At 48.0% G+C, this 233,533-nt stretch overlaps 4 protein-coding genes across 24 annotated transcripts in view; 2 read left to right on the top strand and 2 right to left on the bottom strand.

Annotated features, from left to right (window-relative positions):
• The first annotated feature begins 16,745 nt into the window (after nt 1-16,745).
• Nucleotides 16,746-111,509, top strand: PLCG1 (phospholipase C gamma 1). 6 transcript variants are annotated; one of them, XM_073309727.1, is made up of 33 exons: nt 16,746-16,970; nt 17,548-17,834; nt 57,179-57,331; nt 58,473-58,566; nt 59,292-59,339; nt 71,767-71,851; nt 73,443-73,526; nt 76,935-76,957; nt 79,114-79,186; nt 80,383-80,484; nt 81,263-81,381; nt 82,155-82,240; nt 83,485-83,605; nt 86,177-86,345; nt 88,211-88,333; nt 89,242-89,343; nt 90,366-90,553; nt 91,678-91,878; nt 92,388-92,507; nt 93,909-94,089; nt 94,529-94,606; nt 96,908-97,011; nt 97,718-97,814; nt 98,026-98,098; nt 98,637-98,794; nt 99,305-99,401; nt 100,228-100,452; nt 101,433-101,581; nt 104,576-104,690; nt 106,554-106,715; nt 107,857-107,945; nt 109,379-109,557; nt 110,899-111,509. In XM_073309727.1, the coding sequence occupies exons 2-33, from the start codon at nt 17,633-17,635 to the stop codon at nt 110,939-110,941; spliced, it is 3,843 nt and encodes a 1,280-aa protein (XP_073165828.1). In that variant the 5' UTR covers nt 16,746-16,970; nt 17,548-17,632; the 3' UTR covers nt 110,942-111,509. The 6 variants fall into 6 exon arrangements, with proteins under 6 accessions (XP_073165828.1, XP_073165830.1, XP_073165827.1 ...); XM_073309726.1 differs by lacking the exon at nt 16,746-16,970 and adding an exon at nt 16,996-17,178; XM_073309729.1 differs by lacking the exon at nt 16,746-16,970 and having other exon boundaries at nt 16,995-17,834; nt 109,382-109,557.
• A 2,386-nt stretch (nt 111,510-113,895) lies between these two features.
• Nucleotides 113,896-184,629, bottom strand: ZHX3 (zinc fingers and homeoboxes 3). 6 transcript variants are annotated; one of them, XM_073309710.1, is made up of 5 exons: nt 184,581-184,629; nt 151,083-151,176; nt 129,206-129,291; nt 121,959-124,900; nt 113,896-119,622 (listed from the first exon to the last, which is right to left on the bottom strand). In XM_073309710.1, the coding sequence occupies exons 4-5, from the start codon at nt 124,753-124,755 to the stop codon at nt 119,612-119,614; spliced, it is 2,808 nt and encodes a 935-aa protein (XP_073165811.1). In that variant the 5' UTR covers nt 124,756-124,900; nt 129,206-129,291; nt 151,083-151,176; nt 184,581-184,629; the 3' UTR covers nt 113,896-119,611. The 6 variants fall into 6 exon arrangements, with proteins under 6 accessions (XP_073165811.1, XP_073165807.1, XP_073165809.1 ...); XM_073309706.1 differs by lacking the exon at nt 184,581-184,629 and adding an exon at nt 181,881-182,047; XM_073309708.1 differs by lacking the exon at nt 184,581-184,629 and adding an exon at nt 154,789-154,964.
• LPIN3 (lipin 3) lies at nt 175,030-230,959 on the top strand. Of its 10 annotated transcripts, none has more exons than XM_073309718.1 (21): nt 175,030-175,052; nt 182,955-183,066; nt 212,664-212,864; nt 213,537-213,632; nt 214,448-214,719; nt 215,121-215,228; nt 216,029-216,149; nt 218,187-218,667; nt 219,705-219,804; nt 220,554-220,735; nt 221,188-221,281; nt 222,039-222,108; nt 222,859-222,951; nt 223,856-223,902; nt 224,410-224,530; nt 225,242-225,390; nt 225,575-225,661; nt 228,029-228,181; nt 229,141-229,255; nt 229,360-229,463; nt 230,246-230,959. In XM_073309718.1, exons 3-21 carry the CDS (start codon nt 212,673-212,675, stop codon nt 230,388-230,390), a joined length of 2,730 nt encoding a protein of 909 aa, XP_073165819.1. In that variant the 5' UTR covers nt 175,030-175,052; nt 182,955-183,066; nt 212,664-212,672; the 3' UTR covers nt 230,391-230,959. The 10 variants fall into 10 exon arrangements, 9 of the variants coding, with proteins under 9 accessions (XP_073165819.1, XP_073165817.1, XP_073165816.1 ...); XM_073309716.1 differs by lacking the exon at nt 175,030-175,052 and adding an exon at nt 180,490-180,656; XM_073309715.1 differs by lacking the exon at nt 175,030-175,052 and adding an exon at nt 180,717-180,764.
• A 1,571-nt stretch (nt 230,960-232,530) lies between these two features.
• The window catches only part of EMILIN3 (elastin microfibril interfacer 3), a 20,817-nt gene continuing 19,814 nt past the window's right edge, over nt 232,531-233,533 (bottom strand). For both annotated transcript variants that reach the window (XM_073309723.1, XM_073309724.1), the window contains one exon: nt 232,531-233,533. This exon is cut by the window's right edge and continues 3,744 nt beyond it. The gene's annotated coding sequence lies outside the window, so the exon portion shown is untranslated.

Raw genomic sequence — 233,533 nt, 5'->3', positions numbered from 1 at the left:
AGGTCAAAAATCAAGACGGACCCCACCCCCCCCAAAAAAAGACTATATATTTTGTGGCCAGTTGTATGATATCTTTGGGGTCTGACTCCTGATTTTTGAATGTTTAGGGTTGGCAATACTGCAAATTCCTTGTGAGTTACTGATGCTTTGACAGTCAGAAAGTCTCTCCTTGGGCACAACAGAACTTTCGACATGAAGCCACCTGTGCAAGAGACAGAAGTTTCTGAGGGGCTGATCCCAGACTGCAGAGACTTCCCACAGGTACAAAGGACGTCTCAAACCTCACCTTCTGCTCCAAAGTGCAAGGTGCACTTTTCTGACCTTGCATTCTCTAACACATAGCAGTGTGTACGTTTGTGTTTAAGAAAAACAAAACAAAACACCCTACCAAAACAAAACACTCCACTGCACACACAACTTTCCCCCTGGGATGAGAGAAAGCACAAACCACATGTGAAAGATGTTAGTCACAATGCTTAATTCATTATTAGAAGGGGTTCTGAGTCTGCAGGACTGGGGCAGTCTTTCATATGGCAAGAGAGGTGATGAGCAACGTTCACATAACCACGTTCAGATTACTGAGCCAGCGAGTAGCTTCACAAGTGGCTTGGTGCAAACCTGAGATGCTTCCAGCCAATGATTTAAGTGGGCATGCATTTATAGTTTGCAGCTGGTGTCCACAGTCACATTGTGCACTGTCTCTCATCTCCCAGATGTGTAAAAGATGACAGCATCTTCCATGAGATGTTCTGGAATGGTTCAAAGTCAACCACTGTTTCCAGGGTAGGTTGAAGCCTCAAAGTTGTTTTGGGGGGTGGTGGCCATCAGATGTGTTTGGGACATGAGCATTATCCCAGAATTATTCCCAGGGCACCTTAGGATTGCATGTGGACACTTTAAGTATTTAGCCCAACCCCAAAAAGGCTTGCAAGATTTCAGGTGTGTCTTCAGAAGGTTCTGGAGGTCCTCGTGAATTGGTAAGTTCAAGCTGGCCATGGTTTGATTGCACTCACAAGGGTGGGGGGAGACTCTTTCTCTGTGTGAATGTTAGGCGGGGTGTATGTGCCAGAGTGAGCAACCATTGAATGGGTCTTGATTTTCATGTTCCAGTTATGATTCTCATAGCAGCATTAAGCTGTACATCCAGCGATTTGGTAAGTGAGCTACTCGCAGAGACGAGTGCGCAATATTCAGCCATTGAATATACCAGTACTAGAGTCCCTGTTCCAAGTGTGGGTGGATCGTCATCCCGAGTGCCAGAAAGTTTTGGGATGAGGCTAGTCTTTGTTTTTACATTTTCATGTGCCTTTGCCAGATGAGCTTTAAAAGTCAAGCATCTGTCCAGGGTTATGCCCAAGTACTTGGATAGGGCTCATTACGGATCTGTTGACCACAAAAGGTGACACTGAGTGATTCTTTGATGGCTTTGTTGTTTAGGTGAAAGGCTATTACCAAGATTTTGGTGGCTTTGGGATGGAGCTTCCACTACTGAAAGTATTCTGCAGGTCGGTGGAGAGAGAGTTGCTGAAGGTGGTGAGATCTTTGCCTTGTATTGCAAAAGTGATGTTGTCAGCATAAATTAATTTACACACAAATTCTAAACAACCACCTTCAGGTTATGCTCTTGTTATGTGTTGTTGATTAACACAATGTTGTGAAAAGGCTACTGGACATCAATTTCTTGATCTCCTGGTATGATAAGGATCGTATATAAACCTATATACAATAGAATATATGGTGTTTGTGTTTATACGTTTGAAATGTTTTTCTAGTACAAAAATATGCTGTAGGACGTAAATGCTGCAGGAGAAAGAGATGGTGTGCAGGAGTTCTGATGCTTGTAACAGGACGCAAACTGATTTATCATGTATGTACTGGGTTCCTCAGCATTATAAGTACTGTCACTTTTCCTTGTTGGAGAAAGGGCAAAGAACAGTGTTTGAGACTGTGAAGTGGGGAGCTCTTGTTTTTAAGGCCTGGCCTATGCTGGGGAATTTGCCCCAACTCCAGCCAGCATTGGAGGTGCCCCAGAGCAACATAGAGCTGGGTGAGAAATGGTTTTCCCATCCTGTGAGAATCTGAGAGATCAAAGTTTTCCTGTCCTGAATCAGGATGGAAAATCTAAATCTGGAACATGTTTGCGACCCAAAAATCGCAAAATAAATAAGTAAAATTTCAGTGTGGGTCAATAATACGTTTTTGTTTCACTTTTAACATTTTGTTTTCTTTTACTATAATTTGCTTAAGTTGCAAAATGAAAAGGCATTTCAGAGAAGAAAACAGGAATTCTCCATTTAGAAAATGTCAAAATGAAACATTTTGCTGATTTTTAAACTTTTTTCAAATGTTTTCGTGTTGAAAAATGAATCAAATCCGACTCTTTCCTGTGACGAGTTTCAGTTTTGGGACATTGTAATTTTTACCACTCTTCCCCTCTCCCTCCCCCCAGCCCCCCCCAAAAAGGTTAGTTACAAAATTCCCAACTGGCTGTGTTGCAAAGCTGTAGCCAAGGTAATCCATCCTGTGAGTTGGTGCTCTTTACCCAGGTCCACGCAGAGGTGAGCCGCTCTCATCCAAAGCATAATTTACCTTGTCTTCGCTAGGGGTCTGCACTGGTGCAACAGCATTGGTGCCTGGAACTGAGGCAAATCCCCCTTTTTGTCAAAAGCCTTAGAGGCTCTTTGGGACTTGGAAGGGAGGAGAGGATTCTGCTGTCTGCCTGGAAATGGGATCAGTGCTTGAGTTCAAACACAGCCATTAGTTTGAAAACAAAACTTAGGCCTCACGGGGGGTTTTGAACCTGGGGCATGAAAAATGTTCACATTGTAACAGCCACCTATCGCTGCATGTAACAGACACTGTGATCAGCAGCTAGCCCACATACCTGTAGCCTTAGGGGAAGTGAGGACTAGGGCACTGCTCTTCCTGCTCCAAAATCATTGGTTAAAGGAGAAGCGCTGGAAGCTGCCAGTTGGTAATATCAGGAGTCTGAATATCTTTGCGTGCCGCACACTAAGATGGCATGAAAAATCACAAATGCTTGTGCAACTCTGATTCCATCCAGCAGAGGGCATCGGAGCACGTTTGTACATTCAAGCTGGGCCAGAGTAAGCCTGACTCCTACCAGTACAGGGCACTGGTGAGCATTCCTAGCGTCCAGAGCAGCTCGGACTCTGTCCGGTAGAGGGATATGTTGCGTATCATGCGAGCCCAGACCATGACCGAAGGCTTGTGTGCATGCAGAAGGAAGTGTTCAGAGCCTTCGGAGCGATTCTCTGCAGGGTGTGTTGGCATCAGTCCGTGGCCAAAGCGTCTAGCCTACCTCGCAGCATGGGTTCGAATGTGGCCACGTTCACTTAGCCCTTTGCCGTCCCGAAAGAGAAGAACTGAATTCCACGTCCATTGTTTGTGGATGGGCCAGTTCTCTGGGGTGCTTTTCGGTAGAGGTTAACTCGACCCAGCCCCACTCCCTGGGCCAAAATGTACCCCTGCTTATGCTGTGCGCCAATTGCTTCTAGATTCAGGCCCTTTGCCCCAGAAGTAGCCGCACTCCAGGCAGCAGTGCGGGGAGCCTGAAAGAGGCTCTCTGAATGTCAATCCATACTAGAGAAAGAGGGCATGGAGGAAGAGGATTTGTTTACAGAAATCGGGAGGTTCCAGGGTGTTGTGTGGGAGTGAGGAGGGGGACCCTGCTGTAAAATTGTGGGGGGAAGTCCTGTTTATGTAGCAGTCTGGCATTTTACTCATCTGATCGTGCTACGGTCCGCCACAGGATGTGAAAGTAGCGAGCAGCCAACCTGCTTATGGTGGAGATGGAATGAGGGACTCGAATGGAACCACGGACAGTAAAAATGGGCCGGGCGGAGCCCCTCCCCCCACCCCAACTCCATGTGTCTGAATCTCATCTCTGCACGCCGCTCACTAAGATGGCATGAAAATCCCACACACCTGTGCTTCCGAATCTGGCGAAAGCTCTGCCCATGATGAGGCCCTAAGCTGCCTCTTCATGGGGTTACTCTCCCATTCTTGTTAACTGGACAGCCTTTGCTTACGAGATTGCAGCCTGGTGGTGTGGCTGAGCCAGGCAAAAAGCTATTTAAAATGATTCATTAGCTTGGTCTGTTTGGGAACTCTAGTGAGCGGGGAGATATTCCCAACAGCAGCCACAGTGCAGTTACAGACTCCCTGGAGAAACTGATCTAAAAGCTTCAGCAAGTGCAGTATAGAGAGTTTTCAAGCTAGACATCCTGAGCTGAAAGAGCAGTCATCTTCCCCCGGGGATGGCCACTGTGCTGCGGCTGAGCCATGGTCAGGCTCATTTTTCATTGAACCTTTCCTCCTTTTACTACACAATTCAATCTGCTGGTCGGAGAGCTCCAGGGAAGGGGGACAGGCTGTTTTCTTAAAGTCCATTCAACCTGCATGCATTTTATTAGTTATCAGGTCAAGTTCAGCAAAGCCCAGTCTAAGGCACTGAAGAATTAACACAGTGATCGGGTGCGTGGGGTCATTATGCCGTACGTGTCGCACAAGATACAAATCCAGTTGCAGAAAAGGCGAAGTCAGTATAGAACAGCGAGAGGAAGCCCTGGTGCACCACAGGGTCCAAAGCTAAAAAGAGAGGTACAATGCTCTTTATTTTGAAAGCTGGCCTGGGAAGAATCTCCCAAACGTTTTCCTCGGCTCTCATTTCAAAGGAGTTGTGAGTCTTCTGACGATCTTTACACCTGGCAAGAAGTTTTAGATTCTAAATTTTGTGTTGCCTCGAGAGTGTGTGGGAGGAGCATCCAGCAGCTTCTCGGCATCTTTCTCTTTCGGCAGAAACATTCCTCTGCTGCTGAAATGTAAAAGAAGTGCCTGCAATGGAACCCCCCGGAAATGTCCCAGTATTTGTAGAGTGAGCTCGTTATTTATTACAGTAGCCCCCCTTTGTGTGTGTTAGGCATCTATTTTCCGTGCAAGCTGCAGAAGTTGTTCTGTTCTGCTCCCCAGGCACAATCCCTTCTTCTAGTTAGTTATTCCCACAAGCATCTGTTTCTGGTGCCTACTAAGACTTTTGCGAAACCATTCAGCACCTCAGGGTGCCAGGCTCCCGTGCAGCCTGGCCCAGGCAGCGAGGAGGTCAGCTGGAAAGACCCAAACAGAGGTGCATCTTGCAGCCACGTCTAACAGTGACCAGGTTGAGGCTTAATCTTAGGCCTGCAGTGAATCCATGCCTAAGGTATGGGCCTACAGGGAGAAGACGTTGGTCGAGAGTTATGTTTGTATTTCTGTATGTTGTGCGTATATACACACACGCACGCCTCTGACCATGGAAAGCATTAGGTCACCTTAACTACAGGCATCTCTGCCAGCTCCACCTGTAATACAAATCCAGCTGGCTGAATTATTCAGCAGTGCCCGTGTCCATCTCTCTGTCTGTGTCCCGCTGTTAGCAGCATGCCCTTGGAGAACCTGCAGTAAGGGCACCTTGCGGCTAGAGGGCAGTGCTCACACTGCAGTTGAGCCCAGGACAGAGGTTCTGCAAGCATCCCACACCTCACCATGTACAGTGCTGGGGGCATTCCTGGCTCTCCTGCCCTCCCAGCCCAGGGGGTTTTGAAGGTGTCTCTACACATCAGTGGCCCCAGTAGAATTCACCTTTCATCAGAGGCCTCCACACTCATATCTGTCTCCTACCAAACTAGCCCTGCGCTAATGCACACAAGATATTCCCCTTTGGGAGCCCCAGCAGCTCCCTAACAGGTGAGTTGTAGGGTGCATTGGCTAGGGTTGCCAGATGTCTGGTTTTTGACCAGAATGCCTGGTCCAAAAGGGACCCCGGTGGCTCCGGTCAGCACCGCTGACCAGCCCGTTAAACGTCCGGTCGGCGGCACAGTGGGCCTAGACAGGCTCCCTGCCTGCCATGGCTCTGTGCGGCTCCCGGAAACAGCAGCATGTCCCCCTTCCGGCTCCTATGTGTTGGGGTAGCTGGGGGGCTCCGCATGCTGCCCCCGCCCCAAGCGCTGGCTCCGCAGCTCCCATTGGCCAGAAACTGCGGCAATGGAAGCTGCGGGGCAGTGCAAAGAGCTGCCTGGCTGTGCCCCCTCATAGGCACCGGAGAGGGGAAATGCCTCGGCTTCTAGGAGCTGCCTGAGGTAAGTGCCACCTGAAGCCTGCACCCTGAATACCCTCCCACGCCTCAACCCCCTGCCCCAGCCCATATCCCCCTCCCGCCCTCCGAACCCCTCAGTCCCAGCCTGGAGCACCCTCCTACATCCCAAACCCCTCATCCCCAGCCCTACCCCAGAGTCTGAACCCCCAGCCAGAGCCCTCACACCTCCTGCCCCCCAACCCTCTGCCCCAGCCCAGAGCCCCCTCCCGCACCCTGACCCCCTCATTTCTGGCCCCACCCCAGAATCAGCACCCCCAGCCCAGAGCCTGTACCCCCTCCCATACCCCAAACCCCTTGGCTCCACCCCCCAGCCCAGAGCTCCCTCCTGCACCCCAATCCCCTCATCCCTGACCTTACCCCAGAGCCCATACCCCCACCTGGATCCCTCACACCCTCCCACATCCCAACCCACTGCCTCAGCCCACAGCCCCCTCCCACACCCTGAACTCCTCATTTCTGGCCTCACTCCGAGCCGGAGCCTTCAGCCCTTGGAGGAGGTTCACCACCACCAACTGTCGGATATCCTCCAGCCCAGGGGACCGTCTCATATGGCAGTGCTCATAAATGACGCTATCCTCCAGCCTGCACTGGCAGTCTGGCATGTGCCAGCTTCATGTACCCCCACACCTAAGAGGATGGAATGCTGGTACTTTGTCCCACCCCAGGGGAGCTGACTTCCCCTGCTCCTCTCCCCCACTACTTCACCGGTGGTGCACTCAGCGACTGAACTCGTATGCCTCTACCCCGCCCCCACACAGTTGAGCAGCAAAACGCCTCAGCCTCCTGGGCCATAAGGTGGACTCCTTCACGGCCCTGCAGTTCTGCATCTCCAGCGACCAGGCTCTGCTAACAAAGTATGACTTCAATAACTGTGCCAAGCTAGCAGAGTTCCTGGAGGACTTGCTGCAGGACAAGCAGTGGTGTTTCCAGGCCCTTGTAGAGGAAAGTTGCCTGACGGCCAAGGTGGGCCCTCCAAGCTGTGGTAAATCTGGCAGGTACATCCTCACACTCCCTTGCCATGGATGTCGTCATGTGACAGGAGTCCTGGCTGCAATTCTCTGACTTCCCGAGGGAAGTCCAGACCAGCAGCCAGGACCTCCCCTTTGACAAGGACCAGCTATTCTCTGCAAAGTCCCTCCACTCCCTGAAAGACTTGAGAGCGACATTTCTGTCTCTCTGAATTTACGCCCCGGCAGAAACAGCAGTGACCACCCTTCCAACTGCTCTTCTATACACCATACCAGGCTACCTGTCCCTGGTACCAGGAACCCGCGCGACAGCACTCTCAGTCATAGCATCCACGACCATCAGTCACCACCATCACCTCCACCTTACCGCAGCATCAACCCAAAGCCCAGTTTTGACGTGCGTGTCGAGAACTGCAAGCTCCCCCCATCACCTTTGGGGGCCAGCTTGCCTTGTTTGCCCACAACTGGGGCAAGATCACCATGGAGCGTTGGGTACTAGAGGTTGTACGGCACGGTTATTCCATCGAATTCCTTGCCTTCCCTTCACACTGCCCCCCCCCCACCCCCAGGATGCCTACTGGAAGTCCCTGTCATCACAACCTCCTACAATTCAAGGTGGACGCCCTCCTCATGAAGGGCACGATCGAACCAGTGCCCAACCTCGTTGTCAGCAAGGGCTTCTACTCCCATGCTTTCTTATCCCAAAAAAGGGAGGAGGACTCGGCTCTATGCTCGATCTCCACCTACTCAACACCTTCCTCATGAAAGCCAAGTTCCGTATGGTGACCCTCACATCGGCCATCCCCTCCCGCGCCCAGGGAGTGTGGTTCACAGCTGTCGATGTGAAGGACGCATACGTTCACATCGACATCCATCCGCTCATCTCAAGTTTCTTCCCTTTCGCATGGGCGACAACTACTGCCAGTTCAGAGTTCTCCCCTTCGGCTTTGCAATGGCCCCAAGGGTCTTCATGAAAGTTTTCACGGTCGTGGCAGCTCAACTGAGGTAACTGGGGCATTCTGTGTTCCCTTACCTGGACGACTGGCTTCCGGTTGCACCATCCCTCGCCGAGGCTACATCGGTCACCTGTGCTCTCACCGCTCTCGGCATCTGTATCAACAAGGAGAAATCTGTGCTCGTCCCAGTGCAGACAGTCTTCTTCACTGGTGCACACCTGGGTTCTGTGGCAGCTCGGGCCTTTCTCCCGGCAGACCATTTTGACGGCCCTCGTGGCGACCCTATGCTGCAACCTACGTGCCACGGCGCGCTGCAGTCTCTATCTCCTCAGTCACATGGAGGCCTACACCCACGTGATGCCATATGCCTACCTACACGTGTGCTGTCTACAGCTGTGGCTCCTATTAGTCTCCTGACTGCCCCGTCGACCACCTGGATGCCACACTAATTGTCCCACGACCGATCCGGGCCTTCCTCGCCTGGTAGACTGACCCCCTTTGTTACCTCCATCCCAGCCTCCACCCTCACCATGGATGCCACTCTAGTCAGTTGGGTTGCACACTTGGACAGGCATGCCACCCAAGGGGCTTGGACTCCACGCGAGGCCCACCTGTGGGCCATCAATGTCCTGTAGCTGCTGGCGATCTGCTTGGTCTGCCCCTTCTCCATGCTTGCTAGATTCAGATCCTCTGCGACAATATGACTGCTTTGGTATGCATAAACAGGCAAGGGGGCACCAAGTTCTAGTCACTCTATGTGGAGTTCATCCACCTCTGGAACTGCTGTATCTGCCACAATGTCACACTCCACGTGGCGTACCTCCCAGATATGCAGAACTCTCTGGAGGATGTGCTCAGCCGGACCTGGTACCTCCAACACAAATGGGAGCTACATAACCCCAACCTCCCTTCCATTTGCCATGCCTGGGCCCCCTCGCTGGGACCTCTTCATCACTCATGAAAATGGCAAGTTTCCCCTCTACTGCTCCAGGGAAGCAAAGGGGGCATGATTCCTAGAGTGATACTCTCCTCCTTCTGTGGCAGGCCGGTCTCCATTACATGTTTTCCCCTCATTCCTCTTCTTCCCCAAGTCCTGTGCAAGATCCACCAAGACCAGGCCCCCGTCCTACTAATAGCATCGTACTGGCCCCACCAGTTTTGGTTTCCAGACACTCCGTCTATCCCCAGTCCATCTCCCTGCACTGCTGGACCTCCTTACCCAGGACCAGGGCAGAGTGCAGTATCCCAGCCCAGGCTTGCTTCGACTGACGACCTGGTTTTTGGATGGGGCTCGCACGTAGACAACGCTTTTTCTACACCGGTGCGGCACATGCATGCAGCAGACAAACTTCCACACAAGCATGCTATGCAGCGAAATGGGAGCATTTCACTTTCTGGGCACAACGTTATCACCTCCCCCTCGGGGCGGCTCAGTCCAGGAAGGTGGAGACGATCTCCTAGAACTTACCTCCAGCTTCACCCTCAGCTCAGTCCTGGTCCACTTGGCGGTGCTGAGTGCCTCCTTCCCACTGGTGGATGGCCACTCACTGTTCATCCACCCGACCACCACCTGATTTCTGAAGTGGCTGATGAATAGCTTCTCACCGGTCCTTAAACCTACACCACCCTGGGACCTCAATCTTGTACTCTGCCCTCACCAGACCCCGCACCTCCCGCTTCAAGCCCCTGGCCATGTGCTTCCTCTGCCACTTATCCATGAAGGTCATCTTCCTCTTATCACTTCTGCTAGGTGGGTCAGTAAATTGGTGGCCATGATGGTCAACCCCTTGTATATGGTCTTTCATAAAGACAAGGTCTCCCTAGGCCTTCACTCTGTTTCTCCCCAAACTGGTCTCAGAGTTTCACCTCAACCAGTCCATCCACCTCCCGGTCTTCCATCTTAAGCTGCATGCCATGCTACACTGGTGGACAGGACCCTGCATTCACTTGACATCCACCACACACTTGTGTTCGACCTCGACAGAACCTGCACCTTTCACACCACTCCACACTTCTTCCTGCTCATTGCAGGGAGCGCTCGGGACCAAGCCCTCTCTTCACAGCGCATATCAAAGTGGGTCTCTACATGCATCAGAGAGTGCTGTGTGTGGTCTAACACCCTATCGCCCGGCCAGATTACAGCCCCCTCAACGCGGTCGCACGCAACACCTCTGCCTCCCTGGTAGACATCTTCTGGCAACATATGCCAGGCAGCGACATGGCGCCCCATGCATTCCTTCACCGCCCATTATGCTATCGCTCAGGCAACGGCAGAAGATGTGGCCGTGGGTCATACCATCCTGCACATGGTGATACCTCCTGTGTCCTTGCACCCACCTCCAAACTGATCACTGCTTGATACTCACCCCGTTTGGAATACATATAGGGACCATCACTCGAAGAAGAGGAAGAAGTTACTTACCTGGAACTGGAGGTTCTTCAAGATATGTGGTCCCTATTTGTATTCCAGTATCCACCCCCTCTGATACAGACTGGGCTGCTCAGCAGTAAGAGGGCGACTGAAGGAGAATTGCCCTGCCTGGCCTCTTATAACCTCACCTGAAGCACGAGGCAACACATGACCCACATGCAGATCAATGGACACTGCTAATGAAAACTTCCAGCTCTGAGCGCGTGGCGCGTATGTGCACTAGCGTTTGGAATACAAGTAGGGACCACGCTTTTCAAAGAACCTCCAGTTCCAGAGAAGTAACCTCTTCTTTTATTCCAAAAGAAATTCAACCTTTATTATTATTTTTTTAACCATTGAAATATCAGGAATGTTGAGTCTGGTCTTTCCAGCTCTGGCTGCTGGGGTTTTTTGGGGGTGTCAGATGTGTCTATTTTGCACTTTCTCCACTGTTAACCAAAGAGGTGGAGGTGCTGAATCTTTAATAGAGGCTTCTTTGCTTCCGTCTGTATGTGAGGCATTTGAGTCAAATGGCTTCACAAAAACAGTCTAGATAAAAACTGTCTTCCTCTCAATTAACCAGGTTTCACTTTCTTTATATCTGTGATGTCACAATGCTACCAGTTTTCAAACACTCCATAGAGTCTACCCATAGGAGTCCAGGGTAGACAACACATGAATGGAATGACCCAATGTAAAAAAATAAGCAAGCAAAGAACGCCTGGAGAACACTTTGGGCTTTTTATACATAAGAAGGGAGCAAAACAAATGGTTTCAATTTGCAGGTCACTGTTATCAGCTGCTTTTATCAGGCAGGGTATTGCCCCCTGAACACTACAGAAATACAGATCCCAGTCTGGTAACACTCATGCAAGTAATGTCATTGCAGAATGAGTCGACTCCTCGGAGCAGTGCCTACTTGAGGAATTGCAGGTTTGGGCCCTAGGAGAGCAGATGAGCCCGTTAATAGTTTGTATTGCAAAAGCATCTTTCAGCTGGGAGATCTCAAAGTGCTTTACAAACAATCATTATCCCTCCCAACACCCCGGTGAGGCAGAAGGGGAATGTCCAGCACACTGAGGTTAAGTGACTTGGCAGAGCTACGAACAGAATCCAGGAGTCCCGACTCCACCAGTCCCCAATATTTGTACAAGGTGGAAGTGTGGCCTAGGAGTTAGAGCCAGCTGCCTCTGGACAGCTGTCGCTGTTACCTGATATCCCAGCTGGGGTTGCACAGATCTGTCATTGGTGCTGGAGCCCCCACCTGTACCCAGGGCAATGCCAGTGAGCAACCCCCTACTCCAAAGGCACTCAGACACAGAGAACAGACTGGATATGGCTCCCTGGAACAAATAACAAAGACATGAGGGTGGGTAATTAACATTAGGAGAGTGAGAGTCTTTGTGTTTCCCTGCCCCAATGGCTGGTCCATGTGGTGTATTGAAAACTGTGCTTAAAATCATAAGCTATCCCTTTCAGAGTAAGGGGTTTCCTGGTCCTGATTGTAGGGGAGGGGGCTGTGTAAGGAAGTAAGCATTGTGGGTTTTGTTGTGCGTGCACTGTGCAGTCAGTCTGCAAAGAGCCCGCCTAGAGCAAAGTAGGGTGACTAGTGCCTCTCTGCCTTAGTGTGGGGGAATCTCCCTCGAATTCATGTTTGGTTTTGCTTACTCTAAGGTTCTGTAGGGTTTCATATGATTTACTGAATGTTTTGCTATGTTTGTTGTTGACATAAGGTTATGGGGATTCAAATCAAAGATGGAGTGAACATTCAAATTGGCGTTTTCCATGAAGGACAGCAGGGACTCCATATTGGTACCCCATCTTCCTGGACAGTTTTGTCCGAACAGTAACTGACTGTGGGGTGACCAGTTCTAACTGGCTCCACCGCAGAATCTTCGCACCACCGAGGCTATAAATAGACTGCGCAAAACGGACATTCTTGCTGTCCGTTCAGAAGGCAGCCAAGTGCCGTATTGTTTGCGAGGGCGACAGACCAAGATTCATCGGATCCAGACGGCAACATCATCATCTTACCGGCCCCTTACCTGTAGTATCCTGGTTGCTGATCCATCCTCCATCCTTGGGTCCAGGTTCCAGCACCGCCTATCCAGTAACAACTTCCTTGGACTGAGCCTGGCCAGGGACAGCAATTGAAGGTCCTGGATCCAATGATCTCAAGCTGCAAGCAAGGCACTCACCATCATCAACCAGAAGCCATCAGACTGCAGTACAGTATTGGGGGTTTTAATTTTTTATGTTAGGCTGTTACCAAGGGAGGGGTCGTTTAGGGACATGAGCTTCAGGCTCAATCGGGGAAGCAACCACATCTGCGTGTTTATTATTGTTTGGTTTTCCTCTGATATCCCATACTTTGTTATTTATCCCTAATAAACCTGTAGTTTGTTTTCAAAGAATATCTTTCTCTCTCACTTTTATATTTCGCTGCACCACACTGGTGGGAGGTGGGACTGACATTACAGCTCCCCAGGTGATAGACCCTGAGTCCCAGACAAGAACCTGGGCCCTGTAAGCCAGGAGTAGATTCTTCCGTTTACATTAGGGAGCAGCCTGCTTTCTCTTTGTTTTTGCTTCTTGTATGTTAACATTCTGGAATTTAAGAACTGAAGTCATGTTACGTTGCAACCTTCCAGAAAGAATGTTTGAGGTTTTTAATCTACCTTCTCTGTTTTGATGTTGTGAACGTAACCCACAGAAGAGGTTAATGGATCTGTTACTGCCACCAGCTAAGGGGATTTTATCCTTTAACTCAAGCACTAACAGCTGATGCTTTGAGTGAAGAGAGTCCTGGGGCCAACCCCTGCCTGTGGCCCTTCTGGGGTCAGTTACACGGGTATTTCACATTTACATTATTTCATCCTCCAGGCCTAGAGGGAATGGACTGAATTCCAAATGATGCATCTTAGGATCATTTTGAAGATCTGTACAAAGAACCTCTGTCTGACCGGACTACTTACTCATTTCCTGGATTGGTCCCCTCACCCACCACTGCAGGTAACTTCATGTCACTTCTGACTTTAAGTGGCTGTAAATAGCAGCTCTCTGCTTTGCCAATGCGTAGTTTGTACATTTTTAAAAATAACACATGCAGAATACCTGACAGTTGCATGTACATAATATATGACTAACTGCACATGAAAATACCATGATTGCACATGGAAACTGGATAATGTTGTGCATGAAAATGCTCTGGATAAGGCTCCTGCAACAGGCTGACTTTTGTGCACCTGCTCTGAGTACAGGGGCTGGAAGAAGGAATTCCCTGTGTGAGCTGGTAGGGAAAAGGATCTGCCCTTAGGCCATGGAGTAGCAGCCCAGCTGCTCTGCAGTCACCTCTGCAGTTTCAGGGCTGTGCTGGCTCAAGCATGTGCTGGCACATCTGAGCAGTTGTGGTTCATAGTCCGTTTCGGTGGAGGTGTGCTTCACAACCACAGGCAGCTGGGACTTTCTGCACAAACTCATGCTTGCTCTTGCCCAGCAGAACCACACCAGTTCTGTCTTACCCAGGGCCATCCATACCCTCCAAAAGGGCAAGGGCAGGATTTGTCCCTTAGTTATGATAGAGAAGCAGTGGGAGAGAGAGAAGCTGCAGAATGCTGAAACTCTTCTGCACGGCATAAGGCCTGCGCTAGTGACCTGAGCACAGGTCTGGGAGCCAGGAAGTTTAGGAGTTTTAATCCTGGCATGGCAATCAAATTCCTCTCTCATGTTGGGCACATCATATAGAGCCTTGATTTTACTTGCAGTGCAACCAATGGCAACATTTCCTAGTCATTTTAGTAGGGGTGAGGGCAGGCCCTTAACCTCTATGGCCTTTCTTTCCTGGTCTCTGTAGTGTATAGGAATTGGATCGTATCCTTTTAAATGTGAGCCCTCTCGTGGTGCTCACTGTGTTCTATGGCTTAGAACGCAGACAGAGCAGCAGCATGTATGTAGCTAGGCCTGGCCTTTTGTGTAAAGTAAGTAGATAGGGTGATTTGGAGTCCCACAGTGCCCACGCAGTTTCTACATATTATTTTCTTGTGCAAGGCGAAAAACACAGACCAGCCTGTAAAACAGGGCCACAGTAATTCTTACCAGCAAGACAAATTAGTGTTTAAAAAGTGTGATTTATTATTAGTTTCCCCTGTATTGGATAGGCAAATGCTGTTAGGAATCAATAAAATTGTCCACAGCCTCCCGGCTGCTGCTGTGTGGTGTTTGCACCATAGTGAGGGACTGTTGGCCAATTTAATCAGAGCAAATAGTTTCATGGACACTTTAAAAAAAAAAAAAAAAAAAAAAGCACCATGGCTGATGAAAACTCAGCCTGCCCTAATGTCATTGTGTTGTATCCTGCTGATTTGGGGTTGGGGAGGAGAAGGGAAATCGGGGGGCTTCCAAAGAATGAAAGTGACAAACAGCTCTTAAATACTTTCCAAAGCAACCGCTTATCCCCACACTAAGCCTCTCTTTGTTTGGTTTCCTGCCACTGGCCTGAATGAGGATGTAGCACTGTACAATTGGCCTGGCACTATTGGATGCTAACACAAACCTGGCATGAAGAGGAAAGCTGCTCTCCTCCTCTTCATGAAACATTACGGCATGGAGCAATCCGGCAAAGGAAGTTCCGTCCGGTTTGGGTTTAGTAAAGGACTTTTCAGTGTGGAGGGGAAGTAGCAGATAGAAAAGATGGGCTCTTGGTTAAGGGATTTGCCTGTGATTCAGATAGAGCTGGGTTCAATTCCTGCTCTGGCACAGACTCTCTGTATGCCTGGGGCCAAGTCACTAGGCCCAATGCTCATTGCTAGACACCAGTGGGAGTCAGGCACTTAAATACCTTTGAGCATCTGGGCCTTAATATCTCTGTTCCCTATTGGTCAAACGGGGATGATGTCGCCTTCCTCCCACCCTTTGTCTTGTTTTGGCACCTTTTCAGGGCAGGGACTGCCCCTTACCATGTGTCTGTGCAGCCCCGAGCACAATGGGGCCCTGGACTGGCTTAGGGCCACTAGGTGCTACCGTAATACAAATGATGATGCTAACCCAGGTCTTCTGACTCACAGCCTAGTGCCCCATGTGTGGTTAGTGGCGAGGGCGCTACACTGGAACTCAGGAATTCTTGGTTCTATTCCTGGCGTGGCCAGGGACCTGCTGGGTGAGTTCAGGCATTTCCCTTCTCTGCTTGCCTGCCCTCCATTTGGACCCATGCTACCTCCCACAACTATGAAACTCCAATGCCCCACTGCCCAGAGTCTCTTTAGAGTTGGGTGTCCTTCCTCAGCACTGATTCTAGCCTAACACAAAAGTCATCTCTTGTTCAACCCAGGGGGATTACTTTGTGATGACATCATCATCATCCCAGAGGGTGGAAGAACACACAGGTGGGGAGCAGTGTGAATGTCACAATATAGGGGAGAAGCCCTGGCAGAGAAAGTCTCATGCACCGAAGCTGCTGCTTGTACAGGTATCTTGGCGGGGAGGGGCTCTGCTGTGCCTGTCCCCAGATAGCATGGGGGCAGCTGGCGGGCAGTCCGCATTAGGTATCCCTGTCTGGGGACCCAGCAATATGTCCTGAACTAAATTCTCCACCTGTTAAACTCTCCTGTCTTCCTTTCATCCTGTCGGGTGAGCTGTGTATGTGAGAGAGATGATTTATTAGGCAGAAACTGCCCTGTTCTGCAGCTGGAGGAGCAGGGCCAGCCTGGGAGCCTAGCCATGGGGCTGGCATGAGCAGAGAAGGAAGCTTCCCTGTGCCAGGACCCCCCCCATCCCCTCCAGCCTTAAGCAGTACAGCTTTGGCTGGCTGGCCTGTGACTCTTAAGGGGGGGATAGGACGGGGGGCTTTCCCAGAGCCGATTTGGACAGGGGGAAGAAGGAAAGCTGCCCCATCTGTCTCCCTTTCACCCAGTCCCACAGGTGCCTTCCCCTCCAGCCTCTCACTTGCATGCCACCTTGTTGCCCTCCCCCCCTGCCCCGGCACATGTGGCTGTGTGTGAAGATGATTGATACCCACCCAGGGCTTTCCTGCTAGAAGAGGCCCTCTGTGGACCTGAGCGAAGCAGAGACCCCACGCCCCAGGCAAGGTAACAGCGTGCCGAGGGGAGGGGGTTAGGGCTCCAGAGGGAACGGGTCTGGTGTCTCTTTAAGAGGCTGATCTCTGGCTTCTCTGCCCTGCTTTGTTTTACACGAAGGCTGGGAGGGGACGGGCTGAGGGGGAAGAGTGTACCACGTCTCCCAGCTCACTCGCCGCATGGCACTTCCCCCAAGGGGGGCACATTACACGGGAGGGAGGCAGCCAGCCAGGGGCGGAGAACCCGAGGCCAGGAAGGAACGGGAGCGCGAACCCGCAGCCATTGATCTGCTCTCTGCCCCCCCGGGAGCCCCATATTTCAGGCCCCCCGGCTCTGTGTGTGTGGGGGGGTGTCCTTTTCCTAATGCACGTGTTGGAGCTGGAGGGGCTGGAATAATCCCCGCTGCGGCTGGTGGGTGAAATTGACACAAAAGAGCCTTGGAGGGTGAAACTGAGGCAGGCAGCTGGATTTTTCAGCCATTTCTTGCTGAGCTCTCGGGAGATCTGATCCGTCTCCGATCGATGCAGAGAGAGACTCGCCAGCTGCGGGGGTGGGAAGCCAGTGCGTGTGTGTGGCGGCGTGCGGGGGACGGGCTGTAACCGGGGGCCCCGAACAAAAGGCAAGTCGGGCCACAAAGTAACCTTCCCCCCTCCCCCCCCCGCACGCGCTCTTTGCAACCCAGTCTTGCTGGAGGAGCCAGGCTCTTCGGGAATGCTTTGTGTCTGGCTGCTTTCGCTTTGGGCTCCGCTCGGGAAGGAGGAAAAAAATGGTGCATGATTCAAACCGGGAGAGAGGCGATTTTCTGCTGCCTGGGGGGGAGTGAAAAGCGGAGGGCTGGGGGAACAAGCGATCGGTTTGTGCTTTTGCCCTTCTAGCCTCCCTCCCCCCCATATAAACACTCATTCCCCCCCCCCCCCCGTAGGAAGGGGCGATTCTTGCCCGGCGAGCCATGAACTGAAGCTGCTTCTTGGATTGTTTGTGTTTCAAGTCTTCCAAGCGCCACAAGTGAGCTGCAGATCCCTTGTGTTTGGAAATCTCGCCGCGTTTGGGGAAGGAGGCGGCGGAGGGGCGCTATGGCGTCTGGCTTTTCCAATGGACCCTGCGTCCAGACCGAAGCGGAGGTGGTTCACCTCTGCAGGAGCCTGGAAGTTGGCACCGTGATGACTTTGTTTTACTCTAAGAAATCGCAGAGGCCGGAGAGGAAAACTTTCCAGGTGAAGCTAGAAACCAGGCAGATCACTTGGAGCAGAGGGTCGGAGAAAATAGAAGGAGCGAGTAAGTGGATTCGTCTTTCTGTCCGTCTGTCTGTCTGTCTTTTTTTAAACAACACTGACCACTGTTGCCTCTGATTCCCCAAACATCCGAATATGAATACGGATTGGCAGTCTTGTGGTGCATGGAGGTGAGGCTGGCCCTGTGACGGGCTGTGTTTTGGCTAAGCGAGGATCTCTGCAAAACAGATGCAGCAGTGGAAGTTTCCCTAAGGCAATAAACTAACCAGTTTATTTTAAAAATCGCCTGACCGTTTTTCTCCTGTTTCCACTACTGGTATGGAAGTGGTAATGCTACCCAAACCTGGATCTAAAACTGCCACCTACATTTCTACCTCGCTCCAGGTTCGGTCCTCTTGCCCATCCGGAATCACACTTATTCAGTTTTAGTATAAACACTTATTTCTCTCGGAGGAAGAAGTACATCTGTCTTAATCATCTGGTAATTCATCTGTTTTGGCCCATTTTATTTTGTCTCCCTCCGCCACCCCACCTCCTAAAACTTCAAACTGCAAGAGAAAAATAGATTTCCTGTTTCCTCAGGATTCAAAACTAAACGTATTGTTAATCCATCCTTGCTGCTGTAATGTAGTGTATCTCAGTTCTCATGGTCCGAGTACCTGAATGTTTGTGGGGGGGAAGGGGGGATTAAAGTGAAGTTTAAATTTTTGTGTTTTACTTGCGAGAGCAAATGATCCAAAAAGTCTGAAGTCTTTGGAGCTAAATTGGGTTATTTAACCTCCTGACCCACTTTTATCAAGTTGGATCCCACCCCCCCCACCCTACCATCTTTGATTTGTGTGTTAGTTGTGTGGGAATCACACTCCATGTACATACACACTCCTTTTGTTATCAGTGCCTGCTTACGAGGACAGCAGTCTAGCCACTTAAATGACTCTTAACTGTCTGTAGACCGAATTTTTATCTTAAAGCCATTAATTAGTTGGCTGCTTTGTTTACTCTGGTATTTAAAGTTGTGGACAGAGTTGGTAGGTCCAGCCCTGATTTTGATCACTACAGTGAGGTCAGACCTGAAGCAATGGAGGGCTGGAGAGAGAGATTTCAGTGCCAAATAGGGGTGAAGAAATTAACGTTGTGGGTAGTGACTCTTCTGCTGCTTTTCATTTTCCTTGAGCTTGATAACAATCTGCAAAACAAGAAAGCTTGTCTTGTCAAATAAGCTATTGAGTGACCAGTTTCTCTCTCTCTTGCAGGCACATAAGCAGATGTTGTCACAGCTGGGTGGTGGATTGATGAGTTCTAATCCTCTTGTAAACTGTGCTAACTAAACTGTGACATACTAATATAATTATAGCCAGTAATATTATATGGCTAGTGCTCTGATGTGCATTAGCTTGTAGGGGCTGTAGTCTGGTATGAAGTTGGTTCCAGTAAGAACGGTGCCTGTAGGCTAGGTCTAAAGTCACGGCTGCATCCTTTGTATCTGTCTTTGCAATGTTTGTAGTACGAACTGGGCATCAATATTGAATTCTAAAGGAGAGTGGCTCTCTCCTGTCTCCTTCGTGAAACAGCGTGATAATTGATAAGGTATCTGGTTTCTGCTTCCTTGAGACAATTCTGTCTGCAAGCTAACCACCTGCTATTTGATCAGTTTGCATGGCTCATAAGTAAAGAGTGGTGTATGTTAGTCTTTAGATGGGTGCCATAAAAATCAGACACTAAATAGCACTCTAGAATGCTGGATATTTATTTGACTTTCATCTTGGTAAATGACTGCAAAAAGTTAGGATAAGGTTGGAGTCTGTGACAAACCCCCTCCCCCATGAAATATTTACTAACAGCACCTCTATATCTGAGGATAGCTAAGCTCTGTAAAACATCTTTACAGAAGGCAACCCAATAGTTTAAACCCCTCTTCTGTTTTTACATGTAGGACCTGAGGCATGAGAGAAGAACACTTCCTTTTTTCCATTTGTTTCCTTTGTGCATTTGACAACACTTTGTGTGTAGTGGGCCTCAGGGTTTGGTCCTGATCTTGCAAGCTGCTTTGTGTAGGCAGACCCATAAGCAGACCTGTTTGCTGGTTCAGGACCTTAGTCAGTTTTCCTTGGCGTTTGATGTGGCTCTTTAACACAAGGACAAGAATGAGAAAAGCATAGGAAATAGTGCACGTAAACCCACAAAGACTAGTAGGGGGCTCAGGTATTGGGGTCAAACCGGAAACTACTTTTAACTTCTTTCCAAGTTGCTCGGGGCCCTTTTTAATTAAGTCCTATAACCCCACGTGAGGCGAGTAAATATTATCCCTATTTTGCAAGAGGAAACAGGGACTGAAACACGCACAGTGACTTACGCAAGGTCTGGTCTGTTTTACACAGATTCTTATATTGCCCTTGTCACCCTATATATTAGCGCCTTCCGATGATGCATCGAGCGTCATGACTAACTTGTACAATGAGTCTGTGACAGACCCAAGGGTTGTCCCAAGTGCATGTGTTAGCCACTAGATCACAGTTCCTCCTCGCAGCTTATTGTGATTCTGTCTTGATGCCCAAAACACAGAGGTTTGAAACATTTAATATTGCCACAGGAGTCTTCAGTGGAGCTGCTTTTCCTGCAGGACCAAGGGAGGGCAAGCAGCGCCTGTTCCCGTTTGTTAGGCTAATGCCTTATGAAAGGAGACGAGTCTCTGGAGGGCTGGAGCCCTGCGGCCTCTCCTCGCCAAAAGCGTTAGGGGTGTAAGTGAAATCTAAGCAACACGTTGGCTCTGTAACAGGGAGGGCAGCATGTTAAGATGTATTAGCACAATAAAGGGAGTTGGGCAATAGGTACATCCCCTGATTCCCCTTCTCTGTCACATCCAACATAATCTGCTGCTCTTCACTTTCGAGGCCCTTCACGGCCTATCCCCACCGTACCTATCGTCCCTCGTTCCCTTTCGAGTTGGTGGTGCTTGGCCCACGCTGCCAGCCTCCAGTTATACTTGCAAACAGGCACCTGCGCGCTTTCTCCTGTGCTGCCCCATGCACTTGGGAGGTGCTCTCCATAAACGTTGCAGAGCTCCCTCATTATCCCCCCTCACATCCCTCCTCAAAAATCCCCTTTGCCGTGATGCCTACAAGCTCTTTGGGCTGCTGGTGTGCTGAGACCCCTGCCTGTCATGCTGACCAGTATTGGCTCATCCTTTCCTCGTACCCGCACCTGTCGGTATCCATATGTTGTCTCTTATCTCACACTTAGACTGTGAGCTCTTTGGGGCAGGGACTGTCTTTTTTTTTTTTTCCTTTCTCTGTACAGCACCTAGCACAGTGGGGTCCTGATCAATGACTGGGGCTCCTACTGCAATACAAATAATAAATGTTGGGGGTAAGGTTGGTTAATAGAGATGAGGGAGGGTACAGTTTAACTGCAACAGTTAGAGCTGATGGTGGGATGTGATTTCCCACTTCAGAGAGAAGACTAGAAAGGGAAGTGTTAGGCGGAAATAGACATGACAGGTTCCTGACTGAAAAGGGCTGAGTTGTTCAGTTCTGTGCAGAGATAGTTCAGGCGGCTGAAGCAATTGTAAAAGAGAGCCAGATGATGTCTTGTTTCAATAGCATCTTCCATCTGGTGCATCACAAGAGGACTTACAGACTCTGCATGTCCAGGGATCGCTGGACTCGCCGCAGAAATGCAGCTTCTCTGGGGTGGAATATGCCAGGCTTTCTGTAGTGCACAGTCACAGTGCTGGGGATCCTTACCTAATTTCACGCTGGAATTTGCAAAGAGGCCCAAGGGAGTTAGGTGCACATCTCCTGTTGACTTTAACACTATGTTACATTTTTCCTTAACTGTGTCCAATGAATTTTTATTTTATTGCCTTGGTCCAGTAGACAGGTTTGTTTGCTTTAAGCAAGTAGGTAAAACAGTGAGGGACTGACTGTCCATGAGAATTCTTCCCCTTCTAATGACAATATGTTATCTAGAGTTTCAAGATCTAGAGTATGTTAAAGTTTCCAGGATTTTTCAGATTTTTGAGGCCCCAGTCTTGCAAAGATGTGGGCACTTGATTAAACGCCTACATAGAAGTAATGCCATTGACTTTGAAGAGACTATTCATGTATGAATTTAAGCAGGGGCACAATAAGTCTTTGAAGGATTGGGGTCCAAGCTAGACCATTTGCTGTTCGATAACAAATTTCCTTCCGCTCCTTTGGGAAAGAAAGAATTTTTTTTTTCAGAGTGGCTAAGCACCTGTAGCTCCCATTGCATTCAGTGGCCTCTGAGATTCAGGGCACTTACATTTAGGCACCTAAATATAGAATTAGGTGCCTGAAATGTGGAAGGCCTTAATTCCTTTCCCTGTAGACATTTGAGTTTGATAGGTAAAGCTGGGAAACCCCTCCCCACACACACTCTCCCAGGAACCAAGCTGGGGTGGGTAACAGACAAATGACTTGTAGGAAAGTGGGGGCTCGTAACGGTGCTGGGAACTCAGCACGGATGGGAGTGGTGCAAATAGCACAGCTGTATTGTGCTTTTGCTCAGGTCCCATTCTCTCACACCAGGCTGCTGTGTAAGGCTTTCCAGGGGTGGCAGTTTTAGCAGCTTGCTCGTCTTTCCGGCTGGCTCAGCAGCTGACTTTGAGGCCATGACCTCCAGTCAGGAGCGGGCCTTGCACCTTTGGCTGAAGAAAGGGCCTGACCATTGGTGGTCATTCACATATGTAGCCCTCTTAGCTCTGGGGTCCTCCCCTAGTACCAGCTGGGTTACATTCTGCCTCCCCAAGCTTCTCTGGTAGTTGTGTTTGTCACTATTCCTGTTCTGCCCTGAGCTCTGCAGAGTTGTGACACTCTCTTAGTTTTGTTCCACTGTAGAGGTGGCGGCATTTCCCTCCTGGTTGAAGTGCTCTTTTAGGGCCCAGTCCTGTGCGGCATTGAGCGTACTTATGGGTGCAGTGTGTTCTCAGTATGTCACAAGAACAGGGCCTGAGTGTGCTTTCAGGTATTCTGAGGCGAATGGCGCTATGTGAACCTGAGCTAGCAGGCCAACTCTCTTAAACGTGGTGCCTGGAGTTAGGCTCATAAATCCCTATTTAGTCATGTATGTAAAAGTGGCCTGACTTTCAAAGGTGCTCAGCACTCTTACTCAGGTGCCTAAATGTAGTCTGGATTTGATTGCCAATTAACTGGAGACAGCTAACCTGTTTGTAAAGGCTGGAGTGGAGAACTCCGCATGTCTGTGGCTGACCCAAGGCTAAGAATGCACTACAGCCGCGGATGCAGCCTGTCAGCACCCTCTTCCCCAAATTCCATCTGCTTGCCTCCACCATGGACAGACTGGACTTCCCCACATGCCACCTTTTGCACAGTCCTGTGAAACTACATACGGGAGGTTTGGGGAAGGGCGTGCAGGGAGGCTGGAGTCCTGTGGGGGCAGAGTTAAGGCTACTGTGCTAATGGAGAGGTGGATGTCTGGATGGGGAGTAGAGGATACGTATTGCTGGTACCCAAAACTCTTCATTTCCTTGCTTTGTAGGTTTTGCGTTAGATATATTACATAAAGAGCAACCTTAACTGACCCTCAGTTTTGGTGGTGTTAATTGCCCAGGTGTGGGCTTTGTTTAGTTAACCTCTCTGACAAAGAAACAGTTTCTTTCAGGCAGAAAAGGATTTTCAACCAGCTGGGCTCTGAGGAAGAATCTTTTCTGTGTGGGAGGAGCCATTGCTGATCCTGCTGTTAACCGTTCAGTTAGCTCCAGAGAGCTGCCCCTCTTGATGAAGGTCAGAATCCACTGACAGGAGCTGGATCAAACTTCTCAAACAAAAAACCTTTTAATTTGCAAAATGGTGGCTCCCCTTTCCAAAAATGAGAGATTCTGCAAACAGGCCATTTATCAATAAATATTTTTTTCAGCTAAAATAACTCAGCTAGCTCTAGTCATTACCAAACACTGCGTTCTCGATGAGCAACTTCACACAAGATCCTGGTAATTATGAAATTGTTCATTCAATCCAGGACAAACTCCTCCACAGCCTCTCAGAGATCATGGTCTATGAGAGATCAGCCCTTGATACTTCCTAATAGAGCTGGTCATAAAAAAAATGGTTGTCAGCCCATCGTGGTGTATAAGGCTGTCTGTTACGATGAAGAACTCTTACTTCTTCATTCTTTGTGTTAATCAATGCAGACCCCACATTACTCCCACCAAGTGCATGTTTTTAGCTAGCTGCCATTTGTAACTTTTTAATCTGTAGGGGCTCCAAAATCATAACTTGGAATGTGAAACTTTAATTTTTTTGGCCATTTTTTAATCAATGAGTTTGTCGTGAAACTCCTTGGAAAATTCAAGGTTTGTTCCGAGATTCAGCTGAATTTGGAGCAGATAAATTTATTTTTCTGTAAAAGAAACAGGATGATCTCCTGCTTTAAGTGTAATGAGACTAGTCCCAAGTGGGTCATATCAGTTTGGGGAGGATCAGTGTCATAGTCTGAGCCCCAGCTGTGTGCAAAACATTACAAGAACTATATACATTTTTGAAATAATGTGACTTTTAGGGGGCCTATATATCAGGAGCCCCTTGCTCAAACAAATCCAGATTTAGACCACTCACCCTACCTTGGATCCCCATGAAGAATAGCAATTTTTGAGACAATCTGAGAAAAAATGTAGATTTCAGAGCACTGTTAAACAGCGAGTCTTGGTATTAACCTCGCCCACTGTAAACAGAACCCAGCCTCAACTCAACAATGGCTCCTCCAGAGTGAGAAATATAAACCACCTCCCTTCTCTGTACAGATGCTCCACTTTGCTGTTTGTGCAACATGTATCTTATCCCATGCGGTTCATGAAGCTGCTACCAGCTATTTGTCAGATGGCAAAGGTGACAAGGTGCTGCTTTGTTTGTGGTGGGTAACGAAGGCTCACAAAAAAAAGTTTGGTTTTTTTTGGTGGCGGGAGGTTCTGCCTGTCTTTTTACCTTAAGTGTCGAGTGTAAATGATCTGGTCACCCCTGGTTTTGCTGGAGGTCTCTGATATTATTTGAAGGGGTGAGAGCGGTATTTCCATCTTTACCGAACAGATCTTTTCTCCTTACCGCTTAGTGAGGTGTTTGTGTTTAAATGTGGGTGAGCAAAGAACTCTCGTCTCCTCAAAAGAAAAAAAAACAACAACATGGAAACGGTCTGATTAAAAGCTACTTCCCCTCTCAGTCAGATTCCGCTTGCTTGTCTGCTGTGTCCTCATCCTGCTACTTTTTCTTGTCCTCCATCAAGTCTTTCGGGAAGAACAGGCTAGACAAGACTTGTTTTCGAAAAGCCCTTCAAAAACAACCTCCCTCCCGTCCATCTTTCAGGCCTTCTCTAGATACCCTAGAGAGGCCAAGAAGGGACGCAGGCTTTCCTTCTGCGGGTTGCCTTTCAGGGAAGAGAGAGACCTGTGTTACGTGTGCAACCAGCACCGTTGCTCTGCCCACTGCATGCCTGTTCTGTTGGTCTCGTCCCTGGCTCCTGGGTGATTGAGTTGTAAAGCGCCAGTTTTAATTTCTAAGCCCTGCTGGCTGAGAAGGGTTGCAGTGGGCCCCATGCGGCGGGGATCAAAGTCTTATTAGCTGTGCGGTCCCTGTCACTTTACTTCCAGTTTTCCAGGGCTGATGCAAATAAGATTTATGTTTGTTCAATTCTGCCGTGTGGAAACTTGCAGTCTTGCCTGTCGGATACGTGAACGTGGTAGTAAATGTAACCTGAATGAACTGGGTTTGAAATGCTGGCCTGCCTCTCTCTCTCTCTCTTTTGCATTGATTGTTTTAGTAGCTTATGTTTCGGTCGGGAGTTTTGCAGTAGGTTTAGTTTTTACAGCCTTAAACAGTCTTGGATCCCTGCACCAGTCATCTGAGTCACTGTGTGACCTCTTCACTGCTTTGTGCCTTAGCTTCTTCATCTGTAGAATGGGAACAGTAACTCTCTATCTGTGCCAACAGACTGGCGTGGTTACCGAATAACTCTGAAGTGCTTTGAGAACCTCAGGGCGAAGGACAGAGTATACTAATGCCATGTGCCTAGTGGTATTCTTCCTTATATTACTTAACCCCCCCCAAAGGCAGATAAAAAAGCCTCATTGGTATTTTTCAGCTGGGAGATGGAGGTAGTGAGGAGTGACTTGTCCTCCTCAAGTCTGTGGCAGAGATCTGGAACCCAGAGTACCGAATATGATAGAAAAAACGTGGCCAATGGTCTGTTCTCAAAGCTGCTTGGAACTAATGGAATCTCCAAAATTCTAGGAACAAGAGCTTTGCGGTTGAGGGGAAGAGAGAGGGTTCTTGGGACTCCACAGAAGTATTCCAGTTCATGCCGATTGCTGCAGCGCATTCCTTGCCCTGGGTGAAACAGACGATATGACCGTTTTACAGAATGAAACACACCATTGGGCAGGGAGACTTGGTGGGGTGGAGGGGAAATCCTTTATGCGGCTGCTGTATCCTTTGGGGTCTCCTGGAGTCGCCAGTAAGAGAGAGACTGAATCTTTTCTCTACACCAGAGAGAAACTATATCAAACAACATAAAATGGAATTAAAAAAAAATAAATCTCTGCTTTGGCCACATGGGTTTTGTTCTCAGCTGTGCTACTTTGTGCTACAGTCGTGTCTGTCCATGCTAAGCAGGATCTGGATAGGTTAGTGCCTGCTAATTCGCAACTGGAAGCCAAGTAGCCCTCTTCTCTACGATCCACAGCCCCAGCACCAGACTGGTGTGGCATTGTGTCACAGGTGCCATCTTTCAGCTGAGATGTAAAACCTGAGGTCCTGACCACTTGTGGTTGTTAAAGATCTCATTGGCAGAGCAGGTATGTTCTGGCCAAACTCCAGGTTGGCAGTTAATGTCCTGGACATTGATGGTTTCCTGTGGATGCGCTCATGGAATTTCCATTGGCATTCTTCTTTCTCTCCATTTGCTTAGGGTTGCTGTGTGCCATTGAACAGGTGCTATGTTTTTCCCCTCCTCTCCAAGCCACTCTGTGTGCTCCTGGCACCCGTTAGCTAGCAGCACTGTGATCACGAGCTGCATGGCGATTGCTAGCGGCCACGTGGGATTTTTTTCAAAGCACGCTGAAAACATTGTTAGCAGCCTGGGTTGCAGATGATCGATGTGAGCATGTAACTGGATCTCTCTGTGGCAAAGCAAGACATCACTTAGGCTAAAACTGGGGCATTAGAAATCCTGGTGCCTGTATCATCCGGTCCATAAAACATTGCTGAAGGGAGCCAGAAACCTGCCTGCCAGATGAATAATCTGATGATACGTGGCTGTTGCCATTCCCCAAACTGTGTGGTAACAAACTCAGGATGCAGTGAAGCCCGTCAGTCAAAGGGAGCATCACAAACCATCTCCTTGCAGAAGTCTGGATTTAATTACAGGTCAAATAAAGCTGCACTGGAGTCCCTGGGGATGCAATAAAGCGCTCACGTGGGACAGCGGGGTTGCCTGTAGGACATAGGCTTAGTGCACTTGTCACACTAAGTTTTCACATCTTAGCTCTTTAGAAAGTAAGGCAGGACCTGTTGCAAAGGTCAAACTGGGGGGAGACCCATGGGAGCCTGTCATGTCTGTTGGAGAAGGTGTCTGGCTCTCATTTTGCTGCAGCAGAAAGCATCCGCATGTAAATGAGTTGACCAAACCCTGTTATCAAACCGAAGGGAAGCAGCATCCTGAGATTGTGTCTTGTCGGGGGGAGGATTTTTCCAAAGGACCCATGAGATTCAGGAGTACAAGTCCTATTGGAAGTCAGCAGGGCTCGTGCTCCTCAGTCCTTTCAGTGCTTTTGAACATCTCTCCCTAAAACAAGCTTGGAACGTTTAGGGGGAAGCTTTTGTTTATTAAGTAAAAACCTGATCATGCCAGTGTGTGTGTCGAGTGTTCGTGACTTTCTGGAGGAGGACAGGGAAAAAGAGAATGTGTTGGGGGGGCGAGGAGGAGAAGTCGCACATGCACAGACTCTCACGCAGCATGATTTGTACTGGCAAATGAAAAATACTCTCAAAACCCTGTGGCCATCGAAGACCTCCACGCAGATGTGCATGAGTCAATCTTCTTAGCACATCTCTCTGTGTTTGGGATGTCTGTTATCACTTTCTCAACCTTTTGGCTAGGATCACGTGTAGTACCAGTTTAATATCTAAAACGTTCTTTATCTCGTGTCTGTGTCCTGCATTGCATGCAAGTGAAGGCGAAGATCTCATAGTTTCCTCTGTTGCTTCCCTGATTCTGTTCCATGAACATGTTGCCCACAGATGAATTGGCAAGTGGAGCAGGAGCGCTGCTGTGCTGACTAGCTATGCAAAGGATAGAGGCCTCTGAGAGAGGTGCAGGGGGATTGGCCATTCTGAAAAAAAGTATAAGTAGGGCTGGTCAATCATTTTCGATCCAAACTTTTTTTGATGGAAAATTGGGTTTTTGATTAAATGAATTTTTCCGGGACAAGCATTTGTTTCTGCAGAAAGCTTCAAGATTTTGTTGCAAATGTTGTCTTTAGGGTGTCACCAAAAATTAGCAACTTTCTGCAGGGGAAAAAAACATTTTCTGGCCCGCTCTAAGTGGGAACTCAGTCTTCCTTGCATTCCTTATTTGTATAGCTGAGGTGCCGGTGGCTGAACTGCATCAGGATGTGTTTTCTCTCTCTCCTTCTGTCCCTCGAAGTGGCTCTAGAGATCTGGAGTGCCAACTTTGCAACATTTTGTCCTGCTATTTAGCACATGCAGTGCGTCAAAATAGGAGCGTTCCATTGGCAGAATTCCAGAGGACCGAACTGATCAGTCCATAGTGCGAGGTGGCTTTGCAGAGAGAGATCCGCTCCTGAAAAGGTCCGAGGGTCAGATTCTCGGCTGATGTAAACTGGCACAGCTCTGCCAAAGTCAACATAGCTGTGCAAAAATATATGGCCCGTTGTCTTAATAAACAGTCTTATTTGTGAAAAGGAAAAGTCCACAGTGGATATAAATTGCTTCTCAACCTCCGTATCTGGTAAATGTGTGGTTGGCAGACCTTCAGAGAAGACATGGATGAGTCTTTCAAGTGAACCGAGATTTGTGTAGAACTTCCCCACATTGAAACAGGCCCTAGTTTTTCTCTAGCTCAGTGATGAGGTTTTTGTGGGTGCAATTATCACTTCATTAAATGAAGCCCCTTCCTCCCCCCCAATGTGCTTGGCACATAACAGGTAAAAAGACACACCTCTCTGCTCCACAGAGTTTATTGTCCAAGCCTGCAACTGGGTTTGTGCAGCCACAACGTTGTGTTCAGATAGAGCTGGCTGGCAAAACTGGGGCCTCGGTGAACAACATTTCCCCGGAGAAGTGGGGGCAGGAAATGGCTTAAATGTGGTTTGCTCATACCTCCCCCACCACTGCACACCAGACACGCTTCTGTTTAATAATAGGTTCAGTTTTTTAAAGTGATTTTTGGTGCTGTGTGGGGACTTGGGAGGACCCTCGTTAATCAAGGCTCTGCCAGTGCCTCTCAGTCTCGCCCCACAGCTGTCTGGACTGTCCCTCACACACAGGCAGACAGATATCTAGTTATCCGCAGAACGTACAAACACTACCTCCTCGGTGGGCAGAGCCTCCCCAAACACGTCACCCCCATGTCCCCATCCCTCCTCTGGCTCCCAGCCCGCTGCTGTTCCAGTTTAAGCCTTGGTCCTGAGCTTCAAAGCCATCAGCAGGGCGAGGAACCCGTTGTGTTTGCGACCGTGTCTCCATCCACTGCAACAGCTGTACTTGTCTCGCTGCCAGCCTCACAAGGCTGATGCAGATAGAGCACAAGGAAGATGCAGATAAAGTGTTCTTAGGCAAGGAGAGTCTGTTGTGGGAGGAGCACAACCTTCCATTGCACCTGGGTCCTGACCTGCTGCAGCCCCATTTATAATCCAGTACCACCCCGTTCCCAGCTCTGTCAGTGGCCTCTGCAGTCCTGACCTGCATCACCCCTTACAGTCCAGTCGTAGGCCTGTGCTAAGAATATCAGTTGTGCTAGAATCTGTGGTGACTTCTGTGCCTCTGTGTCCACTAGGGGCTCGGTTTAGAGATGCATCTTCAGTTGTGGTCTGAACAGGGTTTGAGCTGTGGCTGTCAGAGGCTGGAAAGAGGTAACTTGGGTCCTGTTTGCAGGGATTTGAGGGAGAAATTGCTTAGCACTCTGTTTCAGCAGAGCATCTATTTGTGTAAGGGCAGAAAGGAACCAACTACTGCAAAAGTCTGCTTTGGCTTAAAAATAGAAGCTGACCAGCCCGGCTGTACCATAATCTCCTTGGCCTAAATTAAAGGGCACAGTTAGTTGCATCTTAAAGTGGACCCTTCAGATTCGTGGTCGCTTCAGTTCCATTAAAGGAAATCAATATTCTCCCACTGGGAGGGATAAAATGTTAAACACCCAGCTGTGTCACATACCTCCCCCACTTCATGTCCAGGCTGTGCAGAGACCAAGCTGTCTTCATCAGTCCCCTTCCCTGGTCTCTGCTCGTCAACACGTCTTGATTTCCAAGCTGATGCTAGCAGGTTTGGTTCCTGTTAAAGGCTATTTAATTTCCCTGCACTTCTCCTCCCTGAAAGGATTTCTCTTGGTCTGGGATTGGCAAGACATCAAGGCAGATTGCTGGGTCACTCTGATCTCAATGGGGAGATACTGGTTAGAGGCCGTTGTTTGAGTGGCTTTTTCCTGTTTACATGCTGGGTGAGGTGCCGGGTGATGATCAAAAGCCATGCGTGTGGTTGTCATGTTCTTCCTCTTCCCCCACTTCTGTGCCCTTGTCCTTTGTTTTCCTTAGGCAATATCTAGTATCAGTTTATCAGTGAATCTTAAAATCTCGGCATTTACTAGGTCACTTGTTTGTGTTGTATCTACTTATAATTGCTCCTCTCCTGTTTCGTACTGTTGCTGTGTTTCTGAGCTGGCCTCCGCCTTGGTCTATGACCTTGAGCAAGTCACGCAACTTTCTCTGTGCCTGGTTCCCCCCCTTTAAAGTGGACAGGACATTACTACCTCACGAGGATGAGGGGAGGCTTTGTTTGGGCGGTGCTAGGGCACTAGCTCAGGACAGGTGCCACGGTATCTGTGAGAAGCTTCAGTTACTTCAAGGACATAATGGATCAAAGGTTTCAGAGTAACAGCCGTGTTAGTCTGTATTCGCAAAAAGAAAAGGAGGACTTGTGGCACCTTAGAGACTAACCAATTTATTAGAGCATGAGCTTTCGTGAGCTACAGCTCACTTCTGATGTGAGCTGTAGCTCACGAAAGCTTATGCTCTAATAAATCGGTTAGTCTCTAAGGTGCCACAAGTCCTCCTTTTCTTTTTTCATAATGGATCAAAGGTTCACATTCTGCCCTCGGATCTTAGTGGCTGCTGCGCTTGTGCGTCTGAGGGCAGAACTCGCCTCTAAATTGTTTTTTCAGCCAATATCTGTTTCACAGGCTTGCTCTAAAATCTCAGCATCGTTCATTGTATTGATTCTCATGCCTTTGTAGGCTAGATCGGTGGTTCTCAAACCTTGTCCACCTGCAATTTAGAAAACACCCTGGGTTCTTATTGTAACCCACCCCGATTTCACAACCCTCTGTGTCGAGCAAGGATTGGGGTTTTGATAAGGAAGTATGACACTGTTGGTGGTTTTGGAGGGTGAGATGTTGGCTGGAGTATTAAGGGGAGCGTAGCACCCACAAACGCCTCCCTGCCTAGCCCGTGGCTCTGGGGACAGTGCCACATTGAGGGGCTGCTCTGCCTTTTGGAGCGCCGCTTCCCTTCCCTTTGACTACAACTGAGCATTGTGCGGCCGAGGGTGCGGTGAGGTGGGGGATCAGGGCAGAGGGTGGGGGTGAGGAGGTATCAGGCGAGAGAGAGAGCAAGAGTGAGGGGACAAACCCAGAAACTCCTGTTGGTGCGACCTGGCAGTTTGAGAAGCCCTGGTCGCAGGGGCAGGGGCTGGGAGTCAGGACCCTGACTTGCTGCGTGACCTAGCTAAGTCACGCAGAGGGGCCTGGCGAGCTCAAAATCCAGTTGGTCTCAAAACAAGAATTTAAAAGTAGTTTCAGGCCCTACACCTGTCCCTGAGCCGCTTCTGATCCCAAAGCGTCAGGAGTGTTGGAGTTTGCTCAGTTGCTGTCCATGGCTTGGCAAGATGCCCGTTAAGTGTCAGAATTTATTCCTGTTCTTTACTTACTGTCCTTTCCCCCACTCATTGGACTGTTTTTCCTTTCCTGACTTCTCGCTTTTCTTCCTTATCACCGATCGTCTTCCTGCATCGTGTTCAACCTCTTGCCCTGCCTCTCCCCTTGCAGTACCTGCTCTGGGGACAGACGGATTCATTCTCCCGGGCTATCTCTTTCTGCACTAAATTAATCCCTCCACCCAAAAAAACCCAAAACAAAACGATGAACCAAAATCCTATCCGAGCTGCTTTTAAAGGCACTGATGCCTGGAGCTGCTGTCATGACTTCCTAATTAGTATCACCATGGTCCCAGTGTTGACGCCTCTCCCACGCCTTCGACCAGCCCCAGAGTATTTCCGCAGAGGCATAGCTGGCATGCTCCCGATGTCTCTTCTCCCAGTTGTTGAATTGTACAGCCCCATCCCCATCCCGTTAATGCCAAGTGCTGTGTTGCTAGTGGACCGCGGGCCTCTAGCTATGTGAAGGTGTTACTGTCTGCAGTCTGGTTTCCTGGGCTCTGGAGAGAGCGGTGCTGCTCCTTGGTGTCAGTTCCTGGAATCAAACCTGGTGCTTCGGTTTCTTTTCCCTCCCCACCCCGCTGCCCCTCAGTCCCAACCCCCTTGAATGCTGAGATAAAGAGCTGCATCAGAGTCACTCTATTGATCAGTCTTTGTCCTCTGCAGGACCTTTCCGATCTTGTTACCGTCGCACCATCTGCTCTGGAGAATGACGCAGGGCTGCTGGAGGGGTGGCGAGATTGTGGTACTCACAAATCCTTGGCTGCTGCTTTTCCTCGGTTTTATTTTTTTCCCTCCAAAATGATGATCTTTCTGGGAAAGGAGGAAGGGAGGGGGTCGAGGATGAAGGCTTCAAGTACAGTGCGGAAGAGCTCACCTTGGGCCGCTCGCCGACCCTTCCAGCAGCCCCAGGACTTCTGCTGGATCCCACTTCCATTTAAGTTAGGGAAAGTTTTCACTGCTGACGTGAGTGGCAGCAGGATCAAGCCCGTGCTGCTTATTTATGGTGCCAGATGGACAGTCCCAGAGGACTGAAGTGCTCTGTGCAGCCACAGGATGGCAGGTACCAGTGCAGGCCTCCCTGCATTGCCTTAAACCTGGTCCGGAGGGACTGTCTCCAGGTCTACGTCGGCTCTGGCAAAATTTAGCCCCATCATTCACAATTGGGGCAGTCCCTCTAGTAGCGGGAGCGATGAATGCTGTAGCATACACGGGGCTCTTGTCTGGTGCTTTTACCACTTCGTTGCCCAACTGTGCAAGTCTAGCTGCCAGGGTGGTCAAAATGCCGCTGCCCTTTCTACACTGCAGCTTCCACCGTTGCTGACCCCAGGAGAGCTGCACTAGGGGAGAACGACGATGTGTTTCCCCTAGTGTCGCCAGAGCCTAGAAATGACCGGGCTAATCAGTTCCCGGGTCTCTGTTGAGCTGGGTGAAAGCTGTATCAATGTTCAGCGAGAATTCACTCACTTCTGTACTATTTATTTACTTAGGAAGCTTTAACAGCTTTACAAATCCTTGCCATGTAAATATCAGAAACAAAACAGTAACCATTAGGGGCATGCATGGGGTTGGGTGGGGGGAGCGCAAGCAGGGGCATCCCGCAATAATTGGCGGGGGCACAGAGCTCCTCCGCCTCCCTGGGGCCGTGGCAGGGGCCCAGAACATGCCCCTCCAAAAGCAGTCAAATTTAAATTGCTGCGCACGCCCCTGGTAGCCATTACAACAGGGAGCTTTTGTGCAAAGAGACCTTACACAGGAATATTGTCAGCAGGTCTCTCTGTGTATCATATTGCACCTATGTTGTTTCTAGTGATTTTATGAAATTGAGTGAAAGCTCTGATTACATGTATTTAACAGACCAGGCACATCTCTTAAATGTTTTTATTAAAAAAGCAAAACTTGCAGGTGTTCTGGGTTATTTTATTTTTTTTGCAACGATTCACTCACTTTTTTTAAGCACTGCCACTTTGTCTATGATTATCCCCCCTCTCATGTTCACTCACCATGAATTTTCTGGCGGGAGCATTTGTGGAGACAGCAAATCTTAAGCGAGCACTGAAGAGTGTTTGTAGGAGAACAAATTTCAAATACCTCCTTGCCCCAGAAACCTCCCCTTGTACCAGTTCATCCAATCGGGGAATGGAACCATAGCATATGCCTTATTAAGAAGAGCTTGAGTTTCCTGTATGGAGTATTCATGATGACATGCCTCCAGACAAGACTGAGAACTAGTCAGAGAGTAACTTCAAGTAAACACATTAGAGGAAAAATCATCAGATGAACAGGAAAATTCCTTGAATAAATTATTTGCCACAAACTACCTATAGTTCTACTGCTAAGTCTGCCAATTGGCCTCAGTCCTGGTGGTGGGTTTTGTGGAAAGTCTCAACTCTCTCTCATGTCACGTGCACATATATATATACCTATATATATTCCATTTAAATGTAATATTTTCTGTAGTCCCTATACAGCATTTTACATCTTCAAAGTGCTTTAACCCTTCTAGCTTCCCCTTGAGGCAGGTAAACGAGTATTGTCCCAAATGGGGAAACTGAGTAAGGGAAGTGAAGTCAGGTGCTTAAGGACACCAGGTTTTGGTAGAGGAGCTGGGCTTATGACTCGGAGGTCCTGGCTCCTAGTCCTGGTGTCTAGTGCAGCTGTACAAAACAAACTCCAGCCTCTTACAATCTAGGACACAGGCCCTGCTTGCTTGCTTTTTTAAACAAGGGTTTTAGGGCACTTCCTGGTTTGATGCTTTTTTGTGGTGTGTTTCTATTCCACTAGCACTGAAATGCCCTAGCAAAGACTGAAGGTATGTCATGCTCGGTGCTGAGAGGCAGTCCCCATCTCAAAGAGCTTACATTGTAAAGTAGGCAGGACAGATGGAGATGGGGTGGGGCAGCAGAGGCACCGGGAGGGGATAGTCACCCAGCACGGTCAGTGGCAGAGCTAGGACTTAGAGCCCAGGTCCCCTGACTCCCAGGCCGGTGCCATATTCACTAGCTCATGCTGTCTCCCAGCCACTTGGCCCTACTCTCCGAGTCCAGCCGGAAGAGCTACAAAAGCTAGGTAGTAGATACTACCGCGGGGGGCGGGGGGGTTCTCCCATCGTGTAGTTCATCCGCTTCCCCAGGAGGCAGCAGCTAGGTCGATGGAAGAATTCTTCCAATGACCTAGTGCTGTCTACATGCGGCCGTAGGTCAGCTTAACGACGCTGCTCAGGGGTGTGAATTATTCACGCCCTTGAGCGATGTGCTTATGCTCTCCTAATTTCCTAGTGTCGACCTGGTCACAGTCTTGGCCTTTTGACCCTGAGACAAGAGTGACGGAAACGCCCAGCTCTCTTCAGAGTAGCTGCCTGTGTGTACGGTCCCTGTCCCTTTACTTCCTTTGCTTCAGGCTTCACATGGGCTTAATGAAAGCTTGTCATCATTCAGGTTCTTGGGTCACCTAGTCACTCAGAGGCAGCCTGATAAGGGTTTGCCTATTAGCCCTGCAGAAAAGCAGGTTATTTGGAAAGGAATTTTGTAAATTTCTCTGTAGGAAAGGAGTGATCGCTGAGGAGGTTCTCTGCCTCCTACCCTCTCCTGGGCCCATGGCACACGCATGCTGATCCAAGCCAGTTCATGGGTGGGGGGGGATGCATGGAATTGGACTATAAGACGATCTCCTCTCTCCCGAGCCTCCTGTGAACAGTTCTCTCCCCTTGTACCATGTTATAAACTGGAATGAAAAAGGATCCTCCGCTCTGAGGAGCTGAGTCATGTGGTTTGCAATCGGTAGTCAGCCCCTTCAGAAAAAAATCCCTCCTCCGTCCCTTTCCTGAGCTGCATATCTAACTGGGAACGCTGTCTCTAGGGCTGGACGTGCACTGGGTGAATGCTGTATGTGGGGGCGGGGCACGTGGAGTCAGGGCAAAAGGAGAGGAAGATCCTTTTCTGAGCACCCTCTCCTCCCACTTGAAGCCTTCTCTAAATGCCTGTTGCGTGTGACAGCTGGCTTCGGTTAGCAGGGATCATAAACTGTTTGTCTGTCCTTGCATCACGTGTTTCAGTTTGTTTGACAATGATTTGTGCAGGTGGTGGGGGGGGACCGAGTGCTGGAGTGTACAAGACACAGAGCACATGAGCCAGAGATGAAGCTGAGGCAGCAACATCTCGAGATTAAGGCAGGAAATAGCAGTACCCACAGCGAAGCCACACGGAGCACCTTATGCGCTTACGGCACGGGGGAGCGTACCCCACGTGCTGCCTACATTGCTCTTCTCACAGCTGGCCTGCACCGCACTTGACAGGGGTTGGGAACAAAGGGCTGGTTCCCAGGTACAGTGTTTCTGCTAGAGGGACGCTGCCATTGCCTGGATATGCAAAACATCGTAGGAGCCTAAAAGTCAAGACCCTGCCCCGTAGACATCTTTTGTTCTGTACTGCCTGGCAGATATTTATTAGCAAGGGATTCAAGCCTTTGTGTTCAGATCTAGATCCAGACTGGGACATTCCCAGAGTTCAGGGTGAGTGGGGAACTCTGGTGTTCCAGGTTGGTCCCATCTCGAGTATCTTATGGTATTTGCATAGCACCTTCCATCCCAAAGGCATATACCTGCACACACTGTGTATGCGTCCACTTCTGGGGTGGGGCTAAGAGGACTATAACAGCCATCTAACTGCACACGTCAACCAAATACACTAGCTTAGAGCAAACGCTGATTTGTTTTCTGATGGCTCCATTAATAGAACTCCTACTGGGTACAAATCTGCCGGCCTTATTCATGTTGTGAATGCAAGAAGTCCAAGTGTAATCTATTTATGTACCTGGCATCCCTCATAGTAGTATTAGTGCCACGATTAATGTATTTATCTTCACAATACCTGTGTGATCTTAGGACAGTGGTTTTCAACCTTTTTTCATTTGCGAGCCCCTAAAACATTTCGAATGGAGGTGCGGACCCCTTTGGAAATCTTAGACATAGTCTGCGGAACCCTGGGGCCCACGGACCACAAGTTGAAAGCCACTGAGCTTGGGAAATATTGTGCTCCCTCTTTTTACAGATGGAGAACGGAGGCCCAGAGAGATTGTGACTTGCCTAGGGTCGTACTGGAATCCTGCGACAGAGGTGGCAGCTGAACCTGGGTTTCCTGAGTCCGTGCTATTGCTTGTGCATTAAGTTAGAGTGGCAGAATCTGACCGTCCGTTCAGGAGAGCACTCGTGTTACTGGGGACAGTGCTGGGATGGTTATTCAACTGCAGAACAGAAGGGGGAGCTTGTCCATTGCATTGCACTAAAATAGCAGCTTTTCCTTGTTAATTTTTATTTCTCCTTGAAGGGGGAAGGATTGCTGGGTTTGGGGCTTTGCAGACACTAGAATCCAGAGATAACTTCCTCTTAGCGGTATCTCTCACCCAGGAAGAACAAGGATGTGTGGGGCCTCAACTGGGTTACTCTTGCCCCTGTTTAATAAACCAGACAGCTAACAACAGGGGGGCTGGAACAATTTGTATCGTGGGGGTGCTGAGAGCCATTGAAGCAAACTGTAAACCCTGTATAGGATGGAAACCACTTCAAACCAGGGGGTGCAGGAGCACCTCCAGCATCTATGGCTAACCATAAGGATATGCTTTTCCTTGAGAAACTCAATAGCACTGGTGAACCAAAAAATGCTGAAGACTGGTAGGGGAATAGGTGTAGTGCTGGTGAGGAAGCGGTAACCCCAGTGCTTTCTAATCCTCCATCTGCAAGCTATGGATTAATTATTTTTTGAATTAGATCTCTGTTATTCCGGCACTGCCTGATTTACGGTGGCGGAAGGTGCGCAGAGTTTGGAGGTTGAGCTATTGTAGCTTTTAAAACCATGTAAATGTTCGTGGGGGAGACGTGATCCCCATCTTTAAAAATCTGATTCAAAAGCTCTCCACTCTGGTTTATAATACGTGCTGAGGTTATTTCTCTCTTTATTTTGAATGAGATGGAAAAGGTAGGTCGTGGTGCCTCATGGCTATTAAAGATCTTACAACACTTTTCTTAAGAGCAGTGATGTTAATTCCAGCATCCTAGCCAAATTCAGAATCAAGTAGTCACTGCCTACCTAAATTCCCTTTGCAGTTACAGTTGGATGTGGTATTCTTTACTTCCTGACCTGGGCCGCTGTTCAGTGTTGCTGAACACATCTTCTGCCTTCTACCCCAGAGGTGGCTGCATGGTGGGTCACTTATGCATAGATAGTACACAGGCTGCAAAGCCCCTGGGAATCTCTGCAGATGGAAGGGGCTATGTCAATGTGAGATGATGGTAATATAGGGCTCAATACTGCAAGGTACTAAGCACTCTGGCCCAGCCAAGCAAAACATGTAAGCACATGCTTGACTTCAGGTAAACGGTTCCACTGAAGTCATGTGTGGAGTGTTTTCCAGGAGGTGGGTGATTTTGTCTAATGTAAGGAATTGGCGTAAGCTAACTTGATACAAGGACAGATGTGATCAGTTTTAAGTGTCTCCATACAGGGGTTTGAACCTAGCTTTATGATATTGCTCTAAAATCTGATTTTTAGTTCAACTGGTGCATCTTTCATGTATAGACAAGGCCCATATGTCTGACATGTCAGACTTCTAATGAAGCATCACCCAGAAAACTGCAACATTCCCTTTTCCACACACACCCTGTTAACGCTAACTGAGGAGAAACTTACCACTGGGTTAATTATTTGTTCCTCTTATTTCTACCAAAATATATTTCAAACCATACCACATTTTTATTTTCTTTCTCACTTCATGGTCCTTCCCAGGAGATTGTCTTTCAAATCAACCTGTCAAGCTATGGGGAAATTTTAAAATTAACATGCAGTCAGTGCTTTGGTTGAATGTGGGGTGTCCTAAAAGGTTCAGATGTTGTGTACCTGGACATCTTTGTATCATGGAGATTATGTGCCGGTTGGAAGAGTTTTAAATTTGAAATAACTTTAAGGACGATACAGTTTTCTTGCAACCAGAGATTGATTTTAGAAGGGGTACAAGGGGAAGACTGGGATAAGCTAATTCCTTCTAATTAAACCCACTTTAAGTGGTGGGTGATATTTCATAGGTAGGGCCCTTTGTTTTCGGTTTTTATTTTATTTAATTTTCCCCAGGAATTTATCCATGTTTAATACTACAACAGCCAAAAAGGTGCAAATCTGTGCAAAAAAGTTATTAATTTTTCTGGATAAATATTGGGGTTTATTTTGGTGGATGGATGGAAGGACGGGGGTTCAGTAGATTAATGCTTTGATGAGTGGAAGTCAATGTAGTTTGCTGCAGAACTAAAATAGAACTCAAAACACAATGCCACCTCTGAGTTTAAGAAAACAATATTTCTAATCCCAAATAAAACTTTTCCTTTGAATGACCAGTTTACTGTTGTAGGCTTAGAACTATTAGCCTATAAATATTTACATTTAATAATTGGGCCTCACCATTTGCAGCATAAACACTCAACTTTGTCCTTTTCTCCTGTTTGTGTTTTTTTTAAACTTTTGAATACTTCCTTGTGTTCTGACACGTAGTCTGAGACAGATTTTCGTTTTCTTCCCGTTTTAGTGTGTCAAAACTTTAAACTGTTATCTGCGAGCTGCTTGAAATGTGGGCGTGAGATTCATCAGCACGTTCAGACGGGCACTCACTTCAGAGCTTGCGTGCCTGCCTGTTTGTTTGTTGTGTGTATCTTCTAGACTAATACACAGCCTTACTTCAACAGGCAGCTTTGCATATGCAGAGACTAACGTATTATCGTAACACATAGAGCTCATGTAATGTATCGTATTTTCCTAATAAAACAAGTTATTTTTTATATATAGAATGATACAGAAGTAGGGTAAAAATCGGGGAAAAAATCCCCATAATACTTTTTTGTAAAACCCGGGATTTTTTCAGTCAAAATTGGTTTAGACTGAAAACGACGGGGCTTATTCGTGGGTGACAGAATTTTGGGTTACAAGTTCAGTGCACAATTATATAACGAGATTGAGTTTGCCAGTTTCTATTCAATCTGTATCCATGATGGATTCTCTCTTTTAGAGATCCATTCCAGTACTGGTCTAATTTGTGCCACCCCAGAGTATCTTTTGAAATGTGGCAGAGCCAGGCCTCCCATCTCAATTTGGTGGTCCAGCCATTCAGTTTTGATTCTTGGTTTCTGATTTGACCATAGGGATCTTTGAATAACTTTTTAAAATTTCTTAAAGCAATGTACTGTCTTATTGTAAATGACCCAAAATATCAATAACTAAAATCCATCCCCCCAAAACAACCCTAAACCCATGTCAATTGAGGCTAAGGAATGATGTCTAAAAACTTGACGGTATAATGGGCTTAGGTAAAGCTGATTTCTCTGTGAGGTCAAATGTTGACTTCTTTATTTAAGTGCTTGCCTGACTCTGAAAAGCCAATCAGTGTAATTATACTGTGGTGTAAAGGTTAACATCATCCAGTTAGTCTGACTTGGAGACAGGAAATCAGTACTTGTGCTCTAGGGATTCTTCCTTATGGGTAGGGCAGCCTAAGCACATATAGTAAAAAAAAGGCAGAGAAGACTAAGGCTATAGGTAGGTGGGGTCCATGAGACTAGCAGAGGCTGACATTAAGCATGGTTGTGGTTTGTTATAACCTGACCACTTCAAAGAAATTTTGTTCACCAGTACACAGACTCCAAATCTGACCTACCCTGATGTGGGATTCTGCCCTGTAAGCTGGCAGCAAAAAATGGAACTGTGGGACTCTCTGCATGTTGTGTCTCATTGAGTCCATGTTGGATTGGCTCAGATGACAAGGTGTTTGTTTTAACATCAAGCTGGGCTCTTTCCATCTCATGAGTGTAAGAAAACTCTCTCTCCAGGGTGCTCATATGGCCCCAATTATCCTAGTATCTGAGCTCCTCATGATCTTTACCACACTTATTCTCACAACACTCCTGGGAGGTAGAACAGTACTATTATCCCCATCTTGCAGATGGGGGACTGAGGCACAGAGAACCTAAGTGACTGGGCCAAGGTCATACAGGAAGTCTGTGGCAGAGCGTGGACTGGAACCCAGGTCTGCCTAGGTTAATGTCTTAACCACTAGACCATTCTTTTTCTCACCTCTCCTGTAATGTCTGTGCTGGGTTACATCTGTGCAGCCCCCTTAATGCTAATGGCTTTGAGTTGGCATTCCGGAGGGCCAGATTGGAAGACAGTGGATTGCACAGGTATAAATGAACATAAGAATGGCCATACTAGGGTCAGATCAATGGTCCATCTAGCCCAGGAACCTGTCTTCCTACAGGGCCAATGCCAGGTACTTCAGAGGGAATGAACAGAACAGGGCAATTATCAAGTGATGCATCCCCTGTTTTCCAGTCCCAGCATCTGGCAGTGAGAGATTTAGGGACACCCAGAGCACGGGGTTGAGTCCCTGACCATCCTGGCTAATAGCCATCAATGGACCTATCCTCCGTGAATTTATCTAATTCTACTTTTAACCAGTTATACTTTTTGATTTGATTTTAAATTTAAATTTAAATCATGATTTAAATCACTAGTCAGGAAGACTTGATTTAATCATGGATTTCTACATAAAAGTGCATTCTTGTTGGTTGTTATAACCTCAATACATATTCTTCATAACTCAGAGGTAGATGTAGGTTTCATTTTTAGAAGGTACACACTATAAATTTTTAAGTGATTTATTTTGAAAACTTTTCAAATTAGTTTTACAGCTATATCAGAAAATGAATGATTGTTTGGTTATTTCATTTACCAAAGATAATTGAAGCAGATATTTATGAAGTCGTTGGGAGGTGAACTATCTCCAATTGAACAGGTTAATCATTAATATTTGGAGGATTTTCTTGCCATGCTGTATTAGAAGGAGAACATCACTAGACAGACATTTAAATTGTTTTATTTAACTAAAACAACAACGTTATGTATTTTGGATTTTTTTCTTCAACAGCAAACACATAATATTTTAACAAAACATGCATATGCATTCTTGAATTTAGTTAAACATTCAAGGTTTTTAAAATCCGGTTTGTTTTTGTTAAAATTGTTTTTAACTAAAATAGTTAAATTAAATGTTTTTTGTTTTTGTTTTTTAAATTAAATCGACTATGTCAGCCAGGTCAACATGAGAAACTTAAAATATTGGCTTCTGCAGCCAACTCAGTCGTCTTCACCTTCATTTTCCTGTTTTTTCATAATCTGGAAAAGAAAAACAAGCTTTTCTGCTTTTTCAGGTCCCAAACGATTTCTCAATTTGGAATGAAAGAAAGAAAATATTCTTTCTACACTGGCAGAAGAAGCTACTGCTGTTAAAAGTGAGATTATCACTTCAACAGTCTCTGAATCCAAGTGCTTAAGTGACTTCCACCAGTTCACTGGTGTGACTTTCTTTAAAACATCATCAGCAAACATATATTTCTTGAATGGTTCACCCTTAGCTCTGAAGTTTATTATAGTTGGCATTATGGAGGGATGATTGCTGGATGTCCATGTCATAGCCAACTCCTCTTCTTCGGCAGTTAAGGTTTGACCCTGGTACTGAGTATTGAGAATATTTGCAGGAAAATGAGCTGGAGATCGTGCTTGTCTCATTAGTTTTTTTAATGGTTGTAATTTAACTCTGTCATTGCATATTTCTCTTTTTAAGATCTCCCTCAGTTCCTTCCAAATTTCAACAGCGTCAGCAATAAAACAGCGATTTCCCTGCATTTTGTTCAAGGCTACGGAAATAGGCATCAGGGTATTCAGCATGTGTTCCACATTTCCCTTAAGCCCAGTGTCGAGAACTTTGGCTGTGACGGTGCCATCTATTTTTTCACGATTTTGTTCACAAACTGTCATCAGATGAGGCCAGTTCTTGATACAATACTCAAAACAGTCCACTCCTGAGTTCCATCGCACGTCTTGTGGGAGAGTTCGCTTGGTTCCTCCCACTTTTTTCAGAGCAGCTGCTGCAAAGTGGTTGTTACGGAAGTATTTTGCAGTTTCAACAACATTAGCCTTTATTTCTGGAACACTGAAGTCTTTGCCTAGGAGTTGCAATAAATGAGCACTGCAACCGTATGATGTTCGCTTGGGACTCTCTTCACACTCTTCTAAATAGTTTCTTCTCATCTTGGATATATTTGCAGCATTGTCTGTGACCAAGCTGCGTACTAGACATTTGACTTTTTTTTCAGTGTTTTATAGCTTTTACTGCTACTTCTTGTAAGTATTCTGCTGTGTGGGCGTTTCCTGATGTATCAATTGTTTCTGTAAGGAAGACATTCCCTTCTTCTGTTGTCACACAAGCACATACAACAGGATCATTGCGGACATTGCTCCACCCATCAAGACTCAGGTTAACAATTTTACCCTCTAGACCTTTTGCACGCTGATCAATTTCTCTTTCATACGCTTCATCCAGCAATTTGCCTGCGACATCTGCTCTGTTGGGTGGACTGTATCCTGGTCTTCATGACTGACCCATGTTAATGAAGTGTGGATTCTCAATCATACGGAAAGCAGAGTTTGTTGCATAAACAAACCGGGCAATTTTTTCATCAATTAACTCTTTTTGTAATCTGCTGGTTCTTATCACAAACTTACTTATGGTTGTTTCTGGATGATGGAGATTTTTTTCCCTTTTTGCTACAGGTGATATACTGTGGCTATGTGACATACATGGTGTAACTGAAACACTATCATTGGCAGATAACTCTGAAACTATGGAAAATGATGGTGATCTTGAAGGTGGATAGTCTTCAGAATTCTGTATGTTGAGGATGGATTCTCCTAAACAATATAAATCAATACAGTTATTTAATTATTATTACCATACTGCTCATCTAGTATTACTCATTGCATTCGCTGACACTCAGTACTACTTTAAAGGTGAAACTATAAAAGGAAGATCTGCCTATTTCAGCTTTTTATTTTTTATCACAACTGCATCTAAAACGATAGTACCATAGAGTAACAACTATATATTTTGCTCAAACATGAGAATTCAAGAATAGTCCAGAAGGAAGACAGGCAGTCCTTAAGAAAGAAATATGAAATAAAAAAGTTTACCAACCTGAAGATCCTGCATGTTCAGACATGTTCCTTTCATCATCTTCAGCGCCGCTTCCTCCTGAGAAGGAACACTTCTCATGATGTTGTTTCATTTGGGCAACCAGGCCTTGCATTTCTTTGTTGCACTGTTTGCATTTTGCACGCATGCCTGTCTTACCCACAGGTAGAGGAACTTCATTAAAATATTCCCAAACTGGGTCTCTTTTACAGCCTGCTGCCATTATAGGTTTTCCCTTTTAGTGAGAGAATGGTTTGGTAGATCTCAAATCAATGAAGGCTACACTCAGAAAGACCTCGAGACTTCTGGAATATGCTGCTCAAACAGTTTCACTGTTGTTTCTACTGCCTGTCCCTCCCTTCTCATATTTATTTCCAGACTTCTTCTCTTTGTCCAGATCTATTCCGCCCCCAACAATCTTCTATTCATTGAACTTTTTGAAACTTTGCAATTTTAGAGAGAGGTAAGGGATTAACTCTGTGTGCACAAATTTGCAGAGGGACAATAGGGTTGAGGTCTGTTATTTCTCACCTCTCTGTATTTTATTTATTTAAAAACATTTTTGCTGTTAACAAGCACGTTATCTCTGGAGACACAAATTCACAGTTTGAGAACTGCAAAATTAAGCATCTTTGATGATATCTCCTAGACTGGCCTGAGTCCCATTGGGTAGATAGAAAGATTAACCTAAATAATCTATACAGAAGCCCCTGGAACCCCATAAAATTGGGTCCCTAATCCATGAACTGTTGGAACTCATTTACAAAACTTTTCTTAAACATTATATGCATATATTGTCTCATACTATAGAATCAGAATTTATAATCCCTATTCCATGATGAGATATCTTTGAGCTATAATATAGTATCTTAATTAAAACTATCTTTAGCTAGGTTTTTTCCTCAAAAAGCATTTTATCAAAAAAATCTGATTTAAATAAAAATAAATAAATAATTGATTTCTATCCACCCTGCTTTTGGCATTCACAACATCCCCTGGCAACAAGGTTCACAGGTTGACTGTGCGTTGTGTGAAGAAGTACTTACTTCCTATTGTTTTTTTCTTTCAGCCTGCCGCCTATTAATTTTATTGGGTGACCCCCTGGTTCTCATGTTCTCTGCACCAGTCATGATTTTATAGACCTCTATCTATTCCCCCTTAGTCATCTCTTTTCTAAGATGAACGGTCTCAGTCTTTTTAATCTCTCCTCATATGGAAGCTGTTCTGTACCCCTAATCATTTTAATTGCCTTACTCTGTACTTTTTCTAATTTTAATACTGTGTATCTTTTATGAGATGGGGTGACCAGCGCTGTATGAAGTATTCAAGGCTGAGCGAACCATGGATTTCTTTAGTGTCATTATGATATTTTCTGTCTTATTAACTAATATTCCTAACATTCTGTTAGCTTTTTTGACTGCCATTGTACATTGAGTAGATGTTTTCAGAGAACTATCCACGGTGACTCCAAGATCTCTTTCTTGAGTGGTAACAGCTAATTTAGACCCTCTCATTTTGTATATGTAGTGGGGATTATATTTTCCAGTGTTCATTGCTTTGCATTTATCAACACTGAATTTCATCTGCCATTTTGTTGTCTAGTTACCCAGTTTTGTAAGATCCCTTTGTAACTCTTCAGTCAGCTTTGGACTTAACTATTTTGAGTAACTTAGTATCATCTGATCATTTATGAATATGTTGAACAGAACTGGTCCCAGTGCAGATTCCTGGGACCCAGCTATTTACCTCTCTCCACTGTGAAACTGACCATTCATTTGTACACTTTGATTTCTATGTTTTAATCGGTTACTGATTCATGAGAGGACCTTCCCTCTTATCCCATGACTGCTTACTTTGCTTAGGAGCCTTTGGTGTGGGACCTTGTCAAAGACTTTCTGAAAGTCCAAGGACACTGTATCCACTGGATCACTCTTGTCCACATGTTTGTTGACACCCTCAAAGAATTCTAATAGATTGCTGTGGCATGATATCCCTTTACAAAAGCCATGTTAACTCTTCCCTAGTATATCATGTTCATCTGCGTCTGATAATTCTGTTGTTTCCTACAGTTTCAACCAGTTTCCCTTGTACTGAAGTTAGGCTTACCTGCCTGTCGGAGGCGATGCATGGGGTGAGGCACCACAAGGTCATGTCGGTCCCGTCCCCCCTTCCATCCCCCCTCCCCCCTGATTTCTGCCTTCCATTTAGCACAGAGGTTTTCAAACTGTGTGGTGGCCGTAGGGGGATGCGCCCCACAGTTTGTAAACGGTCACATCCTGCCAGGAACTGGTGGGAGCTGCTTGGGTCCCTGGCTCTCTGCACTGTGGGAGCCTGCCTGCCTTGCTTCCCGAGCTGTGCCACCCCTGCATGGCCAGGCGCTCCCCCAGCAGGACGGGGAGCACAGCTCCTAGCTGCACCCCGATGTGCTCTTGCCTCTCCCCTGAAGGAGACGAGCACCAGCTGGCAACGCCCCCTGGAGCTGGCCCCTGTCCACGGAGCCTGTCTGCCACGAGATGCTCCCCGAGGTGCTTGTTCGCTGGTGCTCCTGGCTCCGCTGCGGTTCCTCAGCCCAGAGGTGACATGTGGAGTGGTCACATGCCCACCTCAAATCTTTAAATTGTGCCCCCCCGCTCTCCCGCTCATCAAGAGTTACTCGTTGTCTCTGCAGCTTGTAATTGCCAGGATCACCTCTTGAGCCCTTTTTAAAAAAATTGGCATTTCATTAGCTATCCTTCGGTCATCTGGTCCAGAGGCTGATTTAAGTGATAGGTTATGTACCATGGTTAGTGGTTCTGCAATTGCATATTTGAGTCCTTCAGAAGTCTTGGGCGAATCCCACCTGGTCCTTATGACTTATTACTGTTAAATGTATCCATTTGTTCCACTACCTCCTGTAATGACACCTCAATCTGGGACAGATCCTCAGATTCATCACCTAAAAAGAATGGCTCAGCTTTGGGAATCTCCCTCACATCCTCCACCATGAAGACAGATGCAAAGAATTCATTTAGCTTCTCCACAACAGCCTTGTCTTCCTTGAGTGCTGCTTTAGCACCTTGATCGTCCAGTGGTCCCACTGATTGTTTGGCAGGCTTCCAGCTTCTGATGTACTTAAAAAAAATTTTTTTTCTGTTAGTTTTTGTGTCTTTTGCTAGCTGCTCTTCAAATTACACTAGGTGCTGTTGGCATTAGCATGCCATAAACATCTTGTTGCTGAGGACATGAGAAGGGAGGAAATTAAGATTCTGGAAACCTTTGTGGAATTAAGAAAACATCATCACCCATCTCTGTGAAGCTAAACTTGCCCTGATCCACCCAGCACAAGGTTCCAGGACAAGTTGTGGACCTGACTTACAAGGAAAGCTGCAGGAACAAATATAAATGCTGTATGAACTGTAAAGAGAGCTTTCAACCAGCCCCAAGCAGTGCTTTTTGAGAGCAGTTCCTGGGGAGGGGAGTTTGGATGGATTGTAGGAATTCGACTGGTCCATAGAAGGCTTCAAACTTCTTCCTAGGGGGTCAGGTCAGGTTAGACACGACATGAGGGGGAGCTGATATGGGGCAAAACTCCAAAAGCAAAGTACAGTAACCAGGTGTCAATGCTGTGGTAAAACACTGACATGCCGTCACCTAGTTTGAGAATTGGACTCTCTCCATGTGAAGAGACAATGGGCACTACTTCACATCTCCATTCACGGATAGAGAGCTTCTTAAGACCTCAGTCAAAGTTAAGGACCCCTGGATGGGCTTTACTGACGTCAGCGACAAAGACACTGACTCCGCTGTGATGGCATGGTTGGGCCAAGCTACTTGGAGACTCGTGTTGGCTCCTGCTGAAGCGGGAGCCAGCCATGCGCAGCTGAGTGGAATTCAGAAAACCACCAGTGTGCATCAATCCTTGGTCACCATCTGCGTGTGGCTCACTCTGCTGCTCCCAAGGAGGCTAGAGACTCAAGGGGAGGACATTGTGGTTACTCAGCCACCAGCAGGTGATTTGGCTTCCTTCTCTGCCTCCTCCCTCTTTACTGATCAGTGCCCTGGGACATTGGCTGCAGGCTCTTTTGCGGCCAGTTTTACATAGGAAACCAGCACCAAAGGTTTAGAAACTCATGATGACTGCAGTCTGCCATCACTTTGATCTGAGGTAAATTTGGGTTCCCAAGCCTGGTGGGTAACACTGTGTGTCTGAGTGGATCATCTCTCTGGTAGTGTGATGCGGGGCCTTGGCGCTTTCCATGCTGCGCAAAACGAAGAAGCCAAGGTCTCTGCCCCAGCATATCTACAGTGTAATCCAGCCAAAGTGTGTGTGAGGGGCCAGTCAAATTTACGTAAACATACTTGCTAATGTACATATATTTGACTATTCTTGGCCTGTTGGAAAACAAAGGGTGTGTTTAAAATAAATTTTCCCCATCTTCAGGTGCAGATGGTCTGTCCTGCCCCTGCAGCAAGGTCAGGGGCAGCGCTCTCCACTTTCTTCAGGGGACATGAGCCTCTCTTGTCTTCTGGAGTTCACCAGCACTCCACTCCTGGAGCTGCCCCACATCTGCCTTCAGCTCTGTTCCTCCTCCTCTGAGATCTGAGCCCCCTTTTCCCTGTCTCATCTTGCCACCCAGCTCTCTGCTCCCCTCTTTCCTCTTGGCTGACCCCTCTCCCCATGGATGCTGATTGACATATGACTAATGCCTGTCAATATTTTAAAGACCAGAATCATCCATTACCTGGCTGAAAGAGACTCTGGACAACGGGCATCTCAAAAGAAGTCAATCTTCCTGGACAGGACCCATTGCTCTCTTCCTCCTCTGCCCGGTGCAGCATCATGGTCATAGTTGTGGCAGCCAGCGGTCAGATCTTGGAGCAGGCCTGAGAAAACGACCCGCCTCCCCACAGTCTGAGTTTAGGCAGGTTTGCCTGCAGTTTGCCCTGCTGCGTGCTGTTCTGATGAGCAAAGGGGTGACTGCCGCTTCCTGGGGCAGGATGTTGTTAAAGTCAGTACCCCGACCTGCTTGCCAGAATGGAAGAAGTTGGGAGGTGGCGTAAGCTGGTAAGCTGTGCCTGGAGTGGCACTTGAGAGGCTAAGCAAAGCTGGGGTGAATCTAGTATTAGGCTTTCCATCCTTGAACATGTTCCCCAGAGTTGTTCCCTGTTCCAGAATCACTGGAAAGTGTCCAGATGGCACCAGTCTGGCTAGCTTCTGTTTTCTGTTTCAATCCCCTCCACCAGTCCAGGTGTACGCTGCCGCCCCCCCTTCCCTCCCCCAGCACAATCCTCCGACCCAACCACCCTCTTCCAGTTAATAAAGCTGCAGGACTCGTTCTGCTCATCCCAAGAATGCAGGTGCTAACAAGGCTTAGTGAAAGTGTAAACAAACCCAAGCGTGAGGGATCAATAACCTCTGGCCAACGCATTCCTTCTGGAAAACAGGCTCAAGCTTGCAGTCTGCGGAGAGGCTCTGGGCTTCCTGTTTCCCTTCAGGGTGGGTGACTGGTGTGTGTTTGTTTATTTGTGGCTCTTGTGAACTGAGGTGGGAGCGGATGGGGTTTATTTTATTGTCAGATGGGATGTGACAGTCACTGCTAGGGGTGGGAGGGACAGAGGAGGGCAAAATCCTTGGGCTGGAGGATTCTCCTTGGGGGAGAACCGAGGCATGAATGTAAGGGGCTGCGGGAAGCACTGAGCATTCTTGCCCTCTATCTGTTGATATGTATGGGGCTGATGAAGCTTAGATATGGACAGGAAAGTAACCCCTAAGTCATGTTGGCATCTCCCCTCTTTGGGAGGATACCGAAGGTTTGGGTGGATGGATGCTTATCAAATGGAAAGGAGACAGAATCATTCAGGAAAGCGTCTTGGATGTTCTGGTGTCTGTCAGATCAGGGCCTTCACGTGTGCACTTGTTCTCCGAGGAGTATCTTCCTCGCAGCGTGTGACGGGCCCAGGGAAGTTCTTGAGCTGCTAGGGGTGGCGGATGAGTAGAGCCCTGAAAAGTGGGTACTCTGCTGCTGCATGGTACAAAAGAAGCTGCTGAGAAGGGAGAAGAGAAGTTGTATGTGCCAAGCCCCACAGCCTGTTCCTGCGTTCTCTGCAGGTGCACATGCAGGAGTGTCTGTGCGGTTGAGAGAGGGCAGAACAGGCAGCAGTGAGCAGCTCTACACTCGGGGCTAGCAGTCCTCACACTGCTCCCTCGTGGGAGCAGAGAGAGACCAGTTTGTGCCGTGAAATCAGTTACTCCCAGAAGAGTGGGTGCTTGGGTTTCTGAGAAGCTTCTGGTTTGATTGGCTGTTCTCCCAAAGCGTTATATTTGCATGAATGCAAGTGTCAGGTTTGCACTGAGACCCCGGCTTCCTCCGCACTGACAGAGGCGTGGGGTTTTGTTTTGTTTTGTTTAAAGTGAAGTAATTAACGCAGGATAGTTATCTCGCTGCAAAATCTGAATGGAGACAAAGCAGTTGTTGTGTTTTACTGCAAGGCCTATAGGTGAGGTCAGCATGATACTGGCTGCCTGGGTTGACCTGCTCTAGTTTATCACACAATGCAACTGTGATTTGTCTCCACTCTGTTTTTAGAGCAGGACAGCTAATGCGCATTGGTGATCCCATGGTAAAAACTGACCTTTCCAGCCAGTGAAGACCAAGCTGCTGAGTTTCTTTTAGCCACATCCTGTAGTTAAAGTCCTTCGCAGGAATTGCCTGTAGCCCTTCACTGTGGCTCTCTTAAGCCACGCTGGACCATTACTGTGCAATGCTGCAGTATTGAGATGACCAGATGTCCTGATTCTATAGGGACAGTCCCAATTTTTGGGGCTTTTTCTTATATAGGCACCTATTACCTCCCACACCCTGTCCTGATTTTTTACACTTGCTATCTGGACACCCTATGCGGTGTCATCTTGAAAATGGATAAAACCCTGTAAAGAGCCCAGTAAAATACATTGAGCTGAACTCTCCAGGGAGTTACTTCTGATTTGAAATTAGTGTGACTGAGAGCAGAGGTTGGCTCCTTGCGCATTAAGTACTGCGTCAGGGGGTGGACGGAAGAATGAACAATATAGAGAGCTTTTAGGCAAACCATATCTTCACTGCTGCTCTTCAATACAAGGAAGGCCCCCCATGTTTTAAGGAAGAGGCCCTGAATGGAATTCCCCTTGTATTGCAGACTGTGGGTGGTGATGACATTGGTAGGTAGACACATGGAAACAGTGTGTTTGGAAGAATTATTTTTGGAGCTGTTAGTCCATTTGATTTATATATATATATGAAGTTTGGTGCTCTGTGTCGACTCAGTTGACAGTGCTGTCGGGATTCTTGTGACTAGACCAAGATGGTGGGTCTACTTTGGCTGAAAAGGAGGTGGGAAGAGAAGTGTTACAAAGAGCTTCGTACAGTCCTGAATGGGAGAACTGATCCCCTGCCACTCTCTGGGAACTGGCAGGAAGGCGAAGGTTGTGGGCTGGGGAGTCGTTAACAGTTCTTACTACAGGCTAGCTGTGCCTTATGACAAACAGGAGGGCACACGGCGGTCTACGCCAATCAACTTCAAAGCGGTGTCTAGCCCTGTCAAAAATATGGGTTCTTCCAAGACAGCCGGGACGGATGGCAACCCTAAATGGTTGAATCAGCAGTTGGGGGATCAGTCGCACCCTTCTTCCTTTGGGGTGTTTCACTGAAATGTGCGTGCATGTATAGGCGTGCAGTGACAAATGGATCCAAGTGGTGGCCTGTATTTCCAATGTTGTTTTGATGATATTTATAATACACTCCACTGGTAACAGATGAAGAGTCACTCCCAAGTTACTTGAGTTGCAGTTAGCAAGGTGTTCCTTGCCTTGGTTTGATACATGGTCAGGAGTGAGCACGCTTGTTTGCTGTTCAGCCCAGAGCCTTCCATCGGTGCTGCTGTTGGCTGGCGTGTCAGATTTCCACCCAGCTAAATAAACTGCTCGAAAATGAAGGGACATGTTACTCCCCTGTCTGTGCAGCGAGTGGAGTTTCACCAGGGTAGAATTACAGCCCACGTTTGCTGTAAGCTGTATTCTGAATTGCTTGGAAACATCGGGTGTCTAGAAAATGTGACTCACAAATGTCATTATTTGGTTCCCCTGAGGATTAAAGAAACACTTTTCCAGGAAGCAACTGGTTCTTGTTTTCCGAGGGTAATCAAAATCCTTTCCCAGAATCTGCTTTGGGGAGGACAGGCAGTGAGGTGTCCCCTTGTCATTCAGATCCAGCCAGTCTATCTCCATTTACAGTGAACTTAAATAGGGCACAACTTAAATAAGTCACATCGAATTTGAAACCTCGCCACCCCTTTCCTTGTTCTAGATGCTGCCTTAAAGCGAGATCACTTGTCTGGGTGTGTTGAGAGGACCGTAGCTGGGATGTTCTGGCACTCCATTCAGTGTTGGGAGCGACTTGCACTGTGTCCCAGCAGCATGACGCTGGGGCAGCCGAGTCTGAGGTGGTGAGGATTTCCACAGCCGTAAGCCTGTTCTTGTGCCCCAATCAGTCTGATCCTGCAGGCTGTTGGCATTCATTATAGCTGTGTGCTGTCTTCACGCTGATATGGTTTGGGCACTCAGGTTCTGACGGAAGTTTAACTTGCCCCATTCCGCTGCTGCCTTTCCGCTGGACCTTTTGCCTGGGGGAAACAGGCTGACGTACCAGCTGTTCATAACCTGAGATGAATGATCTGATATGACAAATATAAGAGCTGTACCGTGAGATTCCTGGTGCGAGCATCTGAAGTCCGCCCATGTCTCGGGTCCAGCCACAGCAAGTGGGATTCCACTAAATTATCAAAGGTTTATAATGATGAGCCCCCAGATCCAAGAAATAGCTGTTGTCAGTCATGCTGGTGATTTTGGTGATGTGGGAATCTGTTATCTTGTCAACGGGCTGTGAGAGGGCCATGATTTTCAGTCACTGCCACCTTCATCTAGGGTTGCTTCCTTCTTAGATTTGTCGTGTTGTACAGTCATCTCCATGTCCCATAATGATACTCTTGTGTCTGCCCCAGAGCAAAGTTGAGATTTTCTGTGTGAGCCAGATCCAAAGACTGTTGAACTTATGTAGCAAGTGAAGGTTAGACCCTATAAAAATTGGGACAGGTGGTCACCCTGTATCCTCCTTCCATCTCCCTCCTCACCTGATCCTAATCAGGGGCTTGTATTTCTTTAAATGCTTCATGACAAGGATTTCAGTTAGGGGTTTGTTTTCAGTGGTTGAAATGATCTCCAGAGATTTTGCTTTTTGTACTTTTTAAAAAAATGTTTGCTCTCTGGTAGCTGCTGAGCAGTAAAATACGAGAGTTTTCCTGTTGGGTTGTGGGGAGGGTTCCTTTCTGGAAGCAGGACAGACCTTGGATTCAGTGAAACCTCTCTCTGGTTCTGGAGGGAATAAGCCACAATTAGAACGCGGAAGGTTTTGTTTTGTTGGTTCCTACATTGTACTTTTCCTGTGGCCTGTTGAGTGCCGTCCAGATGTGTTTGGTATTCAGCCGTATCTGGCTGGGGGAGGGCCAGGGAAATGTGCTGGTGTTGCATTATTGTAGACAGTGGCTCTGGCAAGCTGAGCTTGCAGCTTTGCAGATGTATACAAACGTGGAGACTGCACTTGGGCACCTGGCACCCCTCGGGGAGGCAAAGGCAGCGATTCCTATTCATAACTCGACTCACTAGGGAATCCATGCAAGGGAGGCGTGGACAGAAGTGGCCTGTGTGATCTATTTTGGGTGGGAATAGTTGTAGGGAAGAGTGAAAGGGACACTGGCCGGTAGTTTAAACCAAAGAATATGATGGTTCTAAAAACAGCCCCTAATTAGGAGAGGCACAGATTCTAAATACATGGTGGCTCCAAGGCTATGGAACTTTGTTAAACTGGACTTGATTAAACTGAACTACGGGTTTTATGACAGGTTTCAGAGTAGCAGCCGTGTTAGTCTGTATCCGCAAAAAGAAAAGGAGGACTTGTGGCACCTTAGAGACTAACCCATTTATTTGAGCATAAGCTTTCGTGAGCTACAGCTCACTTCATCGGATGCATTCAGTGGAAAATGTATTTTCTTTTTACAGGTTTTATGTTTATTTCCATAATTTCAGGGGAGGAAAAACCTTATTTATACAATTATTATTATTTATTATTTGTTTGTTCTCTTGAAAAAAAACCTACAGCCCTAAATAGTAAAATGATTCTAAGATGCAGTTAAACTTGGGGGAGGGGGCCAAACTGTTTGAAAATGTGACAATGAAGTGTTCAGGAACTCCAAATAATCTTAACTCTGCCCCTGTATCCCACTGCTCTTGTATATTATCCATATCTGGCAGATGAGGAATGCTTATGATTGAGTACGGCAATTTGACAAGGCTTCACATTGATTGTGTAATGGACACAAATAGTTCGGTATCTTTTGCGGGTGAAAGTGCCATTCATTGTGTGCCACATTCATTCTACTCTGTCTGGAAGAGCTAAGGTGCTCATGTGTCCCAGTTTGGTGAGTGATATACTTACAGTTAGGTTTGTGGTTACTGTTGCTAGAGTGGATGGGATCAAAGTGGTTGGCTATAGAGGCTGGGCTGTAAGACTTACAGTGTTAATTACCCTCCCCTTCATGTAACACATGGATTCTCAAATTGGGTGGTGGTGGGGGGGTGTCACGTTATGATCACGCTCCCTTTTTTATGGCCAGGCTCGAGGAGGAGGGTCCCAAAACACTTTTCTGTTGTAACATGAGGTCACTGCATAGAAAGGTTGAGAACCACTTACAATGTGTGGAATAGTGATACTTGTAGAGGTGCCGGGGATGGCAATAGATGTGGCTTTTCAACTTCCGTTGAAATGATGGCTCTGGACTGTGTGTGTGTGTGTGTTTGTATATATATTAGTCAGTAAGAGAAAATCGTGATAAGATCTTGACTCTATTTGGAAAGGTTTTGGTGTACGTGTAGGGTAAGGGCCGAGACGTTAGCCTAGCAATCTTGGGAAGGGGCTGAGAACTGGAGGAGAAAAACAGACTGTGGTCCAGTAGAAATTGTCTGTAGTGGGCAATCGGTGCAGAGGATGGTATGTCAAGTATCAAACGGCGTAGCAGAAGGTTGCAGCTTTCATGGCAAAGCATTGTGGCAAAGCATATATGCAGGGTAGACTGTGTCGGACATTTTGGCAGGGATTTGGAAGCCGCGTGAAGGCCCGTTTGCAGTAATTTACCCCTGCGTTTCCATCCAAACGTAACTTGAAAAGTAAATTTCAACCTGGCTTTGCTTTCACATTTTTTAAAAAGGTCTAAGAATCTCCCTGTCCCACAAATTATAGATTTGAACTTTAAAACTTCAGCTTAACTAAACTGGGTGGGAGGGTGTTTGAGAATTTGGGAGTGTGGGAGTTTCTTGAGAATTTTCCTCTCGATGAGTGTAATACATGATCAGTGACACCTTGGTGTATATGTTTGATCTGCCTGGATTTTGATTCGTGTATTAAACTATGTCCAGTTCAGATCTTTTTGACCCTCTTCCATATTGTCAGTTCACGAGCAGGCTTGCTAAAGTTCACAGCTGCGTGATGAACTCTAACAGAGTATGAGCAACCAGGGTTTATAAACTCAGTGGCATTCTCAAAGTGTAGAAAGTGTTGTCCCGACTATGTCCAAAGCTAACCCACCAGACTTCACAGCAATAGCCAAAGGCACCATCCTTGTTGATTTCAGCAGAGTAAGCCAAGTTTAGAGATTCTAGGCCAAACCATGTTTGATGGATGACCTGAATGAGGAGGGGGTTGTGGGGAAAGAGAGTTGTGAAACATTTAAAAATGCAACCTCAAGTAGCCCCTGCATGAATAGAGCTGGTGGATCTCAATCCAGTAAGAAGGGATCCCACCACAGAAATTTCTACCACCACAGCTGACCCTAGCTGAGAGTCTCTTAGCTGAGAAACCAAGGACTGAACAAGTCCCAGACATTGCAATGCCCTCTCAACCCCTTCGAGGGCAGGGCTAAGGTGCACAGCTGGGGTGAGAGGAAGCTTGCACTCAGCCGCTGGTGCTGGCTCTGCAAGGCTCTGTAACCCCCGTGAATGATAACAAGCCTCTTGAGGGGAGAGGCAGGTCAGGATAAGAACAAGGAAGGGGGTTAAAATAACTAGGGGCCAAACGCTCCCTGTGCCAGGCTTGGAGTAGGAGGTAATGCCGGGGTTGTTGGGAGGAGTCCTGCTTTGCCACTTCTCCAGGCTGTGGAGCAGCAGTGGAATGGCTCCGAGTCTGCTACCTGTAGTGCTGAAGCTGGGCTAGGCCCAGCTGCTGTTGCTCCCTGGCTCTGTAGGATCCGCCAGTCCCCACCTCACTGTGCGGAGGTGTAAAAGAAAACTGGTGAAACACAGACACTCCTGTTGCACAGGATCATTAAATTGCCCCCACACCACCATTCCTGCCCTGGCTCCTTGTCCTTCCACAGAATGGAGCGGGATTTACTGCAGGTGAAGCAATGATGAATGGTTTTATAAAGCAGCCTCCGCATCCCTGCCCTTCGACTTATCCAGGCAAATGCAGTTTAGGTCATGTCTGGGTTTTCAAAGAGTTAGGTGCCCAACTCCCTTAGGCCTTGTCTAGCACCAACAGCGTGTAATGGCTGCTAATGTCACCTGTGTACCCAGACCCTTGGATAATGATAGTCACGTTATCGGTGCCCTTCCCTGGGCCTTCTCTAGTGACTAAGGGATCCTGGGGGCTTTCCAACAGCCATGACGCCAATGAAAAGTGCAAGCCGCAGGGTTACCTAGAGAGGGCAGCCAACCTTCACAAGCCTAGGGATAGCATGTATCTGTACAGCTTCAGAACACTGAGTGGCCATTTACTAAGGAATCCTCCAGACACCTTTGTGAGCTGGCTAGGATTAATCACAGCCAGTTTTGCAGAAGGGAAAGCTGAAGTGAAGTGATTTGGCTGAGGTCATGCAGGAATCAGTGGCAGAGCAGAGAAATTCAACTTCAGCCTCTCCAGTCCTAGGCTAATGCCTAACCATTGGGCATGCTCTCCTCTCCCCTGTTCCCTCCTTCATTGGTGTGTTTGAGAACTCAGATACCCCATGGCTGTTCTGCTACATTTTCAGTCCTCTCATTCCCTTTTCCTTCCTCTTTTCCCCCCAGTCGATATTCGTGAAATCCAAGAGATTCGTCCAGGAAATAATTCCCGAGATTTTGACCGATACCAGGAGGATCCCTCTTTCCGGTCAGACCCGTCTCACTGCTTCGTCGTCCTCTATGGAATGGAGTTCAGGCTGAAAACTCTCAGCCTGCAAGGTGGGCAGTCCCTTCCATTAGCTTTGGATTTGCAGGGTCATTTTGATTGCATGCTCCTCAGGGCAGGGACTATAGTTTACCTGTGTGTTTTAGCATGCCCAGTTCTGCCCATCTGTCAACACAGTATCCAAGCTTTGGGGATACTTAAATATTAAATGAAGATGATGAGGGTGCTTGAATGCCACTAACTTCAAATATTCTTTTCACCTTTCTTATTGCTTGTTTACTGGAGCCAGTTGCACCAATTTAACTTAAAATCAGTGCCAAAGGCGGTGTAGGTGTTCTCATTTTGGTTTAAGGGTGGCTTGTTTCAGATTAGCATAGGTCAGTTAGGAGCAGGTTTAAACTCAATCTGAGACAAGCCACTCCAAACAGCTTCCAGCAGTGCTTTCGCTATATCAGTTCACAAACCAATGTAAGTTCAATCGGTGCACCTTTCTCCTGTAGACAAGCCTTGGTGGGCAGCCGTACTGGCTTCTGCATGTGCAAGACAATTGTGCCTTCTACATACACAATGATTGCCAGAACACACAGGGAGAGAGATGTTATTTTCTAGCTTCAAAGAGGATACAGCAAACAATGGGGAGGTTAAAAAGAAATCCGCGCACATTCTAAAAATAGCTGTCGCTTACGTCTCCAGAGCAGCTGAAATGTCGCTCCTTGAAAACAAACAGGCCCCAAAAAACCCCCAAGGCCTCGTCAGCGAGGTGGCTTAGAACGCCGAGCATGGAGGTGAATAGGAACTGGCCAGTCGTGTGTATTGAGAGAGATGCGGGCGAGAGCTTAGTAGTGAGAGCTGATGGCTGGAGACAATCTCACGGGGAGAACTGCTGTCTGAGGGAGACGTTACGGGGCGCTGGAGAGGCTCGGAGATCAGCAAGGTGGGAGTTACTGACAATGCAGGGAAGGGAAGGGCCCAAGAGGGGAGAACAGATAGCAGTGCTGTATTTTTTTTATATTCGGCAATGGATGGTGAAGCAGGGGTTGACACGGATCCACCTTGTGGTGGTGATTAGGCCCCTGGCCTGGCTGGATCCACTTCCTCGTGCCATGCTGCAGCTGTGCCGGGGCTTCCTCCATGGAAGCCAGGGTCAGTGCGGCTGCCTCGTACCTTCACGGGCCCTGTTTTTTATTTTCACAGCCACATCCGAGGATGAAGTCAACATGTGGATCAAAGGGTTAAACTGGCTGGTGGGGGATACTCTCAGGGCCTCCACCCCCCTGCAAATCGAAAGGTAAGGCAAGCCTCAGGGAGGTGAGGGGCTAATGACAGCAAGGCGGGCACAGGGCAGGCAGCCGCTCTGCTGCTTTGGTCCAGTTTATCCTCGGAGCCCTTCTCCACCAATGCACTTCAGTCCTCGCCCTCCTCCCTTTTTCTGTGGCTCCAGACACCATGGTCTGCACCAAGACGGCTGTCTGTCCTGCCCTGCCCTGCAGCATCCCAGCAACCCCACCCCGCTCTGGCAAAGCATCCGCATCCTCAGTGGCAGCATCGCCTTTTCCAGGCACGCTTTTGTGCTGAGTCAATTGTGTGGGAGCTTTTGGGAGCTGAGTAAGGAGCCGCTTAGAGCTTAGGCTGAGAGAGGCCCTCCTCATTCCACTTGTGATCTACAAAGGGTTTAAGCCCAGAACTCCCTAAGTGAAAGGTTTCATTGCATTGACCTGCTGTGGTACGTGATCCTCCACTCGCTCCATGATCAGGATGCGCCTGATCCTGCCTGCCAGTAGGAGTGCTGGGTGCATAAAAAATGTCAGAACACAGGTCTGCAGTGAGAAACTAACCTGCTTCCCACGGGTGCAGCCAGGCATTCTGATGGGAGTTGGGGGATGACACCAAAGGGAGTTGAGGACAGTTCAGTACCTGGCAGAATTAGGCCTGGAGAGAGTGTTTGATACGGAGCAATCAAGATTTATGAAGTAAAACGACTGTGTGTTTGCACCTGTGTGTGTTTCCTTTCAGGTGGCTCCGGAAGCAGTTCTACTCACTGGATCGCAACCGAGAAGACAGGTAAGGAGAGAGGAGCTCTCGTTTGCACAGATTTATGTATTTAGAAAAGTTGGGCCTGTTTTACTCAGTGCTCAAGTCTCAAAATTGAAGATGTCTCAGGTGCTCCTCACTGGGCATAAACTATGAAATGCATTTAGAAACCAAACGTGTAATAAGGGCATTTGCGCACCTCCTCCTGGTGCTGTCCCTCCTTCTAAAGATCAAAACTAAGAGCTTGGCTACAGAAACATTTAGTTGGTGTCAAGCTGGGGTGTAAATGTACCTTGCACTAGCCTGCCGTGCACTAACTGTCCGTGTGGATCTTGCTGAAAGCGCATTAACAATTCCTTAGTGAGCTTTGATCTACCCTGCTTCGGCATGAGACTAGCTCAAAGCTCACTAAGGAATTGTGAATGCATGAGCAGGATCCACAGGGACCATTCATTTCAAGGCAGGCTAGTGTGGGGTTGATTCACACCCCAGTTCATTGCAAATGAAATATTGGTGTAGACAAGCCTTGCAACTCTTACTCTGGTGAGCAATTCTGTTGAAGTTCATGGGGCTTGCTGATCTGAGTGAAGCTTGCTCATCTGAGCTAGGTTTGTAGAATCAGACTCCTAACTTGTAACACTGACAGCATATGGGCTTAGTGTATTGGTGTTTCCCTCTGACTTTTAAAGGGCTTTGTCAGTTTTAGCTGAAGTCCAAAGCGTAGGCTGTGTGGAGTTTTTTAAGAGGCTTTCTATACCCTAATAGGAGTCTAAATCTTTTCATGGTTATTTGAAATACTCCATGTAAACAGTTTTTGTTTTCTATTGACCCTGTGGAACTCCTTGCCAGAGGATGTTGTGAAGGCCAAGACCATAACAGGGTTAAAAAAAGAACTAGATTAAATTCATGGAGGATAGATCCATCAATGGCTATTAGCGAGGATGGGCAGGAATGGTTTCCCTAGCCTCTGTTTGCCAGAAGCTGGGAATGAGCTACAGGGGATGGATCACTAGATGGTTACCTGTTCTGTTCATTCCCTCTGGGGACCTGGCACTGGCAGAAAACAGGATATTGGGCTAGACGGACCTTTTATCTGACCCGTAGGGCCATTCTTATGGCCCGTTCCCTGCAGTTAGGAATGCAAAACACCAGGGCATTGGGGTCTTCTGGGAGCCAGCAAGGGAAACTGAGCCATGGAGCCCCAATTGTCTCTGCTCAAAGAACCACACCACACGAAGCAATATACAGTAGCAAGAGCCCAGTCGGTGCTAAAACATTTTATTTTTGTTACTCTCCCCGCCTCTCAGCCCCCATCACCCCTTTGTTTCTCACCCACTTGGCTTGTCTTTTAGACTGTGAGCTCTTTGGGGCATGGACTGCGCCACTGACAGTGTGTTTGTGCTGGTCCCCTCCTGGTTGAGGTCTTATGGTGGGACTCCCTCCTCGCTCTCCCCTACCGTGAGGAGGGCTGGTCTGAGGTCTGGGCACCCTGTAAGCCCTGCTGGGATTTCAGTGGTGTGTAGATCTGTGCACAAAGGTGAATTTCGCCGAGTGAGAGGAGCTTTGCCCTCTGAACTCCGCCGCTGCTGACATGAGTTTAAATGGGTACAGTGTTCTTTTTCAGTCTGCCCTCCACACGAGAGTCAGCAGCCATCTCCTCTTAGGGCACTGTTCCCTGCCTCCTTTCGTTTTCTGTGACACGGTTCTCCTTAGTGATGTTAACAGAGCACATTAACCTTTCGCTATTGATTTTTTTAAAGTGCCTTTCCCCTTGAGATGTGAAACATTCATCCATTACCGTTGAACAGTGAGAGAAGTGGTGCGGGGGAAGGCTGCGGAGGCATTGCTCATGCAGCAATGTGTGTCCTCACATTACAATAAGAAACCTGCCGGACTCCATCTGTCAAGGGTTGTGTCTGCCCCGTTTATTTATCTAGACATTAATGCCATGCTTATTGCCATGGTGATTGAGCACCTGGTGGGATTAAATATCCCAAAGGATCTCCTGTTTGTCCTTTTGCCGTTCTGCTCATTGTGTTGTATTGCGGGAAGGCCAGCGAGTTCCACGTTCCACCCTGAGGCTTGTTACTCTAATCCCTGCGGGAAGCCACTGCCACACTCATGGCACAGCAGTCGGGGAACTTCTCTCCCCTGCTCGTGAGCTTTGCTCTTGCTCCGTGGCATGAGGCTGTCCTGGGGTTGTCACAGGTGTGTTTGTGTCATGGTGGGGTATCGCGGGCCATTTGCACAGAAGGCCTTGAATACCAGAACAACCCTTGACTCTGCATTTAGTGGGAAACCAGTGGTATGAACAGGTCCCGTGGGGGGCATCCATCGTCCTCTGACATTTCACGTCCCCTGCTGATCTGTGCCCTGCCAGGGGAGAGCCTGCCACCTCTGTCGTTATTGCCCACTCTCCCTTCTGCAGTCTGTGAACCTGGTTTTCAGCTGTAGCTCATTATGACCCAGTGCTAGCTCTGGGCAGAAACAGGCCTCTGAACTCAAGCAGCATGGGCATAATCAAAGCTGGCCAAAATACAGGGCAGAGTATGTATAAGAGAGGGAGGGGAGTGCTTCATGTTGCTTGGATCCAGACGGACTTGTGTCCGTGTCTCATGGCGTGGTGAGAGGGTTGCCTCGTCCATGCTGAATGTGCCACTTAGAGGACTGGAGAGATGATTAATGCTTGTGCAGCAGAGAGGAACAGAAGTGTTGTCTTCAATATATTCCAGCAGCGCTAATGCACTTAATGGACCTCTGTAATTGTTACTTGTTTTTTAAATATTTTAAAACTCTGTTTTCCGGTTTCCACTGCTCCTGGTGTGTTCTTGGGGTGGGGGGAGCAAAGATGCAACTGATTGGCTCATTTAAACAGAGTCCTTGTTAAAGTGAGGGCTAATGGGGTTTCTCTTTGTATGAGATGGTAAGAGCCAAATTACCAGGCTCAGGCCTCCAAATCTAAATGCTATATCTTTTGCATGTTTAGCTGGCCCTCTGTGTGTGAAAATTGGATGTTTGGGTGTTCAGCAGTTCAATCTGCAGATGAAAAACAGGTGCAGAAGTGGAGGTACAGATTTGGAGGCTAGATTAAAGAGAGATGAAAACATGGCCCTTATTTCAATGGATCCAGTCACACACACACAGCAGCTTTAAAGAGACCATCAGATAAAATGTGGTGTAAAATTTAGATTCTGTGTATTTACGTGTGCGTATGTGTACACACACACACCCTGACCCCTCCCTCCACCCAGAAACCACCCGAACAGAACATGAATTCTTTCCGTATCTAAATCCAGAAGACACATTGCTATCAGTCTTTAAATATATAATCTCTCCATGGCATTTGAAATAAAATTAAGAAAATAAACTTTCTCCTTCAGTGTTTGCCAGTGGTAGCATCAGGCAAGTCACTAGAGCCTTCAAATGAAATTGACTAAAAGCAAAATGTGACAGTGACCAGTCTCCTTCTGTTGTCCAAGTTGTGAGAGGTGCAAAATGTTAAGCCAGGAGCATAAAGAGTGAAAGTAAATAAGATTTTAGTTCCTTCTGTTTTATAACAGTCTTACATACTTTTGGTAAATTAGTTGCAGAAGTTGTGGGGAGTTAAAAAGTATGGGGTGAAATCCTGGCCCCAGTGGGGAGTTGTAACATTGGTTTCAATGGAGCTGGGATTTCATCCATGGTTTTGAAGCTGGCAATGGCTTTTAAAAAGGGAGCAGTGAGCTGTGTTTTTAAAATAATAATCTTTAAAAATCAGCAACAAACCAACTATCCATTGTAGCAGGTTCTTGGAAGCTGGAAAATAACATCCCCATCCCCACCACTTACTAGAGACCCTGTCCTTTGAACAGGCATGTATTTAGTCACATACACGTGGGCAGTCCTGTTGGCTTCAACGAGGCTACATGCATGTATACAGTTAAGCAGGTGTGTAACCAACTGCACGTGCAGGACCTAGTTTTATACCAACACTTTTAAAACCAATTGTGTGTATATGATTGGCCCGTCCCACCTCAACCCTCAGTTGCAGGTGCTGTAGGACAAACCCCCAAGTCTGGCCCAGGGGTGTGTTTGTGTGCATCCCACAAATATACACACACGCAATGGCTGTTTAGGGGTTATTTGGTCACTGTTTTTGGTAAGCGGGGGAGGATGTTAGTTTTTTTCCCTAAATACAGTCCAGAAAACAATGCTTTGCCTGTGCCTATGAAAAATTGCTCCTTTTGGGGCGAAATTACAGTGTCAGGTTACAGAGACGTTTGGGATGGGTGTTTCAAGTTTTGCTCTGATTGCACCTATGTATAAATACCTTAAAAAGCCTAAAACTCAGGTCAGTTTATTTTCTATGTATTGAGATTTAAAATGATAAAAAAACACCTGTCCAAGGCTCTAGGCACCTTAACATAATTAATAATGCAATACATAAAATCCATATATAAGCTGTTTCCTCCTGCCGCAAGCTGTGAGTGGAAAGCTGGGCACCTCTCTTATTGTGGTGTGGTGTCCTTTTTTCCTCTTATACCATCGCAGCTGGGCTGACCGCTTTAGTGCTGCCAACACCCACCCCGGGTCTGTGCTGCAAACCCACCCTCCTCTGTTGTCATCTGCTCCTGCTAGTGTTTCATTGGAACACTGCTGTCTCAGTAGTCTTGAAGATGTAGCAGAATGCTGCAGTGAACCAGCTAAACAAAAACCTTGAGTGGAAACCTCCTCTCTTGGGGAGAAGATGCTACCCTTGCAGGCTTCCCTTTCCCCATCAGTCATGTCCCTCCTCTTCTGGGGTAGGGTTAATCCTTTTCTGTTTTCTCTCCCACGTCGGAAAGCAGTAACCTGGCAGACATAGGGCTCTTGGCTCACCCAGTGAGGTCTGGAAATAATAAATAGATAATTACTGGGTTCCATTTCCTGACCTAATCACTGGAGCCTGAGCATCAAACTGCAGGCCCTTAAGACTGGTCATCTGTGAGCTGCATCTCTGGAGTGTAGCTGAAAAGGGGTTTTAACTGGATTAAATCAACCCTTTCCTGTTATACTATCAAGGGACTCTCTGCATTCCTCTGCCTGGTGAGTAGATCAGCACCAGCATGTTGCCAGGAGCAGACAGGTTCTCTGCCAGCAAATCATAATCTGAAACTGACTTGCTTGGGCTTTGTGAGTCAGCATTTGGCTGATCACAAATCTGAGAGAATTATTAGATGGGTGGGGGTTCCCCTCTGAATGTCAGTCTGCACTGGCTGCTGTGCATGGAGACTGTGTGGGCATGTTAGCTAATTAGCTGGGTGGCTGTTATGCAGTGAGCAGGGGACACTGGGTATCACATTTCCATCTCCAGAGCCCGTACATATGCTCGCAAGCAGCCCTGGAGCCAGTGAGGAAACAGGGATAGCACCAACCTCTTGTTGATCCCCAAGGCGTGCTGGCTTGGAGATCTGACTCTCCTGCCCTCTCTGCATACTGGGGGTCCCTACTCCTTGCACAGGTTTTTCCCAACAAAGGGGGCAATCTATACAATTCAAGCTGTGCATCTGTCTCACTGAACTGGTCATTTCCAAGTCCCAATGACTGCAGGAGGTGGGTGGGCAGGGGCCAGCCGTGGCTTCCAAGCCCCAGTTTTAAAGGAACCAGTTTGGCTGTCTGCAGGTGGGCTCAGACTTCTGGCTTGTTTCCCAGAGCTGTTTGCCTTCGCTCCCAAGGACCTCACCCAGGCTGGCTTGCACAAGGATCTGAGAGCGGGCTGAGTGCTGTAACACCGAGTCCACAGGTGATCTAGTGACTGATGACTCGTGCTCGGGGGCGGGGGAATGAGGTTGATAAGTATCTTGTCACACAGTCCTTACCGCGTCAGTTTATGATCCCTGACCTGTGGGGCAAGATGGCTGGGTTCTTCCCTGGGCTCTGAGAATGGCCTGCTCAGAGAATTAGAGTTTGTTACATAGGCATGTGAACTGGTTCCAAGCTGCCATGGATTATAACAGGCTGGGTTCATGCTCAGTGTGCTGTGTCTCTTGTCCTCCCTCTCTCTGTGAGCTCTTTGGGAGTCTCTGGCTATGCAGAGGGCCCTCGTGGCGGCGAGAAATTTCTGCTAAGTTCTCCATTGGCAGGGTGTACGGTGGGTGGGTGTGAAATGTATGTGTGTGTGTATATATATATATAGTGGGGAGGGAATGGAAAGCAAACACATACACACATCTGTTTCTCATGCATGCATCATGGAAAATTAGAGTGGGGAGGCTGGAAAAAGACAGACTGTGCCAGTTAGAGCAAATATTTAAAGATCTATGAAGAGCTTGTCTCCGCCTCTGACTGGTAGGTTTCAGATCTTATCTCTTTCCCAAGTAAGAGAGCTGCCTGGCTCAGTGCCTGTGGTACAGTAATTGGATAATCTTTCGTCTTTCCCATGTGGGTGTCTTTATTGTATATGAAAGTGAGGGTGTAAGAGCCCTGTCTAGAGTCCCGCATGGTAGGAGCTGGTGCTCTGAAAGTGTCCCCAGAACAGCTCTGCCAATTTACCTGGCAGTCCTGTAACACCACCTGCTTTTCCCATCCCCATGGTGCTTCGCTGATGCATCTCACTTGTGACCACAGCACCTCCTGATGCTCCAGTCCTGAATGCCTACTCAGGCTCTGTCCCTGCCCCTTCATCCTCAACTGCTGTGTCCCTTACTGGTCCAGCCCTGGGCCCCACAAACCCAGATCTGCCCCTCAGAACTGACCCACTCAATCCCAGGTGCTTCCAGCCCTTCGCTTCGCTTTAGAAATGAAGTGGTGTCTTGTTGGAAGATAGAGACAGGATGCCCCCTGTGAGCAAGAGCCAGGTTCATGTCCCCTTGTGAGCTGGAATCCTTGTTTCTAGCGGTGAAGGCTAATGCACTGGCCTGGTGTGCCACGGCTACCTAGGGATAGGTTTTCTCTTACACGCATCCCATCCCATGCACACACCCCTTCATAAGCTCCAAACCTCACCTCTGGCGGGACTGAGATCAGTATTGAATGCACAAAGTATACATCGTGTATTAGCATGAATGGGGAGCGACAGGTTGGGGCCCACCTTCCTTGTGGTCTGTCCTGTAATCTCATGGCTTCGAGTCATGACTGTAGCTTGTGAGAGCTGCTTCCTGCAACCTTCCCCCTTAGGTGTTCTGCTGGCTGTCGGTGATGGTCCCATTCCTCCCCTCTTCCTCTTTTGTTCTGAGTGAGGCCAGCTGATTGTCCCTGTCTCTTGGACCTAGGATGCTGCAAGCATGTGACGTGATGGGTGGGCAGGGAGTTCCCGGTGAGAGGGCTGTGATGCTTGTGGAGGAAGCTCTGCAGGGAAAGTCACTCCCTGGCTGTAGCAATGTGGTTCAACACTGAGCTGGTAGCAAGGATTCCCCTAGCACAAGCCGTGCCCTTTTGCCAGGTGTCCGGTTTTCGCCTGGAACATCTAGTCGAAAAGAGACCCTGGCGGCTCTGGTCAGCACTGCTGACCGGCCGTTAAAAGTCCAATCTGCGGTGTAGTGGGGCTAAGGCAGGTTCCCTGCAGCTCCCGGAAGCAGCGGCATGTCCCTTCTCCAGCTCTTAAGCGTAGGGGCAGCCAGGAGGGTCTGCACATTGCCCCTGTCTCTAGTGCCAGCTCTGCAGCTCCCATTGGCTGGGAACTGCGGACAATGGGAGCTGCGGGGGGCAGTGCCTGTGGATGGGGCAGCGTGCAGAGCTGCTTGGCCGTGCCTCTGCCTAGGAGCCGGAGCGGGGACATGCTGCTGCTGTTTCCAGGAGCTTCCTCAGATAAGTGCCGCGCAGAGCCTGCACCCCTGACCCTCTCCCACGCCCCGACCCTCTCCCACGCCCCAACCCTCTGCCCTGAGCCCCATTCCTCTCTATGAAATCCTCAGTCCCAGCCCAGAGCCCCCTGCTCCAGCCCTGGTCCCCCTTCTGCCCTCCAAACCGTTTGGTCCCAGACTGGAGCCTGCACCCCAAACCCCTCATCCCTAGCCCCACCCCAGAGCCCACACCCCCAGCCAGAGCCCTGATCCCCCTGCCCAGCCCTAGTCCCCCTCCTGCCCTCCGAACTCCTCAGTCCCAGCCCAGAGCCCCCTCCTGCACCCCAGAGCCCTCACCCCCTTCCGCATCCCAGCTCACTGCCTCAGCCCGGATCCCCCTTCTGCACCCTGAACTCCTCCTTTCTGACCCCACCGTGGAGCCCACAACCCCTCCTGGAGCCCTCCCTGCCCCCCACTCCAACCCCCAGAGCCAGCCTGGTGAAAATGAGCAAGTGAGTGAGGGTGGGGAGAGGGATGGGGGGATGGAGTGAGCAGGGGCAGGGCCTTGGAGAAGGGGCAGGGGCGCAGCAAGGGCGTTTGGTTTTGTGCGAGTAGAAAGTTGGCAACCCTACGTGCCTTGCTCTGCACAGGGCAGGCAGGAGAGGCGGAGGAGATGGATTAGCGCCTTGCCATGCTCAACAGTGACCCCTGCGGCCACTTTAAGGATCTGCATCAATAGTCTTGAAAGGGTATCCTGACTAGACCTTGGCCACAATGCAGAGCCTCAAAGATGGACAGCTGCGAAACACGGGGGATCCCCAGAGGGGAACAGAGAGGGCCTGCTGCTTCCCGCAGAGGGGATGGCAGGGAAGGTAAAAGCAGCTGACAAACAAATAGCGGGATGATGACACAGGAACAATCTCCCTTGTCTCTCCCCCCCACCATCCTGTGGCTCCTCTATTGTGATTCATTTCCTGTGGCTGATCCCAAAATAGGAGTCGCAGGTGGCATTGATCCAGCCACTGTGCGTGCTCCATCCTCCAGTGTTTGGAACTGCGCTCCCTTGAAATCTCTTCCCTGTCTGACCTCCGTGCTACCACCTTGGATGCCCGCTGAATCCCGGTCCTCCTGAGGCCCTGGTAGCTGTGTTTTGGGCATGTGGGCCTTCTCTCTGGCTTGCCAAAGACCTTGTATAGCTCCATTAAATATGTTTGTTCCCCATCTTTGTCGCACTGTCTTTCCAGAGGAAGCTGGATTTGTGCCGTTACCAGTGCTTAATTTGTGCCGGAGCTGAGGCCCAGCACCTCTGGGCTTGCCATGTCAGTTATGAAAGTAAAAAAATTGCTTAAATACCTGCACCTAATTGCTTGAGCCCTGGCACTTCTTTCATTACAAATTAAGCACTGGCCATTAGGAATAACTTCTTCCTGGTAGGGGAGGTGATCTTATTGTTTCAGCTTTCTGGGTGACTCCGTGTCGCTGGCTCTGCAGGTTATTTTGCTGCTCAAAGGGGGAGGGTGGGGAGGGCTGGGGCCGTGTGTTGGGCCTGTTGCCTTTTTCTGCAGAATGATCTGACTCTCGCTCTCTGTTCCTTGAACAGAAGTGTGTCCTCCCCACTGTGTAGACGGCTCTCAGGTTAGCATCGCTTCGGGGCTGGTGCTGAAGGACGCCTGCGAACAAGACACACTGGCTTCCCTTCTGGGTTCCTGGCAGACATGAACTGTCTTTGCACATCACTGTTCTGTGGGCGTCCATGCCTGGTCTCCCCCAGACCAACAGAGTCTCCTTGCTGGTAGTGTCATCAGACTCAGCAGGAAAACGATACCAAACTGTGTCCTGGCAGTTCCCGCTTGTGCTGTTCACGACGCCCACTTGGGCCATCTGTCTCTCTAGGGTTGCCACAGAGTCTAGTGTCTTCCCCCTTGGGGATCTCCTGGGTTTCAGTGGGAGGTCTGATTCATCGCACTGTGACTTTGCATTGCCTGAAGGACAAATACTGAATGCCAGCTTTTTTTTTTTTTCTTTTTGGCTGAGGCACGTAGGTTGTTCCTGGAGTAGCTGCATGGGCAGTTGTAGGCCCAAGCCCTTCCTTGTGTGGGACTGACATTGACCTAGGCGGGAGTGTGGTACATGGCTGGCTTGCTGATGCCAAGCCTACCTGTTGGTACATGCTCTTGACTCGTAGGCCCAAGCCTTCCCAACTCATTTCACTGGGCTGTTTCCGCCAACTCTCAGCCACTCTAGTCCTTAGTCTCTGTTAAGCACTAGGCCACTGCCTCATCAGAATCGGAAGGCATGGTGATCCAGACCGACTGAAGCCACCATAACCTGCCCATCTGTATCATTACCCTGATAGCCCCATGCGATGAAATTTAATAGTGTACGGTTATGCACTTAGGGGATAACAACAAGAATTTTTGCTATAACCGTGGGACTTATCAGTTGGAAATGGCAGAGGAGGAGAAAGACCTGAGTGTGTTGGTCAATCACAGGGTGACTGTGAGCCACCTGTGTGACACGTTTGCGAAAAAGGCTAAGGCAGTCCTGGGGTGCATCAGGTGAGGTATTCCAGTGGAGATAGGGAAGCATTAATACCTTTGTACAAGGCACTGGTGCGACCTCATTTGGAATGCTGTGTGCAGTTCTGGTCTCCCCTGTTTAAGAAGGATGAATTCATACTGGACAGGTACAGAGAAGGGATACTAGGATGATCTGAGGTTTGGAGAACCTACCATATGAAAGGAGACTTAAATAGCTTGGCTTGTTTAGTCTAACAAAACGAAGGCTGGAGGGAGATATGATTGTTCTCTATAAACACATGAGAGAGATAAACACCAGGGAGGGAGAGGAGTTAAAATTAAGGGCCAATGTTGGCACAGAAAAGAACAAATGAGTATAAATTGGCCATCAACAAGTTGAGGCTTGAAATTAGATGAAGGTTTCTAACCGTCAGAGGAGTGAAGTTCTGGAACAGCCTTCCAAGGGGAGTAGTGGGGGCAAAAAACCCTAACATAAGAACAGCCATATTGGGTCAAACCAAAGGTGCGTCTAGCCCAGTATCCTGTCTTCTGACAGTGGCCAATGCCAGGTGCCCCAGAGGGAATGAACAGAACAGGTAATTATCAAGTGATCCATCCGCTGTCGCCCATTCCCAGCTTCTGGCAAACAGAGGCGAGGGACACCATCCCTGCCCATCTTGGCTAATAGCCGTTGATGGACCTATCCTCCATGAACTTATTTAGTTCTTTTTTGAACCCTGTAATAGTCTTGGCTTTCACAACATACTCTGGCAAGGAGTTCCACAGGTTGATTGTGCGTTATCTGGAGAAATATTTCCTTTTGTTTGTTTTAAACCTGCTGCCTATTAATTTCATTTGGTGAGCCCTAGTTCTCATAACACAAGAAGGAGTAAATAACTTCCTTATCTACTTTCTCCACACCAGTCATGATTTTATAGACCTCTACAATATCCCCCCTTAATCATCTTTTTTCCAAGCTGAAAAGTCCAAGTCTTATTAATCTCTCTTCATACTGAAGCTGTTCCATACCCCTAATCATTTTTGTTGCCCTTTTCTGAACCTTTTCCAATTCCAATGTATCTTTTCTTGAGATGGGGGGACCACATCTGCACGCAGTATTCAAGATGTGGGCGTACCATGGATTTATATAGGGGCAATACGATATTTTCTGTCTTATTATCTATCCCTTTCTTAATGATTCCCAACATTCTGTTAGCTTTTTTGACGGCCACTGCACATTGAGTGGATGTTTTCAGAGAACTATCCACAGTAACTCCATGATCTCTGTCTTGAGTGGCAACAGCTAATTTAGATCCCATCATTTTACATGTAAACTTCTTTCAAGACTGATAAGTTTATGGAGGGGATGGTATGTTGAGGTTGTCTACAATGGCTCATCTGTGATTGCTGTTAGCAAATATCTCCAATGCCCAGACATGAGACACTATTCAAGGAGGACTCCGAGTTATTATAGAGAATTCTTTCCCAGGTGTCTGGCTGGTGCATCTCACCCACTGCTCCAAGACTAGCTGCCATATTTGGGGTGGGGAAGGAATTTTCCTACAGGTCAGATTGACAGAGACCTGGGGGTTATTCACCTTCTTCTGCAGTCTGGGGCAAGGGTCACTTGCTGGTTTGAATTTGAGTAAATGGTGGATTCTCTGTAGCTTGAAGTCTTTAAATTATGTTGTGAGGATGTCAGTAACGCAGCCAGAGGTTATGGGCCTGTTAGAGGAGTGGGTGGGTGAGGTTCTGTGGTCTGCGATGTGCAGGAGATCAGACTAGATGATTGTGATGTTCCCTTCTGGCCTTCAAGTCTCTGAGTAGCTCCAGGTAATTCAAATCTAGGGAACAATACAGATTCCTGTAATGGCCCCTTCAGTACTGCATATCCCGTTTCGAGCTTTAGGGGCTCACTGCACTGTGTGGGCATGAAAGCTTATATGGCTAAGGATCTCCTCTTTAATCTACCCTGAGGACACTCCTCGGATTCCTGCCAGGCAGGGCTAGATGCCCATCTGTTCTGTGTTTGATGGTTGATGCCAGCTTGGGGTATTTTGGATGGTTACTTCTCCTTGCTCCCCTGCGGAAACATTCTGCTTTCTGGACAGAGCATTGCGGTTTGGGGATTGGGTTCTTCAGTCCATGAAAGCAGAGTTGCTAACTGTGTGTGTTCCCCTCCTTCCTCTGCTGAGCTAGGATTTCAGCTAAGGATTTGAAAAACATGCTGTCCCAGGTCAACTACCGAGTCCCAAACATGCGGTTCCTGCGGGAGAGATTAACGGTGAGTGCTCAGGCTTTACCCTGACCGGTCACAATCCCTCTCCCCATCCCCACTCTAAACCCAAGGATCCAGAGGCTGGTGTGTAGCGAGGCGATAAAGGGTCTGTTGCCTTGCTAGGCACCTGTCTCTGGACCCACGGCAGCCTTTTGCCTGGTTTTAAACCAGTCCCACCTGTGACTATAAAGCTGTGCCTGTCTGAGTGCCAGGCTTCCCAGCCCGTTCTTACCCTCTTGCAGTGAATGAAATGGTGCCAAATCCCCGTTCATGCCACTTCCTGGCCTCTATGTGGCCAGCTTGATTTTCTGTCCCATCCTCCTTATGCCCCTCCTCACCAGCTGGTGTTTATGGCTTTCTGACCTTTCCCATGTTTTTGTTGTCCCTGCTCCCCGAGATGCTCCCATGCTCAGAGGTGGGGGTGCATATACCCATGCCGCCTGTCGCACATCCTGTCCTGGCTGAACCGAGCACTGAACCGAGGAGAAGAGAAGTTCAGCCCAGCAGGCTGCTGCCTGACCCTGCAGCCTTGTGCAAACACTGAGCTGATCCGGCAGCTGGCTGCGTCAGGTCACCATAGAACCAGGGATGGCCGGGTCGTGGGCAACTCGCAAACATGCTGCCTCAGTGAGGGCAGGGCAATGATCATCTGGAATGATGGAGCTTTATCCACTCCTGTGCAATGGTCACTGAGCCCCTGCAGGCTCCGCCACCCATGCGATTGGCAGGCAGTTCTAAACGATGCCACCTGAGGATCTCGAAAGACATGTGGAATTTGTTACACCTCACAAGACCACTGTGAAATAAGCCCGCATGAACCCCATTTTGTAGATAGAGAGCTGGGGCATGGAGAGGTGAAAGTGACTTACCTGCAGCTGCAAGAAGTCGGTGGCAGAGACAGGGAATAGAACCCAGGAGTTCTGCGATCTCAGCCCCCTACCCTAGTCACAAGATTCTCCTGCTCTTTAGTGCATGGCTGGTGTGTGAAGACTCTATTTGTTTCTCACTCACCAGGGCCTGGCTGGGGTTTGAATTTCCTGTGAAGACTGCTGCTTCCCTCCCTGTAGCCTCCTGCCCGGAAGCAGCAGTGCGGAATAGGTTGCTTTTACTGCACAGAACTCTTTGCTTTGCAGATCTCCCGGCACCCACAGGGAGCAGAATATGTCTGAGTTTCCTCCTGCTCCAGCTTGTAAGCTGTGGGGGAGGGTGTAAGCTTGGAGGCAGAGTGTCTGGCATGCTGCTACAGTGGCAGGCATATTCTGCATCAGTCAGAGTTCACACCCTTTGCCTTCTGCAGGCAGAGGTATCGGTGAGACCCAGCCTTAGTGATGCTTGCCAGCAGAAACCCAGATCTGGGTGATAGGTTTCTGAAACATGTTTCTAGACCCTGTGTGGTGCCGCAGTGGCCCTCCTGGTTGCAGCGTATGCACAAAAGGGCAGCGGGCATGGTTGGGCAAAATGTTCACCTTGCCCTCCCTGCAGGGACCACTTGCCCCTGCAGCAAGCCCCAGTGATGGGAGGGCTGTCCAGGCTAAGAAGAGCATGGTGTCGCGTGTGATCACAGCTGCTGTCCTATTTCTGCTCCTCTTGGCTGCAGGATGTGGAGCAGAGGAATGGGGATATAACGTACAGCCAGTTCGCCCAGCTTTACCGAAGCCTGATGTACGACGCCCAGAAAACGGTGAGATGGCTCAAGTTCTCTGTGCTGGGGGTGCCCGGGAGGGGCAGAAACTTGCCAGCCGTGAGAGGAGATGGTTTGGAGTGACTTGGTAAAGGGAGTGATTGGCGTTTCTGGTACTTCACATACATACGTGAACTCATCTGCCCAGGACGTGTCTGTCCTGCATGCTTCCACCCTTTTCTCCCTCTCTCCTTCACTATGGGAGCATTCCTTGCCTTGCATCTTTCTCCTTCCCCGGCCACTGATACAGCCGCCTGAGTGGGGCAAGGGAATGTTTCCGTTCCAGTGCCGAACTACCCTGCGGATGTTCCCCTTATTATGGCTGCAGGATTCATGCGTTTGCACTTCTGCTCCCTCCTCCCTATCATTTTTAACACGTTGCCCCTCTAGCCCAGAGGCGGGCAAACTTTTTGGCCTGAGGGCTGCATCAGATTTTGGAAATTGTATGGAGGGCCGGTTAGGGGAGGGGGTCATGGCCTGGCCCCCACCTCCTATCTGTCCCTCCTGCCCCATCCAACCCTCCCTGTTCCCTGACAGCCCCCCCGGGACCCCTGCCCCATTCACTCCTCCCCATCCAACCCCCACTGTTCCCTGACAGCCCCCCCTCCCCCAGGACACCTGCCCCATCCAACCCCCCCGTTCCCTGACAGCCCTGCCCCATCCAACCCCCCTTGACCGGCCCTGGACCCCCGCCCCTAACTGCCCCCCGCCGCCCCATCCAACCCCCCCATTCCCTGACAGCCCTGCCCCATCCAACCCCCCTTGACCGGCCCTGGACCCCCGCCCCTAACTGCCCCCCGCCACCCCATCCAACCCCTCCTCTCATTCCTGACTGCCCCCCCGGGACCCCTGCCCCATCCAACCACCCCTTCTCCCTGTCCCCTGACTGCCCCTTGCCGCCCCATCCAACCCCCCCTCCTTCCTGACTGCCCCCCTGGGACCCCTGCCCCCATTCAACCCCCTGTTCCTGCCCCGAAACCCTATCTACACCCCCACCCTCTGACCACCACCCCGAACTCCCCTGCCCTCGATCCACCCCCCCCCCCGCTCCCTGCCCCCTCACCGCGCTTGGCCATTCCGGCGGCGGTACAGCCCCCGCACAGCTCAGGGCACCGGGGCAGGCCGGGCTCTGCAGCTGCGCTGCCCCAGGAGCTCGCAGCCCCGCCGCCCGGAGCACTGCGTCGGTGGTGGAGCGAGGGGCCGGAGGACAGCCTCCCGGGGCAGGAGCTCAGGGGCCGGGCAGGAGGGTCTCGTGGGCCGGATGTGGCCCTCGGGGCCATACTTTGCCCACCTCTGCTCTAGCCCCTCTGGCCAACGTTCCCCTGTGCTTTGTGTACGCTAGCCACATCATGAGGCTGGTTGCAACTATCAGAGCGCCCCTGGAGGTTGGGATTCCGGCCCATTTCAGTGCACAGGGAGGGGTCGGGGGAGAGCAACGTCAGTAGGGAAGGGAAAGAAGGCACATTTGGAGGTTAGCTGGCAGTGACTCCCCCCACTTCACGCTGTGCGAGTGATTACCATGGATTGCCAGACAGTTGGCAAATCTGGAATCAGTGAATCAAATGTTTCACGGCGTAGCCTTCACCTGCTGCACATCCGGATTATTCCCTTGAGGCTGTTAAGCGAAGTGATGTGCCCAGAGCTCTGGGATTTGTCTTTTTTGGAGGTTCTATCATCCTCCAACCATGTTTTTTCTCCCATTCAAATACGAATGGGACGATCAGACCCATCCTTGGCCCTTCCAAAGCTCAGAGGCTGATAACTTATCACTTCAGTGTGATTACCTTGTAGGTTCCTGTTCTCTCTCCTGCTGATGAGATCAGAGCATTGTGGGCTAGTCTGTGGGCCTTAGCTGTGTCGGAAGGACGTTTAACAAAGCTGGGCAGATCCTGGTGAGAGACTGGGTCCAGCGGCTGCACTTAATCATTGCACTTGGTTCCAGAGGTGGGATGGAGCAAGGAAAACCATTGTTCAGCTATACATCTAAGATGGAGGGGCAGTGTATGAGAGGCCCTCACACCTGGGGTGTCCTTGGCGGCCTGGTACAGCAATGCATTTGTGTGTCTGCCTCAGTTTCCCCTAGTGGGCTTCAGTGAGTCCAGTGAAGCTCATGTATGTTGAGCAGTGCCCTGTCAGGGGTGTAGTTTATTTAACTCAAAGGTGGCACGTTATACAAATAGGCCCCCACCCCAGCTTTTCTAGCTGGAGGGGAGAGGGGCTGAGTTAATCATGATCCATCAACCCACTTATGTCCAGCTCCCTTACCAGCAAGGTCCCATTGGCCTCAGAGCTTCTTCTGGAGCCAGGGCCTCTCATCATCAGCTGAAGAAGGGTGTCTCCTCTTGGGTCGGGGTCCCCACAGAGATCAAACTGGGATTACCCTTCCTTGGAACAGCCTGTAATCCCTAAGATCTAGGACTTCTGTTGCTCACTGGTGAAGTGCTTCCATGGGCAGGTTCCGCCAACACACGGCATTCGTAGCACTTCCCTTTCGGAGCCTCTCCCACCTAGCATCATGATTCCTTTCCCGGTGAGCCTCCTCCCCAGGCTCCCCGGAGAAGCTCTCCCCTTGGGAGCTTTCCTTCTGTATTGTGGAGAATTGTTCCTCTCCCCAGGAGCCCCTGGTCTCTAGCTCACCTTGACTGGGAGAAGCTGCCATTTATCAGGCCCAGGCACTTTCCTGTCTAAGTAATTGCCTCCCCGTTTCTCAGTGAGTTAATTAATCCCAGGTGAACCTGAATTGCCTCCTTGTCCTTTATCAGAGGGGTAGCCGTGTTAGTCTGGATCTGTAAAAGTGGCAAAGAGTCCTGTGGCACCTTCTAGACTAACAGCATTGGAGTATAAGCTTTTGTGGGTGAATACCCACTTCGTCGGATGCATGTAGGCTCCTTGTCCTTGTGGAGCCTGTCAAAGGTAGGCTGAGCCCCTGCCCTCTTACTCCAGTCATCAACACGCAGCGGGGCTGGTTCCCCACCAATTTGCCCCTTGTGTTTCAGGCCTGGATCAAAGAGAATGTAAAATGCTCCTAAACCCAAATTCTCCACTGACTCACTTTGTACTGGTGTAAATGATGGCACAAGGCGCAGGACAGCAGTGAACAAGCCCAGTTACTCTGTGCTAATGGTGAGATTGTCCCGGGAACTTTGGGATGTCTGCCTAATTGACAGGGGCGTGCGCCTAGTACAGGAGGGAGCCTGTATGTGCAGAAGGAGAGACAGACCTTTTCACCTTGAGTAGCTCTGCTTAGCGCAGGCTTTCCTCTGAAGCACCGTGGACCCGAATTCAACTGGTGAAGGTCAGCAAAGGATCCCAGGTTCCAGGGCCATGCACGTACCCACAGTATTAGCCCTGCTGCATTTGAGGTCTAGTCTTGTAAAGAAGTTGACGTGTGTGTTTCTTCTGTTGCAGATGGAGCTCCCGTTCCTGGAAAGGTAAATGCCACTCTCACTTTGGGCATGGGGGGTGGAAGGCTATTTCTTTACACTTTCAGTGTGCATGGGTGTTGGCAGTTGTGTGGGAGCATGAGCCGTCCTGTGCGCACCTTGCTCATCAGAGAGGATTCTGCTCATGCTTACGCATGTTCTAAACCAGCATCTCTGTTGTGGAACCACTGGGGTCAGGAGGTGTGTATTGGAGACTCTCGCCTCTAGCTCACCAGAGACAATCCAGCCCAGGTCACTAGCAACCAAAAGTTGTCACCCTCTGACGGCTGTTTGTTTGGTCTGTGTGAACTAAGTTTGGTCTTGATCCAGTTCCTAGGGGACAACTGCCCACATCTCAAAAGCTGTCCCCACAATTGATGCTAACCAGCTGCAATGTTGACAGTCTCATCAGAGAGGCCAAGGACTGTGTGGGCCATTGGTAAGGCCCTTTGTTTTCAGTTTTTATTTTATTTAATTTTTCCTGGGAATTTGTCAGTGTTTATTACCACAACAACTAAAACAGGTGAAAATCAGTGCAAAAAACTGTCAATTTTTCTGGGTAAATATCAGGGTTTATTTTGGTGGATGGAAGGACTGGGGGAAGAAATATTCAGTAGATTAATGCTTTGATGAGTGGAATTCAATGTGGTTTGCTGCAGAACTAAAACAGAACTCAAAACACAATGCCACCTCTGTGTTTAAGAAAACAATATCTCTCTAATCCCCAAATAGAACTTTTCCTTTGAATGACCAGTTTACTGTTGTAGACTTAGAACTATTAGCCTATAAATATTTACACTTAATAATTGGGCCTCACCATTTGCAGCATAAACACTCAACTTCGTCCTTTTCTCCTGGTTTTGTTTTTTTTAACTTTTGAATACTTCCTTGTGTTCTGACACGTAGTCTGAGACAGATTTTCATTTTCCAGAGACAGATTTTCATTTTCCTCACATTTTAGCGTGTCAAAACTTTAAACCGTTATCTGCTAACAGCTTGAAATGTGTACGTGGTGGGCGTGAGATTCATCGGCACGTTCAGACTGGCACACACTTCAGAGCTTGCATGCCTGCCTGTTTGTTGAGTGTGTGTATCTTCTAGACTAATACACAGCCTTACTTCAACAGGCAGCTTTGCATCATACACACAGACTAATGTATTATTGTAATACCTATAGTTCATGTAATGTATTGTATTTTCCTAATAAAACACGTTATTTTATGTATATTTGGACGATACAAAAGTAGGGTGAAAATCAGAAAAAAATGAATAATACTTTTTGTAAAACCCGGGAATTTTTCGGTCAAAATCGGTTTAAACTGAAAACGAAGGGGCTTAGCCATTGGTAACTAAAGCCCCTCTGACCCTTAGAGGTCATCCCATCCAGATGGTGCTCGAGGTACATTGGCAAACCATGCCCTCACTTGCCCATGTGCTGTGGCTAAGCAGAAGTTCAATGCAATTGTGGAAGCTGGAGGTGGAAAAACCTACCAGCTCAGTGAGTCACTGTCCTAGAAGCCAGTGCAGGATTTCTAGCGTCTTGTCTAGTCTAGTTCTGCTAGTCCTACGTACTGTCCTGATGCCTCTAGTATGTTTCACTCAGAGGAAGTTCTTGACAGTGAGCCAACATTTTTCTTGACTTTATCACATCACCCCTCGTTCTGCCCCCCGCCTCTCTAACAGTTCCTCTCCCTCCTTGATGTTTATATCCTTCATCTGTTTGTAGGCTGTTACCATGCCTTGTCCTTAGTTATCCCTTAGCCGTGCTCTTTTAATCTTTTCTTACAAGTCAAGCCCGCTAGCTCCTTGATTAATTTTGTTGCTCTTCTCTGGCCTGCCACTCTCTTGGTGCTGTATTGCTTGTAACATGGTGCCCCAGGCAAATGCAGTGTCCAGGCGCAGGTGGCTCAAGCTGGGGAGAGGAGCGCTTGTCTCTTTGTTTCCTGACATGATTCTGTTGTGTGTGTGCACCACAAAAGTTTCTCTCTTCTTGGTGCTGGGGTGGCAGTGGGGTTTGCTGTGTTGCTCTCTGCGGGATGTTGTGTGTTACTTGCATGTGCCATCCTGATCTATAATGGCTTCCCGCCTCTGATGGATCCCAGAGACCATTCAGCAAAGCAATGAGATCACTGATTATGGATTCTCTCTGTGTCCTTCCCCCCCAGGTGTGGGGAGAGACTTGAGCACTCCAAGGTGTCCCTGCTGGAGTTCCAGAAGTTCTTACTGGAGTATCAGATGGTGAGCTCCCCAAAGGTCAAGCAAGAGAGGAGAAAGGGGACTCCACTCTCCCCTGATACGGGCAATCTATAGGGAGCCAGTGTCCAAAGGATGACTCTGATCTGGTAGTGCTGAGTGCTCGGGTAATGGCGCGCTCTGCCACTGAGGCTTCTGGGAGCACAATGCTTCCTGTCAGGAACGGCAGGCTGATTAAGGAAGAGCACTGACCATCTTAAGAAGGCATCTCATCTGGCCATCCTGGTCTGGGAACAGGGGAAAGTAGTGGGGGCAGATCCTAGTCAAATACTTGGGGAACATGGAGGTTCCGTAATGGAGGTGGGGTGGGGAGAAGAGAGTTTGGTCTGGTCCCTTAGATCATGACTGTTAGATCAGTCCAAAGGGTTAAGGTAGCAGAAGCAGTGCTTGTCTCTGCCTGTCTGCTCAGGAGAGTGGTTGTGACGGCCAGCAGAGTCTGACAGACGATTGATTTTTATCGCTGACTTTTCTTTTTAAAGTGCATCTTCTAAAGCAGAAAGCTAACGCATGTGCTGTGTATTTTGCAGACTGTGCAGCCTCTCTCTATTTAGGTTCATAAGTGGCACCCACCACTGTACTATTGCCCTCATTAATGCAATCGTGCAAATTAGACTTCATGCTCAGGGGCCCTGGCAATTAGAGCACACACTGGAGAACCTAGCTGACTGCAGTAGCCATGTACCGGCATTGTTGATGCAGGTTGTAACTCCAGTGAGAATACTGAATATTTCATAGCATGGAGCTCCCCCCTTGCAGCAACCCCGTGTGTGCCTTCCTGGCTGACCTAATGAAAGATGCTGATGTGCCAGGAGAGAAACTGACAAAAAGGAGCCAGGTTGGCTTCTGTTGCCTGGCACCTCCCTCCACAACCTGGGTCTGTCTGGGTGGGGAGCGTTTTTCAGTAGCAGAGGACAGCATGAGCAGAGAGGAATATATCTGAAATCATAAAAATCATAAGATCTAATTAACAATGGGCAGAGTTACTTGGGTTGAGTTCGCTATTAGTTTACTTGATTCGTATTAACAATTCAATTCCCAGTCCTGGATCCTTTTCCTTTGAGACCCCTTTTTAATTTAAATCAGCAAATTAAATGAACTCAATGTGCTTTTTAAATGGAAGCTTCTGAAAATGTTCATTTCACACAAAGCAAAACTCTTCCTCCCCGTCCCTGTGTTTGCAGGAACTCTGGGCTACAGACACCCTCCAGGTTCAGGAGTTCATGTTTAACTTTCTGAGAGACCCACTGAGAGAGATTGAAGAGCCTTATTTCTCTCTGGATGAGGTGAGGCTCCGAGGAAGCTATTGGTATTAAAAATGGGGTTGAGGGGGACTCAGAATAAGGTATGGGGCAGCTCAGTCAGTTGATCTAGTGTTCTTCATAGGGAGTGTGCCCTAACCTTTATCATGTGTAATGCTGCTTGAAGGGTCTGAGTTTCTCTTACATAGCACTGCTGTATGTGGTCATCCCGATGAATAGTTAGCACTCGATTGTCACCATGTTGCATGAGAGAATTTAAATGCCCCAGTTCCCTGTGATTGGGACCAAACAATGGGCATTTGAACTCCCCACCAGAATGCTCCATGGGGCTCTGTCTGGTTGTGTTGACCTTGCAAGGTTAGGAAGACCCCTTGGGGTAGAGAATTATTTGTTTAATTGAATTATTTGGTGATTATTAATAATAATCATGCCACATAATATAGTCTATTAGTTGACAGAGATTAAATAAGGTGTCATGTCCCTTGCTGTGTGTAGATATGTTTAAAGTCCCGCAGCACTGAGACCTTAAACAATCAACTCCCATCCCCGTCTGCCCATTAATTTCACTGGGGTTAGACCAGGCCCTTTATCACTTTGCTGCCACTGGAGTCAATGGGCAGACTGCCATTGGCTTCACTGGGGCCAGGTATGGCCTGCACTGCATTGGGAACTGTCCCGGCCCTTGTGACTGCGTGGGCTGAGGGTGGGGATGATCTGGTTTGCGTCTGCATCTGCGTCAGTTACAAGCCATGAAGTAAAATCCTCATTGTCCTTTGACGTCTTTTTGTTCCTTCTTGGGCAGATTCTCACCTTCCTCTTCTCCAAAGAGAACAGCATCTGGAACTCGCAGCTGGACGCAGTGTGCGCAGAGAACATGAACAACCCCCTCTCCCATTACTGGATCTCCTCCTCACATAACACGTAAGGACGGGGGAGAGGTGTCTCTCCCCAGCCCTCATGCGTCCATCCTTGCAGGCCTCCCGCTCCATTACGCAGTACTGAAATTCTCCCTTTTGTGCCAACTCCTGTGGCATGACGATTCCCTGGGTGTTTCAGTCTGTGGCCCTGTTCATCAGAGACACCTCCCCAATACTCCAGGCCTCCCCACTGCTAGATTCCGGTGGTGTTTCGTTCTGTGCATGGGCAGGAGCACCTCTGCGCTGGCTGCAGTCTGAGAGCATGGGCTGTCGTCCTATTGCTTTATTTACCATCCGCATTATCGACCTCCCCCGCCTCTCCAATGGGTTATAAGAAAAAGCCTGCAAGGGTGAGATCGACTGCTTGAAATGCTGCTGTGTGGAAAACCCTCTTAGAACCATGGAAACGGAACGTCCTCCTGCTGGCAAATGCTGATGGTGCTTTGTGTGGCTCACGGAGCGGAAGGCAGCTTGGGTTTGCTTCCCCGTCTGTTCAGTCACAGGTGCCATCAGCAGGAAAGGGCACAGCTCTGCAGATTGAGTTTGCAGCCCAGCGGGACTGAGGGTGGGTAGATCGGAACCATTCCTGTGGGTAGCACGAGAGACGGGATGGGTAGAAGAGGAGGACAGTGTCTCTGTCGTATTCTAGCAGCACAAAGCCAGGTTGTGGCTTGACACCGGTCCTGCTCACTCCCGTGATGTCCCATGCAGAGCTCTCCGTGTTCTCTTCCGTGGTGAATTACTTTATTTTGATGGCGTGTTTCTTTTGCGTGGAAGGTACCTGACGGGGGATCAGTTCTCCAGTGAGTCCTCCTTGGAAGCCTACGCGCGCTGCCTGCGTATGGGATGCCGCTGCATTGAGTGTGAGTACCTAGCAGGGGCTGGCTCCTGTTTTTCAGCACTGGCCATGAATTTTGTGCTGCCCTCATCTGAGGCCCTTGGTTCTTTTTGTGAAATGGGGCCTGCTGTGCTGCGAGTGAGCCAGCGCCTTTAGAAAGTGTGTGCCCTCGGGGCTGTCCCGTGGGCCGTTTTTGGCAGGCATGGCCCCATCTTTCTATTCTGCTCTATGCCATGCCTGGCCTGTGGGTCGCAGCCCACCCCTCTTTCCTGGGACCAAATAGCAACAGTGGGGATAGAGCTACCACCCACCTGAACCTTGTCCTAATGCCACAGCCTGGCACTCTGGGGCAGATTTTTAAAGGCATATAGGCTCCTAACTCCCTTTGGCAGTCAGTGGGAGTTAGGCACCTCCCTCCCTGCCTTTACCAGTCTGGCCTGCCATCTCTTCACATGCTTATGCTGTATTCCAGAAGGCAGCCTGCTGCAGTGGTTAGAACAGGGGAGTGGGAGGCAGAGTTCATTTTAAAAAACCCAATTGTATTTTCACAACAAATGTTAACGAAGCTGTTTCTTTTGGAATTTGTCACAGAAAATTCCGCATTTTTCTTTTAATTGAAATTTTTTTTCTCAATGAAACTGTTTTCAGTGAGGATCTTGATTGTCAGCAAATCGAACATTTAGTGAAAATTACATTTGTTTTTATAGAATATATTTTGATTTCAACCAAACCATTTTTAACTCAAAGATCTTCAGTCGAAAAATTTCAAGCAGCTCCATCAGGTGACCTGAAGTCTAATCTCCCTCCGACACTGACTGGCTGTGTGAGTGGGGGCAAGTCACATCATGGCTCCATGCCTCAGTTTCCCCATCTGTAAGATGAAGAGATTCACTTTCTTGGTTGTTAGGAGACTCAGTCCATGGAAGTAGATAGAGAGCTATGAGATCTTTGCATGGAAGGTGCCACTGAAATGCTGTTAGCACTGTTATTGTCCTGGCATGCTGCATTTTGACACTCTTGCAATACCCGGCATAATGCTATGGTTGCATGTGCCCTCGCACTGAAAGGGTTAAGGAGATTTTGTTTGTTGAACCGTCTTGTACTTGTTAAAGTCATTGTTTTCTCAGAAAGATCCTTGATTTTCACCTCTCTCCTTTTCCCATCCAACATTGATTCCCCTGCAGAGCTAGCTTGGTTTGACCCGTTTTGCGCTGACGTCTTGTTTGCATCACTGAGTTTGGTTAAGTTTCCCATTGGGTTCTGTTTTAGTGGATTGCTGGGATGGCCCTGATGGGATGCCCGTGATTTACCATGGACACACCTTAACCACCAAAATCAAATTCTCTGACGTCTTGATGACCATCAAGGAACATGCCTTCATGACCTCTGAGTAAGTAGAACAGGTGTACAAAAGGCAGAATCTTCATGGGTCTGATCCTGATTCAACTAGGGTGAAACTCATGTTTGTGCAAAGGACACACCTGAAGCCTCCAAGCAGGGTTAAGTGAGCGTGAAGTGACCCATGCAGGCCTTTTGCTCCTCCTTCCCCCCCACCCCCCCAATGTGTTTAATTTGTTAGGTGCTGGGGCTCAAGCAATTTTTTTACTTTCATAACTGATGTGCCAAGCCTAGAGATGCTAAGGCTCAGCCCTGGCAAGCCCTGGCACAAATTAAGCACTGTTGCCCCCACTGCACAGGGGTGATTTCACCCGTAAAGAATGTCCTCATTTGGTCAACGTCTTGGGAGTTCTGTCCCTGGCTCTCTCATGGGATCACTTTGTGATGCTGAGCATGGTATTTATGCCTCAATTTTCAATTGTCAGTTAACTTTGGGTGCCCAACTGGAGACACTTTTGGTCCAGGTACTCAGAGGAGCTGTGAGCCCCCAGCTCTGGCTGAAGTCCGTAGGATTTATAAGTGCTTGGCATGCTCTAAATCTGGCGGGGGAGTGTTAACTGAGCACCTAGAATTAGTAACACTTCTGAAAATGTAGGGCCTAACTTCTCTCTAGGTTTGAACTTGCTGACTCTACTTGATAAGTCTGACTAGTGTCCTTGCTGATAAACAGGGCTCCTAGAAATCCATTTGCCATGGAAAAACACAGAAAAGCACAGAATTTGCGTTTTTACAGAGACTCTTTTTAGTTTTTTCATTTTGTGAAAGAGTAAAAACATATATTAACCATTGACTAAATCAGGGTCTCAAGCATGCGGCCCGCCAAGTAGCCCACCCCCAGCCTACCTCCAGGCCAGGGGTGGGCAAACTAGAGCCCACGGGCCGCATCCGGCCCATGGGATTGCCCCCTGTGGCCCTGCAAGCCCCACGCCGCTCCCGGAAGTGGCCAGCACAACTATGTCCCTGCGGCCCGGGGAGGGATGGGGGGCAGAAGGCTTCATGCGTTGCCATGGCTTCCAGGCACTGCCCCCTGCATCTCCCATTGGCTGGGAACGGGGAACCGTGGCCAATGGGAGCTTTGGGGGAGGTACCTGGAGGAGCGGCAACACAGCACACAGAGCCCTGTGCCCTTCCCGCCCCTGCCGGGCCGCAGGGATATGGTTCCAGCCCCTTCCTGGAGCGGAGCGGCGCAGGGGCCAGGGCAGGCAGGGAGCCTGCCCTGGCCCTGGTGTGCGCTGGTGCCACCGCAGAGTCTGAACCCCTCCTGCACCCCAACCCCATGCTCTGAGCCCTCTCCTGCACCCTGCACCCCTCCTGCACCCCACACCCCAACCCCCTGCCGCACCCTGCACCCCTCCTGCACCCTCCTGCATGCACCCTCCTGCATGTAGCAAGGCTGTAGATTACATTAGAAGGCAGACAGTTGTAGAGCACCTGGAAAGCAGGAAACATAAACTGAATGAAAAGAAATGAAAACAAGATGCTGAAAGAGCAGGGCCACTAATAGCAGTAAAGAAACAATGCACTGTGTCTGGATCGTTGTATTAATTGTATTTTATTATAATGATTGATGGCACTGGTAGACTTCGAACTTGCTTAAAAGTTGTAAACATATCAATAAAATGTTGTGTTCAACTGATACCTATGTATATTGTGGCTAAGGAAACTAAAGTTTAGAGTTACATTTTTAATTGTGGAAAAATGCGGAGTTTTATGGTTTTTATTGGAGAATTTTGTTTTTTTATCACTGAAAACTAGGATCCCTGCAGATGAATGTGTCCACTGTGCAGGGACTAAATGTAATTTCTCTGGTAGCCTGGGATTTTCTGGGACAAGTGATGCTTATAACCTTAGTTAGTGTCCTCTGATGTTGCAGCCAAGGGCTTATTTTCCCCTTTGTACTCATCATGTACAACTTTTTTCCGTGATGGTTTTTATGTGACCCTCGTGCACACATGGACCGTACACCAATGATCAGACACTGAAGTTCTTCTTGCTAAACTGGTACAGCAACAACTCTGACTATGGGCTCCTGTCCTACCAATGGCACAGATGTGATTGTTTCTCCACAAGAGGGCCATGGTCAGCAGGAGGCACCAAAGTGTCTGCTTGTGTTGTGTATTATAAATACATTCACCATATTTGTAGTCTGTTTGGTTCCTACATGAAAGTCATTGTCCTTCTCTGTGTTGGTGGGGAGGAAAATTTTTGTTAGCTTAAACTCAACTGGGCGGCATCCTGCAGTTTTTTGGGAGGTGTCTCTGTTCCCGCTCTCAGCCCAGTCCTGAATTGCAGCGTACAGACGGACTCTACTGGGCCAAGGGGCAGAAAACTTCTGTTCATCTTGGTGGGGATTAGAGTGAAATCTATAATGTCCAGGGGATGAAAAGGAAGCTGAAACCAGACTGTGTGGAGAGTAACTTGTAGAGTTGTCTAGTTGGCAACTGGGAAATTCCTGCAAGTTGGTGCTAGTAGTTAATGCATGCAGTTACAGAATGTTGACTGTCCCCTAGTCACCACTCTGTTATTTAACCCCTTTGTTCCCTCCTGCTTTTCCACCTACCAGATATCCCGTCATCCTGTCCATTGAAGATCATTGCAGTATTGCACAGCAGAGGAACATGGCTCAGAATTTTAAGAAGGTTTTTGGGGACATGCTCTTGACCAAGCCGGTGGATATATCTGCTGACGGGCTCCCCTCTCCGAACCAGCTGAAGAGGAAGATTCTCATTAAGGTAAAATTTCCCTTGTGGCTGGTATCTCAAATGCAAAGGAAAGTAGGGGGTGGAGGTGGGATCAAAGGCACGCTTACCTAGGCATTGGAAGGGCTCATCAGTGATTTGAACCTTAAAGGGACAGTGCATGTTGATTTTATTTGGGCCCATTTCCCGAGAAGGTTGGATTAGATTGGATCTTTTCTAGCGCCTCTAGGAAAAACCAATCTGGATCCAGATACTAATTTCCCCAAAGTTCAGGGTGCTTTGGATTCAGGAGTTTTTTTCCCCCCTTGTCTCCAATGATCTGGTATTTGTACCGTGGGTCTCCTTGATCTGCTTCACTGTCTGGTTACCATGGCACCTTGCGCTGGCAGAGAATGCTTTCTACTCCGCTGGAAATGCAGGATGCTCTAAGGTGGGGAGGGGGCATGAAACTGAAAACTAAACAGAATTGGGGAGAGCCTCTAACTCCTCTATCTTATTGCCCCCTGGAGGCCACCCGGGAAATGGATAGAGATTGTTGTTTTTAAATATCCTGTGGGACTGAATTAGGGAATTCAGATCCCTGCTCTGAAATTCAAGCAACCTCCAGACAGAATCTCCTTCTGTAGTTTTTTGGAGTCATTTCTTTAGAACCTCAGTGGTTTAATTCTAACCCACTGGTGAGTGTGTGTTACAGATCTCCCGGGGTGCAAAGCCACAGAGGAATCTACAGAGCTTTAGAACTGGCTGTGGCCAGCTCATGTTTTAAGGTCTGGAGGGTCTCTGGTTCAATCCCTGGCATGTTGGCCAAGATGGTACTGTCACATAATCTCTATAATAAATTCTAAAGGACTCTTCCCAGAGCCACCATACATCTGGTAGGGACTGAGATTGGAAACTCTTAGGGACAAGGCCTGGTTTTGCTATGTGTTTGTGGAGCCCCTAGCATAATGGAGTTCTGGTCTATGACTGAGTCTCCTTGGCACCACCGCAGTACAAAGTGCCCAGTGGGGTTTTTGACATCACTGAATTTCTTGACCCTTCTCTGCAGCGTGGAGGGAGATCTTTTATCCATAATTATGATCTAGAGCAGGGGTGAGCAAACTTTTTGGCCCAAGGGCCACATCGGCATTGCGAAACTGTATGGCGGGCTGGGTAGGGAAGCCTGTGCCCCGCCAAAGAGCCTGGTTCCCGCCCCCCCCAGAACCTCCGAGCCATCCAACGCTCCTTGTCCCCTGACCACGCCCTCCCGGGACCCCAGCCCCTAACCACCCCGGGGACCCCACCCCTTATCCAACCGCCCCGACCCCTGACTGCCCTGACCCCTATCCACACCCCCGCCCCTAACTGCCCCCCAGGACCCCACCCCCTATCCAACCCCCACTGCTCCCTGTTCCCTGACTGCCCTGAACCCTATCCACACCCCCACCCCTATCCAATGCCTCCTCTCCCCTGACTGCCCCCCTTCCCAGAACCTCCCCCATCCAACCGCCCCCTGCTCCCTGTCCCCTGACTGCCCCCCAGGACCCGTTGCCCCTTATCATTACCCCCCCCCCTTACCATGCTGCTCAGAGCAGCAAAGCCTCGTCACCTGGCCAGAGCCAGCCATGCTGCCTGGCAGGAGCAGTGAGCCAGAGCGCTGGTGTCGCGTCACGCTGAGGCTGCAGGGGAGGGGGACAGTGTGGGAGGGGCCGGGAGCTCAGGGGCTAGGCAGGACGGTCCTGCAGGCCGGATGTGGCCCACGGGCCATAGTTTTCCCACCTCTGATCTAGAGGGTACCCCTGGCAATAGAGCTGAAGAACATTAAGGTCGCTCAGATCGGGGCATAAACAGGTGAACATGGTCTCTTCTGGGGCCGCTGCTTCCTCTAGGGTATTTGATCCGAGTGTCTCATTCTGCAGCACAAGAAGCTGGCGGAGGGTAGTGCTTATGAAGAGTTGCCAACATCTGTAATGTATTCGGAGAACGATATCAGCAACTCCATAAAGAACGGGATCCTCTACCTGGAAGATCCCATCAATCATGTATGTTTCTTTCTGCGGCTGCCACCTCATCCACTTCCTTCAGGTTACTTAGAGATTGTTTGCTGGGGATGATTCAGCCAATCTGAGCTTGTAAACTAACAATAACTCTGCTGGGAAAATCATTAGCATGTGCATGGTAGGGAACCATCCTGCCTGGGAAGGGGGATGTGAAAATTACTTAGGGGTTTTCTCACTCCTCTGATTATGTGACACTGAATGTGCCTCATTTAATAGATCAGGTTCCATTACTGCAGTGAGTTATAAATTAAGTCCAGAATTTTCAGACCTGGGTGCATCTAAATCCATATTCAGGAACCTGACTAAACAGCCTGATTCTTATGGGTCTGAGCACTTCTGTTGTTTCAGTTTTACTGTGTGCTTTTGACGGCCTTTTCTCCAGTCAGTTTCCCTGGTTTTTTGTATAGATCTTTCACACGCATGTTTTGAAAAGGAGGGAAGTGCAAGGGTGAAACAACAGGAATTGCCTGGGTGACTCCGGGTCTAGTGTGGAACCTGAATCTACTCTGAACGTTGGTTTTTTAACTAGATTTCCAGTTGACCGTATCCCGTTAAAGTGTGCTGGGGAGTTCTCAGTCTGATCCCGCATGAGCATCAGTTTGCATCACCAAGCTACCCACGCGTTGATGCTGTTGTTGCTCAAGAGTATCTCTTGAGCTGAATTAGCAGGGTGTAGTTGAGCTGGTGGTGTCTTGGAAGCTTGTCTGGCTTGTACCTTTTATCAGTGCCATTGATCATTGTCTTACATGAGCCTTAAAATTCACCAATCACCTTCCCTCGCTACCCCCCAACCCCACCAACCACAGGGCTGAAAATCCATCCAAAGGTATAAGGTCTGCTGGGTGCTGTTTGGATGAATTCCCTGTACAGATCTTTCTCTTTCCCTACAGGAATGGAATCCGCACTACTTTGTCCTGACCAGCAGCAAGATCTATTACTCTGAGGAGACAACCGGCCACCAGGGAAATGAGGATGAAGAGGAACCAAAGGAGGTGAGGGAGATGCTTTCAAAGGGGTTGCCTATGCTCAGAGCCCCTTGAAAACCTCCATTTCATGGACTGCCCAGAAGTCGTGAAATTAGCCCAATACCGTGACTTTTCCGGCAGCAGGGAAGTGGAAGCGGAAGCAGGCAGCCACACAGCCCGGTCTCGTGCTCGGTGCGGCGCGTAGTGGCAGCGTCATGTCGGAGTAGCTGTGCAAGGGAGGACTCAGCGGTTGGTTTCACGAGAGGCACAGTTGCCAGTGCAACCACCGCCGCTTGGCACACAAGCAGCCGTGGCCTCGGCAGGCATCCACACGTGCCGATCTCACGCTCGGTGCAGCTCGTAGCCTTCGTTCCACGCTGCAGCAGTGCAGGCTACTGTGCCTCGGAAAAACCCAGCCCTGGAGCCCGCCCACGCCGACACTGCTGCTCCAACATGACACTGCCCCGTGCTCTGAACAACACCAAGCAAGAGATCAGATGCCCGCTTCTGCATCCCCACTGTTGGAAATATCGCAGCAGTGCGGGGGCGACTCAGGGGCTGTGCAAGTTCTGTGAAATTGACTGCTTTACCCATGATGCTACCATGAATTTCTCCCCTCCCTCCCCCCCCCCCCCCCCCCCCAAAAAAAAGTCCTTGATTTTCTCAGGGCCTTGCGTATACTAAGTGGCCTGATTGTCTGAGAAGCTGATCTGAGCATTGATTTCAGCAGTGCTCAGAACCTCTGAAAATCAGGCTATTGCTTTACCCCTCTGTGCCTCAGTTTCCCTATCTGTACAATGGGGTTAATGACGTTTATGCAACCCTGGGGATGGTCTAGGCCCTGGGACATTCTATGCTGAACAGTAATGGATGTAAATAACTGGAGTCCCAAGGGATTTATTTTAGTAGGAAGGGGAAGGGAGTTCAAACACTCATGGTCCATAGCTGAAGGCCCTCTGCCTCTGAGAACAGCAGGCCCCTTCCACAGTGGGCTCAGCTGAAGTGCTGGTGCTCAGTGAAGTGGGAGATGTATCTCTGCCCCCTGCCAGGTGAGCAACAGCACTGAACTTCACTCTACTGAGAAGTGGTTTCATGGCAAGCTGGGGGCCGGGCGTGATGGGCGCCACATAGCAGAGAGGCTGCTGATGGAGTACTGCATAGAGACAGGTGCCCCTGACGGGTCTTTCCTAGTACGAGAGAGTGAAACCTTCGTAGGAGACTACACCCTCTCTTTCTGGTAAGGATTTGCAGCCCCTTTCACCAGCTCTGAAGTAGCCTTAATCCGTGATCCCTTATCAGTACCTCTAACTTCTGTGTCAAGATTCCTGGGTTCAATTCCTTCTCTGCCACTGATGTGCAGTGTAACCTGAAGCAAGTTACTTGACTTCTCAGGGCCTCAGTTTCTCTACCTGGGATGCAAAAATGGAAATCCAGAGTAGAACTTGTGGTTATTTTGTCTCTGTATTTGGCACTGGTACAACTCCTTCTGGAATACTGTGTCCATTCTGGTGTCCACAATTCAAGAAGGATGTTGATAAATTGGAGAGGGTTCAGAAAAGAGCCCTGAGAATTATTAGAGGATTCGAAAACATGCCTTATAGTGAGCGACTCCAGGAGCTCAATCTGCTTACCTTGACAAGGAAGGTTAAGAGGTGACTTGATCACAGTCTTGAAGTACCTACTTGGGGAGCAGGCATTTAATAATGGATTCTCCAGTCTAGCAGAGGAAGGTCTAACACGATCCACTATCTGGAAGTTGAAGCTAGACAAATTCAGACTGGAAATAAGGTGTAAGTTTTTAACAGTGAGAGTAACTAACCACTTGAAACAGTTTACCAAGGGTGGTGGTAGATTCTCCATCACTGGCAATTTTTAAATCAAACTGGACGTTTTTCTGAAAGATCTGCACTAGGAATTATGGTGAGGCAGATCTTTGGCCTGTGCGATACATAAATTACAATTATGAATAACGTGCCCTAGAAGATGATCCTTCCTAACTCAGGTAGTAAGCCATCGGCTTATGTCTTTAAGCATGTTGGATTTCCTCTTCCGTGTGCTGCTGACCTCTTTGGTATGGGTGTACATTGATCACGCCTTTGTCCTGTTTAATGTAATCCCTGGACCAAGGGGGGCCATGCATCCTAGATTTCTTTACTGCTGGTGTCCAGTTTAGCTGGGCCATAGCCTTACAGAAATGACCAGCTAGCGATTAGCTTGAGCCAGTCACATGATGGCATCTTGCCCAATCAGTTTGCATTAGGGAATGGCTCTCTCCCTGTCTGCCCAGAGTCCTCACTCAGGTTGGATGCTGGGGCAGGCAGTCAAGAGCAAGCGTCTCTCTCTCTCCTTGTTCTGACCCAGGCGCAATGGGAAAGTGCAGCATTGCCGCATCCATTCCCGGCAGGATGCCGGCAGCCCCAAGTTCTTCCTGACCGACAACCTGGTGTTCGACAGCCTCTATGACCTCATCACCCATTACCAGCAGGTGCCTCTGAGGTGCAACGAGTTCGAGATGAAGCTGACTGAGCCGGTGCCGCAGACCAACGCCCACGAGAGCAAAGAGTGAGCGCAGCAGGGCTGGGGGAGTTCCTAACCACGTGGCTGCCCAGTGATCTCCTAGCGCGCTCCCCTCTCCACTTCACTTTGGCCCTGTTGTGCCCCCCCCCGGTGCTGGAGCATGAGGCAGTGCTCTGCGTGGTATCTGCAGCCTGCTATCCTGCCCTTCTGACCCTGAGCCATGTGGCATTTGGGGGTAGAGGGCAGGGATGATGCTTTGTAGGATGCCTCCCGCTTGCCACGGTTACCGGACCGATCTGTCCTACTTCTGTGCTCCTTTCATCCCCAGGCTGTCTCTGTTGAGGGGGTGAGATGGCCCTTAATCACTACAGATACTGTCCCTCTCTCCACCTCCTGTCCGTGTCACGCGCTCCCACGTGAACAGAGAAACCGCCACCAGTGGATTTGGTTACATTGCGTCATGAGAGGGACCTCGCCCTAGATTGATTCTGGGGCTCAGTCGGATGTGTCTGGGACACGAGCACTCACTCACGTCATGGTGTCTTTACCCAAAGGTGGTACCACGCCAACCTCACCCGGGCCCAGGCCGAGCACATGCTGATGAGGGTGTCACGGGACGGAGCCTTCCTAGTGCGCAAGAGGAGCGAGCCCAACTCCTATGCGATCTCGTTCCGGTAAGCTCCCGGGCTGGAAAGTGGGCGTGCGCATCTGTGCGCTTGTGGATGCGTCCGTCCGTCTGTCTCATGGGGAAGGTTTTGTTTATGCCCTGGCCTTCAGCACTCAGGTCTGATGCTGCTACGAGAGGGTTGTGTTGCTTTGGGTTTGGCTTGGGAATCTCCACCGCGACGCATTGTTTGCTCTCTCAAGCGCCTTCACTTTTCCTCTGTGTGGCCCCTTCCTTGCGCCCCTCCCTCGGTGTGTCACTGTGTGTGGGGGAAATCCTCGCCCGCTCGTGCTTAGCGCACTATAAACCCCTTTAAATTGCCGGCGAGTTTGCATTAAGGGAGCCGTTTGTCTGGTCAGGGAGGCGTTCCTGCCGAAAGTTGAGCCCATGCAGATCCTCCGAGATATTCAGGTTTCAGAGTAACAGCCGTGTTAGTCTGTATTCGCAAAAAGAAAAGGAGTACTTGGGGCACCTTAGAGACTAACCAATTTATTTGAGCATGAGCTTTCGTGAGCTACAGCAGCTCACGAAAGCTTATGCTCAAATAAATTGGTTAGTCTCTAAGGTGCCCCAAGTACTCCTTTTCTTTTTGCGAGATATTTAGGTGCCTACTTCCCATTGATTTCAGTGGGAGACAGGTGCCTAACTGTCTTTTGAGGATCTGCACCGTAGTTCCTCTGCATTTGCTGTGATGAAGCGCTGCATTTGATAAGGGCTGTCAGGGTCCCTGTGTCCCTAATAGCTGTGCTAGTTCATACAGACAGTTGGGCCACTGGATTCTGCAGCACCAAGCAGGGGAGGCCCAAATCCCTTCCCTCTGTCCCAATAGCCATTCCTGCTCAACCCTCACCTTGCAGGGAAGAAGAACCAGGCCTGCTGGCGAAGCGTTTAGACACAGGTGGCTCACGAAGCTGCCCTGTTCTGGGGATGTTCACCCCAGTTGCCTGCCATGTCGGGGGGTGGTTCTCCGGCTCTTGTCCCTGTGTTGCCTCATTAACGGGTGTGGCCTTCAGGATCGGTGGGATCATGCTTTAACTATCAGGGGGTTTCATAGTGGCTCGGCTTCATTGCAAGCTTTAGACACATCCCTGAGTTTGTGTCACCCTTTTCTGACCTGTGGTGGTGCTGCATATGCCATTCTAGTGCTTCGCTCAGATCTCCCCTTGCTCAGGGAGATGGGCATCTGGCTCCACAGCGATTCCTGGGTGATCTGGGGTGGCTCGCCTCTTCCCTCACTACTGGTGCTAGTGTTCTCTGCTCAGCAGTGCTGCTGGGTAGTCAGGGTGGCCCCAGGCATGGAGGGAAGGGGTGACGGTTGGGCTGGGGATCTCATTCTCCCAAGTGGCTGCCTGGGAAGGGGGTTTCTCTGGCTGTTTGCCAAGCAGTGTTTCCGGTCGTCTCGGCCTGGCAGGGCGGAAGGGAAGATCAAGCACTGCCGAGTGCTGCAGGAGGGCCAGACTGTGCTCCTGGGCAACTCCGAGTTCGACAGCCTGGTGGATCTGATCAGCTACTACGAGAAGCACCCGCTGTACCGCAAGATGAAGCTGAGGTACCCCATCAACGAGGAGACGCTGGAGAAGATTGGGACGGCGGTGAGCGTGAGGCAGGCCTGCTAACGGGTCAGGGGAGGAAGGGACTCAGCCCATCTGGAGCGAGGGCTTGGCTCTGATGGCCTGGTCTGGAGCCATTTGCCTGCCTCTGGCCATACGGAGGTTGAGCGAGTGTGTGGTTCCTGCACAGCCAAATTAGCAAGAGGACCTGGGATCCCCCCACCCTATACCTTGGGTACGCACAGCCTGATGTGCAGCCCCAGAGCTCTCGTGGGCTTCAGCGAGGTTTGTGGGTGCTCAGCACCTCAGATCCTCTGGTCAGCACGTGAGTTTAGACAGGGTCTGTTTCCTACGCGCCAGAGCCCTTCTGCACCTCTAGCGTCTGTGGCCCTTTTCCGTGGTAGCAGCAAGAAAAGGGGCTAGTTCTCCCCGCAGCAGATGCTTGGTTTCAAGTGACAGCGTATGTGCTTTTGTTTTATAGGAGCCAGACTATGGAGCCCTTTATGAAGGACGCCATCCGGGATTCTACGTAGAGGCCAATCCCATGCCAACCTTCAAGGTATTCTCTTGCTGTTTGTCTTTACGGGTCGATTTTAATGGCCTGCTTGCCCAGCTCTGCCCCTGGGGCTTTCAGGCTTGCCCCACCATCCAGCTCTGCTCTTGGGCTCCCCCTCACCCCCAGTTCTGCCCCCCATCTCCCATCACTGCCATTCTGCTTGCCCCTGGGGCTGCCCCCGCTGCCAGAGGCCAGACCTTTGCTGAGGGGAAAAGAGGAGTTTCTGGTGGCTGGAAGGCTGGGCTGCGTGTGGACACTTTGGAGGACCTGACCCACTGCCCTGCTGTCAGGAACCTCCTTCTCCTCCATCCCCAACGCCTGCTGCCTAGACAGGAGTCCGTGCTGCTGTGCCTGGTTCCTGGCCCCTCTGTTGCTCTCAGAGAGGGGGAGGGCGGGGGTGTTCCTGGCTTCGTCCCAGCCCGTCGCTAGAGTGCGTGTGCGTGGGTTTGGTCCAGTTCTAAGGTCGGGTCTGTTGTTGTATCGCTGAGAAAGTCGGCCGAGCGTGGTTCCCTCAGCGCGCGTCCCCATGGCATCTCATGGGTCTCTTCATCTGTCCTGCAGCCTTCGTGCAAAAGTGCAATGTGATCAAATAGCCCCCGGCGGCAGCGCTGGCTCCGGGGACTGCAGTGCTTTTGGCCCTCCCTGTGTTTCAGAGGGCTGCCTCTGAGATCTCCGGGAGGGCACTTCAGTCCCCACCAGTCGAGCTCCCAAGAGAGGGCAGAATCTGCTTTTCTCCTGGTGATCAGAACAGGGTGCCTGGGTTCAAATGATCGGCTCTGACTCCCCCAGCTGGCAGCTTCTGGAGGGGCATGATCTCCCACTGGCTGTTGTTGCATACTGTGGATTCCACTTCATAACAGTCCTGATGTTCATATTAGCAACTTCCAGTTAATGGCAACATTTTGGCTGGGAACCTCATTATTAATGGGGTTCGAATATTGGCAACAGGCATGCCGCTTACTAGCAACTTTGTTTCTTTTTAAGAAAAGCCCTGGCTGCAGACAGGGAAGGAATTGCTGGAATGCGCCTTCTCTGTCTGCAGCCCTTGAAACCGGCCTGCACACAGGGACTGCACAGGAGGTGAGGGGCTGGATGGCAGGGCAGTAGCTGGAAGGGGGCTGCAGCCCAGTTGCCAGGACTGCATGGTCTCTCTATGCTCTTCAGGCTGCACCTTGCTGGGGGACTGCATGCAGGGAAGGAAGTGCTGGGACTAGCAGAGCCCCTGCCTCTGGAGAGCTCAGGAAGAGGTACGGTGCAGCCTAACGGCCCCCCAGTGCCCCCCTTCCTGCTGCTGTCCTGCCAGCAGGCAGGGCTGCAGCCAGGAAAGGCACCTCCCAGCATTTCCTTCCCTGGCTCCTGCCTCATGCACCTGCCTTCCGCTCATTAGCAACTGCCAGATAATGGCAACTTTTTGTGGGCAACCCAGGGGGATGCTAATAAGTGGAATCTCCTGTATTTCTTTTCATGGGGTTCCTAGCAGTAAGAGGAAAGAAACAAACCACACGTTGGGTTCCTGTTTTGTTTCTTTTTTTAAAATCTGCGTGCGAGTTTGTATCATTTGTGTCTCGTCTGCAAAGCGCAATTGCAAGGGCTGAGTGCAAACTGCATTGTTATGTGCGTTGTGGGCCACTGCCTGTCTGACCATTTGACCGTGTAAATGTCCATTTGCACGTGATGTCTCCTGATCTGATTGTGCAGGGAGACTAAGTGTCCAATTGCGAACAAGCCGTGTAGAAAACCAAGGCCAAGCTGTGACCTGTATCTGTCATTGCTTAGTCCAATAGCACCATCAAGCCGGGCAGGGCAGCTATATTTCCTTTACTCACCTCTCTAGCAGCCAGGCACAGGAATGACAGAGAAACAAAATGCAACCCCAAACCAGGAAGAGAGAAACTAGGGAAAATCAATGGCTCTTGCATTTGTGACGGCTGCCATCTTGGCCAGCACACCAGGGGTAGAACCAGGGTCCTCCAGAGCTAAAAGCTGCTACAGCTTGAGCTAAGGAACCCAGGTTCCCTAACAGATGTGTAGCCTCTATAGACCGGTACAGCTAGGTACCAGTAACACACTCTCAGCAGTGGGTTGCACATTGTCCTGTGATGGTTGCTAGATCCTGGCTCTTGGTGGGTGCCCTTAGGCGAGCGAGCCCTGCTTGTGGAGTGGTTGTGCGTAGGTTCTTTGTTACCCCATGATCATACCTGCCATGGCAAGTGGAAGGTGAGCACTTGAAGGAAGGAGGCCTCATGCTGGCCTTGGTGTCAGCTGCCCAGCCTCATGCCTGGTGGCCCTCTGTCGTTTTTGCAGTGCGCTGTCAAGGCCCTGTTCGACTACAAGGCACAGCGGGAAGACGAGCTAACCTTCTTGAAGAACGCCATCATCCAGAACGTGGAGAAGCAGGAAGGAGGCTGGTGAGTGACTGCTGTGTCTGCCTCTGGTGGATGCCAGAGGATGAGCTTGGTGACCTTGCACCCATCCTAGCAGTTGGGTCCCAAAAGCCAGCAGCCTCAAAGGAGAAGCCAGGGGTCTGCCAGGGTCATGGAGATGGTTGCAAAGGAGGGGGCATTGCTGCTGTCCTGTCCTTGTCCTGTAGATGAGCAAAGGACGCTGGTCTCTAGGACTGTCCATCTGGCCCCAGCACTCAAACCCTTCCTACTTTGGAGGGGCACGTGGGGCTGGAGAAGAAGTGAGTGAAATTGAGCGGAAGGTCACAGTAAATGTGGCGGTGGAAGGGGGTTGGGAGGGACGGGCCCATGAGCCTGGACAAGTGCCTCGCTGTGAAATGGCTGCCTGTCAGTGGAGTAAACTCCACCGCCGCCCATCAGCTTATAACGAGCCATTCAAAATACAGTCCACGGAAGTTGTTACATAGACCCTTTTGGAGGGCCATGGGTGTCCCTCTGTGCCCGATGCCAGCAGGGCTCACACAGGGGTGTGGTGAGAAGGGCCAGGTTCTGCCAACGCTGCTGGGGCCATACAGCCGCTCCAGGAGCTGGGCCCTTCCCAATGTGGAGCCTCCTTAGGTTTGTGTTCTTCTGAGATCCCAGGAGCTCCGGGGTGGCTCCCTGGGGCCACTGGGGACTGTTCTGACAGGGGCTGCACCTTTGTCTCTCCCAGGTGGAGAGGCGATTATGGGGGCAAAAAGCAGCTGTGGTTTCCTTCCAACTACGTGGAGGAACTAGCCAGCCCCGGTGGCCAGGAGCCTGACAGGGAGGTGAGCGCGTTTCCAAGTGCCTGGGAAGGGATGGCGGCGATGCCTGCGGGAAAGTGGCTGTGTCTGAGCCAGAGGGCAGTGCTGTCCTCCAAGCTGCTGGGACACATGCCCCATGCTCAGGGCTGGGGTGCTAGGGTGGCTCTGGGGTCGGGGGGCAGGCTTGCTGCTGCACTAGTCAGCTCTGACATGCCGGCCTGTGATGCATTCCCAGCAGCAGCTAGATGAGAACAGCCCCCTGGGAGTCCTGCTCGGAGGCACCCTGGATGTGCCATCCTGCCAGATAGGTAAGCACTGGGGTGGGGGTGGGGATGGCAGCTTTCTCATTCGCACCCAGGCACGGATCTTGCAGGGAGCTCCCTGGTGTGAAGGGGCCTGGTTTCCCTCTCCGCCCACAGCAGCCCCAGTGCCTGGAGCCCAGTGCCTCCCCTCCCCTCCTGTCCCACCCTGCATCCTCTGGACATCTGGGGCACAGGTCTTGTCTGGAGGCTTAGGGAATCTCCTGCTTTGAGCTCAGGAGCAGCGCTCAGCAATGGACTCCGGGGTGGCGTGAGCCTGCTCCCCCAACTCTGGGCAGTGAGACCAGGAATCAAGCCCAAGCCTCCCCTAGATCACTGGCCCATTTCTCTCCCCGCAGCTGCTGCCTCATCTCTGGTCATCATAAACCTGGAGGCCAGCGGATTGGGTGCAGCTTGGGGCCTGGCCATAGGAAATCCACCCGACACTTGTTCCTTCCCCTCCCCTCACTAATCGCAGTTCAGAGTGCAGAGGATTTGGCTGCGTGAGCGGTTGTGACCTTTCCCTTCCCTCCCTCTCCCATCACAGCCATCCGCCCCGAGGGGAAGAACAACCGCACCTTCGTCTTCTCCATCAGCAAGGCATCCATGTCGCGCCTGTCCATGGACGTGGCGGCTGACACGCACGAGGACTTGCTGGACTGGGTGAAGAAGATCCGGGAGGCAGCCCAGACTGCCGACGCCAGGGTGAGTCTGGAGAGCCACTTTGCCCTGCAGGGCCCTAGCATCCTTGGGGATGGACGCCAGGCCCTCCTGGAGCTGGCTGTCATGGGAACAGCGGGGAGCATTCCTTTCCCCAGAGGGCTGTTCTAGGAGGCCAGGCTGGTCACAGAGAGGTAAAGATGGCTAGTTCTCTGGTGGGTGGAGGCAGGCCAGGGAGAGCCCTACAGTGTGGGGTGGAGGTAGGGCGGAGGCAGCTTGTAGTCATGAATTTTCATAGTGATTGAGGGGCACAAGCCCCACTGAAGGTCACTAGGACTTGTGCTCCTAAGTCACGTCGGGGCTTTTGAAGTCCCCCTGCCCGACCCGCAAAGGCTTTCAGGGACCATGGTGTTTCCTAGTGCAAAGCCCAGCAGCCTCTGGTCAGGGTGACTAGTGATCCGGTGACCCGTGCTAGCTCGGCAGCCACGGTCACCGCTGGGCACGTGCTGCCATTACTGTAGGAGCCTTGGTAACTTTGTCTCTCTCTCCTGGCAGCTCTCTGAAGGGAAGATGATGGAGAGGAGGAAGAAGATCGCTCTGGAGCTATCGGAACTTGTCATCTACTGCCGGCCTGTTCCCTTCGATGAAGAGAGTAAGTGCGGGTGCTGGTGCACAGCAGACAGGCTGCAGGTGCATTATAACCCCACACAATGCCCCCTAGCACAATCTGGCCTGACTGCCTGTCAGAGGTGGGCTGAGATGCTGGGTGCAGAACCCATTCGATTTAAGCAGAAGTTTGGGGTTCAAGGCCAGACTGGAAATAATTTGCGGTCAAGCTCCTAAGATTCCAAGCCCCAGGTGGTGGAAATCTCCCACAGCCAGCCGTTCTCGAGAGATTTCAGCCACCTGCCAACGGGATCTGGCCCAGAACCAAAGCCACCACAGTGGGTTCGGATCTGGGGATTCACGCCAGGCTGTCCAAGCTGCCCGGGGGATATTGAGACACAGAGCTCCCCTCAGAATTAATGGTGGCTCTGGCAATCTCAGCCATCTGCCCCTGCGCCCGCACGCCCTGGGGAATAGCAGGTGGAGGGCTCTGGAGGATGCCCAGAAGCTTCTCAGATCTAGATCAGGGTTAGAGGAGGGAAGAGCTGTGTGGCCACAGATTGCCCAAGGGAGAGCCAGGGGAGGGCCAGGAGAGTGTCTACAGCACGGGCTGGAGGAGGGGGGCAGTGGTCCAGGGGTTGGGCTTGGATTTGGACACTTCTCCAAGCCGCCGCCCCCCCTCTCCCGCCACATCAACTGCAGGGTATTTGTTAGTCACACACTGAAGAGGCCTGTGTCAGGGAGTCAGCTTGCAGGTGGGAAAGGGAATGCCAACCCTGGTGGTCTCCTGGAGGTGGGAGCAGCTCACCCAGCCTTGTCCAGGGGCGATGGAGCTCCTGCATGATGAATGACTGCTCCGTGTCTCCTGGCAGAGATCGGCACAGAAAGGGCCTGTTACAGGGACATGTCGTCCTTCCCCGAGACCAAGGCGGAGAAGTATGTCAACAAGATCAAAGGCAAGAAGTTCCTGCAGTACAACCGGCTGCAGCTCTCCCGCATCTACCCCAAGGGCCAGCGCCTTGACTCCTCCAACTACGACCCTCTGCCCATGTGGATCTGTGGAAGCCAGCTGGTGGCGCTCAACTTCCAGACCCCAGGTAAGAGCTGCCTGTCAGGAGGAAGAAGGGGAGGGGGGCAGGGGGCATAGCTTGGGTGCCACACAGAGCTCCCAGTTAAAGGTGCCCTGCCAAACCCCGCTCCCTGAGGAGTCACAGCCTGATCCCTATGTCGAAGGTCAGTCCCACCCAGCCACTTGCCCTTCCCATAAGCGCTTCAGGACACACAGGGTCACTAGCATGCGACGCCACCTGCGATCGCTGACACCTGAGTAGAAGAGTGGGATAGATGAGACTCCGTTTGCAGCCTGTCTGACCCATTCCCTCCTGCAGGCAGAGGGACTTCATTCCTCCCGGGGGCAGAGAACGCTCTGCGGCGATCACCTCCCTCTCTAGCGCAGCATGCGATTCTGGTGTTCAGTCCCAGGCCCCACATTACTGGGGGGAGACTGACCCCCTACATAGGGAACAGCAACAGAAATGCAGAGGACTGCAGGAACAGACCAATGGGGAGAGAGAGAATGAATGAGGGCCTGCGTTGCAATGCGTGCAGGGGGGATGGAAGCCTATAGGTATTTAGGGGGTGGGGGGGATCCTCTAGGGCAATGGTTCTCAACCTTCTTTCATTTGCAGGCCCCTAAAAAATTTCAAATGGAAGTGCTGCCCTTTGGAAACCTTAGATATCATCTGTGGACCCCCAGGGGTCTACAGCCCACAGGTTGGGAACCACTGCTCTAGGGTGCTACAAGAGGGGATACCCAGTAGTAACAGGATGGAGTTAAACAGGGGAAACTGGACATCGGGGCAAACAGCGTATGATGTACCACGCTGTAGAAGGGAAGAGGTGGAGGAGCTCCCTGGCTTGGGACACTGAAGCCTAGGCTGGGTGACATGTCATTCAGTGCCCTGTAGGGACAGAGCCTATCCTGGTGCTGGGGCAATGAACTGTGCACTCCAATAACTTCTCTGATTGTGACTGCCAGTCCGTGTAGAAGTGATCACTCCCTGCCTGTCTTTCTCAGACAAGCCCATGCAGATGAACCAGGCCCTGTTCATGTCCGGCGGCCAGTGTGGGTACGTGTTGCAGCCGGCCAACATGCGGGACGACCTCTTCGACCCCTTCGACAAGAGCACGGTGCGCGGGCTGGAGCCGCTCTCGGTCTCCATCGAGGTTTGTACTGGCCTGCGGCCCTGCCATTACCTGGTTACTTTTCCCCTTATGAAGAGAATGGCTGTCCCTGCTGCGGTCCCCAGACTGCCCCACCCTGTTGTGTGGGGGGAGTAGAGGACATCTGCCAACAGCTCTGTTCCTGGTTTGGCTGAGCCCTTGCTGGAGGTGAGGGGCTTGGCTGACTGCGTGGGAGAGGCATGTGGAATCAGTCCTTTTAATCCTACCTGGGGATACTGGTAGAGAATTATGTTCCTCCCCTATGCCTGTCATCCTCTGGCCTCTTCTCACTCAGATTGTCACGTGCTCTTTATTGGGGAGGCTTTGTCCTGGCCCCGTTAATACCTGCGTGATTTGGATTTGGGCAGCAACTCTTGAGCCAGAACCAAGCCCAGATGCAGTATGCTGCCTTGAGTCTAGTGGCAGGGTCTGCTTGGAAGCATAAGAGAGAAGAGAGAAACACCCCCTGGAACTGCCAGGGAGGAGCAGAGGAGAAAAATGACCATCTTCTGTCACCAGCAGGTGGTGCTCCGCCCCTGCAGGACCACAGACTCCTAGGGCAGCTGCTGTCCAATCACCAGTGTGATTCCGGCTTCAATTAGAAGTGTATGTGAGGGAGGGAAAACGCATGCACGCACGCACGACTTGTCGCCAGAGTGATGCTCTCACAGGTGGTTCATTAAGGTTGACTAAAAACACCATGACCCCTTGCTCCAGGCCTGCGAAAATTGTAGGGCAAGACATGAACCGATTCCCCAGATATAAAGATCTTTCCCAAGCAACCCAAAGCAAGCTTTCCCCTTCCCCTCAGTTAAAGCCCCCCCCCCCCCCCCCCGGGAGCCTGAGGAAGTAAACTAGCTTTGCAGTGTGACCTGAAGGTTAACAAAGATCAAGAGAGGCCTGCAGGGCTCAGCTGGTCTCTACAGCCAGGATATTGTCCAGGGGAGAGAGAGGCAGCTTCCCAGAGAGCAGGGACTCAGAGAATTTGGGGCTAAATCCCAGCTGCCTTTCAGCGAAGTGTTGCAGGTCGGTATCGTTATCCCCATTTTAGGTGGGGAAATTGAGGCACGGAGCGGCAATTGTTAACTCACTGGCCCAGCTACTCCCTGGGGTGCGTCTGAGGCCCAGCAGGGATCAAACATGTTGGGGGTAAGAGGTGGTACCCATTGCGCTTTCTCAGGCTTTTCATGGTAGTGAGAGGATTCCCCTTGGGGCTTAAGAAAAGCTGGGTCCTGGAAGGTTTGATGCCCAAAAGATTTACCGGGCCTACTGACCCTCAGAGCCAGCGAGAGATCTATCCACAGGGAACGTGGGGTCACCTCAGGCATGGCTTTCCCCTATGGTATCCCTCCCTGAGTCTTGCCTGAGCTGCTGATGGCCTATTAAAGGGTAAAGGCATCTGACACTGTGCCCTTTGTCCTTAAGCATTTAGCTATAATAATATTACATCATTCCCGAGCAAAGACCCCCTGATGTCATTTGGGGTCTAAAAGGAATTCCCCTTCCTGGAGGATAGTTACTGCTGTACAGACCAGGTGCACTGGGGAAAGGTTGCCTTCAATTGTAGCATCTGCTGTACCGGTAAGGCAGGATGGCCTCCCCAGTGAGGGGGCCTTGGTCATCCACGCCAAGATAGTGGTTCTGAATTGGCTAATAAGGGATAAAACCTTGCAGTCGAATGAAAAAGGAAGGAAGTGTGGGTTCCATGAATGGGGCTGGGAGGCGAGACATTTGGGTTGTATCCTTGGCTCTCTGCGTGACATTAACCCTTGGGCCACATTCTCCACAGTGTGTGTAACAGGGTTATCTTCTGGACCAGAAATAGGGCTGATCCTGCTGTTCAGGGATGTTATATTCAGTAAAGTTTGCTGTGATCCTGAGCGAGATGTGCAAGGGAACAGAGTTGTTCTCGCCCCACTCCACATCAGTCCATTTATTCCTACCCCTCCACATCAGACAGTCGTACTGTGCCCCTCTCCCTGTAGGTTGGAGCCAGGGCCGCTCCACTGGAGAACCCCCAAGGTTTCCCCAGGTTGCTGTCTTTCTGCCCCAATACTAAGCACCCCTAGGAGATTGAATGGCCTATATTAGATGTCAGAAGAGTACTCAAAATCTTCCTCAAGCACATGGAGCCATATCGGAGGTCCACAGCACTTTTCATCTTGTATCATTGTCAAAGGGAAGGAGGCCTCTAACTCCTCCACAACAAAAAAGCATCAAGGCATCTATTGTCGAAGCCAATAGAGCCTCTGGAGTGAGTCCACCAGACAGCATTAGAGCCCACTCCCTGAGGGGTTCAGCGACCTCTTGGCAGAAGATCTGGTTCTTCACATAAAGAAATCCGTCAGGCAGCTAGTGACAATCAGCATTCACAAAACACTCAAGGGTGATGTCCTTTCTTCTTCGGATGCAGCTTTGGGAGCAGGGTACTTCTGAATGTGCATCCCCAGTAGTAATCCAGGCTCAGCGCACGGTTTTAATCCTCCTCCCACTCTGGGGTTGAGAACTACTTAGCATATCCCGCAATATAGAGTGTTGAACGGGGGTGAGGGAGAAGAGAGGAAAAATTTCTTCTTACCTGTGAATTTGCCTTCTAATACCTTCCCTGTTTGACAGTCTGGCTCACCTGGAGAAGGATTCACTTCTAGAATTGAAGTTACTGCTTCTATCCTCTGTTTTCCCACATTAGCATGGAACATGTGTGTTTGCATTAGGGAATATTGGTCTATTCCCTAGGGCTCTGTTACAGGTTCCCATGTTGGGCGACATAGTGGTATATGTAGTTAATAATGTTCAGCTTTGGAAGCTGTCATTCTGGGGTTCTGCAGAGGGTGGTCCTGCCTTTGGGCTGGCTGTCAATCTTTGTTCTGCTTGCAGGGGGAGGGGGAGCACCTTGCAGTACAGATTGTCAGACACAGTGGGTGTAAGACAATTCACAGGTCAGAAGGCAATTTTCCATTCTCCTCATTACCTCAAATTCTTTCTTTCTTTTTCTAGATCCTTGGGGCACGACATCTTCCCAAAAACGGGAGGGGGATCGTTTGCCCGTTTGTGGAGGTCGAGATGTCTGGAGCGGAGTACGACAATGCCAAACAGAAGACGGAGATCGTGGGTGAGTACCCGGGTTGGCTCTCCCAATAGAGCTGTGGGCGCAAAACAATCTCGGGTGCAGTTTGTGCCTGCGAAAAGGGAGCCCCTGATAGAATGTGCTTCTCCCTGTTTGTAAACAGTTTCCCTTCCCATTGACCCTGGTGTGTGATCTGACACTTGGGCATGCATCTTCACTGGGGGAAGATAGTGTGTTAGCGAATACGAGGGAAATTCCTCTTGAAGACCCAGCACTTTGTAGTTTTAACAGGAGTTCGGCTAGGCTTCTCCACAGTCTGTACATCGACCTGCCGCTCTTCACCAGGATCTTGCCTCGTGTTAGCTGCCTCTGCCTCCCTCCTCCACACACACACTTTACTGCGGCTCTCACCTTTGAGCCTGTAGGCATGGGGCCAGCGAGAGGCTTAGGAAGCCTCGTGCTCATGCTAAACATTCGTCCTGAATATACTGTGGGCGCCGTTTGATGTGGTGAGCAGCGTTGCACACCCTGCAGATAGCTCAAAGCTTCACTGAGCCAAGCAGGGGCTCTGTTCCGGTACTGCCTGGTGTGAGCTCAGTGCTATTGGGGGACATGTCAATGTGAGAAGCACATTTCCACCTGCAAACACCACAGTTCCTGTAGAGACCAAGACTGTAAATGAAAGAAGCTAGCAAACCTGCCCTCTCCCTCCTCCCCCCCCAACGCACACACAATTTCTCTGTTATTTCAATGTGTTTCCTCTGTATTGAGAGCACTTCGGGGATAGCCATTTTCATGGTTTTCCCCTCTATAGACAGCTGGGATGAAATTCACCACGAGTCACTTGCCCCTCTGGCTGAAAAGATCCAAAGAAACCTCCATCAGAGGAGCAGAAACCCTTATCTGTGTTCCCTTTGAAGGGATAACTTTTAATTCTAGTACTTGCTATTTAAAGGGGGGGAAGGGCACTGTCAGAAAATGAATATCTATTTTTAAAGGGGCCGACATTAAAGAATTCCAGTTGACATTGTCCCTTCAAAGAGTGTAACCCATGCCACACTGCAGGTGCTTGTTCTCCTGAGGGAAGCGTTAGGAGAATTCTTCCTCGCCTCAAAGCATGCTGGGCTGCTCGGAGACTCTTTGAATGATTTGCCATTTGTTTGAAATGCCAGCTAATGTAGAACTGAGGGTGACTGGCAAGTTTGCTGGACTCAGTCACACGCCAAGGCACAGTGGCAGGGTTTTGAACTTCGTGCCATACCGTCGAAGGAGGCGTGAAGAAATGTTTGTTTAACCGTTACAGCGGGGGAGTGGGTGTCCACTGTCCTGGGTTCACTCCCTGTTGCACCATGGACTTGAGGCGTGAAATGGAGCAAGTCACTTGAGCTGTCTGTGCCTCAGTTTCCCTCTCTAAGGTTTATAAACGCTGAACTGCCTGACTGAGCAGAATGATTAATGAATGCTTGTAAATAGCTTTGAGAACCTCTGGTCTGCTGCTGGCTACTTTCTTTTGAGGCGCTCCACAAGCAAAGGTGACTCTGGTTGCTGTTTCTTATGTTTTGATTTTGTGTCCTGAATACACAGTAGGCTAACTGCAAGGCCAGCTAGAAAGGAAAGCTGTATTGTGGTAGCACCTAGAAGTCTCAGTTATAGGCCAGGACCCTGTTGCGCTAGGTGCTGTACAAACAGAGCTCAAAGCCCAGAGCTCCTGGACAATTGTTGTTAGATCTGTATGTGCCAAAGGAAACAAGATTTCTGGAAGGGAGCAGTTTCCAGGGTTCACTCCAGACACTAAATGAGCCAAACTTCAAGTATATTTTTCTGAGAAATCAAACAGGGAGAAGCGTGGGGACAAAGTGAATGTTGGGGCTGGTTTTTGATTGATTGATTGATTGTGCTTTTAAATAGCGGACAATGGCCTGAACCCATTCTGGCCCCAGAAGCTCTTCAATTTCCAGGTCAGCAATCCCGACTTCGCCTTCCTGCGCTTCGTGGTGTATGAGGAGGACATGTTCAGTGACGAGAATTTCTTGGCACAGGCCACGTTCCCAGTGAAAGGCTTGAAGACCGGTAAAGTTGTGTGTCTCCACGTGTGTGTGTGTCCTTCCTGCTGTCACGCAGACTTTGTGGCGGAAGGACCTGTCTCAGGGTGGGTCGGCAGCATGGCAGAAAACAGTGCTCACATCCCCTCTGATCTGCCCCTCTGTCCCTAAGTCCCCTGGTCACCTTCTGGGGATGGCGTAGGCCAGCGGCCCTTGCTCCAGGTCCATCAACTTACCCTCTTCCTGGGTTGTGTCCAAACCCTCCTACATAGGAAATCACTAGGATTCTGCTGCACGTGGGATGCACCCAACAGACTGAGCTTTGCTCCCCTAGCCTCCTAACTGCAGAGCCATGCATATTGTGTGGAGGGCTCCGCTGGTGCCCTGCTCCCTTTAGGGATGTATCAGTTATTTGGTTTCTGGGTTCAGGAGGGCACTGGGGGGAGGGTGAGGCCTGTATCCCTTCAATTTACTTCTGAGCATGTGGCCTTGGTGCAACAAGCCCCCATTGCTGCCTTGGGTCATGCTCACAGGGCTTGAAATGGGGAAGAGCTTTTCAGATAGTAGGCAGCTTTTTAATCCAGCAGGAAAATGCCTAATGAGATCCACTGCCTGGAAGCTGAAGCTAGGCACAGTCAAATTAGAAATAAGGTGGACATTTAACAGAGGTATTTACCCATTGGAACCATGTGGCTAGGGACATGGTAGACTCTCCATCCCTTGCAATCTTTAAATCCAGATGGGATGTCTTTCTAAAAGGGATGCTGTAACTCAGACAGAAGTGATGGGCTTGATGCAGGACATATAGGGTGAGAGCCTCTGGTCTGTGCTATGCAGGTCACACTAGAAGGTCAGACCAGTCCCTTCTGGCCCTAAAATTGATGAATTTCACCTCCTATGCCGAGGGGCCAGCATGAAGTCTGTACACCACTCAAGCTTCCTTGACAGCCTCAACCTAAGGATTAAGTGGGCACAGACGTAGTGCTGGCTCCTCTGCACAGGGGTGTGTAAGAAATGCCCCATCTGCTTTGTGCTGATTAGAGCAAGCAGATGTGTGCCCAGTAGGGAGTGGCCGTGTGCATGAGGCTCTGCTTGTGCTGTGCATGGCCCCTGTTAGCCAGCCCTTCCCTGGGTTTCCCACAGTAACGGTTGTGCTCTCTTTGTATCAGGGTACAGAGCTGTGCCGTTGAAGAACAACTACAGCGAGAAGCTGGAGTTGGCCTCCCTGCTTGTTAAAATAGAGATCTTCCCTGGCAAGGTAAGGCTGGTCCACTTGAATATTGTCCTTCTCCGCAACACAAGAGAGCAGATACACCGATGGGCTTAGAAACCAAAGGTTGGCTGGTCCAGAAGGCTTTGAGCTCCCCTGATGACTAAGGGTATGTCTGCAGTGCAATGAGAGATGTGACTGCAGCACAAGGAGACGTACCCGAGCTAGCTTTGATCGAGCGAAACCGCAGCAGCACGGATGTACAAGGCCACCCTGCACCCTCAAGCAGCTCGCCACTTCTTCACTGCTGTCGTCACCTGGGCTAGCGAGATCAAAGCTAGCTCGGGTTTGTCTGCACATGCTGCACTCGCGCCTCGGACTGCAGTGTACACACACTCTAAGTGAGACTGTGATTCCTTGTTTCCTCACCACTTCACTACTCGTACTTCCCATCTGCTATTGTACAGCCTGAGCGTCTCATCTCAACAGATCTCCCTTCTAAGCCGGGGTACGTCTGGTCCGTGCTTGGAGGAGAGACCTCTGTTGAACAGCTTGGCGCTCCAGGAAGCAGGGTGGCACTGCCCACTGTGAGTCAGCACTGACTCGCCCTCTGTGCTGGAGATGCGATCTCCTGGGTGGCTCTTAAGGATGGGGCCCCGACCTCTTGGCGCTGGTTAAAGAGTCCACGGCTTTCTCTGCCACGCCCACTGCACAGCGGCACAAGCGCGGTTTTGAATGGCCTCCTCCATCCTAAAGACTCAAGAGGTGTAGTTCTTTAGCCCAGAACATCCCCTTCGTCTCTCACAGCAAACCAGCTTGATTCTTCCAAGCTGGTCCCTGTGTGAAACCCACCACACAACTGGGAATAACTGGCAGCCCCTGCTCAGGAGACAAGCATGGCACATCGTGGACCCCTCTGCCTGAGGGGCATTGCCTGAGCTGGGTTTATCCTAGTGGGGGGAGGCAGGGGTGAACAGAGCTCTGAGGACGAAGCTTGAACACACCTCCCTGTGCTGCATTTGGTTTTCACTGGATCCTCCACTCTAAACCTCCCGTCTGACCAGGTATAGTTCTAGCTTCCAGGCCCAGGAGCCCCGCTGGCTGCTAAACTTATTCCCTCTAGGGCAGGGAAGAGGGAGAGAGGCTGGTATCTCATCTCCATTGGGCTGGTTCATGTAGTTCTGCCATGCACAAGTTTTGCCTGAAGGGTTAGTAATTCCCTTTCTAGCAGAAGGTCTTTTAAAAAACAAAATCTTGCCCTAAAGCCAGTGTTTGTCTGTTAAAATTGGGGCAGATGTCTAAAGAGCATCAGCACACCATTGCATGCGCATTTGCACATCTGACTTGGTCACACCATCTTCATGCTTGCACAACTACACAGACAGTTCTGGTTCCTTGCAGCACTGTTACCCTGGTAGAGAATGTGCATGCAGTCCCAGTGCTGTGCTTTAAAAATCACTTCCCCTGGTTTCTGATTCAAGCAGGAAAATGGAGAAATTAACCTCTTCGGTGCCTCGGCCCTCCGAGAACGGACAGGAGACCCTTCAAGTCAGCTCCTGACAAACCGAGCCCGGGAAGGGTCCTTCGATGCTCGCTACCAACAGCCATTTGAGGATTTCCGGGAGCAGCTAGCAGACCATTTTGACAGCCGAGAGCGAAGGTAATGCAGTGGAGTTTTGGAAAGGGACTTGTTCTCTCTACCTTGAGCTCCTACAATGTAAACCAAGCATGGCCTTGGATCCAAGCTACCCTTGATTTTAATCAGTGCAGCTTCTATTGCCTAGTTGTCAGTTTTCCGTATTGTCTCCCTGTGATGCTGTCTGAATGTAAGCGCCCTGATCTCGACAGCCCATGGAGAAAGTTACCAGGAGTCCAGTGCGAACCAGGGAGGCGTTTGGTTTAGTGGCAGAGCTAAGACAGGGGACATCCTACCATTCATGGAGAGGCACCGGAGCCTGTTATCATAATGTAGGTCCTGTGTCAGGGCTGTTGCAGCAAAGTCCCCACCTGCCCAGCGGGCAGTGCGGCTTCTCTGCCCACGCTGGTGCGTCAGGTACCTGCAAAGTACCTGTATTTCATATTGAAGGGTGGAGGAGCGAGGTTCATCTGCAGAGTCCTGGCCTGCAGGATAGGTGTGTATCTCACAGGTTGCCATTCAGCCTCTTGGGCAGGAAGGAAGCCCTCATGCTATTTAACAGTAAGCGAGGAGTAGCTGGGGCTCTCAGGGCTGGCTATACTCCAGCTCTGCCAGGCTTCCTGTCACAGAGTCGGGTTACCAGGCTCCTGGCTGGGAGCTGAGAACCTTGAAAGCTCTGAGAGTCCTGGCTTAACCTGAGTCTCTGAGGGCTCCTTTCCATAAAGCTGGGAGCCTGGAATTCCTGGGACTGGCGTACAGGGTTTGGGGAAGCCCAGCCATTGCAGACTGCCCTCAGACTGGAGACCTCAGGGCTTCCAGACTCCCGGCTCGGGCTGCCCCACTTAGGAGTCACACAGCCCATGCAGCCTCCTGGGCCAGGAGTCTGGAAGCCGAGGTCCTTGGCCAGTCCACATTATGGGGCTGCACCAGAGCAACAGACCCTGGGAGCCCCAGCAGCAGCTCTGTAAAAGGGATATTGAGTGACTAGCAGCCATGAAACTGACAAGAATGTCAGTTTCATGTTTCATTTGGGAACCAGAAGGTTTTGGTGTTTCTGAAACAAAATTTTCTATTTGCCAAGAAACTTCAGCAAATTGGGTTTCATTCAGCGTCAGAGCCCACATTTCAAACACCTGAAATGTCTCTCAAACCCCAAAACACACGTTTCTGCCAGCTCTATCGAACAATTCTGAGACAGACCATAAGGGCTTGACAGACCATAAGGGCTTAGCAGCCCAGCCTGTGGCCCAGCGCTGGAGCCAGGTGACCTTGCAGTGACTGCGGTTATGAGTAGTGCACAGTTGCTTAAGGTCCCTGCCACAGAATTCATCTCAAGCCCCTCCCCTTTCCTCTCTTCCCCTGCAGGGTACTGCGAAGGACCAGGGTGAATGGGGACAACCGGCTCTAGCCCAACTTCGCCTGCTGAAAAGCACCTCTAGTGCTTGTGATTATCACGGAACGCTGTGAACTGGTTTCTATGGAAACGTCACTGCTTTGGCCTACTTTCAGGCAGCTTTTCCAGTTTCTCTGCTGGTGTGTGTTTGAGTGGAGAAATTAAAAAAACCCCACCACCCAACCACCTCCTACTACTACGCCCATAATGAAGTGTATTAATGTGTATAGCCTGTCAGCTATTAAGGCTGGAGACAAAACTGTGTCTATAATCAAACAAACTCACTTTGAGCCTATGTCCTGAGAAATCTAGATCCCAGCCCTGCTCAGAAGCCGGTAGGGAAGCTTTTTACAGCATTAACTCAATGTAAATGTTTCCCACTCCCTTGAGGGACCTGCCTCTTCTCCCTCCTTTTACATGCCCCCATAGGGAGGTACTTTCTAAGAACCAGGCAGGATGCACCTCAGTCCTATTGTTGTTGTATCAAAGTACCTGTATAGCCTCTGCCTCTGGGTCCAGTAGTGAAACTCAAAGTTTACAAGGCCCCTCTAGCTTTAAATTACAATAAAAAAGTCAGTGTTAAGTGTGTAACGTCTCCACTTTCTCGAGGTTTGCCCTAGCTGCCGAGTTCATGCTCCACTGCAGAAGAGCACCTTGCGGGCTAGTGGCCACTCTTCAGTGCGTTTCACGCCAGCAGCTAGCTGTGGTTTTTGCGGACAGTCTCTTTCACGCCTTCAGGCAGACCCTGGAGCTCGCTCTCTCTCGCTCTCTCTCTCTGCCCTCATGTTGCCTTGTAAACAGTTCAGGCATGAGGTCTGAACTACTGTGGGTTCTCGCTCTCTGTCATCCAAACGGCACACCAGGTAGGGAATGTGTGCTGCGGAGGCCCTGCGGGAGCATTTCCAACTGACCATGTAGCAAGAAAATGGAGTGCAGAAAGCTGAGGCTCACCAGAGAAGCTACACAAGATACTGAGCCAAATGCAGCCCTGCTGGCAGCAGGTGCAGCTCCACAGAAGTTTCTTCCTACTTGCCGTGCAGCCACCAGTCTGGTGGTTTCTGGCAGTGCTGCCTCTAAAGGAACACTCCAGGCTGCTGAAACTCACGTGACTGAGTAGCTCTGGTTTAGGTTAGGAGCTGGCAGTTGCAAATTCTGCTTTGACTGGTGGCTTCTCCAGCTGAGATTAAGACAAGTTGTTGCCACCCTTATTTTGGAGGTGGCAAAGCTTTGTCTGTTCTTTTAGAGTGAGAGGAAGAACAACTCTGGCCGAGCGCTTGCATGATCTGCAGAGTGAATGTGTCCTTTTCCAAACACAGCTGCTCCAGGGCTAGTGATAAATGGCTACTCAATTGCACAACTGGAACTCGTACCTGCTCTCTAGGCTGGTGCCTGAAAGATAGGTTATTCCAGCCTTCTAAAGGGACTGTATTTATCATGGGGTGGAATGACAAGGCAGGATAACAGACCATGCTACAGCCCCTGAGGCAGGCTATATGCTCCACTGCAGTGCACTATATTGTGTTTGACTCTTGACTGGTGTTACTTAAGAGCCATACTCCCCACTCAGCCTGAGGATTGCGTTCAGGTCACTCTTTTAAAGACCAGAATGTCCAATAAAAGTCCTCAACTTACTTTTTCCTCATTGTGTTTTGTGCAGAGGGGGCTGGGTAGGGAGAATTGGCAAAGCAAACAATATGCCGTGGTATGTTCTTATAACAAGGAGCACATGTGCAGACAAATAGCTGAAACAGTGATAAACAGTCAGGGAGAACGTAACACAAGACACCTAGGAAGGCTGCAGAGGAATATGGATCCTGCAAAGCCTGGACCAGGCTGCTTGAGGAAATTCTGTCGTGCTGTTTTCCAGGGGGATGGAAGAGTGCACGATGCGTAAGTTATTTGATTCCGTGGACCAATGCAGTAGGAAGCCCAGACAGTCCTTGAGCATTTGAGACCCTCCCATGCGCCCTAGGAACCATCACTTTCTTTTAAGTCTATGTGGGGGAGTCTAGCAGCATTGCTGCTGGGCGTTGGGCACTGCCAGTGTGTGTCTTCATGCTCTGTTGGGCAAACTGCACTCTCGGGAGTAGCCAGGCTCACTGGAAGGGGGATGACATCAGTACTGAAGGCCACACAGACCCTGGTGTCTCAATGAAAGCTTGTTTTTTAAAAAGAGGAGAAGGGTTAGGAGATTGTGATGTACAAATTCTGGCAAATCAAATGCATCTTCCACAGTAGCCATGATGCACAGCACTGGCCCATACTACCTTAATGCCCTGTGTTTCAGGACCCGTTGCTTGTGGGAACAGAGTGGTGATTGGAAGGCAGTCAGACTGAATGCTGTTAGCTGGGGTGATCCTAACTGGTACATTAGTGTGAACTAAAATCCAAACACCCCTCTCCTGCCTTCAAGGCTGTCCCTGTCCATATGCTCTCTGGAAGCTGATTTACATTCAGCCATCAAGTCTCTGGCTTTGGTGACACAATGGGGCAGCAGATCGAAAGTCATGGCTGCTTTTATATTTAAGTGGAGTTTTTATTGATTTAAATCTGGAAGTGCGTGTGTCAGATACAGAGGACTGAGGCGACCTTGCTTAGGGATGGTCTGGCGCAGCCAAATCCCCGTGGACTTCAAAGGGTTGTCTGTCCTAGAGGCTTACCTTTGAGAAGTGTGCTTCCCCCTTCAGGACACAGCTGCCATTCCACTAGGCACGCTCTCCCTGTTAGACTCCGCGTGCTGAAAGCTGGGCAGTACGTCTCACCACGCCCAAACAACTGGCTTTGAAAAGAGAGTTGTAACGAAGAGCCGCTGTGCAGGAGCTCTTGGCAAAGCACAAGGTAACATGCCTGGCCCTTTAATCCCACCGTTCCAACTGATACAGACACCACCACGCTGCTCCTGTTCGTATTTTATGCTCTTTATTTAGGAACAACTGAAAAGGTCTCATTTCATCTCACCAAACTGTACAAGCAAGCTCCCCTCCCCCACCCCCCTCACCCCCCTCCACATATACAAAAGTAAGGGAAACTTGTGGTTCACTTCTCAGAAGTGGCATTGTGGGAGCTCTCACCCTCAGAATAAGAGCATGTAAAGTCCATTGCAGGGGCAAGCGACCCTAGCACTAGTAATAACTATAGCCCGCAGTCACAGACAGCTTCTGTTTTTCTCTTTAAAACCTTCATCAAAAGTTAAAAATCACCTTCTCACACAGGTGCCATGTTAGCCCTCCTAATTGTGGTCTTAAAAAAAATCCAAAATAACTTCCCCCTCCCCCATACAAAGACGACGACGGCCAAGCCTGTTCGCTGTCCCTAGCCACAAGGCCACCCTTATGAAAGGTCCCATTGCAGCTCCAATTCTAGTTTGCTTTGGATAAATCCACACAGAATCCCAAGTCACTCTGCATCAGGAGGATTTTAAACAAGACACCATCTGTGATTGCGTGGTCTGATGAGAAGCAGTGTGTTCCCAAAGCCTGACGTTTAGTGCCGTGCTACCTATGTGGGGTGAAAAATTCCTGACAAAATTCCTAACAAAAATAATCAGATGGGGGCTGAGCAAAAGTGCAACTTTATCAAGCAGATTTCTACCCAGCTCTCTTCACTGGCACCAGCGAACAGCATATGGGTAATGCCATCCATCTACCAGGCCAGGACAGGTTTCCTTAAGGCCAGCCTTCAAATGAGTGACCAAGTGGAGTGGTACGTTCTTTGCTGAAATGAGGGACAAGTGTAAGAGATCCCTGCTGCATCTCGAAGAGTTCCGTTAATTTGTTTTCCTGTTTGTTTTCAAGCTTTTGTGGCACTAGTCTGAAATTCCTGGCAGATCCCATTGCCAGTAATGGACACAGCAGGAACTACCCTGGCAAAGAGAGTGACTGAATCCCCTTTTCATGCTGGCAGCTTCAACTGATGCTTATGTGTTTGTTTTGTAATCAGCTGAGAAATTAAAATTGATGCTAAGTTCCATTCCGGAGGTTAGGTCAATAGGGTTGCCTGTCTTAGGGACTGGTTTCAAACATTTAAAACACAGTTTCACTGTGAAGTAGAGAGAGAGGAGTTTAACAGTGTCACTGTAACTATGAGTACTACCATGCGAAGGCACAGTATTCTCATCTCTCACATGCTGATCTGTGCCAAGCTCTGAAAAACATCTTATCATCTGAACTACCCCCAGCCTCAAAATTTCATTTTCTGTTCAGGCTCTCTGATCAATGGCTCCAGCTTTATTTGGGGAAAAGGTTTTTAAAGTTTCCAATCATCAAGAATTGCTGCTCTATGTGGAAAAACGAAACTGCTATTCAGCCTTCCAGATCCTCCTCCTGAATTTATAGGTCAAGTGCTGACACCGACAGCAAACACAAGAGAATATGGTGTCTTGTCACTGTCCCGCTCACTGCAAGTCATGCCATCACATAAGGGTCGTTAAACTAGATATCCAACCTGACTATTTAGTTTCATACCACAGCTGCCATTGTGCCCTGCCTTTGCTGATTGATTCTCATGCTGTGAACCATTTGTCTTGGCAAAGGACACATAAAGGCCGCTGTAGAAGGGACAGACCATTCTGCTTTAAATAACTGAAACATCAGGTGCAAGTTCTCTGCAGATTGCTGCATTATAGCAAGGCTAAGCAAACATGGAGAGTCAAAGGGCTGTGTCCATCCCGCTGTGCCATGTTTGGAACTCAGCTTAATTTAGGGGCCTGATTTTCAGAATTGCTGAGTGCCCACAGCTCTAGCTGAAGTCCAATGGGAACTGTGAATACTCAGTATCTTTGAAAATTGGGCATTAGTTGTACAGCCTTCCCTCTCCAGCTATTTTATACCAGGGGCATCACTATGGTATCCCCTAATTTTACCCTTTGTTCCCCGTTTTCCATGATTTGGCTATCCCCAGCCTTTCCAGCCTGTATTAGCCCCCCAAAAAGCAATCCGATAGGGCACATTCTCTCCTGTTCCAGTCCTTGCCGTGCTGTGCAGCAAGTGGTCAGCAGGGGAGGGAAAGCAACTATGCTCTGTACCACCACCTAGCGGTGCTAAGTCTGATTCAAACACTTCACTTTAAGAGTTACAGGGGTGTAGCTTGCGGAGTATATTTCCAATTCATGATCACATACCAAAATTGTTAACACAATCACCTGTTAGGCTGGATACCTGCAGGTAACTGTCAAATGCAGGCAGCTGCAAATGCCTTCTGTACATGAACCACTAACTAACCAAGCCACCGTCCCAATGACTCCCTTGTGAAACTGGAACTAGGAACTAAGTTGAGGAACCAGGTATAATTAAATTTTATACTGTTTAAAAAAAAAAATCCAGAATGCTAGCCAAAAATCAGAGCTTTGTCTAGCAGATCACTGCTCCTACTAACTAGCAAGCCAATTCTATTCCTAGAATCAGGAAAACTTACGATTCTTTTTAAAAATGAGACATGAATGGATATTAATCTGGATAGCAGGTTACTAAGCGCTTGAGTTTCTGGTTTTAAGCTAGCCCGCCTCCTATACAGAAGTCTAATATTCATAAGAAGGAAGCAACAACATAAGACTGAAGATAAAAGGATTTTTACAGCTGTGCAACCATCAAGGCCGAGTGAACATAGGCTCACTTTTAGCTGAGGGAGTTGGAGAAATTAGTTTTTAAAGATGTCCTCTCCTAATAAGTAAATGCTAGCTCACCCCTCCATCTACTCAATTCTCTCCTTGTATCTAGTCTAAGTGACAACTATTGTTGGTTAGAGGATGATAATAGTTAATACTGTCTAGGTGCAAAATTGTGACAGCATTTCCTGCAACACCAGGTGCAGAAGTATGGCTGATGTGACTGTCAAACCACTTCACAGTGACCAAGAGCTGGTCCGCAATTGTTTCTGTTTCAGATGCACGCACACTTCTAATGTCCTGCACTAAACCCTACGTATTTTGGTATTAGCACCTACTTCATTTCAACCTATTTAACAGAGGCGTTAGATGAACCATGGATGACAATAGCTCTCCCTTCTTTATAACAAACCCTTTTGGAAATACCAACTAAAAATGTGTTGCTAATAAACACGTGGGAGATTTAAAAAAAAAGGAACCAGGTTTCTTTTGGTGGCTGGTGCTGAAGCTTTATCCTAGACCCATTTTCTCATTACCACCTTCACCATGCCTGGAGAGGTGCAATTCCAATCACCGGAATGCCTGCCTTGAGGGAAGTCAGGCTGCAGGGAAGCATATTTGAAAATTCCTCTAACGAAAAGGGACTAAATAGCCTGATGTCTTTACACATCTACAAACGAGCATTTAGCAGCATTAACCCTTCAAGGCTGGGTTTTCTGGGTACACCATGGCCAAAATCCCTTCAGCTGACAAGACTTTTCCTTTTGTTTTCTGGGCTACTGTGGGACTAAAATCCAGCTGCAAAAAATTTCAGCCAGTGCCTGGAAAGAAAGATTTTAGAGACCCATTCACAGGGTGATGATTGAACATTTCCTTCAGGGGCCTGGAGATGGCTCTTTCTAAGTGTACGCCAACAAAGTCACCTTGAAGGGGCAAACTGTGTTTCCAACATATTTATATAGCACTCGGTAAAGTGTACCTTTTGAATGTACATCTTATGCAGTAAAGAATCAATTGCGCATTTGAACAGTACATGTGCATAGTTAAATACTCTTGCATGTATATAGACACTAGAGAGTAAATGACTTACCTGTATTTGTTCTCTTTAGTTAACGCTGTACATACAGCCATACTCTTGGGTCACCAGATTCCCAGCAGCAGCATCAAGAGTATGCCTTAGTTCTAGATGTTTCTAGATCTTCTCCCTCCCCGTCCCCTGATGATTCAGGGTACACAAGATGACAGTTGCAGGGACTATGTAAACGGAGGCTCCAGCAGCCATTGTCGACTAGACATCTCAGCTCATCAGAGCAAGAATGTAGGGGCTCAGCCATGCAAATGTTGAGATCACACCATTGAGAGGCTGGTTATTGTTGCTGGTATGCCTCTAACAAAGGTTTAGCGAGACCTGTACAGTTGCAAGGTTGTCTTCTGCATAAGGAGAAATGCTACTCTATCAGCATGGTTCTCTTAACTGACACAGACTGAACTAACAGGCGTAGGTGTCCCACTAGAGTCCTTTCATTCCCAAAAGATGCTATGACTAAAGAGAGCTACTCATCTTAATTACTGAATAGTAAGGCCTTCTAAATAAGGGCCTGAGGAAAGGGGAACGCTATTCAAGAAGATGACTTAAGGTAGAAATAAAACGCTACCTTTGGAAGAGATGCTGGAAGAGATTTAAAAATACCAGCATCTCTTTAGAAACTTACACTGGATCAAGTCACTTAGAGCTTGAAACTCACCCATTTAATAAATATCTCCTACCACTGAGAACAAGGCCTTCCACATTACGAAAACTTACACTAGAATCAAAAATAATAAAGAAGCTGCTTTAAAGCAGTAATGGCCCAAGACATTCTAGACATATACAGATTCAAAAGGTATATGATTAAGTGAGCACTTAATATACCAGATAACTAAATATTAGTTTGCAACATATTTATATTCTCGTTCACAAAAAGACAGGACTACAGTTGGAGAACTAAGGAAGGTGACCTGGACCAATAAAGATAGGTTAATAGAATTAGCACAGTGGGACAAGACTAATTCAACTAGTGTAACAAGCAAGCTTCCTGTCTATGAAACTGGTTGCCTGCCTAATAGAGTCCTACTAGACAATGATGGCTTGAAACATTAGCAGAAAGCCAAATTTTTGTCTGTATTTGTTCTCTGAAGAACAGTTTGTTCTCTATAAACAATGAAAGGGATTCTAGGGCAGGATGGAAACATTAAGTGCTAGTTCTCAGTAATTAACGTGAGGCTTGGAGAGTAATGGGCTGTGGTACATTCCATCTCCTATCGTAAAAGAAATAAAATTACTCCAGCCTGTAGGGGGACAGATTACATCCAACTCTATCTCCTGACCTTTGCTGGATCCCGACCCCCACTGGATATTGGAGGGTGTACAATAGCTTATTCCACCCCCATCCCCAGGGAAAGAAACCTACACCCACCCCACTGAATTCATCCTGTTCTTGATAACGAAGACTGGCATGTTGCTTCTCAGATCTTCTCCTCTCTTGCTCTGACACACATACTCTCACTCATGATGGTAGCCACCACTCCCTGATATAGGGACCCAAGAGTCGGGGACATATGCAACACTGCCAACCGTTAGAGAACAAACACATTACAAACAGCTGAAGATAAAAATGTATTGTGCCATGATAGTCCATTTCTATGCAAAAAATACATCTATACAATCAATGTCCAAAATTAATTACGCTTGTCAAGGCGGCTGTCTGCATGTCAATAGTTGGTTCCATTATCTACATATGAATATGAAATCTGAAAGTTTATCCACTGGAAAGGAAACAACAGCATCCTACATCACAAGAGTGAGAAGATCTTACTGATGCCCTACTCTGGCCAACTGGTGTGTAAGATTCTAGATTAGGCTGCAGACGACACTGTGCAAAGAGCCCGATTCTCTTGCTCTCCCTTTCTGATGTGCTGTACTGAAAGGTCTCATTACGGCAGTGTTTTTACACCACTCCCTGCTACTGAGATTCGTCTCAGGCCTATGGATTTACAATCTCCTCAAATGTAATCGCAGATCCTTCGGAGCAGGCAGTTTAAGGTCAATCTGTTTCTGAAAGACACAACATACACAAGCGTCAGAATACACGTCGCATGCTTACAAAATCGTCACGTAACGCTGGGGCCTCTTCTGCTGGAAGATCTTTCTTTGAGCATCAGCTGGTTGCATCAAAAAATGAAGCTACAGAACAGGATCCTGCTGTGAGGAGGAAGGAACAGGGCTGGCGTGAAGGCTAGCAATTGCATGGGGGCAGGAAGGAAGCAGTAGCTACACCCAGGCAGCTGTGGCTCTTGGCAGGATGCCACCTCCTATGGCAGAAGTTTGTTGTAGCTAAGCGAGTCCTCCTCTGGACCACCCTGTTCTAGGGATCTAACAAGATGGAGGCTGGCCCCATAGGTGCTGGAACTGGGGGTGCTGCAGCACCCCCTGGCTTGAAGTGGTTTCCATTATATACAGGGTTTACAGTTTGGTCTAATGGCTCTCAGCACCTAAGTTCCCTCTAAGCTGCGCAGCCACCTATTAAGCCCCGCTCAGGGCTGCAGCGAGGAGAGGCGCCTCTGCCCATCGGCCCAAGCATGGACCTGCCCCGGACGTGCTGTGGCCAGGGGAGAGGCGCCCCTCCCTCAGCCCAGCCCAGACCCCCTGGAGCTGCCGCAACCAGAGGGAGGCACCTCTCCCCCAGCCAGAGCTGCTGGGGTGAGTCCTCTCTCCCCACCGTGGCCCCTGGGCTGTCTGCACCCCAAACCCCTCCCCAGCCCCACCTCAGAGCCAGCACCCCCCGCACCCCAACCCTTTGCCCCAATCCTGAGCCTCCTCCCGCATCCCGAAGCCTCCAGCCCCACCCCAGAGCCTGGACTCCTAGCCGGAGCCCTCACCCCCTGCACCCAGCCTGAGCCCCCTCCCACATTCTGAACCCCTCGGCCCCACCCCACCACATGAATTGTGTTATGTGCACCAACATGAAGGTGATGTGTCTTCACTGCAGGGGAAAGTCGATCTAAGCTATGCAGTTTGAGTTATGTAACAGCGTAACTCAAGTCGACATAGCTTAGATCTACTTGCTACAGTGTCGACGGGAGATGCTTGCTACAGTGTCGACACTAAGCTAAGTAGCTTAGATCTACTTGCTACAGTGTCGACACTAAGCAGTGTCGACGGGAGATGCTTTCCTGTCAACTCCCCTGACTTGTCTCGATCCGGAGGAGTACAGGAGTCGACAGGAGAGCGATCAGCGGTCGATTCAGCGGGTCTTCACTAGACCTGCTAAATTGACCGTCAATCCTCCGGTAAGTGTAGACAAGCCCACATCAGCCTCTCAATCAGCACAAGAGCAGGGTCCCTTTAAAAACCCAACCCTCATCTAGAAATTGTGTTTAAAAAAAAATTGGAGGTGTGAAGCCACTAAAGATTGGAACTTAATACTTTAAAGGCCTCTAAACTTAGCACAGTTGTGTGGCAGGCAGGAGCCTGGCTTCAACTTGATCTGCTGGGCCTCAGTCCTTTAGCGAGGTTTAGCACAGAAAACTATCCAGCTGCCGAGGCTCCTCAAGGAGATGGCTGGGGCTCTGCTGGGAGAGGAAGGAGATTGCATCCTCACCCACTCTGCCAACTCTCCCAACTCCCGGATTACCTTTTCCAAGAATCCATGTTGGGCTCAGAAGCAACCCTGTTTTCCAGGAGGAGTCCTGGATGGGGTGTTAGGGTAGCCAATGCCATCTCAACACAGTGCCATTGGAAACCCCGCCCCCTAGTGCTCTTCCCTCAGGGCAGTGTCCGACTTTCACACGGGCGCGTCTCGCCGTGCTCTATATACTTTGTGCTTACAGTGTTTTCCATGCACAGATCTTAAGGCAATGTACAAAGGGTGTGTGTGGAGGCAGGATGGGATGGGCACACAGCTGAGAAATAAACAGAAGCCAGGCCTCCAGCCTCTGAGTCAGTCGCCCTATGTAAAATACACCATAGCAAGCAATCCTCTCCTGGCTGGAGGAGGATGGACTAGATTCCCTGCTTGGTTTTATCCCTGCCTAACTTCTGTGATAGGGTTCTATGTCCCAGCAGCGCTGGGTCTGAACTCTGGGAGCTAAATAAAACACAAGCATGACTAGAGGGGTAGCAAGGGTTGCACCCTTTGCCCCACTGCCCCCGACTTTCTTTTATGAATCAGTTTAACCATAACCATGCCCTGGCTTTTTTCACCCCCTCCAGATCAGCGCTGCCACCAAGTAAATCCGTAACAATAAATCTTGGGCATTAAACCCCACAAGTGTCAACTGCTAGTCAGTCAATGTTCAGTGTCATTCTGACTTCTCTTCTTGGTGCTGGAATGAGCCTATTTACAACAGGTAAGCTATGCAAAGCAGCCAAAACATCAATCAGTTTCTTACCAAGCTGAACTGCAGGTTGCTGGCTACATGAATCAAAGGGTTCTGAATGGCCTTCCTGGCCACTGGGCTCCCAAGATTCGCTATTCTCCGACACCTCCGAACAGGCATCACATGTCCCTTTTTGGCTTCCTGCTTGTTCGCCCGTGCTCGAGTATCGATCTTCGCTTCCCGTGTCAGACACAGCCCGGGTCTCCTCATCTGCCTTTACAGCAAACCACACCCTAACCTGCTGTGCATTCAGCTGAGTTCTCTCGCACAAGCGCTGAAGGTCATCTTCATGCAGCATCTTGTGCTTTTTGTAACAGTCCTCTAGGATCTCTTTGCTGGCTGGGCTGATCGCCGCTAAACCTGGAGGGAAGATACCCCGCCGGTAGTTCTCATACCATTTCAGCTGGCCATTTTTCAAACCGTACCGGCTGTCCCCAAACCAGCGAATTATCTCAGCCCGGGGCAGGCCTGTCTGAGCGACTATGGTGTCGTATTCTTGATTTGTTGGTCGCTGTGTCTTTACAAACATTTGTTTAAGCAAATGCCGCTGTTGGGCTGTTTTTTTAAAGTTCAGTTTGGTTTTTGCGGGGGTAGGTGGCCTGCTAGAACAGTTGTCCCCTTGATCATTTGCACCTACCTCTGGCAATTCATTTTTGCCATTTGACTCAGTCACTCTGAGCTTCTTCAGATTGATTTTAATAGGACTAACTTTCCGCTCCAGTGAAGTTTGATTGCCGCTTGGGGTATCTAATAAACCATTTTCACCTGAGACCCTCAGTTCATCTGAGGAGTCGTCTTCTTCTCCACAATTATTTTCAGCATTCTCCTCCTCTTGCTGGACCGTTTCTTCTGCTTTTTTATTTTCCTCCAATACCCTTTTTTTCCTCCTCTCTGAAAACCAGCTATCAATTTCTCTCCTGGTCATTTTTGTTTCACTCCTCAAACGGTCCACTTCTTCCTCTGGAGGAAAAGGGTTTTGTGCAAAACTGCCTTCCAAAGCCTTGAGCTGCTCTGGTGCTCTCTCTTTGTATTTCGTTGGGGTGAAGTCGGGCGTTTGATGCCAGGACTGTCGCCTTGTTTGGTGATGAGCCACAGGCATCGCAGCTGTCGTAGAGGTTAAGTCAATCTCCTTTGGTGACACAGTGAAGGTAATGTCCGGCATGGAGTCAATAATTATTGTATTATCGCCAGCAAACATGGTTCTACTGCCTTTCATATTCCTGAAATGATATCTCCTATCACTAAACCACTTTCGAACCTCCCTAGTAGTAAGGCCTGTAATTTTGGTCAGACGCTCAACTTCAGCATGGCCAGGGAACTGATTCCTGCAGAAGCTGCCTTTCAGTGCAGACAGCTGCTCGTGGGACTTCTTATTTTTGTAGATGCTGGGATCCATGAAAGCTTGTGATGATATGCTCGGGCACGCAGTCAGCAGAGACTGAGCTGTGTTGACCACCTTCACAGTTGATGCGCTGCTCGAACACACATTGTTGTGTTGCGTAACGGGTTGGAGCTTGGGAATAGATGTCACTGCTAAGGTGAGAGATGAGCTGTTTCCTTTTAATCCATTTGTCATTATTGGCTGAGTAACGAGTAACCCTCCTGTTCCTTCTGGTTGCCCGACCACGTGACCAGGTAGAGTTGCCTGAATGAGATGCTGGACGTTGCTGGCATTTGCAACGAGAGGTGTATTTAAAACTGTGATAGTGGGCTGCGGTACAGACTGAATAACCGTGTTGAACATTTTTTTCCGTGCATCTTCTATCTCCTCTGGAGACCAGCTGATGCCTTGTTTCAACCTCTGAGCTGTAAACCAGATCTTAAGTTGCTCTTCTGGGTACTTGGTCACGACAGTCAAATAGCAAAGCTCAGCTTTTGTAGGGTAGGGAAACTTATGGAAAGAGTTTTTCAGGAAGCTGTTGGAGTCCATGGCTGCATTGTACGTGGGAATGCTGCTCAGAGGAATCATCACTTTAGGAAGGGATTTGGACGTGGGTAGGTCCTGGTGCAGCTGCGGCTGCTGCTGCAATGACACAAGTTGTGCAACACCTGCCTGCAAAACAGGCACGTTTCCCAATATGGAGCCATTGACTATGTGAGATGATTTTGCTGAGCTGGCCGTTGACTGGCTGGCTGGCAAAGACCCATTGGTGAATGAATGGTCACCGTCTTTCATTGCCAATTCATTACCCGGCTGATTTGATACATTCTCCTTCAGCATGTGAATTTTTTTGGCCTCGGGCTTACCTTTCATTATCTTCATAATGGGAGTTTTGGTGATGATGATTTCAGCTTGACCATCTACCCCCTCCTCACAGAAATCTCCTGGAAGGTCTTGGTTGCTGGTGGCGTCAGAGATACTTTGTTCCACTGTCGTATGATTATCCTGCTTAGCCACATTCCAGAGGAAGCTAGTTTCACCACCGTGGCACTCTGCATTGTGATGCAAAAGCCCTTTGTGGCTTTGTGCCAGAAAACTGCACTCAACACATACAAAGGAGGGATCTTTGCTGAAGTCTACGTGCTCAGAATCCATGTGTCCAAAGAAATGATTAACATCTTGAGATCCAAAATTGCAATACTTACACAAGTAAGTATCAGCATCCATCATACTGCGATGCCCATTAGACAACGTTGCATTATTACTGCTATTGTTAATAACAGCGTCACCAGCTGCCGGAGGTTCAGGAGACACGTGCTGTTGAGCTCCTTCATGATCATCTTCCACAGCATCTGAGTCCATCTCCTGCAGCACAATTGTTTTTATCGGTATCATGCAAGGAGTTGTGGATTTTCTTTTGCTGGCCATCGCTGCAACCAATCCAGGTAATTAATGCTTTAAAAAATAAAGCACTGTTCTTTGCAAGTGTTCTGCACTCTAGATTCCAGCAAATCCATGCTGTCCAAAGGAATATTTTTCAAATGTTGACAAATGTTTACATTTGCCATTGAACCTGAGGAAGAGACGAGAGAAGAGTTACTAAGCTTTGCATTAGACATAACAGATACGCTTTACATTCTGATTGTAATTGTTCTGGTACTTTAATTGCTTCACAAGATAAATCATTTCAATATTTAACTGAAAAAGTTTGGAAGCTGGTGATAGTGAGTTTGATTGTTTTGCTTTTTGTCCAAATGATTGTGCAGAAGGGAGAATTAGATATGTGAGCCATACACAGTCATAATATTGAGATACTGGGCCACAGATGGGTGACTTTTGGGCTTGGACATTGGGCTGTGTCTGGCTGCTTATTGTTTACTTGCCCACACAGTGTAATTCATGTGCCAGCTTCCATTATGGCCCAAATCACCACTATTTCTTCATACAGGCTCCTCTCCTGACTCTGCCCTATCAACCTCTAGCAAGAACAGGAACCCATGAAAGCAGGTAATTGTAAGCAGGGAACCTACACTGTGCACTAAGTCCAGAGGGGGCCTTGCACGTGGAAATTTCAGATGCAGGGCTGAGCAGAGGGGTAGGGCTACAGTCATAGTGTTGCACTTTGGCTGTCCTTGCAGTAGTTCACAAAATCTGTACAGAATTTGTTAGTGTCTTGTGTTGCTTTTTTTCTCTGGCATGGTCTTCACAGGGTCTGTTTAGTCTTCAGCTAGAGTTGCAAGGGAAGATGGCTCACCAAGAGAGCAATTGAAGTGGACACACTTATCTCTTAGATTCCCTCTCCCACGGCACCCATGAATGCCGCACTGTTGTAGCTTTAAAGGTTCAGACACCTCTATTTAAAGGCTTCTAGGTGTTCTTGGGGGAAGTGCAAGGCCTCCACAGCACATGGCCGTTTTCCTGGGTGCAGGCGATCACGGAAAGGAAAGAGATGTCACCTCAGCATTTTTATTTTTTTTTTTAAATCTTACTGTGTGTTGTCTTTTCTTCACAAGTTATAGTAATTCTAGATCAAGATAATATTCTGCTGAAGGCTTGGGCTGGACAGGTCTTTAGGCACAATCTTGTCTCTTATCTGGTGCAGTCTGCAATAGGCACACTGGATGCTCCATGCCTGAGCTCACCTGCCAACGGCAGTAAAATGGTCTACGGTAGCTGGCATCATGGATAATTTGCCAAAACGGATCCAGATGAGAAGGGGGGTAGCAAATCTGAAACAGCCCATTTCTGCTCTTACCCCTCTCCAATCTGTTACCTACAGTACTTCTCTCATCAACAACACTTAAGTCACTTATTTGAATTTCAAAAGCTTCTACATGGATTATAATATCCATTCCTTTCAAGGGAAAATATAGATTTTTGCATACAAGAATAAAATAGTATTTTCCAGATTGCACAGTCACTTGGAAATATATGGCCATCCATAGGCACGTGCCGATGATGCTCGAACCCCGGCTTTGCCCCAGGCCCCGCGCCCACTCCCCTAAGGTTCCACCTCTGCCCCTCCCTGCCCCCATTCCACCCTACCGCGCTTCTTCCTGCCCAGTTCTGTCCCCTCCCCCGAGCACACCGTGTCCTCGCTCCTCCCCCCTCTCTCCCAGCCTCCTGCACGCCATGAAACAGCTGATTGTGGTGGGTGGTAGGCGCTGATCTGCGAGGCCCACCGGCAGGCAGGAGGTGCTTGGGGGGGTAGGGGGTGGGGAGGAGCTGATAGGGGGGCTGCTGGTAGGTACTCAGCACCCACCATTTATTGCCCATGGGTGCTCCAGCCCCGGAGCACCCATGGAGTCAGTGCCTGACCCATAGTACCTACTACACAGAGATTTTGTGCCAGACTTTACCAAGATTTACAGTAACACAGAGATATTTATAAAAACACTAATTAAAGTGGATCTTGAAAACTGACTTATCCTATTAGAAGATCCAGGTAAGTAATTACTGTCAGTTATAAGCAATGTGAACTGGCAGTCTACCAGCTTTCTTATCAGATTTTCTGTGCTGATGTCATGCACAGAAACATGGGGATCAGGTGAATAATTTTCTTAGTGCTTATGCAAAACCCGCTTTTACTTTTCTTTTTCTTTTTTAATTGCTTCAGATATGGATGACGAAGGATTCTAATTTAAAGTTCAGATGATGAACTAGAATTTAACTTCCGCAAGTTCATCAAAAATAAGTAATCTCCACACCTTTGGAAAAATAAGCTAACTATATAACTGAGTCTAGATGTTCAGTCCTGTCCTGAGCAACACTCATGCACAATTTAAAACACTCTGATAAGAAACTTGTGGGCTGGTTTGAGATTACAAAATAGTACTGAAATACCGTTAGTGAGTATTAAACTTGGCGCCAAGTTTTTTGCTCTGCAAAAGCTGGAGGAAAAGCTGGAATTCCAAAAGACATGATGGATGCTGTGATCTTGATTTTCTGTAGTGTGAATTTTATATTATCAATACCTGTTTCAATACCACCTTTTGGGGATGCCCTTTCCCTGTGGAAAGGAGCAGCAAGTGATTTATTAGCACTAGTGAGCAGAATACTTAAGTAAACAAGAGTTTTACTATTCAGCAAAGACTTGAATCCAATCACCACCTACTCCCAATCCTAATTTCTGATGTCTCATAATTTGACACGTGAGGGGTTGGGATGACCTTTCTAAATCAAGTCAATTAGGAATGTCAACAAAAACAGCCACAAAACTATAAAAAGATAACATGTTGAGTCACAAAAACAACTGTGAAAATGAGCCTTCTTACTGCCCAGATCTGCTCTTTGTCTAGCTACTCACTTTGCTGCATGAAGTTTTCATTATTTCTTACTCCTCTTTGGCTCTGCGGGGCCAATTCAGCTGTGGGAGACAGATCTGGAGTCTCTGCAAGTTTGTGCATCTTCAGCAGAATTATTAACAGAGTTCTAGTTACAGAATCTCTATTATTGGAGATTATGCAAGAGCCAGAAAGATCCCAGGTCATGTTTGCAGAGTTGGCAGATAGATAAAAATCACCTTTTTAATTATCAGCTGAGTAAATTTGATACAGAGCGATTGAAGCAAACAAAGACTTTCATTGTGCCATTTTACAGTCACCTTTCAGAGCAGGTAATCATCACTGTTTTGCTAAAACTGAATTGCTTGACCCACCTGCAGAGGAATCAATAGCGCTGCTTGATGCTGGGTACTTAATTTATAAAGTGTCTGTACGTACGTCAGCATTTTACCCAAGCAATCATTGCTAGGATCACAGCTGAGGACACAACTAGATTTTGGGTGTCATAACAGTCATGTTTTGGTTCAGACAAATATTAATATAAGACTACAGGGTGTAAATTTAGCTTGAAATTAAGGATGATGTTATTTTACTAGACAAATATAATCAAGTGTACTGTAAGTCGATTTCCCTTCCATAGAACAATTTACATAAAATTCAATCAAGACAAGTGCCAAGTACTACACTTAGGATGGAAAAATCAAATGCACAACTACAAAATGGGGAATAACTGGCTAGGTGGTCGTGCTGCTGAAAAGGATCTGGGGGTTCTCGTGTATCATAATTTGAAAATGAGTCAACATGTGATACAGTTGCAAAAAAGCCTAATATCATTCTGAGCTGTATTAACGGGAGTGTTGTACAGAAGACATGGGATGTAATTGGAGCGCTGTGTCCCATTCTGGGTGCCACACCACACTTTAAGAAAGACGTGGATAAATTGGAGAGAGTCCAGGAGAGGGCAATACAAAGTTTAGAAAACTTTCTTTTTTTGAGGAAAAGTTTTTAAAAACTGGACATGTTTAGTCTTGAGAAAAGAAGACTGAGGGGAGGGAGGACCTGATAAGTCTTAAGATATGTTTATGGGCTGTTAGAAAGAGGATGGTGATCAATCTTTCTCCAATGTCCACTGAGGATGAGCAAGAAGTAATGAGCTTAATCTGTAGCAAAGATGATTTAGGTTCGATATTAAGAAAAACTTGCTAACTCTGATTGTTAAGCTCTGGAACAGGCTTCCAAGGACGGTTGTGGATTCCCCATCACTGGAGGTTTTTAAGAACGGGTTAGACAAACACCTGTTAGGGATAGTCTCTGTTTACTTGGTCCTGACTCAGCACAAGGGGCTGGACTAGTTGACCTCTGAAGGTCCCTTCAAGCCCTACATTTCTAGAATAACCACACTAGAGCATGGTTGTGTTTGCTGTGCATTTTTTAGAATCTGCTAATAATCTTGTGTGCATTTCCAGTGTCATAGGTAAATGGGGTATCCTACAGATTCTATCATTAGACTAGGCAAACTTTATTTTTCAAATGTGTTGGTTAATGTAACAGTGAATCAACCACGGTTAAAAAATCAGTACAAACACAGAACTTACCTTTCTACCACTTTGGATGTTTCAGGCTGAGTCATGCATTCAAATGGGATCTTTGTTTCCCATATACTACCCTGCAGCAGACTGGCCTGTTGATGGAAAGTAGCAACGAAACGTTAGCTGAATGAAGTACCAGCACCAGAGTTATGAAGGTAATGAAACAATGACTTCGACTTCCATAAAGGTTGACAATTGATGATTAATCTACTCCTACGTAATACATACGTAAGTAAGGGAGCACAAGCCACTGCTTAACCTCCCAAGTACTTAAACGCTTTTCCTTTGAACAGTTTTAATTAGTTTTCCTTTAAACACAATTCTCCAGGGTGAAACTGGCCCAGAACAGTCAAATTCACACCACATCAATTATTCTTGTACCAGAGTGGATGATACAGTAGGGTAATCACTGCTTGTCTGCATAGTGTGTTTGTACCAATTCAATTACAGTAGAACCTCAGAGTTATGAACACCTCGGGAATGGGGGGTTGTTCATAACTCTGAACAAAACACGGTGGTGGTTCTTTCAAAAGTTTACAGCTGAACACTGACTTTATCCAGCTTTGGAACTTTACTATGCAGAAGAAAAATGCTGCTTTCCCTTTATTTTTTTAGTAGTTTACTTTTAACACAGAATTGTGCTGTATTTGCGTTTTGCGGGGGGGTTATCTCTGCTGCTGCCTGATTCGTACTTCCAGTTCCAAATGAGGAGTGTGGTTGACCGGTCAGTTTGTGACAATGGTGAATCGTAACTCTGAGGTTCCACTGGATCTCAATTTCAAAACTGACAGTTAAAAATTGGTACAACCCCTGCAGTATAAAGGTGCTTCTATTGGGAAAGTTTGCGACCTCTGTATAAGCACTTTTATATTGGTATAACTCCATCCACATTAGGGAATTGCCCAGACTTTTCACTGTACTGGTTTCTAAATGCCTATAGTGAAATTGCTATCAACATTGTGTGTAGATTGCGAATAGAGGAAAATCTACTCAGCAAGGTGTTCTTGGCTTTGCTTAATTTTTGGCCAGGTCGTTTCAGCCCCACGTTCTGGCGGCAGTGGGTTACACCAGCAATGTATCATCAGCTCACACACAGGCGGACTTCACCAGATGAGCTGTTCAGTAGCCTCGTATCGTGGCAACGAACGGATGCTCAGGTTTGGTGCAGCAGGGTGGTGTGGTAGGAAGACGGCACTTTAAAATTCTCAACCCCCAGGATCTAAACAATAGCAATTACGTAAATATCTTGTATTAACTTTAACGATCACTCGAAAAAACAGTACTGCTGCTCTAAGCCTCACTGCTTTCTTCCATTCTCTCTGTCACGCACAAACAACCCACTACATTGTCGTCTTATTATTTTGCTAGCTTTTTGCATGTTCGTGTCCTTGTTTACAAGGAAAATGACGTCTAAAGACCAATTATAAACTGTGTTTTACAACTTCGGAGAGCTTACTTTTATACAGATTAACAAAAGAAGGTTTAAAAGGTTTCAAAATATGCACTGGAGGGTCTGAACTTTCCGCTTTTCTCGGCTCAGCTGGATTTAACTGGTTTGGTTTTAAATGTTTCAGTGAATTAATGAGTTAGGCTGTTAATGCAAAACATTCATCCCACACAATGCCAAGTTCCTCAATTAGAAGATTAATTTGTGACCTTCTGCAAACCTTGCCCAGAAAGGAAAAGTTAATGCACACCATAACTAAATGTGGGAGCTATTATCTTACTGCTGGAATCCAGAAGGTGGTAAGACAATCACTGCATTCCCACCACAGACCTCCCAACAGTCCCCGGTTTCACAGGACTGTCCTGCTTCAACCCCAAAACCTCTTGTCCCAGCTGAAGGGAACATTTCCCACAATCAAGGCCACCGGTGGGGTACAGTTTCCCTAGGGCCGCCATTTGAAAGAGCCCTCCAAACTGAGTGGCATTGTGACTTGGTGCAAGGGTTGCACTGTCACTCAGGCTTGGCCCGGCTGCCCCTCTGTCTTCATCTACAGAGAGGCAGATGGGACAAACCGGTGTGGGGTCACATCCTGCTTTAGCCACTTGAAATGTTGAGAGCTGTGGAGTTAAGTGACAATATGTACTTAAAAAAAAAAAAAGATAATACAGACAGGTATCTTCTTTTAGAGTACTGTGATTTGGACACAGAAACTTGCTCTGAAATTTGACATAACTCAGTCTGAGCACAAATGTTCCATTAAAAAAAAAAATAATAATTAATGGTTTTCCTGACGCTTTATGGGCCTGTTAGCTACTTTCTCAAGGCCAGGCTTACTCTTTCTGTCTTAAGAACAGAAGTACTTGTGGCACCTTAGAGACCAACAAATTTATTAGAGCATAAGCTTTCGAAAGCTTATGCTCTAATAAATTTGTGAGTCTCTAAGGTGCCACAAGTCCTCCTGTTCTTTTTGCGGATACAGACTAACATGGCTGCTACTCTGAAATCTTTCTGTCTTGTTCAAAACCAAACACACGATTGGTTCTTTAATAATAAATCATCATCATCATCATCACTATTATTACTATCACAATAGTAATCATCACTATTAAATCACATGAATAAAGGACTGCTGGGATCAGCCAACAAACATTCCAACCCTGGTGTGTATCCAGACCTAATCGATAGGTTACCCAGGTGTTACTAAAATGAAATGTTTTATGGAAATACTACCGCTTTAAGAAGCAAGTTTGTCCAGGCATACCCACATCAGTTAAACATTGGTCTCACAACATGCTCCAGAGGTGTGCAGATAACCTGGCATAATGGCTGTATGTTACGGCTAACTATTTCAGTCCATCAAATAGAGACTGACCTCCTTTACTTAGGCACTCTGTGGGGCGAGAGAGGGAGCACAAGTGCACATGTGCCACAGAGCTGGCATCCCACATGCAGAGCAGCTGAGCAGGTTCCAGGATCTCTTCTCTACAGTTAGTCATTAACATTTGTTTTGCATTTGCAACCAGCCCATGACAAACCATGTAGGAGGTCACTAGTCAGATTAATTATCCTCCTCGCTGCCAGTGCACTCACCATTCAGCTGAGCGGGAGCAGGGCTGGTGAAGACTATTGAATTTCCAGACAGATAAGTGATGGAAGGATAAAGTTAAGGCCTAGTCTAAACACAACAAGCTGCTCCAGTTTAACTCATCAGTTTTTAAACTCTGTGTAAAGCAGGCCTACAACAGATATGGAGAAACATCAGAGTTAACACCCAATGAGGTGAGTGGAGGCATTTCACACCTCGGGGTGAGTCCTGAGACTTCCTGTTGTCTGTAGCCACAGGTGTGTGTGATGGTAGGGGGATCTTCTTTAGCTGAACTCGTATGGTTCTATAGGTGCAGATGAAGAGGCAGGATTTGGTGAGCCTGGGAAGTGAATATGTACCACTCTTGAATATTTTAGCACCTAGCTTCCTGCACAGCAAGGATGTTCAAACCCTGAGATGAGTGGAAATCACCTGCTCCTGCACACTGGGCTGTGAAGCCTGAGTAGCAGGTGACAGAATTCTTCCTTCCCTCCGAAGGCCCAGACATAGAGCCAGGAATCTGGGCTTTCGGCAGTGCACGGGGGAAGGCGACTCTGAATGGGATCACACTTGGAAGGTTATCTTCACAACCACAAGCACTAGACATATTGCTATTTTAGAGCTGAAGGTTCTGCAGAAGCTGGTAGGCAAGACCTCATGCACTGTCCAACTTAGCACAGGTCATGGACATTCAGTGTCAAGCCTTGTTTGGAATTCTGGATTATCTTTATCTAGGGCCTGTACCTGTTTGCCACCTACTATTAAGAGGGATGTAAAGGAGTGTGGGGGGAGAACTAGGTCAAGGCTGACATTGCTCTGCTACCCAGAGTCTATGCCCTGAGAACAGAGTCCTGTAACATAAAGAGGTCAGAGAACATTTAATTCAAGATCTGTTTAACTTTCTGAGGGACAGCTAATTACATGAATGTCTGATCAGCAACATTTCCTCTGACAAAGCATGCCTATTTCATTGTGCTAACATCACATCCACCCAAGACAAACCAGCAGGGCAATAACAGCTTGTTTGTATCTTCTTATCTTGCATTATAAACACACCCTAGGTTCTCCGCAGTTTCAAGCAACATCACACAAGTCAACATTTGTGCTAAGGAATAAACAAACAATTTTTCTTTATGCCCAGTGTTTAGGGTGCTTTGTAATTTAAGCCTGGCTTTGAAAATGCATGTCCACTTTACAGGCAGTGGAAAATGGTTGACTGAATCATCATATTCATTCTCTATTAGTTGGCAGAATAGAGTAGAATAGAGCTATTCTCATTTGGACAGGTTGAACAAAGCCATTCATTTACATTTTGGTCCATCTAAGCGCAACTGTATTTGGTCATGTAAAACAAGTGTTTAAGAGGAATCCTCTGTTACTGTGCAATCATTTTTGTTTACCCATTTCAAGCTGCTTTTATTATTACGCCATCATCAGCTTATGAACAGCAGTGTGTGACTGTGATCAGGTTCCTCCAAAAATGTCAACAACTTGTTAGTGTCTTTGTTAGTTGTGAAGAAACTTATACTCTGCATTAACACTGCGGATTATCTTCTGTTTTTCAGAGGAGCATGCAACCAAGAGAGACTACGGGCTAGAAAGAGGTAGCTGTAACAGAATGCAATTATAGTATAAAAATAGGTCAATGGGATAATATAACCTTTAGACTACTGGCAACATGCCACTGTTTGAGCCTGTCTGCCTGCCATATTTCCATAGAATGTCAGTATTAACAAAACAAAACAAGCATCCTCCTCAAGTTTGCATGCTTCTGTTTGAACATTAATTCATTCACTCCTTTTATTTTTTTTCCCCTCATTTGTATGAGCTAAGAACAGAATAAGTTAAATGCTACACACACTTCACATACCATTGGACCTCTTCAGAGAAGGTCTATTGCACATGGGCTTCATTATAGGTTAGCTCATAATTGTTCTTATCTTTGTAAGGCATGAGAAAGTCTGACAAGGCAGCAACACAGTCTATTAAAAGTGGCACCAGCACTCCAACAAGTGTATGTTGACACACTCATCAGTGCCCCAGAAGTTGATGAACACACCTAGACCTGTTTGTCAAAACAAGGTTGACTCCTAAGGTGATGGAAACGGGGACTGTTCTCAATAATCCCTGTACTGGAATTGTTAAGTATCCAGAATTCAAGAATACAAAATTTGACTGTAATACCATTGGTTCCCCAACCTTTTCATTTACAAACCACTCCACATGAGAAATATTGTCCCATGAACTCGCCTCCATGCTCAACTCCAATCCCCACACTGTTGGATTCCCAGAACAGTTCATTCTGGGGAGCACCAGGAAGGCTCCTAGAGATGACTAGTCGGCTAAGGACTACAGTCTGAGAACCACTGCCACCAGTGTGAGACATCAGATGATGTTTCTCATACAGGCTCAAGAAATACATCAGTTCATCTCCTTGCAGGCCATCACCCGTGGCAGCACTATCATTATGAATACCATTAAGTGGGCCGGTGCTATACAAAATAGTATTTGAACGCCGCAAGATGCTAAAGCTTATAAATCCACCGGAGCTCTGATTTCTGGCACTTGAAATTTCTGCACATGGCTTACTTTTGTTTGTATACCATAGAGTTGTATTTTAGTCTAGGATAATACAGTATAACACTGTGCTCACAGCTTGCTTAATGTACAGCCATTTCTAGCCCAGGTTGCTTAGAGCTCATAATCAGGTATCAGAGCTTAATGGCTCACAAATAATTTGGTATGTAATACAATTTCAGCTTCGCAGAGTCAGCTCTCTCTATAATATCCTAGCCGTTTAATATTACTGCACAGTCCTATCTGTGAAAAAAGACACGTTAAACCCAATGGTCCCTAACTCATTTTCACTCACGGAGCGTTGTACGCTATACTCAACAGTAGAACCACCACTCACCAAGCCAAGAGGGGGGCATCTAAACACTGATTCCTTGGCAACTGGCAAAGAGCTCAGAAAGGATTTTTTCAGCTCTCAAAGAAGCATGTTGAAATCAGATTGATCTTAGTCATTTTTTTGGATTTCTGGTACCATCACTTGGATCTTTTAAGAGGCAGAGAAATGTTGGGCAGCAGATGCTGCGGAAGGCCGGTTGGCCAATCACAGATGTAAGCACTATATGGCCACTGAGCACATGAAGGGCATCAATTTTGCTTTTTGACTGTGCTATGCCTCTGTACAATAAGGACTCAACATGGTCAAAGTCTCCAGGCACTACTGTAATATTAATGTCGAACAATACTGGGATCAGATTTTACACTAGCAATGACTGCATTCAAGAAACATGCCAATGAAACCACGTTAGGACTGGCAGAGCCCTCCCACTGAGGCCCCAACTCTGCTTCAGACATATGTTGATCACAAGCTGCCAAGTGGCTGCATAAGGCATGGAGGAGAGGTAATTCCAAGAAAGTCATTGTGCAGAACAAAGAATTATAAGGTCCAAATTTTTAAAGGGGAAGTACCAGGTTGTTACATTTAGTACTTACGCATGCTACACAGAAACTGATGAGTTTACTTTCTGCAGTGCAGACTGTTCCCTAATACAGCTCTGTATCCCCTTCCCAAAAGTGTTTTTGGATTACTTTATTTATTTTGCACTTTTGCAATATGCCAGCACTAGCTTAGTATCCACTAGTCTGTCCTAATTTACTGTTACTGCAGCTGAAAAGCCAACTGCAAACACTGAAGCTATGAATTTTTCTCCCCCAGAGCCTTGCTTAAAGAACACTCTTCTGTAGCTTCAATATGGTTGATCTCTTTTGCAACTTTTTTTTTTTAAATATGCTAGTTTATGGCAATGTGTTTTCTGCACTGAACTGGGTCATTCTTTCAGTTGAACAAACTGTTCCATGTTGAGGAAGGAGTTGGCTGTATTTTAACAAAGGATTTTTCCCTTCTGACAGTGTGTTGCAAAAGACCCAAAGTCAGTTCAGAGCCAAGTTACAAAAGGTCAGACGAGGATAGTCAAGCAATGGGTGTCGTTCCTGTGTGTCATAAACCGGTAAAGGAAATGTGGGGGGGAGAAAAATGCATGAAATTTTGACCTGAAATAATATGTCTAACTAGTTATCAACGCAGAATGGGCTTTTAACCAGAAATACACCTGTGCGCCTAAAAGTGCACTGTTTCTATTTTAGAAGACCAGGCTTGTTAGAGTTTGAGGCAAATTAATGCCCATGTCTTCATAGTCACCCATCACCGTGTGTGTGAATAAGACCAAGACAGACGGACTTTTAAGTTCTACTGGTAAAAAGAAAAGGCAGCCCTCTGCTTTTTCCTGAAGCTATTCTAAAGTGCTACTGCTTTCAGTCAGCCACATGAGCCTTCACAAGGCAAAACATTCTCACTAGTTGCTATTCAAACAGCACAAAGCCTGAGGAAATGGCTTTTGTCACGGGAAGCCTGTGGAAGTTGTTGTGCTGAAACTACCGCAACACCCACAACTTGTGGGGAGGTTTGTGGAGCGGCACATTGTCCTGCAATGTACGCAGAGGCTCGCCTGCCTGGCTGCTTACCTGCCCAACTACCTCCAAATACACAGGTCAAACACAGAGGTTAACTGGAGCCTTGCATGGGCCATGGGGGTAAATTTCACCAATGATACAATGGCTTTTTTTTCAGTTGTGAATTATGAGCGGCCAAGTGGTGGAAAAGCAGCGCTCTGTGGGACACTGGCAATGTGGGAGCTCAAAGGATGGAACAAAGCTAATTTCCTACCTGCTCTATAATAATACAGATCTCTAGTGCCTAAACCTCAAGCACCTCTTGTACATTTTCTTCTGATTTCTAAGCCGTTGTTAAGGAAAGCTGGAAACTGATTTGCCCTCTCCTCCACTGGGCTCCTACATGGCAAGTGTCACAAATGAGATCACGGCTGGAGCAAATCGGGTGCAGTTTTCTGTCCATGTTCATTATTATTTATTATTTGTAGGTACCCTATTCATTGACCCATTGTGCTAGGTGCTGTGTAAACAGAATAAGACCACCATCCCTGGATTTCCATTTGTTATCAATGGGATCTGCATTGGCTGCATGCTAGCAGTTAAGGTCTTGGGGTAGAAAGTGGCAGGTGTTTAATAACGTTCAATAATGCTACACAACAGCGGAGGACAGGAAGTGAGGAATACTGCATCCAGCTGAAACTGTGGAGGGAAATTAGGGACATAGTGCAATTCTATAACTGTAATTTTGTCCCAATATCATGAATGAACATGCCTACTCTTAAAGAGTTTTGCTGAGTGTCTTAAATGGTCAAGATCCTGGACTTGAGACTCAGATGAATGAAAACTTCAGTAGGGTAGGGCCAGGTTTTCAAGTGCTCAATTGGAACTAGATTTTCAAATAAGCTCCACTTCCATTTAAGCACCTGACTAAGGACTGGATTTCTAAAAGTGCTTGGCATCCAGCTGTTCCCATTGCAAGGTCACAATATCTAAAGATCTCGGCACGCAAAAGGCTAAGCAATTTTCAAATCTGGCCATTTATTCAGGTGTCTAAATAGGAGCTCAGCACTTTGGGGAAATCTGGCCCCAATTGGGACTGCTGAATTTTTTGGAAAATCTTGCCTACATTGTCTAACATTAGGTTGTTGCATTGGTTCATCAGTGACTCTCTGAAGAGTGCCACTCTCTGAATCACCCACACCACTTCCTGCAACACCCATGTGGACCTTTGAGATCTCCCGTTCATGACTGAGTTGGCCAGATCCTACTTTCTGTGCTTGTCGTCCCAACAGATCTCACAAGAACATATGAAGGCCTCGCTGAAGACCAATCACTAATTATTCTGACTTTATATCCTGATCAGCGGACAGTGGATTTTTTAATTGGGACAGCATTCAAGAGAAACTAGACTGTGAATGTTTTCTACCTCTTTAACAGTGAGCCTATATTTCTTTGAAAGTTGATATTAAGGAGCAGATGGATCTAGATTTTCATTTGAAATTCCAACAGGTGAAACCTTGGATCCAGCAGCACTGGAGCCAAGAGGACTCACTTTCTGCTTCACTTTTCTTTTGAAAACTGTTTCTCATTTAAAATATATTTGTTGATCCACTGTAATTTGGACAGTACACTGTGGATAGAACAGAGCTTGAGAATTATTGACACTGTGAACCTTGCTTGACAGAGTTCCACTCTTTCTCTGGCAGTTTAGAATGGCACTTTGAATGTATTATCCTTACACAAGGAGATTCAATTATTTTTTATTAAGATCGATCTCTCTCTCTCTCCTAGAGATCAGCTGTGAGATAAAAGCAATCCAGTTATTTGCTGCTTGAAATGAAAAAATTTTCCTTAATATCAAGACATTTCAGTTAGTTGAAAGTAGTAGGCATCCTTCAGTTTCGAGAGACCATGGGGATGTGCCCCTGAGAGGTAAAGAATTTACTCAGTTGGTTTTATGGCAGCCGCAAACATGGCTGTAGAGATCCACTCGAGAGAGTCAATCTCTGCCGTATCTGTCACATTTAAAGGCCACGTTTTGACCCTTTGGGCTCTGTTTTCTGAGAGCTCTTTTCTCCTCTGCTAAGCTAGACGGCTTCCTCTTGTAACTCCGGACACCTTTGTTAAGCTCGTTTCCAAAGGCTGCGGTCCTGAGTGAGATCTTCCCAGTTGTCCACATCCATTTCTTTGAGGTCTCGCTTGCACAAATCCTTGAAACGCAATTTTGGGCGTCCTTTGGGTCTTTTTCCAGATGCCAGTTCACCATAGAGAATGTCCTTTGGGATGCGCCCATCATCCATTTGGCACACATGCCCAAGCCAACGGAGGCGTCTCTGTGTGAAGAGTGTTTGCATGCTGGGTATACTGACCCGCTTGAACACCTCAGTGTTGGTGACTCTGTCCCGCCAGGAGATTTGACCAAGGCAACACATAGGAAAGCTGCTGAGCCTCTTTTCCTGATGAGACAATAAGGTCCATGTCTCGCTCCCATACAAAAGTGTGCTGATAACACATGTACAATACACAGAGATCTTTGTGTGTTCTGTCAGTTTTGTTGTCCTCCCATACCCTCTTGTTCAGTCTAGATCTTGTTGTGGTGGCTTTTCTGATGTGGATGTTGAGTCAGGTCAGGCTATGCCTGCTACCGTAATGAGAGTAGATGGTACTACCTGTGGCTCATCAAACCCACTGCCTTGTGGGTAGACCGGGACGGTATAAGGCTAAGGGAGCAACCCCTGACAGAAAATCCCCACTGCCTTGTAGTTTAAAGGAACTAAGCAAATGGCACAGTCTTTCTCGTCACCCCAGGTGATTTGATAGGCCTCTTCCATGTGTAACTGCTGGGATTTCACCTCATCTAAAAATGACTTAGCAGGAAATCAGAGAGACTAAGCAGAACAACTACTGAAAGCCAAGGAAAGCAGGACTCCTGCCCTAGTATTCTCTAACGCCTAGCTACTGTGGGTTGATATGGCCAGTAACTGTGTGTGTGTGGGGCGGGGGGAGGGTTAGCCTTTGTGGCGTCACAATCCTTTAATATTAAATATTCAGCCAGTTGCAAGTAATTTCCAAACAAAACTCTACCAAGGGTGCTTTCAGCTACTATGTACAGTCCTTGCCAGGGGGTTCTCTATGGCCTGTCTGAAGAAAACCGTACAGTGGAGGGGGTCTTCCTTATGGACTGTTATGAACACCAGTAAGTAAAGGCGAAGTAGCTAAAGTAGATGTTTTACTGGCTGGTTTGCAACCTTCACAATGTGGGAGTACGGGAGACCACGCCCTATGGCTTGTTCAATATTTGAGCTCTCTGCTGAGACTCAGAAGGTGGTGTTCCTTCCTGTAAGGACAGGAGCTCACGAAGCCATTTCAATAGCTGTTTGATGGAAATATCTTTTGGTAGCTACATGGGGTGGACAAGGGAGACTTTAAAGAGCTGTGACAGCCCATTTAAAAGGGTTTTGTTTTTCCGAATAGAGGTCTCCCTGTAAACCTTACTTCAAACTATTGATGTCGTAATTAAACCTGTGGATCAGGATAATGCCTTAATATGGAGAATTTCATTTTAAGAATTCCAGACACACTGGAAGAATTGCTTCCCAGTCACTGATTAGTGTGCACACCCGTGAACTGCCAACAATCTACTAACCTCCACTTTGTATTCAAAGCTTTATACAATAGAGTATGTTATTTTAATACCTTTCAGACACCAGTTTGGGGATCTTAGAGTGCAATGTGAAAGAATTAAAATACAAATAACACCATATTATCCAATTTCGCTATATCCCTGAATATGTTTAAGGTATTAGATGGCGTTAATATTACAATTTCCCCTTCCACTAGTGACACACATTCAAAGCTCCAAGTCAAATCTTAATATGACCTGGCAAAACCAAAAATGTAGGAAAAAGTAATAAAGGAAATTACTATCATTATGCAAGTCAAAATTCATAGAATTTCTATGAAGTTACACATTACAGACTGGATTCATCATGTTAAAATAACTCCTGAAGAGGAATTAAGTATTGCCCAATTACTGTCAGATTTTATAGACTCTAGTTTCAGGGGTTTTTCTATATGTTTCAAAACTAATGTACAGATTGTCATCAAATTATGGAAATACCAGGATTTTTTTTTTACATTTACCTGAATGCAAAGGTAAATCTATAAAATTACCTTAAAGAAAAAAAGAGTAAACACTTTATATCGATATATCTAAAAGTATATCCTAAACTAGTTTATTTCTCTCCTTTACCTCTTTACCCCTGTATGAAAAAATGACGTTTACTCACCTGTAACCAGAGGGGTTTTTTTGTTGTTGTTTTTTTAAGATAACCTCTTAGCGTTCCCACTCTTGGGATGCACCAATCCTGCAGGTTGGCAGGTGCCTTCGTCTGACAACTAGGCCCACACAGAAGCCACTTGACAAAGAAATAAGGGTTACTTACCTGTAACTGCAGTTCTCCGAGAGGTGCCTCTGTGTATTCCCACGTGCGGGCCCAAGGTGCCTGCTGAGCTGCACTGACCCAAGGGTGGGAATGTGCAGAGGCCACTCGAACGAGAACAAAAGTTTTCCATCAGCTCTCTGCTAGGCAGGTGAAATCTGCGTCAGTTACAGGTTCTACTTCCTTTGAATCTTTTGTGGAATGGGTATGCAGTAACTTACATTTTGGCTACAATGTAATTTACAAAGTCTATCCAGTAATTTCATCTTTCAGAAAGCCAGATGAATCATTCTAAGACAGAATCAAGAAATTATCTGGGTCCACAATATGCCTGGAATCCTTGTCCCTCTAGAGCAGTGGTTCCCAAACTTGGTTCACGGCTTGTTCAGGGTAAGCCCCTGGCGGGCCACGAGATGCTTTTGTTTACCTGGAGCGTCTGCAGGTATAGCCACTTGCAGCTCCCAGTGGCCGCGGTTCGCCGTTCCTGGCCAATGGGAGCTGCGGGAAGCGGTGGCCAAGTTTGGGAACCACTTCTCCAGAGAGAAAACTAATTAGTCTGCTAATAGTTGTGGTTATCTACCCAAATCAGATGTCCTGAAAGGTCACTTGCAAAGGCATGCGGGAGGATAGAAGCAGAGAATGGGTTTATCCCAATTTTGTTTTTTTACGATGCATAAAGAAGGCCTGAATGCTGGGTTTTACTGAAAGTCTGTTTCCCTGATGGTCTCTAGTGGTGGTGTTGGTCCCAGGATATAAGAGACACAAGGTAGCTGAGGTAATATCTTTTACTGGACCAACTTCTGTTGGGGGAAGAGACCGGCTTTTGAGCAGATTGTTTTGTAAGTTAGACTAGATTGACTGGAGAACTAGTAGGCCTATGACAATGTCACCAGTAGGGAAGAAGTGAACCTGAAGTGCAGGGGCGGCCAACCTGTGGCTCCGGAGCACACTGCTCAACCCCCTGCTCTGCCCCAGGCCCTGTCCCCATTCCACCCCTTCCCCCAAGGCCCCTACCCCTTCCCCCAAGCCTGCCATGCCCTCGCTCCTCCCCCTCCCCCACAGAGCCTCCTGTGCATGCTAAACAGCTGATTGCGGCAGGTGGAAGGCGCTGTGGAGCTGGAGGGCAGGCGCTGATGGGGGACTGCTGATTTATTACTGTGGCTCTCTGGCAATATACATTGGTAAATTCAGGCTCAGGTTGGCCACCCCTGCTCAAGTGAGAGAGGAATGGATTTTTATCGACTGTTTAAACTTTTGATTCGTTTTGGTCTTGTTATAACCTATTTAACTAAAATTCATGGGAGAAAAACTCTATTAGGAGTCCCACATTCCATACCCTTCAATTAAGAGTTGAAAAGGAATTATTCCTCATTTATAACACTGTAAGCAAGAGGCCAACCTGGCCATGTTTCTTCTCATCTGATGTAACTAAGGTATTAGCTTGTCTCTCTTCATTTTAGATGATCCCTTCAGCTCATGGCAGGCCATAAGACTATCCCTTATTTCTCCAGAATGTAGTGAGGCTACCGTTCATTTAGCCAGTCTAAATCACTCCATGTTATCAATCGTGCGTATCGTGCAGTACAGATGATTTGTTGTGTGTAGCTTAATTGACAGCTAACAGCATGATAAACTAAACTCCAGCAGGATTCTGCACAGGAGAGCATGCTGGAAAAGTGCGTATGTAGTGTCAGCATGCAGCCCACAAAATAAAGGAATTCAAAAAACTGGTAATGGACTTACGGAGCCTTTCTTCTCCAGATCACCAGTTCAAATCCAACCCAGGTTAGCCAAAATCAAAGGAGGAACCTATGGGAAGGGAGTAAGTCTGATGCCTAGTATACATTTGTCCACTACTGCATGAAACCCGTCACCGTTACAGTTGTCAGTCATAGGCTATGTCTACCCTGTCCACCTTACAATGGCACAGCTGTGCCGTTGTAAGGTGTGATGTGTAGTTGCTCTTTATTGTCAGGAGAGAGCTCTCCCGGCAACAAAATGAAACCACCTCCAACGAGGGGTGGTAGATTCATCGCCAGGAACGTGGCTCCCACCGCCAAAGCACTGTCCACACCGGAGTGTTTTGTCATTAAAACTTTTGTCGTTTGGGGGGGGGTGTTTTTTCACACCCCCTGAGTGACAAAAGTGATCGTGTAGACATAGCCTTAGAAAGAGGCCAAGGTGCTGTAGTGTTAACTAGCATGACAGCACAGGGAAAGCTTACTGCTGCTGCCCATCCTGTGAATAAGGAACACATGGCAGTCTCCATGGCTAAGAATCCACCACTTTAACCTGCGGTAAATGAATGAGAGAGAGAGAGACATGGTAACAATGTAAATAAATCAGGGTGTTACTAAGGTTTGCAAGGACAGGTTACATTCCCAATTATGCTGTCGCAACCTAACTATGCTACTATTTTATTCTAAATCTGCTTTAAGTCTGAAACCCTGAAGTATAAAATTATTTAGCTACTGGCAGATTTGCTGAGCTGCCAAAATCCACTCAGCGTCTGGGGCCAAGGGAGGAAAAACCAATCCAAGCAGTTGCTTTCTTCTAGTTTGGAGAGGCAAGAAGAGAGCATGTAAGCATCTTAATGAAACAGCACCAAAGTGACAGCCTGTCAAGTGGGATAAAGCATAGGAGGGTAAGAATTCCCCTCTATACAGAAGCCTGCAATGGGGTTGCTGTAATCACCTGTAGGGAAAAGATTAAGTGGATGCCTGTCTACAATATCAGGGGGGAGAAATAGCAAGTCTGCAGGGCTCATCTCTGATCAACTCAAACACTCAAGATAGCTTCAATTCATAGCAAAGCTCTTCAGTGTAATACTCTTAAGATCAACCAGGCAAATCCTAAATCAAGCAGATCAGTCAAGTGGCCAATGTGAGGCAGGATAGCCAAGATCATCATAGAAGAGAGAGGCTTCCAGCAAGACTTCACTTAATGCACAATCTTGTAAACACCACCTTGCATTGGTAATTGGAAAGTAGCTCGGGAAATTCTGCCTCCCAAATCCCTATACCCAGGGTAATACGCAGAGCCCTGAGGCAATCTGCTTCTACACTGAAAGGATTTGGGAGTCACTAGCCACAAGCCTCTAAATTTAGAGCCTGCTGCTCTATTCTGTAACTGTCATCCCCTTCCCCACCCCCATGCTAAAGCTGGACAAATCTATCTCAGCAGCATTCTGAAACTGCCAAGTATGATTGGTGAAGTGGTGCCAACCAAACTGAAGACACCCTGATCTTCATCTCTTTGATTACAGAAGTTTCTGCTCTAAGCAATGGTATCACAAAATCCCTGGGCAGACTAGCTGGAAAGAGATTTCATTTCCCAGCACTGAAAAAGTTTAGTTGTCCCAAGTCTGTGCCTTACTTTCAATTGCTTTTATCATTTTAAGATACAGTAAACATCAGTTCACTTACAGCCCATGCAGACTGTGCAAAGACATGCAAAACCAGCAAAGTAAGGAGGCGTCTATGTTAGAGAAATTGTTGGCAGCTTCCCTTTTGTTTTCAAGGCAATTTCCACTAACCACTCCCACCCCACTTTCAGTCAACTTCTAGGCCCAATCTACGCTACCGAGTTAGGTCAATGTAAGAAAAATAATTTTTCTAGAAACTCTCCTTGCGTGGCATCCCCCATGTGATTTTGGATGCTCTCATTCAGAGGTGAAGTGGCCTTAGTTTACCATAGCTCAGTCTTTCTTAAAGGCCTCTTCACTTCTGAATGAGAGCAAAAGCACCATAGGAAAGCAGCAGAATAAACCCCAGAAAGAATATGCTTTGTGCAGGTAAGTGCAGGAGAGAGCATCATTTCATCTTGGCTGTACCACACATAGGTATTTCTCCTGCCATCTGCAATCTACTTAGAGGCCACTCAGGAGTCCAGCCACTAAATTTAAAACTTAAGGAGGAGTCTAATAAACTGCCAAATGCTTCTCCATTTGAGTATGTGGGGCACTCAGCACATTTTGCTATGGGTGTGTGTAGTGGGTCTGGATGGTAGGAGGGTAGACAATTTACAAGTCATCTTCAAAATGATTCAAATTCCTCCACATAATTTTTCCAGTGAGAATAGAACAAAGCTACACAAAAAAACAAAAGCCTTAATGCCCCTTACATACACACTCTCTTCAACAAGTTTTGGCCCAAAAAAGCATCCTTTGCCTTCCATCTAAGGTATTTATATGGCACCTGTTACCATATCATCTGAGCGCCTCGCAATTTGAAATGTAGTTGTTATTCTTACCAGGGCAGTGCTATTATCCCTGTTTCACAGGTGGGGAACTGAGGCACAGAGAGACTAAGTGACTCGGCCAAGGTCACATGGGAAGTCTATGGCACAGCAGACAATTGAACCCAGGCCTCCCAAGTTCCCTAGAGAATGGATCTTCCTTCCGATAGAAATATCAGAGGGAATTATATTCATCCTCAGTTTCCACATCAAAGTACTAAGTAACAAAAAGAGTATCCCAAACTACACAGGTATAGACTAAATTATCAGAATTTTTCTCCTGTCCAGCCTAATGTGCCAGTAATGGTGTTTTAGTCAAAATGTTTCTTTTAAAAAAAAATCAATTGCAATGTTATTGGTGTGACAATATGAACAACTTCTTTGGTACAGCAGACAGAAGAAATGCAAAAGCATGTGCAAGGGGGCTGGAACAATTTGTGTAATGGGGGTGCTGAGAGACATTGAACCAAATTGTAAACCCTGTACAGGATGGAAACCACTTCAAATTCCAGCTCCTATGAGCACTTGTAAAACTTTAGATCACGGTGGGAGATGAGCAGGGTATTGTTTTGTTTTGGAGGGTTGCCTCTTCTAAGCAAGAACACGGTAGAACAGTTCATAAGTTTAATCTTGGCATTATATCTTCATTTATAAATATGTACATTCAGAGAAGCACTAAAGAGAATATGACCATGTCAATAGCAGGCCAGACTTCAATAACCGTGCATCTCACTGGCCATTTGCACATACCTTTATCTTGAATGTACGCGTAACTATGGTATTGACAAGCACAAACTACGCGTGTAAACGTACTAACAGAGTTGTGAGGGAAAAAATTTGATAAATACATTTTATTCTTGACCTTTTAGCCCCTAAAGGAAGTTTGTCTGTAAGCTGGAACCACTGAGTTATGAAGAAGCAAGCACTAAGGCTCCCAAACGGTACCCTTTTCCATTCATGGAAATTAGAGATGGAAACCTCTACTAAAAGGCTGCTGACTACAGAGGGACATTACAAACTCAGGGAGGATCTTCAGGCCTCCTGCATGGTGGATGAGTTACAACAGATGACACTGGGTGTTTAAAAAAAGGTCACAACAGCTGAAGATGACCCAACCATTTCTGCGAACATCTTTAGGATACAGGTAATTTTGTAAATGATAGAAGTGCTGGGCAATAGATTTAGAAAAACCCATATAAGACGACATTGTGTGTTAGGATAATATAGGATACATGGTGAAAAGTCAAAATAACCAAGTTGGGTCTTGCCAAGAAACTTCTGCAGTGTTTAAATCGCCAGTGGCCTAGCATTTTACTAATTATTTTTTTCATGTTTTGTATAAGCTATTTAATTTGTCAGCTTGCTGCTACCCACGTATCTCAAGCAGATGCTTCAAAAGGTAACTAAAATGTCTGCTTTTGGTGGTGTGCATTGCAAGGGAAATCTCACCTATGTTGCTAGTTGGGAAAACCCTAGAGTACTATGGACACACACATTGTGTGTGTAAGCTTGAGGACAGACAAAAGGAGGAAAATACTGAACACCTTGTGGTCCGTTCTGGGAAGAGCTTTGCAGTTTTAAGGAGGTGGTTCTGGCCACCTGTTCAACAGGCGATGAATTTATTCTGCATTGTTTCAATCCCATCATCTTTTTAAAGGTCACCAAGATTAATTATTATTTTTTAGAAAAAGCAAAATGTAGTCTCTAATAAGATTGTATTTTTAAAAATGGTTTTCTTTTCTAGTTGATAAGTGTGTGGCCAGTGCATTCTCAACCAAAGCAAAATGCTGGTTCTATCCTTTATTCCTGGCAAAACACCATTCCAAAGCAGCTGCCTAACTAATAGAATACTGGTAATTTTGGTTAGCAGCCTTTAGTCAGGGCTTTCAGTCTGAGGATCCAATTACACACTATGAAAGTATCACATGATTTGAACATCAGATGTCATATTTTAATTCTGACCCCACAGTTTGATAAGGATGAATACAGGTCATCCCATCACAAGAGCTAGCTCAACAACTTCCACAGATATGCCTCAAATGGGGCATGAGTAATCCGACTGAACCGGTAACCATAGGCCTACTACTACGTTGCCTGAGGACCAAGCTGTAAGATGTAGCACTAGAAAAGAAACCCCAAATCAAATGTTATCAACTCCCCCTTATTATTTCTGTTACAGTAGCACCTAGAAGACCAGGGCTTGCATTGTGCTAGGTGCTGTATAGACACGGTGTGAGAGCTAATCCTTCTCCCAAAGAACCTACACTGTAAATAGACAAGACTGATGGGAGTGGGGAAGGAGAGGAAAGAGAGGGATGAAGTGACTTGACAAGGTCACAAAGCAGAGTCAGTGGCAGAATTAGAATCCACATCTCCTGACTCCCAATCCAACAGCCCATCTATTAGACCACACTACCTCTCACTCCCTATTAATTTGCCTGTAGATTACAACATCATAATGGCTTTTAAATACTTCAGTTTCAGCTCAGGCATCACTTTGCTTGGGCACAGGCATCATCACACTGAACAATCCCATTCTGTTAATACACCCCTCTGGAATGTTTGGCCCTTTAAAATGGGCAGGTCTCATCAGCAGTGCTGGCCACATCAGTGGGTGGCCCAATATGAGAAATCAGATTAACAGTAGAGGAAGCACAATTAAAAGAAATGGAATGCATATGCCCAGCTCAGTTCCTTTCACTCTTTAATACAGGTGTTGGAAGTAGGGACTGAGCAAGACTGCCAAACTGAATTTTATCCTAAATTATTATTTTCTAGTTCGAGTTATCTCAGAGCCAAGCTATGCACTTTTAAACTCTATTCCTAGGAACAGGTGTTGAGAACTAAGGTTCACCCAAGATGTTTTCCCATGACTTCAATAAATCCTGCAGACATTGTGGGCTTTGTGCACAGAAACTATTTAAATAGGGTGGGGAAGAATCAGCTCATACAAAACACAAATAAACATGTTTCGCATTTGTGATCTAAGAAAAAACTGTAAAGCAGGCTGAATGCATATTAACACCCATGCTAGCATAATCCTTTGAAAACAGAAAGGAAATTTTTATAAACTATTACTTTTTGTGAAAAATAACAGAGTTCTAAGAGCACGGATACCAATAGTTTATTTCCTTAAAGCTTCTTAATGCAATATCAGAAACCCACCATGTGGCAAAGCAGGCTTGTCATCAGGCAGCGAGGATGACATGTTCCTACAATACCTCTGAGCTGTCTTTATGAATAAATGCTTAAGTAACTAACAATGTTGTTTCAGAGTAGCAGCCGTGTTAGTCTATATTCGCAAAAAGAACAGGAGGACTTGTGGCACCTTAGAGACTAACAAATTTATTTGAGCATAAGCTGTTGTGAGCTACAGCCATGCATCCAATGAAGTGAGCTGTAGCTCACGAAAGCTTATGCTCAAATAAATTTGTTAGTCTCTAAGGTGCCACAAGTAACAATGTTGTGTTCTGCAAACGTAACACAAAGAGAGCCACTTGGCTCACCTGAACTCTTTACACACAAGTCATCCACCTAGATTTTTCATTATTCAGTGGAGAATACCAGGAGATGTACATATGGTTTAAAAATGTGTCTGATAGGTCCCACCCCAAATAATTCGCCACCACAACCAGAATTAATAATGGCAGTGTTAAGCTGCAAAGGAATGTTATCACATGACTATTGCCAGCTCTGCTGTTTATAAGGTAGGACAATTCAAAGTATGTACATGAGGGTACCAAAGTTCACTGAATTTGCAGGATTACTAGTGTAAGGTGTTTGGGGATTTGATACACACACAGTGGGTCAAAAAGCTAGTAGTCTTCAGTCAGACAAACTCTAAGAGGACTGAGTAAGGGTTGCAGGTGCATCCCAATGTATCATTCACTAAAATCATTGAATACTACAGGGCCAATTATTTATCTTTAGGGAGAGAAATTGTTAACAGTCTAGTTTTAGTACACAACAGGGAGCGTGTCAGGAAAGCAATAGGTTCAATAACAATATCAGCCCACCTTTAATGCTCCTAACAAGGAAATATCTTCCTAAAATGGCATGTGGGCTATCCATCCTGACTGGGTGGTGAAGGACAGATAGGGTGGAAACTTTCACAGAATTTCAAAATCCCCAACTGTGGTAAGAGGTGGTTATTTGTTGCATGAATGAGTTTTGGGTGAACAAGTCAGGCTGCTGGCTTACATTTGCTCATAAGACGTTTAACAATAAATTTAACGGATTCCGATTTTGTGAATCGGAGGGATTCTGCTTTGCTTCAACACAAGACTGTTCTCTAAAGCTCTGCAATACTGAGACAGAAAACAGAGTGCAATTATTGGCTCAGGCCTCTTATCTGGAGATTAGCAAAAGTGGCACATGCATTGCTTTTCTGCAACCCCTTTGGCCAAATACAGGTAGGAGCAGTGGTGATAGATTCAAAGACTTTAAGGCCGGAAGGGACCATCATGATCATCTAGTTTGACCTCTTGCACACTGCAGGCCCCAGACCCTCATCCTCTCCTGCAATAGGCCCATAACCTCTGGCTGAATTACTGAAGTCCTCAAATCTTGATTTAAAGACTTAAAGTGAGGGCTGCCATAGTATAAGCTCAAGGGATATTTTCTGAGGTGGGGTTGGGCAGAGAATGGGAGAGAGGGGAGTGATAAGTAAGTGGTTGTGTTAAAATCATCCCATAGAGGACCCTCCAACACTCCCCACATACATATTTAGATCCCACTCTATGCCCTTGCTGGTGATGCAGAATCTGCACTCAGCTGCCTGCAGCCCCAGTGCCAAGAAGGATTCATGAACAACACAGCCGAATGACATGGATGTATTTGAAGCTGACTTTGTCCTGTCAATAGATACAAATTTAGGGGCAAAGCCTTTCCTCAGGGGTCCCTTGAGAGCATAACCAGCGTGGCTGCACAGGGGCTCTGGCCCCTGGGCGGAGTGCAGCACAGCATTCCCTTGCCGAGTACTCATGTGCAGGCCACAGGAGGCGCATGAAAGGCAGGAAGGGGAGTGCAGCGTCCCCTCCCCCCCTACCTGGGCGCCTATACCTCAATAAAAGACTGTGGCTGGCCCAGGTCAGCTGACTCAGGCTGCGGTGCTAAAAACTGCAGTGTAGATGTTCGGGCTCAGGCTGGAGCCTGGCCACTGAAACCCCACGAAGGGGAAGCCTGGCCTCCAGCCTGAGGCTGAACGCCTACACTGCTATTGTTAGCCACGCATCCCGAACCCCAAGAGCCCGAGTCAATTGACCCAGGCTGTGAGACTCGACGCCGCAGGTGTCTTATTGCAGTGTAGACGAACCCAAATATTTCAGTCACTGGGCTACATTAGCTTCCAAGAGAGCGTCTCCCAGCAACTCTATGGCCTGGAAGTCGGACTCATTCTCCCTCTGCCTTTCAGCATCCTTCTTGCAGGACCTCAGAATGGGTGCTCAGGCCAGTGACTGGGCTCTTTATTTGATCTTTAGTTATTAAATAAAACAGGTATTTTAGTATCTCATTCAATCACGCATTCAGAATATATAGGTACCCTCTAAAATTAACACAGAGCTACTCAGTTTTCACTATAAATGCAAGAAAAGGGATGTAGATTGAAATATGGCATGTTTCTCTGTTCAGACCAACCCTATGCATTCACACATGTTTTTTACGTTACGTGTTTATACACAGAAACTATAAAATACCAAAACTGCTACTTACCTGTAAAATGTATTGCTTTCCAGCTCTTCCTCCTTACTTGTACGCATTGTTCAAGTGGCAGCAGTCCCTTCAGCTGCAGTCAAGATTCAGGGCTCTAAGAAACAAGAGAAAATGTCACCCCAAAATTTACTACTGTGGTTCCAAAGGGAAACATGACCTTTCTATAAATAATGATACAAATACAAACTGGCCTGGAGTTTGAGTTGATTGCACAAGTCACCACACATTCACAATGCCTTCTGCCCATATATAGACCCATATATAGAATAAATTGGTTAGTCTCTAAGGTGCCACAAGTCCTCCTTTTCTTTTTATATAGACTATAGTAAATCCTCAGGAAAGTACCCAGTAATGTCTCCTCCAATTGCTCGTTTAATTAGAAAGGAGACCCATTTATTTAAAGTTAGTTTAATAAAATGGATTCGTTTCTGAGCACTCAGCTAGGTACCAAGATCTTCAGAACTGCATACGGCAAGATGAATATGCACCATAAAATGAAAATGCAGCAGCTACAACACTAGTTATCTGTAGCTGTTCAGCTGGTTTCTCAAAGTAGCTGAGAACTATCAAGATTAACTAGCCAGGAACATGTTTGAAGTGGCGATTGCAGCAGCCGAACCAACAGGGCTGCAGCCTGCAGCTATATATAAACCTGCTGTTTTACTTTTAGCTTTGTGCTCTCTCTCCCTGCTCCATTTTCCTCAGCTGCTGTCCAGTCTCATACACTCCCTGCCATAAACAGCGAAGTCAGCCCAAGATATTTCATAATTTGTGAACATATCCTTATGGAGGGATAAATGACCAAGTAGAGGTCTGGAACTAAATTCAGAGACAGATAAAATTATATGTAAAAACTCTCCTGGAAAAAGGTGTGCTAAAAGTCATACCAGGATAGGAAATCAGAAGACCATACTAGATTTTCCAGGAAGGAAAATTCACACTTGCTAATTGCTTCTTGCTAAAGCTTGGGGGTGGGGGAACTGTCAGTAGCCTCACTAGCTGCCTAGAGCTTAACATATCTCTTGCAACCTCCAATAGAAAGCCCCAGCAAAGCAGTCTCACTGCAATCCAAAGCACCTCTGTCTTCTGCATCAGGCAGCTGTTCCCAGCCACAAGTCCCTTGCCAAATCTCTGCTGTTTATTAGGCCGCTTCTTTCAGGTTAGGATCTGCTGAAGATAAGCAGCTCTCTGAACTACTTCATTTTGGTCAGAGAAATGTATTCAATGAAGTATAAAAGCCATTTTTCCATCAAGACGACCAGTGCAGAAATGTGTGTAAAGTGGTGGTGGAGCAGATTTCCCTTTTATTGAATGTTAGAAGCTTCCTCTAGCACCCCCACATTACCAAAACCGGACATCACACTAATACAGTTAGAAACAAACAGGAGCCAAATTATCTATATAGATCTGGGAAGAGTTCAAAGAGGTGATCATTCAGGCCCTATATGTGCCAACAGGGTTAGATGGTTTGTGGATTTTTAAGCATATTAATTATCCATACTATTCACAAAACAACCCGTGTATGGAATCGGACATCTCCCTTTCAATAACATGGAGTCACTTACTGGGTCTTAGTCATTTGATAGCATATCAATGACATTTTTCAATTTAAATACAGAACGATGTATTGTGGAATTAAAAAAAGCTTACCATTTCTTCAAGGGTATTAAGCAGCACACACAAACATACTCTACACTTTTCCCTTTATCAACAGCAACTTCTGTTCCTGCTCTTAAAAGAAAAATGACTTCTCTGCTGTAGTTATTCTCTTTAAAGCCTGTTTGATACCACTATTCCTGTGATCGCATGACTCCGACTTGGAAGTTACTTTCACTATATCTAAGGCCTCCTCTCCACCCACGCCAACTCACAGGGTTCGGATGACTGTTTGGTAACTATAACAGCAAAGAGCAGTTTGTGATGTCATAGAAACCTTTATGAAGGCACATCAGTTTCCTGGGCTGTACTTTCATGGGCCAGATTTTTTCGAAGGTATGTGTGCACATGCATTCAGTGGTTTTCAACCAGGGGTAGGCATACCCCTGGGGTTATGCAGAGATCTTCCAGGGGGTACATCAATTCATCTAGATATTTGCCTAGTTTTACAACAGGCTACATAAAAATCATTAGCGAAGTCAGTACAAACTAAAATTTCATACAGACTGACTTGTGCATACTGCTCTATATATTACATATTGAAATGTAAGTACAATATTTATATTCCAATCAATTTCTTTTATAATTATGTGGTAAAAAGAAGAAAGTAAGCAATTTTTGAGCAATAGTGTGCTGAGACACTTTTGAATTTTTATGTCTGATTTTGTAAGCAAGTAATTTTTAAGTGAGGTGAAACCTGGGGGTACACAAGACAAATCAGATTCCTGAAAGGGGTACAGGAGTCTGGAAAGGTTGAGAGCCACTGCATTAGTGCATAGATCGTGACCTGTGCACACAAAAATGGACATGCATTTTGGAAGTCTATCCCTGTATTTGACAGGTCACAAGAGTAACAGAACAAGGGACGGGGGGAAAGTTTAATGAAAAGTTTAATGCCAGGAAAAGTTTAATGAATAATAAGAGACAAACACTAGAGTGCTGATCAAGTGCTTTTTATTCTAGTAGCCTGCATAAAGATCTTGTAACAACAAGCACAAGGTTGAAAGTCTTATAGGCAGCTTATCTGTAATTCTTTCTGTGATAGTAGCAATTAGATAGATCCATAGTTTTCATAGATCCAAGCTCATCTTTACAATTATTCACTGTCCATTTATTTCAGAGTAGCAGCCGTGTTAGTCTGTATTAGCAAAAAGAAAAGGAGTACTTGTGGCACCTTAGAGACTAACAAATTTATTTGAGCATAAGCTTTCGATCGGATGCATCCGATGAAAGCTTATGCTCAAATAAATTTGTTAGTCTCTAAGGTGCCACAAGTACTCCTTTTCTTTGTGTCCATTTATTGTACAGAATATCAATAGCAGTCTCGGTCCAATTCACCTGTAGACAATAACCATATAGCCAAGATTTTAAGAAGTGACTCGTGATTTTGAATGCCTGGATTTCTGGGTGCTCAAATTAAGAAAAGGGACCACATATGCAGAGAGTCGGTGTTTAGCATTTTCTGAAAATAAGGTACCTTTTAAGGTGCCTCAATTTGGGGGCATCAAAAATTTGAAGCCCCCCAAATCACTAGTCACTTTTGTAATGGCTAGATGCAGCTTTTCAAATATGGCAGTGTGAACCCTTACCCAGCATGCTTATAAACCAATACAGGCCAGTTCTTGACAGGAATACAGAACCCAAGGTCAAAAAAGGGGGGAGCTTTGCTGCTGCTGTGACAGCTAAACACCCTGTTGGAGAGTCTGGGCTAAAACTGCAGGCATGGGAGAAGTGTGTGTGAGAATGAGAATGACCAACAGTGAAACTGTCCACAAAAAGTATCGTCAAACGGACAAAGATGACTGTTAATGACTAAACTCTTTCAGAGAGAGGAATCTTAGGGGTTCCTTGTAATAATACATATTCAAATTTTTCCAGTTTACTGTGACTCTTTATATTAGTGATTTCCAGAGAAGCCGTATTACATACTAAGGATATTCCCCAAATTGCCAGCACCACCTATCTTTTCTGCTCTTCCAACTAACCACAACCTCCTCAAGAAAGCAGCAAAGCTGAGCAGATGTTTGATACATGAAAACTAAGTACTTACATATAGAACACTTTCACGAAAGGGGAGAGGTGAACCGATTCCTCAACATTTCATCCAAAGCTTCAGTCATCTGTCCTAACACCTGTCATCCTGCTTCCAGGCATCAGTTTCATTTCAGTATTTTCTTGGATGGCTGTCAGTAAGCCACATGTTTTCGTATTACTGCATAGGGCACAGGGACTGCTCAGCACAAAGCCTACTTAAGGGAAATGTAGTTGGAGCGGATACTTTGTATGCATACTAGGGAAGGTAGCACAATAACAACTTCTCCAAGCCTCTCTCTGCAGGAGGTCAAGCAGCTAAAGAGGGAAGTGACACTTGTGGAAGGAAACAATTTAACTATCTGATGACCTCCAAGAGGGGTTCTCAAAATGTGTTACTTTCTTCCAGCTGAGTAACAGCTCCAGGGCTGTGGAGAAGCTACTCCTCTGATCAAGCACTCTGGCATCAGTCCTCCTACTTCAAAAAGGGAACTAGATGAATGCCTTCTATAGTACAGCTGAGGGAATCACCTAGGCTCACTCGCTGGGCTGCTCCCTCTCCTATGCTTCCTAATGTCTGTAATAATGGGGTGTGCGGGGGTGTTTAAAAGTTCTCGTCAGCCTACTCCAAGGCAGTAATTTGTGGTGGCTCCTATTAATTACCTGGAAATGATTGTCTTGAACTAAGTTCTGCTGTTTATTATGCCTCTTGAGTTGATTGACATTCACACCTTCCATGCCAACAATAACAGCAGTTCCACAATGTCAGTTCCATTTCAGTGAGACCAAGGGGACAAAGGATTTCATTTATCTACACATTTCTAGCAAAGGAAAAATTTTCAGATACGGGTGCCTAAAGTTAGGCATACAAGTGGCTTGATTTTCAGAGGTGCTGGGTACCTGTAGCCCCCATTCATTTCAAAGGGATCTGTTCTGAAAAATCAAGCCACTTATACCGGGGTGCCTAAATACAAATGTAGGTCCTGAACTTTAGATACCCACTCTGGAAACATTAGTCCACGCAGTTAAGTCCCTGTAATCTTGCACTTTTAAAACATACCTAGGTGCAATCTGTAGCCAGCTAGCTAAAACTCACATTTAAATATTGAGCATTATGTTTTTAATGGTCTCAAAAGAACAGTGAGCAAGAACAATAATGTAGGCCTTTTAAAAATTTTGTATTGTTTCTCATTTTTCATTTTGGTAAGGGCGGTGATGAGTGAAAGGTGGCAAGGGACAAGCATCCTTAAACCATTTTAATCATGGTGTCAATGGTATTAGGTGCTCTTTCCGTAGAAATTCCTGCTCAGGTGCACAAAGGCTGCACTGAGATAGGTATGCAGCCAAGGAGAGGTTCTCTTTCTTGAGGTACTGGCAGGAATTATGAGGATTTTCTGTCTTGTTCTAAGACAAGCAGGGATCATCTGGTCTGCTCTTGCCTCTGAGGTACAGAGTGTGCAGTTGATGGCATAATGCATTTTTTGTACAAAGCTGGTTTCTCGCTGGCATTGCTCACAACTGGTTTCCTGCAAACCCAAAGAATGCGTAGGGAGCAGTGATGTGGTACATACCCCAGGCTGGAACTAACATTGCTGGTGAGAGCTCAATTAAGGTGCCTGGAGGCTGGGCCAGGCCCAACTGTTGATGAAGCCCAGCTGAGGGAGATGCTGAGTGGTGTGAGCATAACAGGAGGAAGCCTAGATGAGATGGAACTGCTGGGAGCAAAGGGAAGAACTCTCCAGTCCCTCTTGGTTGTCAGAGAGTGGAGGAAAGGCCTAGAGAGAGGCAGGAATACGGAGAGCCTAGGAAAGGCCTGTGGGAAAGGGCCTGAAGGAAGGTCAAGGGAGGCAGCAGGTGGTAGATACTCACCACAAGGTCCCAGAACTGGAACCCAGCAGAGAGGGAAAGCCTGGGCTCTCCTACTTGCCACTAGGAAAGAAGATGCAGAAACACCCTGATACAAGGGGGAGGAGGGCGAATGAGTTTGGAGCCAGGCCTCTAGGGAGAAAACCCTGGGAGGTGCTGCTCTGCCCAAGAGCAGAAGGATAATCCTGCAGAGCCTGGGATGAGGCGAAGAGTCTGTAGAGCAGTGAGCCATCGGGGCAAAGAGTTATGTTTATTTGAGTTGAGTTTATTGTCCTTTGTTTATCCTGGAAGAGGTTGGACTAAACATGACGTGGCTCGAGGCCTGAGCCATGAAACAAGGCTGATCAGCAGAGGGTCCAGAGCAGCAATCAACAGGGGGTGAGAGGAAAAACTGCTATGCCAAGCCCAGCCACAAGAGGGCACATCTGGGGTGAGTCAACTCTTCTATAGAGGCACTGTTTGAATTCTGTTTGCCTACGCTTTCTAGGCTTGTTCAATAACTATGTATTTCTCAGCCACTCTGTGTAAAGGCTTATCTCTCCAGAGGCACATTTGTTTGCCAGAAACTGGGAATGAGCGACAGGGGATGGATCACTTGATGATTACCTGTTCTGTTCATTCCCTCTGGGGCACCTGGCATTGGCCACTGTCAGAAGGCAGGATACTGGGCTAGATGGACCTTTGGTCTGACCCAGTATGGCCGTTCTTAAGTTCTTAAATATTGAAGTCAGAACTACTCTCTAGATGATCTAGGGAGACTATCCTGAGTTAAAATTCCAGTTCATATCTTACACAGAGCTGGGAATTCACCCTCTTTAGTAATTGTTAGGAAAGGCAGCTACTGTAGAAAGAACATCCTCAAATGCACTGGATTTCTCATTTCTAACCCAAGTCTCCATATGATTTAGTGTTCTGAACAGACTGTTCCATCAAGGCATAATGAAATAGATTCATTAAACTTCATGGACATTAAATTGCATTTTGGAACTGAGGAACATGAAATAGTTCCAGTCAGTACCCATTTCTGCAGGAATGAGACTGCAGACTTACAAAAGATTTTAGTGACTACATATACTAAATTATCTCAAGCTTCCTGTGGAGAGAAAATAGCCCTCTTGTGCGGCAGAACCCCAGAGTTTCTGTGGACACACACTCTTGGAGGGGACCTTTCCTCAGCTTCCACTACTGAACCAATCCAGATTCATGGAGGATGTTTTCTTTCAACCAGCTAATGGAACCAGACATATAGTTTATTTTCAAGCAACATCCTCAACCCCCAGGTACTTAGGCTCACTATTTGTCCCAGAGGAGCCAAATCATGCTCATCTTACTGACTTACAGGAATACTCATCTAAGGCAAAGGGTGGCTGGTTTGTTTTTCAAACACACCCAGGTAACTTTAGAGCACATGTCTCACTGAAGGTCAATGGAACTTGAGCTCTCAAGTCACTCAGGTGCTTTGGAAAGTCTTACCCAGATAGGAATGCTCACTACAGTTCAGATCCTTCCTACTAATTTTTGCCATGGAGGGACTATACTATGCAGAAAACATGCTCAGAGCAGCCAAGCACTTGTTGTAAGAAGGGGGAGATAAGCCTAAACTGTACCATTCCTTCCTCCCACCCATCCTATATGTATTCAGCATGTTTGGGGCTCTGGGAGTTTATAGGTGGACATGTTTAGGTGGGGATGGGGAGTGTGAAGTCGGGGGCCTCTTTCCCAGGCAAACATGCAGGAAAATATTTGCACTTAGGGGCAGCATTATCTGCATAATTCTTGATCCATGCAACCCGATCTCCTCAGGGGACGGGGCTGAATGGGAAGAGGGGAAGAACTCTGCAGTCCCTTTCTGGGAGGGTAAGGCAGCTTTAGACGGAGCAAGGCTACAAGGGAAATGGGAAGTTATTGAACAGCCAGAAACACAGTGCTTCTCACGGTGAAACATACAAGGTATCTGCAGGACAGGGTGGAGGGGGGCCCCATTTGCCCCATAACTGCAGTCTACAACACAAGCAAACTAAATCCACAGCTAGTGCATCTTGGATATGTTTGTATCTGAGAAGTTCTTGGCTTGGGGAAAAAACTAATGCAAGTTCTGGGACTGACTTTGCTTTCATAATTCTCCCAATAATGAACATAGACATTCTGAAAAACAAACCAGGCAGTGTTTCCGCCAACATGATTCTGAACCTGAGAGCACATCCTGCACATACCCTGGGGGTGCAGCCATTGCTACCCATGCGCTTGGCTGACGAAAACAACTGGGAACAAATATTTATTGTGACTGCTGGGAGATAACATTTCAGAAAAGTGGGAAGAAGAAAATCAAAGAGAGCCATTCCTGAGAACTCTGCGCTCTGGCAGTTCAATACCTTCTGCGCACAAGACGGTATGCTGCTGTGAACTGGCCCCAGCTAGGTTGCAGTTAAATTTCAATGGAGTGCTTTTCTGTCTTGTTTAGACTGCAGGAATTCTTTTAGCAAACTCTCGTGACACATAAAATAAAATTAAGATCAAAAGCAAAAAAATCCTAAAACAGGTTTCCCCCATTCCCTGAGAAAAGTGAGGGTGGGCGGGAACCAACCCAATTTATTCCCCAGGCTTCAACTCAACAGGAAGAAATCAACTGACCACAAGAAAGGGTGCTACGAGAGCACAGGCAAAACCTCGAAACTCTTGTGTTTCAGGCTCTGAGTGCACTGTAGCAGATATGACTAATAACCTAATAGATTCCCTTACAGGATCAGCTTCTTCCACAGACCATTTCCTATCTTTACTTAAGACTCCAAGCTCTTTGGGACAGGAACTCTCTTTCTGCTAGTGTATGAACAGTGCTTAGCCCAAAAGGGCCCTGATCAATCTACAGGTGTTCCTGCAATACAGATAATCCTGTCTAACACTAAACTCTCCATGCTCATTGACTTCAGCTTTGAAATTGTGCTTAGTTAAAGCTACGTGATCATATTTCTGTATGTCGTGTTTGCTAACTTAATGGTTACAAAAACCAAGCCACACTTACAATTTTCACAGCATCTTTTAAGCTAATTAAGAAGGGATGTTGTCAACTTGAAATCTGGGCAAGTTCCAAATGAGTTTTATGTGATACACCAGCTGCCAAATTTTTATGGCATTAGTCACATTTACTGCTGCTGTGTGTCTTAAAAAACAACCAAAAAACAGGCAAACAACATGGGAAACTGACTAACTATCCACTGAGAACAGTGCAACTGACTATACAAAGTGCTACCAACTGCACAAAAATGAAATATAGAGCAAAATGCTTCTCTCTGTGCCTTTCAGTTATAGTAAAATTAGGTGTAACAATAGTAGGTAAAGATTTCAGATGTCAGTACAATTTTTAAGCAGACAGTGTCTTTAAATTTTGTCATTAGAGATGCTATCTGAAAACAAAGCATTTTTGATAGTGTGTGGAGGGGGAAAGGTTCTAGTTTTCAAGTTTCTGCTGTTTAAAAGCATATTGCTTCCCAAATCAAAAGCAGCTCAACTGAACAGTTAAAGAAAAGATGGACTCAAACCAGAACATAAATAAGAGCTATGTGCACCATAAGCCCTTCTCTCCCCAGTTTACATATCCTTTGTTGTTTCAGCAATCCCTTTGACACTTGGAGATTCCATCACCTCTTTCTTACTTGAAGTGTAATGGATGAACTGACCTGCCTTTGATGTGGAAATCTCAGAGCAAGCCAGTTTTCTCTTAACATTAGTATTAGCTGCTGCTCCTTTACCCATCCTCGAAATTATTAGTTGTGTCCTGATCCCATCCCTTAAAGGGATGCAGTTTGGTAGCTTATAGCTAAGACTTATGTTCTATAGAGAAAATAAATATTCCAGGATTAGTTTATGAGAATTTAAGCATTCCCCTGCTGCAAAACTTGAAGCATGGTCGCATGTGCTACTGCAAGGGACCCTAAAAGCAAAACTAGTTAGAAACCAAAGGGAAACTTAGCAAACTTCATGTTAGGGACATATTAAAATATATTTGCAAAATATGTCTTCACAGGACAACATTCCTTTATAAAAGGACTTAATCTGTGAATCCTGTAATGTGATAAAAGACTTATTCAGTAGGCTTGATATTCCAGTGGCATTGCCGTGTTGCCAACTCTTGATATTTTTATCACAGGCTTCACAATGTTTGGTGGGTTTCTTAAAGTTCCAGCTTCTGAAGTTGTGAGAGTCTCCTCTTTCATTTAAAAAAATAAGTGAGTTTCGAGCCCTCGTGATTGTGACTCATGGTTTTTGAACGCATGGGATTGCCCATGCTCTGAATCTCAATCACAGAAGTAACCACAGAACTTCTTAATAACCCATATGGTTTACAGCGGGGGTAGGCAACCTATGGCACGCGTGCTGAAGGCGGCATGCGAGCTGATTTTCAGTGGCACTCACACTGCCCGGGTCTTGGCCACCAGTCCGGGGGGCTCTGCATTTTAATTTAATTTTAAATGAAGCTTCTTAAACATTTTAAAAACCTCATTTACTTGACATACACTGATAGTTTAGTTATAGATTATGGACTTATAAAAAGAGACCTTCTAAAAACATTCAAATGTATTACTGGCATGTGAAACCGTAAATCAGAGTGAATAAATGACGACTCGGCACACCACTTCTGCAAAGTTGCCGATCCCTGGTTTATACACTTTTTTTTTTTTTCCTCCAGGCCGGTGCAGTTCTCCTCTAATTCAGCACAACACCTAAGCAAGTGCTTTAACTATAAGCATCTGAGCCGTTCCATTGAAATCACTAGGACTGAAAGAACACTCAACAGCTCTGCTGAATAGAGATGAGATTATTCATGTCCTGGTACAAACATGTTTAAGTGCTTTGCTGAACTGGACCTCAGTGTTCCTACTTGGAGAAAGAGGGGAGGAACTGTCCAGTAGTTAGGGCTCTCAATCCTTACTGTATCTAGCCTCCCAACACCCCTGTGAGGCAGTGCAGCGGTATGATCCCCATTGTACAGATGGGAGAACTGAGGCACAGAGCAGCTAAGTGGCTTGCCTGACATCACACAGGAAGTCTGTGGCTGAGCAGGGAAAATGTAAAATGGGGATAATCGCGCTTACCGACCTCACAGGGATGCTGCGAGGATTAACACATTAATGACTGTAAGGCAGTCCAGTACCTCTGAAAGATAGAAAGCTAAGACGTTACACCTTCAGAATGTACACAGAACGAATTCACAGCACGAATCCTGAAGAACAGATTGCCAGTGAGTCTGGATTTTCCAGCACTCTTCATTGAAATGTGTTGTGAGTCAAGATACTATACTTCAATCTGCATCTTTCTTATTTATATGGAATCTGTCCAGATAGGCAGGCCCAAAACGTGATCTGTTCCTTGTCCTTCACCCCAAACTTTCTCTTCCAAATCCATCTAGTTTATGTATGTGCTTTTCACCCCAAAACAACTGCTTTAATTCTGTTCTTGTTTTTCTTCCATGCTAGAAATATGATGAAACTATCAAACCACAGTGTGCATCCATGACAGAGGGGGGGAAATAGTTCAGCAATGAACCAATTTCAGTGCAAAACTCCCATGGGATGGTAATAAACTTGAGGAAACCAATTTAAATTGAAGGGAAAGAAACAACTTGCCATTGTCAGCACTCCTAACTCAAAGCATTCATAAACCATGAGTTGGGCCCCCAAACTCACGAGATTGGATTACGTCATGAGATTTTTAAAAATAAAGGGGGAGGGGAGTTATTTGCCTTACCCTTTTTAAGCCTTTAGGGTTCATGTTTTCACACTTTTCTTTTTTCTTTTTCTTTTTTAAGAAAGTAAGTTTCTAGCCCTCATAGAGAATAGGAATCACATGGCTGTAAGAAACAGGAACTGGGGCTTTATGGACAGCATCAAGTATCGCGAGGTTTGTGATACCATGGCGAGAGTTGGCAACAGTGCAAGATCATTTTCAAACCTTTTGCATAATTTAAAACTAGTTCAATTACGGCCTCCGCCAAAGCCTGTGTCAATCGGAGTCTTTCCACTGACATCCATGGCTTTTGGATCAAACCCTTCATTTCTATTAAATGGCTGGCTAAACCCCTAAAATAGTGGGAGGGGGATGTTACAAAACACCAAGAGAATCTATTAATAGTGTAAATACGCTGCTGTGTACCCCTGTGGCCACCTTCGATTCTAAATCTGCTTCACTGAGTCCCCACAAACAAATATCAATATTCTCTCTGGTCTTATGGCTAGTTCATACCTGATCTAGGCACCTAAGGAATCAGTAAGCTATAATTAGAGGCTTGTTGCAAAAGAGTTTTGAGGTGCGTGCCCACAAAAGTACAAAAAGTAAAGGAGACTTTTTTGCAAGGTACTTGTAGTACACACAAAGAACAGGAGGACTTGTGGCACCTTAGAGACTAACCCATTTGTTTGAGCACGAGCTTTCGTGAGCTACAGCTCACTTCATCGGATGCGTGCCGTGGAAACTGCAGCAGACATTATATACACACAGACCATGAACCAATACCTCCTCCCGCCCCACTCTCCTGCTGGTAATAGCTTATCTAAAGTGATCACTCTCCTTACAATAAGAAAAGGAGGACTTGCAGCACCTTAGAGACTAACCAATTTAATAAATTGGTTAGTCTCGAAGGTGCCGCAAGTCCTCCTTTTCTTTTTGCGAATACAGACTAACACGGCTGTTACTCTGAAACCTCTCCTTACAATCTGTATGATAATCAAGTGGGGCCATTTCCAGCACAAATCCAGGGTTTCTCACCCTCTGCCCCCCCACACACAAACTCACTCTCCTGCTGGTAATAGCCCATCCAAAGTGACCACTCTCTTTACAATGTGCATGATAATCAAGGTGGGCCATTTCCAGCACAAATCCAGGTTTTCTCACCCCCCCCCCTTTTTTTTTTTCCAAAAACACACACACACAAACTCACTCTCCTGCTGGTAATAGCTCATCCAAACTGACCACTCTCCTTTACAATGTGTATGATAATCAAGGTGGGCCATTTCCAGCACAAATCCAAGTTTAACCAGAACGTCTGGGGGGAGGGGGGTAGGAAAAAACAAGGGGAAATAGGCTACCTTGCATAATGACTTAGCCACTCCCAGTCTCTATTTAAGCCTAAATTAATAGTATCCAATTTGCAAATGAATTCCAATTCAGCAGTTTCTCGCTGGAGTCTGGATTTGAAGTTTTTTTGTTTTAAGATAGCGACCTTCATGTCTGTAATTGCGTGACCAGAGAGATTGAAGTGTTCTCCGACTGGTTTATGAATGTTATAATTCTTGACATCTGATTTGTGTCCATTTATTCTTTTACGTAGAGACTGTCCCGTTTGACCAATGTACATGGCAGAGGGGCATTGCTGGCACATGATGGCATAGATCACATTGGTGGATGTGCAGGTTAACGAGCCTCTGATAGTGTGGCTGATGTTATCAGGCACTGTGATGGTGTCCCCTGAATAGATATGTGGGCACAGTTGGCAACGGGCTTTGTTGCAAGGATAGGTTTCTGGGTTAGTGGTTCTGTTGTGTGGTATGTGGTTGTTGGTGAGTATTTGCTTCAGGTTGGGGGGCTGTCTGTAGGCAAGGACTGGCCTGTCTCCCAAGATTTGTGAGAGTGTTGGGTCATCCTTCAGGACAGGTTGTAGATCCTTAATAATGCGTTGGAGGGGTTTTAGTTGGGGGCTGAAGGTGACGGCTAGTGGCGTTCTGTTATTTTCTTTGTTAGGCCTGTCCTGTAGTAGGTGACTTCTGGGAACTCTTCTGGCTCTATCAATCTGTTTCTTCACTTCCGCAGGTGGGTATTGTAGTTGTAAGAATGCTTGATAGAGATCTTGTAGGTGTTTGTTTCTGTCTGAGGGGTTGGAGCAAATGCAGTTGTATCGCAGAGCTTGGCTGTAGACGATGGATCGTGTGGTGTGGTCAGGGTGAAAGCTGGAGGCATGTAGGTAGGAATAGCGGTCAGTAGGTTTCCGGTATAGGGTGGTGTTTATGTGACCATTGTTTATTAGCACTGTAGTGTCCAGGAAGTGGATCTCTTATGTGGACTGGACCAGGCTGAGGTTGATGGTGGGATGGAAATTGTTGAAATCATGGTGGAATTCCTCAAGGGCTTCTTTTCCATGGGTCCAGATGATGAAGATGTCATCAATATAGCGCAAGTAGAGTAGGGGCGTTAGGGGACGAGAGCTGAGGAAGCGTTGTTCTAAATCAGCCATAAAAATGTTGGCATACTGTGGGGCCATGCGGGTACCCATAGCAGTGCCGCTGATCTGAAGGTATACATTGTCCCCAAATGTAAAATAGTTATGGGTAAGGACAAAGTCACAAAGTTCAGCCACCAGGTTAGCCGTGACATTATCGGGGATAGTGTTCTTGACGGCTTGTAGTCCATCTTTGTGTGGAATGTTGGTGTAGAGGGCTTCTACATCCATAGGTTTCAGAGTAACAGCCGTGTTAGTTTGTATTCGCAAAAAGAAAAGGAGTACTTGTGGCACCTTTTTTATAAAAGCCACTTTGTTTACTCACATCAATTGACCTTTCTTGTTTGCGCTCTCTCTCTGTTTCTCATTCGAAAGTATTTTCAGCTTCTGATTTACCTGTTTTTTTTGTTTGTTTTAAGGCGGGGGTTTAAAATCAGTTTAAAAAACAAAACCAAACCCTAAGCTTTATTCAGTTTATAGGAAGATTAACAACTAAATCTTTTTTTTTTCCTTTACTGGAATTCTTTTTCAGTGCAGGATGTGCACATTCCTTTGTTACTGAAGGGCTGTTGACATTATTATTTATTTTTAGAAAATCAAAGTATTTGCAGGGGAGGGGAGAGAGGAGACTCAAACAATGCCAGGGCTTCTTTGAGTCAATTACTAACATAAGTAAAAGCATGAAAAGAAAATAGCGGAGTGACCTGCTCCCAAGTCTGTCTATATATATATTTTTAAATCATTTGGATGAAAATATTGGCCTGGAAGTCTAAATTTTTAAAATAAGATACCGCAAAGCATAAAGACAGGCCTGACTTTTTTGACAAAGGTTAACAATATTAGCAATTCACACTGCTCTAAATCTTTGGAAGGCAGTATGGCCTAGAGGGTAGAGCACTGGACTGGGACTCTGGAGAGTTGGTTTCTATTCCCAGCTCTGCCACAGGCCTGCTGGATGACCTTGGGCAAGCCACTGCACTTTTGTGCCTCAGTTTTCTATCCATACAATGAGGATAACAACTGACACTTTGGTAAAGTGCTTTGACATCAATAGATGAAAACCTCTATGTAAGAACTAGGTTATTGCGATTATAACAATTTTATATTGTGACACAAGTCCCATTTTCATCACCCCAAATGTGTACATAACTTTAGTCATGTGAGTAGTTTCATTGCCTTCAATGGGACTACTCATCTGCCTAAAGTTACACACATCCTTAAACATTTTCAGGATCAGGGCCTAAATACATGACCCACCTCCCTCATCCTACTCCTCCCCAAATTAAAAACATTCTTTTGGGCCTCATAACTGTTGTGATATATCATAACTTAGCAAACCTTAAGTTTAATATTTGAAACTGAATCAAGTGCCCCAAAACCAGAACCACAACTGAGCACTCAGTATTAGCATCTAAGCTGCCATTTATGTTTTGCTAATTATTTCTATATTTGGAAGAAAACTCAGAGTCAGATCACTACTTTACTTGTTTAGGCAGCAAGCGGAACTGCTTCCAAGAGGTGAGAGAATTCTAGTTCTCTGCAAGCATTTCATTTGGACTTATGAACCTGAGCATTCAAGCAAGCAGCAGACAGGAGTCCACAGTCAGCCAGGTTTTGAATTGCTGTATTTGGGGCACATCACCATTCACAGAATCACAATCACAGAATATCAGGGTTGGAAGGGACCTCAGGAGGTCATCTAGTCCAACCCCCTGCTCAAAGCAGGACCAATCCCCAACTAAATCATCCCAGCCAGGGCTTTGTCAAGCCTGACCTTAAAAACTTCTAAGGAAGTTTACATTATTGATACCACAAACTGGAGAGATGATTCATATCATCTGCAGCCTGTAAGGGTCAGATTTTCAAGAGTGGCTGAAAACTCTCACTGATATCAACAGGAGTCAGCCACCCTTGGAATGCCTCTCTAAAAATACTGATGTGGGTTTTTTTGTTAATCACTACAAGTCTGCCAAGTATCTAAAGCTAAATGCTATCTTATGCTTCAGGCTTTCAAATAACAGGGAGACAGTGTTAAATAACCACTAACACATTCCCGTGAACTTCATAAATTTGCATACTGTACTTAAAGGACCATTAATTTAAGTGTATCTTGGTTATATTTACACCCAATTATCTTGATAGCGGCCATACCAGGAAATCATCATGCATCCGATGAAGTGAGCTGTAGCTCAGGAAAGCTTACGCTCAGATAAAGTTGTTAGTCTCTAAGGTGCCACAAGTCCTCCTTTTCTTCATACCAGGAAAGGAAGTACAGGAGAAAATAGACACTGAAGCTAAAAAGGGTTTTGATACAAGAGTATTATGTTTTGTAAAGTCAGTCAGAGGGTCCTTTACACACAGCTCCACAAGCACCGCTTCTCCTAGGAGGTGTTCCATTTAACTTAATTCCTCTGACAGTTGGGCTGCTAAGAATGTAGCTGTTTGGCTACAAAGTTTTAATAGCCGTTAACAAAAATATTTTAAGTCTAAATTCCAGTTTAAAACCATTTCTTTCCCAGAAATACTGATTTGCTAAACATCCCATTTTCCACCATCCTACCTCATTAAATTTCTAAAGCCAGCTTCAAAGAAAGCTTGAACACAGATCATTAAAAAACCCACACAAAAAAACCCAACCATCTTATTACCAGGACCAGATTGTTTTTAAACAATGTGTCACTTTATTCTATTTGTTTACTTTTTCCATTTCAATCAGCTCAACAGTTTTGTTTTTGATTCTAGCAAGTTAATATACAAATAAGTGCAGCAGCATTTAAAAAAAAATTTTTTTTTTGGAGGGGTCCACAACACTGCAGGGGAACATTTTAACTAAAAGCAATCTCCACGTCTGTCCCAACACCACCTCTTCCCTGAAGGAAGGGAAAAAAGGCACTGACATTTTAAAATGCCACATGACCTTTTTATATTTTCTTCCGAGTTTTGGAACTCTAGCCTACTGACAAATTGAAAAGCAGCAGAAACTCACGTGCAAAGCAGCATTTCTCAGTGGTAAGAGGAGGAAGAACAATAAATAAACACCTTGCATGTCCTTTCAAAAATATCTTTATAGTTTATACCTCTAGTGTGTGGCACATCCTCTTGCCTCTTATACTAGTTTTGTCCTTTTCCATTTGGCAAAGACTTATTTCTCTCTTAAAGGCAAACCTCCTCCCCTATGGAAATAAGTAACCATTTTCAAAACAAGAGATTCAACTATTGTAAAATCTCAGCTACTGAACTAGGTACACGGACTTTCTTGGGGAGCGTGTGCAGGCAAGTGATGAAAGCAAGTACAGCCTGCCCTGTTTCTGTAAGCCCTTAGCAGCTCTGGTCTTGTGAGTTAGAAGGGAATTAAACTGAATTGAGTTTGCAGTTTCAGTGCCCTGCCCCAGGAAGGGCGATGACTGGGAGCAGAGGGACAAGACAACACACAATGCCAACACCAGCAGTAACCAGAGTTTATTTTGCTCAAGACTTTGTCAGCTAAGATTTATTAAGAGTAATGCAGGAGGCATCCCACAGAAAGTGGGAGGAACATAAAAGGCAAAAACCATATTGACATATAAGCCTCAATACTGCACAAACAATTAATAGTTACACGGTGCTTTGCCTTGCCAAAGCATGTGTCTAGACACCAGCCTTGCTGACAACAGATTTCTAAGGCCTTGTCTACACTGGCCGCTTTACAGCACCGCAACTTTTGTCTCTCAGGGGGGTGAAAAAACAGTCCCCTGAGCGCTGAAAGTTTCAGCGGTGTAACATAGTAGTTTAAACAGTGCTACGGCACCGGTAGCTACTCCCCTGGTGGGGATGGGGTTTTTTATAGCTCACAGAGCTGGCGCTGCAACAACACAGCCACGTTAAAGCACTGCTGCGACAGCTAGTGAAGACGTGCCCTAAGCATACACTAGATTTTCATGCTTGCTCTGCAGCATCAATTTACCACTTGGTAGACCCCACAAAACGAAGGGCCAATTTTTACCCACTTCCTCCACCACTTTTAAACGGACATCCAACTTCAAAAAGCCTCAAATTCCAAGGACAATCAGTCAGGAAAGTTTTCACTGTTCCCTTTTAGCTTGTGTTCTCTAGAAAGAATTGTTAACACGTGGAGGAGTAAATCTGAAGTCAACCCAGTGACAGAGTTTTAGGATCTTCCCCAGCGGAAGTTATCTAACCAGTTTGCACCTGCAGACCTCTCATTCATTATAGCACAGTCAATGCATCTAAGTTTAGGTCACTCCTTACCATTAGGGTACAAAAATGTTCTGAACAATGGAACTAGGTAAACTAATAGCCTTACCCCTGTGCAAAACCAAGTCTTACCTGAGACCCCACCATAATAATCAGGTTCTCTTTGCTCATTCATTAAGCAGAAGTTTAGTCTCAAAATGCATAACACATAAGCACACCTTGTCTCAACTGTCGGCCCGCACTGAGCAGAGAGAACAGCAAGCTCCTTGAGTGTCAGTTCCCATCCATTCCACAGAAAATGTGTGTGGAAAACAGGAACAAAACTACTAGGGCAAGCTATGAATCACAAATGGGGTCTAGATGGGCATTAGCATGTGTGAAGCATTGACACAGGGGAGGAGGGATAGCTCAGTGGTTTGAGCATTGGCCTGCTAAACCCAGGGTTGTGAGCTCAACCCTTGAGGGGGACCATTTAGGGATATGGGGCAAAAATTGGTTGGATGATTTAATTGGGGATTGGTCCTGCTTTGAGCAGGGGGTTAGACTAGACGATCTCCTGAGGTCCCTTCCAACCCTGATGTTCTATGACACTAAAGCCTGGTACAGTTCAACGAAAACGCAGAGGTCTCTGCCTCAAGGACCATACAGTCTAATAAATCAGGATACACAGAGGACCCCGGAACATGTTTTTAAATAAATCAAGGTGGAGTTGGCACTATAACTTCCCGGGGCTTACGACTAGCACTGTGTGCTAAGATTAGTTACTCCTAACTAACTCTATCAAGCGTCTTACAACTACAACACCCACCTGCTGAAGTGAAGAAACAGATTGACAGAGCCAGAAGAGTACCCAGAAGTCACCTACTACAGAACAGGCCCAACAAAGAAAGCAACAGAACGCCACTAGCCATCACCTTCAGCCCCCAACTAAAACCTCTCCAGCGCATCATCAAGGATCTACAACCTGTCCTGAAGGACAATCCCTCACTCTCACAGATCTTGGGAGACAGGCCAGTCCTTGCTTACAGACAGCCCCCCAGCCTGAAGCAAATACTCACCAGCAACCACACAACAAAACCACTCACCCAGGAACCTAACCTTGAAACAAAACCCGCTTCCAACTCCGTCCACATATCTACTCAGGGGACACCATCCTAGGACCCAATCACATCAGCTGCACTATCAGAGGCTCATTCACCTGCACATCTACCAATGGGATAGATGCCATCATGTGCCAGCAATGCCCCTCTGCCATGTACGTTGGCCAAACCGGACAGTCTCTACGTAAAAGAATAAATGGACACAAGTCAGAGGTCAGGAATTATAACATTGAAAAAACCAGTCGGAGAACACTTCAGTCTCCCCGGTCACACGATTACAGACCTAAAAGTGGCAATACTACAACAAAAAATCTTCAAACACAGACTCCAGCGAGAGACTGCTGAATCGGAATTCATTTGCAGACTGGACACCATTAACTTAGGCTTGAATAAAGACTGGGAGTGGATGTGTCATGACACAAAGTAAAACTATTTCCCCTTGCTTATTTTTTCCTCCTCCTGTTACTCACACCTTCTTGCCAACTGTTGGCAATGGGCCATCCTGATTATCACTACAAAAGGTTTTTTTCTCCTGCTGATAATAGCTCACCTTAACTGATCACTCTCGTATTTTCCACTGAATGCATCCAATGAAGTGAGCTGTAGCTCACGAAAGCTTATGCTCAAATAAATTTGTTAGTATCTAAGATGCCACAAGTACTCCTCATTCTTTTAACTCTACATAAGTGATTAGTTCTACTGACTTCAATGGGACGACTCACATATATAAAGTGATGCACACATTTACATCTTTGCAGGATTGGGGCTTAGAATACCCACCTTGCATATACATAACTTACTTCCCTACCAGTGAAAGGCAGCCGCTATTCAACAGCGTATCCCACAGCAGTCTTAACTGGGGAGGTAAAGAATACCTCTTCCTTCTGCAGTGCCCATGGATGTTTTTGTTGGGCAAAATACAATTGCAAAAATTGGAACCTGCTGAAGATATCCTGGGGATAACAGCCCTACTTTAAAAAGTGATGTGGAACCAATTAGCTTCAAGTAGTCATGGCCCTGAGTTTACATTGCAGCCAAATGATAGCAGTTCCAGGAGCAGTACAGTGAGTCCTCACACTGTGCTGGGACATCTGAGAGAGTACTGACTCAGAAGGAAGAATGCCACTGAATCCCAAATACTTCCCTCTGCATGTAGGTTTTCCTAAGAATTCTCCCACACGAATAGTAGCCAGGCCTGCCCTCTGCTTAGATGGCAGCTCAAGGTGGCATAGATGCACACAGGGTAATTTTGTTTTTCATAGTAGCTGTGAATACGAAATGAGTCAGTGTTACTATAAAAACTGTAGGTTGATTCATTCTGATTTCTACACAGGAACAGCATGTGTGAGGTTTACACAAAGCAGGGCAAACACTTCTAAACATAGTACTTGTTTCATATCGGTGACAGATCAGAAAAATAGAATGGTGAAGTGTCCGTAAAGAATTTTAGCTCACAATGAAACAAAGAAAAGCATTAAAGCAAAGACCCCCCCCGCCAAATTTGTGGCAGTTACCATATTACACTGAATTTCCTCTTTCCTGCTTTTAGAGAATCATTACAATGCTAAATACCCTTAGCACTGAGTGCAGCCTGTTATTTAAAGCCTCTGTTACATTTCCATGGAACATGGGGGAGGGAGAGCATTGTAACAAGTGGATTTTGGTCTTGATGAATTATTCACGTCCATTTTCTTACACTGATTCCAGCCCAGATGACTGTTCCTTCTGTATCAATGTGATTGAGGTTGTTTTAAATAGTTCTGCCTCAGATTAACAAGCAGCCCAAACTAGCATTCTCCTACTTGGAAATAATTTTAAAAGGGGGGAAATTTCAAAAGGGGATCCTAGATTTATGTCTTGATAAAAACAGTATAACTACGTACTGCACGTGCTTCAGGGGGACATGATTTCACACGAATACTCGTGCAATTAGAAATGTGCTTAAAATCAAATTAACGCTCATGTGAAGAAGGAACAAACTCACCTTTCCAATGGGCATGGAAACTCTGTTCCAAGAGACTTTATTGACACACATCTGAATTGTTAACATCTCCAAAATCATTAAAGGTATCAAGTACACGTATTCAAAAGGCTAGGTGAGGTGGTAGAAAGATAATGATGGGAACCAGCTATACTAGTTTAAAGAACAGGAGTACTTGTGGCACCTTAGAGACTAACAAATTTATAAGAGCATAAGCTTTCGTGGGCTACAGCCCACTTCATCGGATGCATAGAATTGAACATATAGTCAGAAGATATATATATAGATATATATATATAGATATATATACATACAGAGAAGGTGGAAGTTGCCATACAAACTGTAAGAGGCTAATTGATTAAGATGAGCTATTATCAGCAGGAGAAAAAAACTTTTGCAGTGATAATCAAGATAGCCCATTTAGACAGTTGACAAGAAGGTGCGAGGATACTTAACATGGGGAAATAGATTCAATATGTGTAATAACCCAGCCACTCTGCACTGATGGCAAGTAAATGTCTGCTTAAATGACACCCCTGACAAGGCACAAATGGCCCATTTGCTATTAACAACAGATAGTCCCTGAGCCAGCAATTGGCTCAGCATGGGAGGTCCTTGGTATTGACGCAATGGGGCTCTGCATCGGTACAAGGTGCCAGCAGGGGATTTAGTAACTTACTCTTCTGACACTGGACCAAGACACCTCAGCTCATTAAATACAACTACATGAAAAAGTGTCCAAGATGTATTGTTTATAACTAGTTTTATACTCAAAATATGCTGCAAAAACAATTAGTGGAGCACTATGGAAGACCCCTACCAATACCCGTATGCTGAATGGAGTTTGAGAAGGAAATCTAGACACTAGACCAAGCAACAAAAACCTAAACCTTAAATGCTGTTTGTCCAGTTTGAACATCCTTGTTTGTCAAAATTTAAACTGACAAGAGGTTCAAAGCCCTCTTCACAGAAACTTAGATGCTGACTGATTCTTACAAAAAAAATCAAGAGAGCAGAATTAACTTCATAGGGCCATTTGTTTAAATTCTGCTTTCACACACACACACACACAGTCAATTTATTCGGGTGTTAACCAGGCACTTCACTTTTTGTAAAATAAAAATGTCTCTCAGAGACCACGACGAATTGGCCTCCTGCTCCCACTGCAATACATCATCCTGCATCTAAAGAGGCAACATGAAAAGAAAGCACCTGATGCACGTGCGCGCACACACACACACACATACACACACACAAAAGTGCTTTGTTAGCCTGCAGCAGCATTTGGAGTACGTGTAGGATGCTGTTCAAAACAATTAGATTGTAATCAGGAAAATGGCTTGTATCCCAATTGCAACTTTGACCCACTGAAATTCATTCAGAACGCTGATGCAAAGACCATGTTCCTATCCTGTCACCCTGACCACACCATGCCACTCTTTGCATCCCTCCACGAGCAAACCTAGGTTGTCCACTTATTCACTTTTCAAACAAGCAAAGCAGACTTTCACCCAGGCCACCCTTCACACTTCGGAGGAGCTCCCCATTAACATCCATATGTTTATCCTGCTTTAAACTCTCCTTTGATGTGATGCCTACAAAAAACTTGACAAAGGTTTGGCTGCTGGTGTGGAGACCAAGGCCCATCATGCTGATTAATATTGTCTCTCTGTTTCCTTGCAAATCCCCATTCCCTCCGACCACCGTCTGTGTCCATCCCTTGTCTAATTTTATACTGAGATGGTAAGCTTTTGGGGCAGGGATAGTCTTTTTGCTCTGTGTTTATACAACAGGTAGTACAACAGGGTCCAGGCCCATGACTGTTGCTCCTAGGTGCTACTGCCATAAAATAAAATTACAGAAATTGAACTGACCTCCTATAACACTTGGATTACACAGAAAAGGGTTGATTTGTGTAGGGTTTTGGCTGGATAAGGGCGAAACATCAAATCAGTTGCAATGTGCAGCCCTAAAGACTTCTGGTTAGAGGGTTTTTGGAGAGGGCTGAGGGTATGCGTCCCCAAATTGTGAAGGGGTGGACAGGAGTCTCTGTAGGTGCCTGGCTCGCTGAGTTCCCATTGCAATGGTGTCCCTAGCTTTTGTTTGCCAGAAGCTGGGAATGGGGGACAGAGAACGGATCACTTGATAATAACCGGTTCTGTTCATTCCCTCTGGGGCACCTGGCATTGGCCACTGTCTGAAGACAGGATACTGGGCTAGACAGACCTTTGGTCTCACCCAGTAATGCTGCTAGGATTTTATTTACTGTGTTGTGAACTCTGTGAGGGCACCCACACCCTTGAATAGGTGTTTTTATTATCTTCATCTAAATGAATAAAAGTAGGGAGTATATGAAAAATAAAATGGGGGGATAACTGGGAACACAAGACAGGTTGTCTAAAACTAAGGTTTCTAGTTTGCAGTGTGTAATTGTGTAAGTCAATGGTTTGATTTTAGTAACATTAGCTTAGCTCTTAGTGTGCTTAGATAGTGCTCTTCTTAAAACTACTGAAAAAAATTGGGACCTGTCCAATAGCCAATGCCTCTGGAGCTCAATCCTCCAAAGCACTGAACACCCTCACTTCCCAGAGACTACAGTCAATCAAGGGCATTCAGCATCTAAGAGAGCTCAGCACCACAAGAGATTGGAACATGTGATGGGGTATACAGACCCCACACTGACCAAGAAGGGGTTAATGAGAGCCTGTGGCCCCAATCAGCCCCACCCCAATGCACCTGTGCAAGGTATCAAGCCTGGAGGGAGGAGCTAAAAAAGGAAATGCCCAGCTCACTCTGGTGGCTGAGTAGGACAGAGAACAGACCTCTTGAGCTAGCCTTATGAAGGAAGGCATGGCTGGGGCTAGAGCCTAATCAAAGACTGCTGAAAGGAAGTGCCTAATTGGAGCCTCCCAGATGTCAGACTCTCCCTAGGGCAGGTAGGCCTTATGCAGGACCTTTTGTTCCTCATAACTAGTTGAGCTCCCCTTTGTTCTGAGACCTGCAGAAATGTCTGCCTGTGAAGAGCCTGGCAGGCAGGGTTGCTGTGCAAGCCCTGGTAGGAAGCAGAGTAGTGCAGCAGAGGGCCTGAATGAACAGACCTTACAGGGTCCCTGGTGGGAACCCAGAGTAGAATACAGGTTTGGGTTCCCCTAGTGGCCCACCTAAGGTAGTGGTGTGAAGACATTACAGTAGGGGTCGGCAACCTTTCAGAAGTGGTGTGCTGAGACTTCATTTATTCACTCTGATTTAAGGCTTCGTGTGCCAGTATCACATTAATGTTTTTAGAAAGTCTTTCTCTATAAGCCTAGAATATATAGCTATTGTTGTATGTAAAGTAAATAAGGTTTTAAAAATGTTTAAGAAGCTTCATTTAAAATTAAATTAAAATGCAGAGTTTCCCCCAGGCTGGTGGCTGGGACCCAGGCAGAGAGAGTGCCACTGAAAATCGGCACGCAAGCCATAGGTTGCCTACCCCTGCACTAGAGCCGCTGGCTGGAAGGCCCATAAAGGCCAAAGTTGGGCTGAGGATCTGGTGCAATGATGCCAAGCTATTGTCTTTGCTAAAAGGGGTAGGACTAAAAGTGACCTGGCTGGAGGTCCAGGTGACTGGAAGCCACAGAGTACTGCAGGGCCAAAGTGGCTGTCTAAAGTGGGTACCAAAGGAGGAGGAGAGCTGCCACACCCAACCATGAGGGAATGCACCTGGGGAGAGTATGCTTTGCTGCAGACCACTAGTGAGCACAGGAGCTTTTTAGGGCCCAGTAGCCCTTTTGCAGGTATTGCATGCATGCATGCATATGTACACAGACACAGATTAGAGACCAACATTTTGCAAATCCAGCAAAAAAAAACCACTTAATTTATGAGGGGGAAAAAATCCCACCTATATTCTGTGAATTAACAAGTGATATCATAATTATGCATTAAAAATTATATTTAGAGCTAGTCCCTTTCAAACTGTGTGGATGGTGCCACTCAACCTTAAAAACGCTGATAACACTTCACAGCTGGAGCAATGAAGATGACCCATTACCTCCCCAGGAGAGGGGGGGGGAAATCTGTCAACAGCCTTAAAAATTATTTTAAAACCTCTGAATTATGGGGCTGCAGTTCCATCATAATGGTTCATGAAAACCTTACACGATTCTGGATCAAGTTACAGACTTGCATTTCAATTGCTTCTTTGTACTATATAAACAAATGCAAAAATACTATGTTCAGGAAACTTTAACGTTATCCAATTAGAATAAAAAGCCTGCAATGAGAGTTGAGGTTCCTATAGCATTAGCAATTCACTTACATTGCACATGCTGTATATTTGATATAAAAATTATTAGCATTATATAGTATGCATACCAGCAAACAGTATTAAACAATATGCTTGACAAGGAAAACAGTAGAAGAAAATGCTACGTAGTCAGTTTCCCATTCAAGCGTTAGCACAATGTTGGGATTGCAAACACAGAGGATTGTTTTGTTCAAAGCACTTTCTACTGGAGAGGATTTTAAAAGTTTCCTGGAAGTATTTCTATTGGTCTTAAAGTGTTACAGAGCAGAATATGTATGTGGCTGTTTATAACGTGACCCTGGGTGTCCCTCTAACAGTCTGAAATCAGCTGTGAGTAGACTGAGCCCTTGTATCTAATGGAGCAAGTCAATCAGGGACTGATCTGAGTATTCCTCAAGCAGAAAGAAAAGGGCTAAGAGAGATGGGGGAGGTACTTACTTCCCAGTCAGAGCCACCTCCTTTAAGTGACTTCTGCCCTCTAGTCTCAGTGAATTTTCTAATGCTCATTACTTAAATCAAAACTATCCTCCCTCAGACACTGCTCTATATTAAGGACTATATTTATATGCCAAGTTCCACCAGTTAAACTTCAGCCATCTCAGATGTAGCCCTGTCCAAAAATATATGATTAGAACTTCTTAAAATCCCCCACGCACACTCTCCACTCAAAGGTAGCTGGAAGGCTTTTCCCCAAATTTTCCCCAAAACATTCATCTTTGCAGAGAGCTCAAACATGAAAAAAATTTTATACCCACAGATGAAACTTTTGGGAAGTTGAGTGCAACTACATGGATGAAGCAATAATGGAAACATTTGCAACCTTAACACTATCGAGTGCTTTCAAGCAAATGCTAAAATACATAAGAAGCCTGTATATAGCTTGTGGGATATTGTTTAACAACAATGAGGCAAGTAAGAGACATTGGGAAAGCATAATACATACATCAAAAGGTACTTTGAGGAATGTAAACAGTTTCTAAAATTACACTTAAGAATTTTGGTGGAATATAGGGAGGAGGGCAGCAAGTCAAGTGACCAGGAATACGTTTAAGGAGGGAGATCAACAGATAATATGCAGCTCAAAGCTGAGAGGAGAGCAAAGAAGCCAAGGTTTTCTGTGTGTGTGTTTGTATGTATGTATGTATGTATATAAAATATAGGCTAGATGAAAACAAACCAAAACTATAATTACACCTTGAGGAACTGGTGACAAACAAGCCACTGTAGCTTTACTCTCATTTTGTAATCACTAGCCCCTCTCAAGTCACTGCCTTATGTATACTCGAGCTACATCACATGATGATCAAATAATAATGATGATCAAACAAAGGTGAGAGATGTCTTTTGTTTTTTTGGTTAAATGAAAAAACAGGTTATTTTGGGAAAAATGCTAACATACCCACCCAGACCACCCCTCAGCCTGGCAAAAGAAGAATATACTGCAGGCCTTACACCTGGCCAAAGGAAAGCTCTGTCAGACCAGCAGGGGAAGCTGAACGGCCCTCAGGGACGGCCCAGGCATCAGCCCTTACACTACTGCTAGCCCAAGCAGCCCATGATGGCACACTGTGGGAGCAAGAGAAGGAAGATAATGTTACAGACATACTAAGGTCCTGCTCCTGCATCCTTATTCTCATGAATAGTCCCTTGGTGATATTTCACATGCAGAAGGGTTGCAAAATCAGATCCTAAAGATGGGGGTGGTGGGGAAAGGGGTTAAGGGAAAAATACACAGAGGTGGAAAACAAAGGCTAAGTGAAATGCTTGAGGAAATTGAGTTTCCAAAAAAAAACAAAACCACCCACCATAAAAACCATAAGTTTGTGTGTATGATTTTGAACAGCTGAAAAATTAGAATGACAGTAAGAAACATGGGAAACATTATTCCAGCTCCTGCCCACTGCTTGCATAAGTTCCACAGACTCTGCATAGCTGTTTATTTCCATATCCACCAGGCTGCATCTAAACTTTAAAGCAAGAATCTATGGTCCCAGTTGTATTGGAATGGGAAATAATAACCTGATGCCCAGAGAAAGGGGACAACGTCCCTAGCTCTCATTGAATATAGCAGGAGTTACAGGGTGTTCATGACCTCTCAGGATCTGGCCTCCAGTTTGCAAATGATGTAACCTGTGCGGCTGAGGCTAAGAACTGGAGAGGTACGTGCTGATTTATTTTTGCAACAGAGTAAACAGTACTGAAACAAAAATGCAATAGCAACACCCACTTTGCTCCTACCCACAGAGGTGGATCAGGATTCCAAGGCAGCATGGGTGTCAATATAGCCGTATAATGATAAAGTGGCACAACGTGCATTTAGAACAGACTGAAAGTTTCTGTCTTCCCCTCCTGAGCTACACATCAAATGTTGCACAATATATCCACGTCACAGATCCAACCTAGTTAATATAGTTATTAAATTGCAGTTCTCTTCTATGGTAAATACAGTGTTCTCTTTAATTCCTTTGCTTCTGTCAGTGGTGGCTCTGAATTTTTCCTCCTCCATGTCTTTTTAAAAACAAATTAATTGAGACTAAGATGTTCCAGCTAGTGAGGTAAACTTTTGGCTCTTTTATATCCATGGAGAATAGCCCATCAAAGTTTCTTAGGACACTATGATCTTTGGTTTGGGATTGTGTGGAAATAGGAGGTGGTCAGGGAGAAAGTTTACTTGGTGTTGTAACAACCCTGAACTACGGCAATAATCCTGCAGTGGCAGAAATGAGAGAGAAAGAGGAGCTAAAACACAGACATCTTTTTTCCAGCTGGGATTAGAAATGGAAAACCTCACTGTAAAGAGCTTGTTGAAAAACTTCAAGCAAACTACACAACAGCCCCTCCCATGCTCAGAACTGCAGTGTGTGTTTTAAAAGGCCAGCGTAAATCTGTACAGTCACTTCTCAGAAATGTTAACCAGCCAAAGAAAAGTGATGCAAGACCCCAACCCTCCACACTTTCCATCCAGGCTCCACACCTGATTTACTCAAATGCATTGGATGCCCGGTATCCTCTACAGCCAGCTGCCTGGCGGGAGGAGGCTTGAAGCCCCCAGCAACTCACTAGACACACACTACAAATGTGACTAACTCAGAGGACCCAATTACTAGTTGGCTCCAGTTGGTAGCACAGACAGGACTTTAACCTAATAATCCAGGGGATTAGATTGGCTAGGAAACAACATTCCAAGAAAGAAATGGTCCTGTGGTTAGGGCTCAGCAGGGAAGATCTGGGTTCTTCTAATCCTGTCTCTGCCACAGATTTCTTGTGTGACAATGGGCAAGTTACTTTGGGCCAGATTTCTGAAGGTATATAGATATCTAAAGATGGATTTGTAGGGGAGTTGTAGGCTTCTGAAAATCTCACTAGAAGACTGCTTGTATCTTTAGACACCAAAATACCTTTGAAAATCTGCCTCAGCACCTCTGTTTTCCTACCTGAAAAAGGGGGATAACATCTCTCTCACAAAGAGGTATTCCAAGGCTAATTGCATGGGATCACAGCAGCATCAAAGAGTCTACACCTCAATAACTCCATCCATGCTACAAACTGTATGCCATGACCAGATCAGGGATAGCTATGCTTTGCTCCCCAACCCTGGTTCTATTTGTAGGTCCTGAAGCAATCTAGAAGTAGACACAAATGGACACTGGGGAAAAAACACAACCTCAAAACAACTCAGTTGCTCAGAGTGCTGGGAAGGGCTAAGGTAGAAGTACCATGGATGTATTTTGTTAATAGACTGGCATTTTCATATAGTCAATCATCTGATTAAAGCCAGCACCAGTTTACAAAACTGATGTTCTGGACTGATGCTAGGCTGAGACAGGCAGGGGTGAAGGAAGAACACTGCATGGATACACCAAAGCCCACTACACCCCTATGCCAGCCCTGTTCCCAACCTTACCAGTATCATGCTGCTCTTCCCCAATACACCCACATGCCAGCCCCTACCCCCTTCTTGGGCCTCAGCCATGCAAATCGCCTGCCAATGTCAAGCAAATACACACTTGTTTGTAAACATCCAAAGCCTCTTTTATTCCTCTCCACCCCCGCACTTTCACCATCCCCTTCCGGGAGCTAGACCACAGCAGGGGGGAGCAGCACGGAGGTGCCTGGGCAGCCCCCAGGAGATCATCTGGGCACCCTTCCCTTCCCCCAAGTGCCTGGGGCTCTCCACGGAGGATGGGAACTCCTACTGAAAGGAGAGTGAAAGAAAAGGGAGGGAGCGAGCAAAGGCAGGAAAGCGAAGACGGTTGGTGGCAAAGAGGGGAGTAGCCAGGGGATGGTCAGCTGGGGAAAAGATTGGGCGGGGGGGTGAGCAAAAAGCGGCGCAGAAGGGACGGGGCAGTCCCCAGGCCAGGTGATGGGGGGGGGGCAGGTGAGAGATGAGATGGGGGCAGGAGCTGGGGGTAGGGGTGTGACGAAGGCAATAGCCAGGGGATGGGGGCAGGAGGAGCCGTGAGGAGGGCAGGGGATGGGGTGAATCGGAGGGCAGGAGCCGGGAAGGAGGGTGGGTCGGGTGGCGGTGGGGCAGGAGCCGGGCGGTGGATCAGGGGGCAAGGTGGGAGGGTGGATCGGGGGCGCAGGAGCCGGGAAGGAGGGCAGAGGGGTGGGGTGGATCGGGGGGCAGGAGCCGGGAAGGAGGGCAGAGGGGTGGGGTGGATCGGGGGACAGGAGCCGGGAAGGAGGGCAGAGGGGTGGGGTGGATCGGGGGGCAGGAGCCGGGAAGGAGGGCAGAGGGGTGGGGTGGATCGGGGGACAGGAGCCGGGAAGGAGGGCAGAGGGGTGGGGTGGATCGGGGGGCAGGAGCCGGGAAGGAGGGCAGAGGGGTGGGGTGGATCGGGGGCGCGGGAGCCGGGAAGGAGGGCAGAGGGGTGGGGTGGATCGGGGGACAGGAGCCGGGAAGGAGGGCAGAGGGGTGGGGTGGATCGGGGGGCAGGAGCCGGGAAGGAGGGCAGAGGGGTGGGGTGGATCGGGGGGCAGGAGCCGGGAAGGAGGGTGGGTCGGGTGGCGGTGGGGCAGGAGCCGGGCGGTGGATCGGGGGGCAGGAGCCGGGAAGGAGGGCAGAGGGGTGGGGTGGATCGGGGGGCAGGAGCCGGGAAGGAGGGCAGAGGGGTGGGGTGGATCGGGGGCGCGGGAGCCGGGAAGGAGGGCAGAGGGGTGGGGTGGATCGGGGGACAGGAGCCGGGAAGGAGGGCAGAGGGGTGGGGTGGATCGGGGGACAGGAGCCGGGAAGGAGGGCAGAGGGGTGGGGTGGATCGGGGGGCAGGAGCCGGGAAGGAGGGTGGGTCGGGTGGCGGTGGGGCAGGAGCCGGGCGGTGGATCGGGGGGGCAGGAGCCGGGAAGGAGGGCAGAGGGGTGGGGTGGATCGGGGGGCAGGAGCCGGGAAGGGGGGCAGGATGGATGGGGGGGCAGGAGCAGGGGACCCCCGGTGGCCCCGCCCCAGTGCAGACGGGCCGAGCCGCTCGGGACTCACCTCCAGCGGCTCCCCTGCCCGCTGGCTCGGTGCGAGTGGCAGCAGCGGGCAGCGCTCCCGGCGGCGGAGGCCCGGGCTGTGCCCGCGGGGCGGGCGGGGGCGGACGGGACACCCAGCGGAGCTGCCGGGCGGACGCTCCAGCACCAGTCTAAGCGGGGGAGGAGGATAGGGGGCGGGCCCAGCAACATCAATATGCACGGAGGACGGGGTTTACTCGGGCGGGCGGAGAAGCGCGGGGCGGGCGGGCGCAACACACACGAGGATCAGCGCGAAATGGGTAACATTCGGCGGTGAAGGGTGACGTAATCGAATCGGAGTCGGTCCTGCCTCGAGCGCATGCGCAGCTCCTGTGGCGTCGGGGCAGGGTCCCTACATCTCTGGTTTTTTTACGTGCCCCCCCCTCTTCCCCCGCTCCCTGCCCTTCTCCTTCCCCCTTTTCTTCTCCCCTCCACTGCCCCCCTCCCGCTCCCCCACTCCTCCCAGGCCTGGCCAGCGCAGCGCCCCACAGGGCGTGGGGTGAGCCCTGCTCCCTGCAGCGCCCCACGGGCACTGCCCCACAGGCACTGCCCCTGCACCCGCTGCTGTGAGGGCCGGCGGCGGCGAGCAGCGCCCAGGGGGAGCCGAGGGCCACTTCTTGCTCCGCCTCCTCGTGCCTTGCTGGGGCTGGCGTGGGGCCCTTGGCTTCACTGGGACGTCTTGTGTGAGGTGAAGGATTTGGCCCTAGCGCCGGCACAGCTCCAAAAAGTACAGCAGGGCCCAACCCCCACATAAAGGCCCTGAGGGCGCAGAGAGAACGGGGCCCCGGGGGCGTCCCCAGGGTGGGGGCGGCATAAGAACCTGACTGAAGAACAGGGTCCTCCTCATGCTGCCGAGAGTTGCAGCTGGGCACAGGGCAGCGGGACGCTGCACAGGTGTCATGGTACCCGTGGGCATAACCCTGTGCAGGGTGGGGCACTGGGCTGTACCTGCCCATTCTGTGGTCTGCTTTGTAAGATTAAAATCGTCTCATGGACCCTCCTTCTCCCCCATCCGCCCAACTGTTTGGTTCTCAAATTATGTTCTGCAAATCACCAGAATGAACTCTACAGCCTGCTGGTTACCTGTGGACTTGAACTTAAGACCCACTCAGCTAATGGCCTGATCCTGCAAACACCCACATGAGAGGTCCCGCTATCGGACTATAAGAGTGAGTAAAATTTCTTACATGCATAATTGTGTGCATGATCGGGGCCTCTTGGGATCCCTTCCATCCTGAAATGCGACTAACTCACTGGAACAATATAACATGCTTTTAACTACTGAATATCTTTTATTTGGCACCCTACCATAAGCCCTACCCCATTTCAGACCAAAATAACATACCCTGCTTCATGTATGTGAGTGTGTCTCAAACAAAAATGATACCAATGGACTTTCTGCACCTATGCTGTTCCATTTCAGGGTGGCTTTCCAACAGGATCTGTTTAGCATTCACCTGATTATACAAGTGGAGAGTTTATTTCTATAGCACCCTAACATGTGCAGCGGGTTAACAGAAATATAAAAGTGCAAGTCCCTGTCCTGAAAAGCAGAGCATCTTAAGCCCTGATCCGGCTTCCCTTGAAATCAATAGCATTGACCTCGGTGAAGCAGGGTCAGGCCCCAACCAAGACAATTTACAGACACAGGGGAATGGGGAAAGGGTTACAATACTTGCTTAAAATTATATTTGATTCCACATCTAATTCCCACTTTTTATTGGTTCCTAGCTCCACATCAAACTGTTTTTTAATCCTAGCTTCTTGTTCTGGAGTGGGGGAAAATGTTAACCCTTGCTTCTTTCCTATTTTATTGTATTTTATTTTTAAATATACATTTGTTAACAGCTCAGTCACTGGGAGGTTCAAACACAGATCACTTTCAGGAGAGAATCCTGAATCTGTAAAAACTCCAAGATGAGGACTATATTAGCTCTTCATGGTCTGTACAATGCTGTGTGCACCCTACTGCTTTTGAAATAATTGTAGAACCTGAGCCTGCATTCAGATCTGTGTGGGTGACCCATTGATCTCATGCTAAGCCCAATGGGAGTTGACAGGTCTCTACAAAAACAGGGGTCTTCCTGTGCCGACCCCACTGCAGGATTCAAGCTTTAGGATGAATCCCAGCCCCATTGAAGGCAATGGCAAAATTCTCATTGATTTTAGTGGGACTAGGGTGTCATCCTAGCACAGTGGGTCCTGGCCCAGACCTGGGGCCTAGTTGCCACAACGGTACCTCTGGGTAACTTTACTTATGAGAGTAGCCTCATTGGCTTGAATGGGACTGACTACCCATATGAGTAAAGTTATGCACGAGTGTAACTTTGCAGGATCAGGCCTCTAGCAAGCTGCTCTGTGTGCAACAAGGAAGCTCAGTGCAGTCCAAGGGGCTCTGTTGTATTAATTTAGATGGAATAAATGGGCCCAAGGAGTTAAAGGCTCTGGACCCTGGAACTGTTCAACATTAGAGGCTCAGGGTTTGCTATACAGTAGACCTCAGCCTGCTTTACCACCATGGCAAACACACCATTCAAAATCCTTTTAGCCCTTTATTAAAGATACAAGGGGGGGGAAGGCAAACCAGTGAAAGCACCTGAAATGTAACATATTTTAAGAGGCTTTTATTTTAACATTTCTTTAGCTGCAGGGCGGTTTTAGAAGGAAAACTCCCTTTGCTTACCATCATTAATATCATCTAAGAGAGTCTTAATTGTTCTTTTTGGGGAGATAAGAAGTTAGTTGAGATGGGCTGGAGACGTCTAGGGTGCTGTTGTTTCTAAAGTCCAGGCCCATTTCCTAGAAGACAAAATGAGACAAACACACAAGAGGAAAGAACAGAACAGCAAAATAGAAAATGCAGCTTCTGTCTTAGGGATTGAGTCTCACTGTCAGCCTCACTGCTGGAAAACAGAGGCACATTAGCCTGCTTCTCACTCCTAGAAGGGAACGCCTGGATAAAGGGCTTGGGTGCAGGGGACTGCTCCCATGGGGCAATTTGTGGGTTGTGTCCTAAGACTGTAAGGTCTTTGGAGCTGGGAGCTGTCATTAGAAGTGCTTGTAAAGCACCTACCATACATTTAGTATAAATAACAATAATAATTAATACTGAGCATACTTTAAAATGTAAATAAAAAATTATAAAACTGTGGCACACACTTTTTTATAAAGCTTTGTTTGTTTTAAATTATAATAAAACATCCCTGGAACTAGATGCCAGTTTAGTACTAAGGATAAGGGATTCTATAGCTGAATACAGAGCAAATGAGACACCTGTTTTTCTTTTCACAAACCTAATGGGTCAGATTCTGTTCTCAGTTACGCTGGTGTACATATGGCATAACTGTATAAATCTGTGGAGTTCCTACGATGTACACCGCTGTAGCCAAGAGTAGAATTTGATTTGGGTGTCCTTAGGCAAATGAGAAAAATATTATGAACACACTGTCCTTTCAGCCACTTCGGTCTGTTTGGAACATCCGATCAGCGTTGTTGCCAACTTTCCTGATTTTATGGTGCATCTTGGTGTTGTGGGTTGTTTTTTTATTTTAGTTTGGTTTGGGGGTGTTTTTATTTGTTTTTAACCCCTGGCTCCCAGAGTCAAGTGAATAAAGATTTTATTTAAAAGAAAGTACATTTCTAGTTCTTGTGTTTGTGAAGAATAGCATGAACCGTACCATTGACAAGCCAGAAGGCAACCCCCCCCCATTTTATTGTTTTTTAAAACAATAAAGATTTGGGGGGACCTGGCTCATGATTTTTCAACAATTGGAGTTGGCAATACTGGATCCTATTTTATTTGCATATCTCTTAAATACGTATTTCCTTGGCAGATCCTTCTCCTCCTCTCACTATTCCAGTCTGACTTGACCTTTCCCAGGAATAGAAAATAAATAATAGTAATAAACTCCCCCACTGTGCTAACTCAAGTGGTTTTGCTGATCCAAAGTATGTGACTGAAGGTCATGGCATGACAAGCCTTTAGAAATTACAACCACCTTTGAACAAACTACCTGTGCTCTGGTTGGTTTCACTTTCACTGCATGGGAATTTTAACAACTCTGAGCACATTCATTCTTTCCCCCCTCCTATTATGTGCTGAGTCACCTCTTTCAAAAGCCTCTGGAACTCTTTGTTGATCCACTGAAGGAAATCAGAGCCCCTGCGAAGCCAGCTGAGGAGAGACAGGAAACACAGTGCTTTGCCAGGCTTCCCCTGCTGCCTCTCTCTGTGGTTTTAAATGCCTGCTTATCTCTTCTAGGAGGGAGCCCCTTGATAAAGTGCTTGGGAAATCCCTTTCACATCCAAACCTTCCTACCCTGGCTGGGAATTCCCTGTGACTGGCCACAGAGAGGGGGAGGGTGTCACTTACATGGAGCCCATTGCTGCTGTGTTTTCTTTCCCCTCACTTCAGACAGCAGCAATGCGGAAGCAGCAGCCACAGCGGTGAGGCTAATCCAGCCCTCTGGCTCACTCACCCAGCAGCCTTTCCTGAACTGGCCTGGTAGATAGAGGTCAGCTCTGACCTCTATTACGCATCAGATTATCAATTTAGCTAGAGGTGGGCCAAAGAAGGGAAAGCCCCCAGCCCTTCTGAACTATCTGTCCCTGGCTCTGTTTTCCACCCTGTGTTTTCCTGCTATGGAGTAGATTTTCTACGGTTTGTGTTTTTGTTTGCTGAAGTAACATCTTTACTGGCTTCAGAGTAACAGCCGTGTTAGTCTGTATTCGCAAAAAGAAAAGAAGTACTTGTGGCACCTTAGAGACTAACCAATTTATTTGAGCATAAGCTTTCGTGAGCTACAGCTCACTTCATCGGATGCATACTGTGAAAAATACAGAAGATGTTTTTATACACACAGACCATGAAAAAAATGGGTGTTTATCACTACAAAAGGTTTTCTCTCCCCCCCACCCCACTCTCCTGTTGGTAATAGCTTATATAAATTGGTTAGTCTCTAAGGTGCCACAAGTACTCCTTTTCTCTTTACTGGCTATGAGACCTTTGTGTGGACGCCATTTCTAGGACTTTCACAAATCAATCACTGTGTCCAGACCAACTCATACATTAAAACTTGCTAGTTAAAGGTACGATCCTGCCCCACTGTTGTCTATGGGAGGTTTGGACATTTTGTATGGATAAAGAAAATATCCACAGTTCCAGGATTGAAAGCAACAACAACACAAAAGTTTGGAAGGGATCTAAGCCCCTAAGGCAACCTCTAGCAGAAGGGGCTTCTCCTATGGACAGGCTACTACATATTTGCCACTTCGCCGTTTCTTGCACCTTTCTCTAAGGCATCTGGTACTGACCACTGACAGAAAAGACACTCTGCTAAACTGACAACTGGACTGCTCATTCCTGGCCACTCTTACATTGCTGCTTTCCCCCCAGCAAAGAACCACAACAGAGTTAAATTAAAAGGACTCCCGTAGGTGGGGACTCCCGGAGAGCAGGCAGCCTGTGTACTCTTTGTGTAGTGAGCAGAGTGGCACTGAAATATACCAGAATCCAGCAGGCAGAACACTTCAGGGATCAGAATTCTTTGTAGTCATTTCAGTAGCTTGCCCATTTACAAAAATAAATCAGCAGAGCCAGGATAGTGCATGCCCACAAGCCACACCATGCCACCACTAGGATGTGTGACTGTAGGTTTACCTGCCTTGCCAGTGTCACTTCAAAGGCAGTCAGGAGATTGCAATGGATTGCCAGGATAGTTGGTGAATCAGTGCAAGCCTGTTATGCAACTTTGGCCTAATTCTTCACCGTCAGCATTGAGACCTGGCACCGTGGAGGGCAAATGTTACTACCGCTGGTGTCAGCGAGCAAAGAATTTCATTTGGATTGTTTTACACCCCCTTTGGACAAGGGTAAATGATGACACAAGGTGCTAAGCAGTGGACAGTCAGGCCCCTTCACTTCTCGGGGTTCCTTTCTCTCAGTTTCAGCTTTGTCTCCTCTCCTAACCCTCCCTCCACGCCCATCTGAAACAGCCTTCCATTCCCAACCCAGCCCCTAACGCGCACATGCTTTTTCAGAGCCCTCTTTAAAACTCACTCCTTTCACAAGCCTTTCTAGGAACCGACTCAAGCCTTCATTTTCATCTGAGCTTGAATGTAAGCTCCTCCTGGCAGGGGCCACGTTGCCAAAATGACAGGTGCATTCACAGTGCTCTGTATTGTTCATTAGACTGAATCCTTCTGTGTGTTTTGCACCAAGAAAGATTCAGCCGAACCCCCTAGATCAGATTTTCTTTCTTGCCTCTCTGTTCCAAGCCAGCTCAGCACATCCCGCGCAGGCCATTTGGCTCTAGACAAAACATGTTGCTCTGGGTTTGTTTTTAATGAGTTTGGAGGAGCAGTGGGGGAGGGATATTTTCCAGTGTTACGGAACAGTGGGAACAGCTCACCAGGAGAAAGAACTTTTGTCTGGAAAGAAAAAAACCCCGCAATCTCCTTGTGCTCATTTAGCAATTATTTGGGTTCTGAATGTGCAGCTCAGCCCTCAGTTTGCTGGGGTTGGCCAAGTGGGACCATGGGCTCCTTAAGAAAGCATCTTGCCGTCAAAACAAACCCCCTGCCCCTGCAGAATCTACAGACTTTGTTTATTGCTGCATCTGTTTCTAGCCTGCTAGCCTTTCAGTGCCTTCCCACAGTTCACCCGGACCATCTTTTCATGCCTGTTCCCTGCTTCTGGACCAGAAGTCCCTACCAGTTCATACAGGCTGGTTCAGCGTGAGCCCTATGCTGTCACGCTGCTTTCAGTACCAACAGAGGCTCCTCATCTTGTGCAGTGACAGAACTTCAAAGGGGAAATGTCACAAGTGGGTCTGTTGGGGAGCTCAAAGCCAGGGTCGAACAGTCGGGACAATCCCAGGGAAACAGGAGAGGATCATTTAAGGGGGAGCAGAGAGGAGGCGAGGCTGAGACCACCCTCCACATCTGAAACATCCAAGGAGTTCATCATAAAGTCTCTCCTGACCTCTTAATGCAGCAGCTGTTGTGGAAGGGGCGGGGGAAACAGAACTTCTTTTAAACAGATTGGTTGCATCATTTTCCCTCTCTTGGGTTTGGGAGGCAGAAATGGAGGGAGGTCCCTGTCCTCTCTCCCAGACTTGAGCAGCTCATCTCTGCTCTTCAGGCTCATCAGTGAGAGGCAGTATCCTGATGAGGGACTAATCCCGCTTAGGTGCCAAACTCAATTCAGCCTTCACTCTGGAGCTGCGACCAGCATCTCGACAACAATACTGGTAATTAGTTATTAAATAATTTTTCACTTTCTCTTTGCATTAACCTCATCACTACTTTGTAGCACGGAGCATAAGTGACTAAGTGAACATAAGTAAGCAAGTGACTACAGCAGGAGACTGGCAGCCAGGAGTCCTGGGTTCTGTTCCTGACTCTGCAGCCAACTAGCCATGGGACCTTAGTCAAGTCACTTCACCTCTCTATGCCCCAGAGACAGCTGGCACAGAGGTGCCTCTTCTGGAAAATGAGGGTATCAGGACTTCTCTACCTTGCAGGGGTGTTGAGAGGCTTAATTCATTCGTATTTATTAAGTGCTTTGGGATTGCTAGATGGGAGATGCTATAGCAGTGTGTTTCTATGTCACAGGCGACCTGCACACTGGCCGGTCTGTGCTGAATGCTCCATAAAGTAGCAGGGTAGAGCGGCTGTCAGTTGGTGGTGAGGGCTTTTCGTTTTCAACTTCCCCACAGTCAAGCAGACTCAGCTTCCCTGGCTACTCCAGCATGTAGTAAATGCTACAGTGTCCAAGCAGCCAGTGAACTCTGTGCTCAGGCCAGGGGAGGTTTGCCAGGACACAACACAGGGCTGCAAATAGTAATTGGTTCTCTTCTACTGTTACTGCTTTAGATACAACCTGGCGGAGAGCACATTGACCTACTGCCTCACTCTGCCACTCTTTACCCGCCACACAGTGTGCCAGGCTGCCACCCTGCCACGCACAGCACAGCGCACTGCCTCATTTGATCATATTCATGCTGCACTGTGCCTCCCTGCCGCTCCCCACAGCATAGCACGCCACGGTCTCACCATTCAGCCCCCCTTCTGCCACCCTGATTATATCACTGTTCCTTGCTCAGCTGTTACTCAGAGCACAGCTTGCCTACCCAAGGCACAATGTATCCTTTCATTCTGCTGCTCCACCCACCTCAGCACGCCCACCCAGTGCAGGCCAGGGCCCGGCATGCTCTTCTGCTTTGCCACTGTGCAGCGTTCTCCTTGGGGAAAAAAAACAGAGAGACCCTTACGGCCAGGGACGTCCTGGAAACTAAACAGCACTTACACCCAGCTGAGTCTTGAAACACAACTGAAAATTTGTCTCTTCCTACATGCATAGGTGCCAACTCCGTAGTTACTCCCCTTCCCTCCGCCAGTGCCTCCCACATGCTGGTGTGTCCCGCCGATCAGCGCCTCCCTCTCCTTCCCAGTACCTCCCACCCGCAGCGGATCAGCTGTTTCACGACGTGCAGGAGGCTCTTGGGGCAAGGGGGAGGAGCAAGGGGGCAACGTGTGAGGGGGAGGTGGCGGAATGGGGCAGAGGCGGGAAGAGGCGAGGTGGGTGTGGGGACTTGGGGGAAGGGGTGGAGTGGGGGCGGGGCCTGTGGCAGAGCCAGGGGTCGAGCACGCCCTAGCACATTGGAACGTTGGTGTCTGTGCCTACATGGAAATTGTTGTTAATCGAGTCTAAGGCCCGTAGTAACCACTGTGATCATCTGGTCTGACCTCTTCTAAAACACAGGCCCTGGAACTTTCCCACAATAATCCCTGTTTGAACTAGAGCAGGTCTTTTAGAAAAACATCCAGTTGTGATTTTAAAATTGCTGGTGATAGAGAATCCCCCACGACTCCTGGGGGAATTCTGCGCCACTGCTCATGCGCAGAATTTACATTCCCTGCAGATTTCTTCGCTTCTCCGCAGAAAAATGACTTTCTGATGGGGAAGCAAAGGGAAGCCACAATAACGTTTATGCGACCCTCCCCAAAGGTATGTTTCAGGTGCCCAGGGCAGCCGGCAGAGAGGTAAATTGCTGTGGGGCAGGATGCAGGACTGGAGAAGACACAGCTGGTGGCTCCTATCCTGCACCTGGCTCAGCTGCTAGTCCTGGCTGGGCAGTGGGGGATGGGACTTCATTTTCCCCTGCACAGCATCCAGGGCCATGTCAGACCCACCCCCAGATTTCTCCCCCAGCTGTAGGAAGCTCTGCAAATACCCCCCCCCCCCCGCTTCCTGCACCCATCACACCTCAGCTGCAGGAAGAGTGATCTCTTTACAAGGAGCTCCTCCCCCATCCACTCTACCCCTGTGCATCCAGACCCCCTCATACCCAGACACTCCAACCAAGCCTCAGCCCCCCCAAAGACCCAGAAAACACCCCCTCTCAATAGGCCCCACTCTGCCTGCATCTGGACCACCCCAACAAGCCTCCCGCACCTGGATCCCCACCCTACTGACGCTCAACGAGCTGCACATGGGCCCCCACACCCAGACCCCCCCTCCTGCTGAGCCCTAGCCACTGTTACCTGGACTCCCCTGCAGAGTCCCATTACCATTGCACCCAGAACCCCCCCAATAAGCACCTGTGCATCCAGATTCCCCCCACACCTGCATCCCCCACTGAGCCGCCCTCACCCAGAACCCTCTCAACCCACATCTGGATCCCCCCACACTAAGCCGCTCCACACTTGGATCCTGCCGTGCTGAGCCTGCCTGCCCATACCTGGTGCACCCAGCACGGAGGGGCAGGGCCCTGGGGTGTTTGTGGGGCACGCCCGGTCCATGCTCTGTGTCATGGTTGGGTGCAGCTTCACCGCTGAGTCCCTGTCCCAGTGGGGAGCTGCACAATGATCTTCCACCTCTGGGCAGCCAGTGGCCTGTGCTCCCCAATGCCATGCTGGGGTCTCCACATTTATTTGACAAATAAAATTTGCAGAATTTTAAAATGTGCGCAGAATTTTTAATTTTTTGGCACAGAATGCCCTCAGGAGTACTTGGTAAATTGTTCCAAGGGTTAAAAAAAATGACTATTTAGTGGTTGAATCAGGAGAGAATGCAACATGCAGGATCTCTGCTCAGCGCCTAAACAGCGGAGCAGATTCTTCACATTCGCTGAGCAGGGGTAACACCATCTCTCTTCACTAAATCATTAAATAACTGCAGAAAGGAAGGAGACACTTGTTGATTCTTTAAAAGCCTCCTATCAATCCCTGCCTGGGCTTTTCTACAGAGTGTGCATAGGTCTCTGCTGTATGCACCAGGGGATCCTTTGCTCCTCAGGAGAGGGAATGTGGTCTAGCAGCTCAAGCAGGATGCAAGCAAGGAGGCAGTGTGGTCTAGTGGCTTGAGCAGTTGGCTTGGACATGTTACTTGGCTGCTCCAAGCTTTGGTTTGCCCATTTGTAAATTGGTTATAATGGCATCTATCTCTGTAGCTCTAACACACCTGTTACCCTCATGTCCAGGGTGCTAACTCCCTCCCAAGGGTTGCTTCTGGGCTTTAATGCACTGGCAGGCACAGGAATGAAACATGCTCTAGAAAGGCAAAGCAACAGCAGTGCTGGAGTTGCTTCCTTCTGTGGGACTCACGCATGCAAGGTGCTAAGCACCCCTTGCTTCCATGGCCAGCAGTAGGAACTGAAGGGGCCTAGACCCTTTACTGTGTCAGATCCATGATTTGGCCTTTGTTGCAAGCGGCACGTTCCTTCGGTCAAATATAGAAGTGCAGGGATGCAGGACGACAGCCAGGAGTCACTAACACTTTCCCCAGTGATTCACCCACGAGACCGGCAATATCAGCATGGAAACAGAAGGATATGGACCAGTCTTTCTGAGAGGCGAAGGGGCGCTGTGTCTGCCAGTCTAGGGCGGGGGGCTGCATGCTATAGCTCGCCCAGTGGCCGAGTGCATTAAGTTCATTCAAATCAATGATTTGCAATCAGGTTTCATTGCAGACAGCAGGCCAGACCCTACTTCTCTTACTCCGAAGCGTAGCCCCCTGGATTTCAACAGGAGTCTGCTCGCTGCGTCAGGCTAGCAGCACACAGGCTAGGTGTCTTGTGAACTCTTGAGCAAACCCAGCCCTAGTTTTCGTAGAGCTGGACGTGGGTACTGTTTTCCCTTAAACTACTATGGTGTGTCATGAAACTAGTGGAGTTTGACTGGCTTTCCTCTTAAGTTTCTTTTGGGTGTCTCGGACGCTGAGCGTTACGGGGGCTGCAGGCTCGCATAGGCCAAATCAAAGGATGTGTGCACAGACGGACCCCTGTGAACTGAAACAGCCGAGTGTTTTGAACGGTTCTCATACCCATCCTGCAATTTACCACAGGCCAGGCTCAGAGCAGAACCGTTGTGGTCTGAGGCCAGCAAGTCTGCGCATCTCCATGGCTCTCCCCCTCTTTTGCTCACCCAAGCAGCAGGAGTTCTGCGTTGAGCTGCTGTCAGCTGGAAGCTGCTTTTACCGGCTCTTGCAGGGGAGTTAGTGAGTGGTGTTTAAATAGCTAGGGAGGCATGTCATGCTGTCCAAAATACACTAGAATGCACTGGCTAAGGTGTATGCATGCGCCTGCCCCTAAAAGATAAAAACCCAGTAATAGTTACTGATAACTAACAGCTTCTCCTTTAGTTCAAGGGGTGTGTTTCGTTCAAACCTGTGTTTGGAGTGGGTGGGTTATGGGTTCTGTCCCTAACCGCACATGACTGGGGTGTAGCTGATTGCCATGACCTCTGTATCTCTCCATCCAACCATGCTCTGTAGAGAGTGGTCTTCTGGCTGCTTTGTTCAGAAAAAGCCACCTGTGGACTCAGGTCTCTGAGAGTAAAACATTCCCTTGTGCAGTTCATTCAGATCCCTTCTTTCTGCACTGGAGTGACTGTCATCTTAGCTACCTGTAGTGAGTGGTTCTGGGAGAGCGGCAAAATATCCGGCTCTGGATCTGGAACCAATGCATGGCAGCAAATTCAGTTGGCAGGCTGGCAAGAGACTGTGCAATAATGAACAATCAGCCTTTTCTTTTAAAGCTGTGCCCCACGTTTTCAAACACTCATTCAAATCCTGCTCAGCAAAAAGCAGCCCCCACATTCCCTGAGAGGAGGGGGGTGGGGAAGGTCAGGTGAGCTGAGACAAGCTTTGTTTTCCTACTGGCATGCTAATGGGCTTGCTGCCGTCTGATGTTTATTGCGTTGCTGGACAGGGTGTGTGTGTTCGTGGACAATAAAAGCCTGTTAGCCAAGTAAATCAGCTGCCTGGGCGTGCTGTTGTCGCACCCTTGCCATTATATGGAGAACTACGTCGCTTGGATTCCACCTTAAACTGTACAGAAGTAGCTGCACTTGTCTATTGGAAACCCTGCTTATTACATCCGTCTCTTCAATACATGGCTTTGGAGGGGGTAAACCACAGACTGGGGGAGAGATTCTTTAAGGTGGCCCAGTGAGGCAACTAGGAGCTCAAGTCATGGACCAGGACTCCCTTGTGCTAGGTGATGAACAAACGCAGGGGACTGCCTGTCTGTATACATGGGCCTCATGATCATTGTAGCCAAGCCCCTCCCTATCATTCACAATGCCAAGATTTTATTTAGCACTGTTCATCAGTAGACCTCAAAGCGCTTTACAAGGGAGGTCAGTAGCATTATCCCCCTTGCACAGATGGGTTCACTGAGGCTCAGGGCGGTGCAGTGACTGGCCCAAAGGTCTCCTGAGTCCCAGCCCAGTGCTGTATCTAGTGTACATCACACAGCACAACAGATGAAAGGGGAAATTGCTGACCACACTAACCCCCTCCCATTACAAAAGGGACCAGGGATCTTTAATGTCCATGTGGAGGAGACAGGAGCTCTGTTTATAAGGACTCATGTGAGAGGCTCACACCAAATAAACTGCATGCAATGGACGTGATCTGCCCCAGAAAGGTGCCTGAACTGGGAGGCAGCATGCCGGCCTGTGAGCCTCCCCAGACCTCGCCTGTGATTTCAGCTCGGAATGTCTCTGTGCTCATCAGCCCCATGGGCTATCTGCTACCTCAGCCTGTGGCAGCTCCGACCGGTGCAGGCAGTTTGGCCCCTGTTATTAATCCTGGTAACTATACAAACACCACCCTGGCTATTTTGCAAGACAGTTGCCTCATGTGCAAAGTGCAATATCCTGCCTATGTGTTTGGTTTCCTTGTTTCTCTCTCATCTTGACTCTTGCTTCCTCCTCCCCTGTCTCTGATCTGTGCCCTCCTCCAGGCTATCCCTAATGCTGCTTCTCCAGCCACCTCCCACCCTGCTTAGCTCCCATCTTTGATCCCTTCACGGCCTTTCAGGTTCTTCCTCCATCAGGATCTAGCTACCAGACTCCCTTTCAGTGCGTGCTCTGCCCCACCGGAACTCAGCTTCATGCCTTTTCTGTGATGCCCGCTGTACCTGGAACATCCTCCCCCCACCCCAAGCCAAATCCCTCCCTTCCCCCATCAAATCCCTCCTTAAAAACAGGGCAGGGCCAGTGGAAAGGGCACCCAACTGGGAACCAGCAGACCTGGCTTCTGACCCCATCTTTGCTAGCACTCCCTATGTGACTTTGGTCAAATCACTTACCCATGCCTCAGCTTCCTCGTCTGTCACATGAGGATCACGATACTTAAAGCAGGTTGAGATCCATAAATGCTAAGTCCTGTTAAACTGCCTTCTTTTGCTTAGCTGTCTGTTACCACCTGTGCTGCATAGCCCAAAGGTATTTAGGCACCTGGCTCCCATTGCCTTCAGTGGGAGCTAGGCACCTAGATACCTTTTGAGAATCTGCATCTATCTGCTTATGTCTCTCTCATTTAGGGCCCCGCACTGCTCCCATTGAAAAGAAGAAGGGCTTTGCCATTAACGTATAGGAAGTAGGATCATCAGACCCTTACTTTGTACACTCTTTTGCACAGGGACCGGGTCTCTGTCAGAGCACTGCAGATGTTAATGGTGCCATAGTGATATGCTATTAATCATTAGAATTCTTTACTGGGGGCTCTATAAAAGGCTCAAGCTGCCGTTAATAGAAAACTTTGGTCGCTGTATACACAGGGGTGTTGAAACAATTTCTATAGTGGGGGTGCTGAGAGCTGTTTAAACTGTAGACCCTGTATATAATGGAAATCACTTCAAGCCAGGGTGTGCAGCAGCACCCTTAGTTCCAGCACCTATGTATATACATACAGTCATGAGATGGGAAGATGTTAATTAGGATAGGGCCAGAGTCTTCTCCGTGATGTGCTTGTGCATCTCCTGGGGACTGTCGTGGAAGATGCATGTATCTGCTGTGCACAGAATTTGAGTCCGAATTGTGCGGCGTATCTGAAGATGATGAATGGACAGAGACGGAAAGAGATGAAAGGTTTCAGAGTAGCAGCTGTGTTAGTCTGTATCCGCAAAAGGAACAGGAGGACTTGTGGCACCTTAGAGACTAACACATTTATTTGAGCATAAGTTTTCGTGAGCTACAGCTCACTTCATCAGATGCATGCCTCCGATGAAGTGAGCTGTAGCTCACGAAAGCTTATGATCAAATAAATGTGTTAGTCTCTAAGGTGCCACAAGTACTCCTGTTTTTTAAAGAGATGAAAGATTGCCACCTTGCGGTGAAACCCGGGTTATAACCCCAGTGTGTCAGAACTCGGGCAGGGCTGGACAAATCTTGCTGGGTTTCTGTCACATAGCTTTTTTTGACAAGTCGCTTAGCGGGTTTTAGTTCATGTGGTTTCTCCCCCCATGAATTGCACTTTGTTTGGGTTGATTCAAATGCAGCAGCGCTCAGATACCATGCTGATGGGTACAGTATATGAACCCAGAAACGAACAGACTGTTAAATTCAACTCTAATCTTAGGAGTTTCGTTACTTGTTTCCACAAGGAGTTTCCTTGTGACTCGGCAGGGGCTGAGGGATGTGCTGGCTGCCGCTTCCCGCAGCCCCCATTGGCCTGGAGCAGCGATCGGCCAAACCTGCGGACGTTGCAGGTAAACAAACCAGCCCAGCCCGCCAGCGGCTTTCCCTGACAGGCCACGTGCTGAAGGTAGCCGATCCCTGGCATAGATCATAAAATCCTAATACCTAGCTCTTATATAGCACCTTTCATCGGGTGATGTCCAAGCGTTTTACAAAAGAGGTCAGATTCCTAACCCCCCTTTTACAGATGGGGATACTGAGGCACAAAGAGATGCAATGATTTGCCCATGGTCACCCAGCAGGCCAGTGTCCAAACGGAATAGAAGCCAGGTCTCCCAAGTCCCAGTCCAGTGCTCTATCCACTAGGAAATACTGCTTTCCTTTTTACAGATAGGGATTTGGGTGGATAGTTCAAGTGGTTTTGACTGCCTATGTCACCATCTGTCCCAGGTTTCACTATTTTCCTTGGGAAATTTGAGACTATCCAGACAGAGCAACAAAGCGTCTTTGGATTTTGACAGAGGGTTTGCTGGGTCTGAAGTGTTCCAGGGGCACTCCCATTCCAAAGAAGAGTAGCCTGCCTCTAACTTCCTCAGGTCACTGAGCCCAGTGCCTGGTGGGCCAGCACTTTGGGAGTTGAGTGAGAACTGTACGCATATTAATACAGTGCAGCCATGGTCATTAAGCTCATTGTCTATGTAATGCATTGTCAAGTTTGGATGCCACACTTTAAGAAGCTTCCAGCAGCAGAGATAACACTGCCTCAACTTGAGCCCATGGTCAGTTTCCAAAGAACAGAAGTGAAAGGCTAATACAATGTCCCACGACACCATCTGCTGCAGTGCTTAGGCACCCTGGTTTTATTTAAGTTATGGTCTGCCATTAAGGACTGAATAAAAATGAAGCAAACTGATTTGGCCCTGGAGACTGGCCAAAACCAGAGCCATTCATCCAAATTTGCAGGGAAAAAGGAACCTATATCCAAACAACACCTGCAAAACCAAAAACCCTTCAACGAAGCTTTACAAACCAAAAGCACCCATTGGATTACCCATCTCTGCAGTCCTTCCCCTCAGTTCGAAGGACTATCTTAGTATTTAGCAGTAACAGCAGACTAGCTCAGCCCTGCAGAGGCTCCCAGCACTTGAATGTGGGAGATTTCAAACCACTATGAGGGAGGGATTAAGGGATAGAGCTTCCAGAAAACTCAGCACTCATAGGGCTCAGTTTTTCAAACAGGTGAGCTCCCAGAACCTTCCATTGTGACCCCAATGGCCAGGATTCTCCACAGAGCTCAGCACCCCACCCTCTAGAAAATCTGCCCACTAATTGAGGTGCCTAAATGGGAGCTGGCTTTTTTGGAAAGTCTAGCCCTAAGCGTATTATTGCAATGACATTGCAAAATCCTTCTTTGGGAGAGGCACCGCACCTGTCTGCAAATTAATGAAACAGGAAGAAGTCGTCCTACAAACGAGTGACATCTGGCAGGTCTGACAAGTATCTGGAGCCACCGGAGTATGAGAGAGGAGGAAAATGGGCAGGGCTGAAGGGACCCACAGCTGCAGCCATTCATGTTTGCTGTCAGCTGCCTGGTTCAATGAGGTCCTGTCTCTAGAGCTCCTAAAGCTCTGATAGGCTTAAGGTGAGGCAGATCAGTGATGACCTGACACTGGTTAGGGTGCAGGCTCCACCCTGGATCAGGTAAGAGGGAAGCAGGAAGTTTCAGGTAAGGCAGTAGAGCTAAGAGAGAAGCAGAAAGAAAATGCCCGTGTGTAGGTAGCAGCCAGCTAGCATTTTAAGAGCGTGTCTGTTTCAAAGTCTAGGAGCAGCCAACTGAAGCTAAGCAGCTGTCAAGGTAGGGGGGGCTAAACAAGTGATCAAATAAAGCTGTATGTTTGGGTAATGCTGCCCTCCTCCTCTTGGCAGGATGTAAAAAGAGAAGACTTATAATGTGTGAATATCTTGGGCCAGTGTAACTGATGAGAAAGAAGGAATCTTGCTGTAAAAGGTGTATACAGAATAGCTTGGGGGAGAAGCAACTTTCATAATGCAGTAGCACTTGTACAAAGCATTAATCCCGTGTCCTCAATTTCCCTGGTAGCCAAGGGAAATGATATTGTTTGTCTTTTTTCCCCTACTCCCCTCTTCTAGCTCCCTCTGTGTCAGGCAGTTATAGGAGCTCAAGGTGTGCTAAACTGGGGGCATTCTAGCAAAGTACAGATAGTAGTTGGCTTATCCTGGGAGATCCTTCTAGCTATAAAGCTGGGCTCTTCAATTGCTGTGGCAGAAGTGCTGTGTGACCTGTCTTGTGGCCTTTGGAAAGGGGAAACTTAGTTGCAGCCCACATCCTGGTTGCTGAGGTGTTGTCAAGCTGTTCCCTTTCGTTTTTAAGGGTGGGGTTACAAATTAGCCAGGTTTTAGGCCCCCAGATTCTGACTCCTCCCCCTCGCGTATCTATTTATCTTCTGAGTTTGCCTTGGCATTATTTGGCTGGACCTGACCATGATATATTTTTATTTATTTATTTACACACACCCCTTTCCGAAAGCAATTGACTCCTGCCCACTGTGATGGGACTTCCATGCTCAGGGCTGGCCTGAGGATTTTGAGAGGCTAGAAAGAGGAGGACTTTTTATTACTCCCAACAGACTTGCTGAATTCAGTATGAAGCCTGTGGAGAAGATGGGGTGGGGGGGCTAAGGTTGAAAAACACTCACTTCCTACTGCCTCTGAATGTGGGGCTCACAGAGGTCTCTAAGCAGTGTGTGGCATTGCCTGCTGTATGAAGAGATCATCCTGGACACTAGGTCTGAACTTTACCACTCTGATGGGCAGCACCAAACCACTGGTTCTCCGTGATCAAATCTGGGGGGTTGAAATATGACTCCTGAGTCAGTGGTGGTCATAACCATCATGCTGCGGGGAGAGGCTCCAGTGGTGAATTCCCATTTGGGGCTGTCTCTCTGGGGGTGTGCTGAGGTACCCTGGGTGGTGGGGTGAGCTGGGATAGGAGTGCCTGGCTTAGGGTCAGTGGAAGTAGGGGGCAGATGCTTTCTGCTTTAACTTGGGGTTATTTTTCTGTTTGTAATTGGACTCTCCCCCTCCCACGCACTCCTTTTATTTGTCAACTCAGCTTGTCTGAAAACCCCAGTTAAGCCCTTCACTGCTGAATTACTGTGGGTTGCAACTACAGCTCTTGGGTAGGGGGACCAGATAGCAACTGTGGAAAAAAACAGCACAGGGGTGGAGGGTAATAGGTGCCTATATAAGAGCGAGTCCCCAAAAATGGGATTGTCCCTATAAAAACAGGACATCTGGTCACCCACTCTTGAGACTAAAGCGGTTAATGATATTGGCCTCAAAGTGCTTTCTACCCCCAGCTAATGCCTATAGACAGAGTGGATTTTCTGTGATGCTGTAGGAAATGGCTTGTTTTTTGCAGATCCCATTACAGACAGGTAATCCACTGGATGCTAGCTAGAATCCCTCCTTGCCTCTATACACCCTCCCTGAGGGATCCATTGGATTCAGCTATTGCCTCTGGTGCTGATTCCTAAATTAGCTTCTCTAGCTCCAATCTCCTTCTGGAGCAGAGTTGGCTGCGGGAAGGAGCAAGGAAGAGGTGTGGTTTTAAAAGGGAGGTAACTAGTCTATGCCACCCATTCTCTTCCCTTCCCCTATCCGCAGAGGTTAAGAGTCTGCTATAGCTGCCAATTAGTAAACATAGCTCTTTAGCTCAAGCTGTAGAGGCTACTGAGTTGGCTGGAGAGGTCCAAAGTTCAGTTCCCGGTGATAGCCATTGGCCGTTGTTTTTAGACCTGCTGAGACAAATTCTGCCCCTTGGTTATGCTCCTGTATCTCAAGTGGCTTCACTTCCTTCCAAATCTTCTCACTGCTAATGCTGTGTCCTCTGCCACTAAAGTCTGCAGCCTCTGACCTCCTGACTTGTCCCCTCCATGCAGCCAGGCCCTCATTAGACTGCACTTGTTCAAAATGAAATTGTATTACAGTAGCAGATAGGGGCCCTGACTGGGATTGGAACCTCATTATGCCAGGTGCTGCACACATCCATAGTGTGAGACAGTCCCTGCCCAGAAGAGTGCCCAATCTGAACAGACAAGAGAGAATCAGCGTGAGAGGGGAACCAGAAAGATGAAGTGACTTGTCAGAAGTCACACAGCACCTCATTGGCAGAACAGGGAATAGAACCCAAGTCTCCTAAAACATTTCACCCCGCTCACTCTGGCCACGGGCTGAGAACCACTGGTCTGTCAGCGCACAGCTGTGGCCCATGTGACGTTCTCAGGGTAGTGACTAGGGTGGGGCAGGAAGGGCACCTGCCCCAGGCACAGAGCCACCAGGGGGAGAGAGTGTAAAAATGGGGCCATGCAGGATCAGGCCCAGCATCAGCACCTTTCCCCTGGCAGGATTGGGCCTGGCAGCATCCGTAGGAGGCCAGAGTGCTCAGTGTGGTCCACCACCCCTCAGGATCATGGGACCAGTGACCCTGGTTGGAGCAGGATCCCCGGTACTAGGACTGCAGTGGCAGGTGGGCTGCACTGCTGAGCTATGTGCAGCCGAGGTAGGAGACCAGCGGGCATGGGGAGGGGGTGCAGCTGGTGCCTGGGGAACAGACTCTAGGTGTGGGGGCGGGGGTGAGTCTCTGGATGGGGTCTAGATACTGGTGCATGGTCCCTGGATGGGGGAGTTGAGGGCTGGGTGCATGCGGGGGGCAGTCCCAGGCTCGGGGGACACCCTGCACCAGGCAGGGCTCCCCATCTTTGCAAGCAGGATTTGCAGACACACTTCCACACTACTGCTGGCAGCGCAGCTGGGCTGAGCGTCTGGAAAGTACAATATGCCATGCCACCCTTTTTGTAAGTTAATTCATTTTAACAGTTAATGTTTTGATGTATTTTGTTAATTTAAAATGCTCTTGGTAGATATTTGCTAGTGTTGAAATGAAAGGTAGTAGATGGATTTGACTTGTATTGCTGTCATATAACAAATACTACACCATTTTTTTGGAGACGTACTCTGTGTGTGTGTGTGTGGTATAAAAACTGAGAGCCTCATATGCGGCCCACAATGGTAAATAGGTTGAGAACCTCTATTTCAGACAAACAGCTTATTCACCAGAAAACTCAGATTGGCTCTAACAAAACTACTGTATTCAAATTAGATTTGGCTAAATAAATAAAACCTCTTGAAACAACTTATTTTGAGACTTTCAACACAGAATGTTTCAAAATTTAGCTAGATTTGGTTTTAAAAACTGTTTTTAAAAATAAAAAAATTCTGAGTTAAATGAAATGTTTTTTTGGTCCCAAAACAATTTTTTAAAGCGGTGTTTTTTGGCCAGCGAACTAAAAAATAGCTCCGCTCTGGAGTCTCAGCCCAGTGCACCATCCATTAGCCCACATAGCAGATCTGGTAGCTACTTTTGAGTATTTCCAAAACTCATTCTTCCCGTAGTTCAAGATTCCACTCCAAGCTCCTGTTATATCCTGCTTTGAATGCTGCAATCACCTCCATCATGTCTGTTCACTGAATCTCATATCTCTCCTCACCTTTATGCAGCTCCCAGATGCTGTCCCCACCTAACTCTCTTGCCTAGGCTCTGCCCACGCTTCTGTTTTTAATCAGTCCACGTCTGTCTGTGTGCTGTGAAAAAGAGAACTGCTGAGTAAGCTGTAAGTTTTGCTGTCTTCTCTCCTGACCCTTCCCCCATCTCCACCCCCTTCATGCACACCTTACTTAGCCCCAACTTTTTACACTATGCTTATGCTTGAGACAACTTCACAAGAGGCATATTTAGAACATGTTGGTGGCATACCTAAAGCATGGCTTCCATGTCAAAAGAGAACATGAATGCTGCCTCGAAAGAGAGGCTGACCTAGAGGAAACGTTGTATAGAGGAAGAAACTGAATCTGTCAACATGACTCTTGGAAGCACAAACAGATTAGCACAAGACCAAAATAAATGGTGAAAACTGGTGGTGCCCTGTGTACCTGAGTGGGTAGGATTATAAGAAGAAAAAAGTATGTAGGTACTTCAGTTCCTTCAAAAGCCAACAGACGATCCGCATAGTTAGGGCCCTGCCAAATTCATGGTCCATTTTGGTCAATTTCACAGTCATAGGAATTTAGAATAGTAAATTTCATGATTTCAGCTATGTAAATCTGGAATTTCAGTGTTGTAATTGTAAGGGTCCTGACCCAAAAAGGAGTTTGTGTCTTTTGGGGGGGTTATCATAGGAAGTGTTGCAGTACTGCTTCCTTCCGCTGGAGAGCAGCTCTGAAAGCAGAGCAGCAGTACAGAAGTAAGGGTGGCATGGTATGGTATTGTCGCCCTTACTTCTGCACTGCTACTGTTGGGGTGCTGCCTTCAAAGCAGGGCGCCTGGCCAACAGCTGCTGCTCTTGAGCCACCAGCTCTGAAGGCAGCACAGAAGTAAGGCTGGTAATACCATGACCCCCTCTAAAATAACCTTGTGACCCATGCTCCCAAAACTCTTTTGGGTCAGGACTCCCAATTTGAGAAATGCTGGTTTCCCCTGTGAAAGCTGTTTAGACTAGGGTAAAAGCACAAAAGACCAGATTTCATGGTCCGTGATGCATCTTTCATGGCCGTAAATTTGGTAGAGCCCTACGCATAGTTGTCAACGTGTTCCACCTAATCTAAACTAGAGCTGTGCTGTGTGGCTTTTGTTTTGTTTTAATATTCTCTGCAGATTCCCCCCTTCCCCCCCTTAACAGAGGGAAAGAACATGGGTTTGGAAATGCTCTGACTTTGCCTCAGGGAAATTGTAGTTTGGGTCAAGCTCCCATTATCCTTTCTAGGCCAAGCTTCCTGGTTGAACTACATCTCCCATGATGCAACATAGTCAACCCTCTTGGGAAATGTAGTCTGGCTGAGAACCCTGGCCTGTGGAGGGGAATGGGCATGTGAGGTAACCAAACTACAACTGCTCCTAGGCACCTTGGCTGCAAGTTTTCAGTGGAAAGCAGACACTTATGGGAATACTCAGGTTAGTTGAGAACCCAGTTGATGAAAAGCTTTCAGCCAGTCCTAATGAAGAGCTCATGCCTCTCTGATTGTATCGAACTATACTGCATCCAGTTCATGCCCTTGGCCCGACAGCCATCTAGAGCATGGACTCTGGACAAGACTTGTTGGGAGCCCAATTTGAGACCCCTTAACAGAGCCTGATTTTCAGAGGGTAGGCACTCTTTCTGAACACTGGGTCTTTAAAGCCATTTCAAGCTGGGCAGCCAGATCAATAGATGCTTTGGAAAATCCTGACTCTCTTAGTGCTTGTATACTATCTGAGTGCCTTGCCATCTTTAATGTGTCTGTTCTGGCAACGCCCCACGGTAAATGGGCAACCACATGGTGAAGAGAAATTGTGAGGCTGTTAGAGGCGTGTGTGTGTGAGATGGGTGGTGCTAAGTTAGGTGTAGGTGCAGAAGACAAAACACCCACATGAGTATGGACTAGTGGGATTGTACTCCCGCAGCTCCTCCTGCCACCGAGGCTATACTGTTTTTTAGCAAGCTGGCTTGAGTATGCCTACGGGTGCTGCAGTCGCACCTCCTGATTGCTAGGTAGCCTTACCCTTTGTGTCTAGACCAGGAAATTCCCCGTGGGCTGAAAATCACCATCTGGATCCTGACACACCAATAAATATCAAAATGCAGCTCCCCTCAAAAGCCAGCAGCAGAAGGTGCCGCCCCCCCCCTGTACCTTTCATAATCTCGCAAAGCGGGGTGAGGAGGGAAGGTCTCCCCCTTGACTTCCAAGAGCTCTGCCCCGGGCTGCTGCTTGGGCTGGATACTGCGTATGGATGAGTTGGGGCACCAGATGTTGATCTGTGTTGGTGCTGGGCTTGGTGACTGCTTGCAAGCACTTCCTGCCTCCTGCAGGAGTGCTAAGGAAGTAGCTGGGGTAGTTCAGTGTGGTCCCTCTGGAGGGGGCAGAGGTTCGTATTGCTTCTCTCTACAGCTTGGGGGAGCAGGATGAGCCCCTTAGGGCACAAGCTGGGGAGCAAGGGGGGATGACTGACTGCCTTCCTTATCACAAAAGGACAGACCTGTCTGAACGACCCAGGCTCCGTTTGGGGTGGGGGGGAGGGGTCCTGAATCTTCCCCTGGCTTTCCCGCCCCCCCCCCCGGCTGACCAATCAGGTAGGAATTGGGTCCTGGGATTCACGAAGCAGCCCCCGGTTACCAAGGCTCGCTGGGCCCTAAGGCTGAAGTACACTACCCTGTTATAAATGACCCATGCGTGCTGTGTGGATGTGGTAGCACCCTGTGGGGTTCTGGCAGTGCCAGAGGTCTCCTGCCCAGCCCCATGCCTGCTTTTGAGCACTAGCTGCTTCCTTGGAAAGGAGGGGTGACAATCCCCCTCCAGAGTGAAATTCCCTGTGTCCTCAGCCCCATAGCAAACACTCTGGAAGCCTGGAGGAACATGAATATGGTGGCTGGACTGTGTGATGTTTTCCCCCTAGTGGCGGAGCACAGATGACCAGACCCCTGATGGCTAAGGATTAGTTTACCTGACTGGGAGGGGAGCTGGGTTTTGGCCTGCAGTGTGGGGGTCTCGTCCTGTCTCTCCAAGGCTGTGTGAGACTGAGCCAGTGATTGAGGAGCTGCGGTGAGCTGGCATCTGGCCCTCTAGGGTAAGGCAGAGATAGGGAGTGGTAGCCGAAGGCACGCAGTACAAGCTTTCTGGAATGAAGGCGTTGAAAGCCCTGTAAGCATCCTTGCCATAGTGCCTTGTTAATCATAGGCAGGAGCCTGCTTGGATGAGTTTCTGCTCAGCAGCGCCCTTAAACTTGTGTCCTCTGGAGCTCAGATTAGGTTCCCTCACCACGGTACCGCCCCGTGCCTGCCAGATACTCCGTGGGTGGAAAGTGGGTTAAACTGAAGGCTCATTTCTTCCTCTGCTACCCCCTTCCCATGACCAAGTAAACATAAAACCCTTTTAGTGTCTTGCAGTCTGAGCCCAGGGTGTGCTCAGGCCGACTGTCCAGTGCACTCCTGGCAGCGCTCACCCATGGGGAAAAATCCAGCTCTGTGCCCCTTGTATGTGCTGTCCTGGGAACCAAGGAGTCTGGCTGGGTGTGAAGCAGAGGACAAAGAGGGAAGGTCAGGTGACTCCTGCCCACTGGCTGGGGCATTGGCTGCACTGCTGTCAATGAAACAGCACTGGAGAAAGCTGGGCTCAGCAGACTGGTGCACGTGGGGGATGGCTCATGACCCTGTCCCAGCACAGCAGAGCTGACAGGCACTGAAGCTTCTGGACCCAGCCAGGACATTTGCTCTGGGATGCACAGCAGCAAAACAAACTGGTAGGATTTTGTTACCCCTTTGGGGTGGGGAGTGCAGGAGGAACATGGGGCTGGGATTGTGGGGTTTGATGTGGATGTCCCTGCTGGAACAATTCGAGGGATGTCTGGCAGCTGGAGTGATATGACTCTGTGTGCAGCATACCAGGAAGGTTGCATCTGTTTTGGGGAAGAGGCAGCATCTGATGGTGTTCAGCTGTCCCCTTCCATCTGGGTAAGGAATCCTTCTCTTTCCCCACAGTGTTTGCTCTCAAGGTCTCTGCTGGCTGCGTTGCATTGGCTGGCTTGCTGGGTGAATGGGAGGTGGCTTTAAATCCCTCATCTGCAGGATTTGTGAGCTCCTCCTAGCTCTGCCTCCTGGGGTGCCCCTGGGATGAGGGTCACATGCAGAGATGGGATCTGGGGCCTGTATGGCAGCAGGAGGAAACGAGCTGAAATCTTGACCTCTCCTCTGGAGTCTGGTTTCATGCTGCTTCGGGCAGCCATTGGGGGCTGATACAGAGTAACTGGAAGTCTGTTCTCTCTTGGAGCTAATCAGGCTGAGTATTATGGCCTCGGCACACTGGCTGTCCTTCCTAGTTCAGAGAGTAAGTGGGATTTGAACCTGGGAAGCTTGTGTAGCAGAGGAGCACTTGCCGCTAAGCTACCAAACTGGCTTTCTGGCTCATGTCCAGAACAACTGTTACCATCCTGTGCAGGCCAGCAGACTAAGATTGTATGCCTGTGTCTTCGAGAGGTAGGGTGGCCTAGTAGCTAGAGCAGAAGGCTAGTAGCCAGGGCTTCTGGGTTCCATTCTGGGGTCTGCCACTTACTCAGCTTAACAAGGCAATGCTTAATCTCTCCCTGCCTCAGTACTTGTTTTCACCCAGCACTGCCAGCTGGGCTCAGCCATCTCATACCAACCTGCTTTCCTCTAACTATTACAGGGGCTTGGTGAATAAGCCTGGAAACCTTTTCCCACCCCTCTCGGTCTCAACCTGTTAGTTTCCCAACAGCTGAGGATGGGGGTGGGGGGGAAGGGAGGTCACTAAGAACACAAAGGTCTTAGTTCTAGGAACTGTATCTGTCAGGAGAGATTCCTGTCCCCATCTTATTGTTACCAGAAGAGGTTAATAGAGATGTTGTGGCCTCCACTGCTAGCCCTCTTAATGCAGTTCATGAATGGTGGCCATAGCCTTGGTCTCTGGTCCATGGCTGCATCTACACAGAGAACTGAGTTGGTGAGACAACACGGGTGCTGGTATCAGCCCTGCAGTGTGTCGCCACTCGTTGGGCAGCTGTGCTTGCAGTTTTACTGTGTCTACTTGGGGGCTGTCACATGGCTATTCAGTCTCATTGCCCCAGGGTACCTATCCCATAGGCCCTGTTGCAGCTTCCTGAAGTGGTGGCTCCTGGGAGACTTTGTAAAGCCTTCTGGAAGTCCAGGGAAGCTGTGAAAGAAATCAAACTCCTGTAACTCCCTGGGTACTGACTGTCTCCCTGCCCCCCTCTCAAAATGGAGGCCAGGCTGAATAGCCAGCTCTCATGCCTTGCTTAGCAAGAGGTTTCTGCTGGGATTCCATGTGCTAGCCAGGAGGAGATTGGCTGCCAGTTACACATGAGTTCCTGCCAACTGCTCTGGGGGGCTGCATACAATGTGCCACAGAATCTTGGCATGCCGGTGCATCCCACTTGTATCATCATGAAGTTCCAGCACTTGATGCAAAACTGCAGTGCGTACCATGCAATTTGCAAGGCTCTGTGACATCCTCAGCATCTTGGCAGCCCGCTGTGTGTGGCAAAGAGAGGATTAACCTCCTTTTGGGAATGATAAGATATGAAGATTATGGGCCATGCAGGGTTTCCTTGCTAATGAAAACCAAAAGCTGTGTGATTGGGGTGCATGAGTGCCTAATGCAAGTGGCCTTCCAAAGCCGTCTGAGTCCTCCGCCAGCCTGCAACTAAATAGCCCTTAACTTTTCATACTTACAGCACAGTCTAGTCCACTTAATCGGAATGACTGCTTCTCTGGGATCTACCCCCAGGAGCCAAATGATGGTGAATGGCAACGGCTGTTGCTTAACTGGGAAAGTATTAACAATTTCCACTCTAGTGGAGATTCATCTACACCTGTATGTAGTGGCTGTGAAATGGTTCCAAATCAGAAGTGGTTGGGATTTGGCCTTTAATGAGTGTAAAGTGCAGAGACTTCTGTTGTTCAGTATAGTGCTACTCTGGATGTCTTCCACCTCTCTTCCATGGCCTCTTCTAATTTGGACAGCTACGTGCATGGTGCAGAAGGCCATCTGCCAGGGTGTCCCAATAAGAAGATCACGCAGTACAAAGTGACTGCTGGTGACTTCATTATGGGATTAAAGACCTCTGGGATGGCAAATGCCAATCCATGTAAAAGTGAAATGGCTCATACCGATTAGCATTCAACTGCAAATTAACGCCTGCCATCTGCTTTTGAAGAGTACAGTGATAGGGTGATAACTGTAACCCGTTAATGATAATGACCAAGAATTCTGCAGGGAAACGTGGTGATGCCGGTTTGCATGGTGGCAGACCCTCCAGGAGTAGGAAGAATGCATGCGAGCTCAGAGTTGCCAATTGTCACTATTTTATTCCCAGTCTTGTGATATCTGTTGCCTTCTTCAAAATATGGAGATATGTGAGAATCTCGGATTTTTTTTTTAATAAAGTGTCTAGCCTTCACAGTTGCAGGGAAAGCTTGAAAATGTAACCCTTTAAAGGCTCAAACCAGAAGGTAAACAAGAACCCCTTTTAATTCATGATCTTAGGGTGTGGCTCATGAGTTTTGAATATTTTGTGTTTGGCAGTATGTTGCTTTTCCCCTGCCGAGGTTTCTCCATCTTCCCAAAGAGAGACACCGCACATACTGTGTTCATAAGGGGTATGGTTCACCTTCCACTGAAGTTAACAGGAGTCTTTCCGTTGACTTCAAAGGCAATCCAATGAAGCCTAAATACAGCATGTGCAGATAGGAGTGGGAAGCCAGGTTACAAAGCAACAGCCATGTCACTCAACCCAGGAATGTCGCTTCCCAACAAGCTGAAGGCCACATCCCATGGGGTGGGCTCTCTATTCACCCAGGTGATATTATGTAGCTAAAAAGAGGGCAAAAATCTCTCCTTGGATCTGCACAGTGGTTCTCTCTTCTGCTGTCGTTACAGTCCTGGGTCTCCCAAAAGAAAAACATAGGATCAGAGCTGAGATCTGCCATGCAGAAGTGAGGAGAATTCTGACCCAAGTAAAGAATTTCAGCAGAATAGCTGACCTGTAAGTAAGCGGTGGCAGCAAACTCTGTCAATGCTGAGTGGTGGTCCCATGAGACATCCTAATAATTCAAGGAAAGCTTTAACTCTAGTTGGTCTAGTTCTTTTGTGCTGATCACATTCATGTCAAGGAGCCATGGCTTGGCTTCTGCTAGATCGTATCTCTGTTTTATCACAGAGTAGTACTTCCTTTGCCTTGGGCGTTCATCTATATATCCTGTTCCCCTCTACGGGGTGTGCGCATGCCGCTGGCAAGGACTCTGGCCTACAAGGAGAGCTCCTGCAGCAGGGAATGGTCTGAAGACCTAGGTGGCAGGGAGGAGACTAGCTTATTCTCTGATGTTAAAGGGTGTGGACAGGGGTTTCTTTTTGACTGATCACAAAGTAGAATGGCACATTTTTTCCCTCTTTGGAAACACCTCTCTGGTCTGTAAGCAGTATGGGTGAGTATGGTAGCATGTGGGAACACAGGACTGGGAAGCCGGAGGTCTGGACTCTGATTCTGGCTTTGTCATGGACTCACTGCATGGTCTTGACCAAGCCCCCTTAACCTCTCTGCCTCCCCTTCCCCATTAAATATTATTCCCATTGTATTACTTACCCCATGGGGGTGGGGGGCTGCACAAATGGCTGTGAAGTGAAAGATGATTTCCCTACGGGAGGCACCTGTATGTGCCCTGGGGGTATGAATGGCTGGTTCATTTTGATGGAATCCATGGGCCCAGAGAGTCCAAGGGGTCATCTGTCACTGCACAACACTAAACAGTTAAATATGGTTTGAGGTTTTGAGGGATGAACTGTCTGCTCAGGTGCATGGCAAATGCACCATCAGAAAATCTTCTTTTCTTCCTGTGTCTTTTTAAGAAAAGATTTAAGAGGGAAAAACAGTTAAAGCATTTGTAACGTAATAGGCCTTTATTTGAACAATATCTCTCATTGCTAAGGCTATGTTTTAGTCTCAGATATTTTTAGTAAAAGTCATAGGACAGGTCATAGTAAACAAAAATTCACGGCCTGTGACCTGTTCATGACTTGTCCTAGATACCCCTGCCTAAACCTTGGGTGCTCTTGGGCAGGCGGCAGCCCGGAGGGATCCGCACACTGCCCCTGCCCCAAGCACCTGCTCTGCAGCTCCCATTGACTGGGAGCCATGGCCAATGGGAGCTATGGATGTGGTGCCTGCAGGCAGAGCCAGGATGCAGAGCTCCCTGGCTGTGCTTCTGCCTTGGAACATGTTGCTGCTTCTGGGGACCCCCCCTCCATTCCCCCAAAATAAGCACCACCCAGAGCCCTCACCACCTCCCACGCTCCAACCCCCTTCCTCAGCCCTGAGCCCCCTCCCACACCCAAACTCCTGCAATGCCTGGTCTGGGGGCTGCCTCAGCCCCCTCCCTACAGCAGCAGAAGTCATGGAGGTCATTTGTGACCTCCATGCCAGACTTGCAGCCTTACTCATTGCCTTTCCCTTCAGCTGTAGGGCCTTAAAGGGGAAAACCCCCACTGTTTGCTGGTCTTTCAAAGATAGCAATAACTTTCCTGGGGTGAGGGAGAAACAGCAGCTGCTGTTTCCTTGAAAACAAAACAGGACACAAACACATAAAAGGAGAGAAAAGAACAGCAGAAATAGGAAATACAGCTTCTGTCTCTAGTGCTGACTCTCTCACTTGCAACCTCGCCGCTGAAGAAATGCGGGCATGGCACATGGTCCAATCAGCCTCTCTAAGAGCTGGCAAACTTGTACCAGCGTGGGGCTGTTTAGAGCAGTGGTTTTCCACCTGTGATGCGTGGACCTCTGGGGATCTGCAAACTATGCCTAAGATTTCCATTTGAAATGTTTTTAGGGGTCCATAAATGAGAAAAAGTTGAAAACCACTGGTTTAGAGCATAGCTTTTAGCTGCCTCTGGTCATGTGCTCACAGCAATGTTGCAAAAAGGGCGGTCTTGGCCAATCAAGCCAGACTCCTTAATGTAAGGCAAAAAGAGGGGAAAGGAAAGAAATAAGGTGGGAAAAAGAGGACACATTTTGCGGGGGGAGGCAGCAGGGACCCAAGGCTCACATTCCAGGTGTTAAGGATTTAGCCAAAACTGGTCTCATTGGTTCCCTCTCTGTGGCATGGTCTGGTCAGGACACCCAGGACAGTGAAGGCCCAACAGTGTTCTGGGGGATCCCAGCTTCCAGAAAGCAGCAGCCATGTTGAATCTCACCCCTTTCTCCCACCTCTGTGTTATGATCTTCTCTTTTCTCCCCCCCGAATTCTCTCTCTAGAACCTTTAAAAATGGGTTTTGGGCAGCATAGCCCACCCCCTGCACTATTTGGTTTTGTTTTGGTCTATCAATTAGACCTAATTTCTAAAACAGAAATTCTGGGCCATTAGTTTGTTTCCATTTTCCTTTTGTTTACGAGTTGTAATTTTAACCCCCTCCATAGACCTCCCTTCTTCAGACTAATCCAGTCTTGTGGCTCTAATGCAGGGTTGGGTAAACTTTTTGGCCTGAGAGCCACATCTTGGTATGGAAATTGTATGGGGGTGGGGCATGAATGATCACAAGATTGGGATGTGGGAGAGGGTGAGGGCTCTGGGGTGGGGCCAGAAATGAGGAGTTCAGGCTGTGGGAGGGGGCTCCAGACTAGGGCCGGGGGGGGTGCTCTGGGCTGGGACCAAGGGGCTTGGAGGGCAGGAGGGGATCAGGGTGCAGGCTCTGGGTGGTGCTTACCTCAAGCAGCTCCCAGAAGCAGCGGGCATGTTCCTCCTCTTGCTCCTGTGCAGAGGCGTGGCCAGGCAGCTCTGCATGCTGCCCTGTCCACAGGCGCTGCCTCTGCAGCTCACATTGGCTGCAGTTCCTAGCCAGTGGGAGTTGCAGAGCTAGCGCTTGGGGTGGGGGCAACATACAGAGCCCCCTGGCTGCCCCTAGGCATAAGAGCCAGAGAGGGGAACATGCAGCTGCTTCCGGGAGCCGCGCGGAGCCACTGCACGCGCAGAGTGGGGCAAGCCCCAGACCCCGCTCCCCAGCAGGAGCTCAAGGGCCAGATTAAAATGGCTGAAGGGCCAGCTGTGGCCCCCAGAGCATAGTGTGCCCACCCCTGCTCCAATGCTTGCTGACTTTTTATATTTAAAAAATAGGCTTTTGTTGACTCTTCTACCTTGGACAACTTGGTGTCCAGGTCTCTCGCAGCCCCCCTGAGTCTCTCCCCACTTCCCTTGGTTGCAGTGTCAGACCATGAACTATGTGGGACAGCTGGCTGAGACTGTGCTGATCACTGTGAAGGAGCTGTACAAGGGCCTGAACCCAGCCACCCTGACGGGATGCATTGACATCATTGTGGTGAGGCAGCCAGATGGCTCTTTCCGGTGCTCACCTTTCCACGTGCGCTTTGGGAAGCTGGGAGTCCTGCGCTCCAGGGAGAAAGTGGTAAGTGATGCCCTCCAGATGGGGTATGTGCTGTTCGTGCTAGGGAGCACTGGTGTCTACTTGCTTAGGTCCCCTCCTTTCTCCTCCATTCTAGTTCTTCCTGAAACTAAGTTCACGGAGGCTGGCTTGAAGGTGGAGACAGAGAGCCCTGCCATTTGCCTGGGTTGTCTCACAGCCCTGGTGCATTGTGGAATGGTTCGCTTCCCCCTCTCTGAAGCTAGACCATCCTCAGCAGGCAGCTTGGGGGAGAGAGCGTCCCTCACTTACATGTGAGAAGACCTCTGTCCCTCATTTACCAAGTGATAGGTGGAAGTGAAACAGGCCTGCAGTCAGGGAGGAGTCTTGATGGGGACAGGTAGCCCCATAAGATGGGACACTCTCTCTCCAGTTTCTGGGGGGACGGGACTCACTCACCGGAGACTCCTTTGCCAAGCAGAATTCCATCCTCCTCCAAAAAAACTAGTGTCTGCAGCCCTCCTAGTTTTCAGAGGGTTTGGCATGTGGCTGTGGTGGCATGGAAGGAGGTCCCCAGGGAAAATGTGCTTTGGATGGAACTCCCCTCTTGTCTTGTGTGTGACTTTATTGCCTGGGAACTGCTGGGTGAGGTAGATTTCTATGGATTCCAAGCCCAGCTTTCCCCCTCTTTCCCCCGCTCCGCCCCCTGCTTGTCAGGTTGACATAGAAATCAACGGGGAACCAGTGGACCTGCACATGAAGCTGGGAGACAATGGAGAGGCCTTCTTTGTCCAGGAGTCAGAGGAGAATGAGGTAAGCCATGTTCAATAGCTGGGAAGAGGTGAATGTACCCCTCTGAGTGCCCTGAAATGGCTTCTGTACCTCTTGTCAGCCAGCTCATTTTTTTTCTGTATCTTCCTGACTTTGTGCCTACTGCAAGAGGGATGGGGAGTGGAAGAGAGAATGCTGTTCTACATTGGAGTTGTGCCATTTGCCCTTGCTGGCTGTTGGAGTGTGTGTATAGTACTCTTGCGTGCGCGCGCTCTCTCTCTTCGGGTGTAATGCATGGAAAGGTCCCTCTGTCAAGGAGCTTATGATGCAATGTAGAGGAGGTCAGAACTGGAGCATCTCCAGGACCCTGATGAACAGCATAGTGATTAGCCAGCCCCCTTTTTGAGGCTTTATCAATGGTCAGAGCAGAGAGGTGGACTTGAATCTTGGTGCTTCTGCTGTGCCTGACAATGCGTGGGGTCTTGTGAGGGGGTGTCCATCCTGCTCCAACAACCCCCTTGTGCTGACTTTTGGCTGCTGCTAGATTAGACCGACTGACCTAGAGGTGAAAAGGCTGCGTATCCAGTTCCTAGTCCCCTCTGCACCGTTAACTTTTTTTTAAGTCTTGATCCCACCTTCTCATTGCATTTAGCCAATTTGACTTTGAAAGGAACTTTCCAACAGTCTCTACGGGCCAAGGCTAACAAAGGTGTCCTCGTGTGTATTCCACACGTACCAGACCTGAAGGGCTCATCATTACAAAATTGTCATGTCCTTGAATGAAAGGTATTGTGTAGATTGTCCCCACAGGGCTGGGGTCAAAGGCTAACAATTGTGCCTCTTCCCACCTGTTATAGGAGACGATCCCCTCCTGTCTGTGCACCTCCCCTATCCCTCTAGAAGAGAGCCCAGATCTCATGGCCGAACCATCCAAGGCATCCACTGTGTCTCAGCTCAGCCTGCTTGGAGAGCCAGAAGAATCGGGCTCTGACACGACATCCCTTCGTAAGAAAAGGCGGCGCAGGAAGAAGCCGAAGCCGAAGGAGGCAGCGGACTCTACTTCGGAAGAGCAGGAAGGGACTGACAGTGAAAGGACTCTCGAGGAAAAGCGCAAGCTGCTGACTGCCTGGTGAGCCCTGCTAGGGGGCTGGATGGGACTCCTTGTGGGTAGTGTGGTCTGGTGGACTGAGGCGAGGAAACCAGAGTCCATCACTGACTCCTGGGTGGCACTCAGCAACTCATTTGCCACCTAATCGCTGTTTCTCTATGTGAAGTGGCGGCAATTTCCACTACCTGCCTCCCAACGGGATGGGGGGTGGTTTGTTAGTAGCTAATGTTACTGCAACACCATGGGGAAGTGAAGCCTGTAGAAATGCTAAGCCTGTATTCCTTTAGCTTCTGGATACTGATAGTCTTGGGTTAACATCCTGGCTAGTTCCTTTCTCTGCATGAGGGGGAGGGTGTCACTTTGTAATAGCTCCCAATACTGGTATTTCCATCTTCCCCTCTACTTTATTTCTTTCTTCACAGTGATTCAGTTTATTTCTCCTTCACTGACCTCCCAAGTGAGGAAGCTGGGACTGTGCAATCCAAAGAGATCTATCATTATTCTGATGGGGAGCTGGCTCCGTCTCAGAGGTAATAGTCATTTGAAGGTTCCATGAGACAGTGGGGTGTATTGGAGGATGGGGTGACTAGAAAGCCGGCTGGAGCAAGGGAACGGCACTTGGAATATTAAGCTTCCCTGGCCCAGTAAGGGGTGAGTGGAAAGTAGAAGAGCTAGAAGCCCTGAATGGGCCCAGATCCTGTGGGCAGAGCTGAGAAGCAGCAAGGACAAATCTGCATGGGTGGTGGTGGTGGAAACTGGGGCCTGAAGGAGTCTCGGGGCTTGTCCAAACAGTGAACCGGGATGTGTAAATTCTAGTATGCATTAGTGTGTCCCACACTAAAAGTTCCCAAGTGTGCATTGATGTGGTAATGTTTAAAACAGGCCTACATCAGTGCACGCTTGGGAACTTTTAGTGTGTGCCAGCAGAGTCCGTGCAAGCTATTTGGTGCATGACATACTGGTGTGAACTAGAATTTACACCTCTCTGGTGCACACTAATGCACCATGTTGACAAGCCTTCAGAAGCAGTGTAGGCCACCAGCTCGGGTCCTGGACTGGGACTTGAGAGACCTTGGTTCTATCCCCAACTCCACTACTGACCTGCTGTGTGACTTCTGGCAAATCACTTCCAATTTCTCTGCCACTTTCCTCTCCCATCACTTGTCAGTCTTGGCTAGTTAGAATGTAAGCTCTCTGTGGCAGGGACTAGCTCTGTTTGTTCAAGTGGGGCCTTGAAGCCCCTGGTGCTACTGTAATACAAATAATTAATGTAAATGGGTGCTGTGCACATGGAAAGGGTTCTGCTTGACTTCCTGGTTCTTCTCTGTAGCCTCACTCCAAGCTGTCCGTCTTCCCCCAAAAGTGACTCTGAATTGGAGCTCAAACCCTCTGAGCCATCTCTTCTTGGAGCTGAATCCCACATGCAATGGACTTGGGGGAGGCTCCCTCAGGTAGGTAAGGGACGGGGAATGGAGTAAGCAATCTCTAAACAAATTTGCTTTTTGGAAAGACTGGGGGAAATTGGCTTTCTGACCACGTGTCGGTGGGCAGCTGGTGCATGGTCTAGTGAGAGAACATGGCTGTCCCAGGATTCAGGCGGCAGCTTAATTCTTTCAACTCAGGGAAATAGAATCAGTGCCGCAATTGTCTGAAGACATCTGTGCATTCTGCATGGGCTATTCTGGAGCAACGGTCAGGGGGTAGGATGTCTCTCTCTTAAGAGAAGGGCCGGGGGGAGAGGGGGATTTCTTATCTCTAGTATGTCTGACTCACTTGGTCTTGGTCTAATGCAGGGGTTGCCAACCCGTGGTTCCGGAGCCACATGTGGTTCTTCAGAGATTAATATGCGGTTCCTTGCATAGGCGCCAACTCCGGGGCTGGAGCTACAGGCGCCAACTTTCCAGTGTGCTGGGGGGTGCTCACTGCTCAACCCCTGGCTCTGCCCCAGGCCCCAGCCCTACTCCGCCCCTTCCCCTGAGTCTGCTGCACCCTTGCTCCTCCTCCGAGCCTCCTGCACACCACAAAACAGCTGATCATGGTGGGCAGGAGGCGTGGGAATGGAGGGTTAAGTGCTGATTGGTGCTGCTGACGGGGCAGAGGGGCTGCTGATATGTTACTGTGGCTCTTTGGCCATGCACATTGGCAAATTCTGGCTCCTCCTCAGGCTCAGGTTGGCCACCCCTGGTCTAATGCTTAGTCCCAGCCTTGCTTTTAATATAAATTAAAGTGTAACCCACAGACATAGACTCAGTTCTGACTCTCAGTAAGTGCCTACGTTCTACGGGATATTGTCCCTGTAGCTTGAACGCTAGATTGGATCCTACAGAATAGCACTAGTCCAGTGCTTCCTTCTCTTGGCTACCCACTGTGGCTGCATCTGCCAGTTCAGGTTTTGTTGGTCGAACCCTCACTAGCCAGAAGAGAACAGCCCAATGAGGCCGGAGGGTATTTACACTTGGGCCAATCAATTGTACGTGCATCAAGCCCATGAGGAGGGAGGGATATCCATGTGCAACCTTAATTCTGGCATTTTTTGAGTGCTTAACTTTGCAACCTTGAACATGTATTTTCTGTGTAATGTGTGCACAACGGCTTGTTCTTGATAATCAGTGGAACTGAGGTCGGTCTTTCTTCGATTATCTGTATATGTGAAACGGAGCCGTCTGCAGAAGCCTTCTCCATAAGGGCTACTCTAGACACACTCCTTGTCCACTACCTAGCTCTGTCTGAAACCAGTATGGTTTAAAGTAGCCCTGCCCGCCCCATTGGGTGATGCAATTATACTGGGATAAAGGTCTTGGACTAATATAGCTTATTTCAGTAAATATGGTACAGCAACTTTCCATAGTGCCAGAGTCCTGGGGGAGCAGATGCTTTGGGGTTAGAAGGTACTTGGTGAGCTCCCATCACTGGTGTAAGTTCCACAGAGCATCCACTCGCTCAGTGGCTCTCAACCAGAGGTCCAGGCTCCCCCCCAGGGGGCCACGAGCAGGTTTCAGGGGGTCCCCCAAGCAGGGCCAACATTAGACTCACTGGGGCCTTTGGCAGAAAGCTGCAGCCCTACCGCATGGGGCTGAAGCCCAGGGCCCTGATCCCACCACCCGGGGCTGAAGCTGAAGCTTGAGCAATGTAGCTTCACAGGGGAGAGGGCCTTGTGGCATGAGGCCCTAGGCAGTTGCCCTACTTGCTGCCCCCTAATGCTGGCCCTGACTTTTATATGCAGAAAACCAGTTATTGTGCCACAGGTGGGCCATGGAGTCTTCATAGCGTGTGGGAGGGGGCTCAGAAAGAGAAAGGTAGAGAATCCCTGTGCTGGCTATTGACTCTCTTCTTCATGCACTCCATGCGGATACCATGCCAGCTGAGGCCTAGAAATACACATGGGAGGGAAAGGATGCCATTTGGAGGAGAATTTTTGCCTTTCCTTTTAAAGGCTGACCCTTTTTGTTTTTACCCCTCCCTCACTAACCCTCCTTCCTCCTCTTAAGGTGAGTAAATTGGAGCGAGTCGAACCAGTCAAGTCCACTATGACCATCACGACGACAGCAACCACTCCAGTGAGCCAGGCGACCCACTTCCAAGCCATCATGGCAGGTTTGGAAGGAGACTTGAAAACAACAGACTCCTGGGATACGTCCTGTTCCTCCACCACACCTGTAATTAGGCCGACGCCCGTCTTCCAAAATGGGAATGGCCCCCGTGTGCCAAAAGACCAGCTCTCAGCAGAGTCTGCAGCTGCGGTGGGGAGTATGCCAGAGACTGCTCTTCCCCGAGTAGGAGAGCAGGGCCCACAGAAACAGTCAGTGGGAGAGGCTGTGGAAGGAGAAGAGAATGTGGTGAAGAACCAGCAAGTCCTAGAGCTGGATCCCTCTTGTGCGCAGGCAGCCCCAGCCCCAAGACGGGCTGATTCGGAGAGCATGGAACCCAGTGGTAGGCCAGGAACCAAACCAGAGAGCCCAAGGAGGCAGGGTGAGCAGCAGGTTGGATGGTGCAGAATGCAGACTGCTGTAGTTCTGTTTATGGGGTTAGGCCACCTGGCTTAGAGCTGTGCATGTGATATCCATATCTTCCATCCAGGCCAGCCCCAGGTGTCTCTTCTGAGCATGCACGGGAGGCCCTTGTGCTTTGGGAGTGGGGTGTTCATTCTGCAGCTCCCCTGCCCAATGGTGCCCCAAGCTCCCTGTGATACTCCTGGGAAGGTCAGTGTGCTCTCTGGCTCCCCTGGTGGCAAGCACTCTAATTCATCTCCTCTTCACCAGCTTTGCAAGCTCCAGAGCACCATGCACCTCCAACTTCCCTCTTTCAGTTGGCAACCCCCCTCCTGCATCCCAAATACCAGTCCCCTCCCTTATCCCTCAAATATGCCATGTCTGTTGCCTGAGTCGTCCTGGCCTATGCACCTCACTTTGTGCAAGTCCAGCAGGTCTCTGGGTTGCTCTGTCTTCTCTTCCCTTTTGTGGCTGACACTAGCTATGCAGAATTCTTGCTCAGCTGTGTGCCTTGCTGTTCATCCTTTCCAATATTCAAGGATATTGGGTTTCTAGCATTTAAGTGACACTGAGCCACAGCTTGCTTCTTCTGTGGGATGAATCCAGAGCTACATCAACTGAGATTTAATGGAGCTACTTGGCTTTCCCCCAGCATAGCAAGGCAAAAATCGAATACGTTGGCATAGGTACAGCAGTTTGGTTTATTGCAAACCCCTCAGAGTAACGCTAACAACCAGGGAGAGTTGTTGGACTTATTTCCTTGCTACTGAACTTGGAGGGTGAAAATAGATGCATCAGTTTCCCTTTTTGCCTTATAGTTGGCTTCACATCTAGGTTCTCCTGTACTAGCGCTATTCTGTGTCCTGCAGTCTTTGCAACACCATGTTGGTCTAGCTGAAGTGTCTGTTTCAAAGGGAATTTTAAAGTCTTTGGGGGGGAAACAGTCTTGGTGCTTCTGTAAGAGACTGATGGATTGGGGAAAATGCTGGTCTCACTGTATGTCTGTCTGTGTTTGAGGCTCCACCAAGAGAAGCTCTCACCTGGGTCCCAGCGACATTTACTTGGAGGACCTCACCAATCTGGACGAGGAGCAGGTGGCCCTTTATTTCCCCAAAAGGTATGGCCTTTGGCTGGCTGGTTTCAGAGCAGGGTCTGGCCACCTTCTTTGGCCCAAGAGGGGTTTTGATTCCTTGCAGCCAGAAAAGCTTGTTCTAGTAACTGACTTGGAGGGAGTGAACACTGAAACAATGTGTTGGAGGTAACTGATCCAGATAAACTTACTGCGGTCCTAGATACACTGAGCACAGTTCTGTGCTGTAATATAGATGGGACTGGAGAGTGTTTTTAATGGTCTTTCTAAGTATAATTGATCTCAAGGCAGTCTAGCTTCTACTTTATGCCAGAACTGCACTCATACTACAACATGCATACAGTGTATGCTGTTCACTAACCCAACCCCTCTTTTTCTGGGGTTTGCCTTAATTTTTAAGGATCTCTTATTTTAAGACTGGTCTGTACTTGCAGACTTACACCTTAGGCCCAAGTTTTTTCCTGAGAGGGCTGCTTGGGACTTCTCCCAGCAGGAGATCCTGCTCACTTGTGTTCAGCTGTGGAGACCACCCCTGGTCCCCTAGCCTGGCTGCCAGGGAGAGTCAGCAGAACAGCTCTGCATGGAGTTCCTTCCAACCGCAGCAGGCCATTGAACTCCTGTTGCCTGTTCATATGAATGAAACCTGGTCTCTCAGGTTTGGTTCAGAAATGCACTTCTGGAGGGGAGGAGTGAAACCTGGTCTCACTTGGGTGGCCAGGGTGTATCTGACTTGGTGACTCATGCAGCATTGTCACTGTTTGTTCTGTTGTTGACAGTGATATGGAACCGGGTTCAAAGCCCTCGACTGATCCCAGCAGCCCCGGCCATACCCAGCTGCTGGCTGGTCCTACAGCCGATGGAGGCACCGATAACTTATCTGACCCCGCTCATGACCTGATGCATCCCATCGCGCTGTCCCTTTGTGGGGGTCTCGGGGACAGCAGACAGATCTTGCACCGTAGGTCCAAGGGGAGGGATGAACCTGCTATTAATTTTCAGAGCACACCACTGGGGGTGTTGCCCTTCTCCATGAGCAGAGCTTATTGTGCTGGAACAGCAGCTGGCTCTGCTACAACCAACCCTGCTCCTATTCCCATTCTCCCCTCCTTAGCAGGAACAGTATGTAGCTGTCTAAGAGGAGGTACAGTACAGATAGGGAGCAGATCAGCTGCTGGGCCATGGAAGAGGGGGGGAGTCTGCAGGACCCCTTCAAGTGAATAAGGAGAGGTGGTGCACAACACAGATGTCTGACGGCTTCCAATGAGGAGGTCTAGGCCTCCTATCTTAACAGCAATTAAAAAGCTGCTTATGTCCCCCTCTGGTTCACATAACCTTAATATTCTAGTGAGGGACTGCTCAAGTGCTGGCTTGCTGGTATTTCATCTCTCCCCATTCTCTTGTTTCTGCTAGACAAGTTTGTGGAGCACATCATCTCTTACCAGGAGTTTGCTGAGAACCCAGAAGTCCTCGATGACCCAAACCTTGTGATACAGATCCACAAGAAGTGAGTAGTCTGCTCTTCTGGCTTGGCTTCTCCTAGCGCTGGTGACTTTTTTAATATATATTCCCCTTGTGCCAAAGAAACCTCTCTGCAAGCATCCACAACTGATGTCCATGGCTGCTATTTGTATTGTAGTATTGTCAAGGCTGGGATATGTGGTGCTTGCTGCCTGCTCTGTGGGACGTAGACCCAAAACCATGGCCTAGCAGTTGAGAGGTTCAAAATGGTGGGGAAACCCTCTGCAGCCAGCATGATCTGAAAATGGCTCTTTGCTGTCCTTGCACCCAATATATACTTGTTCCCTTTCCAGGATATGCTCTGTACTTTGCTTCTGCTTCTGTCCTCTCAACTTAGAAATGGCTCATGCTTCCCCTTCACAACTAAGTGCTCTGTTGGCATCTTGCAATTCATCCAGGATGCCCTGGTCACGAGCCACACAACACATGCTACAGCTGGCATGGCTTCATCTTCTTATCCCTGTTTCATTCCTTCCCTGAGGCAGCTGCCACATCTCCCTACTCTCTTCTGCTTGCCTTTACTGACTGGCCTGTTACCAAAGTCCAGTTCTGGTGCATGTGCTTAAAGGGTAGCCAGGTCTCTCCTTCAGCCTCCTCACAGAACCCAGAATGCCCATAGTGCTGCTACTTCACTTGCTGTGTTTTTTCCCTTCCCAGGCAGCCTCCCCATGTCTTGCCACCACCTTCCTGAGGCTTTAGCCCTTCACGTGCAATTGCCTTCCTCTACGTCTTGTGTCTTACAGGTACTATAACTGGGCAGTGGCTGCTCCCATGATCCTCTCCTTGCAGGCATTCCAGAAGAACGTTCCTAAGGTAAATGGCAGAAACACTACGTTCCTCTGACCCTGCAGAGTCCCTTCCCCTTAGGGGAATTGTATTCCTGTGCTAATAGTATTTATCACCCAAGGGTCCCAGGTGCTCTGCCAAGCCTCACAACCTCACTGTGTAGGGAGCAGCTGTAAATGCCCATATGCTATACAGATAGGGGTTGGGGAAAGACTGAGGCAAAGAGAGGCTAAATAAATGTGGGGCAAAGTCAGGGGTGGGAGCCAAGAGCCTTGACTCCCAGTCCCCTCCTTCCCTGACCGCAAAAGTGCATCAACCATCCCTCACTCAAACACACAAAGCGCAGATTTGCGCTTTGGTGTAGAAGTGTCCATGCCTACGTGCCGCTCTGAGTGCCCAAACATGGCAGTTGAGAAATGGTGCTTTCCCTTGCCCCCTCGACAAGAGGCCATTTGGTGATGTCCACCTGGGGACAGGGCTGAGCTAGACACCCCTGACCTCTGGAAGAATTCAGTCTGCTCTGGCCTTTTGTCAGTGGGCCTCAGCTTCCCATAGAGATGGGTTGTGGTGATGAGGATGGGTTGGGGAGGAAGCTGAACTGAGGTAGATGCTGTGAATTTTCCCCTCAGCCCATGTTCAGCGCTTGGGCTGTTGCCATCCTGAGGTAACTGAGCAACTATGCCCTGTGAATGTTCTCCAGTCTAGGGCTCTCTTGGGCTCAGACAGGACTTGCTGTGCAGCAGGAGTTGTCCCTCTCAAACTCTCCCATCTTCACAGAGCACCATTGACCGGCTGGTGAAGGAGAAAATGCCCAAGAAGAGCGGCAGGTGGTGGTTTTCCTGGCGGAGGAGAGACTTGACTGCTGAGGAGGTACATGTGCAGTGGCTGTGACTGAGCAGAGACTGAGTAACTTCTTCCTCCCTCTGCGTTCTCCTGTCCCAGCCAAACCAAACTACAACAAGGCCTTGTAGCTAAGCTGAGGTGGAGACTGGAGGCAGGAACATCTGAAAATAGGGGTCATGTGTCCTTGGCCACTGCGTGGCCGCCTCAGAACCCCAATGACGCTGGAAGTTAGTGGCTGCAGTGCATCTGGTGAAGATACATTCTACGCTGAGGGGAGCGATCTGTCCTGTCTGCATAATAAATCCACCTCCATGAGAGGCAGTAGCTATGTTGGCAGGCAAAGCTCTCCTGCAGAGACAGCGCAGTCTACCCCAGCACATAGGTTGGAGTCACTTACGTCGCTCAAAGGGGTGACTTATTCACACCCCTACGTGACACCAAAGTGAGTGGTGCTGTAGACCTGGCCCTAGTGCCTGAGCTGTTAGTGTGGCACAAACTGCTGTAAGAGCATGAACCCTGGAGCTGGGTGGCGTGCCTAGAATTACGCCCACAAATGTGCAGTTAACAAAACTAAAAGGAAATGTGCATGGGGGGGGGCAGAAAAGGGGCTCTGCAATAGCAGGTGAAGACCCCAAGGTATTGGACTGAAATCAAGGTACACACTGGCTCCTTAGGGTAGGAAAGGTAGCCCTCATGGGGGCGTGGGTCTTCATTCTTCCCCTCCCCAACTTGTGTGCCAGAGCTGGGGTTGGGTAAGACTCCCCCCCCCCACCCCACTAGGTGCTGGTGGATTTTGTTGTGAGCCTCCTGGTGAAGAGCTATCTGTACCGCTCTGAAAGCCAGCCAAGCAGGTAGCCTTTACTCCTGGCCTTTGAGCTCCCAACAGGAATCTGGCTAAAGGAGCTAATGGTAGAAATGCCTGTGTCCACAGCATGAACCCAGCGCAGGAGAACTGGAGCAGGGCTCTACCCCACAGCGGTAAGCAGTCCTCTCATGCTAGTTATCGGTCTATGGTGGATACTGGACTGGCTCTCTAGTCGGCCCTGTAGTCTCAGCCTATCTTCTCCCTCCTTTTATTAAGTGAATTCCTCTTCCTGATGGCTACCCCTGTGTGTGGCAGTGGTGGGGTCCCCTTCATAGCTTTGAGAGGGAAGAGGGCTGAGGGGTGGGTAATGTTGGGGCATTCAGCTCACCATTATATCCTGACCCCATACACCTGAAGCTCTGGAGACTCCAGGCCCTATGACAACCCCAGTCAAAGGCCCTGCCTCCCTCCCACTTCACGATGCCGGCCCATCTACCTGAGCAAGGCTCATCATTCTCCTTTTAGAGCCCAGTCATACTTCTCTCCACAGCCTGGTCTCACTCTCTCCGGTACATGGGATTGGGTTTTTTCTGTGTGCTAGTAGCTGTGGCTTGAGCCAGGGCTCCTGTTGCTGCTGCAGTGAAACAGCCTAGTTTCTGTCTCTTTCCATGTGGGTGTAGGAGGAAGATGGATCCTTCATCTAGTGACGAATCCATATCCCCGGTGTCGAGACCTGATGCCACTGTGCAGAAATTTCTGCCCACCTACAAGAAATCCCTGAGGCTCTCTTCAGATCAGATTGTATGTGTGTGTTCCCCGCTATCAAGGCTGAAGGGGAGGAGATGGCCCTTCAAATAGGGCTGCCACTACCTAGGAGCATGCTAAAGGGATGATCTACAGCGGGGCCCAGATATTAATGCTCCTAAAGGGCTTTAAACATCTTGGTCTAGGCCTAAGATCACCTCAGATCTTGCTAGCTTGAGCAGGGTCAGGTATGGCCACTAGTTGGTTGGGAGACCTTCAAGGAAAATGTAAGTGGAATCCGTTGGTGGGCCCCCTTCCCTCTGGGTCAGCACAGAATCAATGCTCCCTTAGAGTGGTTGGGGGCTCTGGGCTGCAGAAGTATCTCTTGGCTGAGATGTGAAAAAGAGGGTCCTGATCACTGGTGGGTAGAAAGATCCCACAAGGGTGTCTAGACCAAAATCCAACCCTAGTAGTTAGTCTTCATGCCTGAAATTCCCCTGTGGCTTCAACTGGATACAGTTCTCTTCCTGCAAAACCTGCTGTGTATACCGCAGCTTAATGTGTGCTGTTAAACGGCTACTACAATCTGCCCCCTCAACAGCTGCTTTTCAGAGAGGTTTGACAGGGGGTGTAAAATCGCACAGAACTTCTCCTCCAACTGAATTGTGTTGGGTGGAATAAATGTTCACACAGGTAGTATCGTGTAGGATCCTCTGTGGGGAGAGGTGCTGCGGGAATATCAATGCATTTTCTCCCCTCTCGCTATAGAAGAGACTGAACCTGCAGGATGGCCCCAATGAGGTGGTGTTCAGTGTGACCACTCAGTACCAGGGCACGTGTCGCTGTGAGGCCACCATCTACCTGTGGAATTGGGATGACAAGGTGGTGATCTCCGATATCGATGGGACCATCACCAAGTAAGGGGCCCTCCTCTGTGTTGTCTGCAGGGAGAGCACATGTCATTAAATGCCTTGTGTACATGGCCATGTACACCTGTCCCAGAGGTACCTTAAGCCTACCAATGCCTGGAGGTCTGTTGTCAAACCAGCTGGGAATCACTTAACTTTAAGGGTGTATTTTAACCCTTTCTTCTCCTTCTAGGTCTGATGCTTTGGGTCACATTTTGCCACAGCTGGGAAAAGACTGGACCCACCAGGGCATTGCCAAACTCTACCATAAAATCCACCTGTAGGTATTGAATAAGTTAAAGCTTTAGTCAGGTACTTGGTAGGGGCCTTGCCCAGATGGTCTGAGATGTGGGACTCCAGGATCAGGGTCCTCGTATGGGGAAGAGGCCCATCCTGCATTTAGCTTCTGTCTCTTTCTATGTGGTTCTGTTAAACCTTTTGTCTTCCCCCAGTGCTGCTGGGGGGCAACAAGGAAATGACCAAAGAGGGTGATGGCTCTATCAGTGTGTTTGAACATGGTCAGCTGAGCTGTCTGGGTCACTGATATGCCAAGCAGCGATGCTGATCCTTTCTGGGAAGGAGAAGCTGCTTTCTGTTTTTCCAAAACATGCCTTCCAGGGGACTCCATCTCCTGTTTTGGAATTCCTCAGTCAGACCATAAATAAGCCTCGCTCGCTTGGGTAGATATCCAAGGAGTTCTCTGGAAATTGTAGGAATTGGCAAGCCAATTCAGAGCAATAGCCCCTTGGCTCAATATCCTGTCTCTGACCGTGGCCAAACCCAGCTGGTCCTGGGGAAGAAACCTTGTAGGAGACAGTTAAGGGATCACCAGCTGATGAAAGGATGAAAGGACCAGGGATGAAAGCTTCCTCTTAATCTCTCATAGCTAGAAGACCATATAACTGTTCATGGAGGTCTGCAAAGCTACAGTGTGCTCTACATCCCGCTTAGGATGGACCTTGCCTCATGGAGCTGAGAGGCTAACTGGGCCAAATGCAGGCCTACGACCAGAGGCCTTGCTGAGGAAGATGGTGGGGGAAGGCTTCCTGGAAGAAGAGATTTTGAAGGAGGATTTGGTAGATGGTTGGGAGGCTCAGAAAACATGTTGTGACTTGAGCTGCCTCCTAAGGGGCATTGTGAAAGGACAGCTAGGTAAATATAGGGGACTGGCTAGCAGATTAGGGATGCGTGTGATGCTGTCTAGAAGGTCACAGTCATCAAATGACTTCGGTGATTTCCACATGTAAAGGGGAGCAATTGGCTATAAGGCCTCCCTCACCTGTGTTCACCTGAACTGGTAAGTAGCAGGTCTCTTGAGTTGGGACCTGCAAAGGCAACTGTGTTTAAAATGACCTGGAAAATGTTTGTTTGGCTTTAACTAAGCTAAACCTGGTTTAAGATTGTCTTGTGCATCCTGTCAAACACCACAGAGCTCCTGTCACATTACATCCCAGTGGTGCCCCTTTGGGGGTGGTTTTTCAATTGGCCAGAGTATTCTGATGCTGGTATTTCCTTGTGATCTCTGAGCCACCACTGTGGGGTGCTGTGTACCTGTTGTTGGGTGTACTTGAAGCTGCAATGAGCCTGGCTGACTTGAGACTATTTCCTCTATTGGTGAGCAAGGCACAAAGAGGAAACCGTCTCCCACTCCATGTCTGGAAGGGGTGAGCCCCACTTCACTTGCACACAAGGAGCTGCTGGGATAGGTGAATAACTGAGCCATAGAGGCGGGGAGTTTGCACCCTGCCACTCTTGCCTTTATACCCAGTCTGCTGAATAAGCAAAATCAACAGACACGTGAATCTCCTGGTTGGCCTCCCCTGCCTGCAGCTCCCCTCTTGAATCAGCTGCACTCGTGTGCTAAGCTGGGGAGAAACTCCTGGAAGTTGACTAAAACTCCCCTGCACTAAGTTAATATTTACATAACTCCAAAGCAATAACTAGGTATCCGTGTGCAGCCAGCTGACTGGGCTCTTCAAGAGCATGTGCCAAGCTCTGGTTGATGTGCTGGGGGTGGCGGGAAGCTCACTGAATACTGTTAAGTCTGGTTAGAGCAGTAGGTAGCCACTGGGCACCCTGGTGTGCTCCCGTTTTCCCACTGCTGAGTGTTACATCTGGCTTTGCCTTCCCATGCTCTAGCTAGCAGAGGTGCCAAAGGATGATGGGAGGCTGTTCTCCGTGCCTGGGTGGTGCCAGGAAATCACCTGGAAGCCTTCTGGGTTGGCGTGCAGCACCTGTGTTTGGTGAGAGGCTGAGGGCTCTGGGGTGAGTCCATGTCGAGCCACCTCCTGCAGATCTGCCAGAGCACCTCCAGGACCTGAGCTGGCAGAGAGGAGAACCTGCTGCCTGTGTGGCTGCTCTTGGGATGAGCCCACTAATCTCTTCCTATGGAGCCTGGACCCAAGAGCCCTATGTTGAGTGGACAGAGCACCCGAGCCCATGGAGAGCAGCATTGCCAGATGTAATCAGTGGTCCCTTGTGCATGGGGTGGTGGTGGTTGTGGGGTGCAGGGAGCAGGAATTGGGGTTGTTCAGTCTCCAAATCTAGCATGTAGGTCCCACCTCCTTGTGGCAGTGGCAAGGGACATAATGAAGCTGTAGTTTGCTCAGAGACAAGCCTCTGCCTAGTCCTACCTTCTCTGTTCTAGGAATGGCTACAAGTTCCTCTACTGCTCATCCAGGGCCATTGGCATGGCACACATCACCAAAGGATACCTGAAATGGGTCAAAGACCAGGGCTGTGCCCTCCCCAAGGGGCCCATCCTGCTGGCCCCAAGCAGCCTCTTCTCAGCCTTTCACAGGTAGCTCTTCCCTGCCATGTTCTGTTGCCCCCTGGGACAGCTACGCTTGGGTTGGCACCCATGTGACTTTATTTTGGTGGCTCCTCCTTGGCCTTCATTCTGTGGAAAGGCTGGCTCCCCCAGGAGCTGAGGGGGCACCAGCAGCCCCTCAGTGATGGGAGCAGTGTGAGAGCTCACAGGTGCCAGGAACCATGCAAGCCTCTCTGCTGCATGACGAAGGTCTCAAAGTCTTTGAAACTCCCAGCGAAACATCTCCCTGGGGGTGTTCAGCCTGTCTCTCTGCTTTAATATCCTCTACACACACATGCTCTCCCTGCCACCCTGTGTAATGGGACTTGGATGCTGTAATCCACCCATCTCCGTTGCACCTGAGCCCAAACGTGCATTTCACTGCAAGTGTAGCCCTATCCCTGCACAAACAGGCTTTACCCTCATCAGAGGGGCCTGTTGCCTGGGGTTGGGTCTCTTAGCCACTCCTCTCAGAATGCTGGTAATGGCTTTAATACCAAGCAACTCATTAAAGTCTGCAGCATGGTCCTGGCTTTAGAAAGCATCTGGCTCCTCTAGTCTTGCCCCCCAGTGGTGTTCGGCACTGTGCTGCTAAGCAGAACTGTGCCTTGTTCTGGGACTTCCCCTTCCCCTGTAATAGGAAGGGTGCGGTGCCCACCTTGCCTCTCCAGCTGTACTTGCTTTGGTTGGCTGATGGCAGTTTCCCCCGGGGGCGGGGGGATGGTGAGTGGGGATTGGGATCCTTCATGTCTCTATCACCTGTGTAGTCACAGCCTTCCAGATAAGGTAGGGGGAGCGGTAGGATAGTAGGATAGGCCAACTGCTGCCCCTTGACTCTTTGCCTGGGGGATCCTGGAATAAGGGAGTGCAATGAAGTCCTGGCTGTCCTAGGTCCTGGACCAGCCTGGCTCTGTGACTCCTGACCTGACCTCCCACCCCTCATGTTGCAGGGAGGTGATAGAGAAGAAGCCAGAGATATTCAAAATCGCCTGCTTGACAGACATCCGGAACTTGTTCGGCTCCATGGGGCAGCCCTTCCATGCTGCCTTTGGGAACAGGATCCATGTGAGTTCTATCCTTCGTGCTGGGAGAACGGGGGGGCAATCCTGAGGGTGGGGGGGGCAGTGTTTCCTTGGCTCTAACTGGTCTGGTTGGTCTTTCTTGGGCAGGATGTCGATGCTTACAAGCAAGTGGGGTTGTCAGCATCTCATATATTCACGGTGAACCCAAAGGGGGAACTGATCCGGGAGCTCACCAAGAGCCAGAAATCCACGTAAGCCTACTTGCCTACTGTACTGTCTCTCTACCATGGGCTGCCCCTACCACCACCTTCCCCTCCCTCCTTGGCAATCCAGGCTGCTCCTGACCCTCTCTTCCACCCCCTGCCCCCCAGCTCTGCCTAGCCTAGCCTGGACTGTGGGGAAGCTACTGCAGTCTGGCTCCTACATGGCACATATGAAGAAGCTCATACCAATAACATTCTGTGGCAGGTTGCAGGGGCCCTACCTGGTCCCTGATGAATGAGGAGTTAATGCCAGCTCTGTGTTCCTCTCCTCTTGCACAGGGGAAGGGTTAGAGGGGTAGCCGCTTGAGGCCAGGGAGGGGAGAAATGCCTCGGAGAAGGTTGGGCTCCACAGTTGGCATCCTAGGAGTGGGTTGAACCCCAGTCTCTTCTTTGCCTGTGTCTAAAAACATGGCTTCTTTCCTTCCTTCCTGTACATGGCTTTCCCTAGGGCAAAGGCCCTTCTGTCTTCAGCTGCCTCCTGTAGAGTTAGTCCACCAGATTTCCTATCGGCACTGGCGCTGTTGTGGTAGCAAGGTTGGTGGGGTGGGTGGGCGGGCCACACTGCCTGCCAGTGAGCAAGAACCTGTGCAGCATACATGGCATGAGAAGCTAGTGCACTCCATGTCTGAATGGGCCTAGTCGCAATGCACTGTTGGCCGTGGAGTAGAGTGTGTGCCTTGAACACCTTTTGGTGGCTCATGTGCCTGGATGAGGGCTGAGAAGGAGAAACGTGGTCTCGTAATCCTGTATGTTTATCCTTTTCCTCGTAGGTACGAACGGCTGACTGAGTTGGTGGAGCTAATCTTCCCCCCGCTAGGCCAGGGTGTTAATGTTGCCTTGCTGTGGCCAGAGTACAGTCAGTTCTCCTACTGGAGGGCTCCGCTGCCGCTCATTGACATAGAAGATCTTGCCTGACTCACCGGAGAACGGAGACCTGGTGAGGATGGACAACCTGCCAGGCCTCGATGCAGCAGCCACTGCCGCCTCCTGCCTATTCTGCTGCTGCTGCTAGGGAGTTTCATTTAATAAACCCGGACACCTTCTGGACTGTGAACCCCTCTCCAAGGGGCAGTGGTGGGGTTAATCCAGTTTTTGACTTAAAGCTTGTTTGTTCAGTAGAAATTGGATGTGTGTTTTCCTATATACCAGATACATGTTTGAGGTTCTTATAGGTTTGAAATGGCTTGTTGGTTTTAGGGATGGTGGGTGGATCCCCTTGGGGTTGATCTACTGGTGGGTCTTCTCTGTGGCTGCTGCTATTTACAATTTTACTGATGGCCCCAGACTGTCTTAATGGCTACCTACCATGTAGCTTTTTTGAGGGGAGGGTCCCCCATCCTAATCTACTCAACAACCAGTGAGAGTTCAGAGCTTGGATCAGCTGAGATGCAGTTTAATTGCTCAATAATGTTGTGTTAGGAGGCTGAAGACTGTCAGGATTAAAGTAGTTGGTCACTAATAGCATTAATACATAGTGCCTTAAAGCCCAGCGTGTCTGTCTCATTCTATAGCTTCTGCTACTGGCTTGTTTTGTGTATCACTCCTGAGCACAGGTGCCACTGAATTGGTAGTAAAATTTTTAGCTCACCAGGAAGTTTGAGCTTACCTAGGGCTTCAGCCAGGAAGCTGAAAACTGGTAAAGAGGTCTCTTCCTGGTTCTCTGACAGGGCCCAGCTATGTCGCCTTTGTAAGACCTTCGAAAATCCCCCATCAACATCTTTAGGTGCTTCAGTATCTCTTGAAAACCTGGCCCTTGGCCTCTGTGGCAGTTTGTCCTCAGTGTACAGCTGTGGAATGATGCTGGCCGTCCCTCCCAAAGGGGTTGAGGTTCCATTTAAAGTGCTGCTGATTTTATTCAATGAAATGAGCTATGGGCTCATTCAACAGGTATGTTGTTCTTGGCCCTTGTGATGTCACTAATGGGAGAAAGGGTCTTCGGGGATTTGCATCCACAGCCTGCTGGATTTGATGAGGCCACTTACTGGTGCTCCCACTCCTCCTCTATGACCTTGTGCTTCTGTGGGAGGATCTCAAAGTGCTTTTCACAATGGAGCCTTCCCAGAACGACTCCTGTTTAACCGAGAGGGAAATTGAGGCAGAAGATGTGACTTGCTTAAGGCCAGCTCGTGAGTTGTTGGCAGAGGTGAGAGTAGAACCCAGGAGTTCTGACCTGTGGCCATACTGCAGCCTACTTCAGAAATGTCCTGACCTCATATGTAGGTTGTGGGAAGATGGAAGCTCTCTAACCTCAGCCAAAAAGGTGCATTGGGCACTGTCAGGCTTTCTTCACCCTCTTTCCAACTGTGGCTCACCTGAGGGATGGCTCTCTTCAAAGGGAGCCTCCTGTCTTACTCGTAGAGAGCAAGCGTGGCTTGTTCTAGGTGCCTTTGTCTAGTCTACGTGGAAGGAGCTTGACCTCCAAATGGGTTTCAAATCCCCTATTGGCTCTTATCCCTATAACTCTAGGGCGGGAAGCTTATGCTGTTTTGCAGCTTTCCACTGTAGGTGCCAGGTGAGACCATGTATTTAATGCCCTGCCTTTGCCCCACTGCAGAACTCAATCCTAGTGCAGCTAGCAGCTAAGCACAAAGTAGGTGCCCTCGTGTCCGTTTAGACCTTACTGTAGACAAAGCCTATTTAAAAAACAAGCAAGCCAGGTTCTTGTGAGCCTTGTGGTCCCTAGAGAGCAGTCACAGCATCAGAACTCAGGTCTTAAAGCCAGAATTTTCACAGGGCTCAGTGCCTACCCTTGCATCCAGACTTTCCAGAAAGCTCAGGCCCAGTGTGCTCAGCACTCTACAAAATATTCATAATTAGTGTCACAAGGGAGACCTGGCTGAAATTACTTTAAAAGTCAGTCCCTTATGAGCTTCCCTCTCCCCACCCCCACTTCCAAGCTGAAAGCTGCTTTCGCATACACCTAATTATGAAATAAATACTGCAGGCTCCTGTGAGCAAAAACCTCTTTCTAAAGCACATTCTACATGTAACAATTGCTACAGCAATTTTACTAGCATGGACTGAACAAGGCTGCAAATCCTCCCTCCCTCCCTCCACACAGCTTCCACCCCTCAAACAACTTGTTCTGGAAAATAACTCGTGTCTCAATCCTGGCTGCTTTGCTCGGTGAGCCAAGCCCTGTGCTTGCACTTCTCTGTTAATTGTAAGGGAGTCATTTGATACCAGAAACCTCAGCAAGAAGTTTTATTTTTTGTTCTTAGTACAAACAGTCTTTCAGCTTTAACATCTGAACAACTGTACAAAGTTTTTAAAAAAACCAATTCAAAATGGACTTTAATAGGATTTCACAACTGCTCCAGAATCCCCACACCTCCACTAGGGAGCAAAGATGCAGATACAATCAGATTCCTCCTGCAAAAGCAACAAATGCCCATTTAAACACCATGTTACTTAGTTTTAAACTGGAGAGTCCAAGCATAGACCTCTTCAAGTGATTGGCCGGAAAAGAGTTCAAATATAGCACCATTTCTGAGAGAGCAACATGCCTCCCCACCACTTCTCCCCCTGTCCCATCTGAAACTATTCCCCCTCCCCAGTTGTGTTAGCTTTAACATCCTACTTTCCTTCTGACCTCCAGGGAGCTGCTCCCCTCAGCCACTTGCTATTTGAAAATGCAGACTATCACGCTGGCTATAGATGAGCTTGATAGTAGGAGATTTATCTTCCTCTTAATTGGTCATGTGGGCCCCATACTACAGGGTCTCCTGCAAAGCTAAGGTGCTCAGGCTTCAGCTTCACCCTAGGTTGGGGGTTCAGGGTTCAGCCTCATGGTGGGGCTTTGGCTTTCTGACTGGGGCTCCAGCGAGTCGAACGCTGGCTCTGCTTAGCAGACCCCCTGAAACCTGCTCATGGCCCCCCAGGGGGCCCCAGACCCCTCGTTGAGAACCACTGCTGTAGAGGGCTATCTGTGCTGCTCCATGCTTCCACTGTGTAAGTTACTTGTCTGGGCTGAGACAGCTAAAGGGGAAATGCTCTTCCCTCCCAGGCCGGGGGTCGCATTAAAGCTGTATCACATGAGAGAGAACAGCTGGAAACAT

Source organism: Lepidochelys kempii, chromosome 13, assembly GCF_965140265.1.
Source record: "Lepidochelys kempii isolate rLepKem1 chromosome 13, rLepKem1.hap2, whole genome shotgun sequence".
Lineage (NCBI taxonomy): Eukaryota > Metazoa > Chordata > Testudines > Cheloniidae > Lepidochelys > Lepidochelys kempii.
This window is presented reverse-complemented; position numbering and strand designations above follow the sequence as displayed.

What these genes read in the sequence shown, in the direction of transcription:
- PLCG1 (XM_073309727.1), top strand. Translation starts at nt 17,633, where the DNA reads ATGGCGTCTGGCTTTTCCAATGGACCCTGCGTCCAGACCGAAGCGGAG. An exon ending in GGGATGCCGCTGCATTGAGT is followed by an intron (nt 82,241 to 83,484) that starts GTGAGTACCTAG and finishes GTTCTGTTTTAG; the next exon opens with TGGATTGCTGGGATGGCCCT. An exon ending in CGCTCTCGGTCTCCATCGAG is followed by an intron (nt 101,582 to 104,575) that starts GTTTGTACTGGC and finishes TTCTTTTTCTAG; the next exon opens with ATCCTTGGGGCACGACATCT.
- ZHX3 (XM_073309710.1), bottom strand. Translation starts at nt 124,755, where the DNA reads ATGGCCAGCAAAAGAAAATCCACAACTCCTTGCATGATACCGATAAAA.
- LPIN3 (XM_073309718.1), top strand. Translation starts at nt 212,673, where the DNA reads ATGAACTATGTGGGACAGCTGGCTGAGACTGTGCTGATCACTGTGAAG. An exon ending in CGCAAGCTGCTGACTGCCTG is followed by an intron (nt 214,720 to 215,120) that starts GTGAGCCCTGCT and finishes CTTTCTTCACAG; the next exon opens with TGATTCAGTTTATTTCTCCT. An exon ending in CTCTACCATAAAATCCACCT is followed by an intron (nt 225,662 to 228,028) that starts GTAGGTATTGAA and finishes TCTCTGTTCTAG; the next exon opens with GAATGGCTACAAGTTCCTCT.